Genomic DNA, 238,158 nt, shown 5'->3' with positions numbered 1-238,158 from the left:
TAGAACGTGACCCGAAAGTAACCTAACCCAAGCCAATTTGCTGCAATTAAGTTTACCAAATTGACAGCCTGACACAATCTAGTTTACGCTTGAGCGAGGGTCGCTCAAACCGTTTATAAAGCCAAGATTTTTGCTTGCTTTAAAGATTAATTTTCATCATCGTTTAAATATTTCTTGTCGATTTATTACACAGCATTTCAATGTGAGAGAATGCAATTTTATTGCAACTACAAAAAAGTGTGCAGAAATCTCCTGCTACTCTTTCAACAACTTTGCGAAATAATCGATTTAAAAGCTTAATGGCTATTGACTTTTTTTTTTTTGGTAATCCTTGTTGGGGAAATTGAAAAGCCAACCCACTCTCTCTCTCTCTCTCTCTCGATTAATTTGCAGCAGTTTTCAATTTGCTCTACGTAAATTTAACCATAATTGCAATTACAAAATAACCTTCAGCACCCGAAAAATCTGCTACACATGGAAGAGCTTGACTTTGCCAGCTGATGATGATTGCGCTCAATAAAACAGTATTATCCGGACTACACACACAAGCAAAACAGAGCAGGGCAGGTGTATGGCAGGTTGCCTGAGGGCGTGGCAAGTGTTTTTAGTCAACTGATGACTCTAGTGTCTGTCTGTCTGTCTGTCGTTCCAGCCATATGCCTCTTTCTATACACTCTAAAATGCGACGAATTAAAGTAAATTGCTTGGAAATAAGCGACGCACAAATACACACAAACAGGCAGTCAGGCAGACAGACAGACATAACACAGACAATGAGTGGCTTTCTGTGGCTGGTTGTTGTTGTCATTATTGTTGTTGCTGTGGTTGCCTATCAGACCAACGTATTGTGATAATAGCATTCGAATGTGTACATTAAGGTCTGCCATAATCTAGGCATGAGTTTCTGTATTTTGTATTTTGTTTTTTTTTCGGGGTTTTGGGGTTTTTGCTTATCGCGCACAAAACGGAAGGCGTCAAAAATTACCACATAAAAAAATGTGAAAAAAAACAACGGAAAACGTAAACGAAAACGGCAACGGCAACCACAAGACAATAAAAATAAATGTGCGTGAGAAGCTAAAGAGCTTCGTTCAGCTTGATAAATGCTGCACTCCATTAAATTGCGTAATATTTTCTCTTGAATTTATATACACATTTTTTGTAACCTAGAAATTAAATTGTTACTTTAAATATGCCACTAAATAAACGAAAGGTTTGCTTGCAGTCAATATTGACACGTCGTAGGTTTTCAATGGCAAATCTAACACTGCGTATGCGTGATATTTGTATACGTAATGTGTGTGGGCAAAAACTGTTGCCTACTTTGCGGCTAAACTAAATTTAGCACACACGATGGGAGTAAAAAAGAGCAGAACAAAAAATGGAAAATAAACGAATGGCAACTGTCAAGCGTTTACTCATTCATGGGCAGCAAAAAAAATGCTGCATTCATTTCCAACACTCATTCATGCATTCATTTTATTCAACATCATGCTGGTGCTCTTTTATTTAGTTACAAAAATATTTAGACAGCAACACGTACAGATGTGTGTAACACATGCTTCCAGCCGTGTTCTTATCAGCGCCCATAATACTATACAGTATATATGGTATATATAACAAACTGTATATCGTATACAACAAGATGTAGAATACTTTTGTGCGTTGTCAGTGGCCTGTCTTTGAATGCCGTGCAAACTTGTCGTCGCCTTTTCATATGCGAGCGCATCAGGGCGTGAGCATTTCAACACCTTCCAAATGCGAGAGTTTGTATGAAGATGTGTGTGTGTGTGTGTGAGTGTGCGATGTGAGTGTGTCCCCTGTCTATACGATAACGAAGCACGCGAAAAAATGAACCGAATGAGCGCAAGTTGAAATCAGCTTGGCCATTATGGATTTTTGTTCTTTTTTTTATGTGCTTTTCGCTCGCTCGCTTTGTTCAGAGGTTCGTCAAAGCTGCCGCCCACCTCTCCGTATTATGTTTATTGTATTATAATAAGTTTTAGTTTTGGACGCGTTCAGCTCGCTGCGTATTGTGTGCTGAGACTCCCTTGAGTTGCCGTTGGCAAAGGTCCCAATTCATTGTGCAATACTAATTAATACCTTTGGGCGTTTGTTCTCTCGCTCACTCTCCACTCTCCTCTCTCTGTCTGTCTCGCTGAGTGAATGTGTTAATGTTCAAGTATGTGTGTGTGTGTGTGAGTGTGCTCATGTTTGCAGATAAATTGCTAAGCTCAGTGGCTTGGATAAGCATGCCGGCTTTAATTTGGTAAATTAATTCTGAAATATTTAGGTCGCAAATAGCCCTCATCACTTACCCCCGCGCGGACGCAAGGTCACGCCACTCGGGGGGCGGGAGGGTTTAGAAGATGACTACAAAAAAGCGGAGACACCGCTGGTGAATGCAGAAAATTTAAGGCTGCGTTCCCTTTTGCCTTTGATTTGCGTTTACAAATAATCAACTCAGTTGGAAACATTTGCCGGGGTGCCGACAAGCAACAAACCAAAATAAAACAAAAGCAAAAAAAAAAACTCCGAAAAAGGAAAGAAAATTGTTACTGATACACAAACTCGCTGTCAAAACAGAATGCGCTACTGACTGAAGACAGAGAACTGAATTGAGCTAAACTGAACCGAACTGGATCAACAGCAGCAGCAGCGGGCCACACAGAGCCAATGGACAAGGGTTCAACAAAGGCAAATTGCTGAGCTGTTTAGGCCAAGCAACTTGTCTGTCTGCTGTTGCCGCTCTAAGGCCAAAAATAAAATAAAAACAGCACATTGAGAAAGGGGCCCACAAATATAAACTTTGGGTATATTTTGCGGCTTAAGTGTTGCCAGCAAATAACAACAACAATTGGCTGCTCACTTCCAAGAGATGCTACATTAAGCAACAAAAGAGCAGATAAAACTATAAGCTGCATATCTCAAATTAATCACAAAATCAAGCTGTTAAATATTTCAAAACTTTTTGAGTTTTAATCTAGAGTAACCCAAGAAATAATCATTTAATATAATGCAACATTAATTTCGAAATTATTTTGAAGCGGTTCATGACTTTTGTTGGTTTACACTTTTTTACTATACTGCAGGAAATAATATATTATAGAGAATATGCTTTTGTGAAACAAAAATAAAAATAGTTCAGTCATTAAAATTTATAATTTACTCATTTAATTTTCATATATTTTTCTTAATTTTTTTCAGGTAAGCGATTCTTGTATGCTGGTGATGAACTCTCGATCAAAGGCACAAATTTTTCCTGAAAATCGCTAAATATTAGATGATAAAAATGTGCACTTAAAGTGCGTTGCTTTTATCTGCTAAGCTGATAAGTTAATATTTATTAGCAACTGTTTGCTTTGCTACTTCTTTGATCTTTCATATTTATTTGGAGCTTAGAAGCATGCTAATATTTATAATTCGAAACATTCATAGTAAGAGCTTCATAAAAAAATTTTATACACTACAATTTTAACCCCCTTAACATAATTAAAATTTTAATTCATTTTATTATGCGAAAACTTTTGTCAAACTCGCAATTTGTAAAACACACATTTAATTAAACATTAACTCATGGTGTTTTCATTTACCAAACATTGTTGTAGAGTGTTATTTTTGAATTTGTATGTTGTGCAGCTCAAAAACAAAAACAAAAACAGAAAGCAAAGAAAAAAAGGTTGCCCAGTTAGATTGACTAAGCAAAAAGGGTCAGGTCAGAATGGAGTTGCTTGGCTTGGCCTGGTCGACGGTTTGGCTGGTTAGGCCTGCTTGATTTGAACTGCCACGCCCGAGGGCGTATAAAAAATGACGACAGCGTGCGGCGCTAGAGGGCGCTAGTGGAGGAGGGTGAATGCCATATCATCATTGGGCCAAAGTGTTAATCCGCTTTTGTTTTTGTTTGGCAGCTTGTAACAAAAGTTGCCTTTTGGGTCTGTGGGTCAGGTGACCGACTGTTGCCTGTTGTATTTCCGGGGTGTGTCTGGCACCACGCCGGGATGTGAGTGTGTGTGTGGGTGCGAGTGTGCGTGAGGTGTTGGCAGACCCGTTTGACTGCTCTTCTCAGATTTATAGCTGGCTTTGTTATTATTGTTGTTGTTGCAGTGTGTTTAGCTATTTGTTTGGGTTACGTAATTGTAATTTGAATGTGTTTAATGTAATTTTAGTTGTCTGACTGTCTGGTTGCCTGTCCGTCGGCCCCTCCCCCTTGATTGGACGTGTTTTTTGGCCTTTCGTTTTTGGTTACAGTTCTCGGCTATTTACTCTGGCCGGACGTGCGACTAATTGTCGAGCATCAGTTAGTCTGGGTGCTCCATTAACCGATTGCCGCTTAGCCCTTAATTTATTTCTTAACGCACTCGCTCGAGACTGCGAAACGTGAAGCAAATTGTTGAACAAATATTTGCAATTAGCATTCATTTCGCTTGCGCTCACAAGCGGCAACAGGTTCAGGCGAAAGGCAGCTGATTTCAAATTGAGCTTGGTTTTATTTTCGTTTTCGTTCTTTCTATTTGCAGCAACAAGTTGGCTTGAATTAGACTCTCACGTCGCGTTTATTTTTGGAATCATTCTATGCACTTGATTGTTTAAATAATATCACACACAAACACAACACACACACCAGCAACACAATACGAAAATTTCGCGTGGCATCGGCGAAGCAGACAAGACAAGACACGAGTCGAAATATTTGCTAGCTTTTATACGGGCAAAATTTGTCCTGACTTCCTGTCCGACTGCCTGCCAGCGATGGTTACTACCTTCCGGCAAACGTGTTGCCAATCAACTGGCAGCAACAGTAGAAGCAGCAGCAAACAGCAAATCATTTCCTTGCCACCAAAGTCCTGCAAGAGAGCGAGAGTGCAAGCTCGAAAAGAGCAACAAATTCGTTGTTTTTTTTTCGTTTGCATCAATCAAAGCTGACAAAAAAGCTCACAGCAAGAGCGACAAAAGTGCGTACAAAAAGAGGCAAAGAGAGAGCGAAACTTAGAGAGAGAGAGAGAGAGAGAGAGTGCTTATTTTGCTCATCTGTTGGCAATGAAATGAAGGAGGCCTTGAAACAGTAATCGAAGGCGTATTTATTTGCAATTCGTGCGCTGCATTGATAAGCCAAATTGTAGCATTAGTCAGCTTGTGATTTAATACCGCAATTCGAAGGTATTTATAATCATATTTTTTAATCATAACAAAATTGATTTATTTACTGTTTTTCTATGTGACCTTCTGCATTGATGTGCTATCATCAGCTGCATTTACTGGCAAATAATATAACTATTGATTTACAGCCGCCTGCCTGTAGCTGTTATCTTTGAACAACAGCTGATTGGGCAGCACTCTCACAGTTAGTTCTTTGTCTCTTCGCTAGTTAAGCTTTTCACCACAAAGCTTAGCGCAAGTAATACAACAGTTGCAGCTTACCAACGCCAGATGGCGGCTGCTTAGCACGCAGCTCAGGCTCAGTAGAAAGAAAGAAAATAAATTTGGATATTATGTACATTATTTAAATACAAACAAGTAAGAAAGTTACAGTCGAGTGTGCTCGACTGTGAGATACCCGCTACCCATTTTTAATAAAGGCAAAATATTGCGGTATCATTTTCAAAATATACCGAAAATACTAAAAAAAAATACTAAAAATATACCAAATGGTATTTTTGGTATATCGATATAGTACACCATTCAAAATATACCATAGACGGCACAATGTACCAGATTGTCGGCCAAAGCAACTCAGACCCATAGTAAGTAGGCGTTTTTGCCCATACAAAAGTATTTCTTTAATAACTTCCACAATTTTCTTCTGATCGCAACAAAATTTTCAGGAATCATAACTACTATAGTAATTATTGTATATACCAAAATTCGTAACTCTAGCTTTAAAATTACGCTTGTTATTCGATTTTGATTTGCGGGGGAGGAAGTGGGCGTGGCAAAAATTTGAAACAAACTTGATCTGCGTGCAAACATAACAAATGCTGTCGAAAAAAATTATAGCTCTATCTCTTATAGTCTCTGAGATCCAGTGTTTCATACGGACGGACGGACAGACGGACAGACACACAGACGGACAGACGGACAGACGGACAGACGGACATGGCTATATCGTCTCGGCTGTTGACGCTGATCAAGAATATATATACTTTATAGGGTCGGAGATGCCTCCTTCTACCTGTTACATACATTTCCTGCCGGCACAAAGTTATAATACCCTTCTACCCTATGGGTAGCGGGTATAAAAAGAAATTTAACTCAATTTATTTAAAGAAAGAAGATTGAAAATGCCGTAGGAAAATGTTTATCATATTTAAAATGTTAATTTTATTGTTACCCAAATATATTTAATATAGTATTTAAATATTTAAATTTCGATTGACATTAATTATTTTATATTATATATTTACTTTAAATTTGAAACCATAAAACAATGAAGACGCTTAATTTTCCGTAATTAATTAACATTTCAAATAAATCAAAAAAGATAAATAATTTTATGTTAAGTTTATATGTTCATGTTAAATCATATATTAAATTGAAATTGTTCTTCTTTTCAATAAAATAAAATTGAAATGATCTTATGACAATATATAAAGAAATTTATTATGCCGTTATTGAAAAAATATAAATCAATTTACGAAAATACGAAACAATTTTTAAATTTCCATATAGATTACATACGTTAGTTTGTCTGCTACCTGTTGTATGTACTGTATATATTTATTATTTACATCGCTTTTGAAACCCCTAAAATTACGTATACGCACAAATCTGCATAATTGTGCAATTCAACCACAAATTTATAGTGCTTAAAGTCGTTTGGTAGTCACACATGGATTATTGGCTGGTAAAATATTTGGCACGCCAAATCTCAGCACCGTCTTTGGGTTCGTCTCAGTTCAAAGCGGCAAGCAGTGAGGAGGGGGAATGGGGGTTTTTCAAGATATATTGACAAATGCTGTGAGCAATGGCAGACGAGCCTTCTGTAATTTATAACACCACAACTCAGACGTGCCTGACAAAGCAAGACCAGACATAGCTGGAGATTGCTGCGTCTCATTCCAAAAGGAGGCTTTAACACTTACATACCAAACATACACACACACACACATAATATACATACACCTACTATACATATAAATACATCCCTTGCCGCCGCAGATTCTGCAGGTGTTTAGTTATTTATGCCTTGTCACACATACTTCTCACTTCTTATTACATGTTCTTGTTGTTCTTTTGGTGTATTTTCTGTGTGTGTTTTTCAAATGGTTAAAACAAATGTTTTACGCAGCGTGCGAAAAATACGTGTATTCTTCCTCTTCTTGTTGTTGTTGTTGTTCTGTGTGTGTGTTTGTGAGTCAAAAACTCGTAAAGGATTCGACCCCAAATCCAAATGGCAATCCCACTTTGCCCTCCGCGCTCATCGCTCATGTCTCTGTTCTGTTCTTTTGGAATAGAATAGAATTTCGAAAGAAGCGCAAAGAAATGTGCAAATAAAAACATTTATGCATTACTTTTATTGCCAGCTATTTGGTAGATTTAAACGTATGCGCAAGTGAATTTATATTGAAGTACGAATAGCACATCACGTTGATAACCTTTGGTCTGTATAATGTGAGTGTTTGAGTGTGGTAAAAGCAGCTTGAGCATAATTATCATCAAGACGCTGCAAATTATGCTACATTAAATTAAAGTGTCGGCACTTTCTCTTTGGTTGAATGAATATTTATTTTATTACTGTGACAGCAAGTGTTGTCTATTTTACTCAGTAGGAAATGAAAGAGTGAAAAATATTACAAATATGTTGTACAGAATGTCTATAATTTTGGGTTGGATTTTATGCTTTCTGAATGTGTTTATAATTTTATGTTTAAAAATGGAAATGTTTAAGTCAAAGCTGCATAATGAAAATAATTAATATTAGAAAAATGAAATAGAGCGTATCTATAATTTTAAGCTAGATTACATAAAATAGAAAGTGTCTACTATATGAAGATCGAAATGATTATGTAACAGATGCTTCAAGAGATTCAAGAGTACTACAAATTGATAAGCTCTTCAGAATGTCTATTATTTTAATTAAAATTTTCAAAAGTAGAATGAGATTTTATATTTTGATTATTATCGCAAATATGTTAAACGGAATGTTTACTACTTAAAATGCTTCAATAATTTCAACATGTTATACAGAATGTTTATTATTTTAAGTTAGATTTCATTAAGTTGAGACGCATACATAATTTGATTAATATAACGCATATGTAGATTTATGCTTTCTAGATTAAACTTCGCTGAAAGCACTCTTGAATCTTAAGAAAATATTGCTCTTAAACTTATCTCAGATGGGGCTGCTCTAATTCTGTAGCTGGCTGATTGTGGTGCATTAATTTCACATATCCCATCTCCCCCCAGTCTATTCCATAGCTGTAGTCAAGAGTACCTCATCCTTCACACACTCACACTTTTGTGTGCTTCCCATACTCATATAGTATAGAGTCTGTACCTCAGTTGTGCTCGCATGCCATGTGAGAGCTGAGTAGACTATCATGACATTTGAATAATGCGCGCACATTTGGCATTTTATTTTATCATCAGGCATTTTGCTGATGTGCTTACACGCCTTCTCCTTGGCTCTACGACAACAACAGAAGGAGAAGGAGCAACAACAACAACAATAGAAAGCATATTGTGCTCTCTGATGAAATTAAAGTGCGATTCACATTCACAGTCATTGCTGTCTTTTTTTTATTTGGCTTTACTATTATTTTACCATTCATTCGTTTCATTTTGCTGTCGACACGCCCCCATTCTTCTTCCTTCATTTGCCATTTTTTCTTGCGTAGTAAAAGTTACTTGCTCTAATTACCACATGGAAAACTCTTGCTCTTTTGTTGCCACTCATAAAAAAAACTGCTGCGAAACTGAAAATCAAAATGTTAAGTATACGCAGCGTGTGTGTGTGTGTGTGTGACGCAACATACTTTGTATTCCGCTTACAATTTCGCTCTCCACTCTTGCCAAACAAACTAGCAAAAAAATAAGAAAGGGTTCAATTTCGAGGCCTAGCTGAAGTGAGCTGTATTCACGAATTTGTTTGCACACGTTTTGTTTACATTTCGGAGGCAGCTCTCGATGAATGTTATTATTATAGTAAATGCGTTGTCGGTAGACGGTTGTTAGTTGTGGAAGAATTGAGAGTAGTTGCCTTGGCCTTTTCAAAAAGTATTTCGCCGCATGTTGCTAACAATGCATTGAAATTTTGATTGCAATCATTAAAATGCAAGCGCAGACTTGACGTTTGCCAAGAAGGAAGACGAGGAGCTGTACACAACAATAACAAGAACAGCATAATGAGCGTAGCACGCAGTCGTCCTGCAATGCGCAAGGTCAGTCAAGGACGATTCACAAATGTTGTTGTTGGCACTCGCATTTTTTCCTACTCACTCTTTGCTGCTTGCTGCTTGTTGTTTGTTGTTTTTTTTGGTACTTGGTACATATTTTTTTTCCATTTTGTGTAATTCCAAACAATGGCAGAGGCAGAGCTCTGGCACCCAGGCCAGACAGCAGCATCCCCAGCAGCGACAGCGACACAGCCACAGCAATTAGAGCTTTCATACAACAACAACAACGAAAAAAATAAACCGATGGTAAGCCAGTTTCTTAAAAGAACGAAACAAAAACACAAGCTGTAATCCAACATGCAGTACGACAAGCACGCAAAATGAAACAACAATTTTGCACACACAGATTTATTGCATTTTTTCCCAAAAAATTTAAATTTAAATAGAGAAACAAGCGCTGCATAATCTGTGCGGTTTAATTTAGCAATTTAGTTTTTAAGCTCTTTGCCAAATACTTAACACTAAATTGTTGGAAATTTTCGAAAATAAATAAATGCTGCTTTACTCTAAGTGGATTGTATCATTTATTATGCCCTTCGCAGGGCATTTGAAAAATGCCAAACTGGCACTTCTAACATTCTAAAGAAAAAGAAAACACAAAAATAAAATCAATAAAACTAAAGCATCGTCGAGGCTAAGTAATTCAGTCTCGGAATTCGGCTTGTGCTGCCTTGATTTTGAGTGGCTGCTCAGGCTCAGGCTCTGGCTGAGGCCGAGTCTGAGACTCGAGTGCATTGAATGGGCTAATTTAAAATGTGGTCAACACACAATGTAAGCCAAATATTGATATGCAGCACCGAACAAATTAAGGCGACAGCATGCTTAATGGAAAAAGAAAATACCAAGTAAGGAAGCTATAGTCGAGTGTGCTCGACTTTGAGATACCTGCTCCCCATTTTAAATAAATAGAAAACACTGCGTTATTAATTTTAAAGTATACCAAATTCATATACCGCAAACTAATAAAAATATACCGAACGCTATATTTGGTATATTGATATAGTACTACATTTAAAATATACCATAGAGTACAAAATATACCACAATTGTCACCCAAAGCCTTTACAAAAGGTTTTCTTAAATAATAATTTTTACCTGATCGCCACCAAATTTAAAGGAATCATAAATCATAATCATAGTTGATTTTGTATGTTCCAAAAGACCTTCAATATTATTTGTTTTTTTTTCCGAATTTTTGAGACAGAAAGATTATATCTCTATCTCTTTTTCTTTAGTCTCTAAAGTCTAGGTGTTCTAGCTAAGATGGCTAAATTGTCTCAGCCGTTGATGCCGATCACGAATTTATATACTTTATTGGGTGGGGATAATACCCTTATACTCTATGGGTGGCGGGTATAAAAAGGCAGCAAAAAAAAGAGAGCAACATCGATAACTCTCGAGTAAAGTGCTTGAATTATGGAGGCGCGCATTTTTGTTGTGGCATTCATTGTTGCACAAAATTAATACAACATTTATGAGTCATTTATTGACCGCTCATTATGTGTGCATAAGTGTGTGTATAAGTTAGTGTGCTGGACCCCCAGAAGGCCAAGCAAATGACCCGCACAGCTGGCGACTTCCTGTCGCTGAGTGGCTGGGTCGCTGCATTTGGTCATTACACATTTTGTTGACGTCGTCCTCGTTGCTTTGATTATTTGCCCAACCAAATTAGCGGAAATTATACAACAATAATGTGCACTCTAGCGCATGAATCTTTCTGAGCGAACTCAACATTCCGATGCCCTGCTGTGAGCAGATCGAATTTGTATTATTGCCTTGTATTTACACACTCAATAGTTGAGCCAGATAATGTTTTAATTATGCCTCAAGCTATCCTTTTTGCATGTTCTCACACAAAATCCAATTCGTGTGTCCACGAACAACGCATAAAAGTCCATAAAAGTGTGCAGCAATTTCATGTTCAGCATGCTCACACGTATTTCTTTCTGTGTTGGCAATGGGCAAATATATTTCATATTTATAACATAATTCGATATAATGCGAGCGAGTTACACACATGACAGAGACAGAGAGAGACAGAGACAGAGAGAGAGGGTGAGGGTATCTCTGGGGTTGGAGTAGGCACATTATGGGCCATCGTAAAACCTGAATCAGCTTTTGGGCATACAATTTGTGGCCACACTGCGTATGCGAAAGGCCAACAACAAATATTAATACTGACCACAACCAGCAATAACAATAGCAACAACAACAAGAACCACAACACGAAGGAGCTGGGAGAGAGGATGGCAACGTTAAGAGTGATAACAATGGTGGGCCGAATTCGGTACACAACAACACAAAAGCCGAACAGCGAAACGCACTTTGCTCACTGAGGCATTAACATCTGTTGTCAGTATGTGCGAGAGTGTGTGTGTATGTGTATGTGTGAGGGTAAGGTGATACCCCGCCCACTAAACTTACACCAAAAATTTGACCATTTGCAAGCGTGTGTGTATCTATCGTGCCTATATAATTTCGATTTATGAAGGTATTTCAGAAATACGCACAGAATGCGCATAAAGGAAAACTTAAACTATCTGACAGTTATATCAACAATATAAATATGCCTAATGGCTAATGGATTTAGTAAATATGCCAGTTCAGACTGCGGCCGATGTGGCGTATGCGCAATTTAGTTGTTGAGCTCCAAATAAAAACAATATTTGAAACGTTGCACTTTTAAAAGCAAAAACAAAAACAAGTAAATTGTTTAGACATTAGGCTGACAAACAGTGAACAAAAAATGATAGAAAAGTACTTCCTTCATAACTAAATATAGCTAGTAAATAAATATCAATTGTACATAAGAATATCGATGGCGTAGAGACGATAACAGTAAACGTACCAAGTGAATTCGTATATTATTATGTTTCATTTTCTGTTCGTTATTATATGTACATATAAACTAAATTGAACCTGACATTCAATTTATATTCTGCTGACAAATGCAAAACCAAATATGAAAAACAATTTGTGCAGCTAATTGAATTGTATTTTGATTTGAAAACAATTTAAGATAATTTCGTTTCAATTTGAAAATGCAACTTGTTGGCATTTCCATTTAAAAATGGGCGTCCAAATAATATAAATTTGACAACTAATTAGAAATTAATTGCATAATTCAAGTATGTAAATTAAAGTAAGTTATAAACTATAAACATATGTCAAACTGCAATTTTCATCGCGTAAATAAAAAATAGTAAATTATTTAGACATTAAGTAATTAAATTTTCAATTTTTAAAATTTATTAAAAATAAATATATGAAAAAATAAGTTGTTGCCATTTCCATTTCAAAATGGGTTACCAGGTAACATAAATCTGACAATTTACTAGCAATTCATTCTTTTTTAATTTATATATAAAGTTTAAATAATTTCTTTATTATTTCTCATTTTTTGCATGCCACAGTACTGAAAAAAAAATGTCCTTGCATTTGCTTGGTCAGCTGCACAACTTTAGCCTTCTCACCAATTGTCATTGGCAGTGTGCCAGCTGTCAATCTAATTCCCCCTCCGTCGTCCCCTTTGTTATGCTCAGCACTTCGACAGCCTGTGCATATTTTAAGACAATTCTCAGCCGTCTCATTTTATAAACTGCTGCTTTCTTCAGCTCTTCACGCTCTCCACATGAGTCCCATCAGCTGCTAGCTTTCCCCTCTTTAATGGCATTGAGCTTCGGTCTTGAGTCTTTCAGTTTATGTTGAGCATTTGCCTTTAAATATGCTAATAATTTTTTGGCGCTGCTTTATTAAATTTCTACGGCAGCACAGTAAAATGAAATGTGCTCCCGTTGCGACTCCCATTCTCTTCCCTCCTCCCTCCTTCTGCTCCTTCCCTTGCAATCCAAATGACATAATTTATTTAGCGTCTTTCGTGGCAAGCAGCGTGCAAATTAACAGAGCGCCAAAATGAGGGGCTGCAGATTGAGCTGGCAGCAACAGAAGTCAGCTCGAAAAGCTGAAAGCTGAGAGAGTTTTTTATGGTCGTCAGATTGGAGGCTGTGGTATGCCGCCTTTGCTGTTTTTTATATGCGCTTTAAGCTGTGAAATCGTCTCATTAAATTGACAGCCACCAAAATTTAGCGCGTTTTAATGCAAAAATAATTATATAATTGACGTCAAGCAGCGACAAACAGCCAGACAAAGTTAACTATGGTAATAGATGAAGTTCTTTGAACTGACACTTAACTTTCGCATAGTTGAGGCAATGTAACAAAGATTATTCAAAGTAGTCAAAAAGTTTATTTCATTTTTAAGAAAAATATTTTTCTGTTGGTTCATCAAGAATTCCTCAACATTTGCAGCTTAATTAATTGGGATGCGTGGAAATTTGAATGGCTTGAATGGCAATTAAAACGCTGTTATCAATAACGTAATGAAAATGATAGCTAGTGAAAATTGATGTCAATTAATATTAATTATAATTGCAACACTTTTGTTTAATCATGCATCAAATTGGCATTAATTATAATTTCATAGTCGATTTTGCATTAAGCGTGCATATTTGATCAGTCCTGACCGATTGATTGATGAACCTGCTGATTGTATTAACTACAAACACACCTGCTCATAAATCATAATTGAATATACACCCTCACAGACACACACTCAAAGAGGCACACAAAGAGACCTTCATAAATATTTACACACAGCAAACTCGATAATTAATCACACACATATGACAATGTTGAATTGAATTTTTTAATTATTGCACGCCAGGGACAAAAGCTGTTGTTTGTCCTGGTTTTTGGTGTGTTGTCGATGATAAATCTAGACTTGCATGAACATTTCTCTTCTTATTTTTTGGTAAACACAATAAACCGAAACCAACCAAAAATTATTGCATTGATTTTCAATTTGCACAAATGAGCACACAGAATAACCTCATAAAATTGTGTCAATTGTGTCAATTTTAAACATATCGCAGCAATAAAAATTGATTTTTTAATAATAATAATCATAAATTATGCTTCGAAATTGCGGTGGCGAAAAACAATTTGTGCGAAAATTATATATTTTATAGAAACAATGCCGATTGAAAGTAATTAGATAATTTTGCTAGTTACTCAGGTCAAAAATAAATTAGTTTATTAATTTGTATTAAATTTCTATTGAACAGAATTCTAATTTTGTCGGCAGATTTATTTACCCATTATTCAACTGAATAATGAAAAATAACTGCTGTCAAAAATTCAATTAGCATCTTTGCGAAAAAATGATAAATTCATATTCGAAATAAAGCTGAAGTCAAGTTCAAGTGACTTAACTTTATTTATTGCCTTGCCGAAGCACACAAATAATATAATATATTCCACTTCGAAGGGTAGGATAGTATCTTTTGCTACAAATCTGGCATATGGCAAATGCTGATTGACATTGAAAAATGATTGTCGCTATTTGGGTTCGAGAATTGCAAATAAATAAATATTTGGTATGCCCTAATAAATATGCAAATGTTGTTCTTCATTTTTATTTGCATTGTTTGGCGCGCGCTCCCATTTTATCTGTGCATGCGGCATAGCATTAGGCATTGCGTATACGCCAGATGTGACAGTCGAGTGACTTATCCTTGACTTGCTTACCTTTCTACTGTCTGGTGCTCTGGGCTTTGTGCGGGACGTCTTCGTGTTGTGGGCGTTCTGCAAGAAGACAGAGAAAGAATTAGTAAGGCGTAAGACATTGATTTAAATGCAACATAAACAAAATTCACTTTGATGACTTGGACATGCATGAATATCAAATTATGTAGAACTAAAAGCTTAGCCCAACTCAGGGACTAGCTCAAGTGATGAGCTGTTTATATTTATGATGATAATGGCAGACACACACACACACACACACACTCGCAGACATCGCTCTCACACACTTTGACAGATTAAGTTACTTAAGCTGGACGAAGTCGAAGTTTCATGACTTGAAGTGGCCTTTCGCTGTTCGCATATTTCTTGCGGAGCGAGAGACGAAAGCGGCCATACAAGATTTTGGCGCATAAATATTATGTTACGGCTCAATAAGCTTATGACGAAGCTGCCTTTGCTCAGAGTTTGATAACTGTGCTGTGATTGTCGCCATTAGTCATTAGCAGCTTAGCAGCCGCCAATCGCTCTGCTCTCTGTCTGTGTGTGCTTTCTGTTGATTTATATGTCCAGACACAGTTCTGAATCTCTCTTGATGAATTGCTTTAGACCGTCGACAGCTGTTCATAGCGCACAAAGCGCACATATGGCCAAGATTGTTGTAAACACCTGCATTTAATTGCCAAGGATATTTTCACGCCTTAGCAACTTTTATGGGCATCCCAAAAGTTAACGACAACGCACTCACAAATTGCCGCTGCAAATGTTTCACAAGCACAAATCCCAAACAAGATTGTCTGGCGTGTTATGGTCAAGCTAACCAGCCGTCAAGCCGCGTCCAGCTAATGAGCAGTAGAAGAGAAACTCTTAAGGCCAACGAGGGGTGCAAAGGGGAGATAAAGAGAGAGAAACAGCACCGCAAGAGGTTAGAAAAAGTTTTTGCCGCTCGACTGGTAATGACACCCATTAACGCAGCGCAAAGTACTCGACTCACACTCAACAAAACACTCTTCTAGCTACGCTCCTTCGTTCTCTCTCTGTCTCTGTCTTCTACCTTCTTCATGTACCCGCTGTAAGCCACGCCCACCACACCGCCGCTGGCTTACGCACTCTTTGTGCTAATCGGTGTTTGCCTTTGCGCTTTGCTTTCGCAGCGTTTGCATAATTCCAGGCGCCGCTTGTGTCCCTTGTACCCTGTAGGCAATTTGACGGGTTGACAACGTTTGCCTAAGTGAAAAAGTTGCTCTGTTTCGAAGCATGGCAATTGCATTTATCTTGTACACTTCCAAGAAGAAGCCACGGTTTATATAAAATTTAAATTTAGTTAGTGCTTTAGATCAAAATAAACAGAGTATTCTTGAAGTTGTCAGGAAAAGATTTTTGCTAGCAGGAGCATATTCATTGCCCAATCTGACATAAATTTAACTGTATACATAAATAATATAAATATTTTTATAAAATAAAATTAACAGAAAAAAAATCTTTTATCAAATGACATTTTTCTGAAGTAAAAGTATTTATTATTACATTTAAAATAATTTCATTTTTTTAGCTAGAATATGAAATGTTATTTCTACTAAATATTAAATTCTTACAATCTATTATGACTTTTAAAATCCGAACTTAAATAGAATAAAATAAAATATCAATCAGTTGAGTTTATCTGTCAAGTATCCAAATTTAAATTTCCATTTTCTCTGCAGGGTATTTTTCAGTTCATAACTCTTCAACACAACCGCAAACAAAAAGCAAAGCTTTGCATAAAATGCCTAACGCCTTAAAAGCGCATTAAAGCCAAGCACAATGAATGTTAATTAGCTTAGGGTAAAAAGCCAGTTTGTTTTATTGTGGAATGCCACAATCGCCCCGACTACAGGGTATTGCATAGTTGAGCAGTCAGCAAGAGGAAACACTTAGTTGTTGTATCTATTTGTGTGTTGATTTTATTTTTAGTCAAGCTTTTTCTCGCAACAATCCAATTATTGTGCTGCAAATTCATTAAAACCGAGTGCGAGTTCAAGCATGGTCTGAGAGAGAGAAGGAGACAGAGTGAAGAGCAGAGTGAGAGAAAGAGAAGGAAGGCAAAGGGAGTGTGAGACAAGCCCTGGGCTCAGTAAAATTAATTATCCATCAGCATTAGCAGGCAGCACTGGCCTTGGTCCTCTCATCCAGCTCACTTCTCCCTTTTCCATCTCTTTCATTCTGGCATTCCTGTGCCCTCTTTCTCGCTCGCTCTCGTCCTGTCACTTTGCATATTTTCACGCCTCGACCATGGCGGATTTTCATTAACTTTTGCGTCAGGCTGCGGTGGTCATCAATTAAAATTTAAAGATAAGCGCCAGTTGGTCGCCGGTCTGAGTTGTCCGACACAGACTCGTTGTCGTTGGACTTGCTTATTGAAGTGGCCCAGCTGTGGACAGTCGACTGTGGACAGTGGATAGTGTGTCACACACATGGTTGAGCATATTGCAATTCGATTTAATGTGCTTGCCTCCTCCTCCCTGGAGAGATGAAGAGGCAAAAAAAAAGAGGAAACGCAGGCACACACAAATGTTGCGCAATATGCGAATTTTTGCAGCCCTTCGAATGGCAGCGAAGGCTCAACATTTTAATGAAGCTGTAATGGGAGCAAAGGCCCCCACAGGATGTGGGTAAACAGCACAGCGTGGGTGGGCGTGGCTAACTGCAGTCCGCCTCACTTGCTCGGCTCGCGATGAGCTAGCAAATATTTGCCCATATAAATTACTCGCATATCTGTAAGCAGTGGCGAATGGCGCGAACGTGTGGCGGCTCTTACGTGCTTTGAATTTCAAATTCACAGCACTCCAAAAAACAAAGAGAAAAAAAGTGAACAGAAATATTTCTAAAATCTCAATTACCAAAAGCAGCAGTCGTTTTTATTAGGAAACAACTTCATCTCATAGTAAGTAAGAAATACATAATAATTCATATTTTTATATCATACCACTTTCTAAATTATTTTGAAGTGTATTATCATCTCTTCTACAAGCAAAGAAAATCGTTTTTAATATTATGATTCTGTGAAAACTAATTAGGCACTTCTTTGAAATGTATTTTAAAATAACACTCAAAATAAATCAAAATTCTGTAAATTGAATATATTATATCTCAATTGTAGCAAAGAGTCTTTACTTTAAATAACAATTTAATAACAACTCTGTGATATTGCTTAGCAGCAGTAATCAGGCATATTTTTGTGAAATATTTATAAAACATGCCATAAATTGAGTTTGACCCAAACAGAAAATTGCTACTGCATTATAAACTGCATATTTCAGCAGGGTAGAGGATAAAACTCAATTATTAAATTTAAATAAAATTATTCTATATGCAAACAGATGCGACACACATCGAAAGCACATTTCTTGCCATAGAGCTTAGTTAAGTGAATTAAAGCCAGGCCAAGGGAGGTGGCCAGTGAGGAAGGGAAAGCAGGGACAGTTGGCAGACTTCAGACAGGGGCAGTCGTAGCATACTTCAGGGCGTCAGGTAATTGAAATTTATGCATAAATTATGCGCATAAATGGACAAGGCAAAGCAATAAACAAAAATAAAAATGCGCAAAAAAACGACGAAACGAAAAAAGGCGAACAACCTTAAGAAGATGAAAAAACAACGTCAACGGCAAACAACAACAACAACAACAATAATGAAAATATTTTTCAGCGCATGAAATTTTGATGAGGCACACGACGAAGAAGAAGGAGGCAAAAATGTTCTTGTAACGTAAAGCTCTTTTATTATTAAGCTATTTGGTAAATTTTTTACCAAAATAATTTGTTGCTTTTGCTGTTGCTGTTTATCGCCGGAAACTGCAGCATCAGCATGTGTGTGTGTGTGTGAGTGTGCGTGTTTGTGTTTTTGGCAAATTTACGAGTATTGCTGTCCGCCTGGGGACTCGAGATACACGTACTAGTAGATACAATTTTCTGGTCTCGAATATTGAGTGCCGCCTGGCAAATTGTTTCACATGGCATGCGACGATGTGCAAGAGCTATACATCTATCTGTATCTGTATTTGTATCTGTATCTGCAACTGTAGCTGCAGCTGCAGCTGTGTAAATGTCTATCTCTTTATCTGCATCTGCAGCTGTGTGTTGACATGCTTCAACATGCTGGGGACGTGGCCAACAGCGACAGCAACAACGAATGCAGGCTGTCAGTCACAATTGTGCTGCACTTTATTTAAATTACACAATTTACTGCACAATCTAACATTGGAAATTAACTACAAATGCGACAAATGCGAGTGCGAATTCCACTTTCACCCCGCTGCAGTAGGAAATTCAATTAAAGTGCACACTTTAAGCAGCAAAGACAGACGACAGATCGGCATCAGAGCCAGCTAATACAACTTATATAATGGAACAAGTATCTTGTGGATACCTTTTGGCCCCTTTGGCTCTTGGAAACTGGCCTCTGCCATATGTCGGTTGTCCTGCCCACATGTGTGTGTGTGTGTTTGCAAGTGTGCTTTCAAGCAGCTTAAGGCGCTTACACTGTCACCTGACTGACACACACAGATACAACCAAAACACACACACACTTAGCTCATGGAGACGTTCCCTATGCGTGTGTGAGAAGAATTTCTCGGCTCACAGCTCTCGGCATTCGGCTTTTGCCTATCCTGAGTGCTTTTCGACCTAAATAAGGTAGCTGACAATTTCTGTTTTCTTCTATTTTTTTTCTTTTTAAAACAATGTACAGCACTCAGTGCTAAGGGTGACTGTGCAAGTGTGTGTGTAACCCGGCACATATATTTATCGAGAATTGTGGAGCACACATCAGGAATGTTCCATTTATTTTATTTAACTAAAATATTTGCCAGTTTGAGCCAGTCTTATACCCTGCACACAGCAACGCGCAGTAATTGGATAGCATACTATACAAGAAAACTTCAGTCGAGTGTGCTCAACTGTGAGATACCCCGCTACCCATTTTGAATTAAAGCTAAAACAGTGCAGCATTATTCTTAAAATATACCAAGTTAATATACCCAAAGCATAGTCACATATAGCAATGGCTATATTTGGTATATTGATATACTACTACACTCAAAATATACCATCGATTTTGTTTTGCGTGCTAACATAACAAATGCTGCAAAAATAAAATTATATCTCTATCTCTTATAGTTTCTGCAATTTAGGTCTTTATGACATGAATATATCGTATCGGCTCTTAACGCTGATGAAGGATATAGGGTCGAAGGCACAACTTTATAATACCCTTCTACTCTATGCGCGTAACGGGTATAAAAATGTAGTTTAAAAGAATTGCCAATGATGACCAAACACGACCAATCGATAGTCGAGTGCCGCAATCTTTTAATTATCCATAAGTGTTTTTTTGTTGCGAGTGTATTTTATACGATACGAGACTCGAGTTTATCATTTTCACAGCTGTTAAGCGCCATGGCATGCTCTTTTGCAAATTTCAAGGACTATTGACCATAAAAAGCAGTTTCTGCTTAATAAAACTAAACGTACTCAGAGAGCACTCAGTTTGAAACTATGTGGGAATTGCATTGAACTTGCTAGCAAGCCAGCTAAGTAACTAAAATTGCAGATGGCCAACGCAATCATCTGAGAAACATTGTACGAGCAGAGCAACAACATTTTCAAGATAGCTTCTAGAACTGAGCACTCTTCTCTTTTTTTTCCTATTTTTTATTGTGTGCGCTTGTTTATAGCGCATTTTGCTGAAACAAAGCAGCGTTCCGGAACATTGCACAATAATATGGCGCAACAACGACACTGAGAACGAGAACAACAGAAATAACAACAAAACACGTTGCAAACTCAAAAATAGAGCGCCAAAATAGGCGAGAAACAAGAGACCTTTAGCTTTAGTCCCCTCCACAGTTTCAGCTTAAGCCCCGCGCCCTGTTCCCACAGACCCCGGAAATTGATTTTGATAACACGCTGTCGTCCTGCAACAAAATAACAGACACAGCACAACAGCAACAGCAATAGCAACAACGAAAAAATAGAGTGAACAAAAAAATTGAATATAAAGTAAACGGCGCACTTTGTTCGTCACTTGTCAGGCAGTAAAAGCAAATTACTTAAAGTTCATTGCTTTAAGCGGGTGAGTTGAGGCGCTGATGCTTGATGATGCCTGATGAACGATGACGAAGAGATGTCGAGAGTTTCTTCCAACCCAAAAGAAGAAGAGCCTGCGCAACCTTCTTCATTCATTTCATTTGCTGTCACAGCGAGTTGAAGCGAACGGACCACATCGCACAATGACACACATTTACTCGCTGCCAAGCAGTCGCCGTCGAGCCTGGATTGGTCGCCTCAATGAACTGCCTTGAATGTGACAAGATGAACGTAGGCCAACAGAGTAGTTAAGTGAGCACAAGTAGCCAAAGGTAGCAGGACTGTGCTGAACAGTGGTTGATTTATAGGGAATAGATAAGAAGAGGATTCCCAAAAAATAATAACAGTAATAAGTAAATGGAGCCTGCATAATGAAGATAAAACAAAATAGAATACAGAGAAAAACTTTATAAAAAATACTAATAAGTGAGAATAATCCAATATTCTGAATACTTTACAATATGTACATATAATAAATCGAATTTCATTATAAAAAAATCAATGAAAAGTTTTAAATTTTTAACGACAGATTAAATAAATAAATCATATATACAAATTGAGTAATAAATCATGTTTATCATACAAAAATTCATTCGAAAAGAAACTAGTAACATAATGATATAAACATATTTTGATTAAGTAATAAAGTCACAAAACAGTGCGATATTATTCTTAAAATATACCAAATTAATAGTGTACTATAGGCTATGTTTGGTGTATTGATATAAAAGTTAAAATATATACATAGAGTGTAAAGTATAGTTACAATTCACGCAAAGTATAACTAAATATAGAACTTCAATTAGCGTGAGGATAATAATAACGGATTAACAAGGAGATAACTAGAAAACAATTGTGAATAAATAACAACTAGTAATTTAGAGCAATCGAAAAAATAATAACCGTAAAGCACAAAGTACGTTAACACAATGTGGAGGATAATATCAACAAATTTAAATGAATAATTAGATAACGTGAAAATAATTACGAATAAAGGGCAACGAGTTAATTGGTGTAACTATGTGATTACGACTAAATCAATTGTAATTAGATTCTGTCGAAAAATACAACAAAGCAAGTACCAAAGCTAGAGTCGATTATTCTGTTTCTCTAAATATACTGAAATATACCGAAGGCTATATGTGGTGTATCGATATACTACTACATTTAAAATATAAGGTAGAGTACAAAATATACCAATAACATATATCGGACATAAAAAGTAAAGACATCGAACGCCAAGTGACTCGTATAAGAAAAACATTTTTAAAGTACAGTGGAAAAGAAGAACACTGTAAATTCTAATATGTCTGTTTTAATGTTGTCAAAAACCTGTGCTTGACATTTAATGTCCAAACAAAAACAACGACCAAAATCGTATTATTGGCCATTACTGTCGTCTTTGGCTTGGGGAGAAAGCAAGGTAAGGCAGCGCAACAACAACATTAGAGCAAAGCCTTGCTGACACATTTTCCATTTGGCTCATCGATCAAATGTGATTGTGATTGTGAAACGGCCCCGAAGGACAGTGAACTAATCTGGCGGTCTGAAGCCTACGCTTGACCACTTTACATAGATGATTGGGCCGAGGCTCCCAAAAGAGCAACGCTGGCGACAATTTTCATTTTTGTTTATATTTAATGAAAAGGATTTGGCCTTCGTCCCTTTTGGGCGCTTCATCTCTGTGTTTTTTGGTTTTATTTTTTTTGTGGTGCCTTGTTTCAGGTTGTGGGTGGTTTTATTGATCCCCTGGGACTAAAGCGAGAGCGCGCACACACCTAAACTGATTTGAGTTTGACATAAATTATGTCAATCGTTGGCAATTTGTTGGGCATTAATGAGCTCAACTGAATTATAGCCGCATGTGCTTGTGGCTCCAACTTGCTTGCCACTACACTGTCAAGACTGCCAAGCCAACTTTGCCAGCCTGGCTGTCTACGCCTGTGCCTACCTGTCAACTATATAATTTAAGAACAAAGACATTTTCTTTTTTTTCCTACTTTTTTTTGGCAAAAACTGTGTCACGGCAACGTTTTACTTTTTTTTCTATCACCTGTGCAACTTGTCAGCTGCTTAATTATGCAAGAGTGGGCTACAACGTTGGGTGCGAAAAACTTTACTCATATTCTATGCGAGAGGTAAACTTTGCGGTTGTCACACGCCCACCAGCCGCCTCTTTTGTGTGTGAGCATTTTAAGTAATATATGCTAAATTCTGGGGCACACAACTTTAAATGAAATTTAGCCAGCACTCACGAGTTCTAAGTCACATACATACATACAATACAACACACTCGACTCAAGTCGAGAGCGTCGACTGACTGAGTGTGTTTGGTTGGGGCGAAGACTCGACTTTTGGGGGGTGGAGGGGTCGAAAGCCAATAAATCAATGACACACAGTGCGGCCCTTGGGCTACACCCACCCTGAAGAAAAAGTTCAAGGCCATAATCCCACTTGATGCCGCCACAAATACGCCAATCATGTCATACATAATGCATGACTCGACGCTGGCTCGGATGGCGGAGGGCAGAGCGACGAAGAACCTGCAGCAAAGAATGTTTGCCAGCCACAAAAGCGTTAAATGCGCAGCAAATGTCCAACGTTGCCGCCAACAGGTTAACAGTCTCATATATAACATATATAGTGCATATCCAACTATATAACCCTACATATAAGTGTATAAAAAAGCGAGAAAGTGAGCGTATATTACTTGACCAATTAGAAAATGTGCACGCTTTGTAGCTAAAGCAAAACTATGAAACAACTCTTGGGAACAACCAAAAAACTTTTCCCATTACCCGAGCAGAACTGGGCAAAAACTGAGAGAGCAACAGCAACAAATTGCACAGAAGTAGAAAGTGGGAAAGAAGGCACTCGAAATGCCAGACCAGAAAGGAAAACATATTTTGTGGCTCACAAATTAAATAACAACAAAACTCTAATTGAGTTTCTGTTGAACGATTTTAAATATTAAAGATCTGTGCCAACAAATACTTAAGATTTAAGCATCTTAGTTTGTCAAATTAACTTGCCAAGTTTCTTTTAAATAATATAGTATTTTGTGGGGAAATTTCTTCAGAAAATTGCAATATTTAAACAAAAAATGGGGTGAATTCAGCAGTGGTTGGTGTTGTCTATTATATGTTGAACCCAAAATAATAATTGAATTTTTAATACATACAGTAGGGTGACTTATTCATTAATTAAATGATAATCTTAAATGCAAGTTTTCACATTTTCATTATAATATTCTACAATATTTTTTACCAAGGACAATTTCAAATTATTTAAGATGTTTTGCATTTAACTTCTGTTCAGAATAAAGAGATTATATTAGAATATTTTAGAGTAAAGGCAATAAAATTTATTTTTATTTTGTCTGTTGTATTTTATATCAAGTCAGGTTCTTTTAGGTCGCTTAAATTAACTTAAATCTACTTTTAGCATTGATTCACACATCCAATTGAAAAACTATCAACGATTATATTTGCAGACAAAATATTTTGCTTTAATCAAGTTTATTACGCTCACACCATTAATTGGAGAAACTTTGATCTTTGATTAGAATCAAAATGGTGATAAATATTCAGCTATTATTGGGAAGATTTAGACGGCATTTGAGTGTCTTTCTGATTGTGTCGTCGTCCACTTTGATTGGTTTCTTTTGCCTTCATGTTTTCTGTATGCCGTGGATGATGGTGAATGGGAAATCAATAAAAATTGACAGCAATCAGTCAAAGGAAAACAATTAATAAAACACAATGGCCACATAAAATGGATTGAGATTGAAACGGCAAATGCCGAGATTGTTATTTGGGAATGAATTGGATGGGAAAGGATTTTGAAATGGGTAAATGGATGTTTGAGAGTTGGGTGTGAAAGAGAGAGAGAGAGAGAGAAAGGGAGAGGGGAAGGAAAACAAAAACCTTTAGGGCCCAAAGGGATTGTTGTTAGCAACTAACTAACTTTTTGGCCGAGTGCGTGTCTCTGGCATTATAAATAATGCAAGCAATCGATTTATTGACTGATTCTCATTGTTTGTACCCAAATAAGAACAGAACACAAATATCAAATACCAAAAAGTAAATGAGCAAGAAGGACATGGGACAACAGGACATAGGACACAGGACACCGGACATGGGACATGGGACATAGGAATAACCGAAAAGTATGCCGCAATAAAATGACTCAACCAACGTCACAGAAAAACTTCCACAAACTCACTCAAACACACACACATACACATACTAGAGTATAAGCAGTTTTCTGACCAAAGGCAACCGACAAGAAATGGCCATTTTATGAAGTGTTTAATGGATGTTAACTATGTGTGTGTGAGTGGGTTGTGTGTGTGTGGAAATTGCTGCGGGGAATGTGCGTGAATGTGTTTGACTGTGGTCTTATCTATTGAACACTTGGCTGACCAAACAACGCACAACGACAACTGAGCCTTTTGTGCGGGAGATGAAGGCAAAGGCTTTTCTGGGGAATTGAATTGATTTTTCTGCTGGGTTTTTTTTTTTTTTTTTTTTTTTTTTTTTGCTGCTCTTTTCCTGGCTTAATTGCAGGAACAGCGTCTTAAATAGATGCATCATATGCGAGTATGAATTAGACGCAAGTTTTATGCACATATACGACGTGAGTGTGTTTAAGCCACATAACGAGTATCGAGAGATACTTTGTCATCGCTTAAAGGTTGACGTTGCCCAGGTAATGTTGGTGAATATGCCAACCTTTTTGCCATTTAAGTGCTCTGCAAAAACCGAAGGCAGCGACGACAAAACTAAAGCAATCCCATCAACTAAAAAGCATCTCAACGTGTGCACACACACACATCAACTTGTGTGTGTCGATGTGTGTGTGTGTGTGTATCTCATTTGAGATGGCAACACTAAGGCGCTCGCTTGCTGCAAATGGCAGCACTTAAGTCCCCACTCCGACCAGAGAAGCGACAAGCGCATAAAAATGGAAATGAAATGCCAAAGCTGCGCGACAGGCGCTCGTCTTTCAGCCGCACCCAGCAGGGCAGCCACCTCCCTTCTCCTCCTCTGCCATTGCCCACCTGCTGAGGTATGCAATGGAAAATGACAAAATTATTGCGGCTTGATTGCATTAGCGGCCATGAAAAGCGTTGATTTGTTTAACTAGATGATGTAAGGACAACGACACACACACACATAAACAGGACGCCCGCCGGATACGGATACGCCGCGGCAGCCAAAATGGCGGCCAGGCAATTAATGACACTGGGGAACGACCTCGGCGACAAACTACCTGACACTCACACACGCAAAACACACAGTAAAAGCGACAGAAACAGCGACACTGCGACACTGCGGCGACTGACGGCATTCGAGCCCGCAAAAGTATGCAACAGAAAACACAGCAAAGCAGCGGGAAGAACTTTTCGCCTCGCAGCGTAAAAGTTTTCGACTTTGTTGTTTAGTTCCCAACTAAAATATTGAATTATACGCGCACAGCCATCGCAGCTCAGTTCAGCTCAGCTGAGTGTGGGGAATTAGTGGAATGTCTACGGGTGCCTGCCACTACTTAATAAATCATTAAAAGCCACGGCATGAGTTTAATATTCTAATTACTATAGCCTAACAATAGCCTAGCGCACTCGAACACTCGCGTACAGCTTCAAGAACTTTACTCATTCATTTTAGTTGGCTCATCAAATTGTAAATTGCTGCCACTGCAGCTCTAATGTGGTTTTTATCTATTCACCTGCTTCTCTCTCAGGTATCATTCATCTTCTTTTTACTAGCTATCTGCAATAGTTGAGTAGTTTTTTTCTCCGTTTCTTTTGCCATTTTGTGGTTTACAATCGTGTTTGTCAATTATGAAACGGAGATTTTGCTGACAAATCATTGTGGTAGTAGAAACTTTTTGAGATTTATTTTAATGATGATTACTCTTGGTTCAATTCACGTTATATAAATGAAGATTATTAATTCTATCGTATACAATTATTGCTACTGTTTAAAACAACAAGCTCATACCGTCAGATGAAATGATCAAGCAACTGCAGATATCTTTAATGACAAATAATTTTTGTGTTTTATTAATAGAAATTAGATTTATTATAATGATACTAATATAAATTCCTTTACTTAATTCTGTCTTGTATGTTCCTGAAGCTAATCTATAGAAATCATAAACATTAGAACGCATAAGTTGTTCTAAACCCATAAATATTAAGCAAAGATTTATGAACCTTTTTAATTGTGATATCTTGGTGTCCTTCTTACAAGCACAATACACAAAATTTGTAATATACAGTAGTATTATTTTAAGTGATAGCATAGTTATAGAAACACACAATAAAGTAATGATGAAATAAATTTATATCAATATATAGATCCTTTTTCAAACGTAATATGAATGATTTAATCAATTTTAAGACATTTTGTGGTAGATCCACGAAGTAGATTTACTTCTTTTCTTTTTCAATGCATATTTATACTCTCATCTCAAATTCCTAGCTTTTATTTCTATAACAGTTTTTCAAGTTTTTTCTTACATTTCCTTCTTTTATTTCACATCGTAAGCCTATATCAATTTCATCAATAATAAAGGTGACTATATTTTTGCTCTCCCCTTTGGTTAAAGCTTTATTTTTGTAATTTTTGCTGACTTGCTTGTATGGCATACCAAAAAAAAGAGGAAGAAAAATCCAACGAATTTCAATTGTGCACTCGAAGAGGCCCACTTACTATACACAGCGAATATTCATATGCATGGCAAGGGATTTTCGACAAGGTTAAACTTGGCTCGTCTTGTTCACACTGCTGTGCACTTTTGGTTGCACTTTATACGTGTGTGTGTGTGTGTGTGTGTGTATGTATGTGTGTGGCAAGTAGCGATGGCAGCGCGGTGGCAAGTGGCGCATTTAGCGGCAACTTTGTTATAAGTAGCATTCTCCTGGCCAGGACTTACTGCAACTGCAACGCTGTGTTGCACAACAGCAGAAGCAGCAGCAACGGTAAAATGGAAATATGAGAATTCATTTGTATGAGTGCATTTGTTAGTGTGTGAGTGAGTGTGTACTTACTTTCCACTTTAGAGATATGTTTACCGTGCACAAATGTGCGAAAGGCTTAGCGACTCGTCGTCGACGCTGCTAAGCCCTCTTTGGCCTACTTGATGCACCCTGTAAACACAGAGAGCCAGCCAGAGAGAGAGAGAGAGAGCGACCAAAATAGACAGGCAAAGAGAGTGAGAGAAGAAGATGCATTTGCCTTTTCTTCACACTCACATACACATACACATTGTAGCATATTTTTCGCACGAATTTTTGAGGCCAGGAGACGTCAGCAAAACAAGAGGCAGCTTCAACTTGTTAACCTCCTTTCATGGCGCTGCATTACACGGACAATCAACGCCTTGCTTGCCAACGTCGTCGACAACAACAACGACGACAACGACAACGACGCCGACGGAAGCAACAAAAAGCAAAATATTTAAGCTGCGCATTCCGCTAACGCCTGGCTTCCGACCTCCCACATGAATTTTCAATTAAAAGAGTTTTCCCATTCACATATTTCGCATTTGGTTTGAGAAGGCGGCTGTTTTCATTTTTTGTTTTGCTTTTTTTCTGACAGCTTGCGCTGCCCTGAAAATTAACAACTCGTGAAATATGCCCCAAAAAAGTATGCTCATGCTTTTGTTTTTTGCTTGCCGTTTGCTGCTTTTTTTCGCTTGTATTGTTGTGAGATTTCTCTGTATGTCATTTGGACGTCGCCGCCTGAAAGAAGCAGTCACTCGACCTTGGCAACGAGAAGACAACTCAACTGACAACATACCCCAAGGCAGCAATTTAATCACCTGACAATAAAATTACAAGATTTTAAAAGTGAATGAAGAACAACAATGAAATCCAGACACTTTTTCTGTATACAGAGGATTCCATTTCTCTGTTGTTTTTTTTATACATTTTTTTTTTTGGATATGTTGCCAGGCAACAAGCAACCGAGCACCCGAGCCGAGTATCTACACTAATTGGCCATTTAATTAGTGATATTCAGCATGCAGCAAGCTAAAAGCAATTTTGTTAGCTGAAAATACGCAAATTAGTTGAATTATTACCATCATACTAAGTATATACTGTGTATGTATATTGGGTACAAAACATTTAGTGTTGGGTGAGAAGTGGAGTACGTGAGAAGCCTGCGGCTGTCTGCTAGTTGTTGTCTGTGTTGAGAACTGAGGGGAGATTGCGTATAGTTCCCTGAAGCATCCGTCACTTTAATGAGCCTCTCAATATGCATGACACATGGCTTAAATGTGTAATTACGAGAGCGAATGGTAATGTGACAGCAGCCACGTGCTGCCATCAACAGCAATTTTTGAATGACTACGCGACGTATACGTAATGCGGGAATACTGTTCGAACTTTGCTTTATTAAAAAAAGCGAACGAAACCCTGCTGTGTGCCCTCCAATTTGAAATAAGCCCAAGAAAATGCCGCACTTTTGACCTACTTTCTTATTGATTTTGACGAAATTGAGAAATGCTGCCTGCCATTATAATGTTTATGTGTTGGCTGGTGACCTGTAAGACTACAACGAATACAATATTCACTTTTGTGTGCTCAATGCAAAAGTTATTCAATTGAAAATTGCTTGCAATTCAGTGAAACTCTTGGAAATATTGACACTTACTATACTGTATTCTACATAGCTTCCATGCGAATACATGCTGTGAGCAAGCTTTGAATGCACTCACACAATTTGCGTTTATGCCATTCAGCCAAATGACATTCAATGCGGGCTCGGGATCTCACAGTCCTCACAGTTGTGTCACAACTTTTGTACCAAAGTCTCGGCTTAAACTATCATAAAATAATCACAATGAAAAATCAAAACTTTTCGCCAGCCAAAACCATAATAAATCAAAATGGCTGCAAAGAACCAGAGAAAGAGAGAGTACTAGAGAAGAAGGATTGGGCACACATGCATAATGGAAGGACGAAAAACTGAAGTGAAAGATGTGCGGCTCTAACATAAAACTTTCTCTCGCTAGCTCTTTTGTTCGAGTGTTTCCGAAAAGTTCAAAGAGCACAAGAGGCTGCGAGTGGCACACAGTTCTGTCTATCTTTCTCTGTCTTTCTCCCTCGCTCTTAAGTAGAAGCACAGTGGGTCGTCTGGCAGCTCAGGACTGCAGGTGATTAACACAAATCTGACAAATGCCAAACGACCGCCTTCAGGGCAGCTGCCATTAATTACATGCGAGTTTTAGTTTCTCACTAATGCAGGCCATATTGAAAAATTGGCCCGAACAATGCTAATTAATTTTTGATAATTATCTTAGTTGAATGCAAAAGTTTTAACAGCTCTCAAAATGTTCTCTTTGCTGTTTCTCTCTCTCTCTCTCTCTCTCTCTCTCTCTCTCTCTCTCTCTCTCTCTCTCTGCTTGGCTACGCTGCAACGTTGAAGCTGAATAATGAGCCAAGTGCGAGGCACTTAAATAAAATTACTTTATAACGCGAGGCGAAACGAAAGGCGCACAATTTTAATTGGAGCATTGCGCAAAAATAAACAAAAGCACAGAACCAAAACGCAATGAAACAAACAAAAACAACATTTGCCTCTTTACAACCGCCCATCTCTTGTCCTCTTCCCGCCTTATGCTGTTTCGTGGCTAGCTTCTAGGTTTTGGCAGCAACAACAAATCAAATAACAAATTGCAAACAAGCTAAAAATTAAAATACCTTTTAGTGTGCTGCAACATACTGAAGTCTGTATACGCTTTCTACTTTAAGAAGTAACTTATTTTTTTATTATCATAAATATTAAAAAAAAAAACATTGCCCTTTTTCTACTAAACTTAAATAAAATATAAAGTGATTTATGAAATTTTCGTATTTTCAAGGAAGTTATATTCTATCGTCTAATATAATCGAAGTTTCCAATTCGTATTTAACTTTTATCAATAAGCATCCTTCGAATGCCGGCAAATAAACTTCTCCTTCTGAATATTAATGCAATTAAAAAGAAATTCAATAAACTGCATTTCAACGATTTCTATTTGACGTCAATAATTTAAGAGCAATTTAATTGCATTCAGTTTCTTTATTTCCTTTGCCTTGATTTAGATGTGAGCTTGTTTGCGTTCTCTAAAATTCACCTTACAGTCAAATAAAACAAATATTTACGAGTATCTACAAAAATACATAAATAATTTGTTAGACTCGGTGTGCAGGTAAATATTTGAAAGTAATTCAAGTGTTCTAGCTGCCGCATAAAACTTTATCAGTTTTAAAGTATGCCAAGTGTCGGGCAACTACACAACTGGCCGAAAAACTATCCTTGAATTTCATTTGCATTATGCATAAAATTTGCCTTGTGTTTTGTGCGGTCTGCGCCTGCATACTGGACTTTTTGGATGAAATGTGCTGGCTGAAAATTACGCATACGTCAAGGTTGCCGCTTGGCTGTCACTTACCCTGGCTCTTTTTCCTCCAATTGTTAGAGCTCCAATTGCTTTTGTCTATTGCAGCTTTATTTAGTCGAGGGTTCTCCTTGTTTTTAATTAAGTTCAAGTTGAATTTTTAATTAGTACACTTGTCGTATGTTTGTTGCTTTCTTTTTTTTGTAAATTATTGTGACTTATATTGCTTGTGGGTGTTGGTTTAGAGACTGCAAAAATGCTTAGTTGTAGATTGAGGTATCTCACTTTTGTGATTGTGATTTGAAATCACAGCAATCGTGGTGCACAGCTTAAAAGTATTCGCGAAATCAATTTTTTGTTTGGTATTTGCTCGTAAAACACACTGAAGTAATTTACGCTGACACATGTGGCGTATGCGCAATATTTAATAAGCAGTTCCCAACAGATAACATGTATCACTCATACGTCACGTTGCCAATTTGCCAGCTCCGTCGCGCAGTCAGCGCACACAAGACGAGCGCACAGCACGTGCACTTGACATTTAGTGTGACAAGCTGCAGAAGAGCCTCGATAAAAAAAAAACACACACACACAAAACTCTCACAGAGAAAAACAATAACAAAGCAGGCAGGCAGGAGAAATTCATAAAAATTCAAAACAGATAGCAATCAATGACGTAGTCGAAATTGGTGCGAGTTCAAAGTGTCAGGACAAGTCAAGAATGTTGCACGGTGGGCATTTCGACTAAGGTTTCCTCGCACTAACGAAGAGCATACATAAATTCAAATTAATATTAAAAATTCATCATATTTATGGAAGCTCTAAAAATAACACACACAGTGTGTCAACAACTTTCTCAAAGCCACATTTATTAATAGCCTTACTGTTAATGCGCAGTTGTAATAACAATCCATCAAATGCGTTCTATGAAAAGTGCTTCAAATGACAGTTGAAAGCTGCTTTAAAAGCATATACATCTCTTTGTTGAAGGCTTTTTAATTATATGTCATATATTTTCAACTAACAATTTAAAGCATTAAAACGCAACGTTTATCTACAATAGTTAAGCTGTTTGTTGTCTTTAATGTTTCAAGCTCAATTACCGCTCGTAATCAGAGCACAGTCAGCAATCGTTTTCGCTTTATTTAATAAATATCTTGGGAAAACCGGAAATTGTTTATGCCAGATATTGAGCTGTCTCCCGAGAAGCGACGACCACTGTGCGTGCTGTCGTTGCGTGCCTAAAATGTCATTTCCTTGTCCTTGGTGGCAATTGTCAAGTGCGCGTCAGAAAATCCACTTCTCCCGCTCCACCGAAAAACTTTTTCGTTGATATCGTGCGAAAAGCGCAGCTGGTCCCGCTGGCTTTCGAAATGCTTCTGCTCAAGTGCCGCTGTTGCTGCCGTTGTTGCCGTCGCCAATCATTGAAAGTGATGTGCCCGAAAAAGTACGGCGCACAATGGCGACAATGGCGCGGCTAAACGCGCGTTTTGCCAACTTCCTGTCCAGTCAGTTAACCTAATGACCGGCATTCATGTCCTGCTGTGCGTGGGTACTTCAACTCGCCCCCAACTCTCCCCCTCCCCACATTGTTCTTTTCGTTTTTATGTCCTTTGCATTGTCATTCATCATAACGTTTGGACGCTTCACAAAAAGATAATGTTTCAATTGTCTAACGTAAAAATGAAATGAAAATGCTACCACAAGAATTTACTGGATAGTTCGTCTAAGCACAGGACACGCCAGCTCAAGAGGTACTCGTTAGTTTTTTGGCCGGAGTTTTATTAGGCAAGCAAGCAAGCCCGTTTTCAAGGGAACGCAGGACAATGCGGTATCAGAAAAAATGAAAACATATTTTTCCAACTCAAAATATTGTCAAGTTATGTCAGCAATGAAAAATTATTGCATAAATTAATTACGAGTACGCAGAATGTAGAACGTGCAGTTAGGCAGGCTCGACATCCTTGCCATGGTGACGACAACGACGACGGCTACGATGACTATGGGGGAGCGGAGACGGTGGCGGTGGAAAATAATTGAGCACGTGCCACAAGGCACAAACCGGAGGCAGACATGCTGTAGGCCGCCTGCCGCATGCCGCGTATACGTAATGTGACCTGCTACTGCTTGATTTAACTAATACAATGAGCAGGCCTACGTGTCTATGTGTGTGTGCGTGTGTACATACTCATACGCAATTAATAACTTGTGCATAAATAGGATAGCTTGCCGTAATGGTTTCACTTTTTCTCACAAATTGCTACGACATGTAATTTAATTTTCTAAACAGCCAACTGTAAAGCCAAGTACCCAGAGCCAAACCTCAAGCCGAATTTATGAATGCCAAATAGGGTTAATCAGTTTGCCGGAAACGTATTAGAAACCTCAATTATGTGTGCTATTCAAAATGTTCCTTTTAAAGTCACATGGTTAGCTAGAAAAGCAAGTTATTTAACCTATAATATGTTAACATCTATTTACTATATTCGATGTATAAGAAGGGAACTCTTTTTTGTTATAATAGGATTTCAAAGAATCTTATACATACTATACGTTAATACTACTTTTTCAGATGTAAGTTTGAATAATTTTTAAATTAAGTTATAAATACTTTTGGCGATTGTTAAAAGTCAGTTAACATATGTTAAGCTCTGGGTAATGATAAAATTTATGGCCTTTTATTTTTTAAGTTATTTATTTTTTGTTACTGCAAATTCAAGTTCCAAATAAAATAAAAATACTCAAATATTAAACCGAATAAAAAGTTAAGATTCATGTATATATATTAATATTTAATACATTCAAAAATTAAATAAAATATCCCATTATTATTATTGTAATAGTTTATCTAAAAATGTGAATCGAAAAGTATCTCAGTTTAATAAAAACTAACATATGGTGTGTACCAATCTTCATTAAATTCTCTTCAATAGTCTATAAAAAAAACTAAACTTCTTGCTAACCTGTCACTCAATATACCCAGAGACGAGCATTTATTTAGTTTATAAATAGAGCACACATGCAATCAATTAGCACATTCACAACGACTGCATCTAGTGTGAGTATTGAATGTTTTTGCTGGCTTTCAAATGCGAGAACTTATCACTTGTACATGATAATAATGATGTTTGCATACGTTGCGCATACGCTCCATGTGCCGCAATTTGTAATGAAAAACAAATCAGTCAACGCCTCGTTTGGCAGCATTGACAGACTCGACAGCCCAAAAGGGAGGGAGAAGGATGGCGGCGGGAAAACAGCCAGTAGACGTAGCCCAATGAACGCATCAAATACGCTACACGCTGCACTGGTTTGTTGTTGGTCTTGACACACGCATCACGCAATAGAACAAAAACAGAAACCGAAACAGAAATTCTACAACATGAGAGAGCATCAGGCCAGGCTAGGACACTAAGGACACAAACACACACACATGGGGCCCATCGATCAGAGTCTAGGACACTTGCGGCCGGCCTGTCAATCAGCAAACTCATCATGAGTACTGAGTTCTTTTAGCTTTTCATTATTTTTGAATTCATTTTGATTTCACTTGAGATTTCGTAGCAAGAATTTCTTTCACTTTCACTGCAATTGGCTTTCACAACATTTGCGATTACGATTGTTGTTTTTTTTTTGTGTTTTCTGTGTTGTTCCTTTTCGTTTTGGGTTGATTTGATGCGTCCGGCCAAGCTTCAGAGAAAGAGAGTGAGAAGGGGCCGTTTGTCGTTGGGTTATTTAAAAATAGCAGTCGCTGTCAAGGACATGTTATGGTTATTTTTGAAGCCGTACAAACGACGAGCATCGCTGCAGGGCGAATACGTTAAAAACAAACAGAGAGGCAATGTTTTTCTTTTTATTTTTTTCCCCGTTTTTTGTTCCTCTGTTATGTTCTGTTATTTCTTTTGTAATTGCTCTTGGCCGTTGTCAATTGAAATTCATTTGGCAGAAAAACGAACGAATTTGAAAATCAACGCCACTTTCACTATGTTGCTAGCCAAGTCATTTGCTTTGCTTTTGCCTTGCGATAGCTTTTCTTTTGTCTCACACAAACACACACTCATATCATAGAACAGTTGTTGTTGCTTAACACGCTTTTGTTTATTGTTGAGCAGAGAAATGCAAGCGCTATCTGTACCGTTAGCTGCGATAGCTTCCATACAACTGAAACCGAAACAGTTGGAGAACTTTTGTGCCGACGCTAAAGGCAACGCAATATCGCACATTCGGTTCGACGTTGTTTGCACCATGTGCTTCGAACATGTTGCAAGCGATTATTTGTGTTGTGTTTTGGTTCGATCCACCCATACGGCCCATACGGCGTATGCGTAATGCAACGCCAAGTGCTCATCCATTTGGCTTGCAGCGCATACAAATCGCCAGTTAATACACATTCATACATATATATATATATATAGAATATACATTTATATCTTTAGTTGGGATTTTCTGTGGCGTTGCGTGTGAAGTGTTGAAAAATTGCTCATAAATGTGAATGAAGTATACGACGCGTGTTCAGGTGTAGAAATTGATAAATGCATTTCGTGTCCAAATGAATCATCATCATTTATTATTATGATTTGTTCTGCGAATTAGTTGAAGTGTAAGCAAAGTGTGATAAATGTAGACGTACAAAAATTTATATATGACTTGAAAACTGAAGCAAATTTAAATTCAACTTACTTCTCTAGCAATTGTAGAGCATTATTTGTTCGTTTTCGCTATTGTACATTTAATGATTGCACAGAACTCTTTGGCATTGTTGGACGTACAAAATGAATGATTGTCTCTGACTGAGGCAGAAAGTGCTATTGATGATGTTCGCATCTTTTGTCTGACCTCTCCGTCATCACATTAATTAAAACACCACACAACCGAGCCTCTTTTCTCTCCCACTCTCTTTAACATAGAGTTCAATTGAACTTTGGTTTCGAATTGGGATTGAGAACGTTGAAAGCATAGACATGGATGAATTTCTAATCCTTGCCGTCGAGCATATTCTTCTGTCGGCTGGCACGTAAAATATGCCAGCTGTAGGGGAATTTTGTGGCATTTCTCGCATAGCTGGCTGTGTGTAAAATGAGCGATAAGCGAGTGGGTGGCAAACCTCAAACCCTTGAATACTCAATCAGAACTGTCGAGCAGTTAACCCAGCGTAAGTATAGTAGTTGAGTATGGTGTGGTGTGTGCTACGAACATCGTCTGCACTTTATGTATTTGTTGTTGTAGTTAATAAAGCTCCAACGGAAGACCACAAGGCGCTGTCACAGCAGCCACAGCCATAGCAACAGCAACCAACAGCAGCAGCAGCAGAGAACAATCAATTTCACGTCAATTGGTTCATATTTTATAGGCTGAGCTGTGCTGAACTGAACTGTACTGAGCTGAGGCAGAAGGCCGATTGCAGAGCAAGAAGCCTTGTTCAGTGCGCCTTAATGACCGCATTTGCGGCCAGGCGTTAAGGTTATAGTTCAAGTGGCGCTTAACGGAAATTTCAGAGCCTGTCGTTGCTGTTGCTGTTACTGCCACACTAATATCCAACCAACACCAATCGCTTGACCCATAAAATTTTGTGGTTTGCGGCCAACAACAATGCAAGAGCTCTGCCTGCTGGCATTCGCCTTTCATTGCCACAATTGAAATGTCAGCATTTTGTTGTTGGTCGGCAATAATAATAATAATGCAGCTTGTTATGCACAGAACTGGACACTGAACAGCAGCTAAAATGGGTTGAACTGACACTGGAGTCATCATGTCAACAAGCAGCTAACACAAGCCAACACAACACAAGAGCTAAACTGACATCTAATGCAAGTTAGGGTATCCGATAGATTTAGCTGCAGCAACTGTTGAGCAAATGCTTAGCAAATAACAGTATTTTCAATAAATTTCAGTCAACTATTGTCTTAAATGTGATCTGATTTCCATAGTCAAATTGCATCATTAATTATTATTTAACTTCATTAATTTGTTTGCTGCTGTCAGCTGCCTGAGCTCTGCTCTAATTAAATTTTGTTTTCTTTATGAAATCGATAATTCATCATAAATAAAATTGATTTGATTTGTGCAGTCAACAAAGGTAGAAGTTTTAGTATTTCTAAATTTATTTGTTAGTTGAACTATATACATTACATATGCTAAAATAAAATGAATCTGTTTTTGTATGGGCATCACATCTATTGTACTTTATATGCATTTAGTATATCGATATTGTACTACATTCAAAATATACCAAAATGTAATATAATATCGATATATCGAATATATCTTTTGTTATATTCCAGTAGTTTTGTGGTATATTTTAGGTATTTTTGTAGAATATGGAATAGTTTTATAGGTTTATAAGTATGAATTCAACAGTCATTTTTTGAGAAATTTGTTTTGTATGATTTATGAGGGCAGTCATAGATATTGACTCAATAAGTCTAAAAAATTTCTATTTATAATTAAAGTCACTATCAACCCGCACATAAATTATTTTTAGGTTAATTATTTGCTCCTAAAATAACAATTATTTTTAAGAGTCAACCAACTGATTTACCATTAATATTCTTTTGCAATAATATTTATTTTCCAAGCAACATTATTAATGTGCATTTTGCTTGCAAGCAGCTTGCAAAGCTAATTAAATATTCAGAGTATCCCGGCCAGTTACCCTTTCGCCTCAACTGACAAGGCAAAATGTTGTCTGGCAAGCGTTGCGTTTATGTAAAATTGAAACCGGAAACACCGACCAAGCCGAGACGAGGCGACTCAAGTTGTGGCAGAGAGGGGCGTGGCGTGGCGCAGCGTGGCTTGGCTTGGCGGATGGCAAGGACAACACAGCATAAAGTCCGTCCGGTACATGGTCAGGCAGCCAGCCAGCCAGCAAAGTCAAGCCAAGCCAAGTTATATGTAACATATACCAGGAATATGGGTTGGGTTGGGTACGGAAAACAGAATAGGCAGACTGCGTCATTGTAACATTTGATTGATTGCCTTTTGGCCTATCATAGCGGCAACGAGTCGTCGCATGTTGTACGTGTAGTTAGCTACACGATGCCGTTTTGAACACAGTCATGGCGAAGTCACGGCGCAGTCATGGCGTATGCGTAATGTGATACACAACAAATATGCTGAACGCGTGACCGCCATTTCTTGTCCGCAACCTGCCAGTGTGCGACGTCTCCCTGTCTCTCCCTCTGTCACTGATTTTATCTGTGCTGCTCTTACTGCGCTTCCTTTTACAAGCGGGTCTACCAATTAATTTGCATCCTTTTTACAGCGTTTCGCTTTCAGGTGCAGCGAACGCGCGTCGACACAACATTTTGTGTGTCCTTGTGCAATTTGTTGCCCTCACCGCGACTGCGGGCATGACAATTATGCTGATGGTTTTCATTGTTTAAATCGTAATTGCAGTTTATATTTAGCGAGAGAAAAACGCTGTTTCATCGCATCGATTTTTTGCTTATCTAAAACGGTCATTGACATTATCGTAATTGTTGTGGAAAACTGAGTTGCGAGTGAGCTACACAATTATTTCAGTTGTGATTATCATCTCCTAATTTATGTAGTTTTTGAATATTTAATGACAAACACTTTGCTGGGTTATTTTTTACTCCAGAGTGCTTTTAAGTCGTGCATTTCCTGTTGTTTATTTTTATAATTTTTAGTGACCTTTTGTGCATTTTAACGACTGACATTTTTATCATTTTGTTTACGCCCTGAGCGTTGTTTTTGGGAGGTCACCCTTTTTTCCCTTTGCGTTTCTTTGGCACTGCTAATGAGTGTCTTTGGCTCAAGTGTTTCAAAAAGCGAGAACGCGAAGGACAAAAGCCGCTGCTGCAGTCGCTGGCGACATGTTGTTGTTGGGGGCAGTCCATTAGTCTAATGGCAAGCGACTTTAGCAAATTGCAATTTCATACATGCAAGCTGTGCGGTGAATTGTCTGAGCATTCTGAATTGTATAAGTATGAGAACTCGTATCGCAAGCAACAGCAACCGCAACCGCAAGGCAAGGCGAGGCAACAAGCAACACAAATCGCTCAACACTTGGCAGCACTTAAACGCGGATAACCACATGATAAAATTAGACGATTAGCCACTGCACTATGTTAAATTTGACCCGTTTTTGTGGCCAAAATTAAAATTTTTTAAATTAACAAGATTTTTGAATGCAGGTTTCTTGTATAATAAAGGTTATTGCTATACGAAGGTATTTTAGAAAAGTGGGCGTGTCAACGCCCACATAAATCGAAAAAAAGCGAATATATAAATCAATTTTCAAGTTAGAGACCCGAATTTTGGAACACATGATGAATGTCCTATTTCAAATGCTTCCTGAAAATTTGGTTCAGATCGGATAATAAATATGGAAGTTATTCAAGAAAAAAAAATCGCAAAGGCTTTAGCAGTTCTGCAATTCTGGCCAAATGCTACTCCCTAATAATTCAAATTACGCAAAAAACCGCAAAAAACGCATAATGAGCTTACATGTTATGAATTTAGAATTGACAGATCTACAACATGTATATGGACACTTACTGAACAAATTTGAACATTTTAGTTAAAACCTTTTGGAAAGTTCAACTTTCTTTCGAAAAGTGACAAGGGGACAACACTTGCTAAATATACAAATTGTTAGAAAAATACGAACAAAACACGGAACATATTAGTATCAACACATAGTAATAACTTAAAGAAGTAATATTCCTTTTGAATTTTATTATTCAATGATTTTTTGTGGGAGATATGCCAATTTGAAATTGCATCGCAAATTTAACATTTAACACTGCACGTATTGTCTGCTTGCAACAGCTTACTTTAACAGCTGTTATTTTAACATTAAACTGTTAAGTTAACATTTTCGGTATACAATATCGCGATTTGATCATTTCTCAACATGGTAACATTAAAAACACGGAAATTTGAATACTTGCGAAAAATGAGTTTTGGCCACGAAAACGGGTCAAATTCAACATAGTGCACTGCCATGACCACAACACCCCACAAACACATTTTCTCTCACTCACACACACATAGACGCAAGCAGACCGAGGCTAGACTAAATAAACAATTCCAGCTGGTCGAACTATGACTGCGAGAGTTTCGCCTTATCGCCGCGAAGAAGCACATAAAATTTACAAATAGAACAAAAACAATTTTTGCGTTTTTCGCCGTGTTTTTTCGTGCAAAAAAAAAATCGTTTGAAATTAGTTGAACAAAGCATAACCGAAAGGCATTAAGCTGCAAAACCAATAAATACTTGACGCCTTTGCGCCAAGCCAAATCCATTGCATAAACAAACATTAAAGGCATCGGTCTCGAGATGAGTGGATGTTTTCTATGCACACGAGGCAGCCAATTTGATTGATATAAACAGTTAGCTAAAATGATTTCTATAAACTGTTTCGATTTATATACAAATTCGCATACAAATGCTTCCAAGTATTTTGCGGTTTAATCGATTTTTTGGTATCTTGATTGAATGTACAAGTTATTGTTCAACATTTAAATAGCAATTGTTGCGCGTGTTTTTAATTTTCTTTAATAAAAAATGATGATTATTTTTCTTTACACTCAAGCACAGAATATCTTATATTTGCAATAAAAATACTGTCATCGTAGAAGCCAAAAAAGGAATTGTATTTGCACTCCTAGAAAACTAGTCTCCGTTTGCATTTTTATGGCTCAACCTAAATTATATTGATAATTTTTAATGAAGCTTGTGGTTGATGGTTGCTTGCTCATAAAATCTATACTAAAGTTGAATATTAAATGTGTCGTGTAATCTAGAATTGTTGAAGGGTTACGTGAACTGTGTTTTTGCGCCAAATAGATATATAAATATTTTCCATTTATTTTCTTTTGCGGTTTCCCACTGTCAACTGTGAGTCCGTTTAATGCTGCATTTTATAGCTGTGCATTTCTTGTTGTTGTTGTTGTTGTTGTTGCCCTCGACTCGATTCATTTCTGTGGAAGTGGGCAATGTTTTATCGCATTGTTTTGGATATGTGTTTTCTAAGACCGCATTCAGAGATGCCTTTGTGCGTTTAAAGCGATAAACGTCGTTCGTTTTATGAGCATTAAATTCAGAAATAGAAAATTCGAGTGAACAATTTGAAGTGTGCTTGTAGATTGAAATGCGGGTGGCGGGGTGCTAAATACATTCTCACACAGTAATGAAATATTAATTGTTTACTTTAGCTGATGTGCAGCATTTGTCGGCAAGTGAAAATTAGTTCGATTTGCATTCAAATCATTGTAAATAACAACTAGGCGAACATTAAGACAATTAGAGTGTGCAAGCGAGGAAGCCAATGCTAATAAATTACAGTGCGAACAAAGTTGAGAATTGTAAAACTTACTTATCGACTCGTCTCAACTCGAGCAGACAGTTGGAAAAGAAAGCAAAACAAATGCGGCAAACCGTGACACTTCACAGCTGCTCACTCGAACTCCGACTTCTCTCTGAGTCTCAAAGTGGGGCTTCAGCTGCCAGTTGATAAATTTGAAAACTGTCAGTTGATAAAGAATAATTTTTGCACTCTCTTTTTACCTTTCTCTTTTGTTGTCTTTGTAGATGCTACCAAGTTGTAAACATCGGCCACGCGTAACTTGCCCCTTGGCGAAATGACAACTGGCAAATGTTCGGTGAGTTTACAAAAAATTAAATTACATTTTGCACACAGTTGTGATTTTCATTAATTTAGTGTAAATATAACACACATACATATACACTCTCGTCTCGCATAAGAGCGGCAATACAAAAAGTTCCCAAATTCCAAATCAAATAACTTTTTGCAACTTTTATGCCGGAAACCACAACCGAGAAAAAAATGAGAAAGCCAAAAAAGCAAAATGCTGAACAAAAAAAAAGTTTGCTTAAAAAAGTTTCCGGTCGCTTCTGTTGCTGCTTTGCTCTTCATAGCATACCTTACCATTAATTAGGTAAAAGGGTCTGCTACACTTAAATAACTACTTACATATAAAATATAGTTATTTAAAAATTACATATTAGTTTAATGAAAAAATAAATTAAATTTGTAATGATAATCAAACTACCTTTTGCTGAGCATTACAGAGTATCTCTCTGTGTCATTACAGCTTCTGCGAATCATTTCTATTTACTTTTGTCTTGCGTTTTGTATTCCCTTTCGTCACGGCTGTGCATTTCGTCGTTACGTATACGCCGGGTGAACCGCGTGCTGCGAACTTTTGTCGCATGTTTTGACTGACGGCCAAACAGGACAACAGACAAAGCAGAAAGCGAGCAAATTGCTGCTGCTCAGTAAGCAGCAAAAACGCAGGAGTATGAGCTGGGGTAGTACTTGCAACATTTGGTTGCATGCAGCTAGCGCAAAGTAAGCGTAAAATGTGCTGTGGCACAGTTTCACTTTGCAAGATTGCCGGATGAAGCCGGAAGTCGACAACGACGTCATCAAAGCAATGTTGTTTTTGTCGCATTTTCAATTTTGCATGCCAAAGTCGTTGGCGGGCATAGTCAAAGATGTCGTCATCGATGCGACCCTAAAACAATGAGACCTTGGAAAAGGAAACGGAAATGCCATCGGAGATGAGCCTAGACATTTATGCACTTACCCAAAGTGTCATAGCTTCCAAACAGAGAAAAAATACATAATAAATTCATTCTCTTTTATGCAAACATATTGTAATCTCTTTGGTGATTTGTGTGAAAAGTGCAAGTTGTACGTAGAAAAGTATTAATGTCCAATGCTTCAGCAACTTTGTTTGCACAAAGAAAAAAACAAGAAGAGTAAAGTGCAATAAACATTTAAACAGTGAAAAGTTTGAACGAACTTTTTTATGGTCATCTCTTTTTGCCAAGTTTGAAATGAACGCCTGCTAACATTGTAATATGTATTATTCAGTGGCCTGAACTTGAACTTGTGGGTGTCAACTCGACCAAAATTGTCAACTTATAGTTACAATTGCAGTTAGATTTTAGTCAAACTTTTAATTGTTTGTCGGGTGCGAATATTTGTTGAAATAAAAAAGTTGGCAATATGAAAACTTCCACATTTTTTATTTACTATGTTAGCTTTTGAATGCAACAAATAAAATAAATTTTATGGTCGTTTAATAATTTACTTTTCATTCTTTATTGTTATGTTGTTCTTTTCAAAGTAGTTAGAATTGGCTTTAAATTTAAGCCTCTATCTTTTATTTTCCAAAATATCTTGTTCGCTAGAAATGGCGACGTTGGCAACTCTGTTGCTTGCAGCTGTCAACTGCTTAATGAGCTTTGAACAATAAAACTTGGCTGTCTTCCCTGTTGGCTTATGTAATTGCTATCATCAGCTTTAATGTTCAAGATGCAAAATAATTCATATGATAGCTCACTTAACTTTTATTATTATTAATATATTTTCTTTTATTGTATTAGACGCTATTTGAGCATCAATTTCTTAACACTAATTGAAGGCTTCATTTTTATTTTTTGATATTATAAGGTACTATTTGGGCAGTCCTTCCATACAGCAAACTGAAGACTTAATTATTATTTGTATGAGTCCGATTTTTTTGTTCATTATTAGGCACTATTTGTACAACTTTTCTTTAAAGAAAATTGAAGATTTAATTTTTCTTCAAGCACTTTGCTTTCTCTTGTCATAAATTATCATAAATGTAATTGCAGAGATTATCTTAAAGTAATGCAAACATTTTTCCGTTTCAATTAACGAATATATTCAAAATTCTCAATTGGGCAAATCGTTATTGTGACAGATAATAACCTTTCTTGACCCCATGCTACACTTAGGCTCGATTTTTTAATCATCACCTGCTGGCGCACTAATGAATCTTTGATTGCCGCCGTTTAAATGCCACTTAGGGACAAGTGCATAAAAGCCACCGCACATCGAACGTGTCCGGCTGAAGGCGTTGCAACATCGCCGCTGCACGGACATGAACGTGGACATCGACAGCACTCGCGCCTATCGTCCGTTGTGGCTCAGCTTACGAGTTCTTGCCCCAACGTCCTTGGGCTCCAGTTCGCAATTGGTTTTTGCATGCACGCTGCTGCTGCATTTGCTGGTGACGCTCATGTTTCCGTTGCACCTGCTACTCGGGCTGCTGTTGCAAGCAACGCCAGCGGAAATGTTCAAGAACCTGACGATGAGTTTAACCTGTGCTGCGTGCAGCTTGAAGCACATTGTGCACTTGTGGCACTTGCCCCATATGCTGGAGATTAGCACATTGCTGCAGCAGCTGGATGATTGCGTATTGAGCGATGAGGAGCTAGACTACTATCAGCATACGTTGCAGTGGCAAGTTAATCGTATTACGCGCTGCATTTACATCAGTTTCGCCATCGTCTATATATTTTTTGTGCCCATCGCGATTTCCGTGGTGCTCTCCGAAACACACGAGTTGGTCTATTTGGCGTGGTTCCCGTTCGATTGGCACAACAATGACTTTAATTACGCCTTGGCCATTAGCTATCAGTTCTTCAGCATTCTAACCGAAGGATTACAGGGATTAATCAACGACATCTACACTCCGCTGACGCTTTGCTATGTGAGTGGTCATCTCCATATGTTTGGCATTCGGATGGCGCGATTGGGATTCCATCGATTGCCTGACGTTGGCATTCAACAGCAGCTGCTGGCCTGCATTCAGGACTTTAAACTGTTGATGAGGTAGGCCAACAAATCAGTGTGACGATGGAAAATTATAAATTAATTGCAGTTATTACAATTGCACACGAGCGAGCTAATAACTATAATTATTTAACTAGTATTGCAATCAATTCAATGAAAACATGTGCGTGAATTTAATTTTGAAAAAAAAAATATTTGTTTTCGATCTTTGTTAACTATTTTAGACTCCACGAACTAACCCGAGTGACTATCAGCTATGTGCAGCTTACACAATTGTTGTTTTGCGGCACCAATCTGTGCATCATTGTCATCTATGTATTGTTTTATGCCGAAGATATTGCTGCCGTTGCTTACAATATTGTCTACTTTATGGTTGTCTGCATTCAACTGTTTCCCAGCTGTTATTTTGCCAGTGTACTCGCTGAGGAGGCACAACGGTTGCCCAATGCCATCTTCTCGGGTAATTGGTATGAGCAATCAGCTGAGTATCGACGCAATGTTCTCATCTTTACACAGTTAACGCTGAGGCTGATGAAGCGGCCAATGATGGCTGGCGGACTCATTGAACTCAATCTGAATGCCTTTTTTGCTACCGTAAAGATGGCCTATTCGCTGTTTGCAGTTGTAGTGCAATCTAAATAAAAGTTAAAAGGTCAAATAGGTAAAAAAAACAAAGAAAATTGTGAATTAATAAATATAATTAATACGTTTTAAATAAAATTTAAAATATACAATTTAAAGGGTATTAAATGGTGTATGTTAGCTGCTTTAATCACTGCTCAATATTTCTTTTGTTTTGCATTCCCTTCTGCCGCAGTTGCTCAGCTTGGCATTACGTATACGCAGCGTGAACCGCGTGCTGTGAACTTTTGCCGCATGTTTTGACTGACAGCCAAGTCTACATTTGGCCAACAGAACAAAAAAAAAAAAACATGCGAGAGGAAGAGATAGAGCTGCATTTGAGTAAGTTGAATTTGGGAATTGGAATCGGTTTGTCTGCATGCGGCAGAACGCAGAGTAAGCAGAAAATGCGCTCGCTTTTGCGAGTTTTGTGGCACAGTTTTTGGCTCACTAGAATTTTTGCGGAAACCCAAAAGCTGACTATGTCATCTAAAAACAATGTTATTCCTGACTCGCTTTGCATGCAATGCCATCGATTTGGCCATTAAACATTCGAGACCTTGAAATGAAAAGAACATTCAGAGGCAGACACGAATTTTATGCCCTGACAACAGTGTTTCTTTTGACTGCCTGAAAGTGAATTAAATAGTTCGCAATATTTCGGTAATCTCTAATCGATATTCAAGGCCACCCAACGACAGCTGTTTGAGCGCTTTATGGCTTCCAATAAAAATAGCCAACCTAATGAAACCAAACGAAATTAATTTCATATTTGAGTATGCAAGTCAATTAAAATTTGCATTTGCAATGCATTCAATCAACTACTTTTCATACCCTAATAAACACCTGACCGACATTCATTGGATGACACTAATAAAAATTTTATTAGTGTCATTTAAATACCAATTAGTGACAAATTCAATTCGCCACGTGCTAAATATGACACTCGACCAGTTTCATTTGAGTGACAAATGTTTAAAACAAAAAAAATGAATGCTCGACAATATTTATTATATTACAAGGCTCTAAGCAAAGCACGTGCTAGTCTACATGTATTTATCCTCAACTCTGGCCACCATTTCGAAAGTGCCTATGGTTGCATTATCTTTAAATAAAGTTAGAACTCCCTTAACAAATCCGCGAGGAACATGAGATGGCAAGTTATCAGTCGATACTTTGATGTCATTGAAATAGTATACACCCTTTGGTATCGGGCACACATCGCCATTGATCGGAAAATTTGTGTTCTTATCCGGATCCAAGGAAGGCTTCGCCATTGAACCGTAATCGACGATCGCAGTACACGGATCTGTAGTGGAAATGTTGTAGGGAAGTGGTTTAAACTCGCCATTGCCCGACGAATCACTTAAGAGAGCAATATGCATTGAAAAGTGGTCGGGATCAAGATCCTCTAAGATTTCCACGGTTCCATTGACAAGACGATCGCGACCCATCAGAAATAAATTCGATCCATCATCTAAAGTCCTTTGGCCCTCAGTCAAATTGAAGCTCAGTTCCTCTACAATTAACGTATAGGTTTGCGTGATGCTCTGCATAGTAAATGAATTTATTTTAATTAATTATAGTTATTTCCAGTATAGAGTGCTGCTTACCAAACTTTTGCCATACAATAGCACCCAAATTAAAGCAATGAGATTGCGAAAATGCCACAACATTTTTGTTACTGAGCTCAAACAACAATACAATGCATCTGCTAAATCCACCCTTTTTATATATGTCATTGGCTGCATGACATGCTCACTAACAAGCTAACAACCTATAATTACCATGCTTTCGCTGTTTAAATAGATCATCTGAACATAACAAACGTTTTTTGTCATTGTTTCAGCATATGAAATGTTGTGATAAGCAAAACGAAGCTTATAGAAAATTCGCCTTCAAACTGCGGAACATTGTTTAAACAAATTCACACTTGATCAGTATTAAAATATATAAACTTTGTTGGTGACACTTTTAAATAACTTTGGCAAGCAGTCAACTCGTTAATGCTATGTGCACTGCTTGCCCTTGTTTACCTTTCGAGAAAACTTATATTCGGTTCAATTCTTCCATTGCTCTTGTACTTTCTCCCTGACTGTAATTAATTACAATTCAACTTTTCACAGACGGTGCCAACGGTGTTCGACGTGTTGAACTCAATCGAAATAATTTGGTTGCCACTATAAAACTCTCGCGGAACTTAAGGTTAATTAAAGCCAAATTGCGGCAGATGTTCTCTTGACGTCTGCTCGTCCATCTCTCTCTGTTTGCTCTTATTGATTTTCATAATTACCTGCCTACAAGTGCCATACATATTCATAACACAATTTACACTTTTGCCATTTCACCCATTTTCCAACCCAAAAAAAAAGTGAGGCAATCAATGGCCGCACAAAGCGTTCGTTCGTTGTAACAAATGAAAATCATTAATTGCCCCGTCCCAATGCGCAAATAAACATTTGTTTGGTTTTGTTTTGTTTCATTTCGATGCGAATCGATTGGAACAATTCAAAATTGCACATTAAAGCAAATGAATTGTTTACGTTTTCGAAGATTCTGATATCTGTATTTGTGAATGATTCCATAAGCCGTTGCTTTTGTTATTGTAATTAAAACGCAAATATCGTAAAGCTCTGCCATACGCACTAAAATCGCAATAGTGTTGAACAATTGAACTGGCAATTGCTTGCCAAGTGTTGTATAATATGTTTACAACTGAATGCCAAGGATTTGTGAATATTTTAATTATATGCTTAGTTAACAGAACGCTACGAAATTCTGCGAGCGGGGTGAAAACTCTCTTCTCTAATTAAATTTTTATTAATTCCCAGCGAAAAGTAAATAAGTTTTCTGCAATTACTTTAAGCAAATAGAAGTTCCCAAACCTCATTTAAAATTCTCACACAGTTCTTAGGTTCGACATTAGGCAAGGTTAGGATTTTTACGCTCCTGATTTATGGCGGGGCTTTGGTTGTAACGGAGACTGCGAGACGTGTTTGGCTGTTATCGCCGAAAGCTTTGTACGTGACTCTCATTCACATTCGCATTTAACGCCCACCAGACCCACTCGAACTCGTGTATTTCATTTAAAAAATTCAACATATGCAGCTGGTGTTGTGAAAACTTTTAAGTGCAGACTTCAAGTAATTTTAATTAAAAAATTGAACGCTCAAACGATTGAAACTTTGAAGCCGTTTTATTGAGAGCTAATTGAGCTGCAAATTGAATTTTAATCCAATGAAAAAGTACTTTACTTCGTTAGTAAAAAAAATATGCTTTAATAGAGATTGCAAATAATTAATAGAAAATTGCAATTCTATGGAATACATTCGTATATTTTAAGCTCTAAAACTAACTAAATTCGTTCGCACACTTAATTCCAATTATAACTATAAAGTAATTTCCTTTGTCTAAAATAATGCGTTTTCCATGGAAATTAATTGAAATGAAAATTGTGTGGAAAAAAATATGAAAATGCAGCAAACGGCAGGAAGGAAAACAAAATGAAAATTTATAGGCGAAGCGGATGTCATGTGATGTGAATGTGGCAAATTTAGTTTCCAGCCGATTGCAGCAACTTGTGTGCTCAAAATGCCAAAATATCGATGGCGATTGACTGAATGCATAAAATGTGCAACGATTAAACTGGGTGGGAGTGGAAGAGTGAAAGGCAGGAGGCTGCGTTTATCAAGAACTTGCTGCCCAAAGCGCATAAAACAAATTAGCATCAGCAGCCGAAGATAAGTGCAATTTGAATTTCGTGCTTTTAACAGTGCTGACATCGCATTATGCAAACCCATTTAGAGAGGAGCACTTGCTGTTGTGTTCTTGTTGTTGAGTAGAGAATCGAAAACGAAAAGCAAACACTGAAACCGAAACCGACACAGGCTGAAAATGTGACGAGTTTTGAAGCCTGAGCTTTGGCAAAAGTATTATGCGCGAATATTGCGTATACGCCCCCTAAAGCATACAGTGGCTACGGCACGCCCAGTGCTCGAGGTGATTTAACTTTTCTGCCTCCTGCTATTCATTTCCTTTTTCAATAGCACAAAGCACACAAACGGCAAAAATATTGTTGGCATACTTTTGCAAGTGCTTCCTGTCCCATGTCCTAACTGTCTGCGTCTCTTCCTATCTCCATCGTTCTCACTCTCGCTATATTTCTGTGTTTATTTTAACTTTTGGCATTTTGAACGCGATGCGAACGGGGATTTCATAGCCAAATAGAAAACTAAAACAAAACAAACACAGCACAAACACAAACACCAAGCGCCAAAGCGCCAAACACATAAATATGAAAAAATAAATTGAAACAGTCAACTTGGGTCAACTGACTAGCGGACTGACTGGATGACTGGCTGACTGTCTAACTCAACTATCTTCACTGCTGCGAGTTATAACTGTCAAATAGCGCAACGCAGCCCAACTCAATCAGTGCTGCAGCGAAAAGATGTGACAACACCCAAACCGCTGGGCAACCACAGAACCATCATCAAAAATAGTAGCAACAAACAAACAGTAGCAGCAAAATACTAGTTACCAGCAAGCCACAGATTGAATTGCTTTCACTTTGCTTCAAAATTGTTTGCGAAATTGTAAAACGTTAATACCCCCAGGGAAGCAAGCTCATAGAATCGAACCCCTGTTTTGACCAGACCAAAATCTCTTTATCCCAGCTGCATTTCATATTATACTTTGTTTGTTTGGCATATTTCACTTTTGTAAACAGCGGACAACAGATACTTATACAAATCAAAGTGGCGCATTAAAAGTAGTCAGGCAACAACATTTGCCAACGGGGGCTGACCGAGTGTATTATCAACGGGCGCATTAAGCACATAATGAAATATAAACTAGAATTTGATAGATGAACCCAACGCTGTTCAGTTCTTTTTATGACTTTGGGGAGAAATGTGAAAAATACGTAAAAGTCGGCAAGAAGCACAGAGAAAATGATTTCAATCTAGAATATAAAAATGTCAATTGCTCTTAGAATTACTTTACATTTTGTATACAATCACTTGTTTACTGCAAGAGCCAAACATTTGTTAAACAAATTAACTAAGATATTCGAATTGATAATTGCCTAGTGTAAGCAGTGCGATACTAATTATCACTACAAGCAGTGCGATGCTAATTATTACGCCAAGCAGTGTATACATGTGTTCGGTTACACTGCTTGCCGGATACTTGATTTTTAAATACATTTCTCACTTTAGTAGAAATATTCTTACAGAATCACAGACTGACGTATTTATGAAGTAAACATAAAGTCACTCACTACACATTTACCCTAATTGCAAATGGTTTAATTTATTTTAATTGCAAATAGCCTCTACATAAAGTATATTTGATAGTCGCTATGCAACACCAGCAGTCGTATTTCAATTTGTTTACTTTATTTACCTTGGCAAATGGGGCAAATGTGCTTGTGTGCCAATTGCAAATTGTAAAGTGAAAATTGTAATTGCGATTCATTATTCATGAATCTGCCTTTAATTGCACACCAACTGACGGAAACTTCCCAGGATATATAGTAGTATGTGGATGTGAATTATTTATTTTATGCCCCAGCTATTCAAAGCTAAAAATTATTAAAGAAAATAACCAGGTAATTGGATAAAATTGATTATTTAATGAAAATTAATGTAAATGTACACTATGTAACCTAATTGCCCCTATTTGTCCAAAAGGCAAATTGGCGAATTTATTTTGCAATTATTGCACCACAAAATTGGCGGAGACATCGTCATGCATGGTTTGCTGCCACGGATTTCTAAAATTGTGACAGTGTTTCGAAATTCATTTGAGGACTTTTCATTCCATTCAGAACTCAATTACGGTGCCGGCGGCAGCCAGCTAAAAAGAAAAATGAAATAGACGAGGAAAAAATAGAAAAACGTTCAACAATGGCGACACATGGTTCGTTCGGCCGATAATGGCGCTTTGCCCAGGTTGTTGCTGTTTTCTTTTTGCGTTTTAGTGTGGCGCCTAAAACTATGCAGCAGATAGAATAACACAGCACACGCTACGATGAGCGACTGCTGTTCGTGAATATGCCGTGAATGTGAATGTGTGTCTGTGAGTGTGCATGTGAATGCTGCCGGTCGCTGGTAGTTGCTCGTTTGCTGGTGTTGCCTCTTCTTGTATTTCAGTCATGCATGAAATTTTTTACTTTCCAGCCAGTTGGCCAGTTTGGTTGTTATTTTCCTTTGTTTTTGTTTTTTCGTTCTCTTTAGATTTTTTCTATTTTTTTTTTTTTTTAACTAGCGCATGTTGTTGTCATTTCTATTTTCCTACGCAATGTTGCTACAGCTGTTGACATTGTTGTTGGCGCAGCCTCTCATCCTCGTTCTCTTTCCGAGTTGTTACAGCTGATAAAGCTTTCAGGCATTCAGTGTCGCATCTAAATCATGTTGACTTTGGACAACGTAAAAGACTCGCTACAAACTGTAATAGAGCGAAGCTTACTAATGTCAAGTCTTAAGCTGAGGGAGATTTCTCTACGGCGCTTTATTAATGTTCATAATCAACAAAATATCAACCACAAAACAGAAAAGTAACAACATTTGTTTTAGCTTGAATTGGGCTTACAAATTGGCTTTAAAAACAGTAAAATATCTCCTCCTTCTCCACTCTAATTGTCCTGCATTTGCAGCTCCATTTTTACGAGTCGCATATTGATGTTGGGTGGCAAGCGGTGTGGCAAATATGCTGCAAAGTTTATCAATACCTTGGCGCGTTCTCGCAGCAGCAACATTGCGCCACTTTGCTGTGACTTTTGCTTTTTATATTGCCTAAAATAGATCTTCATTGTCGAAAGCAAAACATTGGGGAACACTTTGACAGCATCTGCACCTAGCATCTTAACCTTGCTGAGACAAAAGTCTACTTCCAAATAACTTTTAGGTATCAATTCGGTGTCGTCAAGCACTTCGAGAGCCTGATCATAATCCCCAGCATGAAAGCGATCAAAAAACTTCATTAGCTTTGAGAGCAACTTAAACGCCAATATCTCATTCGAACTCAAGAATAAACTGCAAGGCGCCCCACCCGAATAGAGGCGATTTGTAAGCTTGGTCAAAATCATACGTAAGTTCTCTTTAGGCGAGTTAATATGCAGCCTTTGAGCCAAAAGGCAGCACATCAAATCCATTGCCTTGTCCAGCTGTCCGGTGATGAGGTGCATCTCGATGGCCGCCTCATACTTACAACGCTTGGTCAGATCATGGGCAAGTTTGGAGGCCAAGGCATTCTTGTCAAAATTCGTGCTGGGCAGACGGTCGAGCATGCCGCTATTGAAAGGAATTTATAATTGTTTAAATGAAAATGAAAATCAAAAATCAATCCATTTTGAAAATTCTAACTTAGCTTTTCTTGTATTTAGATTATCTTAAACTAAAAAATTTGATGTAAACTCAAGAACATTTTTGAAAATTCTAGATTTGTTATTCTTAAGTCGACATTATTTAGATCTAACATTAAAATGAGAATATATTCTCTAGATTAAAAAATATATCATTTTTGTTTGAAAAGAATCCAAGATAGAAACTTTTTTAAAGACAGAAAAACTTTCGAATTGCGAGAAAATGTTTAATATTAGAAAGTAATTTTTAAATAGATTTTCAGTACGTACCCTGCATAAAATGTAGGTTCGTTTGGATCCGGTTTGCCAAACATCAAGTCCAGCATTTGAGGTCTGAAGTTGCGTATCATGAATTCGCCGATGACGTTGAGCATCAGACTGGATCCATCTATCGACTGATAATGCCGCAAAAGAAAATAGTAATTCATGGCCTCGTAGACGTCCGTTTCCTCGAAGCGCTTCGCATAATTGATGATCAAACGCACTACATTTAGGCGACACAGAACTGAGGCATCATCAGTGTGGCTGCCCAGCATTGGCTCCAGCTCATTGCTGGCCACACCCAGCAAGGAGAGTTCATTGAGCGCAATGGCCATGTGCACAGCATGAACTTCATTGGCCTCAGTGCGAGAGAGATACTCAAGGGCCGCCTCAAAGTATCCAGTGAGTACGAGCAACTGAAAGAAAATGGGTATCGTTCCAGCAATATTCAAATAATTGCTGCCATAGGCGTAGTGCATCATTCCCTCTACATCAGAGATGGTAAGTGGCGTCTGCAAATCGCGTCGCAGCATTAACTGTGCCCAGACCAAATCCTCCAGGCTCTGAAGCACTTGACCATGAAGATTAACGGGATCGCAGTCCAAGACAATGGCAAATACCTTGGAAAATAAATAGACACATATATAATAAATACGGATTTAGAGGAACTGCTACGTACTGCCTTTAAGAAGGGATCGCTGCACTGGCTTAATCTTTCCTTGTACTCGTTAACGAGACGCATCTTCAAGCGCTCGTAGTGCGAATTCAACTCGATTAGCTTTGGATCAGTCTTAAATTGATGCATCAACTCCAGCAGCTCGCGTAGTTCGGGCTGCGGATCTTCCCAATCCTTGAGAAACTGCACAGCCGATGGCAGATGACCACAGCGTAAGCTATAGAAGACATGCGGCCATAGCGGGCGACGCCGCACAACGTCAACGAAATCGATTAACGATTGCCACTCCTGCAATTTGATACATACAAAGTTCTTAACCTTATGATAGAGACTGGGAATGCCGCCGCATTTGAAACCGATTCGCGAACGCCTTAAACTGCTACGGATATATTGTCTATAGCCCTGTTCCACATAAAGAAGCGCCTGCTGTGCAAACTGCGGCGACTGCTGGCGAGCCTTGATACAGCTTGACGACTCCTTCGCCATATGCTCCAGCACTTGCCACATCTTTGTGACCTGCTCATCGTGGAGTTGCTGCTGAGCGAGCTGAGTGAATGTGCTGAGCAGACTTACACGTCGCTGCTGGTTGTTGTTGTAGCTTATGATTTCCTCGGCATACAGCTGCTTGATGCGATTAAGCGAAGAAATGACAGCATTCGACATGACCACAGTTGCTGTCTTTGTATCGCTTTGGTCAAACTCATTGAACAAACGCTGCTTCTCATCCTCCCACTCTTGAAATTGCCATTGCCAGCGTCGTTTCTCGATCGTCTTGAATACGTTTGCATTAGTCTCCTCAATAATATCAATAATTGATTTCTGCTGCATACGCTGGAGTAAGCCGGGCACATCTGTATCGGGCATTTCATCTGGTTCAAAAATCATACACTGCAAATTCTGCACTTTTCGCGCCATCTTCGACATATCGATGCCACTCTGGCTGAACATTTGAATTGTTCGCTGACTATCCATCGACTGCCCAGTCAGACGTGTATGCATCTCATCCGCCTTCTGCAGCACTTCGGGGAGCGTGAGCTCCACAGGCAACTGAGCTGTTGTTCCCATTGTGGTCTGATTCACCAGACACTTAGCCCTCTCTAGCAATTCACTCAAACTAGGATTCATACTAGATTTTATTTGCTAATTATGGTTTTCTTTATTATTTTTTAATAATTTATTATTTTGCTGCCTTTGCTGTTGACAAATGTCTGTTTTTTTATGTCAGACTAAATTCTATGCTTACTTTTTTATATGATTTTCAATATATGGTTAGAGTAGGCGATGACTTTCGTCAAACTAAGCTTTTTTGTAGACCAACTGAGAGAAAAACAAAAACTTGAGGGAATTTTTGATTTTGTGTAAATATGGATCTTAGTTGCTTTATGGTATTTTGTAAATAATACTATATAAATATACCAAATATAGTCTTTGGTATAATTTTAGTATGTTTGTGGTATAATTGTGGTAATTTGGTATATTTTTGCTTTCATTAAAAATGGATAGCTGGTATCTGACAGTCGAGCGCACTCGAATGTAATTTATTATTATTTTTTTCTTTTATATTTTTACAGTTATAAATTTCATGAAAGATAAATTAGAATATAATTTTTCAAAACCTTGTGCTCACCATAAGAATATTTCTTAAGTTTTCTGCATACTTTTTATTTTTAATAAGCTTGTTCTCATATTCATAAAGAACTGCAGTAATCTTTGCCCAACTGGCAATTAGCATGTGATTCAAATACTTTGTTTCCTCTTATATTTTGTGTTTGGCTTGTGGTTGAAATCACTGAACACAGTAAAAACATATACTATTTTGTGCCGAGTTCATTATTTTGATATAGTTTTCCACATGCTGGCCGCAATTGCATTATTAAGATGCAAAAACCAGCAGCAAGAGTCGGAAAATTGTCACCAGCTTTAGACTTGAACACACACTAGAGGCCTATCCGATTTCAGTTTGTTGAGGCATCAACATAAGCATGAACTGTTTGTTGTCTTTTGCGTCTGCTGCTCCCATTTGCAATTGGAGCTGCCATGCCTTGAAATTACAAAATTTGCAATTTGTTTCTGCTCAGATCCCCCTTGGGTTTTAGTGTGTGCACTCGTCTGTCCTATTTCCAATTTCCGTACGCAATGTTTGCTGTGACATTTTAGTCGACCACCACGTTCTTCTTCTGTGCGGCACCTGCTCGAAGTGAATGCTGTGCTGCAGCTTAGACCAGTGGCTGACCAGGCAGGCGTATCACCCGAAGGTCATTTGTAACTTTAACTAAACAAATTTGAAAGCCTCAAACGCATATCAAGTGTGGTCTGGTTCTGGGCGATGGCCCTTTATTTTTGAGCTTAGACGACTACTTACGAGTAGTATGAGTATAAAATGGCCAATGCTTGTTTGGATTGACATCAGTAGCACAACGTGCCACAACAAGCAAAGAGCGAGCAAAGCCAAGTTGCCAACTAGCCAACTAACCAAACATCCCAAGCATCAGCAGCAGCATCAGCAGCAGCTAAACAAATTACAAAACAAGCAGCCAACTAGTCGAATACTTAACGTCAACAGCCATGAAGCGGGTAAGTTCTACGGCAGTCAGGCATTCAATTCTGGCCATAAATTTTCACCCGGCCGATTGCCTGCGGTGTCATGTAAAACGCATCGAACCAGAGGCAGAGAGACAGCCCATAAATCAGGATGATCAAAAATACAAAACGATAAAACTCGTAAACATATTACGACAATTTGTATAGAGCTCAACTCTAAGACAGTCGCAATGAAATGCAAATACACTTTCATTCAAGAAATTCTAAATGTTCATATTTAGCTTTTCAAAAAACACATTCATAATTTGAATTCTTAAAAAAACTATTCAAATGTATTCCTCTAGTAAAACTAAAAATATCACTTGAGGAAACTACTCAAATACTTTATTCTTTAATCAGTACTTTCGCCTAAAACATCTTTTAACTAATGTATAATTCCTTAGCGGAACTTTCATACTTGCTTATTCTAAGCTTCACAATTTTTTATTCAAACTGTTTGACAAAGTTGATAAACTCTATCACAAATCCTTGCAAAGCCGAGAGGACAGACAAAGTTTCCAGCCACATGCTGTCAATAGGCATTAGGTGAGAGAGAAGAAGCTTTCATTCGAGACTTTCTCCCGCTCGCAGCTAGCAGGAGTCTCATTCATTTAGGCTGAGCTAAAAAAAATATAAAAGTGAACGGCAAATTTATGATGCCAACAGCCAATTGGTTCAATTTGATTTATGCTGCTGCTCAAGTTTTGCAGGCCTTAGTTTTTTAAAAGCATCTTCTATTTTATGTACCCAGACTTGCCTGTTGCTGTGCCTGAGCCTGCTGACCTGCAATGTGGCCAACGCCTCCTTCCTGCGACCCCTCGAACTGAGCCAGCTGGCCAAGTCCTCGCAACTTCAACGTAGCAACAATGGCAACAACGAGCAGCAATTGCGCGCCGAGCTGAACAACGATGATGCCAACTTGGATGAGGCCACAACCATCTTGCCCAACTCGAGCGAGGATTACGATAGCCGGCCACAGTACACATTTGCCTACGATGTGCGTGACTCGCTGACCGGTGACGATAAGCGACAGGAGGAGAAACGTGATGGCGATTTGGTCAAGGGACAATATTCGCTCATTGAACCCGATGGCACGCGCCGCATTGTCGACTACACGGCTGATGATGCCAGCGGCTTCAATGCCATTGTCTCCAAGCAGCGTCTCGATGAACGTCTTGCCTCCTCCTCTGCCTCCGCCTCCGCCTCCTCCTCGTCTTCGTCTGCGTCTTCTTCCTCGTCAGCTACTTCTTCATCATCGCGCTACAACAGCATCGAGGAACTGCAATCCCGTTTGACTGCCCAAGCCATGGCCGAAGCTCAAGCCATTGCCGATGCCCAGCAACAATCGCAACTGCAGCTGGAGGCCCAAGCTCGTCGCGAGTCCGAGAACCAGGCACGCCTGCAGGCCCAGCAACTGATGGAGCAGTTCCAGCAGCAGGTGCAGCAAACCGCACAGCTGCGTCAACAGCAGGAGCAACAGCGTCAACAGCAGGAGCAGCAGCTGCGCGAACTCCAGCGTCTGCAGGAGCAACGCGAGCGTGAGCAGCGCGAACGTGAACAGCGTGAACGTGATCAGGAACAGCGTCGTCAACAACAGCAGCAGCAGCAGAGGGAACAAGAGCAGCGTCAACGTCAGAGCCAGAGCCAAGGACAGCGTCTGTTGGAGCGTCTGAACGAGCAGCAAACGCTGCTGCTGCCCAATGCCGCCCAGCTGATTGGCCAGAGCGTGCAGGCCAGCGTTGTCTCGCATCCACCCACCTTGATCTCTCGCCTGCCCGCTGCCAGCACAACTACCTCACTCTTGACCCGCGAACGCGATTTGGATGCCTGGCGTCAACTGCCCAGCGCTCGTCTCTCCATCGAACGCACTGCTCAGCCCAGCTTGATTCTTGCTCAACCCTCCAGTGCTTCGGTGCAGGCGCAGCTCATCAGTGCTCCTCTGCTCCTGGAATCGGGCAATCTGAATGGCTTGATCTCGACGCGTCTCAATGGCAACGCAGCTCGCGCTGGCGCCGCCATCAGCTGGAGCCAGGGACGTCGGCTGTTGGACAATGAGCTGTGGCAGCTGGACAGGCTGGAGGATAACGAGAGCCGTCGCAGCGAAGAGCAGCGTCGCGATAGCGAGGAACTGCGCTCTAAGTCCATCTCCAGCTCCAGCTCTGAGCGCAATGGCAATCGTCGCGCTCAGTGGTAAAAGACCAACAACAAAGCAACAACTTCAAACTGAACTCAATACGGCAAAATGGAATCACGATTATGTGTAGCATTTAAGACACACACACTCACACACAGACACACTCATGCACACTCACACATACGCAGACACTTAAACACACACACTCAGTGTAAGTGTTCTCAAGTGTTGATGTTAGATTTAAACTGGGATACGGGACTCTTTTACTATTTGCTCTGCTTTCAACAAACTAACCCGCCAAGCTGCGATTCCAATTCTCTCCTCAATTTTAGCTAAGTTTAATTGTTTTTTTGTGTAACTTTTTTATCTTAGTTAGCCAATTGCATTATTAAAACTAAAAAAAAAAGAGGAACATATAAAATAAAGTGAAGCCAACGTAGAACGTGTGGAAAATGTAGAAAAGAATTGAGAGCTCTATTAAATTGTTGGTTGGGCGAACAACAGGTGGTTTATGCGCCAGTTGACCCTAATCTCCTTTCATGGACTTTGACACTTGGCCATGGCCAATACTGCACATGCTTCCTCCCCCTCTCTCTCTCTCGATTGCCTCCTTCAATGCTGGACACGTGTGCGCACAAGCTGACCATAAACCTTGAAGGAACTTTCTTTAGGGCAGCAACAGCAGCAAATGGCAACAAATTTTTTAATAATAAACAGGCAGACAGCGTTGAGCCAAAACAGAGAGTGGAAGGCAGGATACAGCTAGGACAAAGTTGATCCTTCTCGCCGAACCATAAAGTTTACGTTGCACACTTAAAAATAAACTTGCACTTGGTCAACTCCGAGGTCGCTGCTGATGCTGCTTCTGCTTCTCCTGCTGCGAGCAATCTGAGAAGCTGGAGGAGCTGTGTGCGAAATGATGTTGTTAACGGCAAAACGCTAAAACGCTATAAAAACAATGAAAATTCCATGCAGGTGGGGCGCAAGAGGGTTGCCCAATAACTTTATATTTGTATGCCAAAAGTTACTAATTTTACAGATACATTACAGAAAGAAATGAGTTAGCAAGTCTTCAAGTTTTGCACTGAAAACTTTTTCACCGAAACCCGAAAAGGGTTTTTTATTTCAAATTTATTTTTGGAAAAATGTTTATGTTACTTGGAAGCTTTTAAGTACAGTTTGACCCACAGACAAGACTATGACAACAAAGAAGTTTATTAAACTAAAAGTTAATTAATTTCGCTTTACATATTTATTTAGTATTTTTCGCCTTATTTTCAAAAGATTTTAAAGAATTATTAAATAGTCATACTCATATTTCCTTTCATATTTTATTAAAAAAATTTTTAAGGAAAAAAAACAACTAATGGCTTACCTAAATTCAGAGAATTATGTTACACAATTGTAACATATTTATTGATATTCGTATTATTTTCAAAACTTTTTATAAAATAGTCTAAAGATCTTAAATTCTCAAAGTTCCTTTTATATTTAATTGAAATTTTTTAGGGAAATAAAAACATTTATGGCTAAGCTTAGTACAAAGAATTAAGTTGTGCAATGTAAAACAAAAATGAGAGTATTATTTAGTTGTTTAGTGATTATCTGTGGCTTCCCTTTAATCTGATAGTTTGCTTAACTATCTGCAACTTTGTGAGCCACCCTCTTTATTTATCCGCTACTACAAAGTTTAAGGTTACAGCCACGAAGTTAAAGCTGGTAAGCCACATAAGCGATGAAACTACATACATAATATATTTAATAATAAAAAATAAAATTCCGCTCAACTATTTGAAAAGTCGCTTAAAGCTCGACAGCTTTTTTTGACTTTGGCGCCGGCAGATAAAAGGGCATGACAGCAGTTTGAGCTGGCCAATGTCAGTTGGTAGATGGCAGATGCCAGATGGCTGCTTGAAGATGCCGGCTGGGTTGTCCAGGAGAAAAACTCGTAAACTCTGGCTGAAAGAAATCACTTAAAAGTTCATCAAAAGTGCAGCTGCAACTCGCCTTGGGCGCTGGCAGTTAACAATTGACTGACAAGCGCATGGAAAACTACAGCACTGCTTTGCGAGTGCTGCAAGTGTCATTGTCACAGAGAGAAAAAGACGGGGATCAGATTGCAGCGAAAGCAAAGCAAACTGCTAAGACCTCACTTGACTTTGCCACTTCCTCTGCGTTCTGGCCGAAAGTCTATTGACCTTGTTGCGTTGTCTGCGGCAGCTGTTGTGTTAAAACTTGGCAAAAAAAAAAAAAAAAACCTGCGTTCAGGTGGCGCACGCCCGCACATTGCGAACAGAGCTAGGAAAACAAAACGGAAACGGAAATGCCAGTTGCCAGTTGCCAAACATCTCTGCTTCGATACACGGAACCATGATGAATGTGTGAGGCATGTGTGCGGAACTACAGCTAAAGAGGAAGATACCAAAAGGAAATGCTTCCCATTTCTCAGCCTCTCACAAAGTAAACGAACAGTGATGAATGTTTGTAGTAGTATGGGTAAAATCTCAGAGAATCTCAGACTCACAAATCGGGATATTTCCCTCCCCCACAAAAGTTAAATATTATAGCAACAGACTACACGTATTATATGTTACTCGTTTTCACATAGAAATGAAAGTTAACTAAGAAAATTCATTTCGTTTTTATTTTAAATTTTTTTTCAATCTCAGTACACTTTGACATAAACTTCTTCAGCAAGTAATACATGTAATGTAACTTGAAACGCAACTGACAAGTTTTATTATCGCATTGTTAAGATGTTCAAGCTACTTTTGCGATCTGTTCGGCTACCAAAAGTCAGAGCAAAATGCCCACAGTATCTCTACTTGAAGCGGCTGAGCAGCAAGGCGTTTAATACACCGCGTCCACCCAAGGATCCACCAGATGAAGGTTACCAACCGCAGAGTGTCGACCATGAAGACATCGAGCTAGCTGACTTTGTGAGACCCGAAGCATTTCGGCAATTTCAATCACCCGACGAAGTGCTTGGTCCTGGAGCTGGAATGTCGAAGGAGTACAAGAATCCGCAATATTTTGGATATCATCGCTTCAGCTACGTGGAGTTGCAGAATCAATCAATGGAACTGCGTGATGAACGACGAGTAAGTGGAGGAGTTCAGGCCAATATGGGGGAGGATGACGAAGATGAATGTCCTGATGACAGCATCGAAGCGATGATGGCGCAGGAGGCAGAGTGTAATGAGACGCTGCAAGCTCAAGCGAAGGATGCGGAAAAAGATAGGGAAAAAAATAAGCTAAAGACCTGGTGTGTGGCTACGGAGAAGAAACAGGAAGAAATTCGTGAAGTGCAGAAGTGTGAAGAAATCGAAAAGAAAAAACTTCAAGACAGCAAGAGTAAATCGAAAAATGAAAAGACAATCGAGAAGGGGGCTAAAGAAATTATGGAAGAATGTGTGAAAAAAATGGAGAAAAGCGCAGCGGCTGGGGAATGCAAAGAGAAGGTGATAAAGGAAACGCTGGCTGAGCTGGAAAAGGAATGCAAAAACTTGAGTAAACTGAATACAAAAGCTGAAGAGTTAAAAGAAAAAGTAAAAGACGTGGAAAAGAAAATTGCAAAGTCCCAAGCAAAAGACGATCAATGTAAAAATGAGAAATCTGATAAGAAGGATGAGAAAAAGTCAGATAAATGCAAAAAGACGGATAAAAATAAGTAAACAGAAAAGTGAAGCAAAGAAAAGGCAAGCATGTAACAAAACCAACTTAGCAAAGGCACAAACCGCACAGTGACTCGCCAACTGTAAGAGCTCTAGCAGCGATGGCTAAGCGAAGCCAACAACCAACCACAGTTGCTGTGAAACTGTGCTGGTCCAATCTCTTTTGTTTATTGCTTGGCCTTTGATTGTTATTTTGCTGTGCGTTTCTTTTCAAGTTGCAATTTGAATTGTTAATAAATTCATAGTAGAATTTCGCATACAATCAATTGATACGCCTTACAGCGCCATAACGGAAACTCACAACGGGGTTGCTGCACAATTTCAGGGACAAACTAAACCAACCAATACCTCAAAGCACACAAAACAAAACAAAACAAAAATAAAACGAAACAAAACGAACGTAATATGTGAATAAGCGGTGTTTTGAGGCCTGGGGTAGATGAATGGATAAATTTAGATATTCGCATAGGAATATATTTGCTATATGGTAGCGTCATTGATTTTGCATGCAGTCATTGTTGAGTGCTGAATACTGTTGCTGCTCGATTGATCTCTGTGAACCGATAGCGAGAGTCATCACGTGTTTTTTGCTTGCTAATTAGTCGATTATACCTGGAAAACCCCCAATCCCCAATGGCAGTCTGCGAGAGAGGGAACAGAGATAATAAAAAGAGAGAAAGAAAGGGCAGCTAGCGTAGTTAACCGGAAATTTGTAATTTATTTTTTTACTAACTGCTTGAAAAACAGTTCAACATCTTACAGCATTCAGAATTAATAGGCAATCAATGAGCTAGAACTTATTCTTCAGATTTGTTTCACAAATATTGTTTATTAAAATTTAAAATAATAAGTTTCTAAAGTTGACAAAGATTGGAGAGTTATTGTTTTTATGTTAAAGTCTGTACGAACAATTCGATCATAATAATTGAAGGCTGCAGTCGTTAAGTCGAAAGCTAAAATAAGGTAATTTAGTTCTGGCATGCAATAAACACAAATAGCATTATTATAAATGAATTGAATTTCCTAATTTAACAAGTTGAATGATTTACCATATTGTAATCCTATTGAATTTTCTGCATACCTCAGCTCAGTTGAATATAAAGTATTTGTATGCATGCATTTATGCCTTATTTATACCAACTCTTTAGAATGCGATATGCAGCAAAAGGTTGACTTGAGTCCACAAAACCGAGCTGCATGCTCTCGAAGATGTATCCAAGACTGTGAAGCTCTTTTTAGAGGCATTTAAGCTGAAAATTGCTGCTAAAATATTTGCACAGTGCAAAGTTAGCAGATGCAGTCGCAGAGGTCCAGACTGCGGCCAGTGCAGATCTTGACCAGCTGCATTGATGCATTCAAATGTTTACACACAGCACACAGTATAATCTCTCTCGCTCTCTCTATCTAACTCGCTGTCTCTTTCTGTCGAGCTTAGGGACTGTCTGGCGGTCATGTAAATGCCTCTAATTTTGGGCCTAACGACAACTTGTCGCTTGTCATGCATGCAGTCTCTCTTTTTCTCTCTCTCTCTCTCTCTCTCTCTCTCTCTCTCTCTCTCTCTCTCTCTCTCTTTATCTGTACAATGTGCCGTGTTGCATTGTGCATTGTTGCTTAGGCTGTGTGCTACGGTTGTGCCTCATCATCATTTGCAAAGCTGAACTGCTGGCGGCAGGTTTCCCAGCAGCATCGTCAGCAGCAGCAGCAGCAGCTGCCGCTTTGCACTTGGCATCAGCATCAGCAACAGTTTAGCTGCGCTTTATTTGTGCAGCTTTTAGATGCGCTTAAGTATTATTTCTTTTCTTTGCTGACTGCCTTTTTTTATTTTTTGTTTGCCGCCTCGTAATCGCAGCTCATAGATCAAAAACGAAGCGTGCTAGGCTGCTGTATCTCGCTCTCTCTCTCTCTCTCTATCTCTTTCTCTTTCTCTGTCTGTTTATCTGTGGCCATCTCTTTCATTTTGTTGTCCCGCGGTAATTTGCATAATTTAGTATAAAATGCAGCTAGGAAGTCAATCAGAGTGCAATCCGCTCGCCAACTGTGTGAACTGCCGCAATTCTCATGGCAAATGGCGCCGCATTCCACAAATGAAAAACTCCCAACACAAACGCACAGCTGTGCGTCCCCTTTTTTTTCGTCGAAAATCGAAGCAGAAGTGCCGCCACCCACACACACTTAAAACAATCCACGACAAGACACAACTCACAACACAAGACAAGTCAGTCAGTGATATGCAACTAGAGCGCAATTTTCAAATGGCCAAGAGCTCTCTCAACTCAACTCAACTTAACTTGGCTCAGTTCAATTGCCACAATTCCCACAGAAAATTGAGCACAGATTATTTTTCGGGGGGAGACTTGAAATTGGAATTGGAGCTAGTACAAAGTTTTTAAACTTCGTTTGGCCCCCATTGGCCATACAAATTAGCCAACTCATTTTCGCTCTGATTAAAGGCAATTTTCCAAATTTTCCAAAGCGCGCCCTGTGACACTAACAACAACAACAACAACAAGTAACAGCAGGCAAAATGCATTTGCCTAGCAATTTGGACTGTCGTCATTTAATGGCTTAAATCGTACCGGCAACAAGTTGCCCCAGCATGTTGCACTCGGTCTGTCTCGGTTGCTGTCTGTGTTTGTCGCCCTCTCCTCTCTGACTCTCTGACCATTTGTGTCGCCACATTGGCCCGGGAAAATTGGAAAATCGTTGAATTCAAACGCGTGTGCATTGAATTATGCAAAATTTGTTTGCCTTCCATTCAATTTGGTGGGATTTTCATGGCGCAAAATAGCTGTGGCAAATAACTTGGACATTTGAAACCATTTCATGAGCCAATTTGGTAGCTAGTTATCTGCTTTATTTATTCGAATTGTAGTTTTATTGATTATTAATTATTTAATGATTCATTTTAATCGTAAAAATGTAATTATTAAAATAACAGAATATTTTTATTTGTATTTGTAATACTTCTGAGTTACGATTTCAAAGGCTTTGACTCAAACTACAACTAAATCTTTCTAAGTAACTTGTCATTTTTTAATTTATGCTCTTCATTTTCGAATTTAGATATTTACACAGTTTACAATATGTTTAAGACTTTGTTTTGAATTTGTTTTATTTTCTGTTACAATTTAAAAAACAATTTAATGTCCAGAATTCCATTTACAAGTTCCCCAATAGCCCACAGATAGAAAGGTTTGGATAAAGCTTCATATTGCATATATTCACAGATATTCTTGCTTTTTATTTTTAAAACTGCAGAAGTCTATTTTTTAGAAGTTTCAATTTTACTAATTTAAAAAAACATTTTTCAATTCTTATATATTTATTTTTAATAGGATTCCAATATGCTTGAGATTTTTTTCTTGGCAGAAGAAATATTTACAATTTATCATTGAATATAGTAAGGAATGTATTCATTTGTGACATCTCTTTGAGTATACACAGCGATTTACAACTTAAACTTACAAAGTTCAACTGAGTACTCTTAAAGTAACAATTCAACTTTAATATATTCCTCTATAATGGCTTATACAATTGATGTTTCTCAACAAAAATTTTCCACCAGATAATGAGCTGTTAAGCCGCCTTAAGAGTCCCAAGAATCCCAAGATTTCTAAAACCAACTTGATGTTGTTGAATTCCAACAATTTATTTAATAAGCATGGTTTCCTCTGCTTAGTTATTATCTAAGCTTCGCACTAATGAATAAGGCTATTAGCTGTCTCTTAGGAAACCCTAATAACTTCCCGAGAATACATTCTGCTTGCAATTTGGCTGAAGGCAGTAAAAGACAATTGATATGTTGTGGACGAGAAGGTGTCTCTCATAAATTAATGCAATCTGCTGTTGCTGCTGATGGCGAGACACAGGAAGCATTCGTTGCCTGCACTTCCGAGGTTAGCCAACTGGAACGTGGAACGTCTTCTTGGAGTTGGAGTTGGAGTTGAAGTTGGAGTTGCTGGAGTTGTCATCATCATCATCAGCTCGTGCAGGAATTTTTAGCTTTTATAGAAGCAAGGTGTCTGCGCTGAAATTTGCAAACGAAATTTATGCATAAAATCATTGAAGCGTTCAGTTGACAGTCGCAAAAGAGAGACGAGAGAGTCAGGGCAGCACCCAGTAGAGGGAAACAGGCTAATAGGGAAACCCTGGACACGCAGAGTGAAACTCTCTCACACAACAACACAAACTTGGCTCACATGCCGGCATTTCTAGCGTGCTGTAATTCCGAGTTTCCAAGTTTCAACTTGTTGACGAAGTACGTCTCTCTGTGCAGTTGGCATACTTAGTACAAAAGAAAAAAAAAGTTAATTATCTTTTTTTTAGCTCCCGCTCTCTGTTGATTGTTGTTGTTGTTATTGTTTTTTTTTTTACCCTTCTTCTTTTTTTGTGTTTTTGTAGCATGCCCAACAGCTCCATTGGGCTATTATCCATGGTTCGGGCCTAGCTCTCGTACTTTTTTTGTGTTGTGTTGTATTCTGTGTTCTCACTCCAAGCGATTGTTGTTGCCACTGTTCCATCCGCTTTCTGGCGCGCTTAGCTTCAAGTTCATTGAACTGTTAATTGTAGCAATGCCTCTGTCCAACTGTGGCCAGTGTGAAAGGTGATTTTTCAAGGCTGCCTGCCACGTCCGGCGCTCAGATGATTCTCAGCCTCGAGTCCAAAAAAAAACAGAACGAAATGCTCTAAGGTTCTTAAAGGTTTTTATTTTGAAAGTTTGTTGTTTTTACAATCGGTATTTATGAATTAGATTGTTGGCTTAAGGTGCTAATGAGCGCCAAGCGCAACACCACTGACCACAACAAAACAACAACACCAGCAGGCGCAAAGGCACAACAATAATTAATTTCCCACAATTGCTGGTCTCCAGGCCAGGCTATCACGATATTTGCTGTTTGCTGCCCAACCAATTTATTGCAATTTAAAGCGGTTGCCAACTGACAACAACACACCAACAAAAAAGCTGCTCAGATTTCATTTCAAATCACGCACAAAAATTAGAAAACATTTCACAGTTTTTTACGACTCAATTAACACAATTAACGTACTCAATGTTCAGCACTGAGGAGGAAGTTTTTCTGCTTTTTTTATTTTCGTTTTTCGTTATTTTGTTTTTTTTTTTTTTTTTTGTTGGGAGGTCTGTGTATACGCAATATCCCGCACCATAGATGCCACTAAGAGATCACGGGTGTGTTATAAAAACCCCGTGAATTCTTCCAGTGCCATTAACTGTGCCGAGATGCAGACCAATAAAGCTACCACATTTTTTTGTTCACTGTTTTTTTTTTTTTTTGCTGAGAACTTAGAACTGGTTGGTTGGCAACCTTAACTTACCTGAGCGAGAGAGAGAGAGAGCAGAGTGAGTACTTGAAGTAGCCTCGTCGAGAGATCTATCCCACGTGTTTGCCCGATATGGCAACGCTGGTTTGGCTGACTGGCTGCTTTGATCTGGGAAAGACACTTCAAAAGTTATTTACCTGCAAAAAAAAAAAAAAAACAAAATAAAAACAACTACTCAAATGAACTTGTTCTCTGCCAGGCCAGAAGCCAGAGGATCCACATTTTATTTTATTAGACTACTGTTCACATCTATCCCACGTTGTGGGATACACTGCGCACCTGTGTGCTTGGCTTCTCTTTTTTTTTTAGTGCCTGATAAGGTAACCTCGCGCTTTTTGATCTATCCCACGATTTAATCAAAAACGCAAATTTTTGTGTTTGTTTTTTTCTCTCTTTTTGCGGCGCGCTTCGCGGAAGTTGTTCATTTTCATTGATGGCAGGAAGAGGCGACGCTTTCAAGGGGAGGGTGTTGAAAGCTGCGGGTGTCACAGGGGACGGGGGAGACAATGTGCGTGGGAAATACAAGTTCCCACCTGAATATTGCATGTGCTATCATGTTGATATCTCCCTCTCTCTCTACATATAATATAAAGCTTTGGGGCTGAAGTGTCTGGGTCGCTGCGGTTGGCCGCATAATTCGCTGTGAAAAATCATTTTGTGGCTGCATAAAATTACAATCCAATTTGGGTTAAAAAATTCAAGAAAATGAGCAGCGAAAGACAAACAACATTATGATTATTAAAAGAAGCAGCAGCAGCAGAGGAAGCCAATTAAAAAGTTATCATGTTAGCTTAGCTAATTAAGCAGCGCAGTTTAATGTATTTCAATGCGCGATTGCGCTTCACTGAGCCAAGGCGATCGCTGCCACGAAATTGGGGGCACAACGAAATTGAGCTGTTGCCTAGCAAAAAATTGTAACATCGAAAATTGCTTTGACTGCTATTTTTTTGGTTTTTTCGTTGGTTCATTGCTTGGTTGGTGAATTACAAATGACCTCTGGTCTCTGACTTTGGTTGGAGCTCTGTGGCTGTTGTGCTCTGGGGCTGGGAAAACGTCGCCGTAAATTAGTCACGAAGAAAGCGAGATGCGAGATGGCAAATTGTAATCGAGTTTGTTGCCTAAGTCTTTCGTTTCGCTTCGCTATGTTTCGCTTCGTTGCGGCCAATTTATGCAAATGCCCAAAATAGCGAAATGGCGAAATGTCGAATGCCGAATTTCGGCTGCTCCATTTCATGTAATTGCCACTTTTTTGTGTGTTGTGTGCTGCTTATCAGGCAACGGTAAATCAGTACGTCAGTCAGGCAGTCACTCTGGAAGTCAGTCAGTTAGGCAGTTAGGCAGTTATAGGCAGCTAGGCAAGTTCGTCAGATAGTCAGTCAGTCAGTCTGACCGTCTTCGCCTCATAGACATGCCGAGCATGCGTCGTGAGGCGACAGCCATCAATCAAAAAGCGGCGCAATCAAACCTCCACTCGGACGACAACAAACAACAACAGCAACGACGCGAAACAGTTAAAAACTCAACAGCTGCTGTTTGACCATTTCTCAAGGCAGCCCGCTAACGTAATCGCGTGTCGCAGTTAACATCGTTCCCCCCCTTCCTCGCCCCTCGCCTGTTTTCCCCTCAATCTCTTCGCAATATCTGAACATGATTTTTAACGACAAATTTACGCGCTTAATCTCTGGCCCCGGCAATAATCATCGGCGTCAGAGCGAAAATGAAAAAAAAAGCAGCTGAAGAAAGACAAACCGACAACAAAATATGCAAATGTGAGCGGTCTACGCTGTTACATGTCTCCACATCTCACATCTCGCATCTCGTAACTTCGCAGCGTGGCAACTTCTGCATCTTCATCTCCATTCGCAGCCCCATCTCCATCTCCATTTCGCATCGCATCCACGCGCATCTCATCGCATCATTAGCGCCAACACTTGAAGACCCTGCTACGGACAGTCCGAACAACTCTTTAATGTTTAAGTGCGTTTTTCATTAATTGAAATGGTCAATTTGTTGCCACTGAGCTAGACAGACAGACAGCAACTGGAAAGAGATGGACTTAGAGAGTCATTTACAGTCGATCGCTCTCTCTCTTTCTCTCTTTCATTGATTGTTAGTAGTCGTTGCCTGCCCTACATGGCCAGGCCAGCAACTTGCCACTTGGCACTCGATAGTTGGAAGTTGGCAGTTGGCTGTTGGCCGCCCGTCGAATGTCGCCGTTCACTTGGCGCCAGTTGCTCCGCCAAGATTCAAGATTCCAGCTGCAGCTGCTGCCACAGCACAGCACAGCAGCGCAAAACTCATTCATCACAGCCAGCCAAAGCGTCATCGGCAAAACGCATAAATATTAATAGGAATACCACGAGCAACAAGAAAGGCGTTCTAATATGGAAGTCTTATTGCACTACCAAGGATGAAGTAGTTTTCTATTGACAGCGAATAGGGATATTTCTATACCCTTTTTTAATTTAGCAAAAAACTTTCCAGATCGTATCTAACATACAATTTTATAAGGATATTTTGTATGCTTTTTGAATTTGAATTCAAAACTTTTTAAAACACTTTTTACTAACAGTCAACCTTCAGAAAAAGTTCGATTTATCAGTCTATTAGTCTTGAATAGCTTTTCAGCATAAATCTGCTTATAGCTGTTGTTATCTTGTTGTAACCGAAGTAATTTATAAATGCTCTTAAGAATTTATTTTGGCTATTATGTGCGTTGACAGTTTGTTTTCTCTCATTTTTCACGTTTCCTTCTTTGTCACATTTCTGTTGTTTCATTTTGTTTTTCCATCATTACAAGCTGCTTAGCAGAGTGCAGTTACCTGGCAGGCAAAGAGTAGAACATAAAAAGAAAAAGCAGAAAAGAAACTAGTCATGGTCTTGACCATGTCATGGACAAGAACTCAACTCAAGTCAACTAAGAACGGTAAGCGACGGAAATCGGTAACAACAACATCGTCATATATGGCCAAAAGGTAACAGTAAGCAAACTGTTTTATCGTTTATCAACGCGGCCTTTTTAAGCAAATTGCAGTCAAATGCTCTATGCTCTCTATTCTGTACGGAATCAAAGCCAGTTCTAATTGTCTGCAATGACAATGCAAACTGAGAGAGGAAGACAGAGCGAAAAGATTGAAGATACGTGTTTCTAGGTATGAAGACGCCTCTTAAGCAGGCCTTAACGGTAACCACACGCGCTTCTACCACTCGACAGTCCGAATTCGAATCCGAGTCCAAGTCCGATTCTGAGTTGTAGCAAACGACGTGCCTCAAACACAACACAACAATAACGAGGCAACTTCAGCTTCATCTACAACTTGAGACTTTTTTTTTGTGAGCCAATTGGCATTTCAATCACGCATCAATCTGGCACGTTTTTATGATGCAGATCACAGGCAGCAGGCAACAGGCAACAACGAGAAATACAACATCATGTTTCGAGTATGACGAACTGAACTGGACACAGCACGCGGCATTCACATTGGTTGCTGCTGCAGCTGCTCCAGCGTTCTCATTCTCATTCGCAATTCCTGATTTTGAGATGCCTGCTTTATGAAAATTAAATTTTTATTGGTCGGTTATGTTTTCGTTACATTTCGTGGATTGTTATAAATTTCATTGATAATTGCCATATATTGATGGCATGATTATGTGCATGATTGTCTGATTGTCTCTCTGTCTGTCTGCTGTTGCACAGTTGTGTTGCTTTTGCTACGTGCGTGGCATATGCACTGCGAAAATATTTATTTTCATTTTTTTTTCAGTCTGTTTCTCCGCCTGTGTTTGCTTGCTGCAAATTGTTTTCAACGAAAATTGTTGCACGCTTTGTGTTACACGCACACACATATACATATATTTTCAATTGAAATCTTTTATATGGGTCACAAAGAGCTGCTCTGATTGTACAATATCGAAGCATGTGAACAAATGCAATTTTCCACGGCATTACGATGCTGAGTGAAACTGATGATAAATTCACATTATAAATTGAATACCAATTTCAAAATTATACGAAAATGTACAGACAATAAATTATTATTCGAAGCATTTAAACCAAAAAACAAAATGAGCAGACAATAAATTATTATTCGAAGCACTCAAATTAAACTTAATGTGGGGCTAATACTTCTAGTAAATATAATTCTTTTAATTTATTATTAATACCGTATTGAGCTAGCAGTCAACTTTAAATGAGTTGTTACTGCCATAAATCAATTGCACATTAAATAAATTCGAAAGGAAGCTAACAAAAATATGGAAGCCTGCAATTAAATTTATCTTCACGAAAATATGTCAATATATGGCAATAATTGTGGCTTATTATTTTTAATTTTTAGTTTTTCATTGAAGAGTTTATTGAGATTTCGTGACGAATGGCTTCAATTTAGTTTTGGCCATGATTGTTGACCGCATACTTTAGGCCAGATCTTTCGACATCTCACTCATAAATTAACTCGAAAGTTGCAAACTGTCAGCGATTTGTGTCAGTCGCAAGTAACTATCTTATGCCTTTTTAACCAGTTGTGTGCTTTAGCCTTAGAAAGTCGCTGCCCAAAATGGGCTAATACCGGTGCGGCTCAAAACGCTGGCAAAGACAAACAACCGCTCAATATGCAAATCTTGGATGCTGCGCCGCTGCCACTGCAACTAAAGAAACAAAAACCAGACATGCTATATGTGTGTGTTCTTATCGGCATGCGACTGGCTATCAAAAATAATTGACAACTAAATGCGCATTGAAAATGTCGTGTGGCGTGAAAAAGTGGCATTTAATGTGCCGGCAGTTGTCGTTGTTGTCGTTGCTGCTGCTCGTTTGACAAAATCGTTTGCCTCTGATAAGATACGACAAATGTCATTGACTTGTGAGGCCCACAGCGTGCGCTTCTGTGTGTGTGTGTGTGTGTGTGTGTGTTTGTTTTTACGAGTTTTTAAAGTGCAGCGTGGGTTTGCACACACACATGTAGAAACTGCCCTCTGCTGCTTCAACTTCTTCTCCTGTTTTCTTGTTTCGTTTTTGGTCATGAGAGCGTGCGCCCACGCCAAGTGCTTCAAGTTCGTTGCCAGAGTCTTTTGTTTTTCTCTGTTTTTTTTTTTTTTTTTTTGCTGCCCTGTTGTCCCAACTGCCCTGACTACAATTGCGTCGCACTTCGTTTTGGCCATGATTCATTGACCAGAGCAAGAGAGCAGACAGACGCTCTGCTACTGAGTCTGAGCTCAGTTAAGTTGCGTTGCGTTCAGTCGAGTTGAGTCGAGTTGGGTTGAGTTGAGTTGAGCGACTGGCACGACCACCGCAATTACATCCGGTAATTTAATGTAATTTTATATTTCATTTCAATCACATGCGATATCTACCTGGCAACTTTCAACTCTACAAACACAGAAAATACAACTACGTCTACTCGAATCAACTCAACTCGTTAGCAACTCAAACTGTACCAACGTCAATTCGAATGGGAGAGAGATCTGTGTTTGGACCACCATCTTGACTTTCAATATCATTTGATTATGAATGTCGCCCCTCAATTTCAATTTCAGTTTTCAGTTTAATCAAAGCGCGGCTGCTTTGATATCACAGCACAAAATGATTGATGACTTAATTTGAAGCTGCAAGTTGCCAACAAATTTGTCAATGCGCCGCACTGAGCAAGATCGTCGAGCAATCTCATAGACAATGCCTAGGCTTTGTCTATTGGAAGATTCTACAGTTTTTTTTCTCTTTTTGTGGATGCTGAGCCTGTTCTTTTTGATTAATTGTCGAAAGACGTCCAAACAATGGCCAGAATAGTTTCGTTTTTGGAATTTTGTTTTGTGTTTAACAAAATGTGGCTTTTTCTTTTTCTCCCCGAATATTTCATTAATTAGAATTTTTGTTTGCAAGACCATTAAACAGGCCACAGCGAAATAGCCCTAAGATTAATAAGCGGCAATTAACAAAAATCAAACAGCCGAATGGAAACCACAACTAATAACAAAAAAACTGTTAGAAAGAGGCGTTGCTCAATGGTTTAAAAACGCATTTGTAGACCCCCAAAAAAAGAGGTAAAAAAAAACATAATATACCGCTGCCTTCCTTTCGCTCTGTGTCTCTTTTCCTTTTAGCTTAATTATGCATCGTCGTCGTCGTCGTCTCTGAACCGACATTCAATTTCGCTTTGCTTTTATTTGATAAATTAGTCGCGGCAGGCGGTAAAGGTCAGCGAGGGGTCGCTTTAGGCAGGGTCAACTGTGCCTCTGCGTGTGCGTGTTCAAGTCAAGTTTTTTGTCAAACTCTTGGCATTGGCATTTGCTTTGACTAAACATCAATCTGACTGCCCCTTGACTGTCTGTCTGTCTGTCTTGACTGTCTTCTACTTGCCTAGTTGTCTCATGTATCAGGTATCAGCAGCAGCATCAGCTTACCCAACAGGAAGCGTCTCGCGGCCATTTCGCAAGTCCACATTCACATCGTGATTGACATGTTCAAGTTGTCTGCAAGAGAACACTGAAAGAGAGAGAGAGAGATACATAACATAAGTATCAATGAAAGGCGTTGTAACTAGCAAGGCCGCGAGGGCTGCCAGAAGATAAATTAAATATACTTTACTCATTCATTAATAAATATTTTTTTTCTTGTTTGAATTTACTTAATTATTCTTAACACTTGACTTCATCTTAAAACACATTATTGTAACTTCTTAAAGTTTTCTTATTGAACTTTTCTTTAAATGTGTTTTACACGATTTACGTCACTTGTTTTTAATGGGATTTATTTCGAAAACATTTTTAATTAATACCGAAATATTTTAAATGAATTTAAATAATTTTAATTTATATTTTAAAGGCTTTTTAAAATAGTATTTTAATTATTTACCAAGATTTTCGAATATACATTTAAAAATACTTGTATTGCAACTATTCTTTTACACATTTTGCAACGATTTGTGTAACTTATTTTACAAGCAATTTGCATTGAAAAGGAAATTCAGAATTACTTTAAAGGCTCTCAACAGCTTTTTTGTAAACATTTGTTGAATAATTTAAGTCTTGAACTCTTTTAAATATACATAGTTTTCTTTGCTACTTGAATGTAGCTTTTATTCTCTTAATATCGTTTATACTTTTTTTGTGGCAAGTTGCAACAGATTAATCTGTGGCATAGCATCTGCAATCCTCAGCCACATGCTCACTTAAATTATGCACACATCAGTTCTGCTTCGACAGCCCCCAACTTGGGAGCTCTATTGTAAGACTTCCCTTGGCATTATCTAGGCGCTTGCTCGTTGGCCATCTGCCATCGGCTAATGCCGCTGCTCTACATAATAGAGCCAACATTAAAGGCAGGAAACTAAAGCGAGAGCAGGCGAAGCAACAACAAAATAGTAAAGACTGTAGTTGCAAGCAAGACTTGGGGAGACTGAAGACTGAAGGCTGAAGGCTGAAGGCCGAAGACTAAAGACTGGGAACTGCTGTTGACTGGGAACTCTACTCTGTAAGGCTGGCCTGTTGTAAGTTATGTGGTCAGCAGAGAGCAACAGGCAACAGGCTGGGGCTGGGCCACAAAAAACAACGCGCTAAGAGGCAGGCGCGACAACTGAAAGCGATCTCGTAGGGTGGCTTTGGTCGATGCATTTGACAATTGGCCTGGTTAGTCGACTGTTGGCTGCTTTGTTGGCTGGTTTGTATTGAGTTGAGTTGAGTTGAGTTGAGCTGAGCTGTGGAATGCTGTTTGCAGTTAACCAGCAGCTGCAAAACAACACTAGGCAGTTACTTGGAACTTGCCACATGCCACAATTAAATGCCAGGCATTGCTGCATTTCATCTAGCTGTCAAGTGGACAGCGTGCAAACTGCGAACTGCAACTGCAACTGAAAACTGCGACTTTAACTGCCACAGTGAAGCTTTAGTTAGGTGTCATCACATGTCGCTAGAGGCGCCGCTTTAAGTCATTCAAGAAATTAATATAAAGAGATGCAAGGCAGCGCGAGTCGAGAATGATAAACTGACAGCCTTATGACAGCATTACGCAAATTGCCAAGCCAGACGCTAAGCAGACGCAACGAGTGTCGGGCGTCGAGCTCAAGTGAGAATCCCAAGAGAGAATCAACAACACAGAGACAAGCGACAGCCAACGATTGGCTTAATAAAATGATATATTAAATGCGATTAAAACGCGGCAAAAGGCGACGAAGACAACACGACAACAACGACAACGACAGCGCTGTGGATGCTGCAATAAATATATTGGAACAGCAGCAGCGGCAGCTACTGTTGCAACTGTGGCACGTTGCAGTTTGGTTCTTGGGCGCGGATAACGAAAAGGAAAACAACAACAGCAACAACAAGAAGATGAACAGAAAACCTGCATGGCAACTTGAGAGTTTACGTTGCGCGGCACGCTGATAAAAATGTTCATTAATTTAATGCGTTGAGCATAATTAAATGCGTGTTGGTCTTGGGTGCCCCATAATGACATTAAATATGTTTAAACATGCATAAATAAATACGCCAAGTGGGCACACAACAACGCTTGCCACTTGCCACTTGCCACTGCACAACTTGTGGCAGCTGTGCAGGTAGCACAGAGAACAGAACAGAACAGAGCTTACTGCTTGGCCTGATGTTTTAATCAGGCTGCCTGACCCAGACGCTTGTTGCAACAACTAGTTAAATTAATGACGCAACATGCGGCAGCAGAAAGAGACAGAGAGAGAGAAAGAGTCAGTGAGAGAGGAAAAGATTTACGACAATCGCCGCTTCAATTGAGACTTTGTTTTCCTCTCTTTTTTTGTCGACCACGCGATAAATTGTAAAGTTAATCGCTTGTCAAAGTTTTCGCGGGCACATTTATCTCTCTGCAGCTCGAAGCTGGCCAAGAGCACAGGAGCCGAACAGATTCCCAACTGCTGATAAGTAATAGATGCGGATTTATGACCAAACTCAAATGATCATAGACCAACTAAGAAAAAAAGAGCGCAACTTTTAGCTTCTCTCAGATGCGAAATGATAGATGACGAGGCCATAAACTGTTTTGGAAAAGTGTATATAGTTTATAGTTTATGATCACTTGGGGCTTATCATTTGCCTCAATTGATAATATGCCATAAAAAAGTTGGGTACCTACGAGCCAAAATCTAAAATCAGGTTTTTCACCTGCAGCTTTACAACTTGAACTCAAGGCTAAAACTCCATGAAACAAATCTCCTTTCTAAGCGCTTAATGTGTGCTGGAGAACCTTCTCTCACTTTTAATTCAGCTTTGTCCAAGCATTTTTATATATATGTTTTTTGTTATGACACACCTTTCACTAATACAAGCACAAATATTAATACTCTAATTTGTGTTGACTTCATAACTATAAGATGTTGATCTCCCAAGCTTTGTTTGTTATTTCTGCTCTGAAAAGTGGCGTTCTTGGGTGTATGCACAAATCTTTATAATTATAGTATGTAAGATTCCTGAAAATTTGGTTTCAAGCACATACAAATTGTAAAAGTTATTCAAGTATCACTTTTGATAGCAAAAAACCTATACTGCAATCGGATCTTAGTTCCTTTGCCTGACAGTCTGGTATATTTTGTACTCTATGGTATATTAAAAATGTATTACTTTATTAATATACCATATATAGCTATAATTGTGGTATATTTGTCTGTCCAATTATTCGTATTTCATAAGCAGTGTGTGAAGAAATACAACAGCTACTGTCAAATGAAAACGATGACATATAGCCCACAAAATGTTTCTGACAATGAAACGAAATCTATTAACCTGACTCACACTTTAAACAAACACAAACACACACACACACTCACACTTGCACTTACACACACTTTTACACCTTAAGCATGTAGGTGTGGGTGTGCGATAGGTAAAGGTATTTTGATAAGGCCACTTGTGCAATGAAATTCACTTGGAACACTTATCAATATTATGCTTTCGGTCTAGTCACAAAACGAGTAATGACTTCTGTTGCTGTTGTTGTTGTTGTTTGAAATACTTGTGTTGTTATTGTTGTTGCTGTTGCTGACAGCAGACAGCAGACAACAATTGTGCATTTCATGAATTGGAATCGGCAAGTAGTTGTTGCTGTTGTTGTTATTGTCCATTGTTTGTTCGGTTGGTCGGTATGGAAAATGTCATTCAAGTCGCAGCCAGTTGACAAATTGTCAACTGATATGGCAAATGTTGTGTGTAGCTTGGAAGCTCACAAGCACACATAGAGTTAAAGTGCCTTTGGCTAATGTGTAAACATGTGTAGATTTATGTGTCGGCTACCACACTCTGTTTGTGCCTTCCTCTTGCCTCCTTCCTCCTCCTCATACCGGCTCATGCCACACAAAGTTTCTTTGCATATGCATTAGGCAAATCCGGCGCTCAGCTTGTATTTTAGCTCTTGTTTCCCTGTGGTTTTTTTATGTATTTTTATTGTTTATCTGTCTATCTGTCTGTCCGTCTGCTGTTGGCAAAGTCTCAAGTTCAGTTCACACGCTTTCACTGATTGTGCGACGCTGTCAATTTGAATTTAACGATTCGGCTTGCTACGTTCGCTTGATAGATAACGCCTCACACACACACACACACACACAACCACAACAATAAAGAAAAACTGTACCACATGCATAATTAACAAGTTCAACACACTCGCACACTCACGCACAACTCACGCAGCAAGCTAGTCTCATATAAGGTTTCAGCTTGAGGAGCTCTGGGAGCGTGTGCGCTTCTCATGAAAACGTTGTTTGTCGGCATGCCCCAACAAATTGCTGCTAATGAGCTGCACCAATGTTGCACCTCGTGTCTCTCTTTCTCTCTCTATATCCCTATCTCTTTCTCTCTTAATTAAAACCATAAACAGCATAAAAGTCGCTTGCGCTTACCTGCCACAAAACTTCGCTCCATTTGTCGCAAATGCAGCACAAAAAGGACTCCGGGGAAATGTCAAATGCCGCCAGCCTCTATTTTTGCCCCCATTGATGTTGCGTTGTTGCGCTGCAAGCAAATAATAAAACTTTACTTTAATACAATTCACACTTTAAAAAGTTAATTAACTCTATCTTATGTTCTAGTTAAGTGCCAAGTAATTGCATAAGTTATTGCCTTTTAAGCATTTTTTTTTATTAAACTGTTTTTTCAGAACAAAATATCTGTTTAATCTCTTCAAATCGTAAATGTTAAATATGTGATTTATAGCCTGCAAATATCTATTGTTTCCTGTCAGTTATTAGGCAATAAAATTTTACTAATTTTCCCAGAAAGTTTCGATTACGAACATTAAAAGAGCTTATCAAAGATATTGAAGCTTTTTGCTTTCTTCTAATTAATATTATTTAGCACAATAATTGCAATTTGAGCTGCTTTTATCGAGAACGTTTTTTGTTGAAATTAAACAAAAATAAAACTTGTTTTTGCGCAGTTTGCTATTAAATTTAGCACAACCAATTTTTCCAATCAAATTTTTGCGGCCAGCTTATCAGTAGAAAAAAACCGAAACCAAACAAAAAATCAAATAAAAAACGTAGAAATAATTGTAGACAGAAATTCATTTGGTATGGCACAGAGCGAGGCCATAAATGTCATTCCCAGGCAAAATGGCAAATGCTCTCTCGTTGTTGCCACACGCCTTTTTGGCCAGTCAGCGTGGGCTTGTCAACAACAACAGCAACAACAGCAACAACAACAACAACAACAACAACAGCAAGCGGCAACAACGAGTCGACAACAAACAGCCGTAAATCAGCGGAAGGTGCTGCCCTCTCTTCCCCCTCTTTTCTTGTGTCGTAAAACATTGAAAATTATGATTTAACGCAAATTTTGTAATTAATCTTGACAAATAAAGCGGCCCGGGGAGCTGCGTGTAAGGACACCCCCGCCTCAAGCTTCATCTTCATCTACGGCTTGCATGCAGAAGTTAAGTTTTAATGCCCTGCCAGACTTTGTTGTATTTATCTTCATCCTGCACACACACACGCATACACACTCAGTTTTTACATGCATAAATCTTGGCGGCACTTTCAGCCAGTTCTGCTGCAGCCAGCTTGGCGTGGCATTTCCCCCTGTCTGCCTGTCCGTCTGTCCGTCTGACTGCTTGCAACATCATCATCATTATCCTTCATTATTATTTATGAAGTTTTCTTTGGGTTCTCTCTTCACAACCGGTTTCGACAGTGGAAGCCTTTCAAGTATTTCATAATTGTGCCAAGTTATGCACAAATGCACATTTCGTTGATGTTTTCGGCTGCTGCCTTATTTAGTAAATTATTGCGTTTTAAATGATCCGAGAGAGTCCGAAAGACAGAGAAAGAGAGAGCGTGAGAGAGAGAGATAGAGCGCGCTAACGGAAGAATGAGACTTTTTGGTGACCTTTATGAGGCGCTGCTGCTGCTGTTGCTGTTGTCCGGATCTTAATTATATGTTGGCAGCTCACGACGCTGATGAACAGTAGCAATTATTTGCCAGGCCAGCACTCAACACTCATCATTCAAACACACACACACACAGACACACGCGCGCACACACAGCGATCGAGAGAGCGCGTTGATGATATATAGTCATATTACGTATACGCCACGTATGGCGCGAGTGGCCTGCCTTAACTAATTGCCAAGAGAGTCAAAGCCAAAAGACCGCATTCGAACTCGAAGTCAGAGTCGCAGTCGCAGTCGCAGTCGAGTCGCGAGTAACTTGAAGCTGTCATTAACTTGGCAGCCTGGCGACGTCTGAGTGCCAATGCAATGTGCCAGGCTAAAACGCGCTCCGAACATCATAATCTCCCTCTTGAGCTCGAACTCATTGTATGTATGTGTATGTAGTTGTGTGCAGCTTTGTATCTTATTTTGTGCTGTGTAAGCAACGCTGATGAAGCTCAAGCTGTTGTATCTCTCTCTCGGTTTCTAATCTGATTTAAAAGATTTTCCATTCCCTCTTCTTCTACATATTTTTCGGACTGATTTGTTTGCTTACTCGATGCGTCAGAAGTGCTACAATTGAATATCGCTTCCCGATTTTTTTTTTGTTTTCTGTTTTTTGTTTTGTGGCCCGTCAGCAAAGCAAATAAAAGTAACAAATATATGTGTATATGATAATAGCAACAACAAAACTCAAGAAAAGAGAGCGAGAAAAACGTGACTGTTATGAAAAAGTCGTGTATGTAATTTTATTTTACTTTTTTTTTTTTTTTTTGGTTGTTGTTTGTGTTTTTGTGGTTATCTGCGTGTGTCGAGTAGTTGACAGTAACGGAGGAGGAGCAACAAAAACAACACTAACAGCAACAACAACAACAATGCAAGTCACACAAACAATGCGCGCAATTTTGAATGCGTTGGCAAAGCCTTAAATGACAATGTGAAACGATTCGTTCTATTGTCTGGCCCTCTACTAATTTGTGTGTGTATGTGTGTGTGTATCTGTTGGTTATTAACAACACACTCACACACACTTACATTATATTTCTGTGAACAACTATAATAGATAGTTATTAACAATAGCAATGGCTGTCTATCGCATTCAAGTTCTCTCACTTAACTCGGCTCAGCTCATAAATTGTATTATGTGTGTTTCATAAGCTGCTGGCCCTAAAAACCTGTCTTCAATAGATCTTCTATAGATCAATATCTGCCTAAGCTGTGTTGCGCTTATCTCTGCTAGTGCTGCCTTTCGAAAATACAGAAGAATACAGAAAAACCAGACTTTTTTTATCATAGGCCAGCTAATGGTCAAATGGATCTCAACAAAACACAAGTTTATACTCAGCCGAAGCTGGTTTTCGATTTTCACAGTCAGCACATAAGTTATGATGATATCAGATTTACTATCAGCATTTAATCTATCGACACTGATCTACATCTTAATTTGCGCAAACTAATTAAAGCGCCTACGAATTTGCATAGCTTTGAGATACTATTTTTTAGCTTAGAGTCTAAATGTTACATAACTTAAAGATACATTTTTATCTAGCTACCGCTTTGCTGTTTATATTATGCATTTAGCTGAATTTGAACTTGTGAAATAATTTTCTTAATGCTTAAAGATACATTTTCATCAGCTACCGATGTTTAAAATATGCATTTCAGTTTAGGCACAACATTAATATACGTTCTTATCAGCTGATTTGATGCTTGAAATATGCAGTATAGTAGATGAATTTGGAACTTTAAGATGCTTATTTTTTCAGATAGGGGTTAGATCATAAGATACTTTTCTTTCTAACTGCTGTTTTGTTTATAAAAAAAATGTATTTAGCTGTATTTGAATTAAAATACTTTCTTTTCCTCTTCTTACTCATAATTTAAATAGAAATACTTTCTGTAGTGAAGCGTAGTTCATCTTGCTTGCTAAATGTTCTGCCTAAAGTAACTTTTCAACTTTCATTTGCTAAATATCGATTGCAGGATTATCTACATTGTCTCAAGTAGGGAAAGTCTTGTTTAATTATATTTTTCTGATCGAGTCTCTTGAAAGCAGCACAACTCCGCTATTAAGTTGGTCTCTTGTCTGTGCTTCGTGCCGGGTTATTTGATGTTAAAGCCCCCTCCGCCATTACAGAAAAAAAAGTGCCGCCCATGTACATACATATTTAGACGGCAGCAAAATCCGCATCCTAGCTCGTTGCCTGCAGCGCGTGGGTGGGTGCAGCAAGAGGCTGCGATCGAAGTATTTTCGCCAGAGTTTGTTGCAATTTTTGAGTGGAGTTTTTTTTTTTTGTTTTTAAGGCACGGCTAGAGCCTGTTTTCTTTTGGACTGGCTGCTGTCTAGCTGTCTGCTTGGGTCGTTCGTAATCAAAAGCGCTCAAAATATTCGACGCTTAATCAATTAACTAACATAATTTCGTGCAAAAGTAATTAACTACTCCTGTTGAGATAGTCGACCGACAAATGTTTGCTGTCAGTAGCGTTTAGTGTCATTCATTTTCGCCGTCCAAGCGGCGCCCACTTTACTCAGAGCAAACTCGTTTTGTTTTTGTTTTTTCTGTATTTTTTTGGCCATCCTTTGCGAGTTACATGAGTTTTAATTTTTGTAGCGCCTTAATGGGACTTTTGGGGGCGGACAGTTGCCTAGGAGAAGACATCGAACGAAAGAAGAAGAAGGATTCTTCCGCGATGCGAAATCAAAAATCAATACATAATTCTTTTGACATGCCAATCGCACATTTGTGGCATGCAACGAAGCCAACAACGACAACATGTTTGCGCGACTCATTCAGATAAAAATGCAATGCAGAAGAGCTGAGGAGCTCAGCTTGGAAGCTGGTGAACGTTGCAGGAACAAAACGACGACAAGCAGACAACAGACAACAGTTGCAACTGTTCGAGCTGCACCTTAAAACGAGCAGAAGAAGAAAAAAAATACAGACAGTGCCCAGAGTCGAGAGTCGAGACTTGGCGAGAAGCGAACGTATGGAGTAGAGACACAGAAAAAAAAGTGAAATCTGCTAGAATTGATCTGGGGAGTCGACGTTGTCGTGGTCGTGGCTTCAAACTGGTTCTCTAGAGGAAGTAAGAGTCAGAGTCGCAGTCTGAATCTGAGTTTGAGTCGGAGTCTGAGTCTGAGTCGCTGGTCAGAGTCTTTGCGGTTGCTGCTGCTACGACCTCAGCTCAGTTTGGAGCAAGCAGCAGCGCCTTTCATTCGCTGTCAGCATCAATTGAAGCAGCCGGCCTCCCCCTCTCTGTTCTGCTGCTTCCTCACCCTCTCTCTCTCTCTCTCTCCCAGTCTGTGTCCACTCTTAGCTGCAGCTGGACAAACCCAAAAGCGCAAAAGATATATGAGCAGTGCGATGTTGTGACTACTGCCTGCTGTGCACCTGTGTGACGATGGACGCTGAACGTTGGCGATGAAGCTGAAGCTGAAGATGAAGATGGAGTCTTCTTCGTCTTCATCGTGGCTGACTCTGACTTTGACTTTGTGATTTTGAGTTGGACAACAACAGCAACATCAAAGCTGCAGCTAAACTTGTAGCTGTAACTGTAGCTCAGAGCTAAGCTGCCTGCCCTGATGGGCTTTTAAATGATGCCATTTGTTGCCATGTTGCGTGTGTTGCTCTTGCGACCGGTAGCAATAACCCTTCCTTTTCGTTTTTCTTTTTTGACCAATTGTTGGGCTATTTGCAATGCTACCAATCCAGTTAGTTCATCCCATTTGGGCCCAGCGGCGATCATTAACGCCCCAAACGCAGATCGCCGCCGTCGCAGCGGCGCTTTGAACAAAATCTTTTTTACAATTTCTGCCGAAAAAAATGTGACAACAACATCAACAACGAAAAAGGTCAGCGCTACCGTCAGCATTAAAAAAAAGAAAATAAAATGTAAAAAGCAAACAAAACATAGGTACACATATAGTAAATACAACAAAAACACACACACACATTCACAAAAAAAGCAAATAAAAATAAATAAAACATAAAATGAGCGAGTGAGATTGTCTGGCCCCTGGCTGACTCCGACTCCGGCTCTTACTCTGACTTTAACTCTGGAGCTAGGGTCTGAGACCATTCCAGGAAACGCAGCAACTTTTTCAGAAGTGCTCGACATGCCGGAAAATAAAAACCAAAAAAAAAAACCACAACTACAACGAAGCCAACTAACAAGACACTTGGACTCCGAACTACACTTGCTCTGCTGAAAAGTCAAGCTAATATAAAGTTTTTACACGAAGCGCATAAAAAAAAACAATTTAAACTAAAGAGTTTGCCAAAGGGTTAATTTGATGCTGATGTATAATTGTACTGACAAAAGTAGTATTGAAATTAATATAATTTTAAAAATATATAAAGATCTTTACAGTTGATAATGCTCTGAATAGTCAAGTTCTCTTTTGCTGTAATGGAATTCAACAATCTCATTCAACTAGTCAATGAAATTTGAAACCCTTCGGTGAAAATCCATACTCAACATTTCCATTTTATTATATGCCAAAACATTAGGCATTCTAATGGAAGCTTAAGTGCTTTGCCATTCGTTTTCGGAGTTCATTATCCTTTAAATTTTCACGGCTCGTTAGAGTTAAGTAGTTGTGCTCGTCTCGTGTTGCAGTTAGTTGTAATTCAGCTCATTGTCATGGTTAAGTGTTGTGTGTGATCCGTGCACGAAGCAGGCAGAGAAACACTTTTGCAAGCTGTTGACGTTTGCAAGTGTGTAATAAAGGAACTTTCAAGCTCAAGCTTGTAGTTGAAGTTGAAGATGAGACTTTCAACTATTGCGACTGCTGCTGCTGTTGAAGCTGTTGAAGCTGCTGCATGACCCGCTGGCAATTATTACAGGTTGAAGCTGATGCTCAACTGGTGGCAGATTCACACGACTCTGAGCCTGGCTAAGTGTTGCGACTTTGACGGCAATTAGACAGGCGCGCAACTGCCACCAACAGCGGCAGAGTCAGAGTCAGAGTTGGTGTTGGAATCAGAGTCAAAGTCAGTATGAGAGTCAACGGTAGAAGCAGAGCTCTGTGGCCTCTTGGGGGTCAACAGACCTGATGGATTGTCGGCAGACACACACACTTTGCGCTCTCTCGGCGCTGTCTCTCGCTTGTCTCTCACTTGTCTCTCACTTGTGCCTCACTCGGCTGCACCGTGGATGGTGGCCACATCACTTGGCCTCAACACACAAATCACGCACTTTTATTTGCCAGGGATTTAGTCAGAGCAGATTGCTGTAGATCGGAGTAAAGCAGCGGCCTTTTAAGGCTGCCTTGGCATGAGTTTGCAAATTGTTGCTGCTTTCAGTTTCCTGCTGCTGCTGCGACGGCTGCTGCAACTTTATGGCCACAGCAAGAGCTGTATGTGTGTGGATAGCTCTGGGTCATTTTAGGAGTCGGTCGGAGTCCAAGGCAAATGCTTGCAACTTGAAACCTGCAGGAGCCAGCTTCAGCTGCAGCTTCAGCTTCAGCTTTGTGCAGGAGGTGTCCCAAACAGCAATGAGATTTTGCTTTTCTTATTTCTTTTTTCCTTCCTTTTATTTTTTTTTTTTTTGGTTTTAGTGCTTGCTTCTCGTACATTTTGTGCTGTACTGAGCCAAGTAAAAAAAAAGAAACCAGTTACTGACTCCAACAACTGCTGCAACTGCGACTGCTCCTGTGGCATGCTGTAATTGATATTGCAACTGTATGTGTTCACGTATGAATGTGTGTGTTTCTGTGTGTATCTGTGTGTGCCATGTTGCTGAGCTGATCGGAGCTGAGCTGTGGTGGAGTTCAAGTTTCAGGCTCACACGTGTTGCTAATGAGACATAACTCAAACACACAACAACATTGGTACATCAAAATCAACACGCACACACACACACATACACTCAGACAATCGCACAACTGATAACCTAATAAAGTCATAGCAATTAAGCCCTGACTACAACTACACAAACAACGAGTGTGGCGAGCAACAACTTTACTCTTCGAGTACAACTTGTTTGCCAAATCCAAAAAGTTGCCTAAAATGATGTCACTTGCCGCGACTTGGCTCGCAATTATAGCCAAAAATAAAAAGAGAAAAAAAACACACACACAACAACAACAACAACAACAAAATATCAGTGCCGAGAACTGTCCAACTGTCGATTCAGCAGCCTTTTATTATACAATTTTTCGTCGTCTTCTTCTGCTTCGCTTAGTATTTTTTTGTTTTTTTCATTCCTCATTTTAAGTTTATCTTTTATTTTTCTTTTGTCTGTAATATTATTATTATTTTTTAGGCCTGTTTGCCTTTTGTGTGGGCTACAAAATAATTCATTTTTTTAATTTTGTGTATCCCATCTCTCACTCGCTTTTTTGAAAAATCATTATTTTAATCGTTTATTGACTTGTTTAAAGCGCCGCTAAATGCTTTTTTTCCTCTCCCCACCTGTCTCTCTCTCTCTCTCTCTCTCTTAGCTACAAATTATTGAAAATGATGGCGCAAAAAAGAAAGACACGTATTTGTTTCTTTCTTTTCATTGTTAACTATTATGGATAGCGTTCAGCTTGAAGCTTATAATTTTCAGCTAGCTCTAAATATAGTTCACATGAAGCTGGGGATTTTTTAGAAGCTTGAAAAGTCGAAGACCCATTCGGAGCTATTTTTAACGGAAAGGGTTTTTTCGAGGAAAATTAGATGGGGAGAATTTCAGAAAGAAATTTGTGATAAATATAGTAAAAGAAATACTATAAAACATAAAATAAACTGGCAAAAGATTTAAAAAACTTGTATCTTTGTGATATTATGAATTTAATATGAATTTTCACAAATTTAGAAAATTCATATTTCTGATATGTCCGGTTCTCAAACTTTAAAACTTTTTAAAAATTATTTTGAACTATAATGAAATCATTCTCTTTGGCATTTTAAAAGTTTCGCCATATTTAGTTTAAGTACTTGAAATTGGACGAATAGTCGGCTTAATTTACAAGTTTTATGTTTGCATTTAAAAGTGAATCTGTTCGAGAAACTACAACTACAAAATATATATGTATGTAGCTGCGGGTTAAAAGGGTCTCTTTGTTCATTAACATTTGAACATTAGCAGGTAAATCTTTGATCTCTACACGAATAACTTATATCTAACATAATTTGAGGCAAAAGATCTATTAGTTGACGCTGATTAATGATGCATGGCAAAATGGTAATAAAACCAAGACCAAAAAGAGCAACGTATATAAGGAGAACACAATACATAATATCGTTATTTTGTACATAATAAAATATTGAACTCACCTGCCCTTTTGGAGGCCAAGGACACAACGGTCAGCAGTTACTTTTGTTGCTGCTGTTGTTGTTACTTTTGTTGCTGCTCATGTTGCGGCTGCTGTTGCTGCTGATGCTGCTGTTGTAGTTGTTGTTGTTGTCGCTGTTGATTTTTATTATGGGCTCTAACTTTTTGAGAGTCTCTTCTGTCTGGCGTCTGACGTTTATGAGGTGTTTTATGCCAGTCGCTGAGCCCATGTGTATGTGTGTGTGTTTGCAGTGCTCTCCTCTATTTGATAGCTTAGACCTTTCAACTGTTGCTGGTGAACAAGTTGCTGTTGCTGTTGCTTCTCCCAATTCGATAGGGTCTCTCAACGCTAATTTTTTGTTCTGCTTGAGTCTTCTTTTCAACGCTGCGATGCTCCGCTGTGTTGTCCTCGCTCCCTTCTCGACTCCTCTCGCCTTCTCGTTGTGGAGCACAAAATTTGCAAGTGCTTACTAATAGAACGTTTTGTGTTGTGTTAATGAATTCGAGAGTTTTATTGACACTGTGCGCTGTGCGCTGTGCTTTTGCCGTTCTCCGTTTTCGCCGTTGACGTTGCTCATTTCTCGTTGTTTTTTTAATATATAGTTTTCTTTTTTTTTTCGTTTTATTGTTGTTTGTTGAGTTCTTATTGTTGTTGTTGTTGTTGTTGTTTTTTGCGCCACGTTTCTGTGCATGTCTATTTCTATTTTGCTATTGTATTATCAGTTTATCTAACACTTTTGCTTGTTGTTGTGTGTGTGTGTGTTGTGTGTGATATCTCTGGCTCGCTCGCAGCTGGCGCTATTGCCGCTCGACTGCTGTCTGCTGACTGTTGACTGTTGACTGTGTGACTGTTGCTGGGGACGAACGACGAACTGCGCGCGCCGCTCGCTGACGGTGCACTGATCGGATCGACACAAACGTGGCCAACACGACAGGTAACCACCACCAAAAGCGACGTACACAAAAAAATTCGAACGCGCCACCAACAACAGCAACAACTATCGCTGGCCTCAAGCGTCGAACTGAGTCACACACTGGCTAACAAAACTCTGGAGTTCTAAGCGTACGTTTAGGTTTATTTTTTTTGTATCTTTTTGCTTTGTGCTACGCGACTCGCTCGCTTGCGTTCCAATTTGCGACTTGTCTGGGCTCGTCTCTGGTACGGGGTTTTTGTAACCTCGCCGAGCTGCCTCGACGGGCTGCCGCTCGACGTCGACGTCGAGTTCGTCGTCGTCGTTCTCCACAGCTCCTATGCTTGTCTCGCTTGCACATGGCGCGCTCAGTGAAGCGTATTAGCACAGGTGTAATTACCTGTTCGCTGTAGGCTCTATAGCTATCTTGCTCTTGCGCTGCCGCTTGCTCTCGCTCTCCGTGTGTAACCCATTCTCTCGCTCTCGCTCTCTCTGTCGCTCTCTGTTGCTCTCCGTCGCCGCAAATGATCATTAGCCGTGGAGTCGCTCTGCTTCTGACTCCAGTTTCGTTGGCTAAATTGTCGCCATGTGCGCTCAACTCTTGCCCTCCCTGCTGTGTGTGCCCCCAAAAAAGAAAAAAAACCTGAGACACAATATTGCTTAAGCAACAGTGCTTCCGACTTTTCACCAGAATTTTAAAGCTTCACACACACACACACAGCAGCGAATTCGCCTCACTGTTTGACCTGTTCCATGTGAACTTTGCTGGCGAATGGTCAGAGGAATGGACAGACGGATGGGGTCGGACTTCCGCTAGCAGACACCGATTGACAATTGCTTACATTGGCCCAGCTATAATTTCAATATCGTTTAAAAGCAATCTTCTTAACTGCCTAACTGCGGACTTATTATAAACACCGGAACTAGCTACGCATCTCATCGAATCGCATCGAAGAATGTTCTTTTCTAGTATCCCAACGGCAATCGGATGTTTGCCACGCGTCAAGCACCTACCTCTAGGTACCTTCATTCTTCTCCCTTTGTATAGTCTAATTGCTCATTATGATCGATCATCATCATCCTCTGATCAGGACTGGCAATGGATGCTATCCAGCTACCTTTCAATGACCGCAACTTCCGTCTTTTTTTTTAGCTTTTGCCAGCTGCATTCATGTGGAACTTTAGCAGCTACTGTTACTTAGATTGTCTATTGCTGTTTTGCTGTTGCTATTTTTCTGGGTGCTCTATGTTTTGCTTTGATTTCATTGCAAAATCATTCGCCATATTGCTGTTTTTTTTTTCTGCGCTATTTTGTTGCTGGTGTTGGGGCTTTGCAACGTCTGCTTAACGGAAGCAACCGTTAGACGATCTGTTCCCGGTGACCGGTGACTAAATGCAATTAGTTGCAGCAACAAACTGCAGCTGTTACCGCTGTGGCTGCCACATTTTGCTGTTGCAGCTTTCCATTTGACTAAGCAGCCAACAAACAACAACCGCTGAGGAGCTGTAAATGATCCCGGCTAAATATTTACCTTCCTCTGTCCACCAGGCTTCTATCATCCCATAATTCCCCAAAAAGTATAACACCACATTTAGCTTACATCCTTAATATCTTTGGCTTTACTCCATTACTAATCTATTTATTGGCTTTTCACTCCCCTTAATTTATCAATGCTCCCAAATCAATTCTCATTGCCAATTTGCTTTCCTCTCTTTGAACTCTGCTTCATTGTTTTAATAGTAATTCTTGCAATTTTTCGCAAATAATTTGCTATTAAAGCGAGCTAAATCAATTTGATATTTATACGCAAAACTAATTCAAAACGCTTTTCAATTATGTTGAGCATATTTTTGTTCTAATTATTATTAATCTGCTTTAGAACTTAATAAAATTTAATAAAAGATTTTTAAGATTTTCTTATTGGTAATTCATAAGGACTTTCATTTCTGTTTTCTAGATAAAGTTACGTTGCGTAATAAGAATAGTTTTTTAAATTTATAATTTATACCTCAAACTCATAATCATTGCCCACTATAACTTCAGAACAAAATAGATCCAAGTAAAGTTTATTTTAAAATAAAATAAATAAAAATAAATCTCAATTATTCTTTAACAACAGAAAATTGTAATAAACAAATGTATACACATTTTTGCAAGACTAGACAAGTTAAGAAAATAAACTTTATAAAAATAAATAAATAAAAAAAATTCGAATTAGAATTGCGGACTATAAAAGAATATGTTTTCTAAATTTTAAGATTTACTCATGAATGTTAATACCTCTGTGTTCGTTTAGTTTAGTTAAATAGGTGTATCATTAGCTAGTTCAGTGTGAGTGTATTCAAAAGGTATTTGGATTATGAGTGATGAGCGTGCAAGTATTCGTTGAGATATTTTTAGAATTTTAGTAACTACACATGACTATAATGCGACTAATCTATTGTTGTTTCAACAGTCAGCGAACATATAAACAGTTCGTTAGGCGCATTGCAATTTGGTTGTGGGATGTAAACAAGAGAGTATAAGACTAAAAGTTACTGTGTAATAAATATTCCCGAGAATGTAGATTTTTATTTTATTAAGTCTGACATTCGTCAAATTTATTTTTATGTAAATCGATTTTTATTTAATTTTTGTTTGTACTGAAGTTTTTATAAGCTAAAATTTGTATTACATTTATAGGGTAAAACAAGCATAACGTTAAAAAAATGGGCTAGTTCTACTTTGCTACAATTCTACGTTTTGTCAATTTTATATTTCATTTCTGTTTCGAAGTTTTTTCGATAATACTTATGTTTAACAAATATGACTGAATTTACAGGGTATAACTAGTTTTTTGGCTAGCTGTTCATCTTGTGTTCGATAAATACTTTTTTAGTATTTACTATATAAAATGACATAATGTTCTACTTTTACTACAAATTTACTTTGTTTGTATTTCACATTTCATGTCAGTTTAAGAGTTGTTGCAAACTTACTTATATAATACAAATATGGGTAAATTTGCAGGGTATAACTGGCTTTTTGGCTAGATGTTCATCTTGTGTTCGATAAATACTTTTTTAGTATTTGCTATATAAAATGTCATAATGTTATACTTTTGGTACAAATTTAATTCTTTGAAATTTCACATTTTTTGTTCGTTTTAGAGTTGTTGCAAACTTACTTATACGAGTAAAAAACAAATATGGGTGAATTTACAGGGTATAACTGGCTTTTTGGCTAGCTGTTCGTCATATGTCAGATAGATACGTTAACAGTATTTGCTATATAAAATGCCATAATGCCCGTGTATTCGAAACTCATGCGTTTTTATTTTATTTTATTTTGTTTTATTTTTTACATTGTCATCGAACCGTGACGGCGCGTTGTTATTGTGCGATCTGTCGGTTGTGCGATGGTGTGTGTGGTGTGTGTGTGTGAGTGATGTACCTGTGTGTGGCTCAGAGTCTAACCCCCGGTTTGATGATCTAAGTGTAGAACATGCGATAATGTTTATGGCCCTCTCACTGTGGCTGCTTTATAGGGGTGCACAGCCGTTCACTATCTCTGAGCCTGCATGACAGACGACAGACAACACAACACACAACGAAAAACAAAAAAAAACCCAAAATAAAATTATAGAAAAAAGTAGTTAAAATGTGCAATGGAATAAGCCAGAAATGGGCGCTACTGTGCGCCGGATCTATAGCTATGATCGAGAGAGAAGGGATAATTAATTATGCCGTGGGTGCTGCTGTTGTTGTTGTTGTTACTGTTGCTGCTGCTGTTGTTGTTGCTATTGCTGGTGACATTTTGCAGCTTGTCTTGATAAGGAAATGACGCGGCATTAAATAGCGATCTATAGAGTAACTCGAATTCGAATCAACTCCAACAACGGAAGCAAAAAAGTACTTTCTGTCATCTCAGCAGTTAATGCTCCAATTTCGTATACACAGACACATGATATATATGTATTATAGAGGTATAAAAGTCTCTAGCAGTATGTTTCTAAGCATGACTCAGTCAGCTCCCCTAACCCCTCTCCACTATCCACAACTTTCGCCCCCTCTCCTCACTTGGAGCTGCTTCCCCTTGACATTTCGTTTCGACAAATTGTGCAATTGCTTCGACTCTTTTCTGTTTCTGTTGTTTTGGCTTTTGTGTTATTGTTTTCGTTGCATTAGTTTGCAATTATTGGCCAAATGCAATTGCAAATTGCATTTTGGGAAAGCTGCAACAATTTCGGGTGAAAGTTGCAACATGTGTGTGTGCAGCAGCAACAACAGCAACAACAGCGGCAACAGCTGGCGTCAATCCTCAAAGCCTCTGCAGTTAGTTTTAGTTAGTTTTCTGTCTGCTTCTCCTCGTTTCGAGACAGTTCTAACTAACGAGCTTTCACCAAAACAGGAAAAAATCATTTTCAAGAACTTCCCGTAGAACTTCAAACTTCAAACGAACTAACGGATGTTTAGTCGAAAAGCAAAAACAGGCCCAAATCTGTTGTGCTTTGGGCCAAAAAGGGGGCCAGGCGGGTCAAAAGCAATTGACCGCACAGCAGGAACAGCAGCAGCAGAGAAAAAGGGCTTCAGCTTAATGTAAAGTTGGCACGGCAACAACTACAAAACACTAGTAGCCTGCTACCAGAAACAATAACAATAACAATGATAAAAAAAAATATAATAATAATAATAATAATACTATAATAATCATAACAACAACAATAAGCCAAACATGTATGACCATTTTGACCACATTTAAGTGAAGTCATCAAAAAACAGAATTCTGTGAAACTTTTGCCGCTGCCCGACATAAAACCCAACCAAAAAAAACACTGTAAAAAACAAAAAGTAAAAAAGAAAACAGAAAGAGGATTTCTTAATTACTAGGGGCCAGTCGAGCGGCCAGCAAAAATACGAAATAAAAAAAGCGGTGCGTTTAGGGTCAGTTTCTTGTAGTATTGGCCTCATCATAATTACAGGGCAGTTCTTTGCTCCATAAGCCGGGGCCAATGTGATATGTCGCGCTCTATTGCCAGAGCTCACTGTCTCCGACTCCGACTCGGACTTCGACTTTGACTCCTCCTCCTCCTCCCCTTCTCCTTCCCTCTCTGAGGCAGCTCCTGTTATGAGCCGACAATTATTTTACGAGCTAACTGAAACTCTAACAACAACAAGTACAACTCACGACAATTCTGTGATCCCAAAATGGGTTCTTTTCTTTTACTATTTATTTTTCTTTTTTTTTCTTTTTTTTTGGTATTTTTATACTGTCAAATTCTAGTTATGCCGCCGTTTGCCACTGTCTAACGTTACGGCTGGCTGCCTCAACAGATCTGTGATAGCGAAATAAACTTTTTAAATGCTGCGCATGTGCGACAACAACAACAACGAAAATAACATTAACAGCAACAACCACAAAACGACTACCACAAATGTCACCCAAAACAATATAATTTTTCTCTGTTTGTGTGTCTCTTTTTTTTTGAGAGAAAAGCGTTTAATTTTTGTGGCTGAAATTGTTACGATTTTCCAGCATTTAGCCCGAAGTTGCAAGCTGCAAACCTGCAGCTTGAAGGCGTTCTCTGTTCCGCCCTCTCGATGCTTTCATGCCACATTGCCGCAGTCAACGGAGCAGAAAATAAAAAAAAAAACCTAAAATGAAGGAGAAATATATCTAAAGCATGTGCAACAGGTCCACCACATATAGTGAACTACTTATGTATGGCGACTTCTTCGAAGATCCGCAGAGTGCCGCAGATCGTCAGGTTGTGGCAGGTTCGTTAGGTTGCCCTAGGTTTTTTGCCTCTCGGTCCCTCGATGACTATGATAATAATTTAGACTCTTATCGCTCAAACATGCAATATGGCTGAACGGCTGGCTGCCTCAACAAACCTCAAAGCTGACTGTTCACTGCTGCTGCCTCCTCATTGTGGCAACGACTCGGCAAATATTTTCCGCTTCTGCTGCTGGAAATGGAAAATTGTGAAAAATTATGTGCTAAACACGCAGCTTGCAAATGGCTTGGCAAGTGGTACAGTTACCGCAAAGCTTTAGCTGCGCATTCTTAACTAATACTTTCCACACTGCGCTACAGAAATTATGGCTGTTTATGGAGCTTACTATCGATAGCAGGCAAGCACGCTACTATCGATATCATAGACAGATTACAGATAGTAAGCATGGAAGATATTGCTGTCAAAATAGAATTTAAAGATACCTGATTTATATTATCAGCAATACATTTAATTTTAAAATTTATATCAATATTTTCTACTTATTTATATACGAAAGGGTTAGATATACATACATTATTAAAAAATTATGAATAATAAACCAATCATTAAAAGTTACTCAATAGAAGCAGCATTGAATTTGACACAGAATGCAAATAGTTAATAAAATTACGAACTGTCAAATTTTGTAAAATATTTAAGCGTTTTTAGGAGTAAGCAAAGCTATTAATTATAGTTACACAAAGCTATTGATTATTTAGAATTTCTGTCATAATCTTATTGATTATCAAAACGAAAAGTATGCAAAGTTACATTCAAATTGCTATAATTACAAACCACTACTTCATCGATCGTTTAGGGTTTGCTATATTATTACTAGACCTCGAATTTTGCACATTATAATATTTTTATTTTCTTAAAACATGAGTTGAAAAAAAAATATATTTTTAAACGAACACAAACATTATTATTTGATGATATTATTGTTCTCAATCAAAAGTATTTTCCCAAGGCTTTCTAAATGAACATAACTAAAAATATATAATTCTTAAAGATTCTCATTATTTTTAAAGTTCATTCAGACATTTTGGTAATTTTGGTAATATTGAAGTAACATTTTTTTGCATCTTCCTCATCTAAAATTATTTTCTTATTTTTCTCTTTTTTTAAGTATTACCATTTCATGGGTTTCACATTAAAAAAAAATCATTAAAGATTATCACTTGGCATTAAAAATCAATTAAAGATTTTGAAAATTCTTTTCTTAAATTTGAAACATGCAGCTTAGTGTCTACCTAGCGTTAGATGGCGCCAGTTTAGCGTTTCAATTAAAGTGCAATAACAACTCTATTATCATGCAATAAGCCAATATCAATAAACGTCATCGATTTGCCAGCTGCTCGAGCTGAGTATCTGCCAGATACAGATTCGAAGCCGAAGTCGAAGTCGTACTATGTGCAAGATGACGTGAGATATGAAACGCTCTAAAAACAATAAAAGCAGAAATCAATTTTCCACTAAAGTGCAGCGGCAAGTTGCAAGTTGGACAAGTGCCAGGTTGCAGGTTGCCGTTGCAATGATGCGTGAACGTGTTGAGGTTGAAGTTGTTGTAGTCGTCGTCGTTGTTGTGGTTGTTGTTGTCGTTAGTTAGCTACCGATTGTTGTTCGGATTGTGTGGCAGGCTAACACCTTAAATGGTAGCCAGGCCACTTGCTGACAAGCTCGAGTAACTCGAGAGCCTGTGATTATCTCTGAGCTCGAGAAATATTTATGAACTGATGGCCGAACGCACAATCATTGATGAGGATGCAACAGCAACCACTGCAGCAGCAGCTTCTTAACTCTGATCTTATCTCTGCCCCAGCTCTGGCCACAGCTATGGCCACTGGGTATTGATATTAAAACTGAAGCATAGACCACGCCATCTTGCCGCAAAAGTATTGCTGGTTGATGGCTTAGCAGGAAGCACGCTTTGTAGCTGCAAAATACTATCTTATGGAAATTTATTTTACCCAACAAAAAAAATTATGAATAACAGCAGCAGCAAACGCAATTCTTTTGAGGGGTCGGGCTGTTGTTGCTGCTCGAACAACAGGTGTAATAATTGAAACCGCGCGCTGCTTGGAAAACGCTAATCACGCTGCTGGCTTTCAATCTGACTCTGTCTCTGACTCTGCCTCTGCCTTTGACTCTGACTCTGACTCTGGCTGTGGCAAATTATGAGGCAGGCGTCGTTGTCTCGCAGCTACTTCAAGATGCGAGCACATTCTGCACTTGACTTGGCTTTGCGGTTACGCTCGCTGATTTCTTGGGCATTATCGCAGTCAGCAGCTGTAAAATTACAAAAGTCAGAGACGTAGAGACACACGCTGTTCTTTTCCGAATATAACTCATACGCCGCATAGCACGTCAGTGTTTCAACTCGAGTGTCCTGCTTGATGCTTTTCCCACGCTCTGCTCCTGAACCTGGACCTACCTTAATTAGCGGTCAGCCAAGCGTGCTCATTTGTCGCACCTGTGCACACCACACACACAGGCACACAGACACATAGTTAACGCTTTTCTCAGTGGTTGCCTCGCAGGGAAATGACTTACGCATTTCAAATGAAGCAAACGAGAATTTACATATCAATCGCCCAAAATGAAACAACAAAATTGCGCCTCATGCTGATAATTATCAGCGACCATGAGTGTGAGTACCCGTATGAGTACCCGTATTCATGAATGTGTCCGTGTGTGTGTGTGTATTCATTTCGTTGTGCGCCAATTGCAATTGAATTGAAGAGCAGCCGGCCAGAGGTCACAGACGATTCACACACACACTTACACACATACAACTGAATTATCTGGAAGCTACACTGAGCAACACAATACACACACGGGGTGGATAAACACAATGATTAAGCAAACCGCACACAGCACAACAAGTTAAGGGAAGCTCTTAATGAGAATTAATGCAGTTTAAGATGCGTTTAAGATATGGGAAAAAATACCAAATATAAGTTAATGAGGTAGCAGTGAAGGAGAAAGAATGAGCTGGTTAAATTATTCAGCACTTAATTCAGGGATGAGCGAAAGAGGTGGCTTTAACTGCAAAGAATATATTTAATAATGTGCAGATAAAACTGAAAATAAATTAATATTTAATATATATATGTACTTATAAAGTAAATATGGGTAATTCTCTGGCGATAAACGTCGTGTGCGACACAATTTACAAAAAGGAAACAATTTTAAAAATTGGTAAAGATTGTTCTTGTAGATCTGGATTAGCATTTTAGAGCTAAGATTGCTTTTAGGAACTTTTTCTGTTGTACGATAAAATATATAAATATTATTCTTTTATTCAATTTTTTTTTTTTCGTTCAAATTTGTTAATTTTTGAAATTATGTTAAAACAAAAAAATTGGTTCCTAATTCATTCTTAGCTTTAATTATCAAAACCTACAAGATTCATTTTTACTCAAAATAAAAAATGCTATCATCATCACTCAATAAGTCGACTGGCTAAGATAGAAAAATACAATTTTACATCCAAATATGAGGATAATTCTTTAAAATAAAATCTACTTTAAGGATAATACAATTTTTTCAAAACTTCTCTAAGCTTTAAATTCAATGTTAGTAAAACAATTTATTGTTCTCCTCGAAATAAAACTCTTTCTTAGCATTCACATCTTCTTTCGTGCTGAATTGTTGAACTGACTGACATTTTTTTGAGAAGTTCATAGATGTGCGAATAAAACAATGAAAATATATCGAGTGTGGAATAAAAATATATGCATATATTGCTATAAAATTATAAGGTATAAAAAAGACCGAAGTTATTATAATAAATAACAGATACTTAAGAAAAATGATATTTCATTAGAAATGCATGTGGCACAATTTTATAAAAACTACCAGAAACTAGTTCAGTTTTTATGCAGCAATTGTTATTTACAAGATACAAAATGAAGTGTAATTTAAATAATAAGTATATTTTGAATTGTAAGTAAGCAAGTATTTCGTATATTATTCTTAAAGTGGAACTAAGTTCAAAGGCAGCTACTGTTAATTTACATATGAGGAGTTTAGAACCTGTTGCTTGGTGTAATTGCAGCGACCACGCGACGCGTGAGATCAACGGCGTCTCAGGCAGACAGAGAGGTGAAGGGGAAAGGGGTGGAAGGGGCAAAGGGATAGAGAGACAGAGTGTGCACCTGTGTGCAACGCGCACAAAATAATGCAAATTATCGGCTAGAATTGCACACGGAATGGTCAGGTGCAGGCAGATGTGCAGAGATAGTGCTACAAAGACTGCACTCATAATTGAGTTGCAAATGCGGCGGCTGAAAGGCGGTGTCGATGGGCTACCTACCACCTTATCCCCTCCTCCTCCTTCCCTCTTACCGTTCCACTTCCCCCTTCTAATCCACACACACACAGTTCAGGTCTTGAACTTGAGGTTCCCAGGGCTGCTGTGTGGAGCTAGCCAAAGCAACGACGGGAGCGCTTACATTTAAATCACCTAATGCCATTTGAAAAAGCAAAGAAGGAAAACAACATCAAATTTAAATACGCCCTTTCACAGATAATCATCATAATTATCTTGCAACAATAAATAAAATACGAGTGTATATCTAAGCAAATTACAACAATTAAAGCCAAAGCTAACGCACAGTTAGACAACACCCAAAAGCACAAAAACAAAAACTTATCCAGGCGAAAGCGACCGATTACCAACTAACTATATTTTTTTGTTTTATTTTGTATTTTTTTGTATAAGACTTCCATACTCTTGCGGTATGTAGATGCATAGATACATATGTTGCGTATATATTACATTGTAGGTTGTACATTGTACATTGTACTATCCACTATACTACATAATAAACATAATTTTCACACGCGTTTCATTTTCGAGGTGCACACACACAAATTAGGCAGAAAAACACTGCGAGAGACCCAAAAAGAGCCCCAAAAACGCGAGCAAATGCTTCAGCTCGATTTCGAATGCGAGGTGCGTTTCACAACTTGCTCACAACTTCTATACAGAAAGAAATTATTTATTATTTAAGGAGTTATTTAAAGTATTTTAAAGTATTGACTTAACTTACAAACTTGCATGTCGATTTCTTTATAATTAAAAATAAATAATTAACAAATAACTCAATTAACTTCTTACAATTAAGGAACAAAGGCTTAAAAACCCTACGCTAAATTTGCATTTTAAAATTAAAAACATCTTATTTTAAAATTAACATCTTGATTCAAGAACGTTTTATTCTAGATTGAAAAGTAGATTGCAAATCTTGATTCCAGATTTAATTCTTGATTTAAGCACGTTTTTTCTTTCTGTGTAACAACTTTCTTTATAGGAGAACAAATAAATTGACACAAATGAACAATAGATAACAATAAATAATAATAATTTGTTTTCTGACAACAGAAATTTTCTTGGCAAAAGTTTCTTTGTAGTTTATAAAAGGCAAATTTTTGCAGGACAATCATTAATATCGTATTTTCGAAACCTTTCATTTGTAATTTGTTCAGTAACTTTTAAAGTATTAAAGTAATCACTTATCAAACTAATTAACAAAGTTGTGCAAAATTTCATATTATGCAATGCCATTATTAGAACATGATGCATTAGACAAAAATCATTATTAAAAACAATTCAAAAAATTCTAAAATTCTTATTTATAAGTAAATAATACAATATGCATTAAAAGTTTCTAAATTCTCGTTAATTTCACAAATGGTATATAACATGAATTTACGTATTTCATGAATGTCACAAGTAGTTAAGAATGAATACAAAATTAATTTAAATATCACAAATTCCCATTAATGTCACAAACTTGTCAAATCGCCCATGTAACTAGTTGTTATAACCATTGTTGAAATTATTGTTTGTAGTATTGTTGTTATTGCTTCTATTATTGTTGTTGCTATTGCCTGTTGGTGGTGTCAGAGTTGTTGTTGTTGTTGGAGTCGGAGTTGCGTGGTGCGACGACGATGACGATGACGACGAGTAAGCCCAATGCCCAATGCCTCAAAAGCGGAAACTCATTGGCAACGCTTCGTTGCGTAAATTTCTCGACGCGACTTTTCGGGCAACAGGTTAACAAAAAAAGAGTAAAATAAAATAACTGACAAAAACAACTACAAAAAGACTGCAAAAAAAAAACACAAATCTGACGCCAAAACCACCAGCAAAATGGCGGAGCAGAAACAACAACAAAACGGCGAAAAAAAGAAGGAAAAAAAATGTTTTAATATTTCAGTTACGCTTCGGCAAGCGGCGACATCGCGATAGGCAGGCTCTGCATAGACTTCTTGAAAAACAGCGAAAAAAAAAAAATAAATAATAACAACAACAACAAGAAGAGCAAGAGCAACATGAGCATTTCAAATTTGCCGGAGCGAGACAGTTAGTGTGTGTCTGTGTGTGCCAGAAGGAGATGGCGCTAATAGGGGGAAGTCAGTAAAGCCGCAAAACAAAGGGTAAATCACGGGGCCCATAGATCTAAAACAGATTCGGATCTCGTGCCAAGTAACCACAAAAAAAAGACAGAAGACATGTTGATGTTGACTGTACTCTATGTTGTATTTGCTATACACGTATATATATGTATATATATAGACCGAACACCTGAGCATTTCTTTATGGATCTTGAGCAGAAAACCTATCGCGGCGTAACGTCATTAAAATTAGTTGAGATATGTTAGTTGGCTATAGCTGAGTTAAGATGTAAGGGTTCCCGATTACCACTCTTCTGAGCTACCCCAGCAAACACGCAAGAGGGACGGCAAGTCATGCGCCCATATCGCAACAGTTTCTAGTTAGTTCGGTTAGCTCTTCTTCTTTCTATAGCCATGACTATAATCGGAGTGGAGTGGAGTGGAGTGGAGTGGAGTCGCAATTGTAGCTGTTCTATTGGTTACGCTTCGCTGTCGGGGCAATGATGATAATGGCGATGTCGAATTTGATTTTGATTTCGGTTACTTCTAGGCCTCTATGGTTTCTACGCCTGGAAAGCTTCGTTGTTGCACGCCGAGATTCTCACGTAATTAGTGCCAAGAACAATAACAACAACTACAACAGCGAAAGCCATATAATTAGCCCAGCTGCGATAGTTGCAGTAAAGATGAAAAAAAGCGATTCGAAACAACAAAAAAATGGAGCATACATATACATATGTGGAAGAGAGAGAGACAAAAATTGTTATAGAATAAAATAGCATACAGTAGATTGTGCTACTATAGTGCAAGATACGCAGGTGCTTCGGGTCGCTGGGCCACCCCAGAGTTATGCCAGCGTTGAACCAGCTGCGATTCTCAGTTAACCGTTTAATGACTTTTCTTTTGTGCCGATGCCATTAGAAGATTTCCCACATCCTATTGTCTCCGCTGCCTTCATTCATCAGCACATCATCAGCGCAACTCTCTCTCTCTCTCTCTCTCTGTGTTTCTGTGTCTCCCTCTCTCTCCCATTTCCCATCACATGTGCCACGCCTTGTCTCTGTCTCAATTATCAACAACATCGCATCTGAGCGACAAGTGCAGTCCATAAAAAATCCCAAAGACTATAATATATTTTTATAGACATTCAAAAAGGCACTCAATAATATGCCAAAGGCGTTTGCTTGCCATAATTTAATAAATTGAAAACTTCATAAACCTACTTATAAATTTATCCTTATTGTTTTATTTTATGTGATCAGATAAATAAAAATCGAAATAAATAAATTAAATTGTTTGTTCCAATTTAAGAAAAAGCTTATCTTATAAAATTAAAAAAAAACTTTCCAATTTATAAAATAAGAGTAAGGAAAAGAATAAATAATAAGCACATAAAATTAGCTTGTAGTCTTAAAATGAATTTTGATGCTATTTAAAATTGTACTAAATTGATTATATTAATAATTTAAAAGCATTCAAAAACTATTAATCACACCACAAACTAAAAGTAACTGATTTAAAATAAAGAACTAAACAACTTACAGGAGTATGTTTTGGAAGGATAATGAAAATGCTTGAGTGCTTGTTCTTGTCCTAAGGATTTGGAGCTAGTAAATTTTCTGTACTTACCTCTGAAAAAAATATATTTTTCTTTAAAATTAATTATTAAAATTCTTAAATTTGATTTAAAAACAGTGTTTTATAGAAATTCTAAACCCAATATCCTTCCGTTATCGCCAATGAATGGGGGGAGCTATTGCATAATCGTTCGCATATACTTTACAGAAATTAAGCTATTTCATGTCGAATTTGTTTCATTGATTTTGCTGAACACTTGAAGTCTAAAAGTCTAATTTTCCTTGGCAGAATCTATTCATTAAATACTCACTCTTGACGATATAAATACTGCCAATAATTACGTAGTATTTGTGCCGAATCGAGCCAAGGATTCAATTGTATAGATAACTATGTTCGAGCATTTCTTGCATATATAGGAATGTGAGATAGATAAAAATGTAAAAGTATTATGCATAGTAGTATAACGAAAGAATTAGCATTTTTCCATAGAAAAAAAATGCATAAAATACAAATATAAGTAAAAAATATTTGTTAAAAAATTAATTTACCTTTTGTTATCTTAATTATCTGAATAAATTGTATTTTATTTAATAATCCATAAGAACTTTAGTTATTATTGTATCAAACTGAAATCGTTACTTTAGCTTTAAACTTACGCTTCCTATTCCATGGAATGATAGCAAGTGGTGCTGAAAAAAAATATAGTATAAAAATATAGTATGCGGACAGATAGATGGACAAACGGCCATGGCTATATCGCCTGTATATAGCTTTATATCCATACTTCATGTCTATGCTTCTGTCTATATCTATACTTCTATACTTCTGTCTATCTATACTTCTGTCTATACATCATGGGGTCGGAGATGGATCCTTCTGCCAGTTCCATCCATTTGCTACTGGCACAAAGGAATTCTCAGTCCGCTGATAAAATAATTTATGCTGCCTCTCTTAAAGTCGCTTTACTTCTAAATAAGTAGCTTATACTTACTTATATCCTGTCTATTTCTTGCGAGTCCTATATCAGTTTAAAGGACTTAGTAAAGACTCTTAATCTCCAAAAGGTAAACTTGGTAATTCTTGTAGTTCCCGAATTATCCTAGATTTCGTGTCTTGTCTGATTAAGACGCTGACCAAAAAATTACAAGTGTCGGATTCCATATTTTTTTAGAAGCCCATGATGCAATACATGTATTTTGAAAATGTGACAAGAATAAAAAGAGATATAAAACATTTTCGAAACAGGACATTAGTTTTTTTAGCCATAACTCGGCTAAATACTGCTCGGCTAAAATCTATTAATGAGGGTAACCAGGATGGCAATGAAAGATTTTAAAGAATGAAATATTATAAAGAATGAAATATTATAAAAATTGTTACATAATTAAAAAAGCAATTCTAATTTTCATCAATATAAACCGATGAGCATTTTAAAAATTCCCAAGGACTTTTTATACACAAATGGTTTACATATCAGCCAATCCTGTAAGATCCTATAATTCTTGTGAAAAGTGAAGAGTATCGGCGCGGACTATTGTCCTACCAATGGACATTCAAATAGACCTTGTGGTTCTCGAGTTCTCTTGGTATTTGCGATTTCTACCACATTTTCAGAGCGGCTTTAGCAATATTATCTAACTGCCTAAAAGTATACCCCAAAATAATAAGAACACGAATGGAAATGCTCATTTTTAGGTTTAATGAACTTTAAATAAAATATATAAATCAGAAATTATAAACTGTAGAGCTATGCAAGCTTAAACATTTTAAACTCTTTCTAATACATAATTTAAATATTAATTAATTTAAATAAATCTACTATTTAAATCATGACTACAGATTATGTACGAGTTTTGTTTTCAACACACTATCACAAACATCAATTAATGCGATTAAGGCTGATAAGAGATAGTACTTTTACTGTGAGAAATTTGTTTCAGCTGCGACAAATATAAACAATTAGCGACTCCCAAGTTTCGAGTGTTTGCCGCTCCGACTTAAACTTATCAGTTGCTTTTGTCAGTTATCGAGCCATCAGAGTTGAGAGAGCAGTTTCAGTATATTCCGAGCATTCCTCAACAATGGATCAGTGCAGGCGGAATATGCGCAAATTGCAATTTGCATTAATTTTCATGCTTATTTGGCAGAGCAGAGCAGACTCTTCAGATCCCTTCCTGCTACAGACCCAAAGGTAAAGTATATTGTTTTGATCTGTAGATTGAAGAGATATTAGATAAACTAACATTACTTTTTGTTATTTGTTTGCATAAGCTTACCCTCGGATTTGAACTTTATGCCCAGTCTGTCCAATGGACATTTGGGTTACACGGTCTTTGGAGATGCCATCTTCATGAATGGCGTGTACAATGGCGCCACTGGGAACAGCAAGCGTGCGAGAATTCCCAACTGGATCAACATAAATGCCGAGATCTGCGATCGCTTTGGTTGCGAACAACCAACTCACATTAGCTATGAGATGAATCTGCGTGATGGCTACTTTCATTACACGAAAAGCTACGCCTCCATTGGCATAACGCTGGAGCAACGCACGTATCCACATCGTTATTACAATCGCGCCTTGATCTACGAAGTGCTGGCCACACGACATGCGACATCCACATTTATCAACTGTAAGAATTAAAACAAATAACTATATTAAGAGTACTAATATATACTCACAAAGCAGCACCGAGATTTCTAAAGCTGACACAGCAACCCGGCAATGCCAGCGATGCCTTTGACTTTGTGGTGGTCAACAATGGCAGCGATGCAGTTGGAGATTATCGCCAGTTACGTGGACGCACCCGTATCGTGGAGTTGGAGAAGTTTCAGCCGCAAGCTCATGAGATTCACGTGGCATTCAGTGAGTCCCTTGAGCAGCCACGTCAAGTACCTTGGCCCACATGGCAAGCTCAACTGCAGCATCGCGTTGCCATCAGCTTGGATCGCGTAGAAAGTGTTGCACTCAAGGAATTGCAGGATGTGATGCGGCTCAGTGACGCCGCTTTGCTGGCAAGCCACACAAAGTTGTGGCATGAGTTTTGGCAGCAGCATTTCTCCATCGAAATCACAGGCAATGCTCTCGAATTCTCGCGCATTGTGAATGCTGGCATCTTCTATTTGGTCAGTTCGCTGCCCACGCTGAGCAGCAATCAACCGAACGATCCATACTATGGCTTGAGTCCCACTGGCTTGGCACGCGGCAATCTGGAGGCCGACTACCAAGGTCACAACTTTTGGGATACGGAAATCTGGATGCTGCCGGTGGCCACACAGTTTGGCTACGACTATGGCAAACTGCTGCTTGAGTACCGTTTCAGGCATCTGGATGCAGCTCAATACAATGCCAATGCAACAGGTTTCAAGGGTGCCAGGTGCGTCTAAAGTCCTTTCTACTTCTTCTATTACAAGTATTTCTGTTATAGATTCCCCTGGGAAAGCGCCTACACGGGTACCGAGGTGACCAATCCCTGCTGTCCCGAGGTGTCACAACAGGAGATACACATCTCACCAGACATTTCATTTGCGCTGCAAAAGTTTTTTGCCCAATCCCAAGATTACGATTGGCTCTGCGAACGCGCTTGGCCCATTGTCGCCGAGATCGCCGACTTTCTGCTCAGCCGAGCGAGCTGTGAAGCGAATGCTTGTCACTTTCGCCAGGTGATGGGACCCGATGAGGATCATGCCAACATCGATGACAATGTCTACACCAATGCTGTATCCAAGATCGCACTTGATTTTGCTGCCTGGACAGCGGACAAATGCGATAGCAACACCAACCATTCGGCACGCATCGCAAATTGGCAACAGCTTAGGAATCAGCTGGTCATCTTGTATGATGCGCAACTGGATTATCATCCGCAGCATTTGGGGTATCAGCTGCAGGCCATTGTGAAGCAGGCAGACACCATATTGCTTGGCTATCCGCTGCAATTCGATACCAGTTCAACGCATTTGAATGATTTGCATTATTATGCGAATGTGACACGAGAATCGGGTCCAGCTATGACCTGGTCCATGTTTGCAGCCAACTATCTGGGAACCGCAGAGTTTAGTCGTGCCGATGAGTATTTTACACGCGGCTATCAGAGCTATGTGCGTCCCGAGTTCAAAGTGTGGAGCGAAACGCCCATTGGTTACGATGGCTCTGCCAATTTTCTAACTGGCATTGGAGGTTTCCTTCAAGCTCTAATCTTTGGCTATGGTGGCCTCAATTTTGCTCGCGTCAATGACACGTTGCAGCTGCAATTGACCACTGCCAATGTGCCACCAAATGTACAGCAGTTGCAGGTGAAGTACATTCAATTTGCAGACAGCAAGTGCAGTTGGCAATTTAGTCATGAAAACTCCACCATGAATTGCTCAGGTCCGTCGACGCAGCATTTCGAACTGATCCAAGGCAACAAACACACGCAGCTGGGCAGCAATTTTACAGGTAAAAAGAACTTATATAAGTAGATACTTAACTTTTACTTAAACCTAGATCGTTGCAGTGACACTAAACAGAGGAGATTTGCCATTGCAAATTCAACTGCTAAACGCCGATAAAACATCTCAAGCTTAAACTGTATTAATTTGACAAGGATTAAATAAACATACACACGTAATTTGTATTTCGGAATTATTCAAGATTTATAATTGTTTTTGCCTAAATGCTGCTTATTTTTGTTTGCGAAAGTTTTACAAATATCTCAATAAATACACTACGAAATCTTAAATAAACTCATTTCAAAACAAAAATAAGAGGAGGAAGGTGAAATAAATTTGTACAAATAAAAGAGATTGTTTACCAATAAATGTGAAGTTAGTAACTTCTTGTGTGAAGGGATCTGAACTCTAAACTAATTGTGAACATTGTTAGTTTGTTTGGTGATTTTGGAAGTAACTATTGCATTGCGTTGTGGAAAGTGTTAAATTGTTGTAGGAGTCGGAACTAATTATTTAAACTTTGATATTGAAGCACCGCTGACGCCTGCGGCATTCTTGTTGCTGCCACTGAGCACCACATATGGTGTCTTTGTCTCCTTTTGCTTCTGCTGTAACATGGTTAGCGTGCAGAGCGGGGTATCCGTTGAGCTCATCGTCTTCATCAACTGGAACAACAATACAATTAGTAGTTTTTAGTGATTACCATGATATTCACATTTTGAACTTACGCCATCCTGCTCCATTTTCTTGAGACGCTTCTCGATCTTGTTCTTGCCGGGACCTTTGCCGTGGAACTTGTGTGACAAATAGCGGAACGCCTCTTTGAGGTTTAATATGCGACCATTGTCATCAATGTAATCAAGCTTAACATTCGGCTTAAATGTCTCCTTGTCCTTAAAGTCCATAATGGGACCAGCATGGAAGCGATCACGTCGCCCAATCTTGTCCTCCTCGCTGCAATACAAAAATTTGTATTTAATAAATATTCAATGTAAAGAGAGTCAAAGCAATTATCTTACCCGGCTGCCTTGTCTTCAATCGAATAGTTTTTGGCCTGCAGATGAGCCATTTTTGTGTTGCTCGGCCGATTCTTTTCCTCTTTCTCGAGATAACCCTTTGATAGAGCTAAACGCAAAGCATTTGCAACGCCAGCACCCACATCGGGCTCCTCGTCCAAAATGGCACGCTCTTCGACATCATCGCCCAAATTATCTAAATCAGCCGGTTGCATAACTTCATCGGGATTCACAGAATTCCATGTGCCATGACTTAGTGTAGGCTCCTCGTGATTGCCATTCATATGCTCATCCATGGCATCGTTATTATCAAAGTCCATCATATCATTGGAGTCCTCATTTCGATTACCAGCCATACCATAAGTGGGTATATCGCCAAGTGTGCGACAAAACTCGGCTGTGGCATTCAGCACAATGTTGCCATCGGCACTACTTAGAATAACACCAGAGGCACTAGTTGCCTCATCCACAGGCTCCGGCTTAATGTCGTGTTTTATGCTTGCCACATCAATGGGCAGCGACTTTTTAATAATGTTCTCCTTTTGCTTCAACTTGCGCGCCTTGTTCAGCACACGCTCCAAGTCATCATCGTCGGGCTCCAGCTTGATTTGCGGCTCCTCTTTCATGACCACATCCTCGTCGTCGGCTTCGCGATACCGTCCATGACGACTGCCCATGTTTGAGGAGCCAGCAGCCTCTGCAAGCGGTTCCAAGTCCTCAGCTTTCAGTTTCTGACGCAGTTTCTTCACCTTTTTCTTGGGCTTCTTGAAACTGCAACAAGAAATGGAGTAAATTTATTTACAGAATTTGTAGAATGTCAGCTGAAAACTTACGTGGCCAACTCCTCCACGCTGAAAGTATCCGAGGCTAGTTGTATGTTGGTATCCTGTAGCGTTTCCAGCCGTTTGCCGGCCAATTTGGTTTTAATCTCGAGCAATTTTCGTCTATGCTCACGCTCCTCATCCACATTCTCGCCAATCACAAAGTTCTTGCGTGTTTTGGGCTTTCCATCGACATCATCATCGTACTTCTCGAGTATGGCACGCTCAATGGGATTGCCCAGCTCATCGTATTGCTCCTCATAGACGTTATAACCATAACTAAGCGGATTGAGCTTCTTGTTTGCCACATTCTTTTTGTAACGTTCATCGTCAAGCATGTTGACATTGACCAATGTGTCACCCTCCTCTTCATTCAGCACATCTTGATCCTTGAGCGTTAATATGACAGTGCGACCCTCGCCAAAATCATCCATATCGTGCTCCACGCGCAAGCCTTTAAGATTGCGATCGCCATAGGCCTGCTGTCTGGCCTTTTGTTTCTCTTGCTCCACCAGATCCGCGACACCAAACGCCTCGTCTAACTCCTCTAATTCTTTAGCCTGCAAGAGATCGATAGTCAGCAATAGTTTGCATATATGTATATATAAACCATTTACTCACCTTGCGCTTTGCTTCTTCACGTTCATTGACCACACGCTTGTTGCGATCCACCCACTTCGCCACGTTGTCCGTCTCCTCGTCCGATTCGCCCAGCGTGCGTATGCGTGCCAAACGCTCCTCCAGAAAACGTTTCTCTTTGCGCTGCTTTAGTTTATCACGCAACTTCTCCGCCTCCTTCTTCTCTTGTATATTGTCGGCAGGCTTGTGCAAGAACTCGCCCCACTCATCCTTATATGAAGAGAGATCCTTGTCAGCACCAGAGCGTGGTTTACTCTCCTGTTGGCTTCCGCTTGCAGATGTTGACGCAGCTGCTGGGGATGCTTTGCTAGGTCCGCTGTCCATTTCGAGTGGCTTCAGTCCCAGCTTGGCACGCAATTTATTTGTTTCGGCAATGGAGAGCACATCACCTGCGCCATTCTCTGGTATAGGTGAGTGTTCACGTTCCCTTTCTCTGTCCCGCTCCCTTTCACGTTCTCGAACTGGCTCGCGTTCTCTTCCTGCCTCGCGTTCACGTTCTCTTGCTACATCTCGTTCTCTTCCTGCCTCGCGTTCTCTAACTGCTTCACGTTCACGTCCAGGCTCTCGCTCTCGGACAGCTTCACGTTCTCTTCCTGCTTCACGTTCTCTGCCTGCTTCGCGTTCTCTGCCTACTTCACGTTCTCCTCGCACCCCTCGATTCTTGCGATTCGCTTCCGCTTGTTGCTGCTGCAGTTGTGATGTGCCAGGCGACTGTGATCGAGATCTTCCTCCTCGCACACGTTCACGTTCTCTTCCCGCACGCTTGCGTGCTTCTCGTGCCTCGCGTTCCCTTTCCACCTCTCGCTCGCGTCTTCGTTCTCGCTCATAGTCTGCATGCTTGGAGATTTGCGGTGGTGGTGGCGTGGCTACTTCATGTTCACGTTCTCGTGATGCCTGCGGCTCTCGTTCCCTCTCCCGCTCACGTTCTCGTTCCCTTGGCACCTGTTCTCGCTCTCGTTCCCTTGGCAATTGCTCCCGCTCTCGTGCCTTGGCTCTGGCATCTTGCTCAACCGGCACCTCAACGCAATCGGAACCTGCAAAACACACACAAGTTCAAAGACTTAGTATGGACACAATATAGTAATTTAAAATTTCCAAATTGGCCAAAGTTTCTTGAGCTCACTCACAGTCGGTCTACATCTGGAAAATAGGAAATAAAAAGAGAAAAAAGAGAACAAGAGCGCTTTAGTGAATTCTGAGCCAGCGAAATGTACAGCTCCAAAGGCAATTGATCAATTCTAATCCCATGTAGAAATATCGCTTTTCGATTTGGGGATGTTGAGCAATTGCCCCTTTAAATGGACTGCACAATCAATTGATAACTATTATATATACGAAACTTACTGTCTGAGTCGGATTCTTCCAGTGAGATGACTTCGCTGGGACGCTCACGCTCTTTGTGTCTGTGATGCTTGTGTCGATGCTCCTTGTGTTGTTTTTTGTGCTTGTGTTGGTGTCTATTTTGTCGCGTTGAGGACAAATCGTCTGTGAGATCCAATGTCACATCATCTTCGACGCCGCGATTTGTTGTCATGCGTTCACGCGAATGCGATCGATGACTGTGTTTCTTATCTTTTTTATGTTTTTTGCCCGAGGATGACCCCATTTTTTCGCTTTTTCCGTATCACTAAAATCCGAGTTTTTTCCTAAACGTTTTCGTCTTCTTCTTATTTTTTACTTTGTAAGGTTTTGCAACACTGACAGATATAATTTTGTGGCGTTGCCACTTGAAATACTTTATCGAATATATTGCTATCGGTTTACCACCACTTTTTACATATTTGAATTATGTTTAAGTCACACATAAATATATAAATAAATACATTATTACATAGAATGTATAAGATTATTACATATAGAATATGTTAATTGACGCGATCCCATCGCCAAACAGTGCTGTCGTCACATACACAAATTAAAATCGAACCGTCCTTGGAGAACGATGTTTGCCGTATTGTTGAAGTACATTTGGGATGCACCAGTTGACTACATTTGGTCAGATTTGGGTCATTTGAGTCCAGCTCCCAAACAAAAGTGGTGCCCAGTTGATTGCCGAGAGCCAGCACCTTTTGCCAGGCATTAAATGCAAAACGCACAAACCAAATCTCGCACATTTTGTAATCGAAATGATGCAAAACTGTTGTCGAATCCTGTGGCTTGATGTCCTGACGCTGTGCTGACAGTTTTCCCGGCTTCCAGCACACAATGGAGTTCTCGCAGGACTTGGAGAAGACAAAATCACCAAACCACTGCACACAATCCACATAATTTCGATGAATGTCACGCGTGGAAAAGTCAGGGAAATGCTCCTTAATTGTGGGAAATGGTGCCGTATTTTTACTGGCGTTAAACGTCGAGCTCAGCTCGATGGCCTCCTTTATGTCCGGCTTATTAAGACGCCACAACTTAAGAGAATGATCCATGCCGCTAGACATGATGCGATCACCACGCAAATCAAAATCAATGGATAACACCTCATCCCGATGTCCCTCGACGCCACCAAAAACCGCCACACACACATCCGTCTGTATGTTCCACAAGCGCAGCGAATGATCCTTGCTGCCGGAGAGCAACAACTGTGGCAACACCGGATGAAACTTGAGTTCATTGATGGCATGTCCGTGTCCAATATAATTCTTAGCACACTGATGTTTTATGATGTTAAAGATGCGTATTACACCACGATAACCTGCGGCAGCGAGTACAGGATCTCTAGTGATGGCATCATAGGACCAAGCACACGTGTAGAAACTTTCATCGGTCTGCAAAGTTGAATTAAATATGAATATTCTATGTTATTATGCATATTACATACATCGGGATCTGCATAGACTTGCAGCAGACGTATACCGTCATCCTCGCCAGCTTCCAGCTCCGGATTGCGCTTGACACACTCGTAGATGGAAACACGATCTTTGCCCACTGTAGCAAACACCGCTTGACTTCGATCCAGAAACGGATTAAACTGCACACCAAAGATTTGATGATTGTGATCCTCACGTACATGATGGCTGTCGGTGGTTATTAAATGTAATACATTTATTATTAATTAGTAATTCCATTACACAACGCACCTATATTTGTAAAGCGGTTGCACCATTTTAGGCGCTTTGGCGCGTCGACATAATTTCCTCAGTTTTCGCGTATTTGGCGATTTACTTTTGCTGCGTGTTGTTGTCGTTGTTGTTGTGGCGCTGAAAACGCTTGCCGAGTCCAACGATGCATTGTCCTCGCAATCGATGCCTCTGCTGCTGAGTTCAGCAGCCACGGTTGTGGCTATATCTGGTGCTGACTGCTCTGGTGTCGGAGCATCGTCGTTCACGGATTGCTCCTCTTTGCTTTCGCTAACACTATTTTCCGTCATGTCGCTCGAGACGCAATGCCGCCTTGTTTACTTTTTTTCTGTGCGATAGGGTTGCCACCTGTACAGTCTATACTTGGGGTTGCGTTCCTACTCAAATTTAAATACAATGCTGTTTTTGAGAATCCAAATTTTGACGTAGTCAATAGTAAAATATAATAAAAACACCAGACAGTAGTCAGTTAATGAATTATGACTTCAAAAATTTATCCGATTAGATGCTTGTCATATCGATATGCAAAAACCGCAATGTATCTAAAATTTCATCGATGTTTCTCCGCCTATAATTTAAACACAATTTTTTCTAATGTACTATATATATGTATATTTTTCTTAAAATTGTATAATCGGTTGTTTTTGTGTTATTTCATTGCATTTAACGTCTATTGGCGACTTCTTTTGGCTGATTCTGATTGGCACTAAGCAGCTCATCGAGATATTTGTCAACTTCCTTATGCGCCCTTAAGCAGTGATCAGTGCGTGAGAGAATGTTGTGTGTAAAATACATTCGCATCAGATCCGTTTTTGTGTGCCACAGTTCGGCCTGCGCTTGTTGCACCTTCAGTTCGTAAGCAAAATGTGGTCCCATTTTCAAGTCCGCTGCCATCAACATTAATTCACATTTTTCCCGTCGTTTTTCCACTAATTTCTCTAAGCATTCGCGTTGATCCTTTTGTAGCTTGATGATTTCCTGTTGTCCTGTTGTCAGCTGTGCGTCCGCCCTATTATTTGTTGACATTGCATCTGGTAGCTCGCAACGAATCCTGTCGCCCAATTCAACAATTTGTGTCAACTTTGCACTCAGATTTGATGTCAATTTTGAGCGCAACGCTTTGCGATCGGTATAACTCAGCGACGGACAACTGGTGCAGTCCTGCAAGTCTAAAAACGAATTCAATATATGTATACGCATACATCTATAACTTGTATTATTTATTTACCTAGCAAATGCTCTGTTCCATCACCCAGCCGTATAAAATCAGCCACCGAAACCAATTTAAGAGCGCGTTTGATCTCAGGAGTTTGCTCTTTGCCAATGTTTTTAATTGCACGCACTTCATTTAATATCAGTTTCAGTTTAAGCACTTTCCTTAATTCAGCGATGCGTGCCTCCAATAAGTCTCGAGTTTCAGTTGAAATTATATTGCCGGACGGATCATTCATTGTATTTATTTTATATTGCTTGGCTTGATTTTAAAAGTGTGTATTATATTATTATACGCAGGGTTGATCCTACGCATATATCGATAACGATCAGAGATTGTAAATATATCGTGGTGTCAAAACGGAGGTTACACTATTTTGAATTGCTTGTGACGTCACAAGCTGTCTACCATTTGTTTGGAAAGCGCGCTGAAAGTAAGTGTTCGATTTGTACCACTTGAATAATCAACATTTTAAAACTCATGTCAATTGTTTCTAGTGCTTAAAGGGTTGAGCAGTCAGATACCGTGGATGCCGATTGCCGTAGCTGTGGGTGCAATAATATGCACTGAAGTCATCTGCATTGCAAAAAAACATTCGCGAATCAAGAAAAAAACTGAAGAAGTCATCGATGTACTAATATTTAATGAAAACACGCGTTCTCAAGATTTTCCAACTAGCGCAATGGAGTCGATGATCAGTTACATTAATCAGGCTCAATATTCCATCGACTTGGCCATGTACACGTTCACCAACCTGGATTTGTTCCAGGCATTAATGGAAGCCCACATGCGTGGTGTCCGACTACGAATTGTCACCGACCTGGTAATGATGACTTCAACCTTAACGAAAATGATTGATTTTAAAAACGCCGGTTTTGATATTCGTTGTCCGTTCAGCAAAGTGATGATGCACCACAAATTCGTGTTAATCGATGCACCCAAAGCTGCAAACGATATTAGTCTACAAAGGACCAGCAACAAGTTGAAGACAAGCACTTATCGTAGCCTGTTGCTGAGTGGCTCCGTGAACTGGACGAATCAGGGCTTCCACGGTAACTGGGAAAACTGTATTGTCATGTCACAGAATGATAATCGTGTGATAATCGCATATGCAACAGAATTCGAACGTATGTGGAGCACATTTCCAACAGTCTAAAATTTGTATTTCTTACATCGAATCTTAATTCTAAGTTCAGCACACATAAAATATGATTTGTAACTAATTGGCTTGCTGTTTTAATTTATGCATGCGCCGCTCAAATGTGTCCTTTAACGCTTTCAGGCGCTCCATTTCTGATCGCATTTCAATATATTCCAAATAGGAGACCTCCGATTTCAGCAAAATTTCACTCTTCAACTTTAGCACGCGGTTCACTTCTTTCTGCTTGCGTTCCACAGCAGAAATCTTCATTGTTAAAGCAGAGTCCTTTCCTTTCTTCGCCAGCTTCGGCATCTTTAATATTTCTACGCTTCTGTAAATATTACGTTATTTTCTTGAATTGTTTATATAAATTTGTCCGTGACTCGTTTTACCTCCAACAATTTTGTAAATACAAAAATAATTCATGTCGCTTTGAGATGGGAAACACAGCGATAGCATTATCGATAATATTGTAAGCACACTATTTTGAGCTAAAATACCATTTCAGTGCAATATTGCATTTTAATGCCGCTTTTAAATCCGGCAATCCTTGATCTGGTCACACCCGCGCAAGAAATAACATTGCAAACTTGCTAAGAATAACAACAAACGCAATATTTAACCGCTTTTTAATGAATCCACTGACAGACAAAGTGCTTGTGGCCAAGGAGGCGCTCGCGGTGGCGCTCGGCGACAATTGGGAGCTCTACCGGGGCAACATGAAGAACTGGTTTCGCAACCGCTGGACCAAAGAGGAGTTCGACTGTGAGAGTCGCAAAATTTTGACACCTGAGAAACTGCATTTGCACAATCAATTGTTGCTGGCGCTGCTGAATAAAATCGATGCTTTTGCGCCACCCGAAACAGTTGCTGCACTGCAACAACATCACTCCAGCTCAGGCCGCTCAGGTCCCAACAGCAGTAGCCGGAAACGGAAGCGCAGTTCTCGGACTTTTGCCGAACGCTTCACGTTCGAATTATGCGATGTGCTTAATTTTGTGAATGAGGATAATATGCAGCTCATACGACCACCTTCTTTGGCTGGCGATCAACAGGGAATGCAGCAGCAACAACAGCAACAGTTGCCCACACAGCGCTACTGCGCCCAGGAATTGTTTCTACCCGATGCTGGTTTCATCATGGGACGTTTTCTAATTGGTGCCTGGGAGATTGGCCTCATCTCAGTGGACGACAGCGTGGCCGAGTACGTGGCAATGGCTGTGCAGGTGCTGCTCAAGGATCTGCTATCTGCCATCATTAAGAAGCGCAAGCATTACAAGACCAGCGGCGAGGGCAACTTCTACTATGATGTGGGCGCCCAGCTGCGTGATCCATCGCTGCGCAACACAGTTACAAGGCAAAAGGTGGACGACACTCCGCTGGAGCACGACAAGGAGCTGAACACAGCGAACTTTATGCGGCGGCAAAACGATGACATTGTCTTTCTTTCCGCCTGCGAACAAGTGTAAATTAGGAGGACTTTAAAAAACTTACTGCCTTGTTTAATACGTGATTTCTATTGTTTTTCAGGTTGCCCTGCGAACGCACTGTGATTACGCTCAAGGATTGCCAGCTCGCCTTTCGAGATCGCAATCTCATTGGCTCCCACGCCGTCTATTCTATCAACATGGAGCGTCTTAACATGATGATGCACTAAGGTCGGACTCATCCACTAAATATTGTTGCACGATATATGGAATATTGAAATTATGATGTCGTTGCTGAAACGATGAGGATGGAGGTTATTGACTACTGTTGAGGTCTGTACAACATAATTCAGAGAGTTTAAAGTAATTTTTTAAATTTTTAATAAATTAATCTACAACCAAAGTCATAACACAACATCATTCAATTTATTTTTGCCACAATATTTTAGAAAGCTTTTTTTGACTTATTTATTTAGATATATTTACTTTATTTTTATAAATGATAACATAATAAATAATACAATGATGTGTATAGAAATTAACATAGATTTTTAATGTTTTTTAATGAAGGATTTTAATATATTTTCAACAATAATCGATTTTAAAATATAAATGAACAAAAATAGAGAAAATAATAGAAATTGTTAAACCTAATTCTACAAAAAAAAATATTTATTCCTTCTCATGAACAGATAGATTAACTTTAATTTTTAAATAAGGATTAATTTTAATTTATAATATTGCTTTTAAATACAGAAAACCTGTTTTTTAACTTTCTTATGTGAAAGTAGGAAAAAATATTTTTGTATTTTGATCAGTCGCAAAAAATAAACTTCTATTCACATTTTCTAAGTTCTAAGTTTTTTTTTTTAATTTATAAATTATATTTTAATATACTATTATAAATTTCTATAAATTATATTTCAATGTATTATTATGAATTTATCAAAGTAGTTGTTAATTTTGTAATTATATTTAAGTGTATTTTTTATAGGCAAAGTTCTCTTGGCGGCGGCTTGAAAGGCACTTGGCCAGGGGCAAAAGCTTCCGCTTTAAATGCTGCAATCTCCTCGGCTGTCAAATCCTCCATGCGACTGTAAATGGTAGAATCACTTGGCTGTTGCTGTTGCAACTGTTGTTGCTGCTGCTGTTGTGGCGCCGCTTGTTGCATTTGAACTTGCTGCCCAGGCGGAAATCCTGTCGCTGCTGCTGCCTGGCCAAAGAAGCCATTTGGTGGTTGTTGCTGCTGCTGCTGTGCAGCTTGAGCAAATATGTTGCCTGTATTTGGGACTGCTGCAGCAGCTACAGCTTGAGCAAAGATGCCACCTTGCTGCTGTTGTTGTTGCTGTGGCATAAAGGCGCTACTTTGGCCAAAGGGCGAGGGATTTGTGGCCTGAGTTGGCTGAGCAAATGAAAATGACCTAGCAGCTGTTGCTGGCTGTCCAAAGGGATTCATCTGCTGATGTTGTTGCTGCGGCTGCTGTGCAAAGATCGAAGGCTGCTGCTGCGGCTGTCCAAATGGATTTGGCTGCTGTTGCCCAAATGCTGCAGGCTGCGGCTGTTGTTGTTGTTGCGGTTGTCCGAATAAGTTTGTGCTGCTGGCACCGCCAAATATATTATTATTGGTAGCTGCATTATTAACGGTGCCGCCTCCAAATATATTGCCAGCTGCGGGCGGGACTGCAGCTGGGCCACCAAAGATATTGCCACTACTCGCTCCCAAAGCGGGTTTGCCAAAAATGGAACCAGCTTGTTGCTGTGCTGCATTGTTGTCGGCAAAACTAAAAGGATTGCTATTGTTGGTGGCAGTCACTTGAGCGCCCTCGGGTGCTTCATAGATTTTGATCATCACGTCAATGATTTGTGGCGTCATCTGCAGCATTGCCTTCATTTTGTTGACTGTTTCGTGCACTTGATTTGTATACTGTTGATGGAATTGATCGAAGCGATTTTGACTGCGACTTTCGTAGGCCTGGAGACGCACTTCTTCAAAGGACTGATCCTCGATGAAGTTAGGAATGCTGGGCTTATCCTTAAACGGTCCATAGACCGAGAAGCGCCACATGTTACTGTTGATGCACGCTTCCATATCCGTCTTGAGATATTGCCTAAAAATTCGGCGGAGGCCCAAATTTCTCTTAGCTATTTGCAGCGTGTTTTGATTATCAAATAAATACATACTTAACATCAAAGTGCTCATTGCGACATTTGGTGCCGAAACGACACGATCCTTGTTGAAAAAAACGGCAAACTCCCATTTCTTAACTATGTGAAATAATGCAAAAACAAATCCAATTTGTTATTTGCTGCTTTGCCGGGGGCCTTTTAACAGCTGACTGGCTGATGCCAATGTGTAGCCCTGGAAAAAAGCGAATAGTGTGAAAAGGCATGCCTGTTATAAGCTATCGTTAATCGATAATTCTTCTATTCGGTCACTGTTAACCAAAAATTAAAATAAATTGAATTGGTTTTTGAATGATTTGATGGAAAATGGGGAGATGTTATTGCGTTAGTAAACAGTAATTATTGCAAACATGCCACAAATATGGTTTTAAAAAACAATTATTACGGTTTAACATTTAATATTTGGTATAAAGTGCCCAAACACCTTTTCGGTATTTTTCAAGATTTCAAATTAGTTTTGCTGACATTTGTATACAGACAAATGTTTGTTTTTAAGAAAATCTGAATATTGGGATGAGAACTGTTCAATGATAAAGCATAAATATTGTGGAAGACTGAAATAAAGGGTGTTTAAAGTGGCGCGTAATTTTACATGCGTTTAGAAATATACCAAAATGTTAAATTAACCACTTTGGCATATCAAACTCTAACATTCATTTTAGACAATATTGCCTGTGGTCACACCCAACAAATTGTTGTTGAATTTGTTTGAGCGGTTGTTTCGGTCGCGTCGGTTGTGCGGAGTTCGACGGTTGTAGCATATTATTATTGTTGCAAACATTAAACACACGCGCCACAAATACTCGCCCCACCTACCCTCTTCTTAACTAGTTTTAGGTACAACACGCAAGTTGTGCAAAAAATAACGAAAAAAAAACCAATTTGAAAAGAAAAAGAAGCAACAGGTCGCTGCCCGTTTTGCGTTTGCGTCTGCGTTTTGTGTGTCTCTCGAAAAGGGCAGGCAGGAAAATTCAAGCCAATAAAAGATACATACAGAAAAAGCCGAAGTGCGCGAAAATTGTGTTTGCCAACTTGCCTATGTTTGTTGTTTTGCGATTATAATTTCAGTGTGTGTGTATGCGTGCGTGTGTTAGCAATAAACAAACAAACGAAACTGGGGAATGTTGTTATTGCCTACACATAAATTGTGTGAAAATTCTGCTGTTGTTTTAACAATTTAGTCGCGGAAAAGGCGACGCACGTTTGCGTTTTGTGGCAGCATCGGAATGCGGCAACAGCAGCAACGCGGCGCATGCGTCTGCAAATATTTGTATTTGTTGTTGTCGCGACTGCGCAATTTTACACGCTAATTGCGCAGACTCCTTGTGCTTGTGTGTGCGTGACTTTCCTGCTGCTGGAAGCTTTCTGACAAAAAAGCTCTCCCATCACACACCTATTGACATCGATCGCATTTGCTAGGTAAGTGTCACTTCACCCCATAGTTCTTATTAGAAGAGTGCGACTGCCTCTTGTCAGGCTACTCTAACACACCGCCCACTTAGCTGCCCTCTGTCTGTTCTCATAAGGAAAAACAAAATTAACTCATAACAACCGTATAAGTCTGTCTCGCCTCATCTCGTCGTCGGTTCCCTTGCACAAATTGCTTTATTCTGACGCCCACTTGGCAGTTAGAAGAGTTGGGCGCGCCCACCGTTTTTGTAAGTGTGTGTGTGTTTTCCTCGATTTTCCTCCGAGACACACAAGACAATAAACAGTCAGCGATATCAAACCCATTTTCCACTTATCTTGACAACAATAAAATCTAAGTAAAAATCAATTTTCAAAACAAGCAGGACACAACACACAATGGGAGAGAGAGCGAAGTGTATAGAGGAAGAGGAGAGCAAGAATCTTAACAGCCAGCAAAAGGGTCAACCTAAAAATGACAATAACATCAATTTTGAGGCATTTATATGCGCCAATAAATTTCACAGTGAAACAAGAGACCAACAGCAACAATAACAAGCAAGAACAACAACAACAACAACAAGCAGCAGGGAAAAGATGCACGACATCGGCTCAACAATAAGAGAGAAGATCAAACAAAAAACTGCAGTTGCTGCCGACGACGACGCTGTTGCTGCTGCTTTCATTGCTTGCTGTTGTTGTTGTTGTGCGCAGCAGGTAAAGCCGATTGAGCGGCCAACAACAAACAGTGCGCAGCATTTCGAAATGTAATGTGCATCAGCAAATCAGTGCGAGTAAAAAAGAGAGGGAGAGAGTGCAGAGCTGGCAACCTGTTGCACTGGCTGCTGTTAGAAATATGTTAAGTCAATTTCGTACAACAACAATTATGCAAAGTTCGTTGCGAGAGCTTTTTATTTTTGTCAATGAAATTGGCCATCGAAAGAAAGAAGAAAAACTTTCTTTTCCTTATGGGCTTATCTCGGCAGCACACAGAGACTGCGACGTTGACGTCGACTGCGCTGTGACGCTTGTTTTTTATTTTTATAATTGGGCGGCCTTTTAGTTTTTTATTTTACGCGGCTGCTGCATATCAGCTTCATGGTCCATTAAGACAATTTAGGTTGCCGCTCCCAGTTACAGCAACAACAACAATGCTGCGTGGGAAGTTTGGAATGTGCTCATGTGTGTGTGTGTGTGTGTTTGCTGCTGTCATCTTTGGTCGCTTCTTTTATTTCGTCCAATAGAGCGAGCGTTCGCAAGTTGCTGCAACAAGTGTCCCAGTTTATGGCCTCTCCTCGCTCGGCTAGCAACTCGAACTAGTTTAACTTTCCTGTCCACTCACCAACAACAACCTCCGCTCTCTCTCTCTCTCTTCCACTCTTGGAACTCTCCTTCATCCATTACCGTTGGCAACATTTTCTCAGCAATAGCAGCAAAAATGTTACTGACAACAGAGCTTTTTGCATTGACAACGGCACATCATCAGTGTAGAGAAGGGGAAGCAGCAGCAGCAGACAATGTTACTGGCATTTTTTCCAAGAAGTTCAATTGACATTGCGAGGTATACAAATAAATTAGCTTATTGTCTACTTAAGAATTTGCGCCAGCAATTTAAAAAAAATTTGAACTTCCTGGCTCAGGAAAGCACACACGCTTTAGTTACAGTTAATCTAAGCAAGCATCATTTAGCTGGCACAACAGCCTATCAAACAAATCGCAAAGTGGCCCGCCCCCTAAGCTAACAGGCCTGCAGCTTTTACTGCTAAACTGCAGCTGCCGTTGGTTGTGTTGGTGTGTGTGTGTGTGTGTATGAGAGTAGAGAATGTTGCTGCTCATTTTCTGCTGTCGCTGTCAACGTCATTTCGCTGCTGCTGCTGCTGCTGCTGTTAAGCGAACATTGTTTTGTGCGATAAACGCTGTAGAAAATTTACATAAAATGTAACTGCAAGCAACGGCAACAAATTTCTATTGCACGGCCATTTGGGCAAAAACAAAAAAAAAAAGACGAAGCAAAGAATATCGCATACACAAATTAACATTAACACTTTGTTGCCGTTAAAAACAAGTTTTTGTTCAGCTAAAATAGTGCCACAAAAGTTGTAATAGAAGACAAGAAGCGCAGAGCAAAACTAAATGGGGGACTTGCAAATACCCTGGAGTGTAACAGTTTAAATATGTTAACTATTGTGACAAGTCTAGTTGAGTAAAGAAATAACAGTCAATGTTAATAAATTCATTAACGTGAATAGGATAACAGATATTCTAATTACTTAAAGTATTGACGGCACAATAATTGAATTAAATTTTTGCTTAGGTACTGCTAAAAGTATAGCAACGTCTAGGGTATTAATTGTAGAGGGTATCGAAAAACCGAAACGGCAGCATCAAAAAAAAAGTACGTTTAGAAATTAGAAAGTACGTAGCTGAGGCTGTTGCTGTGGTGCGGTGTGAGTATAACTCGATTTGTGACTGTCATAAATGGCGGAAATTGTGGGTCTGAACAACAACAACAACAACAGCGTCAACGACGTCGCAGCTTCAGCTTCGGCCTCCGACTTTCTTGCTTACTTTCCACTGCCGATCGCTACTGACAGCCCGTTATAATACTGCCGGGCTTTTGCCTCTGATGCTCTTTCGCTTTGCCTATAATTTGTGCCATCAGCATTATCGTTAGCGTAACAGAGACAACGAGAGCGAGCAGCTGAGAGAGAGTGAAAGAGCGATAGATGGAATGGGGAATTGCAATGAAGCGTGCGTTTTGTCATTTCTGCATCTGCTGGCAAAGTTATTAGGCTGCCCTCTATACAAATTACCCACTCACACACACACAAACACAGATACACGGACAACACTCACATGTTGTCAGAGTTTGCGTTTGCGGCGTGCGTTTTATTAATTTCGCTTACCTCCCATTTTTTTTCCTTTTTATTTTTGCTTTTTGTTGTTTTTTATGACTTATTCAATTCGATCCGTTGAAGAAAACCGGCTGGGCAAACGATCTGCGTTTATTATTACACTTAATGTGACTTGATTTATAAACAAGGCAGCAGCATCCGAAACGAGAGCAACGCAATAACAGCAACATCAACGGCAACGGCAACAACAAGCTTGCAACGTGCCACAGCTGTTGAAAGACGAGCGAACAGCTTCAGTTGCCTCTTACAATCTGGCATGGTTCAATGGGTCCCAAGTATTGGGTTACCTGCCACTTCTTCCCTTCTTTTCATTCCCCTTCCCCTTACCCCTTACCCCTCACCACCTCCCCCTCCCACTCTGGTTGCCTTTTTCGCACAGCGACACGAACTGCCTTTTAATTAGTTCATAAATTTAGCTTTATGTAAAAATACAACAATCATTGTGCGTTGGGCCGCATAGCCGTTAAATTAATACCCTCCTTTACCTTTCACCGATCTGTTGAGCAGCAAATAAATCAAATAAAGCCACAACTTTTCCCTTTTGCATTAAAGTGATACCTATAAAATCTAAGCCAACATTGACAGAGTTTTTACAGCGCATTTCCATAACATTGCACCGTGCTGTTAGGTTAACATTATTGCTGGTTAACAGCGCAAGCTTAATGTTAAATATACAACACACTTATCAAATAATTATAAATGTTTCTTAACACATACAATAAAGAGAAGTTTTTTTTATCTTTTTATAATCCCCCTTTAACAGAGCTTTCACTAACATTGTTATGTTATCCTTATAGCTACTGCGCAGTTCTTGGTTAAGAGCGCAAACTCAAGACGCAAATGCTCGTGATCTATAAACAAACACACAAAGAGCTGTGTTTATTTGTATATGAAATCTCAATCCGGAAGTTTCTGTCGCACACAAAGGCGAGCGTAGCATAATATCATTGCTTGGGCATCGGAATAAGCGGCTTTTGTCCAAGAAAGGAAATAGAATTCCCCCCCCCCCCCCCATCCCGTCTTACAACCAACCGGCAATTTCTAAAGTCATTTTAATGGTTTCCGCTTTTATGGCATTACCTATTACGTATGATTATTCGTAAGACGAAGAAGAAGGAAAAAATCAGAAAAATTAATAGAAAATTAATTGGGCTGCATTGCCTATTGCCTGTGGCATTTATTGCGCTGTTGTTGTTCTTGTTGTTGTTGTATTTTATGGTTCGTTCACGCTTGCTGTGAACTGTGAAAAGCGTGTCGCCCATGTAGGTGAGTGGGGAGGTAGTGTGGGGAGAGAGCGAGAGGGATTTGGGCAGCATAAACAAACAGTCAACTGAGGGTTAAAGCGTGCTAATGCTTACATAATGTTTTGCTTTTTGTTTTCATTTTCTATTTCGTTGCTTTTATTGCTTTTATTTTTAAGCCACGTTTTTTTTTGTAGGTTAAGGAGAACGATTTCTAATCATATAGAAAATCGAGAATTCTTAGAGAAAATTGAACTTGAAATTTGCAAATTTGTTATATGTATTTCAGAATTTATATATGTATATTTATTTTCTTAAGTAAACATTTTTATAAGCATTAGTAGAAATTTACAAAAATGTCAACCGCAAGTGGTTTAAATCCACGATAAAAAGTTTTACGGAAATATTTGCTTGCCTGAGATCCACTTACTTTCCTTTTTTTTTTTTTAAACAAAATATGCAAATGCAAAAACATATCTGCAATTTGTTTGCTCATTTTCCTAGTGAATGATCACGAGTCTTCCATCAATCATAACCAGACATTTTCTGGTCCAGTTAACAGTTATGCGCTTTGAGAGTTATTTACGATTAATCGCATATGCATAATGTAAACAGCTATTGGTTGACACTCCCCGAAAAAAATAAAAATGCTGAATAAACAAATATCCAATCCCAATACTCAATGCTCAATGCTCAGGTCTCAATTCTCGAAGCTGCATATCATTATAATAGTTGAGCACCAATCCCACCAAGAAGCAAAGTCGAGAACACGAGCATTACAAATAGTCCAAATTTCCATTTGGAACTTATGTTTATGGTTTATGGCATCATTTGATTTTTAACGACTCGCAAAACACAAAACAACAAAGGTGCGCTATAAACTTGTCGATTTCATGGCGAAATGTTGCCACATCGAGAAACGCAGATCGAGAACACAAATACTAGACGCAAATAATTTATGCATGTAAATGAGCAAAAGATCGAGAAAACTTGTAAAAATAAATAAGCAACAACAAGAAACATTATTACAACAACTTTCGAATTTAACTCATTACCACGCCCTCAACAGCAAGAATAGGTTGAAGGCGGCAGCATCGTAAAAAATTGCCTAAATATGCAAATTCGTGTCTGCATATATTTTAGGCAGACTCTCGAAGTTGTATCAAATACAACAAAGCATCAATCTTTCAGCCAGCATTAAGAACTTGTAAACGGATTCGTTTGCTAAAAACAACATTAAACCTCAACAACCTGACGAACTAACCCAACCTTAGGCGGATAGACAGATAAACATATAACATACATATGTATGTAGACTTTTGTCTATCTATTTGTGTTTTTTTGTTTTTTTTTTTTTTGAGCTGGCCTCTTAACCCAGTAAAGTTCAAATGTACAAATATTTAATTATCATCTAGCACAACGGTGGAAAAACTTCTTTTTTTTGTTTGTATGCGTACCCTAGTCCCCTAAAATAGTCTTAAGAAGGGTATAATGAGCAGTTGTTATAAAGTTTTCAAATTATTCTTTTTATTTTTACAGATGTGAGATTGAAATTGAAGTTTAGAGTTAAACTTAGAATTATTACTAAATATTAAAATAAATTAACTAACTGCTTTCAAATGGATTCTAAAATAGTTGACATGGTCTAGAATCAGTTACAACCTAAAAAACTAACTACAGCGTATCTTTAGGTCGAGCACAATCTATCTCACTTAATACACTTGTTTTTGTTTTGATTTTTTCGAATGGAAATTTCTTTAGCAGTTCTCATTCCCCCAATTTCAGGTGTAAATTTGAATTCTTCAGTTTTCTTTCCATTTTGAATAATCATGTTCATATATGGGAAAGGTTTCTCAATTTCAAATAAAAGAGGAAAAAAAACTTTAAAATTTATTTATGCTAATGTTCTGCTCGCTTGAGAGTTGGTGAAGAGACGGGGGTCCATTGTTTGGTCAGGCGTTTCATTAATTTGCTGCCGTTGAATTTGTTAGCTACTTTCGATTTTCTCGATGTTGTTTATAGCTTTATTATAAAGCACACACACTCACAGACTTACTTACAACCTAAACACATTCTGTGATTAATTGTGGCGCTGCTGGTTGGAGAATTGAACGCCATTTGTAGCAAGCTCTGACGTCGCTGACGTGGGCAGCGCTTTGGTACTTTTTATGGTGCGATATTTGGGATTACATGTTGGAACTTAAACTGGAATTGGAGTAGTTTTAGCTTTTTAGTAGCCTTAGTTGTTGATGTGTTGCTATTAGTGGGTGACTATGAATGTATGCTATAAATGGAATGTTAAGTTAACAGCGGCATATGCTGTTGCGCCTGAAGGATATGACTGTAAACTGTATATGCAATGTTGTGTTAACAGTGCGCAGTTAACAGTGCGCAGTGGGACAGAATAACAGCTGTAAAGATGTTTTGTTAACAGCAGCTGTTGCGGCTGCGCGCAGTTGGAAGAGCTTCCACTTCCACGTTTCGTGACATTCTCCGCCCTACGCTCCACATTCGAATCGGCAGCTTGACTTGCGGCTTAACCTCTATGATGTGTAGTTTTCTCCCAAGAGCTTTTAATTCTTGTGTCGGCGCCCGCTTTTGTTTCTTTTTCCCTGCGCTGTTGTAAGTTTCGTGCTAGACGTATAAATTTATAATGATCACACAAGTATAAAAGAGAGTGAAGGGAACGAGAACAACAAAATGGAATGCGCCTAGTAAGCATGGTGGGTGGGCGGCATTTCAAATTGCTTTTAATTAGTTGGCTGGCTAAAAATCTTTGATTTCATTTGGGCCACATTCGTGGGCATCCATTTCATTGACGTTTTTTTTGGGTATCATTTTACAAAGCTTCTCAGAATTCGTGGACCGAATGCTCACGAATGTTACGGTGATCAGTGATTGATAAATTTAGCGGCTTTTCCAGTCACGGTGTCACGTGCAATTTAATCGTCTTATGATTCAACAGTGTCCCCCACCATTGTTTCCTCCTTCTTCCCATTGACAGCGTCATCTCCCTTCTGCCTACACGATTGATAAATGAGCAACGCGCCAAGGCGAGTCCCTCTGTCTCTGTCGCGCACACGCTTCCTTTTGTCTTAGTCGTGGTTCATTCATGAAATTTTCGCCGGTCGCCTCTTTCTCACAAGTCATCTGTCTGTCTTAGCGCTGTTGACTGAGACGGCGACTGCGACGCCGATGTTGTCGTTTGTCATTTGATACAAGCGACGAAGGCGTTTTTCGAGCTACATTTGAAAAACGATACACACAGACACATCGGCACACATATACCACGCGTTTTTAGTGCGTGCAATGCAAATGCAATGAAGCGTGTAGATCGAGAGAGCAATATCTGCCTGTCCGTCTCATGTGTCTGTGTGTGCTAATGTGTGGGTGTTTCGTTTGTCTTTGCGCTTGTGCTTTTTTCGTGTGCGGGTTTTCTTGTCACAAATTCATGCGTTCGTTCGCTTTGCCGGTTCATGCTGTGGGTGGCTGTTGAAGTCTTCAAGCTTGGCGCAGGGCTGCAAACTTGACATTAACATGGCGCTCCTTAAACTTAACAGCTGTAAGGATGCATATTATTTTGCGCTGTTGATTAACCCTGCAGCTTTAAATGTATTTGTTTTTAAATTACATTTGCCAGCCCTGGTTTATGCTATTCACTCACACGTTGTTGCTTTTGCTGTCTCTGTCACAGTCGCCATCGTCGTCGTGAGCTGAGCTTTACCTTTCATTACAAATTTCATTGTCTGTGCGCGCGGTCAGTTTTGAATTGTGTTGTTAAGTAAGTGTACTTAACCCACATGACTTGTGGTTTTCTCGTCTCTGTCGCTGTCGACGTCGCCATACTGTCGTTGTTGTTGTTGCTGCTGTCATCACATCCAATCCAAAAAAATAAAAAAGCTGTTGTGCGTGTGCTTTTTTTTAAAGAGATTTCTTAACCTTGAGTACCTTTCAGCAATGTTCACGTATTTTTTGTTGTTTCTTTTTTTTGCCTTCGTTTCTCGTTTTATTTATTAACCAATTCTTTTTGCTTATTATTTTTATGGTATATTAAATTGATGTTTGCTCAGTCCCCCCTCAACAAGTGTGTTTATTTATTTTAGGTCTACGTTCATTTCCTTAATTAAACACTTGTTTCAAGCTTCTTTGAGCAATGCTATTAAAACGAAGAAAAACAAATGTACATTAACAAAAAATATGCCGACTGTCAAAAATATCAAAAACATAATGATGTATTGCAGAAATTAGCAAAAAATCACGTACGCCATTTTTGACTGTTGAAGCAATTTTACTTTAAAAATACTTCTTTTAACGGCAAACACCTAATGTTAAGAAAGTTCCATACACAACAAAAATTGCCCTTACGTAATCTTTTATGTCGTTTACAACGAAAGCTTTATGTTGTAAGCTGAGCCTACAAGTCATAACTAAATAATTGCTTACTGTTAAAACACGCAAACAAAAAATATGCTGTGATTTTGGCACAACATTGCAAAACTGATACATTTGTAACATATTTGTGTGTGTTCATTTGCCAACAATTAATTGGGTTGCGATTAAATGATTGATAGCATAAGAAAGGTGAAAGCTCGACTCAGCTCTAACAGAGCTCACAGCTGCTGTCAATTAACAGCGCACACAGCTGCTGTCAGCTGGCAACCTGATTGAGTGGGAGGGTGGAATAGCAACACTGTTAATGACAATGCCATCTGTTAACGTGTTGCTAGCTCGCTCTATCATGGATGTATACGCACTTATCATTAAAATTTGTATTTGCAAACAGTTGGCAATCAATTTGGACGACTCTCTCTTTAAATCCTATTTAAGCTGTCAACTCTGCCGCGAAGTTCTCCTGGCAACAACATCTGCTTTAAGCGAAAGCGCGAAAATGACAACAACAGGTGCGAAATGTAAAACGGCGGCGCAGAACTTACAGCGCATACGCAACAACAACAAGAGTTGGAAGAAAGACGGACAAAAGCATATTGGCATGTTGGGCCCCCTCTGATAGCTGTCTGCTATGCAAAAATTACAGCGAAAAACAGATACAAAAAGAGCAAACGGCATCGTCGCCATTACGAAATAACAAAAGAATGCGGCAGGCAAAAGCAAAGGCAAGGCTTGGACAGGCTGCTGCTGCCAGGCTGTTGAATGACTGACTGGCCCTTTGTTTTTGCTTTGAAAAAATTATTGTTGTTGTTGCCCCACACACAACGCGAGTCAGAGATGTAGAGAGGTACATTCTGAAAGAAAACTTAACAAAACACAAAGCCAACAGTTGTAAATCATCGAATTACCTTCAAATAATAGCAATCGCTCTCTGTAGATGGAGCCACAGTCGCGGACGAAAATGAAATTGCCAAAAGCAAAAGCAACAACTTCAACTACAACTACAAAAAAGCAAGCACAAAAACAATGCGAGAAGCCAACAACAATTTCAACTTCTCACTCACTCGCCAAAAGCCACAAAGCAAGGGACGTGGAATAAGGGGGCGGCCGAGGCAGATTTATGTTACTGTGTTGGTGTACTTGTATGTATGTGTGTTCACACTGACACAGACTCCAGTTGAAACAGGCGACGTTGTATTTGGCGACTTGCGAAATGAAGAAACCCTCCAAAAAAAAAAAGCAGCAACATCAGCACAAAAACTTCGTGTGTCAGTTACGCTTAATGAGCACAAATATTGCTCTCATTGTTGTTGCTGTAGATTTGTTGCTTTTGATTGCCGTGCCGTGAGTCGCAGTCTTGGTCTCAGTCTGAGCCTGGGCCGGGGCTTCGACTTGGGCACTGGGGTCGATTTCAATAAAGACGACACTGGGGTCGCCAGTCGGAAATGCCAATACGTGGTGCGATCATTCCGCCAACCAACCTTTATATGCCTACTTAGTCTCTCTCACGAGTAACAACGTACAAAAAAAGACACTTGGCATGAAAGTTCATTTTCATATACACTCAAAGTCATGCATGTAATTATAAGTGTATATGTGCTTGTGTGTGTATGTTAATGTGTCGCAGAACTATTCCACGTATGCTGAGAGCTTACAGCGCAATATGTCAATCACAATGAAATGCGCAAAAAGCTTTTATCCTCATTTAACCTGCTCTCGCTGCGAAAGCGAAATAAGAGCAAATGTTTACATGGTACAGCAAATTCAAGATTGTCAGTAAGCAGAACAACACACAAGATGGTTTGCATAGCAAAGTCAACGATCGCATCTTAACTTATGTATGATACCATGATTCTCAATTCGCAGCTGGGGTGAAATTTAATGAAATGTTTTTTATTTTTTTATATTTTAAGTGCGCAGCCTATCAAATCAAGGTTCTTTTAGATTAGCCGACAAGTTTTGCCTTTGCCTAGAGCTTTACCACTTAAAGAGACCTTCATAAATGTGGCTTAAACCCTATAAATAGCAAATCATCACCTGGTTGCCTTCGGCATCGCATTGAAACGCACTTTTTCATATATATTTTTTTTTTTGCCTACTTATGCGTACGTTAACGCCTTCCGCCTGCTCCGATATCGCTGTCCCTGTCTTGTTTACGAGCTGGCGTGTGGCGCGCTCTTAAAGCTCTCTCTTAACCAGAGTTGTCGTCGTTGCTTATATTTTATTTTTATTGCTGAACTTGCTAATGGTTACCATTGTCTGTGAGTGTGTGTGGTGGGGTGGTGTTGGGCGTTTCTAACTATTAGGTGTTAGCTCTGTTTTGTTTTTGGTCTTCACAACACAATAATAAATTGGTGTAATTAGTGGCACTTTTAATGCGCGGTTGTTGTAATAATAATAACAAGCCGAAAAGCCCCAAACAAGCTGTATGTAAATCCAAAAGCGGTTCTTTTTCAACTCGCGCAGCCTCGAGCCAACTTATTGTGCAGAAAGGAAAGGGAGGGAAGGTGTTGAGCCGCAAAATTGTGCAGAGCCGGTTTCCCATACTTAGTGGGTGGCATCCGCAGTCAAAAGTTGTGGGAATTCTTCTACCTTTAAGCCATAAGTATAAGTTGTATCTTCATTCGCTTACAATGGGGCAATAAAAGAAGAGTGGCAAAAACTTTGGACGTTTTTTAATGTGAAAATCACGAAATTGCTTGATATCTGATTGGCATAAAAGATATGCGACTGTCCGCAGATCATATCAGAATATTATGCACATTAAAAAACGAGGTGTCAAAAATATGTAATAGAACGCCAAATTACTAAAAATAAGATGACAGAGAATACCTATAGAAGACAGCATTAACTGTTTAAAAACAATTTGGCATACTATATAATAAAAATGAAATTTTCTTATTATTTGATTGATAAAATTATAATTTTTATTGCATAGCATTAAAATGAAATGTTATTATTATTTAAATGATTAAATTTTAATTTTTATTATATTTATTTTTAATTAAAAGAAAAAAATGTTTTTTTTTTGCAAACACTTGAAATCTTTAAAATTATTTTACAGGAAAATAAAAGTAGTTATACTCAAGAAGTTAATCACTAGACTTTTGCTGTAACACTTAACAGCAGGTTAACATGACTCTGCAGCTCAAGCAGAATGAGGGAATGAGAAATGCAGCAGCATCTTAATAGTGATGTGCTTAATGCAGCATGAAAGCTACCAGCTTAACAGAGCTCTGCAATTAGCGCTATTAAATAGAACAGAACAATATTTTGCACAAATAGCGAAAGTTCTAATGACAAATCGCGATAGCATGCTAAGATATTGATGTGACTTTCTAGCTTTTAGCAGCTTAACATAATTGCGCCTGTCACGCTTTACAATTCAATTGACTAAACACAAACTGAGCAGCTGCTGTTGGGTTTCGCTTTCAAGATCCTCTCTAGAGATAGTCACACACTTGGTTTTGAAACCAGAAACGACGACGCCATTAACAGCGTTAGTAACAGTAACCGTTTGACAGTGACTGTGACTGTGACAATAGCAGTTTGACAGTAACTTTGACGTACGTTCGTGGCAATGTCAGCGACTTTGGGAGTTTACGACGCTTCGTTGCGCGGCAGACAAGGAAATTGTTGTGTGTGTGTGTGAGTGTCTGCGACAAGCAGCATGTGGCATGCAGCATGTGGCTTGAGGCATGTGTCATGGCTGCACTGGTGCGATAAATGCACAATTTCACTTTCTATCTGTCTAATGGCAGTTTAATTATTGCTGTCGTCGTTGCCCTCAGCTGTCGCATCAATTACAGTTTGCAATCAACTGATTTATGTTTATCTACCATTTACTTTTTGTGTGTGTTTTTTCTACTTTTTCGCTAATGTTACCTTTTTATTTATCTCTTTGCAGGTCGTAGACCCAAAAAGACACAACTAATTTAAAGTAAACATAAACATAAAAATAAAAAGTGCAAACAACAGGGAAGGAACAACATAAAAATGTCCGGCAATCAACAGCAGCAGCAGCAGCAACAACAACTTCAACTACAACTACAGCAACAACTGAAGAATCAGCAACAACAACAACAACAGCAAAAGGCAACAACTTCAAATACAGCTCCAAGCAATTTGATAAAAATTAATAGCGTTGACAAAATTGTACATAAAACAACAGCGACGATTAGTAAGCAGCAGCAGCAGCAACAACAACAACAGCAGCAACAATTTCAGCAGAGACGCTCATTGCTGCCATCAACAACAACAACAGCAGCGACAACAGCAGCGCAGCAAAGCGTAACGCCAACGCCGACGCCGGCAGCGCAGTCGCCTGCACAGTCGCATCAGCTGCAAACTGTGGCCACAATACATCAGCAACACTCGACACAACAGCAACACACACAGCACGCAACAGCAACAGCAGCAACTGTTTCTCGTCTCCCCATCCAACAACAACAACAGCAACAACAACAGATCAATAACAGTTCTAAAGAGTTGCCGCCCACGCGACGCAGCTTCTATCAATTGCAGCAGCAGCAACAACAGCAACAACAACAGCAGCAGCAGCAATCGACGCTTAAGGCACATTTAAAGGCGCCCGCTCACTCGATCCCCCCTCGCTATCAGCCACCGCCGCAGCCGGGTCCAGCAGCTGGTGGTGGCATTTTGAAGCCACACTTGCCTTTGAAGTATCCACCGGATATCCCACAATTATCCAGCATCTATATACCAGACTCTGTTAAGCAGCAGCAGCAACAACAGCGACAACAGCAGCGCTATCTGCAGCAACAGCAGCAGCAACAACAGTCTGTAGGCAAACAGGATATGCTAAAGTTTGTGCGCAAACCGGAACAGGAACATCCGTCGCCCGTTGCATCGGTCACCTCATCCAGTGTGGCAGCCACGGGCATTCCAACAACAACAGCCAATGGCGGACGTTTAACAGTCGAACAGAATCGACAATTGCAGGTAATAAAATTAATAACATATGTTGAACAGTTGAATGTAATACGCTTCACTCTTTAACAGTCCCTGGTGAATGAGCTCCGCGCGCTGAAGGAACAAAATCAGCGTCTGCTGGATGACAATCAGGAATTGCGCGATTTGTGCTGCTTTCTGGACGATGATCGTCAAAAGGGACGCAAGCTGGCACGCGAATGGCAGCGCTTTGGACGATACACGGCCAGTGTGATGCGGCAGGAGGTGGCAGCCTATCAGGTGAGTTAACAGTGTCTGTTAAGTTCTATGCTGTTACGTTAACAGTGTAGCTGTACTTGGTAGATCTGTAAGCAGATTAAACATTTGCTAATCGTTGTGAGGAATTTGTTGAATATATACTCTTAGAGTACTATATTATTAAATCAACAAAATATAATTTTAAATACATCATTGTAAATCGTAACACTAATAACGACAGACACAATTTTTTTTTGTATTTTTGCTATAATATTATATTATAGCAAATATTACAATAATATGGATATCTTTTTGATAGTTAGACTATTTAATAATAATAGTAATTAGACCCTTTAACTGCAACTGGGCAATTATGAATTACACTCTGAGTAGATTTGATGTACGGTCCAATAAGTTATTTATATTAAAGAAGTTAGATTAGTGGTAAACTGAATTATTAAGTAATTTATAATAAAGAAGTTAGATTAGTATTAAACTGAATTAAAACCAAGAACTATAACTTTCGGTAGTATTGTTTGTATTATACAAATTTACATTTAAAAGATATCTATGCACTTTACTGTTAATTTACATTAATGCGACTGTTATAAAAATAACATTGCTACTACTGTATTGTTAAGCGCCTGTTAAGTAACATTACTACTGTTAAACTATTCTTACCGCCTCTGTTAGGAGACTGTTAGTTAAATAACATAAGCCCTGCCTCTGTTAAACGAGTGTTATTCAAACCCTTCTTTCATTTTAACCAGAACAAACTGCGGCAGCTGGATGACAAGCAGCAGGAACTGATCACGGACAATTTGGAGCTGAAGGAGCTCTGTCTGTATCTGGACGAGGAGCGCGCCCATGTGGCAGCAAATGCTCTGTGCGCCGGCTGCGGAGCAGCGACGCGCAACGCGCTGCGAGATGATGGCGACGGCTCCAGTTCAAGCACGAACGCGGATGAGACAATCACAGCGCTGCGCAACTATGCGGAACAACGCCAATTGCCGGTAAGTAGCGAGACAGACTCGATTGCAACACACATACACAATCTAACTAATGGTATGCCCCGAAATATTCTGCAGCAGGATCTGCGCAACGCTCACACGCTGAACGATCAGACGTTGCAATATGTGCGCTCGTTGGAGCGACGCATCCAGCAGCTGGAGGAAGAGCGCACCACGCCCACAGCCAATATGCAGCAGCAGCAACAGCAGCAATCACAACAACAGCAGCAGCAGGGACAATCAACAACAACAGCAGCAGCAAAAGCAACAGTCGCATCACCAGCCAAATTAGCGCCTTCGCCACATCCTCCTCCACCTCCACATCTTCACAGCCAGCAGGACATCAGTCAGGCGGTTGCAGCTGCTGCGGCAGCAATGCAAATGCAACAGTTGCCCGAACCCATCGCCGGTCGTCCCGAGGCTGTTGTTCGTGCCCTGCAAGTGCTCGAGGTGCGAGAGCAGTTGGAACGAGATCGTCTCGGAAATTTGGCGGGCAATGCTTTGGATCAGATGGATGATGGCGAGAAGGCGCTGGTGCGCGAGATGTGCAACGTGGTGTGGCGCAAGCTGGAAGGGAGCCCACATGCTGCCACAGCACTTGAACCGCTCTAAGCATTTACCAATACAAACAAAACTAAAACTTGGCTAACAACACACACACACATCCACAAACACAAACACACCTACTTACTAAACACACATTGTACAAAGTTTAAGCTTAAGCGCTTTATTTAAAACAAGAAGATGAAATACTCAACATATCGATTTTCGTGTAATCCTTGACTGTTAATTTTTTTACATTTTACATTTCGAATGCACTCGCATGTTAAGCTAACATTAACAGAACAGAGATGTTAGACTAACATCAACAGCTACCACGATGAGTATACGAACAAATGAGCTGTCCTCAAAAACAAACAACAAAAAATACAATGCAACAAATATTTTCATAACTATGCAAATCGTTTTATTTGTTCGATCAACGAAAATACATTAAAATGTCATTATAAGGGAGTTTGCATTTGTCCAAAGTCAGTAAAAAAATATTTCTGCCCTAAGCTTTTAACATACCTGTAAAAATACCATTTTAATAACGTTGCATTTCTTGCAACTAATTATTATCACACTCAACTGATGACATTTTGAATACCCAACTTAACTAACGTAACGTATTATTATCCAGAGTCTAGCACTGTCATTTTGCCTATCCAATTATTAGCCCTACATTGAGTTGGCATTTTTAATATCCATTTATTATCCGGTCCCCAGTGATGCCATTGACTACGAGCGATTGCTATCGATCTCCCAGCGACGCCATTTTGAGCATCTAATTATGAGCACGTCCCTGGAGATAATGTCAGTTATGCGGTTACGGTCACACTCTTGGCAGTATGCAATTTGGCGGAGCAACAACGAGTAGCTAATTTCCTATTTCGGCATAACTAATTTGCATTTGGAGTGCGAAGCTTACTAACCTTGAAGCGGATGAAGACGGAGACTGAGATGTAACTGTTACAAATGTTCTAAAGTTGCCACACATTCATCTGGTGGCTGGCCATAAAATTAATCACATTACACAGTTTTTGCTTGCGTTGCTTTGTGCTTTGTTTTGGTCGCCAGCTTTCTACGCTTTGCTGCCCGCTACTTAAAGACTTGTTTTGTGGCTCACACTAACTATTGTTGTTGCTGCCAAAGCCGCCGCTGTTGTTGTTCTTGTTGCTTTGAGACAAACGTAAATTACCACAGAGCTGTTTAACCTGATTTTTGCCTTTGCCAATTGCGAGTCAGCCTGGGTATCACATTCATTCACAAAACTGGCAGCTACTACAACAACAACAACAGCAACGCCGCGAACATGATGCAGCAGAAATGCAACCCAATTTCAGCTAATTCACGTATTGTCCAGTCGACGGAGCCTCCAAAGTGTGAACATGTGAGTTTAATTTACTGTCATTATGTATGCAAACTGGCCAAGGGGCAACGGGTGGGGGGTGTAGGATAAGCATCAGCCGGTCGCGTGTGAAAAGAACGGGAGAAGAGAAGAAATAGTGGGGAAGCAGTTGAAAGCGCAACAACAACATATGCATGCATAAATTAACAGCAGGCGTCTGTTAAGCAGCAGTGCGCTGTCTAGCATTAACATGGCAAGCAAGCAGAGTATGCTAGGGATGACACTTGCTAGGGTCATGTTAAGAGAAGTGTCGTTTTAATTCATCAAGCAGTGCGACTTAGCAGTGCGTGCAAGTGTGCTAGGGAAGACACTTGTTAGCGACAATCAAATTGTACTAGACATGATACTTGCTAATATTAATCATCGTCTTCATTTGTCTATCTATACAAGGTAGAAGGGTATTGTAAAACATTTATAAAGTAAAAAAAAATAAAAATTCTATGAATAAATTACAGAGATTGTTGAAATAAATGAGTAGTGAAATGAAAATCAATTCTTATAGAAAGAATTGGGGAATACACTTTTGCTAAATATAAGTCACGACTGTACACTCTTTATTTTTGGTAAGCAAGTGTCATCGTAGCACGATACAGCAGTTGAAATGAAGCTCAGCGCACAGAATAGCAAATAAATATAAGCGCAGATTAGAGCCAGCAAAATGTCGACCGCAGCAAAAGTGGCAACAACTGTGGCAACAGCTGCCAACAGAGAAAAGCTGATCAAGTCGGCCACGCACAGCATCCAAATGGAACTCTGGCCGATGTTGATGTTGTTGAAGCCAATGGAAGCCAAAGTCAAAGTCGAAGCTTGCGACTTGGGGCAGCATTTATAGTTGAACAACGCTGCGGAACGCACGCGGCAACAAGCGAGACGCAATTGAAGGAGCCTTCTATATACAGCATTGGAGTGGAGCAGCACATGGCATTGGCATTGAGATTGGCACTGTGTGGACATGGAAGCCATGAAATTGTTGTTGAGCAAGTGCAATAAAATCGTGAGCTTATTACGATGCGCGACTAAAAAGAAAGTTATTGTCGTTGGTGGCCCAACAACAACAACAACTGCAGCAGCAGCAGCCGGTTGTGTTGGTTCTTGCAACCTGCTGATGTTGCTGCTGCAAGCTGTTTGCATACTCACAATGTGGCTGAGCCATGCACCTCAGCTGTGCCTCGCAGCACCATCGACTGCAGCCACAAATGAGACCGAGACCGCCTGGCCACCCATGCATCATTATGATATCTGGAGCGCAGATTTGAAATCGCCAGCGGCAACTGTGCCACAGCAGCAGCTGGATATGGATGCCGACGTAAATGTGGATGTGGATCTCATTGAGGAAGAGGAATTACTGCAACATGCTCACGGCTATAGCAACAGCTATGGCTCTAGGCCACAAATGAGCAGCCAGCAGTGGAGCAGTCCTCAATTTAGCAATCGAAGCAGCAGCCAAAGCCACAGCAGCAGCAACAGCATTCGACGGCCCAAGGGTAAGTTGCGCAAGGTCAGCGTGAAGAGACATTACGAATAATAGTGCCAAGAAATTCTCAACTGCAATTTCGCTAGAAATTATAAATGTGTGCAAGAACAGACACTTTTCAAATAACGTTAAAACGTAACTTACATTTTGTGTTTATTTGTGTTCTCAATTGCACTTCTGGTACACTTTCCTTATACATATGTATAAATTATGATTATATTAGTTAAGAATTTCTCTAAAATTTCGATAACTCAAATTCTCAAATAGTTGAGAATTGAGAATGAGAATGAGCTGCCAGATACTTTTTAAAACAACATAATTTTTGGTTCAATTTTGTGTTTACTTATGTTCTCAATTGCGATTCTGTCACACTTTCTTTTCATATAATTATAATTATAATTATATTAGTTAAAAGAACGTTAAATTAAGAATTTTTATTAAATTTCGAAAACTCAAATTCTGAACAGAGATTTCGCCCCTAATTTACTTTTTAAAATAACGTAAATAATTACTTTTACCAAATCTTTCTATTCTAATCTTCAATTTCATATTGATTTTGCCACAATTTCGCTAAATAAGAATATCTTTACGGATAAGCAATTAGTTAATAGTACCTAAAATTACAGACTTTTTATTAAATAATAATAATTTCGACCACTAAAATTCTCAACTGTTAAAGGTGTTTATAATTAGTTGGAAATACTTTAAAGCAGAAACTATACAATTTTTACTATTTTCAAATGTTGTGCTCCTTAATTTCGCATTATATTATACTTTCACACTTGAACCAATTAGTTAGCTCTGTTTATTTCGATGGCGTTTAAAAATTCCCATTTTTAGGTTGTTTTTTTTTTTTGAGTTTCACAAATTCTAAACATTAAAAAATATAATTAAAATAAGAAACAAATTCAAAAATTATTTTAACAAATTTATTTCGAAAATCATTAAAATAAATGATAAGTTTAAATTTTGTGATTTATGAAAACAGTGTTGACTTTTAAACTAGTTATGTTTTTAATACTTCATTTTTTGTATAGTCTACTTTTGGGATACGTTAGGAATTTCTTTTCGTTTGCATTTTCAACATTTTCTAATATATATATAAATTTTGTGACTTAAATACATATTCCTATATCGAAAATATTTATCTTTGATTTATGAAACAGATTTGACTTTTAAATTAGTTGTGTTTTTCAATTTAATGGGGGATAATACTTAATTTATTTTCTCTAGTCTGCTTTTTGGGATGTGTTAGGAATTTCTTTTCGACTGCGACACTTTCTAAAATATATTTAAAATTCTTTAAATGATTTTAATAATGACTCTAATCTATCTCACTTATTCTGTGTATTTGCAGTTATCCATCTGTTTCCGGTGCCCGTGGATGGCGAATGCCTGGCGGACGATGGTCGTCGGATGGGAAACTGCTTCAATGCCTACGAGTGTCGCCAGAAGGGCGGCCAAGCACGGGGGGAATGCGCGATGGGCTTTGGCGTCTGCTGCGTATTCATGGCCGAGTGCAACGGCACCATAGCCAACAATTTAACGTATATAGTCTCGCCGGGATTTCCCAGTTTCATGCCCAGCAATTTCACGGAATGCAAGCTGCGAGTGAAGATCATGAGCGAGGACATCAGTCAGCTGCGAATCGATTTCGATCACTTCTCGCTGGGACAACCGAATCGCCGAACGGGAGTTTGTGATGGGGATGTGTTTCACATCACTGGCGGAGCTCGAGGAGCCTTTCAGCTATGCGGACAAAACAGCGGACAGCATAGTGAGTAGAGGAATCTCCTTCACTAATCCTTCTAATAAATACACTGTAATTGCTTGCAGTGTATTATGATGTGGCAGTGCGCACCGTGCCACGTCAATCGACGCTCTATGGCAGCTTACGTCCAGCGGCAGCGACGAATGTGACAGCGAATCCTCAGGATCAGGTCATAGAGATTACACTGAATGTTTCCCGACGCTTTCTGCCCATGCGTCTGTGGGAAATACGCGTGCTGCAAATACCCTTTACACAACGTGCCCCGCCGGGTTGCCTGCAATATCACACGGGTGTCGAGGGCGTCATGCAGACGTTTAACTTTGCGGAGAACGGTCGCCACTTGGCCAATCAGCACTACAGGATCTGTGTGCGTCAGGAAACGGACATGTGCTCGATCAGCTATCAGCCGTGTGATGAGCAATCGTTTCGCATTGGCGGCGGGTTGGGAGGCGGTTCTTTTATGTCCAATGCGGCAAGTTCAACTATGGCGCCGCCTCTCACTGAACTCTCCGCGGCAGCTGAGAATGCCACGTCCACAACGACGAATCTGCTGCAGTTGCTCAGTCAGTGGGTGAGGAACACGACGACTGAAGCCCCGACAACAACAACAGCTGCAACGACAGCGGCGCCTATGAGAAATGCCAGCAGCACTACAGCAACGTCTGCCATGACCACAGCGGCGCCAGTGCGTTCCACAACAGCAGCAGCAGCAGTTGCCGCTGATGATGATTATCCCGGCTGGGTGGACGAGCCAGAAGAGGAGGAGGCGGAGGAGGAAGAGGAGCAGCCTGCAGCGCCAGCCAACGATGATGCTGAGGGCTCTGGGGGTGGCGACGACAACAGCAATAGCATCTTTAATTTCTTCGGCGGAGGCGGCGGCGCAACGAGCGCTCAACCCGGAGTCTCGAGACGTCCGCGTCCGGTGGGCGGTGCAACGGCCTCGTTGGGTGTCAGCAGCTCCGGAGGCTTTGATCTGTTTGGCTTTTTGCGCAGCGCATTCGATTTGCGACATCGGCGACGACGTCGGCAGGCGCGACAGTTCTTTAGCACGTGTGCGGATCGCATTACGATGCCCTGCATCATTGAGGATTTCATTGGCACCGGGCTGGGACCTTTGCCGGGCTGCGAGCCCGTCCATTGTGGCTCACAGTTCTGCTCCACGGGCACCTGGCCGTGTCGCATCGAAAGCACCGTCACTCCCTTCTACATTGGCGTTCATTTTGGAGGGGGCGATGCACCGGGCAAAGGGAGCGCTGAGGAGAACATTGGCGCCTGTCTGCGCTATGCACAGGTGCAGTGCATCTAAGCTTTTCGACATCATTTCGTTTTAGTAAATGCGTAATTTATGCTCACTCTTAATTAAGTTACTCTAACAATTAAATTATTGTGCTAAACGTTAAAAATATTCACCAGCTGCTGCATAGGCTTTGGGACAATGACGTCGAGCATATTGCGTATACGCTGCCTTTGTGCCCCGCTTGATGCGCTCTTTGTGCGACTTGCTGTGCCACAAGTGCAGCATAAAAGAGACTCCCCTTGTCTGTTGCAGCACTTCGTCGAGAAACTCTTCCTCAAACAGTTGGCGCCAATCTGCGGGTTTAATCGGTAAGAATTGTGTGTGATTATACAGTTGAAAGCTTTGACAGCCCTTTGGATTATTCCGCATCTCGGCAACGTTGAATGTGCCACAAGCTCTCTGCAGAGCACGCGTGATGACATCTCGTCCACTCGTGTGTCTGTTGTTGGCATCAAAACTCTGCTGAAGGTCGCGCAAACAATCTCCGGCAAACTGATGGCCAAATCCAGTCGAGGTCAAGCTTAACATAGCAGTAGAAATTTGGTTATCAAGATCGGCACCCGCATAGTTTAACGGCAATACCGTCACAGTATTCAAAATCATTGTATCCAGGTGCACACAGATGCCACCAAAGCGATAGAGCGTAAGTAAGCGCAACACATCCGCCAGATGTGTGCTCAGATAGCTAAAGGAGATTAGCAGGGATTACATTCAATTGAGGAACAACCTTCGACAACTCACCTCGATTTAAAGAGCTCACCCTTCTTCAGCCAATCCTCAATGGGCGTGCCGGCAGCGTAACGCATTAGATTCACTTGACGCAGCTGCACATTGGGATAGCTTAAGATGGCATCAATCAGCGGATGTCTTTTTCCCTCCTGTTGCTGATATCTGGGACTGGCGAAGAGCACAAATATTTGGTAAATGTCATTATTGAAGGCCGCAGATTCAATGGCACATGCTTGGCGTGCAGTCAACTCTAAGATGTTTCCATTCGAAGGACAGCTCGTATCGATGAAGAAAATGGTGCTTTCAATTATTGGTTCCACTTCGGATAGCAGCACATCCTCCAGTGGAATTCCAAGAGAGTCGTCTAACTCATTCTTGTTAAGGAAACAGTTGGCTGGTTGATACTTCGTTTCCATTTTGTAGATGCGTCGAATGCTCAGCACATAGATCAGAATCAAAGTCAGGAGAATTAAATTCAGACAATTTATGATGCAGCGCTTCAGACGTGGCGTCATGTTGATTAACATATGATTGAAGATCACCACGTTTGATTCTAGCTATAGAAGTAACGCATCAAATTGGAATTTAGCTTCATACCCTGTAAATAAGATGCAACATCAACGGAGTGGCATATTCGGCTCAAAATGTTTGGTCGTCTACATTTTGTATAAATTTCTAACGATAAATAAATTTGGGTAATTCTCTAATAATTATAAAGACAAATACCAAAACATTTTTTTATTAGAATAAAGATGCATTTTATAGCTCTTGATTGGCACTTTAATAAAAGCTACAAATGATTTTGGAATCATTTTTCCGTCTTAAGATAATTGCAAAAATAAACAAATTCATACAAAAAATGAAGGATATTATTTATTTTATCGTAGAGTTCCTAAAATCAATCTTAGATGTAAACATAGTACTAATCCTGAGCTATAACAATAACTATTACTTATTTTTTAAATTGTTTCAGTTTATATATATGTATATATATATATATATATATAAATTTTTTTTTTTTATAAAATAACAAAACAAGAAATTAAATATTTTCCAGCATACTTCTTCTAAAATATAGTATACAATAGAATATAAAAGATCAGTTAACACTTTACTTTTATTTTTTATGATTATTTTCAATTTTATATATTTGCGTATTTATTTTAGCGCTGCGCTTCCGGAGTATCTACTTGTCAAGCAAACTCCTCTACAGCGAATTTAGTGTTCAAGATTAATTAGTTATGGAAATCAGTTTTGGCCGCCAGTTGACTACATTTGTCTAATATTGAAACTAAGAAATACTCTACATGAATTTACAATATAAATGCACGGGTATACACACTCAAAGGGCGCACAAGGTATTCATGTGCCTTTTCGACTCATTTGTACGCATGAGTACGGGTATCAAAAAATACACATATGTACACGCATTAATGCGCGGGTGTCAAAAAATACACATACTCATGACTGATGAGTTCGGGTATCAAACAAGTAAGAAAGTTACAGTCGAGTGTGCTCGACTGTGAAATACCCGCTACCCATTTTGAATAAAAGCAAAATATTTCGGTATTATATTCAAAATATACCAAAAATATAAAAAATATACCAAATTGTATATTTGGTATATCGATATAGTACCACATTCAAAATATACCATAGACTGCACAATATACCAGATTGTCAGCCAAAGCAACTCAGACCCCTAGTAAGTAGGCGTTTTTGCCCATACAAAAGTACTTATTTAATAACTTCCATAATTTTTATCTGATCGCAACCAGGAATCATAACTACTACACTCTAGCTTTAAAATTATACGTGTTATTCTTTTTTTTGATTTGCGGGGGCGGAAGGGGGCGTGGCAAAAATTTGAAACAAACTTGATCTGCGTGCAAACATATCAAATGCTGTCGATTAGAGCTCTATCTCTTATAGTCTCTGAGATCTAGGTGTTCATACGGACAGACGGACAGACAGACAGACGGACATGACTAGATCGTCTCGGCTGTTGACGCTGATCAATAATATAAATACTTTATAGGGTCGGAGATGCCTCCTTCTACTTGTTACTTTCATTTCCTGCCGGCACAAAGTTATAATACCCTTCTAACCTATGGGTAGCGGGCATAGAAATGATCGAAGCACAAGTGTCTAAAATGATCCGGTGCCGAAAAGGCAAATGCAAGAAAGGCATGAGTATGACAATCACTCACACTCGCAGTACCCACACGATTTTGAGTGTGTGTGTAGCTCTTATTCGATTGAGATTAGTGTCGAAGTTTGCCATCCTTGAGTGGGGGAGTACATTTATTAGTTACTTGCAAAAGCTTTTGGACAATAAAGTTAGGCATATTACGTATACGTTAGGTCTGTGTCTTTTGTGCTAATGCGACTTATTATGCAGCATAAGGACGGAGTCCCTTGTCAGTTCAACGTCCTGAAAAAGTCCTTGTCAGGACTCCAATCAACGCCATGAATTGAAGACTTGAATGCAAAGTATTCAGTGTTATCTATTAGTTGTATGCCACCACATTCCGACTCATTAAGCAGCATCTCAGGAACGATCAACGTGCCCCAAGCCTTCCATAGAATACAGATGATAACATCTCGTTCCCATATACATATGTAACATGCGAGCTCAGATAATCACACTTTAGGTGATATACTAATCTAGAGGCAGATCCACTTTAGATTTATAATATCCTAAACAATTTATTCCAATCAGACTCTGAATATTGTAGGCGTATCTGTCAATCGAGCAGGCTCAACTGATGCGACTATTCAAACTCAAGTCTTAGGTGCAATATCAACTAAATTTATAAGAAGAAACATTCTTTGGAACATTTTATCCTTTGTTTATTTTCTAATTAGAATTTTCGCTGATTGCCTCAAAGACCTTAGGACAATATTGCTTCGCCAGTTTGCCATAGGCAGTATCTGTGTTGAATTTAACAGGCAACTCGTAAGATAACTTGTTCCACAAATGCACCAAATACGAGCCGTTCGTCAGCTCGAGAGTTTCCTTCACGCGTGCAGGATCAAAAAAGTCCTGTACATAGCTCCGCTGTACAGCATAAAAAGCATACCAATCGTGTATCTGAAGGCCACGACAACCAGAACGATTGTCGAGCATTGCAGAAACATTCTGTGTGCCACAGAACTTGCTTGCCACACGATTGATGAGTTGATCTCCATTCTTTCGCCAATTTTTCGCATCGAAATGCTGCTGAAAGTCGCGTAGACATTCTTTGATAAATTGACGACCAATGCCAGAGGGAGCCAAAGATAAAAGACTGCTGGCTAGCGAATGCTCACTCTCGGCGCCAAGAAAATTCTCGGGTAAATTCATCAAGGTGCGCATGAAGAGCACATCGAAGTCTACGTAGAAGCCACCAAAGCGATAGAGAACCAGCAGACGCAGCAGATACGAGATGTGTTCAGTCGGATTACTAAGAAAACAGAAAAGCTTAATTGAAGAAGCCAAGATATGTCCTACAAACTCACCGTGACTTGAAGAGCTCGCCACTTTTGAGCCAATCCTCAACTGGAGTGTCGACTGCCAAGCTCTGAAGATTCACCGAACGCAAGTACACATTGGGATTGCTCAAGGTTACCTCAAGAAGTTGCGACATTGTCTTCTTGTCTGGCAAATAATTCCACGGACTGGCATAGAGCACAAAAACATCGTAGCTGGGATTAAGTTGAGCAGCTGATTCAATGGCGCAAGCTTGCATCGCTGCCAGCTCCAGCTTGTTATATTTAAATCTTGGCGGCATACTGCAACTCGTCTCCAGAAAAAAGATGGTCCGACGAAATCGAGGCTGCCTTTCCTCCAGCAGCAGATCTTTCAGCGCGTTGAGCGGACGCAGCCGATAAATTGCATCATCTCTTGGATAATCCTCAGGCAGGTAACATTGTGCAGACTTTGGAGTCAAATTCTGATGCTGTCGATAATTACGATTCATGGCGAATACAAGAAGCAGTATGATCAGCAGGAGAAGAACTATCCACCATCGTTTTTTGAGCTGCACGAGCAGCTGCTTTGGATGTGCTGTCATTTCGTTGTAACTTCAGCTAGTGCTCAGCTGAGCTGGCTTCTTAAACTTTGGAGCATAGCCAATTGTGAATATTAATACCCTGTAGATGATAAAGCGTGTCTGAAGGGCGTCTGCAACAATTCAGCGCATAAAATTAAACAACTTTCATGTTTATTTGCTGATCGGTATTAAATTCAGAACTGTTTTGTTATAAATTACAATTCTTATCATCGTCTTTAAAACTAAGCTCGTTTTGCGCTGAGAAGACTTTAAATCAAACTTTGTCTGCCTAGAACCTATAAAAATAACGCTAATCAGATTGATGAACAGACAGACTGATGTCTCAGCTGTTGTCTTTGTACAAAATCATAAATACTCTATGGGATCGGTAACATTTAAATATATTCAGTTAACACTTTAAAGTGTATTGCGTATAAAAAGTGTAAAAGCATTCTCTTAAATAGTTTTGTAACGAGTGTTTTGGTTTTCGGTTATAAACACATTCTAAATATAGATGAAAGCATTTTCGGAGTCGATTTATGTCCATTGCTCAATATGTTTCCAAGATTATGTTTTCATTTTCATTTTTATTTTTAACCGCAGCAAGTCTCCCAGACGAGAAATATTCTCTAGTATAGTTTTGCTTATTTTTATGAGATTAGTAATATCAATAAGTTTGAACATTAAGTTTTCTTCAACCTAAATATAAATTAGGGAACATACGTGATCCTCACACATATCGTTTCTTCGTGAAATTATAATTATTTTTGTTTTCATATTCATTAAACTCTTTCTTTGGCAACAGTTCGTCTTACAGACGAGCATGTTCTTCTAGCGTACTTTAGCTTATTTGAATGGGATTAGTTACATCAATTAATTTAAATAAATGGCAAATTTGCTAGCTTTTCCTTTGGCATATAGAATGTCTTCAGGTCGAGCACGCTCATATAAGGCACTCTACTTGACGTTGTTTTTTTTTTTTTTTTTTTTTTGGAATGTGGTGAGTTTACAACAAATGACTCACATGTTATAAGTATTTACTTGCTGTTCGTTTGGTAAGCAGCGTATATGTCATTCCTTATTACTGTCTATTTCTTGGAATGACAATCGTGATAGAAAAGTATTCTCAGTAGCAAACTATGTTACCTAATGAGGTATGCTATAGTAGACGCGAAGTACACATTTTGAGATCTTTTTCTGATCGATTTTGTGACATTTTCTCTAGTCTTTAGAAGTATTCCCCAGCGGCTGCATACACTTTGGGACAATTTTGTTCCGCATACTTGCCATAAGCGGTTTCCGAACCGACTTTGATTGGCATTTGATGGGAGTGCTTGTTCCACACATGTATTAATAGTGAATCCTTCGTTCGCTGTAGCGTTTCCTCCATGTATTGTGGCTCAAAAAAGTGTCGCCATTCCACCCAACCGACCTCGTAGAACGTGGAGCGTTTAAAGACTTTAAAGCCCATGCACCGTTTTGGATCCGTTTGCATCACCTCAATGCTCTGCGTATCACAAATCCTTTTGGCCATTCGTGTCACCACTCCCGGACCATTGTTGCCCCAATCAGCGCCATTGAAATGCTGCTGAAACTCACGCAGACACGATGCGGCAAGCTGATGACCAAAGTCAGTGGGAGCTAAGCTCAATACACCATTCGCGACATGTGTATCCGACTCGGCGCCCGCAAAGTTCAGAGGCACTTGCTCCAAGCTACGCAGCAGCACCACATCCAAATCCAAATAGATGCCACCAAAGCGATATAGCGTGAGCAACCGCAACAGATCCGAAATGTGCACGATGGGATAGCTAAAAAGATGCAACATTTAGTTGGGAAGGCAAATTGAATATGCTGCAAACTCACTCCGATCTGAAGAGTTTACCATCCTTCAGCCAATCCTCAATGGGTGTGCCGACAGCGAATCGCATTAGATTCAACTGTCGCAGCTGCACATTGGGATAGCTCAATATGGCATCAATCAGCGGCTGTTCGCCCTCCTTCTGTTGATATCTGGGACTGGCGAAGAGCACAAACACTTGAAAGTTGGGATTGTGTTTGGCCGCCGACTCAATGGCGCAGGCCTGACGTGCTTTCAGCTCAAGTGGATGACGTTTCGTGCCTGATATGCAGTTAGTCTCCAGAAAGAAGATGGTGCGCCCTGGTGTGGGTTGCGGTTGTGTGAGTAGCACATCGCCCAAGGGCTTCGGTAGATTACTTTCCACTTCGTTTTCGGCTACTATCGGGAGATTTGTTGGCTCGACGTCCATGAAGCACTGCAAATTGGGCTCTCCATCCAACTGCCATTTGTGGCATGTTATGATTAAAATGATGATGGTCAAGATCGCACACAGCGTGTACAACGCGACACGCAAGTGACGGGTGGAATACACACGTGGAATCAGGGTCATCTCGATATGAATGCGGACAAGACCGCCACGATACTAAACCGAATGGGCGATTGACGCAGATCAAAATGGTTCAGTTACCCTGTAAAACATACAGTGTATAAAAGGGAGGGTCTTATTAAGATGTTTGCGCGGTTGCTACAAAAATAAACTATCTCCCGCTGATAAGCAAATATTATTTAGAGGAAGTAATTTAAGATTCTGAAATATTACAACATAAAATTCAAAACCGCATACTTTAATAAGATGAATCATTTGCTGGGTAATGCGATAGTGAACACTGGTATCCATTACACTTATAGAGTGTTTACATTTGCATACATTTGTCATTGTACTCTCGATCTCTCTCTCACTGTTTCTCATAAGTATTTGAACACTCTCTTGCTGACCTAGCAATTAACATTTCGAATTCCATTTAATGGGACAGCAGTAACAATTAATCTCGGTTGAGAACTAAAGGAAACGCGACTTTTAATTTGCTATCAAACTAACAAAAAAAAAAAACTACGCTTGCGACGCTATCTCTTAGAGCAACTTGTCGGAATTAATTCCAATAAGTAAATCATAGCAGATAACCACCACAAACACTTGCAATTGAAATAAGAACGTTTGTTATGCGAAAAATACGTACATTATACTTTGTTTTTGTGCTCGCTTCCATTGAATATTTGCACTTCATGTTGCCAACTTTTTTTCCCAGCTACTCCTCACTATCTACTACACCTCGCTTAACAACCACCAATTGAGACACGCTTGACGTCATTTAATACCAGCATTTTTACTTAGGGGTATTTTTGCGCGCCTAACGGTCATGTAATGAAAAAACGCACCAAAAAATACTGCAAAATCCGAGAACATTAATATTATATGTGGCATTTCGAGTACAATCTAAATGAAAATAATTTATCATATGTATTTAAGGAAAACTTAATGAATTTCACAAGAGTTTTGTATACAAATAATTTTTACTATTTTTTGCAGATTCTGCAAGGGTACTCAAAAGTCGGCTAGCCGACACCAAAAATTTTTCTTATACTATTACACATACATACATAAGAATTACAAATATTATACAATATTTTAATTGGGTTGTTCGTACGTTTCATTCTTATTTCTACTAACCTAATGAGAAAATTTGCATAACAAAAATGTTGCTCGTGTTATACGTCAAATTTTTTGTTTTATTGCCCCAAAAACGAGGTATTGCTAAATTGAGCATTTGTTTTGATTCATATTTGGAACGTGGGCGAGTCTAATAAACGTATGTATGTATGTACCAAATAGAATAGATCATCCGCTCTCTTTTTCTCTATGGCTCTCTCACTGTGTGCGCTCTCTTTGTTTGATCTTTGGTATAGAGTAGATCTAATTGATCACTTAGAAATATTCACCAGCTGCCGCATACGATCGTGGGCAGTGCTGTTCTGCGTATTTACCATATGCGGTACTTGAACCGACTTTAATTACTTGTTGTTTTGAATGTTTGTTCCACAAATTTACCACAATAGAATCCTTAGTGTGTGCAAGCGTTTGCTCGAGCAACTGCGGTTCGAAAAAGTGTCGCCAACGTTTCCACGGTACTGCGTAGAAGGCGTTGCGTTCGAACACTTTAAAGCCCAAACAACGCTTCCGATTATCCAGCATGACGCTGACATCTTTGGTTCCGCATAATTTTTGTGTCACACGCGTTATCACACCCGCACCATTGTTGCTCACATCTTTTCCATTGAAATTATGAATAAAATCTTGTACGCACGAAACCGCGATTTCGTGACCAAATCCATTGGGAGCTAAGTTCATAACACCAGCGGCCAAGTGAATGTTGGATTCGGCCCCCGTATAATTGGGTGGCAGGTCTTCAATGCTGCGCAGCATCACCACATCCATGTCCAGATGCAAACCGCCATAGCGATAGAGAGTCAAATAGCGCAGAAAATCAGAGATGTGTGAGGAGAGAAAGCTGCTCAAATGAAAAAATGCTGATTAGTGAAAAACAGGCTGACCGGCAAAGGGAGAACTTCACTCACCTGGAACGGAACAGTGGACCATCGTTTAGCCAATTCTCAACAGGTGTGCCGCTAGCAAAGCGCCATAAATTTAGCTGCCGCAGCTGCACATTTCTATAGCTCAATATGGCATCGATTAAAGGCTGATAACGTTGGCTGCTCCCGCTTCCACTCCCGTTGCTACTGTTGCCAAAGTAATGATAGGTGGGACCGGCAAACAGCACAAAGATCTGGAAATTGGGATTATGCAGTGCAGCGGATTCAATGGCACACGCTTGTCTCGCTGTCAATTGCAACATGTTGTACTGCATCTCTGTACTCTTCTGCCCAGGACGCGGTCTTTTGCGTTTCGATCGATGGCAGCTGGTCTCGTGAAAGAAGATGCTGCGACCCGGAATGGGGAGTGGTTCAGTAACCAGCACATCATCAAGTATTTTGGGCATATTCACTGGCTGTTGCTGTTGGGCTGCTGGCGTTTCCATAAAACAAAGCTGAGCATCAGTTCGCCAGCGATAAGTCAGTAAAATGCCAAGTAAAAGCAACAGTATAAGCGTCGAAAGAAGCAGACGAAATCGTCCATAATGTAGTACACGCGCTAATAACAAGTTCAGGCGCCATAACATGATGATAATGATGATGCTGTATAAGCGGGGTTTGTTGTTATAAGACTATGCTCACTCAGTGATTTAAAGACAGTAGCTTATTCATTGGCAGTTAATGTCATCATAAAATATAGCTGAATAAATAACAACATTATTAGGCGGCAACAAAAGAAAAGCAATCATCTAAATATGCAAATGTATGCTAAACAAATAAATATACACAGCCGCAAGCACACAACTGAAAATACAAACACAATCACATACACCCACACACACACACTACCTGCAATCGAACAGTGCAATGTAATGGTTACATTTTTATGGAATGTAATTAACAGCCTGCAATTCAAGGTTGCTGTAATACATTTGTAACGACAATTTTCTGTTCGTGAAGTACATTTTGCAATCATCCATCTTATTAATTTTTATTAAAATTATTATTTAAATAGCACTATTAGTTAATTTTAAACGCAGATCAAAGATATGCAACAAAACTGTTTGATGCAAGTTGAACAGCTGTGCTACATAACAGAATCAGCTGCTTGCAGCTCAGATTAGTATATTAAAAAATACCATGTATTCAATACATATTTTTAATTTCAACAATGGGTGTGTAATAATAATAATATATTCATTACAGAAAGGTTTAAGTCTTTTCATACAAATTTCAATGCCCCCATCATATTATCACATTAGTATTTTAGTGAACAAAGTCACAGTTCCCGTGATGAATACTGTAACATTTGCGTGTGGAGTTAACAGAGCTATTGAGTTAACAGTGTTAGGAGTAATATGTATGGCGTGTATAAGCTTAACTTTCAATGCGCGCAAAACTAATAAAGTTGAATTCTTAAGTGACATTAAATAACCAAATAGTTATTTATATTAGTCAAACAGTCAAATGTGGTATCGCTGCAAACGATTAGACATTTTAAAATAGGGAAATTAGGATAAATTAATTAATTAATGGCAATGGCCATTTAAGGTGAGAAGTTGTCAAATAATATTATATTTGCCGGCTACGTTTGAACTTCTACTGCTGGTCATAAGTGTTTTCCTACTTAGTAACTATTGTAATTATTATTAATTAATACATAGCTTACAATTATTTTCTATGCCTACCGCACAATGAAGAATATTCGGCACTTATAGATATTTAAAAGTATTCGTCAGCTGCCGCATTGACCTTGGGACAGTGTTCTTGCGCATACTTTCCGTAGGCAGTGTCATCACCCTTTTTAAATTTCATCTCATATGACACCTTATTCCACAAATGTATTAAATACGAATCCTTTGTCTGTTCTAATGTTTCATTGAGATATTGCGGCTCAACGAATCGACGCCATGCTGGCCAAGGAATCGGATAAAATGCCGTCGTATTGAATACTTGAAATCCGTTACAATTTCTCTGCTCTGCCACAATTTGCTCGATCGATGTGGAGTTGCAAACTTTTTTTGTCACTTCCATAACTAAACTGGGCCCATTAGAGATGTAGCCTTGTCCATTGAAATTTTCTTGAAAGTCTTTTAAGCATAGTTCGGCAATCTCGTGTCCTATGCCCGTGGAATCCAGACTAAAGACTGCATTGCATAGCGCACCAGGCTCCTCTGCTCCCACATAGTTCAATGGAATATTTTCCATGCTACGCAATACGACAACATCAATGTCTAAGTAGACTCCGCCAAAGCGATAGAGACTCAACATACGCAGATAATCCGAGACGTGTTCCTTCAAATAGCTAAATGAGATGTGAATCAAGTTATTTATTGATTAATTGCAATTGCATATAACTGCTCAGTAAGGATTGTAAAAAAATTAAAAAAAAATTATTATGAATGACAATTTTCGAGTGTTTTACTTACGCAAATGTTGGTTTAATATTAATATAACATTAAGGTACACCTTTCATTGAATATTTAACAATTGTTTTGAATCAAAAAACTTGGTGAGCATCCGCTAAATATAAAAATGAAAGCAAAAACATTTTTAATTTCAGTTTCACTTATCGACATTACTTCCGTCTACCCATTATTATAGAAACCGAAAGTTGTTATTTATCTGAACATACTGAAATAATTATATATGTATCTTAGAAGAACAGACAGGAAGACGTGCAGAAGAACATACAGAACTCATTATCATTATTGTGGTTGACTCTAATTAGGAAAATATGTGCATACAAATGTATTTCCCACACTCCACTATACACTATACTATACCATAGACAGACAGAAATCTACCATAAATGTGACTATGTGAAATGTAAAATATTGAAGTGATCTATCTGGTCTCAATTTAATTATGATGTAAACGGAACACGTTTGGACACGGACACGGCTAATGTAATCTTTAGAATTGATTCTGATTATATACCTTTATGTTACATGGTTCAACAATGCGTAGAGGGTATAATGAAAACGTAAAAGTTGTTGATATTTATTCCTACCTTGAATCAAACAGATCTCCTTTATTGACCCATTCCTCGGCTGGTGTGCCCTTCGAATAGCGCCAAATATTCAATTGACGCAAATGCACATTCTCGTAGCTTTGAAGAGCCTCAATCAGTGGTAACTTAGGCCTTTCAGCTCCAGGTAGATAGGTGGGACTTGCAAAGAGCACAAATACCTCAAAGTTTGGATTGTGCAATGCTGCCGATTCAATGGAACACGCCTGTCTGGCTGTCAAGTTCATGATGTACTTCGATCCTGGCGGATGACAACTCGTCTCGTGGAAGAATATGTTTTTCCCTTGCGTGGGTTTCACATCTGCACGGAGCACATCCTCCAGTCTTATGATGCTATCATCTGTGTTGTCATCGTCCGCATCCATAAAACATGGAAATGGCTTAAAGTTGGCAGGCATGTCATTGTTCTCGGTTGGGGATGCCACAAATAACAACATTAACGCACCGGCCATGAGGCAGAATAATACTCGTTGTAGAATTTTTGGTAGGAACACTGGTAATTTTATCGGGGTTTGAAACATACTGAGGCGGAAGACTGTATGACTTGGGAACTCGAGCTCATTTAGAGTAATGAACATGTGCGGTTCGTTCGTTTGTTTTTATATTATTAAAACATCGTACGACAACCTTCGGCTGGTATCGGGTCTTTTTCTTTGGCGAACATGCTCAGCATATCTTCATTTCAATCAATGTATAATATTTTTATACCCGCTACTCATAGGGTAGAAGGGTATTATAACTTTATGCCGATAGGAAATGTGTGTAATAGGCATCTCCGATCCTATAAAGTATACATATTCTTGATCAGCGTCAACAGCCTTGATGATATAGCCATGTCCGTCTGTCCGTATGAACACCTGGATCTCAGAGACTATACGAGATAGAGCTATAATTTAGGTATATTTGCATTTGTTATGTTTGCACGCAGATCAAGTTTGTTTCAAATTTTTGCCACGCCCCCTACCTCCCCCAAAAATCAAAGAAATCGGATAACAAGCGTAATTTTAAAGCTAGTGCTGAATTTTGGTGTGTACAATAATAACTATAGTATTTATGAGTACTGAAAATTTGATTGCGATCAGATAAAAATTGTGGAAGGTATTAAAGAAATACTTTTGTATTGGCAAAAACGCCTACTTACTAGGGGCTTAGTGGCTTTGGCCGACAATCTGGTATATTGTGCCATCTATGGTATATTTTGAATGTGGTACTATATTGATATACCAAATATACCATTTGGTATATTTTTAGTAATTTTTGTAGTATTTTCGGCATATTTTGAAAATAATACCGGAATATTTTGCTATTATTAAAAATGGGAAGCGGGTATTTCACAGTCGAGCACACTCGACTGTAGCTTTCTTACTTGTTCTTATCAAAAGGAACACTACGGCCAGTATTCATGGAATATACATTGTACAAAATGTAAAGAGTAGAGTTCAATTTAAACATTGCGGGCTGAACATTTCGAGCTAGTTCTTTTTTTTTATGAGTTGGTAGGTGTGTTGTTGATTATATTTCTAATAAATATATAAGTGTACGAATCTGTTTGTATAGATTACAGCTTTATAAATATGTTAACGTGGTTCAACTTTCTGTAATATTCATACTTATTGCGAAACTATATAAGAAATTGAAACAGCTGTGTTAACTAAAATGTACCCAGCTATATATACTGTGTTTGGACAATGCACCACTTATGTATTTGAACTTATTATCTAAATTGAAGATATGTTTACATTGCTAATACATTGTGAAAATAAATGTAACGTTTGATTTTAAACAACCATTTGAGGTGAGAAATGGCCAACTAATATATAATATATTGGCCTACTGCTCGTTATAAGTGTTTTCTTATATAGTAATTACTGTAATTATTATTATAATATCTGGCTTACAAATATTTTCTATGCCTACCACACAATTAAGAATATTCGGTACTTATAGATATTTAAAAGTATTCGTCAGCTGCCGCATTGACCTTGGGACAGTGTTCTTGTGCATACTTTCCGTAGGCAGTGTCATCGCCCTTTTTAAATTTCAGCTCCTTCGACACCTTATTCCACAAATGTATTAAATACGAATCCTTTGTCTGTTCTAATGTCTCATTGAGATATTGAGGTTCAACGAATCGTCGCCATGATGGCCAAGGAATCGGATAAAATGCTGTCGTATTGAATACTTGAAATCCGTTACAATTTCTCTGCTCTGCAACAATTTCTTGTATCGATGTTGAGTTGCATATTTTTTTGGTCACTCGCATCACTAAACTAGGTCCATTAGTGATGTACTGCTGTCCATTGAAATTTTCTTGAAAGTCTTTTAAACATAGTTCAGCAATATCGTGACCTGTTCCTATGGAATCCAGACTAAAGACTGCACCGCATAGCGCACCAGGCTCCTCTGCTCCCACATAGTTCAATGGAATATTTTCCATGCTACGCAATACTACAACATCAATGTCCAAGTAGATGCCGCCATAGCGATAGAGGCTCAATATACGCAGAAAATCCGAGGTGTGTTCCTTTAAATAGCTAAGGCAGATGTTTAACAAAATAATTAATAATGAGATGTATGTTAATGTCGGAAAGTCTACCTAAAATTAATTGCAATCACATTCATTAATGATTATTGTACAATTTTAAAGATTTGTATACTCGCTACCTATAGGGTAGAAGGAGGCTTCTCCGACCGTCTGTCTGTCTGTCCGTATGAACACTCAGATCTCAGAGACTATAGGTGGCATAACTTTTTTTCAACAGCACTGGTAATGCCTGCACGCAGATCAAGTTTGTTTAAAATGTTTATAAAGCTCACTTCCTCCCCCACAACTAGACAAACATCGAATAACAAACGTAATTTTGAAGAAATTTTGATATTGATAATAGAAACTATTTATGATTCCTGAAAATTGACTGCGATTGGATAAAAATTGTAAAAGTTATTTGAGAAATACTTCTTTATGGTAAATTACGCTTGCTGCAATCGGGTCTTAGTTGCTTTAGTTGACAATCTGATATATTTGATCTGTTTGGTATTTTACGAATATATTATTTGGTATATTTTATGAATAATACCGCACTGTACTGCTTTTACTTAAAATGCGGGTATCTCACAGTCGAGCACACGCGACTGTAGCCTGGCTACTTTTTACATAATGATAAACGGCTAAGTATAATCTGAGTCTGATTTCAAATATATGTTATGCGAAGTAGGCATAATGAAAGCGGGAAAGTTGTTGATAATGCATCCAATCCTACCTTGATTCAAAAAGTAGTCCTTTATTGATCCATTCCTCGATTGGAGTGTCCTTCGCATAACGCCAAATATTCAATTGACGAAAATGTACATTCTTGTAGCTTTGAAGAGCCTCAATCAGTGGTAACTTCGGCCTTTCAGCTCCGGGTAAATAGGTGGGACTCGCAAAGAGCACAAATACCTCAAAGTTTGGATTGTGCAATGCTGCCGATTCAATGGAACACGCCTGTCTGGCTGTCAAGTTCATGATGTACTTCGATCCTGGCGGATGACATCGCGTCTCGTGGAAGAATATTGTTTTACCTGGTGTCGGTTTTACATCTGCACGGAGCACATCCTCCAGTCTTATGATGCTATCATCTGTGTTGTCATCGTCCGCATCCATAAAACATGGAAATGGCTTAAAATTGGCAGGCATGTCATTGTTCTCGGTTGGGGATGCCACAAATAACCACATTATCCCACCGGCAATCAGGCAGAATAATATTCGTTGTAGAATTGGTAACTTTATTTGGGTTTGAAACATACTGAGGCGGAAGACTGTATAACTTGGGTGCTCAAGCCTAATTAGAGTAGTGAACATTTGTTGCTCATCCGCATGTTTTATATGCTCCTACAAATTTTAACATCGTTCGTCAACCTCACACGAAAATCATAGTAGTATCGGGTCTTCTTTTGGGAACATGCTCAGCATATCTGCACTGTCTTTTTCTTATCCACATGTCGACTTTTCTATGACCGTAGCATAATAACTTTCGAAATATCGAAAGTGAATTTCTTTGAACCTTGAGATTGCTTCTAACATAATCTATTTTATGAGGTCAGCCATGTACATTAAGCTAAAGTTCATTAGATAGGAAAATTTTTCAGGACTAAGAGAAAAACATGTAATTTGTTTAATGTGTCTGTTTCTTTCGTTAGTGGTCAGTAGTTATATTTCTATCAAATGTATGAGTGAGGGTATACGTTTGTATAGATCACTCTATATAAAGTTTATTTTACACATAGTTTACATACTAAAATCGCAATTCAACTTTCTTAAATATTCATACTTATAGCGGAACTATGTATATAAGAACTTGAAACAGCTGTCTTAACTAGAATGTATCCAGATATACATATACAATACGCAACATAAGTATTTGAACTTCTTATCTAAAATCAATTTACATAATAATGCTAATATATTTCGAAAATTAATTTAACGTTTGCTTTCTAGAATATAATTACTGTGATCTCCGTTACAATTTGGTAAACATTTCGTTTTCTTATGATATGAATTATCTTTGAATGATATCTGTTCGACTAAATTCTTCAGGTACTGTATTCGGACTGGCAGCAGTATATTCTATTAAATGAACGAACTCAATACAGAAGGGAGAAAAAGCATTAAGAAGTTCCATTGAGGCTGTAAGAAATATATTTCATGTCATGAATATTAAGTCTTTTAATGATAATAATAATTATTACTTACATTAATTGAACCACTTTTCAGTGACTTTTAAAACTGCAGGGCAATGTTGAGCTGCCAACTGAATGTAGCCGGCTTCAGAATCAACTTTAAGGGGTTTCATTGAACTTTGGTGATTCCATATATGTGTCAAATATGAATTCTGTAATCGCTTCATTGTTGCATTCGCAAACTTTGGGTCGAAGAAATACTGCAACTCATGACCGGCAATTTCATAAAAGTCTTTCACTGGGAAAATCTTAATTCCTTGGCAACGAAGAAGATCCTGCTGCATTACAGTAATGTTGTTTGTGTTGCAAACATATGACATCACTCTGGACACACTTCTGGGTCCATTTTGGGCCCAGATGTTGCCATTATAATTTCTTTGAAAGTCCAGCAGGAATAGTTCGGCAAGCTTGCGTCCAAATCCGTATGGCTTAACTCCGATAACACTATTCCCAACACTGAAATTGGGTTCAGCACCCAAAAAATTGATCGATTCATTCTCAAACCTGCGCAGCACTAACATATCCATGTCCAAATAAAGGCCACCATAACGATATAGAACCAACAAGCGAAGCAGATTGGATATATTGTTCATCAGATATCTGGTAAGTGAGACATATAAGAACCAAGATTAGCTAAATATTGTACTGAAAAATGTGGGTAACTGCATAAAAACTTTATTTCACATTAAGCACATTTTTATATATTATTTCAAATTCACCGCAAACCTTGAGTCAAATAGATTTTCCCTCCTGATCCAATTCTCAACTGGAGTCTCTGCTGAAAATTGCCACAAATTAACTCGACGTATATGAACATACGTATAGCTGAGAAGCGTGTTGATTATTGGATCGCTTGGTTTCCGGTAACTTGAACACACCGAGAGAACAAAAACATCTAAATCTGGATAATGTAGTGCAGCCGATTCAATTGTACAAGCCTGTCGTGGCCTCAGAGCGAGCAAATTATATTGCGGATCTGCACAGACACAATTAGTCTCCAAGAAGAATATCGTGCGACCCGGGCGCGGTTTTTTTTCCGCAAATAATACATTCTCTAGGGGAGTTGGTCCAGCTCCATCAATTGAAGTCCAGTTCACGGAACTCAGGCCATTAGTAACCGCTTCTTTATAACAGTTTTTCACATGTACTATTGACTTCTCTATGCGTAGGAGCATAAAGACGATTATGAACACGTTAATTAATAAAACCGGAAGCAGTAGAATTTTGCCACTGTTTAAGAGAAAAGCACGAATGGATCTTTGGCATTGCAACATGTTGTTACGAATGTTGGGAGAGTACTGAAGCTAACGCATATGCGAAGTTTTCAACTTAAGCATAGAAAAAAATACTATACTATAACTGCTCAATAAGACTACAAATATTAACTCAACTGGTGTGTGTTGAACTGGTATTCTTGTAATTGCTCATTGACGCAATTTCTTAAGATGCGAATTCTGTTAAGCTTTGAGCGATCTTAGAAAAATTGTTATATTATATTATACCTCAGTAAATAATAAATTTGGCAAATGGAATTCTTGAAAAATTGTTATATTATAGTATCCCTCAGTAAATAAATGAAACTCTAGAGAAATTGTTATATTATATTATCCCTCAGTAAATAAATGAAATTCTAGAGAAATTGTTATATTATATTATCCCTCAGTAAATAAAAACTTTTGGCAAATGAAATTCTAAATATTGATTGTATTTTTAGTTGAGGTTTCTCCATCAGTTGGCAAATTTCGTAATCGGTAAGTGTTTAAGAGTCTGGTCTTAAACTCTCAAGACCAAGTTAGTATCAAATTATCAGCTATAGTGCAGCTTACATTTTAATTATAATATTCACTTAGATTAATCAAACCATTTTCGCGCCGCAGCTAAAACTTTGGGGCAATTTTGAGTCGCCAACTGTATATAAGCTGAATTAGAATTAACCCTAAGATCGCGCTGGGTGCTAATATGACCCCATAAATGTGCCGCATATGAGTTCTTTAGTAGTTCCATCGTTTCATTTGCAAACTGTGGTTCAAAGAAATACGCCCAGTCGGAAATCGCATAAAAGTCACTGCTTCGAAACACCTTAATGCCTTGACAACGACGTTGATCCGACTGCATAACGGTAATGTTATTCGTATTACAAATGTACGACATAACGCGAGACAAACTAACGGGTCCATTAACGGCCCAAATATCGCCGTTATAGTTCATTTGATAGTCAAGCAAGAAGTACTCGATTATCTTATGTCCAAAGCCCTTGGGCTCTAGTCGTAGAATACTGTTTCCAATTTTGACCTTTGACTCGGCACCCACAAAATTTGGCGGCTCATTCTCGAAGCTCCGCAAGACGACAACATCCATGTCCATGTAGATGCCTCCAAAGCGATATAGAGTCAATAGGCGCAAGAGATCAGAGAGGTTAACCATCAGAAATCTAATGAATTTTAGATATTAGAATCAAGTCAAAACAATTTCATTTACTTCAGACCTGGAGCGAAAAAGTTCGTCCTTTGAGATCCAATCATGTATCGAAGTATTTTTCGCTAATTGCCAGAGATTAACACGACGCAGCTTCACATTGCTGTAGCTCAGAATTGCTTCGGTTGTAGGATCAACTTGTTGTCGAGAGTTTGCACAGGCGAAGAGCACAAAGATATTCATCGATGGATTATGCAATGCCGCCGATTCTATTGCGCAAGCTTCACGTGATGCCAGATTTAACATATAATATTTGGGATCGGAGCACGGACAGGTGGTCTCCAAAAAGAATATCGATTCTCCCGGCGTTGGCTGATCATCCGAAAGCAGCACATCCTCAAGTGGAATTGGCCCGCCATCTTCAATGGGTGTGCGATTTTGCATGGCCAAAGAGATTGCATCCATGTAACAGGTATTATATTTAATTGGCTTCTTCGCTGTGTATCGAATCATTGTGATTATAATACACGCATTAATCACCAAAAACGGTAGCATTAGATATTTGGCACTGTTCATAAGGCGAGTGCGAATAGATTTACGACGTTGAAACATGTTGATGCAATCCGACTGTTGTTAAGCAACTGAACCAAATATCGTCAGACAGAAGTGGCATGTGCAGAAGAGAGAAAATATTAGCTCAATTGGTTTAGTAGGTTAAGTAATCTCAAATATGCACATCCAGCTGGTGCAATAACCATCTTTAAATAAATAATTCAACACATTTAATTATCGCTTATCACTTTAAAAATATTCTCTATTTACTTTATAGACCCTTGGACAATACTTCTTTGCAAATTGTGCAAAAGTATTTCTAAAATCAGCCTTAAGCTGGCATTTATTAGAGTCAGCGCTCCATTGATGTATTATATACGAATATTTGGCTTCCTCGAATACGTTGCTCTCGTCGCTAACAGCAAAAAAAGTATTCGGTTTGAATACCTTAAATCCATGACATCGATGAGCATCTTTTTGCATTTCTTTAATAGATAGCGTTCCACAAATTTTTTGCATCGTGCGGTTAATAAGAGTCTGCTCATTGCTCTTGGCATGGTAACTTTTTTGAAACTCGCGCAAAAATAGTTTGGCAAACTCATGGCCAGAGCCTCTGGGCTTAAGGCTAAAAACAGCATTTCCCAAACTCTGATTATCATGGGCCCCAACATAGTTTAGTGTCAAGTTCTCCAATGATCGTAAGACAATGGAATCCATACTCAGGTAGATGCCGCCAAAGTGATAAAGAGTCAAGAAACGCAGTAAATCCGATGCATATTCGGACTGAAAGCTAACCGAAATTATCCATTAAGAATAGTTAATAAGAGTTGTTATATTAAAACATACCTTGAGTGAAGCAGCTCGGCCTTTTTAGCCCAATCTTCGATTGGAGTGCCCTCTGCAAAGCTCCAGATATTCAATTGCCTAAAATGCACATTCCTATAGCTTCGAATGGCATCGAGTAAAGGAAAAGTTTCGCCAACTGGCATATGAGTGGGACTTTCAAATAAAACAAACACCTGAAAATGTGGATTGTGCAATGCCGCCGATTCAATAGCGCACGCTTGTCTTGCTGTCAATTGGAGTATACGATGCACATCTCCAGGATGACATCGGATTTCAGGGAAGAATATAGCTCGTCCTGGTGGAGGTTTAACATCTGATAGTATTATATCCTCTAGACTTGTAGGGTCTATCGCTGGATTAAAGTTTGCAGCATTCATCTCAAATGGTGGCACTCCATCTATATAGCATCTATTTATTGGACCTTCTTCGAAGATTGTGAACATGATGAGTACAATAAATTCCATCCCATGAAATATCAGTATGGGAATCAATAGACTTCGAGCATAGAACAGAAAATGTGTTAGCAAACTCCGCCAATGAAGATGCATGTCGTTGCAATAAAAATAATGAACTATCACTAAGAAGGAAATATACTTGGTGTTGGCTATCGCATTGAGTACTTTTTTAATATTTGTTCAGCTGCACCATGTAATAAACTAAATATTACTCCATATGAGATACCATTTTGTATTTTAGAAAATATCTTAATAATCCTATCAGTAGTATCTGAGAAAAATTTATCAGTTGCTGCATTGGGCAATTTTCTTGACGATATTTCTCATAAGCTGTTTTGACACCTCATTTTGAATAACAATTGAAAGAATCGCTATTATGTGTATGTATTAGATAGGAGTTCGTAGTCTGTAGTCATGGCATTGCTCAGTAATTCGGAGTTAAAGACATGTATCGAGTATCTCGTATCATATAAAAAGCGCTTGGATCAAAAATACAAAACCTATGGCAACGTTTTGGAATATTCATCATTTCCTTCCCGGCTTTCGGGTTGGATTCCCATAGACTTCGATTACCACATAGTTTAGTGTCACATCTCCCAAGCTTTTTAAAACGGTCATGTCCAAATAAACGCCTCCAAAGTTATGCGAAGCCAACAAACGAAGTAAATCAAATGGTTACTATGGTTTAAAACTGTGAGATAAATAACATAAAATGGTAGCGTTAACTTATTTTCCATGACGATCCAAATCCCATGTCGTATATGATGTTCACTTGTCAGAAATGTTGACTTGCTTCTGTAGTTCCTTATAAGTTAAGCACAAGTATCTTTCGGATCTAGGTATTTTGGATTAGTAAACAAAACAAACATTGGTAAATTGCGGGTTGTGGAAGGCAGCATTCAATGCAATAGAGAAAGTCTATGTCCTAGAGTAGGTTTAACATCTGAGAATAGTACATTCATTGGCTGACAACACATCCAAGTAATAATGATGCAAACCCAAAGTTTCTTAACATAAGTTCTAAACTGCTATGAGCTTCAACTTGAGAAAAATTAAATAAAAATGTAATAACTATTTAAGCTAGTTTACACATGTCTTTGCAATTTAGGTGGAGTTATGCAACTAAAACTTAAAGTGAGTAAAAGCTTGTACCTCTTTGACCAACATACTAAAAATATATAAATATTTAATCAGCTGCCCATTTGCACAACTCGACTTCATGTGTATCTAACACACTAAGTGTGGTTCAACTTTCTAAAGAGTTATTGCGAGTCATTGCTCGATTTATATATACCTGCTACTCATAGAGAAACAGGCAGACGGAGGCAGTTGCGACCCCATAAAGTATATATATTCTTGATCAGCTCTAACAGTCTATGTAGTAATATCCGTTTTTCCGCCTGTCTGTCTGTCCCAAAGATTATAAGAGATAGAGCTGCACATAAATTAAGCATAGTTTATATTTTTTACCACACCCATTTCCTCACCCGCAATTAAACAAATAGAATGTAATAACAATCTTTATGATTCCTGATTGGTTCCAACTAGATAAAAATTGTAGAAATTATTATTATTAGAAAAAATTGTTGCAGTCGGATCCTAGATGCTTTCGTCGAAAAGCTGGTGAATCTTATATTCTATGGTATATTTTGAATGTGCTATTCTAAATACGGCCTCGTTGAAGTATATTATTTAGGTATATTTTAGAACTGTTTTGCTTTTATTAAAAATGGAAAAATTCAGGTATCTGTAGTTTTTTTATTTGTATTTATAAAACCGTTAAAATTGATCCACCTACTTACAAATATTTTATGCGGCTATATAATAGATTGAACATGTTAAAAAAAAAAAATTTTACACAAATACATTTTATGGGACTATAATTGTTCCTAAAATTATTTGGATTGGAAATCATATTCCTTAAAACAAATGTCCAGCAGCCGCATAAGTTTTGGGACAATTCTGTGCGGCATATCTGCCATAAGTAGAGCTTGGACCGACTAGTTTGCACTTCTGCGAACCTTTATTCCATAGATGTATTAAATAAGAGTTTTTTGTTTTCTCTATTCCGTCGTTCAGCATTCTAGGATCAAAAAGGTAAATCAGTTTTTGCAATATGAAAAAAGCACTAGCGTCGAATAATCGAACTCCATGGCAACGTTCACGATTATTTATCATTTCGATGACGGACTTTGTGCCACAGATTTTTGCCAATACACGTTCAATTAGCATTGGTCCATTAAATAGATAATATGTGCCATTGAAAGTTTGTTGAAATTCCCGTAAGAATAATTCGCCAACCTCATGACCAATGCCCGTGGGCTCCAAACTAATCACAGCATTCGAGATAACATTGGTGATCTGGGCACCCATAAAATTAAGGGGTATATCCTCCATGCTGCGTAGCACAACCACGTCCATGTCCATGTAGATGCCTCCAAAGCGATAGACGGTTAGTAAGCGAAGTAGATCTGATGTATGTTCAGTGGGGAAACTATCGAAAACATGGTACTAAAGTAGCAATAAAGTATATGAAAACGATTTCCTCTTACCGAGATATGAATTTATTGTCCCTAACGATCCAGTCCTCTACTGGAGTATCCTTAACATACCGCCAAATATTCAATTGTCGGAGATGCACATTACTGTAGCTTCGAATGATATTTAGAAAAGGATTTTCTGGATCTATAACTTTGGGATTAGCAAAAAGAACAAACACTTGGAAGTTTGGATTATGCAAAGCTGCCGATTCGATGGAACACGTCTGTCGTGCTGTCAAATTGATTAAATAATGAGACTGCGAGTTCAGCGAATAACATTTAGTTTCCAGAAAGTATATGGCACGTCCTGGTATTGGTTTAATATCCGAAAGTAGTACATCCTCTAGATACTCGTGGCCAGCATTCGAACTCCAGTTCGTAGAGATTGTTCCTGGTAATTCATCCAAGTAGCATTGATTTAATTCATATAAGGTATCACTTTCTTCGAAGATGAATATTATCATTATTTCCACCACATGAAAAACTATTATGGGAAACACAAATTTTAGACAGATCAAGAGACGTGCTCGAAATTTTCGTATACGTAGATTCATGTCTAGGCAATGTGAATGAGTGAATACAACTAACAGCTAAAACAGTTATTATTTTCAATTGGATACTTTTTTTAATATTTGCTCAACTGCATTTGCTATGCAATGTAGTACTTAATCTAAACATCCGTAGTTGCTTACAATTATTTCATTTTTTAATGCAAACACTTCACATTTTAGTTCTGCAGTTTGCTCAATGGATTACTTTATTCAATTCTTCAGTTCTTCTATATTTGCATATTTTTATTAGACGTGTTTCCTCATACCACAATTGAACATTAGTGATTACATTATTACATGGGATTTTGCAAGTAGAACAAACACTTGAGCACTTGAAACACTTAGATGATGGCCATTCAACGGAACAAGCTTGTCGAGCTGTAAACTTCTTAATTTACCGGGAACGTGACAATTGGCTATTGATAAAAAATCGATAAAGAATATTATGTTTCCCGGTATGGGTTTGACATCCGAGAGTAGAATATCTTCTAGAATTATGTATTTGACATTTTTATTCGCACTCCAGTTGGCGGCAAAGATGCAAGCAACTTACTCAAGTAACATTAGTTTAAATTAAATAGTAGCACAATTCCATGAAAACAAATATTTACAATAAAGTCTAGTTCGTGGAACATCAATATGGGAACTAGAAATTCGACACACCTGTTAAGACTTGTTCGAAATTTCCATTTACGTAGAACCATAACTTTGCAGTCTAAACTAGTTACGACTAACAAATGAAATAGCAACTGTTTAATTGTACATTTTATGTTGTTTGTTTAGCTGTATAGCTGTATTATATAGTACTACTACAAGTGCAATTGAATCCTCTATCATAGCAATTAATTCACCGGACTAATCGAAATATTCTTTAGTTATAGCCAAGACCCTGGGACAATGTCTCCGCGCCAATTGAATGTAGGCAGCATTGGAGTCAACCCTAAGCGATCTTTTCGTACTATATCGATTCCAGATATGAGTCAGATACGAATTCCTTAAGCGTATCAGCGTTTTATTGGCATATTTTGGCTCAAAGAAATGCGCCCAGTGATGGCCTTGGATCTCAAAGAAGGCTTTGTGATTAAATACCTTAACACCCTGGCACTGATAACGATTTGTCTCCATGAGGCTGACATTGTTCGTTCCACAGATTTGTGTCATTACGCTTAAAATGTTTCGTGGCCCATTGTGAGCCCAGATATCGCCATTGAAGTTCTCTTCAAAGTCACGTAACAACAGTTCAGCGAGCTTGTGACCAAATCCGTTGGACTCCAGACCTATAACAGCATTCGATATATATTGTTCGGCCTCAGCACCCATAAAGTTAGACAACTGATTCTCGAAACTACGTAATACGATCACATCCAAGTCCATGTAGATGCCGCCGAAGTGATATAAGCACAATAAGCGAAGAAGGTTGGAGATATTATTCATCAGAAATCTACAGAAAATAGAGGTAAATGCAGTAGTCGATAAATTATTCGAACAATTTACCGCAGACCTAGCGCTAAAAAGTTCTTCTTGCCACATCCAGTCCTCAAGTGGAGTATCTTCCGCAAATCGCCAAAGATTGACGCGACGAAGTCGTATGTTCCTATAGCTCAGAATGACATCCATTATAGGATCGAATCGATAGCGAAAGTGTGGACAGGCAAATAAAACATAAATATCTAGGTTCGGATTATGCAATGCTGCTGATTCAATGGCGCAGGCTTGTCGTGAGCTCAAAGTGCTGAAATTGAAATCATTTTCAGAGCAAGGGCAGCTGGTCTCCAGGAAGAATATTGTCTTTCCAGGGTTAGGCTTTTCTTCCGATAACAGTATATCCTCTAGTGGAATTGGACCATTAACTTCAATGGCAGATATGTTCTCGGGAGTAAGCTCCATCGAAGCAGCTATCGAATAGCAAGTGGGATACGCGGAAGGCGGTAATTTAAAGAGACGCATGCTGAGTAATTCACATATATTAATAATAAAAAGAGGAACTATCAGCAATTTCACAAAGTTCCAGAGACGCGCCCGGAAAGTTCTCTGACGTTGAGACATCTCTATACATTGCGAAAGTTGCGGGACTACTGAATTTTCTACTTTTAGTACATGTTATATTGCAGTAATACCGATAATCGAACTATGCTAATATTAGCTCAAGTGTATTGAAAAGGTTACACAGTAACAGTAACGCAGTGATGAAAATAAGATGAGTATTAATTACTACATATGTGAGTTACAATATCTTAGGTACAGCATTTCAGGGCATTAGCCGCAAATAGCTATAGATTAGCGTTACAAAGACTCACATTCATATCGCTTGGGGTGGTGTTAACAAATGGATTGTCTTGATGATAAGCTGGTAGACAGGAAAATATGATATCCTTATGAGTGGTAGTGGATTCTATAATACGGGAGTGTCATTGAGTCAGACTTAGTAAACTAAATTGAAGACCGTTCACTTATCTTGCGAGTACAGAATGTTTTCCAGTTGCATAGATCTCTCTTCCTAATATAATGTTATATTATTCGCACTTATTTCCATAATAACCGCTTCCTATTAAGATGTGTTATATTGCGAAGACGACTATCTATTAAATTTTATTATATTAACCTCACACACATTGAAAACCAATAAAAAAAAGCTTTCCGCCATTTGCAACAATTCACGATTCGCATACAGAATGACGTTTGATATTAACTCTAATATTAACACAACTGCAACACCTTGGTTGTATTACCTGTTTATAATTCTGAATGATCCGTTCTCTTTGTTACCCTGTTATGCTACAATCATACCTAGTTATTATCCTTAAGATCTTAACATGTATCGTATCGTATAATAATGATTACTATTCTTCTGTTTTAATATTATTATTTAATATTTTATTAGCAGCTATAAGATATATTTCCCAGTGATAGCAAAAACCCTAAGAAAATAAAAGGCCACCAACTGAATGAAGACTGATCGGGATTCAACGCTTTTTATATATATTTCCAAAACTACTTGTTTTATTTTCTTTTTATTTATTACCAAAAAATATTTGATACATATAATAATATTCAATTTATATTTGTATTTGCAGCTATGTGAAATATTTTCCACTGGCTGCTACGACCTTTGGACAATGCTTTTTTGCCAACTGGATGTATGCTGATCTGGCATTAACGCTAAGCGGCCATTTGGTTTTCATATGGTTCCATGTGTGCATTCCAAACGAGGCTTCAAGACGTTTCATCGTTTCATTAGCGTATTTCTCATCAAAGAAGTGGGATCTTTCAACCCAATTTATCTCATAAAAGGAACTGACGTTAAATACTTTGACGCCATGACAAAGATTGCTGTTTTTTTGCATAGCAGCAACATCACTGGTGCCACATAATCGAGACATTATTCGCTCCATCAACCTTGGACCATTGTGAGCCCAGACATTGCCCAAATAATTGCGCTGAAAATCATTCAAAAATAGCTCTGCCAACATATGGCCAAATCCATCAGGCGCTAGGCCAAGCACACTATTTCCAATACTTATTTTTATCTCTGCACCCATAAAATTGGGGTTGTCGTGTTCCAAAGCGCGGAACACGATCAGATCTTCGTCCAAATAAATGCCACCGTAACGATATAAAGCCAGCAATCGCATCAAATCAGATATGTGGACCATCAAATATCTTAAAGAGGAAAAGGAAATGCTGGTAAATAAAATAGAATTTTGCATTTTAGTTCTTACTTGGTACGAAATAGATCTTCCTTCGTTAGCCAATATTCAATAGGAGATCCCTTTGCAAATCGCCACAGATTAACATAGCGAAGCTTCACATTCTTATAGCTGAGCATAGCATCAAGTATGGGATCAGTTTGTTGACGAATTGTTGGACAGGCAACCAGGACAAAGACATCATAGGTTGGGTGATGCAAGGCTGCGGATTCAATGGCACAGGCGCTATGAGCTGGCAAGTTAAGAATACTATATTCAGAGTCTGAACAATTGCATTTGCTTTCGACAAAGAATATGGTTCGCCCAGGTTTGGGTTTCTCTTTGGTGAATAAAATATCCCCTAAGATCCACTGTTTTTCGTTGGAATTCGGCTTTTGTTCTGCATCCATGTAACAATGATAAATCTTAGGTTCTCGATGAATTTTTCCGATAAGTAACAGACTACTAGCGATGATGAGACCTAAGAATATTAATCTCCGCCTCCAGCTTATGCAACAGATTAGTAAACGCGATACTTTGAACATATTGACAGCAAGACACTGCAGAAATAACTAAACACGTCTACGGATATATGTAAGTCTTACTACGATTAATTCATTACTTAAGTTTTTTATTGTTTGTGCAGCTGCAATTTCTGTAAAGTGCAAATTGAAATTGCGCATAACACTTCTAATTTAACAAGTTTATCACAATTAAATCGATTTTGAAACCTTGGAATTACAAATCGATATTGCGTAGGTCTGACTATGTGCACAACAACTGAAGTGAGTTTTTAAGTTTTCGTAAAATCGTAATACTATGTGAAAGGAAGAAGGGTATTATAGCTTTGTGCCTCAAAGAAATGCATGTAACGGGCAGAAGAAATCATCTCCGACGCCATAAAGTACACATATTCTTGATCTACGTCAATATTCTATTCAAATTTCACATTTCCACTCCGGCAAATCGAAAACGAATAACAAGACTGATAAACTAGAGACGATTTTTGGTATATAGTACAATAATATCTATAGTATTTATGATTCCTGATAATTTTGTTACAATCAGCTAAAAATTGTAGAAGCTATTTAAGAATTTCTTTTGTATGAGAAAAAACGCCTTCCGTATATTTGTGTATTTCTTAGGTATATTCACTTTGCTCAGTTTTGATTTTATTCAAAATGGATAGCGGGTATATCACAGTCAAGCACAGTCGACGCAATTGTTAACCCAATTTTTTTATTTTTTCTATCTTTTTTATCTTCATAAATGCTTCTAAATGTAGTGCAACATAGGTAGAATTGGATGAATCACAGAAAAGTTTAGTACATAGTAAGATTAGATTAGTTGGCGTTTTAACATCGACGGTTTTTGCTCTTTCTCTTTAACCCAAAGCATAGAAAGAGTTGATTGAGCAAGCTCTGAATCATTATTCAATAGATGGCTTAATTAAATTAATTTAATTTATATACCCATTGCCCAAAGTGTTGAAGATTTCTTCTCTTTCAATATTTGTTTTGTAATTATACGGAGAATTCGTTAATTGTAATTGATTAACATTTCAAATTATGTAATTAGAAATACATACTTCATTGGCATATCGCCAATTTATGTAAGTGACGAAGTTGTATATTTTGGCAGTTTGGCCGGCAGAATGTTTAATCGAGCTTTTTTATAATCTTTATAAAACGGAAATATGTCTAGAAATGTTTGTGTGGCACCATAAGAACAATGGGAACAAGAATCACAGAAAAGCTTAGCAATATAGATTAGATTAGTCGTTTTAGCGTAGACGGGTTTTTCCTTTTCTCTGAGCATTAATTTCCAAGTGAGCCCACTGAAAAGTGCTAAAATAAAATTCGTTTTAGTCAATATATTTTTCAATAAAATATTAGTGACCTACCTTAAGCGATTAGGTGTTAAATATCCTTAAAAACTTGGCAGATATCAATCATTTAAATCATTATTATTTAACACATATTTTAATAAACTATGTGAAGTATTTTCCAGTGGCAGCAAAGACCCGTGGACAATGTTGTGCTACCAGCTGCATGTAAGCCGAACTAGACCCAACTCTAAAAGGCCAATTAGTCTTAATGTGGTTCCAGGTGTGCATCGCATATGAATCTTTCAGACGCTTCAGCGTTTCATCCGCGAATTGTTTATGAAAGAAGCGAGACCTTTCCGTCCAATTTATCTCATAGAAAGCATTAATATCGAATACCTTAATGCCGTGGCAAATATTGCTGTCCTCTTGCATAGCATTAACGTCATTCGTACCACATATTCGAGTCATCATTCGAACTAACAACTTGGGACCATTGTGAGCCCAGACATTGCCCAAATAGTTGCGCTGAAAATCATTTAAAAGAAGCTCTGCCACCATATGGCCAAATCCATCAGGCTCCAGGCCAAGCACACTATTTCCAATGCTTGTATTTGTTTCAGCACCCATGAAATTGGGGACCTCGTCCTCCAAACTTTGAAACATGATCACATCCTCGTCCAAGTAAATGCCACCATAACGATACAGAGTAAGCAATCGCAGCAGATCGGATATGTTGATCATCAAAAATCTAAAAGGAAATCTGGGTAAGTAAAATGTAAATTTACTAGTTTTTTTTTGTTCATACTCGGTACGAAATAGATCATCTTTCTTTAGCCAATCCTCAATGGGGGAACCTTCGGCAAATCGCCAGAGATTAACAGAGCGAATCTGGACATTCTCATAACTGAGCATAGCATCGAGTATGGGATCATTTTGCTGACGAATCGTGGGACAGGCGAATAGCACAAAGACATCATAACTGGAATGATGTAGTGCCGCAGCCTCGACGGCACAGGCCTGATGAGCCGTAAAGTTGAGTATACTATACCTATGATTAGAACAATTGCATTTGGTTTCCAGAAAGAATATAGAATTTCCTGGTGTTGGTTTTATGTCTGCGAATAGTACATCTTCAAGTTGTTGCGGCTCTTCCTTAGAACCTTTCGAATCGTAGTCCAGATAACATGAGTAGACCGGGGTTTCTGTTTGCCTTATGTCTGTTATGTAGTACACCGCAACAAGAATAATTAGACTAAGAGCCACAATCAACAACAAAAAACGGCGTCCACTTATCAATGTTGAACGTTTCTTCATAATCGCTTTTTCGTGAAAATCTACAACTGAGCGATTCAGAATGTGTTGAACGGTTGGCGTCTGATTAAATACTGGTCAACCGACGAAACTAAATTTTGCATTTCCAAACTTTATCAAAATTTCTTTTAAAGATAAACATTTAATCAGCAAAAAAGATACCATTTGTATTATCTGTGACGAAATTTTATTATGGTCTTTGTATTTTCTTATCTGTCAGCTAACAAACCATGATTTTCGGTGTCCGTTAAAAATGAATAAAAGCATACCAACAATGGTAATGTGATTTCCGATTTTGTCTATGTGAAACGTTTCCCAGTGGCTGCAAAGACCTTTGGACAATTCTTAGCCACCAACTGGATGTAAGCTGAGGGGGAATTAACGCTTTGTGTCCAATTGGTCTTCACATGGTTCCATGTGTGCATTCCATACGACTTCTTAAGACGCGTCAGCGTTTCATTAACGATTTTCGGAGTCTCGTCAAAGAAATTATCCCTTTCTAACCAATTGATCTCATAAAAGGCAGTAACGTTGAGTACTTTGATGCCGAGACAACGAGTCGCATCCGTTCTCATAAGATTCACATCGTTAGTACCACAAATTACTTTCATCATCCGTACCAGCACATCGGGACCATTGTAACCCCAGACATTGCCCGAATAATTGCGCTTAAAATCGTCTAAAAACATATAAGAAAAAAGACGTCCGTGTCCAGTTGGCTCCATGCCAATCACACTATTTCCAATGCTGTCCTCAGTCTCTGCACCCATAAAATTAGGGGACTCATCTTTCAAGCTGCGAAACATGATGACATCCTCGTCCATGTAGATGCCGCCATAACGATACAGCGCCAGCAGTCGTAGTAGATTAGACATGTTGTTCATCAAATATCTTGAAGAAAATTACAAAAATAATCAAAATAGAAATACGTTTTTTAATTCTTACTTCGATTGAAATAGTGCCTCCGTTTTTAGCCATTCTTCGATTATAGTTCCTTCCGCAAATCGCCATAGATTAACATAGCGAAACTTCACATTCTTATAACTGAGCATAGCATCAATCATAGGATCAGCTTGTGGGCGAAATGTTGGACAAGCAACCAGGACATAGACATCATGGGTTGGGTGATGCAAAGCAGCAGATTCGATGCCACAGGCGTTATGAGCCGTAAAGTTGAGGATATTATAGTTCAAATTAGATCGCTCGCATTTCGTTTCGATAAAGAATATAGTTTTTCCTGTTGCTGGTTTCTCCTTGGAAAATAAAACATCTTCTAAGATATTCTGATTTGCATCTCCATATGTTGGCACTGTATCCATATAATAATATTTTGCCTTTCGTCCTCGTAGCACATAAATGAGGAGACAACAAATCGAAAACAACAAGAAAAATCGCGGACCTAATTTGCGATAGAGAGCGTTGAAAACTTTCTTTAAATGGAACATGTTACTGCCAGGTAAGTTCGAAAAGAACTGAATATATGACTTGGCATTTGAAAAATATTTCCCAAAAATGCAAGAGACCAAGATTAGAGATTGGATACATATTTTTTATTTATACAATTGGACGAATAGTAGAGAAGTGAACTGCTTAACAGATGTTTGTCTCTAAGAAATACTCTCCCGCTTTTGTATAAGTTGTGGTACGATGTTGACTTGCCGAAATACTCATTTTCAGTGCTGACGTGAAAAAAACTATTGTATGAAGCTCTTGACGTGTGGGCAAATAAAAGTCTTTAAACTGGGTTATTTAACATTTTTCATTAAGTAAAAGTAAAATTTCCCATCGCACGCCAGCGGAAGAAAACATTAGAACCGAACACTGTTGTACTAATTGTGTGTAACATATTGGTTTATTTCTACAAAAAGCAACTATTTATTATCCTAGATTTAGAAATCTGTTCCTGCCGCTGCTGCATAGGTCTTGGGACAATTGGCTGAAGCATAACTGCCGTATGCATTGTCGGTACCTACTTTGAAAAGTTTCTGGTAGGACGACTTATTCCAAAAATGTATTAGGTAGGAGTCCTTGGTCTTCTCTAATGTATCCTTCTTAAACTCGGGTAAAATAAAATGCTGCCACTGTGGCCACTGCAATGGGTAAAACGCGGTCTCATTGAACACTTTAAATCCACGACAGTTTTTGGGATCTTCTTGCATTTGCTTCATTGATGTGTGGTTGCAGAATCCTTTGACCACGCGGCTTACTAGAGTGGGGCCATTGGACACATAAACATCGGCACTATAATGCTTCTGATAGTAATCCAAGAATAATTCAGAGATCTCGTGACCGATGCCTCTGGGCTCCACACTGATCACAGCATTGCCGAGGGTGACATTATCGTGGGCTCCCACATAATTGAGAGGCACAAGCTCCATACTGCGTAGAACCACAACATCCAAATCCATATAGATGCCGCCGAATCGATATAGGGTAATCAAGCGCAGCAAATCGGACATGTGTTCCGTCAGAAATCTAAGTAAAATTAATATAAAGAATTAGGAAGTTTGGAATATAGTTAACTATCGTACTTTGATTGGAAGACATCGCCTTTTTTAACCCACTGCTCAATGGGTGTATCTTTGGCATAACGCCAGATATTCAAAGAACGCAGATTTATATTCTTGTAGCTTCGAAGCGCATCAAGTATGGGATTCTTTTGGTCATCCGATGTATAGGTGGGAGTTGCAAATAATAGGTAAACTTGAAAGTTTGGATTATTCAAAGCTGCCGATTCAATAGAACATGCTTGTCTCGCGGATAAATTGAATATATTTGGTCTGTCGCTTGGATGACATTTGGTTTCATGAAAGAATATACTTCTTCCCGGCGGAGGTGTTCTATCTGATAGCAACACGTCTTCAAGTCGTTCAAGTCCTTTAGTTGAGCTCTCGCTTAACGAGTCCATATAACAAGGATATTGGAATACTTCAGCTGGACTTGTTTCTGAAGTACAATAATAAAGGATAATAATAAAAGCAATTATGGATAACAGAATATGCCGCCGACGGATCGAGGAACCAAATAGAATAGTCTTTTGATGTGACACCATCTTCACGCTGAAGAACAAACGGAACTGACATTACAGGTTGTCTGTGTTTAAGCTTGTTGTTTTTAATTGCTGTGATTGCGGGTCTTATCACATAAGAGTGTCTTCTATTATTTTGGTTGAGAGGAAGTCGCACGATTGCCACGATTCTTTTACCCTTTACGATAAATGAAAAAGTACCTATCAATGAAACAGCTGTTTACCTTTGTTTTATCTATACATAAAGTTCTCATGTCTGTCTGAACTACCAAGCGGTGATAGATATATGGCATAGTAACGGGAAAGTCTAATCAAGTTATTCAAAGACAAACAACAAACCTTTTCCATTATTATTATTATTATTATTAGTAGTAGTATAGCTTAAAGAATTTTTCAATCAAACAAAAAACTGTGATTCAAGCTAGATAATCTATTTAATATTATTTATTATTAAATATGTTAGAAAACTTCAAGGTAGACGCAGATCAGCTATGATTTTTCAAATTGAAATAAAATGTATATTTCGAAAAATGCATCGATACTTTGACTGACAAATGTTATAATATGTGCATCGGGTTAAATATAATACATACAGTACGTCAAGAAACTCTTTACACACTGAAAAAAACACATATTTTTTGACTTTGCATGCAAAAATAACGCCTTTAGTTATTATTTTTCAATTTTTTTTTAATGCAGATCTATTATTTAGCAAATTTTAAATTAGTATGTACAAAAATAAAAACAATACAACGAAAGGGAACATTTTAAATCAACAAAATATGAGTTTACACATTTTTGACACTGTCAAGAAAGTGTTTACACACTTTAGTTTTCGATTCTGTTTTGTTCTATTTTTAGAAAAAACTGTACTTTATTGTTAACTATGCTTCGGTCAATTCACATGAAACCGTCCGCTAACTAATTCTGAGGAACAAATACTATTTTCCCAATTGTACTGTTGGAATGATGTTGCGCTGATGTAAGGCTGTTAACGACTTGGTCCATACTCTAGTTGGTCCATCATTGTAGTATAGCATTTTTTTTGGTTTGGACATAGAGTACGACGTCATCCCAATAGTTGTCCGGCGTGATGCTCATGTTAAAAGCCAAAATTTATGCGTTTTCAACATTTACTTTCGGAAGCAGCGGTTTCTTACTCGCAACCGTTTCAACGGTTGAAGAGTGTTTGCTCCTCAGAATTAGTTAGCGGACGGTTTCATGTGAATTGACCGTGTCACACCCTTCTTCCAACTCCTTGGCATGGGTTCTGATCAAAATTTGGGGATTTTGACGGACCTCGCCCATAATAAGGCGGTCTGCCCGCTCGTCAATATCCATTTTTCGACCATTTCCACACTTTGCTTGCAGTTTGTCTTCATTTTCGGCTTGATTTGGAGCATTATAAATTATTTTTTGCGATACCCCAATAAGCTCCACTAGCTAAGCTACAGATTTTCCAATTTTGTGACTATAATAAGTCAATTGGGTAACGTCAAAAGTCAAACCAGCTCCAGGCATGTTAAATAATTTAAAAATCGGCTTTTTTACAAGTGCGTAGCAAAATTTCGCAAATGAATGAAAAGGAATGCAAAAATAGCGAATAGTGCAGAAGCATAGTTAACAATAAAGTACAGTTTTTTCTAAAAATAGAACAAAACAGAATCGAAAACTAAAGTGTGTAAACACTTTCTTGACAGTGTCAAAAATGTGTAAACTCATATTTTGTTGATTTAAAATGTTCCCTTTCGTTGTATTGTTTTTATTTTTGTACATACTAATTTAAAATTTGCTAAATAATAGATCTGCATTAAAAAAAAATTGAAAAATAATAACTAAAGGCGTTATTTTTACATGCAAAGTCAAAAAATATGTGTTTTTTTTCTGTGTGTAAAGAGTTTCTTGACATACTGTATCTCTTGAGCTTACTCCATTAATAATATGCATGCTATATTTTATTTTTAAAGAGTATATATTTGTCGCATATACTATCCCGTCAATCAATTATCTTTGTTGTTCAGATTAGTTTTCTAATAACTCTTGCAAATCTTTACCACGAGAAAATACTGAACGTACAATAACCATTATTATTTTATGTCTAGGAAGATAGCTAGATAGAGAGATATTCGAATCTTTATATTATGTACATATCTCTGCATAGAACGATATGTGTTTGCACATGTGTTTACGATCACCAAAAGTAAGACGCCCAGTACCATGTGTTTTCGCTGGTAACAAGAGCGTGAACTAACTTAAAGACCCTGTTGCATTGTTCATGTACTGTTCATGGACACTTATGTAGGTAGCAACTCTTGGTTTTTATTTTTCTATTTGTTTATTGGTGCACTTATTTTACTATATTAGTTCATCAGTCGTACATCTTACATATCAAAATACTAAAAGTATGCTCCAGCTGCCGCATAAGTTTTGGGACAATTGAGAACCGCATATCTGCCGTAAACATTATTGGTGCCTACTTTGAACAAGGTCCGGTAGGACGCCTTATTCCACAAGTGAATTAGGAACGAGTCCTTCGTTCTTTCCAAGGTATCTTCCTTGTACTTGGGTAAAATAAAATGATGCCATTGTGGCCACTGCAATGGGTAAAACGCAGTCTCATTGAACACTTTAAAACCACGACAGTTTTTGGGATCTTCTTGCATTTGCTTCATTCTTGTACTGTTGCAGAATTTTTTAACCACTTCGGTAACTAAAGTGGGGCCATTAGACACATAGTCATCGGCACTATAATGCTTCTGATAGTAATCCAAGAATAATTCAGAGATCTCGTGACCGATGCCTCTGGGCTCCACACTGATCACAGCATTGCCGAGGGTGACATTATCGTGGGCTCCCACATAATTGAGAGGCACAAGCTCCATACTGCGTAGAACCACAACATCCAAGTCCATATAGATGCCGCCATATCGATATAGGGTAATCAAGCGCAGCAAATCGGACATGTGTTCCGTCAGAAATCTAAGTAAAATTAACATAAAGAATTAGAATGTTTGGAATATAGTTTATAATCTTACTTTGACCGAAAGAGATGGCCCTCCTTAAACCACTTCTCTATGGGCGTATCTTTGACGTAGCGCCAGATATTTAAGTATCGCAGATTTACATTCTTGTAGCTACGAAGCGCATCAAGTATGGGATCGTTTTGGTCATCCAACGTATAGGTGGGAGTTGCAAATAATAGAAAAACTTGAAAATTTGGATTATTCAAAGCCGCCGATTCGATGGAGCACGCTTGTCTCGCGGACAACTTGAATATGTTTGGTCCGTCACTAGAATGACATTTGGTTTCATGGAAGAATATACTTCTTCCTGGCGGAGGTATTATTTGGGAGAGCAGGACATCCTCAAGTCGCTTGAGTCCACCGTTATCCAACTCGTACAGTTGAGTGTCCATATAACATTCTGGGCTCACATAAGAAACACTCAATGGTGAGAAAAACGCAAAGAAAATCAAGGCACAAAGTCCCAGATACAACAAAAGCGTACGACGTGCGCGGACAAAATGTTGGAATGCTTGAGAAAACATGTCTATGCTATGAGCCAGCTGAAATTGAACTTATGTCTTTTAAATTTACAAGCATTAAAGAAGGCACTTAATAACAGCATATTCTTTCAAGCCAACTGCTTCAATAAAATTCGTCAGTGTCTGGCATTCAAATGTATATAGACATGTGTGTCAATAAAAAAGAAGCCTACAATTTTAGTTCACGCGTGTCATCAACCAATTTTTCCCTTTCTTTTGTTTGCTTACAAATGCAAATAAAATCAAGAATAATTTTTAGTATTATGTTGTTTAGAAGTAAACGTATATTTATAATGGAAAGAAAGAGGGAACGCTAAGAGACTTCTACAATTTAAGCAATTGAGAGGAAGAATTCATATTTAATTTTTTATTAACAAATTCTTGTTATTGTTTCACACAAAAACCGCTATTTTTAAAAATGCGCGTAGGATACAACCGACTATCAAGCGTGACGATAAGTCGCATATCGATAAATGGCTGCATGACAAAAATGTACTAATTTTAGGCAGACTTTACCCAATCTGGCAAGGGCACCACCACGCACCAAAACTGTGACTGTCAAAAAACGAGAGAGACGTGCAAAAAAGAAAAAGTTTAAGAATTGTTAAAAATTTTCAATTAGTTGAAAGCGCATCATATTGGCAGCCAGCAACCAGACGACCGGTACTCGTACCAAAACGTTAAATTCATTTAATCATATTAGCAACACATAGTGAAATGAATGTTCCTCCTAGCGCTGGCAATGGCAATAATTCAACAATGCCGATGCCGCCAGCGGCTGCGATGGCCGGCATGGGATACCCGCCGGGAGGCATGGGAGGAATGCCAGTGCCGCCCTTCAGTCTACCGCCTCCCGGTTTTGGGGCACCGCCACCGCCCGAGCTGGCTGCTGCCTTTGGGGCCTTAGCCACTGAATGGACGGAGCACAAGGCGCCGGATGGACGCCCCTATTATTACAATCAGAACACAAAGCAAAGCTCGTGGGAGAAACCGGAGGCGCTAATGACGCCGGCAGAGCTGCTGCACAATCAGTGCCCGTGGAAAGAGTATCGTTCGGACGCGAATAAAGTGTATTATCATAATGTGAGCACAAAAGAGACTTGCTGGGAGCCACCGCCAGAGTATCTAGACATGAAAGCGAAGGCCAAAGCAGAGGAGTAAGTAGCACACATCAAATGCATAACATTCGCTTACATTGTGCTTATTCCGTTTTAGAGCAGCAGCTGCAGCTAAAGCAGTGGCAGCCATGACGTCTTCCAGTCTGGCTGGCATGGTGCCACACGTGGCCTTGGCCAACATATTGCCAGCGGCTTTGCCAGCAGCGCCGCGTGTGCCGACGCCGGAGATACACTCGCCACTGACGCCGAGTAGTAATGAGAACAGCTCCTCGGCACTGGATCAGGCCATGGCAGCCACGTTGGCAGCCATCGAAGTGCCCAATGGTGCGTAAACACAAATCACATGGCATTATGCCAAACTAATATTACTTAATTTTTACTTAGCTAAAAAAGATGACAAATCCGGCGGCGAGAACAACGCATCATTGATGTTTAAGGATAAACGTGAGGCAATAGAGGCATTCAAGGAGCTGCTTCGCGATCGCAACGTGCCCTCGAATGCCAATTGGGATCAGTGTGTCAAGATCATATCAAAGGACCCGCGTTACAATGCCTTTAAAACGCTCAACGAACGCAAGCAAACCTTCAACGCTTACAAGACCCAGAAACTGAAAGATGAACGTGAGGAGTCGCGACTGCGTGCCAAAAAAGCCAAGGAGGATCTGGAACAGTTTCTCATGTCCAGCGATAAGATGAACTCGCAAATGAAATACTTTCGCTGCGAAGAGGTCTTTGCCAGCAATCGTACATGGACGACAGTCCCGGAACCCGATCGGCGTGACATCTACGAGGATTGCATATTCAATTTGGCCAAACGTGAGAAAGAGGAGTCGCGTCTTCTAAAGAAACGCAACATGAAAGTGCTCGGTGAGCTGTTAGAATCAATGACGTCCATTACATACGCCACAACGTGGTCAGAGGCACAGGTGATGCTGCTCGATAATGCAGCATTTAAGAACGATGTGACTCTGCTAGGCATGGATAAGGAAGATGCACTGATTGTGTTTGAGGAACACATACGTACGCTTGAAAAAGAAGAAGAGGAAGATCGAGAGCGCGAGAAGAAGCGTCTCAAACGGCAGCAACGCAAAAATCGAGATGGATTCCTTGCGCTACTTGACTCGCTGCATGAGGAGGGAAAATTGACGTCGATGTCGCTGTGGGTGGAATTGTATCCCATAATATCGGCAGATATACGTTTCTCTGCCATGCTGGGACAGAATGGTTCAACCCCGCTGGATTTATTCAAGTTCTATGTGGAGAACTTGAAGGCACGATTCCATGACGAAAAGAAAATCATACGCGAAATACTCAAAGAGAAACAGTTTGTGGTGCAGGCCAAGACAAGCTTTGAGGACTTTGCCACAGTGGTGTGCGAGGATAAACGATCAGCCAGCTTAGATGCCGGTAATGTCAAGTTGACGTACAACTCGCTGCTGGAGAAGGTAAAATAGTTTCATATATCTTTGAATTGTGCTTTGCTTAAACAAATTAATTTCTCTGCAGGCCGAGACCATTGAAAAAGAACGTATGAAGGAGGAAGTGCGAAGGTTACGCAAGCTGGAGAATGAAATCAAAAACGAGTGGTTGGAAGCGAATGTATCCGTGGGTGAGCCCTACGAAAGCGCCAAGAAGTTGGTCGAGCATTTGGAGGCATTTGCGCTGTATGAGAAAGAGATTGGCGTAGAAAAGATTTGGGAGGACTTTATTAAGGAGAGCGAGGATGCGTGCAGTCATCATCATTCACGATCACGTAAATCCAAAAAGAATAAAAAGCATAAAAAACGTGTGCGGTCCACCTCCAGATCAGATATTGAAAACGAGCTTGTTGAGCTGGAAAAAAGCAAAAAACGACGCTCCAAATCACGCTCAGTAAGTTGGGTAGAGCTGCTGTAAATATTTGATAACTCGTTCTTTTTTTTTTTTTTGTTGCAAACAGAATTCGCTCAGTTCGATTGGCAGCATTGAGAGTGAAAAGCTGATGAAAAAGAAGAAAAAGCGTAAAAACAAATCGCGTGCTGTGAGTTAAAATTGTACATTAAACTCTCCTATTCAATTAACGCTTAACCTTATTTTTACAGTCGTCTTGCGAATCTGAGCTGGGAAATCATTCGCCAGTCACAGGCTCAGCACTGCAGCAGAATGATTCCAATTCGCATTCACCGGCGAAAAAGAAGAAAAAAGAGAAACGCGCCCGTCGGGATAAAGAAGCCAAAAGGCATCGGAACAATCGCTCTACAACGCCAATCAGTCCGGCCGCTTTGTCAGATTCGGCGACGTCCAGAAATGAGGAGCTAACGCTTAGCGATGGTGAACTGGAATCCAAACGCGCAGCATTGCTGGCGCAGCTCAATGAACAATTAGATGAATGACCAGTTTTATGTGGTCATCGATCATGGGGACGACAGCTAAATAACAACATTAGCATTAGCTATAGCTATAGCCATAACATAGACAGTGCATTATGTGCGCCCTAGATGTACGTTAACTGGAATTCCGCTCAGAATGCTTTTCTTCTCGAGTGGACAATTTTGCAAACGTTAATCTGCATTCGCACATCTCCCTTTTGCTTTGTTCTGGATTGCTGACCTACTACGACACAGGCAACAACACATCATGAAAATGTAAGCGATCAGTTTCAATGTAAAGAAATTATTATAATATTATAAGTCCAAAAAACAACCAACATCAATAAGAACAAAAATAATATTTGCACTTTGTGTGACTACAAAATCAAACGAGACTTATTTAATTTACCATCTAAAAATGACACGTGCTTGAATAACTTATTCAATATTTAATTGTCATTATATGTAGTGAGTAATGAACTGAAGAGTGATATCAGATTTTAAGCTGATCATTTATTTTAATATAGTTTACGTAGTCGCTCATTTTCTACAAAACTGCACAATTATATTTTCATTATTTCGCTACACATTTAAGTAGATGAAATCACAAGCAACATTCCCACCAAATTTCAAACTAAGCTCTTGTAACAAATAAAAAGGAATTAAAAAGTTTTTCTCCTAATAGCTTTTAATAATGACATTATTTCGGCATCGCTTAAATATCATAGTGACGGAGAAACAGTAAACTCGCGTACAGAAAAAGGTTTTTGTAGAATTAAAATTTGAATTCCTTGTACTTCTTTGTAGCCTTTGCTGGATCCGTTTGTTGTCGCTTGCGTTTCGATTTCTGGCGTGCCACATGCTCTGCCAACATGTCCGATAAATCTTCCTTTTGCAGATGATTCTGTTGCTCTCGCATCTGCTGCTCATAACGCTGGGCCATCGCATCGTTATCTAGATCCAATTCACTCGGGTCCAATGCCAATTCAACAATGCCCTCGCGATCTGTTGTAGAACGCACGGCTGGCTGTTTATTGGCACCAGCAACGCCGCCGCCACCAATGTCATAGACATGAGTAGATCCCATCATGGATGCTCCAATTCGATCCGTGCGTTTCTCTGGCAGCACTTGATAAAGCACTGGTGTTTCATTGCTGCACAAAAGAGAAAGTATGTTCAGTCTTTATACCAGCTTAATTTGTGCTTTTAACTTACTCTTCCATTTCGGCTTCGATCTTCTTTTTGCGCAATTCAATGTTCTCTGGGGTTTCCATGCCAGCTGGCACACTAGTTAGACCCGAGGGTGTAACCAGACCCTCGACGGGTGTTACCAAGCCCGTTTCATCCTGCTGATTACCCAGATCTTCGCCATCTTCTTCCTCCTCTTCGGAGGACTCTTCTGACTCGGACTCCAATTCACCCCATTGGTTGCGCTCAATGTCCGCTTCGTCAATGCCGTTCTATAATATAAAATAAGGAATATACATCAATATCGATTTATTATTTGCAAAGAAATTTATAGTGATTACGCTTTTTCACTTCATATTATCGAGTTGATAAGTCAGCTAGAAAGCTAGTTTCTGATAGTTAAAAAGCATAAACTATATGTCCTGATGTAAATGAAAGTTTGCGCTTTGTTACTCACATCTAAATCAAGTGTATTCATGCCGAACACATCGCCATAAAGAGGCTTTCCATTCTCATCCACTGGCGGTTTTCCCCAGCCACCGGCATGGTAGCCAAAAGAGGTGCCCTCGGGAATGGGTGCATTTAAGCCAGGTATTTTAAGATTCGGATACGAAGGCGGCGGACCGTAACGCTGTTGAGCAATCAGCCATGGTGGCGGTATCTTGTGCGAATTGGGACCAACGGGCATGCCCAAGGCAATGCGAAGCTCCTCGGACAGATCACCAGGTTTCTTCTCTTTCAACCGAGTCTCAAACTCTTTGCCCTCGTAGTAGAGATCACCGTGGATGGTCATGCGAGGTTTCGTCTGCCACTTGAAGAAGGCGTCGTGAAGTTTCTGGTAGTCAATATCAATTTTGCCCATTTTGGGACGGACACGTTCACGCATCTTTGCCTTTAGAGTCTTGGCATCTTCCCGCTCCTGGAGCGATTCACGCATCTCCATGATGCCCGTCTTTTTGATGAACGCAGGCAGATCAAAGGGCGGCTTTTCAATGCCTCTTTTGCCTTGGAGATACTTGCGCTTAAAACACCAATGACGTGGCACTTGCACCGTATTGCGATACGCTTTGAGCTGCACTAGTAACTTGGGATCGCGGGCCGTCACATCGTGCATTTCAACAACATCTGGTCGTGAGACTAGCTGCTTAAGTTCTGCCACACTGAGTCGTGTGAGTTTTTTTAGTTTGCGTTTTGACAACTTTTCTTTATCCTCCTTGTTATCTTCGTCATCATCTACATCATCATCATCATCATCGTGCAATTTGTTTGACGACTTTTTTGCCTTGGCCAAGGCCTCGGCGTCCAGAGCTGCCTTGTCTTTTTCCACGGGCTTCGGCTTGTTTTCCAGCTTAAAGATTTCGAAGACACGATAGAATTGTCGATACATGGGAGCTAGATCAGCGATGGTGATTTTCTCAGGCACATATCTATGTGAATAAAAGATGATTAGCTATAGTCGGTGAGAGTGCGGAGTTACTTACTCGATGGTCACATCATCTTCGGTTCCATTTTCGGACTTCTTGCGCTCCTTGGTCTTCTCTTTTTCTTCAAATCCTCGATCCTTCTTCTTTTTGCTTCGACTCTCTTTCTGTGTGTCCTTGTCCTTCTGTGGCGACTCGTCGTCATCGCTGCCCACCCCTGCTGTCTTTGGCTCTTCTTCGGGTTCTGGCTCCTGTGTTGGTTCCGAGCGTCGTGCCAACTGCTGTTGGCGCTCATATTCCAACTTCTGGCGTATCTTTTTATTTTGCTTCTTGCGTCGTTTCTTCTTTTTATTTTTGTCCGCTTTACTTTGCTTACCCGCCTTATTGTTGCTGACACCATTCACCTGGTTATCGGCATCGTCATCGCTGTCTTCGCCGATATCGGCAAAATCGCCGCCGTCTTGTGATACACCCCCATCACCCCGGCCATCGACGTCAGTGTCAAACTCGGCCACACGCTGATCTTTGAGAGCAAGCACATCCTCTAGTGCCTTTGGCAACACCAGATCCGCATCTTTTTTACCATCATCATCGACGTCGTCGCCGTTGTCTTCCAGGGCTTCGTCGTCAACGCCGCCGGTATCGCTGCCATTGCTAGCAGCGTTGTCTTGCCTTTGCTGCTGGTCAAATCGCATAGACATTATGGACGCCGCCTCACCATCCTACATATATTAACAATTTATTCACAATGAATCATTCATTTTAAACACAAAACTTACATCGTCGTGAAGTTGGTCGGCCATTTATTATTTTAATAAATAATAAACAATTTATTGCAGCGAAAAAGCAAATTCTAGTGATGAGATTTTTGGTATTTTCGGAAGTCTTATCGATAGCGATAGTGCCGGTGCTTATTAGCACCGTGCGGTGTGTATGCTTATCGATAAATTCAGTGTGTTTCTCGCGTGGCTTAGGTTTGTTTCACTTAACAGTTGTTTCTTGTCCAACATAAGAAAATGTAATAATAAGATTGAATTGATTATTGTGTAACCAATGTCATTAATTTTATATGGTTTTGTTATTTTTTTAAGAAACGTGAATGTGCCGATACCATATTTACCAACAAGAACCAAAACAAACAGAGCGTTTCAAGTGCTCACAAAATGTTCAAGTTCAATTTCGATGTAAACGAACAGGATTCATCGGATTCTACCGAGAGTCCTTTCAAAAAGATTAAAGTTGATAAGGAGGATATTAAAGATTTAGAAGCTGAGCAAAAAATTGACTGGTATAAAGCTGAAGAAGTAAAACCAAATAAAGAGCTTCTAAATAATATGGATCTATATGAGCTTAATGCCAAGGAATTAACCATTGGAAATACTGAAATTCGTCATCTTGTAGCTGGTTTTCTCCTTGAGGATATCAAAACAAACAACGATGTGGATAGTAAAGATATAAAACAATCAGAAGAAAGCCATACCGACTTAATAGCGGGAGTTTATGAAGGTTTGTATAACTAAATAATTAATAATATCTATTATATTAAGCTTCCTTGTTTTTAAGGCGGAGCCAAGATCTGGGAATGCACCGATGACTTACTTTTGTATCTAACAAAAGAATACGTTGAAGCCAATTGGAAAAATAAATTGGTTTTGGACTTGGGCTGTGGCTCTGGTCTTTTGGGAATATATGCTTTGAAAAATGGAGCAACCGTTGATTTCCAAGATTATGTGAGTAGACTGGAACATAAAATACAATATGTAATACGCACTTGAACTGAAATGTATCGTGTTTTAGAACAAGGATGTTTTGGAGAAAATAACCATGCCAAATGTGCTTTTAAATTGTGAAGATGGATTAGAAGATGATGTTAAAATAGATTTGCTACAAACAAAAAATAAATTCTATGCTGGAGACTGGATGCATTTTGCAGAACTCACCGAGAATCATAAGAAATATGATATAATACTGACGTCTGAGACTATATATAATATAGAAAATCAGCAAAAGTTGCTGGATACGCTTAGAAAGCGTCTGCATCCGGATGGAAATATTTTAATAGCTGCCAAGTCACATTATTTCGGAGTCGGCGGTGGTCTCGAGCAATTCGTTGAAGTGGTGAAAGCTGGAAAAGTCTTTCATAGCCAGCAACTATGGCAGGCAGATGAAAATTTAAAACGCGGTATAATTGAACTAAAATTTCAATAAACCTGAACTAAATATATCGAAAATAGCGATGATTTTTATACGATATGCTTATTGCTGGGAGCACCCTGTAGTAAGAGAGCGTAGAGTTGGGGTTTTGTTTTTGTCGCAATGTGAGTAGTGCATTTTATGCCGATAAAATTGTGTATTTATTTTGCAATAAGATAATTGTTTATATGTAAAGTTCGCAGTCTGTTGTCATTAGAGTTGGCGCAAAACTAATCTCAACAATTTATTATCTTCGCACGCTGCGTGGAAAAAACGAAAATAACCAACACACACACACACACCCAAATCGATGGCAAACTTTTTTGCAGCAGCGATCGAATCGGAGCGATCGGAAGCAGCGACGGAAGCGTCACAAGCAACGCTTTGCTGCTGCGAATACGTTGCCGAAGATAAGCAGCCCTTTCATATGCTAGGATGCTGTTGTAATTGCGAAGACTTTGACTTGGTATGCACGCGGTAGGCACCACACACAGACACACACATACGTAGCCATAAAAATATTTGAGCAGTCCCACCCACAATGTAAATTGATCGATTGCGGTCCATGCAGTTGAGTGATCTGACGGGCCTAGGTGACGCCACGGTCAGAAGATGACGCTGTGCCCAAGTTTCGATAAACTATATATGTATATTGACGCGTTATCAATGTCTTTTAATTAGAATTGTTATCGCCTTTTCTCCCGCATGGATCGCTTAACTGCTTGTGCTTCACTCCCCACTTCCTGAAATTTAATTATAAATATTATTTTAATTTGTTAGCTTGATAACGTGTAAGCGCATCGAACAACGCAACATCGACGGCATGCTGATCGCCTTCCAGGATCGACTGCGTCTGCCATGGCGCGGCGGCGCCAAACGCATCTCGCCCGCCGCTTTAGCCCCTGCATTTATTGTGCCACTGATGATGGGTTTGGCAGCTCTAAATGCCAAGACTGGCATTGTGCTAATGCTCACTCTGATTGGCTTCACCAGCTGGGGATTGCAACTGGCGGAGCGCACAGCGACCAAGACGACTTTCTTTCTCAGCTGGATTGTCTTTTCGATAGTGTACATGGTGGTGATCTTTGAGTTCGAGGTGCCACTACTGGAACTCCTGCCTGAAGAGAACTACATATTGCTTCTGTTATCGGGTGGCGCTTTGTATGCTTTGTACCGTACCAAGAAATTGGCGCCGCTGAATCTGGTGACGGCACAGTATGGCACCACGCCCAAGGATGAGCTGCCCGGCATTACAGAAGCGTCTAGTGGCGAGGAGCAGGCCGAACAACAAGCAGCAACCGACACCATTCTAGGCATCGATGATGATGACGATGATGGGGAAGGAGACGATGGCGAGAAAGCTGGTCTTATGCAGCAGCACCGTGGTGGTCAGCCAAATATCTGTGAGAGCTGCCGCAAGGTAACACCTAGGCGCGCATACCATTGTGCCGTTTGCGGCAGCTGCGTCAAGCGGCGTTCACATCACAGCTATTGGCTCAACTGTTGCATTGGCGAGCGCAATTATCGCTGGTATTTGTTTGCACTCGCCTTGTCCGAGTGTGCGCTGCTGCTGGGCGCCAATCTGACACTGACAGCGGTGTGCCATCCGTTTCTGGTAGTGCGTCTACTGGGCATTCCGCTGCTGCTGCCCGACGATTGCAGCGAGGTTTTCGAGGACTTTGAGTAAGTTGTGGATTAATTAATTTATTCAATTTCATTTATATTTGATAATCTCTTGCAGATTGGGCATATCCTTTGTGGTGGCTGCTTATGCCATTCTCATCTCGGGCTACATCACTTTTGTGCTGGTGCGTCAATTGTATCTGTGGTATCGTGGCACCACCTTGCATGAGTTTAAGCGTGTTAAACCCTCCTCCTCAAGCGGTGGCATTGGCAACGGGAGTCGCAATCGCGTCTGGAGCAACTGGCGTGCCATGCTCAAGTGATCGAATATGGTATAGTATTTGCTGTAGCAACACTTATTTAAGGCAAAGAGACTCAGCTGAATCCTAAGCTAAACTCTGTATTATTCTCACTTAAGTTTAATAGCTGTTGTTTTATGTTGTTTTTTGTTTTTAAAGGCGCACGCAATTTAAGCTTACAATCTATACTTAATTATAATAAAACGCACTATCTGAGCGTGAATCCTTGCTAGTGTTTAACGATCGGTAAAACAACAAAGATTATGCACTAATTGAAGTTCAAAATTACATGCTGTTTATCTACGTGTTAAAAGTCAATTGAATTACTCGGCCAGCTATTCAAGTAATTGTGCGGAGCGAAAGTTTCTGTTACTCTTTATATTGAATTAAAAAGCAAAAGATTCATTACTTATTTATACTTTCAACCACTTAAAAATATCATTTATAAATATTAAATATTTTCTTCTCATCTAATTATCAATTCCCATCAATTTATGTTCTATTGTATTATATTATATTTATTTTACTGAGCTGTCTATTCATTCTGACCTCATTCTTGACTGTAGCTAACTTTCCCTTTAAACTAGCTTAAGCCCGCATAATTACTTGTTAGTTCGGTAAGCTAGTCGCCGTTATTAGATTTACTTAGCTTGCTAGTTGATCTGCACTTTATTCAGCAGCTAGAGAATATTAGAATTAAGCTAAAATCAAAAACAAAGAACAGAAAATATACTTATAAAAACTCAGCAGCTAGAGAATATTAGAATTAAGCTAAAATCAAAAACAAAGTGCAGAATATACTATATATACTTATAAAAAGAAGTTTTGAAAGCCAGTTCCTTGTTGCTACCACAAGCTGTCCTCGCGTGGTTTATAGTCGGGCAAAAGTTCCCAGATTTTCATGCGCCAACGCTGACGACGTTCCTCCGTCTCCCGTTCTAGGCGCAAGATTTGCGGCAACCGCTGCCAGCAGTCGAGCACCTTCCACTTGAGATGCCTAAGCATATAAAGAACACTTTTATAGTCTTGGGGAAGTTAAGCAGCAGCCGTCTACTCACCACTCGTGATGGGAGATCGCCTGACGCATCTTGGTATCTTCCAAGAGGCGACATTGCGTCGTGTGATTTAGCCAGCGATTGAACCAATGCTCCATCGAATGCAAAGCATGCCAGTCAATGGCCACCTGCAGTTTCTTGCGCTCCTCGTGCACCTGCAGCAGCCAGGCGTGCAGAGCACGACGCTTCAGAGCACGCTGATAGCAGAGATCGGCACGAATGCGACGCTCACGTTGCCGGAACTCTGTGTAGCTGCGCCACAAATGGAAATAGTTGCGCTTATAGAGGCGCCGACAGAACTCCTCGCTCTTCACCTGATTCTCGCGCTTCCGCTGCAGCAGACGCTTGAAGGCCTCCATGCCGACGCGACGCAACAGAAGACGACGTGAAAACTCCAGCGCTTTGCGTTGATTCTCAATGAAACGTTGGCGTTCGCGTTCCTTCAGCACCTTGGCCATTTTCTCCTGGCGGCGTTTCTCCTTCAGCACCTCGATACGCAGCAGCTTGGCCTCCTCATCCTGCTGTCGCTTGGCCTCCTCCACGGCCAGCTTGGCAGCCTCTCGCTCGGCCTCCGCCTGGGCGCGACGTTGACGCGCCTGCTCATGACGCACACTTCGCTCCAGTGCACGCTCCTGCATGTGCTGCAGGAAGCGCGGCTGCAGCAGCGCCTTGCCCTGCAGACGCTCTAGTTCCTCATCCTCCGCGTCGCGTAAACTGCCAATCAACTGCAGACACTTGGCCTTGGCTTTGGCCTTTGGATCGCCGCATCGTATGACCGTCTTGAGCTCCTGCTTGAGATCTTCGCGTGCTTCCTTAGCTTCGTCGCTGAGCTTGTTCAATTTCAGCTGCATTATCAAACGCTCTTGACGCTCCAGCTTGATGCGCTGCAGATCAATGATGTCCTGTTGCACCTTCAGCCTGCAAAAGGAGTTCGAATCGCGCTCTGTTGAAATCAACTTCATCAACACTTACTTGTTCTTGAACTGTTTGGCCATTTTCACGGCCTCCTCGCGCTGCTCCAGCGACTTTTGGGCTATCTTGTCGCCTTCGTTGGGGGCCGCACGCTGTCTACGTTTCTCCTGCCTGATCTTGTCGAGAAACGCATTGATCTTCTGTGCCCGATTGCCCTGCTTTTGGCCACCCGACTCGCGCTCCAATTTCTCCATGGTCGTGTAGTGTATCCACTTGAGGAAATACTTGCGCAGCACATTCAGTTCGCTGTTGTCGCGTGCCTGGAACAGCTGTTCAATGATGCGTTGCTTCTCATGCGGAGGATCATCCTCGCTGCAGCTGCTCAGTTGCACCTCTTCAGGGTCAGCAACGACTGGCGACTTGGGTTGCAGCACTACGCGGGGCAGCTCTATGCGACGGATGAGCAACGGTTCCAAGGGCAGTTCGAGGGGCGAGGGAGTAGGCGTCTGCTTGGTGGGCAGCTGGAACTGCACATGCTTGGCAGGTGGTTCCACCACTAGCACCTCGTTTAAGGCCTCATCCAGCTGCTGCTGTTGCTGCTCGGCTGCCTCCAGTTGCAGCTCGTACAAGGCCTCCTCGGCCAGGTCTGAGATGACAGAGTCGATGCCATCACTCGTGTTGGAACAGCTGGAGGATTCACGCTGCAGTTGAGGTGTCTCGCCCTGATCCTTCTGCTCGCCCTGCTGCTGTTGCAGCTCCTCTGCGTGGCGCACCGTACGCAAGTGCAACATTTGACGCTCGGCTGCCGCTCTCATGGGACGTAGCAATTCCTCGGTAGTTAGCAGCGGACTTGGCGTGCGACAGCGCTGCAGAAGTTGGGCGCGACTCTCGTCCAGCTGCACCTGCTTGCTAAACTTGCGATACTCCAGAGTGTCCAGCTCCATGCCACACTCCAGCTGCTCCCTCTCAAACGTTTCCTGCATCTTGGTCTCCTCAACTTGCTCCACCAACCAAGTGACTTCGATGTCTGCCTCTGGCTCTGGTTCCAGCTGATTCAGCAGCGTTGTATTAGCCAGCTGTTTGTGAGTGGAGCACAGTTCCTGGGCCAGCTGCAGTGCATCCAGCGGCGTCTTGTAGAACTCATCGATGTTGCGCGATGCCTGCGCCAAGCTTTCCATCAACGGGCCATGATTCAATTTAAAATCGGGCTTGGTAGGACGCACCTGCAGCTTGTGCTGACGCGGATGCTGCCTGACCAACTGTTGGCGAAACTTTTGCAGCTGATGATGCATGTAGCGTTGCTCCACCTCCAGATTGTGCGCTTTGGTCGACTCCAGTGTGTTGCTATGAGCCACTGTAGCCAAAGGCAGCTTGCGTGGGATTTGAGCAAACTGAAACGAGGAAGGTACATACATATATCAACAAATTTACTTGGATCTTGAATATTCTTTTAAATTACCATCTCGTGACGCATGTCCATGATGACGCTGGGATTCAATTGCTTTTGCGGCTCGCCTTCAATAAGCAGCTTCGATTGCCGCTTGTCCACATAGTCAAGCTCAATGAATCGACGCACTGCATCGGTTTTGATCACACTCAAGGGATTGGCGTTCAGCTGTCGCTTACGTATGCGATCCCAGCGTGTGAGTTTATTTGATTTCTCTCGACGTTTCTGCTGCGACATGGTAAACGATTCTATCTACAAATTCGTTCTAATTTTCTCTAAAGGGAAAAACAAAGATTGCTTGTAAACAAGCGGCTAGAAACGTTGTCCAGGTAACTTAAGTGCTGCCGGTTCCAGAAACAACTCTGTTGCCATGGAAATTTGGAATGTTTGCAAGGCGAAAAACTTGAGTATGCATCCAAATGCTCTGAAATACTCCTGAAATTCAGGGTGGTCATTCTTATATACACTTTTAAAGAAAAATGGTTGTGTGGGAATTCTCCAAAAACCATGCAAAGGAACTTTAAAAGTATTCTTACCAAGATTAGTTTGGTAAATATAGCTTTTATAGTATCTGAAAAGGAGAGCCAGACAGCGGATGTCAAACATAGAAGTCTTCTACTATTTGAGCATTTAAACCTTCCGACTGCTCACAATTTAAGCAGCTCTTATAATCCCAATGTACCTTATATTCACCTAGTGCCGGGTATAATAAAAGAGTACGTTTTAATCAAGTTTAAATGGCGATAAGAAATATTCGAGTGTCTTGCATTTGAAAGCGTCTTTAATTAGAAAACATTTGCAGTTAAATGCGATAAATATTGTAGTATGTTTTTGTTTTTGTCGTAAGTAATATAACACATTTTGTGGACTTTAAAAGCTTAATGTATGCCGAGTAATAAATGAGGATTTAGAAGCTGCATCTGCATCTGAATCACGTTTTAAGCAGCAGCCGATTCCTTCTTGGTCTTCTCCTTCTTGGACTTTTGCTTCTCAGCAGCTGCAGCCTGCTCCAAATCGATAGGCGCTGGTTTCACAAACGGAATCTCATCCTGGAACTTGGCCGGCAAATACTTCTTGAGCGGCTCCGGCACCTTGATGCCCGTTTCTGTCTGATGTGTCTCGAGGATGGCGCAAATAACGCGTGTAGCGGCGCACATTGTGGCATTCAGCATGTGAACATAGTCGACAGCGGCGTTCATCTTCTTCGTCTGGCCGTAACGAACAAGCAGACGACGTGCCTGGTAGTCGAGGCAATTGGAGCAGGAGACCAGCTCCCTGTAGGCGCCGCTGCCGCCAAACCAAGCTTCCAAATCCAGTTTCTTAGAGGCAGCGTGATTGAGAGCTCCCGAAACGATGTTGACCACACGATATGGAATGCCCAGGGATTGACAGAACTGCTCGGCATTGCCAATCATCTCATCCATCATTTCCCAGGACTTGTTGTCATGTGGCGAGGTGAGCACGAACTGTTCCACCTTCTCGAATTGATGAACGCGAAAGATGCCGCGTGTGTCGCGACCATGGGAGCCAACCTCCTGGCGGAAGCAGGTGGACAAGCCGGCGTATTTGATGGGCAGCGATGCCTCGGGCAACCATTCGTCGCGATGATAGGCGGCAATCGGTTGTTCGGAGGTTGCAATCAAGTACTTCTCGTCAATGCCAACCTCCTCTGCGCGTTCGCTGCCCTTGCCCACCACTTTGTAGAGTTCTTCATCGAACTGAGAGAGCTGGGCCACCTCCTGCATGACTTCCTTGCGCATAAAGAAGGGTGTATACAGTGGCACATAGTCGCGAGCATAGAGCAAGTGGAGCGCATGCTGTATGAGCGCCTGCTCCAAGAAGACAGCAGCGCCAGTGAGGAAATAGCCACGTCCACCGGAGACAACGGCGCCCTTCTCGGCATTCATGCCGTCAATCATCACAATGAGATCCACATGCGAGTACTTGCCGCGTTTTTCGCAATCACCAAAAGTGCGCTCCACACGATTCTCGTCCTCATCGTTGGACACGGGCACCGATTCATGCAAATGATTGCCCACCTCACGCAGCGCTGTGTTGCGTGCCACTTCAGCCAGATCCATTTCTTTTTGGTTCTCAGTCATGGCATCGTCGATGAGCAGACGAACCTGCTTGATCTGATTGACAGTCAGGGGGTGCAGTGCATCCGCAGTGACTTGGGTTAGATCGGCACGCACATCAGCAGGCACTTCAACGCCCTCGGCACCCACGGGTTCCTTCTTCTTCATTTTCTCGCCAATCACTTTGCTGCAGACGTTCTTCACCTTGTTTAGGTTGTCGGCACGATGGCGACGCTGTCTCCATTCGCCGTCCTTGTCAATTACCGTTTCGACAAGAGCTACATCTTTGAAGCGCTTCTTTTGATTGTTGCGCACGGCGTCGGGATTGCCGCCTTTGTCGCTGCGAAACAAATCCAAGTCCAGTACCATTTTGTGCGACGCTTTTATTCACTGTGAAATGCACGACTAATTTCGTCAGCCTTTTTATACGGCACAACGTGGCGACAATAGATATGATCAATAAATCACGGGTACTGTGAACTGTCACGCTTACAAAATCCAGCTGCAAAAAGTGTAATAGGAATTGGTTAGTGTTAGTGTAGTGTGTACTGCATTAATTTGAAAGAAAACTAAAATATAAAAAGTGAAATAAAAAACAACAAAGTCATAATAAAAAAGAAAATGAGAAAACGAACTTGAGCACCGCAGTCACTTCAATCAAGTGACTCATTCGTCATTCTTACAAATGTACATCGCTAGCCGGTTAGCTCAGTGTTATCGATTTTCGTGAGTGTAATCGAAGTGTTATCGATATCAATATTGTCGTCCGCTATTGCAACTTTCAGAGTTGGACAATGTATCAAAAACGATTTGTAATTGAATGAGTTCTTTTTGAAACAATAACTAAACGATAGGCGCCAATGCTAAAAATTCTAAAGTTCAATATGTATTTACACATAATTAGAGTACAACACAATGCATATCAATTAATAGTCTAACCCCTGCGGCATATTCTCTTCTTCAACCTGATGCTCGATTTCCTTCATACGCAGCATTAATTTAAAGTTTTGCTTCTCTTCTTCACCAGTCAGATACATTGCGATAAAAGCTTGTATGGCTACTATGGTAGTTAGAGCAGGTACAATAGGTTTTGTAAATTTCCTATATAGCATTAGCACCTCTTTGGGATTCTCCGTTATCGATGGCAGACGATATGTGAAGCATCTGGTTGCAAACATAAATGCAGCAAATGGTGCTAATATCGTGGGATAAACTACGCCCAACGCCGTTTGGAAAGCGGCACTACGAACTTGGGTGCACACCGGACACTCGGATAAAGGATCTATCAGGATGGGGCGCTGTATGAAAAATTTGTGACTCAGCATTGTGAAGATCGCCGGCACAGCAACGATGGGCAAATAGCTGGAGAGACGTCCATGGCCACCAAGACGTAACCGTGTGCGATAATGATTATTCACATACGCGCCCGTTGCAGCTGCCATGGCGCTTAAAATTCCTGGAGCATATCGCAGTGACCAGCTAAATAAAAATTGAATGGTTAGATAAGCAGCAGGAAAGTCAAGTGTGGCAACATACACGTCTCCTATTTTGTCCCAGGCTGTTATGATTTTCCACTGATAACGCAGAGCTTGATCCTCTGTGATGACCACAGCATCCGCGGGCAGCTGGTCGGGCTTGGCACGCGACAAAGCCATATTTTAATTTAAAAAATATAAATAATATATCTGCATCAATTGCACGCGAGCAAGTACAACAACAATCGAAAACAGCTGTTTATTAATGCCGCCGCACCCAGTGCTGGAAAACACTACATCAAAAAGCGTCAGCCATTTGAATTGTCAAAAATTTTTGATTTAAAAAAAAAAAATGCCGCACAAGCGTAAAACACATAAAATACATGTTAAAACTGTGCAAACTCAACTGCATGCAGCTCCAAAAGTTTGCGTTAAATCCAATCATGGCTCGGAACTGGAAAATACACTTTCGCCACCAAGACCGGCATTGCGAGAAGTACCCTCATCTACAACGGGAAATCTCTTTGCAGTGCCGCAAAGTAATACAACAATACGCAAACATGAAGAGTTGAACGCTTTGCAAAATATGCGCGCTGTTGTTGATCCCGATTTGACGCCTCGTTCCAAAGCGGCCATAGCACCCAAGGTAGTGTAGCAATTCCCATTTTAGCCACATAAATTATATTTTGTGCATTTGCTAGGTCACGGTCAAGATGAACTTTGCGCCAAATGTTGCTATATTCAAGAATCTAACGCCACTCAATGTAAACGATACGCTTTCAAATTGGGAGGTGTCTAAACCATCGAAGCCTATCCCAAAGACAGAACAACCGGAGCCTGTTTTGAATCAATATGTGGAGACTATTAAGCCTGTTGAACGCTTTGTGCCAGAGCCTGCTCTTCAGTTAGAGTTTCCATACGATGATTATGATTTTCTGCAAGCTTACAAGAAAATGTATACATTTAAATAGTACATACATATTTATTTTTCTTTAAATTATACATTTTATCATAATCATTTAGCAAGTATGAAAATGTCTTGAAATTGCTCCTTAGCCAATGAAGTTCATCACGACCAAGTGTAAAATTACATGTGCGAAGATAAAGTCAGCGAATCCACGTTCCGGTGAGATGCCGGCAAAAACAGATTTGTTCTGTGGATTTGCCTGGAGACGCAGACAAACGGCGAGCACAAAACAGCTCACAGTGCTGATGAAACCCGAGAGGAATGAGTTGAAGGGAAATGTGCCCACTAGGCAGCAGTAAACAAATTGTATGATGCCGGTCAGCAGAATGTAGCCCAAGTAGATATCCACCATTTTGAGCTTCTTCGGTGTGTTCTGCACATAATCGTTGTAGAACTTGGAGACGACGCCACCGATTTCAACCATTTTTACTGTTTTTTGATTTGTATTTTGCTTATTTCGAGGTAAATTTAATTATTATTATTTATCGAAGCGCAGACACGTCACACACAAAATACATATGGGGTGGTCAACACAGTGCTGTATAGTGAGTAACAGCTTGCAGCATTTGCCAGCACTGTTTTATGTGCACATTTGTAGTGAATGACTCAGCTAGAAGAGGAAGAAGACCAATAATTTGGTTTTGTTTTGATTGTGGTCTTGTCGTTTCTGTTAAAAAGGTAATTTTATGAACTAAGCAGAATGTGTATTGCAGTAATGATAAATGATTGTATCGATAAATGTTGTTAAAATGTGGCTACAGCGTTACACAGCTGCATTTGTTTAGTAAATTATTGTGCAATATCAACTAGTCTCAATGCTAACAACAGTTGTTTATAGCGTAAATAGTATAGATACATACATATATATATATTTATGCATACATACATTGTTGTAAAGTTATTAAATGTGTCTAACCGAATTGTCAATTCAACAACAAATGTCTTTGTTCAATAGGAATTGATTAAAATTGTACGTTTTTGCGTCGACGTCGTGACCTTCGGTGGCTTTCTGAGCCTTTCTTTCATTGTCAGTGTCAAAAGGCAGAAAGTAGGAAAAAATCAATGGAAGACTTGACACCATTGACGAACCTTCAACAGGTATTTAAAAATAAAAATATAATCATTGCATGTTAAAAATTTTTATTTAATTTCAATTCTTTTATTATTTCAGTTGTAGTTCAAAGACTTTTGTTTTCTTATCGACGCACTGCCCGCTGCATGTCTAATTTGTACAAAATTAATACATTCTATCAACAGTTTCTTTTGCTTTTGTAAGTGGACACATAAAATTCTATTATACAGTTTATTATATGGGGGACTATTATAAAGTCTGCCTATTTTATTTGCTTTGGGATATATATACACACCAGACACGAGGCTTGTTTTAATCATATCAAACAAATACTACCTGCAAGAATTATCTCTGAAAAATGTTCTGAAATTCGCAGAGAAATATAAGAGATATGTTGTCATTGTATTATCATATCACACTGTAATTTCAGGAATTATCTCTATAATTGTCCTCAATAGATTAAAATGCTAGTTTTAAACAAATACTTTTCGAGATTTTGTTACGTATCTCTTGGTATTGTGTTTTTGTTTAATTAGAAATTTTATGAAAGTTCATACTTTAAAAACTGATTTTTCTAATTAAAGTACTATAGGTAATTTATGTTTTGTCAATTAAATTAAATAGTTAGCAAGAATAATCTAATTAATAATTACATACACTAGTTGAAGATATTTCTGATATAGTTGTTCGGCTTGTAAATATTTATGTTATATATTTTTAGACATTTAAGTGCTTGAAATTCATGCTATATAAAGTTGATGTTTGTTTTCAATATGCACAGTATGACATGATAGTACAATTGACGTATGTCTTGCAAATACATATTTATTATAGTATCTAATGTAGTTCCGGTGTTATGATACGATTTCTTTTTTTAAGGCAGTATACGCACAGAAGATGATATAATCGAAGGTCTTCCAATTTGTAATATACTTAATATTGGGGGCGTTTCTAAGTGTGATATTTATTTGTTTGCCACATTATAGCATGACTTTTTAGAGCCAATAGACTTGAACGCAATGCTATGTAATATGTATACGTTGACTTGTTATCGCTTGGGACTTGTTTTCGTGTCTGAGCTTCTGGTATAGCTACAATTTTGTACGTACTATATATCAAGTGAGTCACTGGACTCCTCGATTTGATATCGAATGTATGAATGAATAATGCGAATATAACAGCAGCCTATATACATACATATTTGAATTGAAATGTTATGAACTCGAACTTGCAAATGGAGCTGCAGCTGACAAAAAGTAGTCCAAGTCCAAGGCTTGACCGTATCAGTTACAGACAGTTTCCAGCGGTGGTACACGCAAAAACTTTCCACTCCTCTGGGGCGTGCCTCTTCTTATCGCGTTATCCGAGAGTCCGTTTTTATTTTCTGTTGCCCGTTGCAGTTCTCTTTAAACTGACTCAGCGGAAAATTCGCCAGACACAAAAGCGGCTTTGCTTCGCATTGTATTTTCAGTGTGACTTCAGCTGGCGAGGCGAGCACATCATTTACAGTACATTTTACACTCATCATCACACGCACTCACACACTTACAAAGCCACACGCCCGCAGCACAAGAGTTCACTAGTATATCTGCCCCGCTTAACCGATCTTACAGCTCGACGATTCCGCGAAGCGCAAACCGAAGATGTCAGAGCGTCAACCGTTGTTGCTGCAAGGCGATGGCTCCGATTATGAGGGTAGTCGGAGTGGCAACGGACTAATTAGGCCACCTGTTCGCAGCTCTCCGCCGGACAGCACGCTGGTCAATGTGCACAGCGAAGACAGCATCGCAGGTAAGCAGTTGAAATAAACGAACACCTTCCCATGCTCAGATGACATTTGCTGAAAGTGACGGTTAACGATCAGTCGATTAGTGTAAAGTAATTTGCTAAATTAATTTCGACTGAATTTCCATTTTCCTTTTGATATGGAATTAATGAAAATAACATATTTTGCTAAAATACTTTCACTATTTACTAATGTTCCATTTTACTGTTTTTGTTTGTTTGTTAATTCCAAAGCATTATAATAATGATAAGGGCAACATTTTGATTTCCTGATATTGATTAATATGTGATCAATCAATAACGTTTGCTAAAAGTGACGTAGCAGATATATTGATTAGTGTGAAGTAACTTATAAAATGAATTCCAATAAGTGTTAAAAAAAAACTTTTCGTTCTGATACTTTTATTTCCCACCTTCAAAGCATTTTATTATAATCAAGTTAATGGGCAAATTATGTTCTCGTGATATTGAATCAATTTCAGGGAATGTTTTTATTCCACATTTATTTTTCGTGAGAATTTTGTTGTTTCATATTGTTTCCGATTAATACATAAAACAGAAATATAAAAAGTTGCCTTTACCTTTAAGATTTTATTAATTGTTTTGATTGGAGTACACTGAAATTGAAAATTTTGGTTTTAAATTTTAATAGTAGCTTCATGAATCACTTGATCTAGTGTCGCCTTAAGCAAATGCCATCGCAGCATAAGAATAATTTTATTCAAATATTTACTAATGCAGTGCATGCCGCAGCCCCTGGAGATGACGATGAACAGAGCGGAGAGAATCTCAAGTCGGTCGGCTACAATCCCACACACCATCGCACACTGGAGCATCCCACATCAAACTTTGATACATTGGTGCATTTGCTGAAGGGCAACATTGGCACTGGCATTCTCGCAATGCCGGAGGCATTCAAGAATGCCGGCCTCTATGTCGGCCTTTTTGGAACGTTGATAATGGGTGCCATTTGCACACATTGTATGCACATGCTGGTTAATTGCTCTCACGAGCTGTGTCGGCGTTTCCAGCAGCCGTCGTTGGACTTCTCGGAGGTTGCATTCTGTAGCTTTGAGACGGGACCGTTGGGATTGCGTCGTTATTCGCATTTGACCAGACGGGTGGTAACCACATTCCTGTTTATCACACAGATTGGTTTCTGTTGTGTTTACTTTCTGTTTGTGGCCCTCAATGTGAAAGATGTGATGGATCATTATTATAAAGTGGATGTGCGCATCTATTTGCTGTTAATGTTGTTGCCCATGATAATGTTGAATCTGGTGCGCAATCTCAAGTACCTGACGCCTGTCTCTCTCATTGCCGCCGTGCTAACTGTTGCCGGCTTGGCCATTAGTTTCTCCTACATGTTGCAGGATTTGCCTGATACGCACACTGTGAAACCGGTGGCCACTTGGGCCACATTGCCACTTTACTTTGGCACTGCGATCTATGCATTTGAAGGCATTGGCGTAGTGCTGCCACTGGAGAACAATATGCGCACACCGGAGGATTTTGGCGGCACCACAGGTGTCCTCAATACGGGTATGGTAATCGTGGCCTGCCTCTACACATCTGTGGGATTCTTTGGATATCTCAAGTATGGCGAGAGTGTCAAGGGAAGCATTACTCTTAACCTGCCTCAAGAAGAACTGTGAGTAAATATTTGATGTGCCAGTTGTACAATCCAACTTATGCTGTATCTATTTGCAGACTTTCGCGGATGGTACGCATCACCATGGCGGTGGCAATTTTCCTCTCCTACACGCTGCAGTTCTATGTACCCGTCAACATGGTGGAGCCCTTTGTCTGCAGCCAATTTGATACAACACGTGCCAAGGAGCTGGCATCCACAATCCTTCGCACTGTGCTGGTCACATTCACCTGTAAGTCATGAATGGCTTATACTTGAGCCGTGAATAATTTTATTAATCCTGTGACTATTTTCCAGTTTTGCTGGCCGCTTGTATTCCAAATCTGGGTTCTATTATTTCACTGGTGGGTGCCGTGAGCAGCTCGGCCTTGGCGCTAATTGCGCCACCGATCATAGAGATTATCACATTCTATAATGTGGGCTATGGTCGCTACAACTGGATGCTGTGGAAAGATTTCCTCATTCTCATATTTGGACTTTGCGGCTTTGTTTTTGGCACCTGGGCAAGTCTAGCGCAGATCTTGAATCCCAGCGTGGACTGAATCCGGTGCGAATTTACGTCGAAGGCTTTATGTAGTTTTTACTACAAACTCTATCGATAAGTTGTATAGTGTATTTGCTTAGTTTTTTTTGTTTGTTACTCGTTTATATTAGGTGCTCAGCTGCCGCAAGTGCTTCGATTTTATTTGATTTTAAATAGTTATTATTTATTACACATTTCTTTTAGCACAATTCAGTACCAGACAATAATTAGCATTTTAAGCCCTTGATAATTTCTATATGTTTATATGTGTGTCCAAACGAGAGTTTCGTGTCAATCCCAAAAAGTGTTTCTGTGTTAAAGGTACAATTTGATTTTAATCATAAATCGAGATCGAGAATCGCACAATGCCAAAAAAGTGATTTCGCATAGTATTGCTAAACAGTTATTTGTTTAGACGTAACTGTTCGTGTATAGGGCTAGTTTTAGGTCAGGTGCAGCTTATTCCATATGCCACGGCCAATTTCCCCCACATAGAATACAAACATGTTGTATTAAAGACATTAACTATATGAAGATTAATTGTTTTATCGTTTGTGTGTCTTTCGGATGACATCATTATACTCTATGTAAACTCTATATAAATATAATATATTATATACAAACAAATACAGATGTATAGATACTGTAAAATATGCTATGATCGATGAACTAACACTTTGCTGGGCATATTTTATAGTATGTATTATATAATTATGTATGTAAGTACACATGTACACATATTGTACATCAGAGATTTACTTTTTCAATCTCTGTACACTCATGAAATATTTCAATTCAATTTTGAAACCGTAACTAAAGACAATAATAAAACGAGTTTAAAGTTTGTAAAAGCCATTCACAACGTATTTTTATTTGTACTAATTGAAACGCAGCTGAACTGGACTATGGAGCTTTCTATATTGACATCATCGGTTGTTTTCAAATGTTGATAGCGTCCGTATCGCATTCATTCATAATTCTCGGTATTTGCCCAGATCTATCAAAATAACATTTTTAATTTGATAGCGAGGTCACTTTTCATAAGTACACTTAATCTTTTCAAATCAATGTGGTTTCTTATCGATTCATTAGCTCATAAATTAATAATAATGAATGAACTCTATATATTTTTTGTCCTTTGTATAAATTTAAACTAAAAACTATCTCTGGTTTCTCACAGTGTTTAGAAAATGAAGATTTCTCGTTTTCATTGGTGTGCTTGTAATTCCCAAGTTGTTTTTCGCCAACGCTGACGTATAAATAAGGGTGACGGCTGGCGAAATCGTTGTGTTGTTTGGAAGGAGAGCAAGTTAGCACTCCCCTAGACAAGGATGGAACACATAAACGAACGGTGGGGCACAAGACGAAGCCGTTCACAATTTTTTTTTTAACAAAGTTAAATAAATCACAGTGAAAATCATAACGATAAAAAAATTTTATAAGAGACGGACTTTAATATAGCAATAGAACGAAGATAATAATTAAAGCACGCGATATTAACATGTTTAAATATTTAGAATTTATTTAAACCTAGCTTATTAATAATTAATGATTAGAAGAGTCAGTTCTAAAACATACAAAGCATAAACTGAACGAGATAGGTCTCATAACTGAAAGTCGGACATACTTCAATGTTGATATCCATCTTTTAATTGCTTTCCGGTATTTTCTGAATTGTATGTTTTTTTTTTTTATTATAATGATCAATATTTAACGCAATAAGCCGTAATTATAGTTATATTATATAGAATAATGTTAGAATAATGTTAGCACCATGTATAATCTAGTTGGCTAATTTTCAGATAATTATGTTGCTTATTGAATCGTGTCTTGAAAAAATAGATAATGTAAAATGACTAAAAAGTTCAATTGAATCATGCGAAGAGGACTCATCGTGTTCGGAATTCTAATCATTTGGATGACTATCCAGTTGAGATACAATGTAAGTTGGAATCATAGCAATTATACTACGTTCATATATTTTATTTTGTAACAGGAAGCAGTTATTTTCAAGTTAACAAATGCAGTTTGCAAAAGTCATAACCAGTCATGGGTTTCCATAAATAAATGCCGGTTACGTGCGATTGCCCGCAATAAGGCTGCCTTCTATTTTAATGCATCCTTCTTACAGCAGACTAAGAACATTTTCCTTGAGGCGCAAATCCTCAAGAGAGCAAGTGGTTTCAAACCGTGGCTTTATAAATTCAGTCTGGATTGTTGTCGATTTCTCAAGAAGTCATATAATCCGGTTGCTATTATCATGTTCAATTTGTATAGTGAATTTTCTAATTTCAATCACACGTGTCCCTATGTGGTAAGTTTTCATCGTTCAAAGTTCTTCACGTTTTATAAAACTGTAACATTTATTGTTTAAAGGGTGATCAAATAATTGATGGCTTTTATCCACGTCCTGAGCTGTTACAAGGCCTGCCTTTGCCAACTGGTGATTATTTATTGGAAATGACTTGGCTATTTTATAACAAACCTCAATTTTTGACAAATGTGTATTTTCAATTCACAGAAGATTTGTAATAGCGTAGTTATGTCATAATAAAATAACCATATTACATATCTAAAATTTTCAAAAATAAATTAAAGCAAATGACATTAGTTAAATAATTTATTTTTTGACATTGTAGAAGATTGAATTATCACAATTTAATAATTTCGATATTTTTGTAATTTCTATCTAAAACGGAAATAAATTTAAATTTGATTTCAAGAGCATGTCTTTTTGTCAGAAGCTAACAGTTTGATTTAAATGTTTTATTAATATTATATAATGTCTGCAGTCGAGTTTTTGAGAAGAATTATAATATATGTTGTATATTGCCTTTGCACAGTTCAATCAAAAGTCCCCTATATGCTAAGTTTATAATGTTAAATAAGGCTTGTCGTTATCGACTGGTGACTGGTGACAAACTTCAATCAATGGCGAATATTTCTAATTCAGATAATATGTATTTGTAATGAGAAAAATATGCATTTTTTCAATGAATCACATAAATATAATTATTTATAATTGTGTATAAATACTTTTTCTAAATTCATGAATAACATTTCTTTGTTTGTTGTTACTTGGTCAATAGTTGTACTTTATGAATGCAGCAATACAGATTACAAAAGAAATAACTACTCGTGTTCTAAATCATAAGAAATGACCCAGAAAAATGTATAAATATTAGCCCAAACCAGTCTTAACAAGTCAAAAACTGAACTGAGTTTATCCTTAATATCAACCTATGTTAGCTTAATATATTTTGGGCTTATGAATGCTCTATTTTCATAAATTGCACCTTTGATTATTCAGCGATTTTTTTTTTTTTTTGATACTATCGTGATTCACATGAGTACCTACATATGTGGCAATTATTCTATTTAATTAAATCGCTTAGAATACTTATGTACATATGTATATCTATATTTAAATATCAATATTTAAAATTTGTATATCTATATTTTTATCTATATAATAGGTATGGTATATCTTTCCAATTGGTGACTATTTTTGACTATTTGTTTTCAAATTATTAAAATTATATAATACATTTAATAATGTTAAATAAGTTTTAGATTGCTATTTAAGTTTCATTTGATGCCTACATATTACTATACCAATGCATTTGAAGGTTTAGTTCAGAAAAAAACAGAATGCGAAGAAGACGTACTCTATATATATTTTTCTTGTTGTGTATAAGTCATAAGCTGATTTTCAATGTAAGTCTATAATTTCATAATGAATACGATTGATTTTTTTCATTGTTGAACAGGATGCAGTCATATTTAAGTTTACGAATGCAGTTTGCGAGAGCTACAACAAGTCGTGGATAGTCATAAATAATTGTCGACTGCATGCAATCAGCCGGAATAAGACAGTTTTTAATTTTAATGGAACGGTTCTGTATCCGTGTAACAATATTTTTATTGATGGCCAAGTGTTCAAAAGGGCAAACGGCTATAAGCCATGGGTTATTAAGGCATTTGTGGATGGTTGTCGATTCATCAAGAAATCATATAATCCTTTTGCTAGTCTCATATATAATCTATTCAAGGAGTACACTAACATTAATCACACGTGTCCTTATGTGGTAAGATCGTAATTTAATTAATTGGCTTATCTTTGAATATATTTTTTGCACATATTTTTAAAGGGACATCAAATAATCGAAGGATTTTATTTACGACCCGAACTACTTAAGCTTCCATTACCTTCTGGTGATTATTTGTTTGCTATGACTTGGTTATTTGATAAGAAAAAAACATTCAGTACGAATATATATTTTGAATTTAGAGAAGATTTGTGAATTTATTTATTAAGAAATACTTTAAATTGTATGTATGCGTGGTAAAATTATAGCAGAGCAATTAAATATACGTCTATTATGAATTTGTGACTGTAAGAAAACTATGAATATGGGTTATAAGATAATTTATTTTGAATAAGGGGAATAATTGTAAATGATTTTTATGTTAGTTTTACCCTTAAAAAAGGCTCAAAATTAATAAACAGAAATGAAGTTGTCGGTTTAATAACTAAAGATAACAACGTAGTATATTTTAGTTCCTAGTTGTTATTTCCATAAATGCCTTTTATATGTACATTCGACAATTATAATTAAAAACATATAGTTGCAAAACTGTTTTGTATTGATAACAACTTTGCGATTACGAAGGTAACTATGATTATTATAATTCGAATGTTGTTTTATTTTATATGGAGAAATAGTTTTAAACAATTAAACTGTTTAGAGTTGAAGTGCTTCAAATTACTTTGATGATTGAAGCGAATAATAGATTACGAATGTAATTATGATTATTATAATTCGAATGTTGTTTTGTTTTACATGGAGAAATAGTTTAAAACAATTAAACTGTTTAGAGTTGAAGTGCTTCAAATTACTTTGATGATTGAAGCGAATAATAGATTACAATAGATTGAAATACAAATCCATAGTGAATGACAGTGAATATTCAGTTCAATAGCGTAAACATGCAAATAAAATTGATCAACTTTGGTATATTCCTTATTGTCATAACTTAAAATCTGAGTAGCAATGTAAGTGGAATATAAATTCTAGAAAAATGATCACAATTTAAATGGAATACTTTTATATAGGAGGCAGTTCTTTTTAAGTTTACAAATGCGGTTTGCGAGAGCTATAACAAATCATGGATGGTCATCAACAACTGTCGATTACGTGCAATTAGTCGAACTAAAAATACTTTCAATTTTAATGGAACGATTCTACATCCATGCAAAAATATTATTGTTGAAGGTCAAGTATTCAAAAGAGCCAACGGCTATAAGCCATGGCTTTTCAAGGCTACCATAGATGCCTGTCGATTTGCAAAGAAATCATATAATCCAATTGCAATAATCGTTTTTAATCTATTTAAGGAGTTTACCAACTTTAATCACACGTGCCCATATGTGGTAAGCTTTATTTTATTACCTTGACTATAAGGAATATACTTTCTAACTTTATGTTTTTGAAGGGACACCAAATAATTGATGGATTTTATCTACGACCTGAGCTCTTGTTAAATCCAATTCCTACTGGTCAATATTTGTTGGCTTTGACTTGGCTATTTGACACGAGAAAACAATTTGCAACGAATGTTTATTTTGAATTTACAGAAGATTTGTGAAATTCGGATTTTTTGAATTAAAAAAGCATACATACATTTTTTTAGAATAAAAATGTTGGATAATCTTTTTTTTGACTGTCGTGGAAAACATCTTTAAAGTTCATAAAATTTTACATTATTCAAAACAATTAAGAAATCAACAGTCGAGTGTGCTCGCTATGGCTATGCGACTCTTTATGGTTGACTGATTTCAATCAACCATTTCCCATATATATTCAAATTAGATTCTACTTTATATTATATTTTATTATACTATAATGTTTAATGTGTTTTTGAGTGACTGATTTTTACTGATAAGACGAATAATAGATTATTTGTAGTAACTTTTCAATATAATGTAGCATTAAATGTTTTAAAAGTTCAGTTTGAATACGACAGTATGCGAACAAAATTCATTATTTCTGGAATCTTGGTTTGGATAACTCTCAATTTGAGTTGCAATGTGAGTCTTTAATAATATTGGATATTAGAGTTCGTGAAAAATTATATTTTTCTTAACAGGATGCGGTCGTATTTAAGTTTACGAATGCAGTTTGCGAGAGCTACAACAAGTCGTGGATAGTCATAAATAATTGTCGACTGCATGCAATCAGCCGGAATAAGACAGTTTTTAATTTTAATGGAACGGTTCTGTATCCGTGTAACGATATCTTTATTGAGGCTCAAATTTTCAAGAAAGCAAACGGTTATAAACCATGGCTTTTTAAAACGACTGTAGATGCTTGTCGATTCGTCAAGAAATCGTATATTCCCGTTGCTATTTTGGTTTACAACCTGTTTAAGGAGTTCTCTAATATTAATCACACGTGTCCTTATGTGGTAAGTTTTATATATATTCTATAAGTTTGTGTATATTTTCTTGTAAATTGTTCTATTCTTGAAGGGTGACCAGGTAGTAGAAGGATTTTATCTACGTCCTGAGTTATTGGGCCTGACAATGCCAACAGGTGATTATTTATTGGCAATGACTTGGTTATTTAATAAGAAAAAAACATTAATTACAAATATTTATTTTGCGTTTAAAGAAGATTTGTGAATTGTAATTTTGAAATTTTCATTTTTATTTTTATAGAATATATGTTGTTTTTCTTATCCAACTTAGTTAAGTTCACAGTATGTCAGTATACTGCTGTGGGCAAAAAGTAAGGTGAATTTGCTTGTAAAATGAAAAACTTGTATTTATTCTTCTAAATCAATTTCATTCCCTTTAAAGTAATCCCCTTCCGATAAAATACACTTATGACAACGTTTTTTCCAATCCTTGAAACATGCAATCAGCCCTTTCTTCGATTCAGCTTTTATCTCCTCAATCTAGTGGTCTCTTCAGTTTTGGGAAATGCCAGAAGTCACATGGAGCCAAATCAGGCGAATACGGTGGTTGTAAAAACGATATGAGTCGAATTTTTGGCGAAATGGTCAAGAAGAACGTGTACAGAAATTGGTCGTTTTTGGTACCAAACGAGATTTGACTTTTCGTAGGCCCAAATGGTCTTTCAAAATGGTTTTCACAGATCCTTCTATATATTTCGATCATATCAGTAAGGTCTCTAATAGTCAACCGACTCCACTTCATTGACATGTTGGTCATCTGTTGACGTCGATTGTCGTCCGGAGCGCTCCAAGTCATCAACACGTTCTCGACCCTCTTTGAAGTCTTTGTACCACTTATAAACATTTTTTTGTGACATGGTAGAATCGCCAAAGGCCTTCCGCAACATCCTCAACAATTCCGCAGCCGAAATTTCATTCCGCAAACAAAATTTAATGGCACTCAATTAAATCAGACATTGTAAAAATAAAAAAATTCACTCTTGGTCGTTTGGAAAACACAAGCGTAAATATATTACTGATAATGACAATCACATGAAATTTGGCCAAGATGTCATCAACAGTCCTGGCAACTCAAGGAAAAATTGAAAATTCAGCTTTCTTTTTGCCCACAGTAATATATGTAGTATGTATATATCTGAAGATACCTTTTAAGCATATACTCGTATGTAAATATTAAAACTTTATGTAATTTTTTTAATTCAGATAAACTTTCTTTATTCTTATAGCAAAATATGACCAATAAGTTCAAAATTATTACTTCATCTATTTTTTGTAGTAAAATATTTTCCACTCGATCTAGAATCCTCAATTCTCGTTCCATAATTAACATGTTAAAAATATGTAATCAACCATACATGAGGTAAAAACCTATGCCATTATTTTCCTACCTTATCTTATATGAATTTATGACTTAACTCTCTTCAGTTATTGGTTAATAAGGGTGTTAAAGGTTTTAAGTTGGTATTTGCGTGCATCATCTCTATCTACATTTATAAATTTAATACTTATTAAAAACATGAGTTATTGGTTGGTTGATTTCAAATCGTTTTGTTTATTGCACCAACTATATTTGTAATGGACAATTTTTAACATGAACATGAATACAATTATTTTATTGTTATTGGATAACATACAAGCAGATTTGCAATGGGAGTTTGAGATAGTACATCGCAGTATGTGGATATATATTATATATTGTATATATAAATGTTAGATGAGTCAGTCGTATTCAAGTAAACAAATTCGGCTTTTCAGAGCTAGATATCATAATTTAGGAGAACAAACTGTTCGAAGCTTTAGGTTTTTATACCCTCTACCCATAGGGTGAGAGAAATTTTAAAGCTAGAGTCGCGAATTTTGGTATATACAATAACAACTATTATTGTGATTCCTGAAAATTTGGTTGTGATCAGATCAAAATTGAAGTTATTAAAAAAATACTTTTGTCTGGGCAAAAAGTCTACTTACCAAGGGTCTTAGTTACTTTGTCTGAGAAGCTGGTGTATTGTGCCGTCTGTGGATTACTTTGATTGTGGTACAATATCGATGTACAAAATATACAGTTTGGCATATTTTTAGTATTTTTGCAGTATTTTTCGGTATATTTTGAGAAGAATACCCCGGTTTTTTGTTTTTATTAAAAATGGGTAGCGGGTATCTCACAGTCGAGGACACTCGACTGTAGCTTTCTTATTTGTTAGGTCTGTTACTGCCAAGTGGTGATTATTTGATGGTTTTTATTTGGAGTAAGTAAAAAATTTTACGGAATGTTTATAAATTCCATCCGCTCTTCAATTTTTTTTTTGACTCTTCACAAATTTGTAGACAGTAATAAAAATTTGTTTAACAAATTAATATTTTGTGTTTAAATTATTTCCTGTAGTAGGAATATCTGATATCCGAGCATAGTTAATTGCCGTTATCATTATTTATATAGACAGCATTTATGTAGCACTAACATATTCTTAAAAAACTATAACTTCCTTGACTAGCTTAACAATGAAATGGCACTTCTGTTTTGGTAATAATCATTAAAAATCTTTATTCATGTGACGTTCAGTTGTATTCTCTAGCAAACTGGCTCCCACTCCCAGACAGTCCAGTTGACACATGCCTTGGAAGATTCAACGTATCCTGTACCAAGGCCACATGCCTCACGAAGAACCGTTGAGCCGTCGCACTCGAAGTAATGAGTAGGATCCCAGTTGTTGCGATATGGAGTGCCAGCAGCATCGCCGAGAAGAGATGCGCAGTCTGGAATACCTTCGGCATCGGGATCGCACTCAGCTGTAACATAAACGGCTGCGATGAGCATGGCCAGGCTGATAAGAATGATTGCTGCAAGTAAAAAATCAGAGAAAGAATGATAATCAATCAACAATCAAGAAGAGTGTTGTTGGTATTCCCAAATTGTTGGCACAAATGCGAGTATTGCGTATTTTGCACTCACCGGCTTTCATGTTTGCTTAGAATCAGAGAAGTGAATGCTACTGAATGTGCTTCTGCCAGCCAAATGGCGAGCCTTATATACTCGACAGTGCCGTCTGATATCGGTAATACTATTTCTTTAATTATATACTAACTTATCTTGCCATGTCATGTTCATGTTCTTTGCTGACGCTTTTGTTGTTGTTTTTGACAATGTAGCTCTCGTTGTTGTTTTTGCTGTTGTTGTTGTTACTTTTGTTCTTGTATTGATAATTTCTATTTTACCATTAATATCTAAGATTTAAGTCTTCACGAATTAATATGAGCAATAGAATCAACTTAAATTGCAATCTAGTTTTCAATATTTTGCTTATATGAAAACATTGTTGTGATATTTTCATTAATTGCAGCTTTGATTATCATCTACTTGATAAATACTAACATTATGAACAATTGTTCTATATTTTAGAAAATGTAATTAGTAAAATTATTAATTATATAATTACAAAAATTATATAGTCAATTTAATAATGTTAAATGTGTTTTTGATTGGCTATATTCATATGAATTAGATTGCTAGCTGTATACGTTTAATTTGAAGCCTACACATTAATATACCATATTGCATTATTTGAAAGTTCAGTTCAGAAAAAGGCAGAATGCAGAATCGCCTGCCGATTCATAAAGAAAATGTATAATCCCGCTAGGATGGGATGGCTTTCATTCGTACAGAGTAAAGTTTCTGATTGCGGTCAACTTGGTGGCCGCCAGTGCGATCTCTGTCTACGAATGATTGCAAGTTGACACACAGCCTCCTCGTGGCACCTCCTGGGTAGCTATCCTAGCATCCGCTAGATAGCGAGCTAATGTGTGCAGCGAGTCATCCGGACGGTAAATGGTTGAGCGCAGGGTTTGGAACCCGCCTCGGAAAAAAGAAGCCCAAGGAAAACCAAAGCGAAAGCCTCGGAAAGGATCCACCCTTATGTTGACGACCACCGCAAAATGAAAAAGGACTACGATTTAAGGATATGCACCTGGAATGTCCGAACCCTTAATTGGGAAGGTGCCTCTATCCAACTGGCGGATGCCCTCGAGAAATTGAAGGCTGACATTACCGCCATCCAGGAAACAAGATGGACAGGACAAGGTTGCTCCAAGCGAGCAAACTGCGATATTTACTACAGCTGCCATGCGGAGAGGCGCGAATTTGGATGCGGATTTGTAGTAAGCCGGAGACTTCGCCACCACGTCTCCAATTTCACCCCAGTGAGTGAACGGCTGGCTACAATCCGCGTCAAAGCTAGATTTTTCAATCTTAGCATAATTTGCGCGCACGCCCCGACGGAGGAGAAGGACGATGCTGCTAAGGATGCATTCTACGCGAGACTCGAGGACACATACGACCGCTGCCCAAACCACGACGTGAAGATCATCCTCGGAGACTTCAACGCAAAGGTTGGGCGCGAACGCATCTTTGACCGCACCGTCGGTCAATTCAGCCTTCACGAGACCACCTCGAACAACGGTTTCAGGCTGATTGACTTCGCCGCGGCGCGAAACATGGTAGTGAGTAGCACCAGATTTCAGCACCTCGACATCCACAAGGCCACATGGCTGTCCCCTGATCAAAAAACGCGCAACCAGATTGATCATGTTGTGATAGACGGAAGGCATGCCTCAAGCGTGATGGACGTGCGTACGTTTCGTGGAGTCAACATAGACTCGGACCACTATCTTGTCGCAGCCAAGGTACGCATGCGGCTATGCCGAGCGAAAAACGTACGCCCCATCACGCAAAGAAAGCTTGACGTCACTAGGCTGCGATCACAACGGACAGCAAAAGCCTACTCCACTCACCTCTCGGAACTGCTCCACCAACCAACCCCTCTTCCTGTTGACGCCGGCGGACTCTGGGCGCACATATCCCACTCCATGCGAGCTGCCGCTGAAACAGCCATTGGGTTCAAGCGCCCACCCACACGGAACCAATGGTATGACGAGGAGTGTCGCGTCGCAGCTGCGGCAAAAAACGCCGCCTACAGAAGAACGCTGCAGTCTGGCGCAACGCGAGCTACGTGTGAACGTTACAGGGAGAAAAGGAAGGAAGAGAGGCGCCTTTTTAGACGGAAAAAACGGGAGAAAGAAAAGCGAGAGTGCGAGGAACTCGAGGTGTTGCAGGACAGAAATGATGCTCGAAAATTTTACCAACAAGTCAACCGTCTGACACATGGTTTCAAGACCGGAGCATCTAACTGTCGAGATGAAAACGGGAATCTGGTTACAGATACGCAGTGCACGCTGAGGTTATGGAGGGCGCATTTCTCCAAGCTGCTAGCAGGCGATGACGGCACCAATCCCGCCATTGGAGGAAGACGCCCGATACCACCAATCGACGACAATGTGGATATACCACTACCTAGCCATGACGAGGTCCGAGTTGCTATTATGCGACTCAAAAACAACAAAGCAGCCGGTGCTGATGGACTGCCTGCAGAGTTGTTTAAGGCCGGCGGCGAAGAGCTGGTAAGGTGCATGCATCAGCTCTTCTGCGAAATATGGCTAGAAGAAAGCATGCCCAACGATTGGAATCTCAGCGTCCTTTGTCCTGTGCTGAAGAAAGGCGACCCGACGATATGCACCAACTACCGGGGAATTAGCCTGATTGCCATCTCATATAAGGTCCTATCGAGCGTAATATGTGAACGACTGAAGCCGTATACCAGCACACTGATCGGACCTTATCAGTGCGGCTTCAGACCTGGCAAATCCACCATAGACCAGATCTTCACATTGCGCCAAATCCTGGAGAAAACCCTCGACAATGGAATTGACACACACCATCTCTTTGTCGATTACAAAGCTGCATTCGATAGTCCGACACGAGAACGCCTATATGCCACCATGTCTGAGTTCGGTATTCCTGCAAAGCTGATACGTCTTTGCAGGATGACATTGAGCAGCACCATCAGCTCTGTCAAGGTAGGAACGAACCTCTCCGAACCTTTCAATACCGTTCGAGGTTTCAGACAAGGCGACCCCCTGTCGTGCAACCTCTTCAACTTTGTGATGGAAGGGGACTTGCGGAAAGCCGGTGTGCATCGAGCTGGCACTATTTTTTATAAAAGTGTCCAGCTCCTTGCCTACGCTGATGATATTGACATCATTGGCCGCAGCAAGCGTGATGTCACTGCTGCATTTTCCGCTATCGAAAAAGAGTCAGCAAAAGTGGGTTTGGCGGTAAACGAGGGCAAGACGAAGTATATACTGTCTACAAGCAGGGAGGCGCGGCGTCTAGACTCCCAGGTGGTAGCAGACAACTATACGTTCGAAGTGGTCAAGGAGTTCACATACCTTGGCACTGCCATTAACACAAAAAATGACGTCAGCCTGGAGATCAAGCGAAGAATCACACTTGCCAATAGGTGCTACTTTGGTCTGAGTAGGCAAATGTGCAATAGGGACCTCTCTCGCCGAACAAAATTAGCACTCTACAAGACACTCATCCTACCCGTGCTCTTATATGGTGCTGAAGCATGGGTAGTGTCAATGACAGATGCAGCAGCGCTTGGTGTTCGAGAGGAAAATTCTTCGCAAGATCTTCGGTCCCGTTCGAATTGGGGACGACTTTCGCACTCGGATGAACCACGAGCTGTACGAGTTGTACGACGACGTGGACGTGGTCCGGCGCATCACGATACAACGTCTGCGCTGGCTCGGCCACGTTGTGCGTATGGATGAAGAATCTCCAGCTCAGAAGGTATTCGAAGCGAGAGTCGACTACGGGCGACGACGAAGGGGACGACCAAATCTTCGATGGAAGGACCAAGTAGAGCAGGACCTTAATCTGCTAGGAGTTTCTAATTGGAGGAGGCGTGCGAAGAGCAGAGGCGCCTGGAGGGAGACGCTGAGGTCGGCCAAAACCCGAAATGGGTTGTAGTGCCACCTAATAATAATAATCCCGCTGCGATTCTTATTTATAATCTGTTTAAGGAATTCAGTAACCTTAATCACACGTGCCCTTATGTGGTAAGCTTTATTTTATTACCTTGACTATTAGGAATATACTTTCTAACTTTATGTTTTTGAAGGGACACCAAATAATTGATGGATTTTATCTACGACCTGAGCTCTTGTTATATCCAATTCCTACTGGTCAATATTTGTTGGCTTTGACTTGGCTATTTGACACGAGAAAACAATTTATTACGAATGCTTATTTTGAATTTACAGAAGACTTGTGAAATCAGTATTTTCCAACTAATAAAGAATATAGAATTTACATTTTTTTCTTAATTAGAATAAAAATTTTGAATAGCTTTTTAATATTCAAGGAAAACATCGTAAGGGTTGACAAAACAAGTGAAAAAGTTACACTCGAGTGTGCTCGACTGTGAAATACCTGCTACTCATTTTGAATAAAGCAAATAATATTCTTAAATCATGCCAAATTAGTATATTGAAAAATACTAAAATATTCCAATGGCTAGATTTGGTATATTGATATAGTAATCGTATATTCAAAATATATCATGAAGTACAATTTTTATATGATCGCAACCAAACTTTCAGGAATCGACAATAATGTAGTTGTTATTGTATGTACCAAAAATCCGTAATAGCTTTAAGATTAGGTTTGTTTTGCGCGATTTGCGGGGGGCGGAAGTGGACATGGTAAAAATTTGAAATAAACTTTATTACAATACGACTTTTTACACATATTTTGGTTGACCGAATTTAACCCACCATTTCATATATATTCAAAGTAGATTCTACTTTATATTATATTTTATTAATGTGTTTTTGAGTGACTGATTTTTACTGATAAGACGATAGATTTTTTGTACTAACTTTTTATTATAATGTAGCATTAAATGCTTTAAAAGTTCAGTTTGAATACGACAGTATGCGAAAGAAATTCATTAGTTTTGGAATCTTGGTTTGGATAACACTGAATCTGAGTTGCAATGTGAGTCTTTAATAATATTTGATATTAGAGTTCGTGAAAAATTATATTTTTCTTAACAGGATGCGGTCGTATTTAAGTTTACGAATGCAGTTTGCGAGAGCTACAACAAGTCGTGGATAGTCATAAATCATTGTCGACTGCATGCAATCAGCCGGAATAAGACAGTTTTTAATTTTAATGGAACGGTTCTGTATCCGTGTAACGATATCTTTATTGAGGGTCAAATTTTCAAGAAAGCAAACGGTTATAAACCATGGCTTTTTAAAACGACTGTAGATGCTTGTCGATTCGTCAAGAAATCGTATATTCCCGTTGCTATTTTGGTTTACAACCTGTTTAAGGAGTTCTCTAATGTTAATCACACGTGTCCTTATGTGGTAAGTTTTATTTACTATATATTCTATAAGTTTGTGTAAATTTTCTTGAAGGGTGACCAGATATTAGAAGGATTTTATCTACGTCTTGAGTTATTGGGTCTGACACTACCGACTGGTGATTATTTATTGGCAATGACTTGGTTATTTAATAAGAAAAAAAATTTATTACAAATATCTATTTTGCGTTCAAAGAAGATTTGTGAATTGTAATTTTGAAATTTTCATTTTTATTGTTATAGAATATATGTTGTTTTTCTTATCCAACATAGATAGTTTCACAGTATGTCAGTATATATGAATGTATCTGAAGGTACCTTTTAAGCATATAATTATTAAAACTTTATGTAATTTTCTGAATTCAGAGAAATTTCCTTGGTTCTTATTCTTATTGTATCCACAAAATTAGTATTTCATTTATTTTTTGTAGTGCAATACAATGGGTAAAACATTTTCCACTCGATGTAGCATCCTCAATTACCGTTCCACAATTAACATGTCAAAAATAACATATGTAATCAACCGTATATGAGGTGAAAAACTGTCCCATTAACTTCCTACCTTATTTTATATATATATATAAATATATATATATATACAAGAGAGTAGAGAAAGATGAAGTACACAAATACCAACTGAATTTTTAAAAATTCAACATCTTTAATATATATATATATATATATATATATATAATATATATATTAAAGATGTTGAATATATTCAAAAAGAATTTTTAAAAATTCAGTTGGTATTTGTGTACTTCATCTTTCTCTACATTCATAAATTTAATACTTATTAAAAACATGAGTTTTTGGTTGGTTGATTTCAAATCGTTTTGTTTATTGCACCAACTATATTTTTAATGGATCATTTAAAAGATTTATACGTATACACATGAACATGACTAAAATTATTATATTATTATTGGACAACTTTCAAGTAGATTTGCAATGAAAGTTAGAGTTAATGCATTGCCGTATGTGGATATATATAATATATTATATTAGTCGCATTCAAGTTAACAAATGTGGCTTGTCATAGCTAGATACCACAATTAAGGAGAACAAACTGTTCTAAGCCATAGGCTTTTATACTTCCCATAGGGTATTATATGATAACTCTGTGCCGACAGGAAATGTATGCATCTCCGGACCTATAAAGTCTATATATTCTTGATCAGCAACAACAGTCGAGTCGATCTAGCCATGTCCGTCTGTCCGTCTGTCTGTCTGTCTGCCCGTCTGTCCATATGAAACACTAGATCTCAGAGACTATAAGAGATAGAGCTTTAATTTTTTTTCGACACCAATAGTTATGTTTGCACGCAGATCAAGTTTGTTTCAAATTTTTGCCACGCCCCCTTCTGCCCCCGCAAATCAACAAAAATCGAATACCAAGCGTAATTTTAAAGCTAGAGTCGCGAGTTTTGGTGAATACAATAAAAACTATAGTTATTAAAATTATTGAAAAATTGGTTGTGATCAGATAAAAATTGAAGTTCTTAAAGAAATACTTTTGTACGGGCAAAAACGCCTACTTACTAGGGGTCTTAGTTACTTTGGCTAAAAGCTGGTGTATTGTGCCGTCTGTGGAATATTTTGATTGTGGTACTATATCGATGTACAAAATATACAGTTTGGCATATTTTTAGTATTTTGCAGTATTTTTCGGTATATTTTGAGAATTTATTGTTTTTATTCAAAATGGGTAGCGGGTATCTCACAGTCTCGACTGTAGCATTCTTTCATGTTAGGTCTGTCACTGCCAAGTGGCAATTATTTGTTGGTTTTTATTTGGATGTTCGGTAAGTCAAAACATTTAATTTTACGGAATGTTTATGAATTTAATCCGCTCTTTAATTTTTTGTAGACTCTTCACAAATTTGCAGATAATAATAAAAATTTGTTTAACAAATTAATATTTTGTGTATAAATTATTTCTTATAGTAGGAATATCTGATATCCGAGCATTGATTATTGTCGTTGTCATCATTTATATAGACATAGCATATAATCTAACTAATCACACTAACATATAATTCTAAAGAACTGTAACTTTCTTGGCTAGCTTAACAATGAAATGGCAATTCTGTTTTGGTAATAATCATTAAAAATCTTTATTCATGTGACGTTCAGTTGTATTCTCTAGCAAACTGGCTCCCACTCCCAGACAGTCCAGTTGACGCATGTCTTGGAAGATTCAACGTATCCTGTACCAAGGCCACATGCCTCACGAAGAACCGTTGAGCCGTCGCACTCGAAGTAATGAGTAGGATCCCAGTTGTTGCGATATGGAGTGCCAGCAGCATCGCCGAGAAGAGATGCGCAGTCTGGAATACCTTCGGCATCGGGATCGCACTCAGCTGTAACATAAACGGCTGCGATGAGCATGGCCAGGCTGATAAGAATGATTGCTGCAAGTAAAAAATCAGAGAAAGAATAAGATAATCAATCAACAATCAAGAAGTGTGTTGTTGGTATTCCCAAATTGTTGGCACAAATGCGAGTATTGCGTATTTTGCACTCACCGGCTTTCATGTTTGCTTAGAATCAGAGAAGTGAATGCTACTGAATGTGCTTCTGCCAGCCAAATGGCGAGCCTTATATACTCGACTGTGCCGTCTGATATCGGTAATACTATTTCTTTAATTATATACTAACTTATCTTGCATGTCATGTTCATGTTCTTTGCTGACGCTTTTGTTGTTGTTTTTATTGATGTAGGTTTCGTTGTTGCTTTTGCTGTTGTTGTTGTTACTTTTGTTCTTGCATTGATAATTTTTATTTTACCAATAATATCTAAGACTTAAGTCTTCTTAAATTGCAATCTAGTTTTTAATATTTTGCTTATATGAAAACATTGTTGTGATATTTTCATTAAATGCAGCTTTGATTATCATCTACTTGATAAATACTAACATTATGAACAATTGTTCCATATTTTAGAAAATGTAATTAGTAAAATTATTAATTATATAATTACAAAAATTATATAGTCAATTTAATAATGTTAAATGTGTTTTTGATTGGCTATATTCATATAAATTAGATTGCTAGCTGTATAAGTTTAATTTGAAGTCTACACATTAATATACCATATTGCATTATTTAAAAGTTTAGTTTAGAAAAGAGCAGAATGCAAAGAAGACGCATTTCATATGTGATATTTTTGTTTTTGGTAATCCATAAGCTGATTTTCAATGTAAGTACATATATGAATATATAACGTATACGCTGTATTTTCGTTCTTTTCTTATTGAACAGGATGCAGTCGTATTTAAGATGACAAATGTAGTTTGTGAAAGCTACAACAAGTCATTTGTAGTCATAAATAAATGTCGACTGCATGCAATTAGTCGCAATAAAATAATTTTCAATTTCAATGGTACGATTCTGCATCCGTGTAGCGATATTATCATTAATATGCAAATATTCAAAAGAGCTAACGGTTATAAGCCGTGGCTTTATAACTTCAATATTGTCGCCTGCCGATTCTTAAAGAAAATGTATAATCCCGCTATGATTCTTATTTATAATCTGTTTAAGGAATTCAGTAACCTTAATCACACGTGCCCTTATGTGGTAAGTTTTAGATATAAGTTCTTGAATATATTCTTGTAAGCCATTTTGTTTTTATAGGGTGATCAGATAATAGAAGGATTTTATCTACGAGCTGACTTATTAGGTCTGATAATTCCAACTGGTGATTATTTATTAAACATTACATGGATATTTGATAAGAAAAAAAACTTTATTACCAACGTTTATTATGTCTTTGAAGAAGATTTGTGAATTGAATATTTTTAATTTTAAGTCTGGGGTCCTCAATTACCGATCCACAATAAATATTTCCAAAAATTTAATTTACTATTCATGAGGTAAAAAATATAAATTTCTTAATTTCTTAAAATTTTATTGGTTTTTATATGTATTATATGAATTCAACTTTTTAAAATATTTGTTATCAAGAAAAATTAGTTTAAGCTTAGCTAATACTAACTTGTATGTGATAAGGAACAGCAACTGCATATCGCATATTATAAATATAATAATATTTCGTTGTACCAAATATAGCGATGGATATATTGTAGTTTTTTGTTGGTATGTTAATTTGGTAAAGCTTAAGAATCAAAATAAAATATTTATCAACTATGTATTATTTAAGTTGTTGCTATATCCGCTAAACATAGGGTAGAAGGGTATTATAACTTTGTGCTGACAGGAAATGTATGTAACAGGTGGAAGAAGGCATCTTCGACCCTATAAAGTTTGTATATTCTTGATCAGCGTCAACAGCCGAGACGTCCGTCATGTCCGTCTGTCCGTATGAAAACCTATGTAGATCTTAGTGACTATAAGAGATAATGCTATAATTTTTTTCGATAGCATTTGTTAAATTTGGACGCAGATCAAGTTTGTTTCAAAATTTTGTCACGCATATTTCTGCACCCGCAAATTAACAAAAATCGAAAAACTAGCATCATTTCAAAACTAGAGTAACGATTTTACGATATAATAATAACCACGATTTAATAATAACAATAGTATTTTAGATTCCTGAGATCAGATAAAAACTGTAGAAGTTATTTGTGAAATACATTTGTATGGGCAATAATGTCTCTTAGTATGGGTCTTAGTTGCTGTGGGTGACAATCCGGTATATTTCGCATTCTATGGTATATTTGAAAATAATACAAAATAAATATACCAAATGTAGCCTTTGGCATATTTTCTTAAAAGTATTTTTGCGGTATATTAATTTGGTATATTTTAAGAATAATATCGCACTGTTTTGCTTTATTTTTTTTTTTGGCTTTTATTTGGATGTTCATTAAGCAAAAATATTTACATTTACGGAGGATTTGTGATAATAATAATAATAAAAATTTGTTTAACAAATTAATATTTTGTGTTTAAATTATTTCCTGTAGTAGGAATATCTGATATCCGAGCATAGTTAATTGTCGTTGTCATCATTTATATAGACATAGCATTTATGGAGCACTAACATATATTCTTAAGGAACTGTAATTTTCTTGCCTAGCTTAACAATGAAATTTAACACATTTGTTTTGGTAATAATCATTAAAAATCTTTATTCATGTGACGTTCAGTTGTATTCTCTAGCAAACTGGCTCCCACTCCCACACAGTCCAGTTGACGCATGTCTTGGAAGATTCAATGTATCCTGTACCAAGGCCACATGCCTCACGAACAACCGTTGAGCCGTCGCACTCGAAGTAATGAGTAGGATCCCAGTTGTTGCGATATGTAGTGCCAGCGGCATCGCTGAGCTCTGCGCAGTCTGGAATACCTTCGGCATCGGGATCGCACTCAGCTGTAACATAAACGGCTGCGATGAGCATGGCCAGGCTGATAAGAATGATTGCTGCAAGTAAAAAATCAGAGAAAGAATGATAATCAATCAACAATCAAGAAGTGTGTTGTTGGTATTCCCAAATTGTTGGCACAAATGCAAGTATTTCGTATTTTGCACTCACCGGCTTTCATGTTTGCTTAGAATCAGAGAAGTGAATGCTACTGAATGTGCTTCTGCCAGCCAAATGGCGAGCCTTATATACTCGACTGTGCCGTCTGATATCGGTAATACTATTTCTTTAATTATATACCAACTTATCTTGCCATGTCATGTTCATGTTCTTTGCTGACGCTTTTGTTGTTGTTTTTGACAATGTAGCTCTCGTTGTTGTTTTTGCTGTTGTTGTTGTTACTTTTGTTCTTGCATTGATAATTTCTATTTTGGCCGGAACATGAAAACGTTTTTCAATAATCTTGCCGAGGTCTTAAATCAGACCTACTATCTTGACAGTATTATTTGCTCCTTAATTAGTTGATTAGTTAATCCAAATTGTGCTGGGCTCAATGAGATCATAAATAAACAAACGCTTTAGGGGGATGTACATTCATGAAATAAAAGGATATTAATACCACGAAGTATTTTATATCCAGTAACCCTAGAAAAACTAGGGTAATTAGTTTTAGTTGTGCTTTATAGAAATAAGCTCTTTAATATCTAAGACAAGACTGTTTCATGTCTATTATTTTTATTGGGAAATGGACAACATCTAATTTTAAAAAGAAAAAAATGCATACTTTAAATTTTTAGAAGGGTTTTTCAAGTTCGCCTTAAATTTATGAATTTAAGTGAAATATCAATAAGAAATTGATTAAGGAAGAGAAGTTAGTTAGTACAATATAATATAATATAATAATGTACAATATATATATAAGCATAACATAGAAAAAATAAATGGAACCTCAAATAATAAGCATCTTTAAGAAAAGTTAAAGAAAGTAAGAAAGAAGAGGGATAAAAAGAATCGTTAAAAAGAATTGATTTGAATTTGGAATCATCCCAAGTAGGTGACAAAATTTTGAAGTGAAAAATTTGAGAACAAATAGTAGGTATTTGAAGTGTGTTGTAAACAGATAACAAGTAGATGCAATAGATTACAATGGTGGCGTCCGAGTACAGTGCCTTTGTAATACTGGAGAGGTCGTTGCGTTGGCTGCGCGGCATGTCGGTTACGCAGATACTTGGTTGTAACAATTTGTTACATGCGTTACGTGACGACATTGAACAGGGGTCGACATATCGCGTTCGTGAGTGCCTCGCACTGTTGGGTTTGAAGCCGCTGCTTACTGCCAAACAGATTAAGGCCACCATGTCGCTGAGCCAGGAAAGCGATCTGGCTTTTCTCTGGTTTATCTGGGAAGCCTTCTACAAGACGTCGCATGATCTGAGCAATGAACGAGACGAATACTCCACCAATGAGCAGTTAATACTCTCGGCTATTGCCCATCTGGATATGAAGACCACGTTGCGGGCCCTCGACCAGATACTGCCAACGGCGGAGTATTCGAAAAAGTACCAGGAAATACAGCGTGCCAAGGACATGAAGGAAGCCAAGCGGAAGAGGTGGTTGCGACGTCGAACACCGCCGCCATTTGTGGTCGACAAGGGTATGTCATTTGTGGAGCGCGATCAAATGCTAAAGAAGGCACGAAAACGAGGCAAAACAGTGCGGACCAAAGAAAAAGCTGCGGATGATAAAACCTTGCCGTATTTGATACCACAACTGCGACCCAAACCGTATGTGCCCATGGCAATGATGTCTACGCCCAGGGATCGTCAGGTTATCTTTCCGCGTTACAATGACTACAACGATAAGCTGCATCGCATTCCCAATGAATCGCGCTGGTTCGCCACGTACGAATTGTCGCCAGTGAAACGCATTATTAAGCACTGCCTGTCGGCTGCATTAGATCCACTCTTCAGAAGAAGTCGCGTGCCGCTGGAGCGTTCCACTTGCAATGTGCATCGCATGCTGGAGTTTTCAACAGCCCGCAAGCAGCAGGAACTCACCATCGAGACGGCAAAGCGTTGCCTTGATTTGCTCAGCGGCAATAAAGACGAGAAACGGCGACGGCGCATCATCTGCCACCTGGAGCATGATGTACAAGCGGCGACCGATAAACTGCGTCAGGAGGCACGTACTCAGCTGGCGCAGCTGCAACGTCTCATCGGCGGCCCGTGCAGTGTTGGTGCCGGTTGCGCCATGTGCGGCAAGCTGGGCTTTGAGCTGGACTTTAAGGGTCGACCACAGCGGAAGCCTGACTTTTCATTTCTGCTGGACATAGACTTTACGGTCAGCGAGCCACCGCCCGACGTCAAGGACAAGGACGAACCGGTGAGGGTGCTGCAAATGGGCACCGAGAACCTGCTGCGTCTGATCACGCCCGACACTGTGCGCAGTCTGCGCAATACTTTGGGCTCGAATGTCTATTGTGGTCAGGGGCTCAAGTACAAGGGTTCGGATCGCTGTCCACCCATCGAGGGTCTCATCAAGGTACTGAATAGTAAGGGCAAGTTGGAGAAGGTTGTGTTGCCGCGACTTGATGTGGACCGTTGTCAGCTGGCAGCAGCTCGTGAGACATCAGATGCTTCGGTGGATAGGTTTTGCTCCAGGCGAACCATGAAGAATGGTGTGCTGCAGTGGGATTACTTTAAGATCTATAAGCCGCCGGAGGCATCGCAATCGCAGACGCAGGCGGGTGAGCAGCTCGATGCCAGCGCGATCATTAGAAGCTATTGCATTGCGGCACTCAAGAAGGCAATGGAGGAGACAAAAGTAGAAATTGCAACTACAATTGAGCAGCAACAGGATGGGGTTAAGGATTGCGATGAAAGATCCTCACGTCTATGCGCTGGTATGGATTGCAGTTCATCGGGAAAAGTGAGCGTAGGGAATTGTGACAAGTCGCCGGCTGATGGATTCAAACATGTGCAGTCCATTGATCCCGACGATGTGGTAATGCTAGTGAAACTACTGAAAATTGCTATCGATATACTCCGAAAAGATCCGCAGTATGTGCTCGCCACCTTGCCCAATGCCCACATGATGCCCATTCTGGTCGATTGGGTGGCAGCTCGTTATGGCAAGACCTATAACTATCGCCAGTTAGAGAATATGGCCAAAAGCATGGATATTATCAACAATGATCTGACTGCGAAAATGCAAGTACCACTTCCAAATATGTCGGTCATCAAGAAGTGCAAAACCATCGAGTCGTATGATAAATACCTGCACTCTCTCTGCCACATGCGACGATTGCAGAGTGAATACCACAGCACACTCAATAAGGCAGCGCTGGATGCGTCACGTCTCATCTGGATGGCCATGCATGGCTATTCCAATCTGGAGGGCTCCATTACGGACACCTTTTTTGCCTATTTGCCGGCCAAAGAGGCTGACTTTGTGCGACATCGCCTTTGGGATCCGAATAGTTATCGCAATATGGTTGCCTTTCGCAGTAGCAGGTGAACTTTGCTTGCCGTGGAGAGTGAATCATTTAATGGTAATGGTAATGAATCCATTAAATGATCCACTAACCACTGCAGGCTCAGTTCACATACTATATTCGAAAAAAGAGTAAAAGAATTTAACTGTCATATTAAATAACGAATTTCATCTCTATTGGAAAATATATTTGTTCATACAACCATGGAAATTTATTATATTTTTATTTATTTATTTTTCAAAGAGTGCAAAATTAGAGTTAAATTTTTTAGCTTTCTCTAAGCAATGAAATGGAGGCCTAAATGTAAATTACATTTTTTTATTGGAAAATTGAATTAAATTGTGATATTAATTGAAATAGGATTAAATCTCAAAAATTATAGAATTAAATTTAAGGACTGTATAAAAGTCACCATTAACTTTCTTTTCTTAGAAAGACAAATATTTTCTTAATATGTGTCATTTTATTTCAACAAATTCCAAATTATTGGTTTGGACTTTATTTAAAATATAAATTACTTAAAATTGATAATTAAATAAATTACTTAAAAATATTTAAAACAACTGTAAAGAAAGAATAAAGTATTAGTATACAACTAATAACTTTCAAAAATTATAATTACAATTTTTTTTTAAAATAATATAATTTGAAAGAATCTTTACAATAATATTCAGAGCGCTGCATTTACTGTCTTTCCTATATGTTCTTCAAATGTATTTTTTTGCTCACATTCAGAGTCGACACAACAAAGCAACTTTGGAATTAAAAATTTTTAGGCAAAAATAATTTAAGTTCTTGCCGTTATCCGAGAGAAAGTGTAGAATAAAAAGAGTAGTAAAGCTAAAATTTAAATACATCTGAAAATAACTATTAAATTCGAAGTTTTAAATCTAACGACTACTATAAAATATCAAATTGTAATCAAGCATTTTAAAATCCAATTTTAAATTTAGTTAAAAATACTATAAATTTAAAGAGATATAAATTTAACGACGTGTTAAAAGTAATATTTCTTATGCACGCAATTAAAATTCTCTTAATTTTGTGACTTCCACAACAAAAGAAGATTAACATACCATACCATACCATGCGTAAGATCAAAGTACAGCCTAAGCGATATGTGAACTCATTTGTATTTTTTTGCGTACATAAACTACTTAATGATCGTACATGATCATTAATCATCGTCATTTCTCACGCATGCGCTCTCGGCGCGTCACCTTTCAAATTAATCAATCTATTGTCATCTGCGATAAGGTTTGCCAAAAATTGTTTCATTTCCCTGAAACTCTCACCATGTATCGCACTCTGATAGTGCGCTTCGTCGAAATGCCATATAAATTCTGAAAACACTGATAGTCCCGGTTCGTGCCATGTTTGTGATAACGTCAACACGGCAAACGTCAAGACTCAAACAGTAGGCGGCAGCGGCAGCATATGGCAGCAGACTGCGGGCTACCGAATCACACAATTTGGAGGTGTGTGCCAAGATTGCTAACTGTGGAATTGGCAAGAGACAATAGCGAGTGCCAAATAGCAAATGGCAGCGCGTGCAAGGTCAACAGATTTTGCATTTTCATTGCTAAAAATAGGCAAACGAATTTCTAACAAATTGCCAATTTTTTCGTCAGTATTACTTTTCACCTTCGCCGACGCGACGGTTGCTATCTTTGCTTTTAGTGAGTGCAACGAAGACGAACGGCGTTAATTTCTTAACTATTTTTAAAAAGGCAAAACAATTTTGAACATGTTGCGAGGGCGGTTTGATAATTTGTTAGCACTGACTAGTAAAGTTAACAGTCATTATAAACATGTATAATAGTGTTGAAAAATAAAAATAATAATATTGCAAGTAAGATATCTACAGTCGACTGTGAGATACTCACGTCTGTAAATAAAACCATATTCGAAAAATATACCACAAAAAATACTTGAATATACCGAAGGTTATGTTTGGTATGTCGATATTGTACTACATTTAAAATATACCAAATAGAGTACAAAAAATATAAGATTGTTAACCAAAGAAACCAAGACCCGTCTGTATTTGGCGTTCTTTGACATATGAAAGTATTTCTTAAGTAACTTCAACCATTTTTGTAATCGCAACCATTACGTTTGCTTTTTGATTTTGTATATTAATAATAAAAATAAAAGCTAATATTAATATAATGTGTGTGTTTTTGCTAAAAAAAAAATTATCACTTTTTACAGCTTTACATTGTCAATCTGTCAGAATAAATAGCTTAGGTATTTTTAAATTTGTTATGATATCTATCTCTGCCTCTTCTCATTCCATTGCTAAACATGTTGTCAACTCGTGCCAGCAATCGTGTCACGAGATCACTCGCTAGATAAGGCGCGGCTGTTACAAAAGGTATTTATTTACGATTTGCATTTTATTTCATTAACCATTTGACGTCAAATTGGCAACTACACGCGTGCTGGCCAAGTTAATGGAACCTGTGTGGAAAAGTGAAACCACCAACCTGAACCCCCTTTAGATGTTTGCTCCAAGCGCAAGCAACTTGCGCCGCCGTCTGGCGAAAGAACTTGGCATTTGGCGACACTAATTGCTTCAGTGGTTTGCAGCGAGTGTCGCCTCCTCTATGTATAGAGAGACAGGCAGGTAGGCAGCGATGCGTCTCCACTGGAGTCGCGTACTCGACGACAAAAAGACGCTTACAATTTCAGGCTTAAATTGCCAAAGCGCAATTTGTCGCCAGTACACACGAATCCCCTCGAATGTTGCAACAATACACAACATTGGGGGTGCCATGTTTTATAAAGTCGATGACATCGCTTGAAGCGAACTTAGTCGCAATGTTCGGATTCAAACGTCAACTACTCGCATCGCGAAGCCTTTGGCTACTCCTTTTGTTCGGTGTGCCGTCGAGTTGGACACAAAACTCCAGCAGTACAGTGGTGTGGGAGCCAAGCAATGGCAACACTGGCAATGGGAATACCAATAAACGTGAGGTGGACTATGCTGGCACTAATATAGCCAAAAGTTACGATCCGCCGCCGGAGTTTTATAGGGGACCAGGCTCAACAGGCAGCTCTGGGTCGGGCAGCTACGTTGGCTCCACAGGCATTGGCAGTGTGAGTGGAGGTGGTGGACAGCAGCTGGGCAGCGTGGGTGAGAGTCTCAGTGATGCATACAACAAGTGGCGCAATTCAGCTGGTGTCCAGCAGCGCATTAGCGTGGGTAAGTTACTTAATATATGGTGAATACTGCAGACACTTAAAACTCTTGTCGCTAGGTCATTATGGAGGCGGAGCAGGTGGTGGTATTGCATCGCATGTGCCCAGCACTCATGGACCTGTCAGCTACGCCTACGAAGGACATCCATATGAGTACGCAGGCGGCGTTGGAGGAGGAGGCGGCAGCCATCATGGCGGTGGCGGAGGAGGCTACTATGGAAGCAGCAGCGCCGAAGCTGGCATACCATTCGATGTGTATGGCTCTCGACCCAGTCATGTGTCACATCATTCGCACTATGGTAGCACTGGAGGCGAGTACGCTTATCTGGAGCCACATGATCTGGCTTCCCACAAGGGACCTCCAGAGTTGTCACAAAAAGCGCTGCTTGCCAAGAGTTTCCTCATTCCCTTGGCTAGTGCCGCAGTGCTTGGTATAGCTGCTGCCTTGGTCAGTAATCCACTGTTGCTCCAGCTGGGCACAGTCTCGGGAGTTGGTGGAGGATTGGGTCCCGTAGTTGGTAAACGCAAAAGACGTTCACTGCGACGCGCGTATGCTGCTCATAATTAGCAATTACAAACATTTCCACTTCATTCATATAAATACTTAATTGGAATGCTTACCAAATAAAATAAACGTCGTCACAACTCTTCAAAATGATGCCCATTATATTTAGCATGCAACACAACAATTTTGAAATGTCTACGTCGCGCCAATTAAGTGCTGCTTCTTCTTTCGTGCGCAGAAAGAAACGATAAGTGTAAGTGACGTAAGTTATCGATTGCACACGCGACTGTCAATGCTAACAGATGCTGTGAACTAACAGATTCTGTTAACAGCATGGAGTCCTGTTAGATTTAAAATGGTCGTTAAATTTGAATGAAATAGGCAAGATTGTGTAATTGCAATTAAAATTAAATTTGCTTTATAGAAAAGGAATTAGAATATTATGTTGAGTAATGTATAATTTAGCTAAATATCGCAAATATTCGGAAAACTCATGATTTGCGGTAACCTAACTACTTACTTATTATATGTGTCAAGATCAAACATTAACCAACTCTTTAAGTGAACTTAGTGAACCACACGCTCGAAAGCCACAACTCATTTAGTGCCCAGACAGATACATACTTCTTCACGAGGCGGAGCACAAAAAAAAGCAACAAATACAGTGGAGGCGAGAGAACGCGAAAAGAAACCATAAGTACAATAATTGAAGAAAATGTCAGCTACACACGATGGTACGTGACTTAATAATGCCCCTTGTGTGCCATTATAACGGTCTCAACGTGTTGCTCTCTTCTGCAGCTTGTTCCGCACCAATGGCAAGTTTTCTCGTCAATGACCATTTCATACCATTTAGTTTATGACTTGTATCCGCAGACACAAAAGTTGACACCACTTTTTGCTCTCAACTATGCAGTTTTAATTGCTAACATGCCGACGAATTATTAGGGGAACTGTCTAGAATTGACGGAGCTCAAGCCATTTGGTTTACCCCAGCTGCCGTCATTCAATAAATAAACTAAACTAATTAATAATCTGCTTATGGAAATTGTAAACAATAATAATAGATGCAATTACCGCTAACTAACTTGAAACGTATTAATTACTATTCAGTGTGAACAAATGTTTTTAATAAATAACAAATGATGATCAAGTAAAATATATATGTATCCTTGATTTAGGTTCGGAAATGTTCACGCTCTGCAATTTGTTCAGCTGGAAACTAATTTGCATGCATTTCAATAATTCAGAGCATCAGGGATTTTAGTGGGAAAATACCGCAAAAACATCGTTCACCGTCCCCATCCACTGATGGCCAGAATGACCGCAAAGTTAGCTGCCTATGTGATTTTAAACATTTCTGTTTGTAATTGAAATGGGTACAATAAAATCGGTAGGAAAAGTGTATGCGAGTGAACGGGTGTATGAGTGTACGATATGGTAATTATTCAACAAATTAAAATCTATAAATATTGCATTTAATTTGTATGCTAAAATAATAAACATTGGTTTTTGCGGTTAGTTTGGTAGTTACGCTTGTTTGTCAGTTGGCTCGAATGATTAAATTGCGGTCGGCTGGTCAAGTGGTCAAATGGATTCGCTTCAATGACAACTTCAGATGACAGTAATCAGCCATTGTGTGAATCTAGTCTGTCAATGAGCCAAGCATTGCCATTTTTTTTTTAAATGTGATTAACTACAATTTCATATGGCAAACGATACTTAAATGTGATTAACTACAATTTCAAATGGCAAACGATACTTATCTCGATTTTTTTTCTGATCGAAATTAACGGCAATAATCGATAAAAATAAGAAAAAAAAGCACACAAAAATGATCGATTAAAACTCAATATTGACAAAATAGACAATATCGAATGACTTGCCATTTAGTTGAATTCAGTACTTTTTGCAAATTTCCTTTAGGCAATTGATTTCACATTGTTAAACTTGTTTCAGAAGTTGTCGGAAATCATGTTACGACCAGCTATACTCACAAAATGTCATCAAATTGGTCAGTTACCACGCCCATATCATTGGCTACAACAACTAGAACAGCAAATCACATCGGCACCCACAAATTGCACAAGCCGAGTTCTCATAGTTGTGGACGGGGTGGCAGCCCCCACACTCCCCCGAAACACAGTTTGACCATCATCAAACTTACACATACATAGAAAGATGGAGCGTGAGAAGCAACAAAAACAAATTACAACTGTTGTAAAGTGTCATTTTTCAAAGTGCAGAAGCAATACGGTCGGTATGGTGTCGAGTGCGGGGTGCGTGGTGAGGGGAGAGGGGAGAACTGTTGGTTTGGGTAAAACGCAATGTAGAAATAATCATAATGGCCCAGCGCATATTTGAGACGAAATCTTGCGTGGCAATGTTGCAGAAACAACAGCACACAAAAAAAAAGCAAGCGGCAAAAACAACAATAAGAAAAATGTGAGCAAATTTCGCTGGCAGCGCAAAAGAAATGAGTAGAGGAGACAACACACAAAAAAGGCAGCAAAAACAAAAGCAAAAAACTAAACCAAATTCCAATTTGTCAGGAATTTGTTCAATTTCAGTTCTGCTTTGTTGGGTGCTTCGTTGGGGGCTGCGATACGCTTGCCCAGTGCTTTTCCAACTACTCTCCACTCAGTCTCCGCCCAATCTCTCTCAATACTCTCCTCACACTCCCCGGTGCCATCTGCATGCCCCACACGTGCCGCCATGCAAAACCATAAGCATAACGGCTCTACCGACCTCCACTGGCCATTATAGAGCTACCACGACAAATCGCATACATTTAACACACACACATACACATGCACACACACATACTCACACACTAACGTTAAGGAACAAGAGACGGAAAAAAGTGCATACTTAACAGGCACACAAAAAACCAGCAGGCGAAACAGCTGTTCAAAATGGCTCAAACAACGTCGCAGCTTGTCGGCCCTACACATCGATAGAGATGATCACGTGAGTGCCAATATTTGTATTTGTTGTATAACACAAACTTACTACATAGTACACAATTATAATAAGCCAGTATTTCTTTATGATAAGACGTCATTCTAATTCAATTTCATGAATATTATATACGTATTTTGTTGTTCAATTGCTATATACTGAAAGTTTATATGATTTTCTTAACTGGTAGTAGTTTACGATTATTATTATAATAGATAAACCAATTTATATTTTATATAAATACTGTTCGTTCTTGGCAAGATATATAGATGACTTTGCCTTCCCGTACATCTACATATGTGCGCACTGCTATTCTGTACAAAAAATTGGTGTTGTTCGAGAAATATTAGATAGCAGTCTAAAGCTCTAAAAGATCTAATAATGTATGATGTTAATTATCATTATAATATGTATCTTTAAGAAGTAGTAACATTGTTCGGGTGAAGCTATTTTTTATATAATGAGCTAGAGTAGTTCTACCTTTAGTATTATAATACACAAACTAAATCTAGAACTTTCGTGTTTGAACAGAGTTTCAAAGTTCCTGAATATGTGGATTCCTTGCTTAATTTTATTAGCTGTTTGCCTTATAGGGAATTTTGAAAGTCTCGTGACTTTTCTCAGGAATCACGCAGTCATCGCTTGCCTCTGCTCAAGCTCTGATTGTGCTTGTGACCGCCCTTAATGACATTTGTATGCCACTGCAGTCATGTGCAACTTAGCCATTCAAAGTTTGGAAGCCCAGACTCTTAACTCATAAACACGCCAACCTGCAGGCAGGCCAGCAATTTAAGTAATAAAATTACAAATATTATAGGTAAATGTATTTTTTCTTAGATTTTTTTTAGATTCTCACAAAGCTGCCAAACGTCATTTGACTGGCTGGCCAAAATGTATCGAATGTGCCAAATGATAAGGGGAATTAATGTGAAGTGCAAGCGCCATAAACCAATTGTATTGCATAATTATAGGCGCTGAGCTCATTTATAGGCGCCGATTTACCTCTGCAGCTGTCGAGGCGTATAAATATTTGAAAATTCAGTTGAAAGCACTCAATTGTTGGCATTTGAAATGGCAATGTGTCTCCACCGCATTCACATCACATCCCAACACACCACGCCCAGTTGGCCAACGTTTTAGCCATGGATTTCTATGGGTGTTTGTATATTCATGTGTGTGTGTGTGTGCGTGTGTGTGTCGGGCTTTATAAATCTGTCGACGCTTGTGCGTCGAGAGTTTTAATTGAATTTTGAGTGGCGTATTTAGGGATTTGTTATTTTTAATAGAAAGGCCACAGAGGAAGCGAGCGAACGAGATAGAAAAATATATTGATATAGAGAGATAGAGAGAGAGAAAACAGAACAATGGATAGCAATGATACAATTCGGTTGCGATAGCTGCAAATACAAAAACCAGAAGTTTTCCCTTTTTGCCTTCAGTTAAACAACAATTCGAAAACACACAAAAATACAAAAGCGAACATTTTTGCAAGTGAAATTGAAAATGTATGGATTTTATTTGCTGACCTTCCAATATTGTAACAAAGGATTCAGTTTGGTTTTTTCTTTTTTACCAAGTGAAATATTAAAAGCAAACTATTATTAGTTTTTTGCTTACTTTACGCTCAACTCTTCCGATTTCCCATAACACGCAGCTACTAAAGTGTCTCAGGATTTTGCATAATTTAAAAATTTAAGCTTAATCAATCGATTGTCATGTGGGTGCTTCAACAATTTAGAGTAGAAATAGATGTGATGGGAGCCACAAACAAATAGCCAAGTGTTATTGGGCTTCATTTTTGTTGTTGGCCACATATCAAAATTGTGTTATAAAATGCCATTTGTTAACGCCATAAAAACTCGATACCCGCATGCTTTTTATTATGCTCGATGACCAATTTGAAAAGCAATATGCGGACACAGTTCATAGACACGGCCCTGCCCATCGACACGCCCACTCCTTTACGCCCCTTAGCTACTTGTGGACATTGGACAACCAGTCTGCAATCAGCAGCTCAACCAGCTACTCTCCTCAATTTACAACTTGCTATTTATTTTTGGGGCAACATTTGCGGCACATGTCACATTGCTGCGAGCATATTCAACGGGTGCTTGTGAGTGTTTTTATTTTTTCCTCTTGTTGTCCATTCTTTTGTTGTGCATTGTTTTTTGTTTTATTGTATTTTACGAGTGCGACTGTGAGTGCATTTGTTGTTCATTTCATTTAAATTACCCTGTGGCTGACCTCCTTGTCACAACATGGCGGTGCACCATATTGAAACAGTTTGTATCCAACGTCCAGTTCACAATCGAATGTGAATGCCAATGCGAATGCGAATACTCATTGAGTGCCCTTTTCGGATGACCAACAATACTCAGTTGGGTTTTGGTTCGTTGCTTCAATGGAGCTGTTTTCGGGGTTGGCTGCTTTTTGTGGTTTTTTAATCAAGTTGTTTGCTCACAAATTTCGTTGTTGATGTTCTGGTTTGCAGGTTGTCAATAAAACAACAAAAGCAACAGCCTCTAGAGAGAGACACCATTCCATGAAGTGATACGAGCGTTTAAATGATTGGAAATATGTGAGTGGAAAACATGTGTTTAAATTACATGTTGTTTATGGTGGACTTCAGCAAATGAATTAGAATGCATCAGCAGTAACAAATCAACACAATTCGCTTCAATTTGAATACGAATAAAATTGATAATCACTGATGACTCCAAGAATTGAGTTAATGATCCATTTAATAGGCCAAGGAATTTTGTTGTGACATTTTCAAAAAATTATTGCCTACTTCTTGGCGCATACATTCGTATGTGACATCGAGCATGCGAACATTTATGACTGCAAAAGCAAAAGCAAAAGCAACAAAAAATATTATTCCTTTGCTGCACACATTTCACTCTCATTCCTCTTTATTGTATCACGTTCTTCTGCCCACCTTTCTATCTCGTCTTGGTTTTTGTTGCAGAATGTACGAGGTTTTATTATATTTAAATTACACAAAGCATTAAATATAATTCACTTACTACGCTCCATTTACTAAGGCTATATAAAGGCACACACACGCATATACATTCACATATAAGTCTGCTGTCAGCGCACATGACATAAGTATGCAATGGGCCAACGAGAACGAGAACGAGAAAGAGAACGAGAAAAAATGCCGTTGAAAATCGCTGTAATACTTTTTCATCAATTATATGATGCGCAAAAATATATATCTATGCCGAGATTTACAATATCAAACATGGCACACACACGCACATACACACACATAGACTCAGACTCAAATAGACAGGCCGTACTTTATTCTCTCTTATTGAGCTCCTAACTCACACACAGACAAGCACTCGCACACACACACACACACACATACTGATGTGCAGACATGCTCTAGATGGCAAACGCGTCATACTTTACTACTTACTAAATCCATTACAAAGTATTTACGTAGAAAATTGCTTTATATCTCTGCATATCTCTCCAGTTGCCAGTGTTCGTCGTGTGTGCACAACAACAATAAAAATGCATAGCTAGTGACACAGTAGTCGACGATGTGGTACCCTGTACTTCTACACATTATTCTTTGTAGAACTTTTGCATGTTTTTGACTTATACAGAATTCATTTGTGAAGCAGATGATTAGTTGAATTTAATATAATTTAAATTATACTTATTTTGGAAATTCAGTTTATTTTATTTTGTTATTTTCTATTGCAAATATATACATTTTTTAATGATATACACTAAAAAAAGGCCAGTTTCTAAAATAAAGAACATTACTCATCAAAATTGTGTTCTTAAAATAAGACCACTTTCTTAATCTTATTATAAAACTTTTGGAGTAAAAACTATACGATTTTGTTTTCTTCTTAATAAAAACTTGGGCCTTGGTATTAAATGTTCTTAAAATCAAAATCTAACTTTAAGATGCACTTTTTAGACCAGACTTTGTACTAAGAACAAAATCTTGATTTCAGAAATTTTTTTTCAGTGATTTCTATGACAAAGAAATAAAAGTTAAAATAAAAATCATATGTATAATATATCTAAACCAACACAACACATTACATACATTTAGAGGGTATACAAATTTAAGTACGTGGGAATAATAGTGAAGGGAAAAAAGCAGCTTTTGTGTGGTGTAGTCGCTGTGTCCCATTCTCATTCCCATTGCGCCTCACTCCCTACTCCAAGACAATCCCCTCGACCTCGCTGATGGGCATAGTCAGTAAGGTAGTCGGGGAGTTAGTCAACTGCCTTCTTCTGGATCTGGCTTCTGGCTCATCACTGCTTGCTTGCGTGTGTGAATGTTGTCGGCACTACTCGGTATACAGTGTAGATGGGTAGATGGGATCTTCGGCCTCGGGGCCTGAAGTCTGAGGCAAAGTCATGACAATGGCAAGACAAAATGGCTGTGTGCACCAATTTATGTGATTTTTCGTAAATGTCAGTGGCAAATAAGAAAATATTAAAATAGATTTGTGCACTGCGAAAAGACAACGGACAAGGACTACACTGCAAAAGATTGTTCACGAATAGATTAGGGACAAAGAAAAAAAAACAGCTGAAGAGGCTTTGTGCAGATTGCATGTGGAAATAACTAAAATGATTTAGTTGAGATATAATCAGCGCTTGGATAGCTAAAAATAATCATAAAAGAGAGCGAGAAGTGGAGAAATGGAATTAAGTTATGGATAGGAAGAGGAAATTAAGTTTTACATCCCCAATTTTCGATGAATAGATACTCCAATAATCCTTTAAATATTTTTGTGGGAAGTTGTGTGTTTATTATTAATACGATTTGGATTAATAATATTTCTTTTAATTTTATTGAAACTTCAATGTTCTTGTGCCGATGTTAAAATTGAGTATTTTTGTTTCATTAATTCATAATATATTTTAAGATTTATACAATACTTTCTCAATTTTCGAAACTGCAAAAAAGAATTTTAAAAATTTCTCACTGTTTATTGTGGTGAACAAACGAACGCAACTCTTTGGCAAGCATCTGATGATTTCCACACTAGCAAGATGTTGACACTAAATCACAACCAAATTTGTGTTGTATCTCTTCCCCTTTATGATGGAGTCATAAAAAATAGGAAATAAAAAGCGGATACTGCCGGCGGCAATGTGTTCACAGCGTATTTGTTGGTGGAAATTATTCATACTCGTCGGCACTTGTTAGAGAAGTGAACAATAAGTTTGCCTACTTTCTTGTTGGAGCAGAGACCAAGAATATTATATGGTAATTTAAAGGATTTTTAAATTTGCAGCTCTGCATTATTCGACTGAAAATGGGATAAGAGGACAAAGCTTGAAGCTGGAATTGCAGTGCGAATCAGTCTAGCGTGCTATCAATTACTGTGGCAAGTGTTGCACGTGCCACGAGACCGTCCAGCTACTGTTGCAACATGCCACTGCCACTGTCTGCTCACTACAGATTGCTCAACTTATTTCTTATTGTGCTCTGTAAGTTGCAACTTGCTGTTTGGCTCTTCTTCTAATTTCTTGTCGCCTTTTTCTTTCTTGCTTTCTTATATATTATTTATTTATTCTTTTTCTTTTTTTTTCGTTGCTGCATTTTCCTGACAATTTCTGCTTTGCTGCTGTGTGCTTCCAATTGTTGCACAATTTTTTAATTTGCTGCATGACGCTGAGCAACATCTTAAGTAAGGGAATGGGAATTTTAATCTAAAATGGGCCAACGGGTGGGTTTCTGTTTAAGATTTGGTTTCCTATAAATTGGGATTGGGGCGAGACTTATTTGATTTGCAATGCTTCGGCTTAGGGCAATTAAATTAAAATTACACCACAATTGTGCGAATTTTCAATGCAGATTTATGCATTCAATTAGCCACAAATAACCACACAATTTACGCAAATTAACCCACACATACACTTACGTACTCCCATACACACGGACACACACGTCTCTAAGATAAATAATGTCATAATAATAATTCAAGTTGCCACAAAACAAAACAAACTTCAATTCCAGCCTTATGTTAATTGGCCAACTCGGCCTTTAAGCAAAATCCAATTGAAATTTATGCCCAGGACAATAAATTATACTACGTTACTGTGAGTGTATGTGTGTGAGTGTGTGTAAGCATGCCGAGTAGGTGAATAAATATTGGGCATATGAAGCAATAATATTCTTAAGCTTTGTAATAAGCCTAATTTCTAATGCATTTGCTGTCGGCACTGCAAGGCGACAAATGCAATTCAACACACGACTGCACTTTGATGGCATCAACACCGAACTGTTAATACGCTACCCTAAAAAATATACAACTTTAATAATGCTAATTAGTCATTATACACGATTGATGTAATTTGTTTAATTTATAGTTTTACTATTGTAATATAAAGTATATATATAAAGTAATTGTATTCAGTACTTAAAAGATACTAAAGGTCTTGGGTTGAAG

The 238,158-nt window shown here is 38.9% G+C and overlaps 42 protein-coding genes, 3 long non-coding RNA genes and 1 other non-coding gene across 60 annotated transcripts; 16 read left to right on the top strand and 30 right to left on the bottom strand.

Moving 5' to 3' along the window:
- Nucleotides 1-14,707: 14,707 nt before the first annotated feature.
- On the bottom strand, nt 14,708-31,873 carry LOC117563973 (uncharacterized). Its single transcript, XR_004571722.2, has 3 exons — nt 31,549-31,873; nt 14,981-15,037; nt 14,708-14,902 (listed from the first exon to the last, which is right to left on the bottom strand). It is a non-coding gene; the product is annotated as an uncharacterized LOC117563973 (long non-coding RNA).
- Nucleotides 31,874-44,397: 12,524 nt separating this feature from the next.
- Nucleotides 44,398-45,734, top strand: LOC117563844 (odorant receptor 33c-like). The gene is made up of 2 exons (XM_034242374.1): nt 44,398-45,131; nt 45,317-45,734. The coding sequence occupies exons 1-2, from the start codon at nt 44,398-44,400 to the stop codon at nt 45,732-45,734; spliced, it is 1,152 nt and encodes a 383-aa protein (XP_034098265.1).
- Nucleotides 45,735-46,714: 980 nt separating this feature from the next.
- On the bottom strand, nt 46,715-47,396 carry LOC117564897 (uncharacterized). Its single transcript, XM_034243847.2, has 2 exons — nt 47,327-47,396; nt 46,715-47,263 (listed from the first exon to the last, which is right to left on the bottom strand). Exons 1-2 carry the CDS (start codon nt 47,387-47,389, stop codon nt 46,760-46,762), a joined length of 567 nt encoding a protein of 188 aa, XP_034099738.1. The 5' UTR covers nt 47,390-47,396; the 3' UTR covers nt 46,715-46,759.
- A 4,790-nt stretch (nt 47,397-52,186) lies between these two features.
- LOC117565303 (nuclear pore complex protein Nup93-1-like) lies at nt 52,187-55,241 on the bottom strand. Its single transcript, XM_034244340.2, has 3 exons — nt 54,020-55,241; nt 53,350-53,960; nt 52,187-53,008 (listed from the first exon to the last, which is right to left on the bottom strand). Exons 1-3 carry the CDS (start codon nt 55,139-55,141, stop codon nt 52,351-52,353), a joined length of 2,391 nt encoding a protein of 796 aa, XP_034100231.1. The 5' UTR covers nt 55,142-55,241; the 3' UTR covers nt 52,187-52,350.
- Nucleotides 55,242-56,440: 1,199 nt separating this feature from the next.
- LOC117565304 (uncharacterized) lies at nt 56,441-59,184 on the top strand. Its single transcript, XM_034244342.2, has 2 exons — nt 56,441-56,590; nt 57,348-59,184. Exons 1-2 carry the CDS (start codon nt 56,582-56,584, stop codon nt 58,788-58,790), a joined length of 1,452 nt encoding a protein of 483 aa, XP_034100233.2. The 5' UTR covers nt 56,441-56,581; the 3' UTR covers nt 58,791-59,184.
- A 2,192-nt stretch (nt 59,185-61,376) lies between these two features.
- Nucleotides 61,377-62,800, top strand: LOC117564134 (sperm-specific protein Don juan). Its single transcript, XM_034242794.2, has one exon. The coding sequence runs from the start codon at nt 61,487-61,489 to the stop codon at nt 62,402-62,404; it is 918 nt and encodes a 305-aa protein (XP_034098685.1). The 5' UTR covers nt 61,377-61,486; the 3' UTR covers nt 62,405-62,800.
- A 10,012-nt stretch (nt 62,801-72,812) lies between these two features.
- Nucleotides 72,813-88,517, bottom strand: LOC117565944 (uncharacterized). The gene is made up of 3 exons (XR_004571950.2): nt 87,393-88,517; nt 78,601-78,712; nt 72,813-74,225 (listed from the first exon to the last, which is right to left on the bottom strand). It is a non-coding gene; the product is annotated as an uncharacterized LOC117565944 (long non-coding RNA).
- Nucleotides 88,518-104,097: 15,580 nt separating this feature from the next.
- On the top strand, nt 104,098-106,659 carry LOC117565937 (protein-glucosylgalactosylhydroxylysine glucosidase). The gene is made up of 5 exons (XM_034245323.2): nt 104,098-104,231; nt 104,312-104,670; nt 104,727-105,414; nt 105,466-106,475; nt 106,534-106,659. Exons 1-5 carry the CDS (start codon nt 104,122-104,124, stop codon nt 106,602-106,604), a joined length of 2,238 nt encoding a protein of 745 aa, XP_034101214.2. The 5' UTR covers nt 104,098-104,121; the 3' UTR covers nt 106,605-106,659.
- On the bottom strand, nt 106,645-110,643 carry LOC117565936 (U4/U6.U5 tri-snRNP-associated protein 1). Its single transcript, XM_034245321.2, has 6 exons — nt 110,289-110,643; nt 108,927-109,978; nt 108,318-108,865; nt 107,488-108,255; nt 107,197-107,422; nt 106,645-107,133 (listed from the first exon to the last, which is right to left on the bottom strand). Exons 1-6 carry the CDS (start codon nt 110,548-110,550, stop codon nt 106,978-106,980), a joined length of 3,012 nt encoding a protein of 1,003 aa, XP_034101212.1. The 5' UTR covers nt 110,551-110,643; the 3' UTR covers nt 106,645-106,977.
- Nucleotides 110,644-110,703: 60 nt separating this feature from the next.
- Nucleotides 110,704-112,444, bottom strand: LOC117565938 (polycomb protein esc). The gene is made up of 3 exons (XM_034245324.2): nt 112,019-112,444; nt 111,760-111,955; nt 110,704-111,706 (listed from the first exon to the last, which is right to left on the bottom strand). The coding sequence occupies exons 1-3, from the start codon at nt 112,306-112,308 to the stop codon at nt 110,810-110,812; spliced, it is 1,383 nt and encodes a 460-aa protein (XP_034101215.2). The 5' UTR covers nt 112,309-112,444; the 3' UTR covers nt 110,704-110,809.
- Nucleotides 112,445-112,539: 95 nt separating this feature from the next.
- LOC117565941 (mitochondrial cardiolipin hydrolase) lies at nt 112,540-114,242 on the top strand. The gene is made up of 4 exons (XM_034245328.2): nt 112,540-112,556; nt 113,531-113,664; nt 113,729-114,054; nt 114,129-114,242. Coding segments are annotated over exons 1-4 (525 nt in total). The 5' UTR covers nt 112,540-112,554; the 3' UTR covers nt 114,192-114,242.
- Nucleotides 112,637-113,526, bottom strand: LOC117565940 (augmin complex subunit dgt2). Its single transcript, XM_034245326.2, has 2 exons — nt 113,247-113,526; nt 112,637-113,187 (listed from the first exon to the last, which is right to left on the bottom strand). The coding sequence occupies exons 1-2, from the start codon at nt 113,467-113,469 to the stop codon at nt 112,682-112,684; spliced, it is 729 nt and encodes a 242-aa protein (XP_034101217.2). The 5' UTR covers nt 113,470-113,526; the 3' UTR covers nt 112,637-112,681.
- Nucleotides 114,243-114,359: 117 nt separating the features above from the next.
- LOC117565942 (uncharacterized) lies at nt 114,360-114,851 on the bottom strand. Its single transcript, XM_034245329.2, has 2 exons — nt 114,765-114,851; nt 114,360-114,703 (listed from the first exon to the last, which is right to left on the bottom strand). Exon 2 carries the CDS (start codon nt 114,682-114,684, stop codon nt 114,451-114,453), a length of 234 nt encoding a protein of 77 aa, XP_034101220.1. The 5' UTR covers nt 114,685-114,703; nt 114,765-114,851; the 3' UTR covers nt 114,360-114,450.
- Nucleotides 114,809-116,262, top strand: LOC117565939 (transcriptional adapter 1-like). Its single transcript, XM_034245325.2, has 2 exons — nt 114,809-115,837; nt 115,903-116,262. The coding sequence occupies exons 1-2, from the start codon at nt 115,005-115,007 to the stop codon at nt 116,027-116,029; spliced, it is 960 nt and encodes a 319-aa protein (XP_034101216.1). The 5' UTR covers nt 114,809-115,004; the 3' UTR covers nt 116,030-116,262.
- Nucleotides 116,263-116,647: 385 nt separating this feature from the next.
- Nucleotides 116,648-118,148, bottom strand: LOC117565432 (uncharacterized). The gene is made up of 2 exons (XM_034244519.2): nt 117,981-118,148; nt 116,648-117,907 (listed from the first exon to the last, which is right to left on the bottom strand). Exons 1-2 carry the CDS (start codon nt 118,055-118,057, stop codon nt 116,788-116,790), a joined length of 1,197 nt encoding a protein of 398 aa, XP_034100410.1. The 5' UTR covers nt 118,058-118,148; the 3' UTR covers nt 116,648-116,787.
- A 535-nt stretch (nt 118,149-118,683) lies between these two features.
- LOC117565034 (putative uncharacterized protein DDB_G0271606) lies at nt 118,684-135,070 on the top strand. 2 transcript variants are annotated; one of them, XM_052002208.1, is made up of 5 exons: nt 118,684-119,402; nt 131,843-132,897; nt 132,958-133,146; nt 133,875-134,117; nt 134,196-135,070. In XM_052002208.1, the coding sequence occupies exons 2-5, from the start codon at nt 131,932-131,934 to the stop codon at nt 134,724-134,726; spliced, it is 1,929 nt and encodes a 642-aa protein (XP_051858168.1). In that variant the 5' UTR covers nt 118,684-119,402; nt 131,843-131,931; the 3' UTR covers nt 134,727-135,070. The 2 variants fall into 2 exon arrangements, with proteins under 2 accessions (XP_051858168.1, XP_034099874.2); XM_034243983.2 differs by having other exon boundaries at nt 118,685-119,402; nt 134,193-135,070.
- Nucleotides 135,071-136,822: 1,752 nt separating this feature from the next.
- Nucleotides 136,823-140,616, top strand: LOC117565558 (uncharacterized). The gene is made up of 3 exons (XM_034244726.2): nt 136,823-137,549; nt 138,897-139,316; nt 139,376-140,616. The coding sequence occupies exons 1-3, from the start codon at nt 137,018-137,020 to the stop codon at nt 140,614-140,616; spliced, it is 2,193 nt and encodes a 730-aa protein (XP_034100617.1). The 5' UTR covers nt 136,823-137,017.
- A 90-nt stretch (nt 140,617-140,706) lies between these two features.
- Nucleotides 140,707-141,873, bottom strand: LOC117565559 (lactosylceramide 4-alpha-galactosyltransferase-like). Its single transcript, XM_034244727.2, has 2 exons — nt 141,349-141,873; nt 140,707-141,292 (listed from the first exon to the last, which is right to left on the bottom strand). Exons 1-2 carry the CDS (start codon nt 141,861-141,863, stop codon nt 140,707-140,709), a joined length of 1,101 nt encoding a protein of 366 aa, XP_034100618.2. The 5' UTR covers nt 141,864-141,873.
- A 2,280-nt stretch (nt 141,874-144,153) lies between these two features.
- LOC117564215 (lactosylceramide 4-alpha-galactosyltransferase-like) lies at nt 144,154-145,502 on the bottom strand. Its single transcript, XM_034242903.2, has 2 exons — nt 144,838-145,502; nt 144,154-144,782 (listed from the first exon to the last, which is right to left on the bottom strand). The coding sequence occupies exons 1-2, from the start codon at nt 145,389-145,391 to the stop codon at nt 144,197-144,199; spliced, it is 1,140 nt and encodes a 379-aa protein (XP_034098794.1). The 5' UTR covers nt 145,392-145,502; the 3' UTR covers nt 144,154-144,196.
- An 835-nt stretch (nt 145,503-146,337) lies between these two features.
- LOC117564216 (lactosylceramide 4-alpha-galactosyltransferase-like) lies at nt 146,338-148,517 on the bottom strand. Of its 2 annotated transcripts, none has more exons than XM_034242904.2 (3): nt 148,410-148,517; nt 147,237-147,860; nt 146,338-147,181 (listed from the first exon to the last, which is right to left on the bottom strand). In XM_034242904.2, the coding sequence occupies exons 2-3, from the start codon at nt 147,779-147,781 to the stop codon at nt 146,599-146,601; spliced, it is 1,128 nt and encodes a 375-aa protein (XP_034098795.1). In that variant the 5' UTR covers nt 147,782-147,860; nt 148,410-148,517; the 3' UTR covers nt 146,338-146,598. The 2 variants fall into 2 exon arrangements, with proteins under 2 accessions (XP_034098795.1, XP_051858206.1); XM_052002246.1 differs by lacking the exon at nt 148,410-148,517 and adding an exon at nt 148,016-148,128.
- A 100-nt stretch (nt 148,518-148,617) lies between these two features.
- LOC117564213 (lactosylceramide 4-alpha-galactosyltransferase-like) lies at nt 148,618-150,656 on the bottom strand. Of its 2 annotated transcripts, XM_034242898.2 has the most exons (3): nt 150,463-150,656; nt 149,806-150,423; nt 148,618-149,738 (listed from the first exon to the last, which is right to left on the bottom strand). In XM_034242898.2, exons 2-3 carry the CDS (start codon nt 150,405-150,407, stop codon nt 149,156-149,158), a joined length of 1,185 nt encoding a protein of 394 aa, XP_034098789.2. In that variant the 5' UTR covers nt 150,408-150,423; nt 150,463-150,656; the 3' UTR covers nt 148,618-149,155. The 2 variants fall into 2 exon arrangements, with proteins under 2 accessions (XP_034098789.2, XP_051858204.1); XM_052002244.1 differs by having other exon boundaries at nt 149,806-150,656.
- LOC117564214 (lactosylceramide 4-alpha-galactosyltransferase-like) lies at nt 150,226-153,540 on the bottom strand. Its single transcript, XM_052002245.1, has 3 exons — nt 152,834-153,540; nt 150,670-152,125; nt 150,226-150,520 (listed from the first exon to the last, which is right to left on the bottom strand). Exons 1-2 carry the CDS (start codon nt 153,427-153,429, stop codon nt 151,543-151,545), a joined length of 1,179 nt encoding a protein of 392 aa, XP_051858205.1. The 5' UTR covers nt 153,430-153,540; the 3' UTR covers nt 150,226-150,520; nt 150,670-151,542.
- A 1,231-nt stretch (nt 153,541-154,771) lies between these two features.
- On the bottom strand, nt 154,772-156,527 carry LOC117563843 (lactosylceramide 4-alpha-galactosyltransferase-like). The gene is made up of 2 exons (XM_034242372.2): nt 156,112-156,527; nt 154,772-155,385 (listed from the first exon to the last, which is right to left on the bottom strand). Exons 1-2 carry the CDS (start codon nt 156,525-156,527, stop codon nt 154,803-154,805), a joined length of 999 nt encoding a protein of 332 aa, XP_034098263.2. The 3' UTR covers nt 154,772-154,802.
- A 906-nt stretch (nt 156,528-157,433) lies between these two features.
- On the bottom strand, nt 157,434-158,599 carry LOC117564710 (uncharacterized). The gene is made up of 3 exons (XR_004571786.2): nt 158,297-158,599; nt 157,584-158,170; nt 157,434-157,517 (listed from the first exon to the last, which is right to left on the bottom strand). It is a non-coding gene; the product is annotated as an uncharacterized LOC117564710 (long non-coding RNA).
- Nucleotides 158,600-159,374: 775 nt separating this feature from the next.
- LOC117564672 (lactosylceramide 4-alpha-galactosyltransferase-like) lies at nt 159,375-160,602 on the bottom strand. The gene is made up of 2 exons (XM_034243535.2): nt 160,056-160,602; nt 159,375-160,001 (listed from the first exon to the last, which is right to left on the bottom strand). The coding sequence occupies exons 1-2, from the start codon at nt 160,595-160,597 to the stop codon at nt 159,422-159,424; spliced, it is 1,122 nt and encodes a 373-aa protein (XP_034099426.2). The 5' UTR covers nt 160,598-160,602; the 3' UTR covers nt 159,375-159,421.
- Nucleotides 160,603-160,778: 176 nt separating this feature from the next.
- On the bottom strand, nt 160,779-161,943 carry LOC117564618 (lactosylceramide 4-alpha-galactosyltransferase-like). Its single transcript, XM_034243472.2, has 2 exons — nt 161,384-161,943; nt 160,779-161,327 (listed from the first exon to the last, which is right to left on the bottom strand). The coding sequence occupies exons 1-2, from the start codon at nt 161,929-161,931 to the stop codon at nt 160,787-160,789; spliced, it is 1,089 nt and encodes a 362-aa protein (XP_034099363.2). The 5' UTR covers nt 161,932-161,943; the 3' UTR covers nt 160,779-160,786.
- A 1,778-nt stretch (nt 161,944-163,721) lies between these two features.
- On the bottom strand, nt 163,722-164,946 carry LOC117565474 (lactosylceramide 4-alpha-galactosyltransferase-like). Its single transcript, XM_034244580.2, has 2 exons — nt 164,391-164,946; nt 163,722-164,332 (listed from the first exon to the last, which is right to left on the bottom strand). The coding sequence occupies exons 1-2, from the start codon at nt 164,930-164,932 to the stop codon at nt 163,759-163,761; spliced, it is 1,116 nt and encodes a 371-aa protein (XP_034100471.2). The 5' UTR covers nt 164,933-164,946; the 3' UTR covers nt 163,722-163,758.
- A 52-nt stretch (nt 164,947-164,998) lies between these two features.
- LOC117565475 (lactosylceramide 4-alpha-galactosyltransferase-like) lies at nt 164,999-166,992 on the bottom strand. Of its 2 annotated transcripts, none has more exons than XM_034244582.2 (2): nt 166,424-166,992; nt 164,999-166,370 (listed from the first exon to the last, which is right to left on the bottom strand). In XM_034244582.2, exons 1-2 carry the CDS (start codon nt 166,973-166,975, stop codon nt 166,356-166,358), a joined length of 567 nt encoding a protein of 188 aa, XP_034100473.2. In that variant the 5' UTR covers nt 166,976-166,992; the 3' UTR covers nt 164,999-166,355. The 2 variants fall into 2 exon arrangements, with proteins under 2 accessions (XP_034100473.2, XP_034100472.2); XM_034244581.2 differs by having other exon boundaries at nt 166,431-166,992.
- A 996-nt stretch (nt 166,993-167,988) lies between these two features.
- On the bottom strand, nt 167,989-169,168 carry LOC117563842 (lactosylceramide 4-alpha-galactosyltransferase-like). The gene is made up of 2 exons (XM_034242371.2): nt 168,649-169,168; nt 167,989-168,589 (listed from the first exon to the last, which is right to left on the bottom strand). The coding sequence occupies exons 1-2, from the start codon at nt 169,158-169,160 to the stop codon at nt 168,004-168,006; spliced, it is 1,098 nt and encodes a 365-aa protein (XP_034098262.2). The 5' UTR covers nt 169,161-169,168; the 3' UTR covers nt 167,989-168,003.
- A 614-nt stretch (nt 169,169-169,782) lies between these two features.
- On the bottom strand, nt 169,783-171,847 carry LOC117565752 (lactosylceramide 4-alpha-galactosyltransferase-like). Of its 2 annotated transcripts, none has more exons than XM_052002206.1 (3): nt 171,249-171,847; nt 170,519-171,191; nt 169,783-170,452 (listed from the first exon to the last, which is right to left on the bottom strand). In XM_052002206.1, the coding sequence occupies exons 1-2, from the start codon at nt 171,755-171,757 to the stop codon at nt 170,606-170,608; spliced, it is 1,095 nt and encodes a 364-aa protein (XP_051858166.1). In that variant the 5' UTR covers nt 171,758-171,847; the 3' UTR covers nt 169,783-170,452; nt 170,519-170,605. The 2 variants fall into 2 exon arrangements, with proteins under 2 accessions (XP_051858166.1, XP_034100891.2); XM_034245000.2 differs by having other exon boundaries at nt 169,784-170,462.
- Nucleotides 171,848-171,934: 87 nt separating this feature from the next.
- LOC117565753 (lactosylceramide 4-alpha-galactosyltransferase-like) lies at nt 171,935-173,092 on the bottom strand. The gene is made up of 2 exons (XM_034245001.2): nt 172,700-173,092; nt 171,935-172,645 (listed from the first exon to the last, which is right to left on the bottom strand). Exons 1-2 carry the CDS (start codon nt 173,071-173,073, stop codon nt 172,054-172,056), a joined length of 966 nt encoding a protein of 321 aa, XP_034100892.1. The 5' UTR covers nt 173,074-173,092; the 3' UTR covers nt 171,935-172,053.
- A 205-nt stretch (nt 173,093-173,297) lies between these two features.
- Nucleotides 173,298-178,436, bottom strand: LOC117565029 (lactosylceramide 4-alpha-galactosyltransferase-like). Of its 2 annotated transcripts, none has more exons than XM_052002908.1 (2): nt 177,818-178,436; nt 173,298-174,229 (listed from the first exon to the last, which is right to left on the bottom strand). In XM_052002908.1, the coding sequence occupies exons 1-2, from the start codon at nt 178,327-178,329 to the stop codon at nt 173,644-173,646; spliced, it is 1,098 nt and encodes a 365-aa protein (XP_051858868.1). In that variant the 5' UTR covers nt 178,330-178,436; the 3' UTR covers nt 173,298-173,643. The 2 variants fall into 2 exon arrangements, with proteins under 2 accessions (XP_051858868.1, XP_034099867.2); XM_034243976.2 differs by lacking the exon at nt 177,818-178,436 and adding an exon at nt 174,286-174,813 and having other exon boundaries at nt 173,303-174,229.
- A 325-nt stretch (nt 178,437-178,761) lies between these two features.
- Nucleotides 178,762-182,182, top strand: LOC117566139 (pre-mRNA-processing factor 40 homolog A). The gene is made up of 6 exons (XM_034245622.2): nt 178,762-179,483; nt 179,542-179,768; nt 179,829-180,889; nt 180,951-181,316; nt 181,384-181,464; nt 181,526-182,182. Exons 1-6 carry the CDS (start codon nt 179,044-179,046, stop codon nt 181,814-181,816), a joined length of 2,466 nt encoding a protein of 821 aa, XP_034101513.2. The 5' UTR covers nt 178,762-179,043; the 3' UTR covers nt 181,817-182,182.
- On the top strand, nt 181,982-186,632 carry LOC117566142 (histidine protein methyltransferase 1 homolog). 2 transcript variants are annotated; one of them, XM_052002909.1, is made up of 4 exons: nt 181,982-182,068; nt 185,493-185,907; nt 185,965-186,131; nt 186,199-186,632. In XM_052002909.1, exons 2-4 carry the CDS (start codon nt 185,565-185,567, stop codon nt 186,607-186,609), a joined length of 921 nt encoding a protein of 306 aa, XP_051858869.1. In that variant the 5' UTR covers nt 181,982-182,068; nt 185,493-185,564; the 3' UTR covers nt 186,610-186,632. The 2 variants fall into 2 exon arrangements, with proteins under 2 accessions (XP_051858869.1, XP_034101519.2); XM_034245628.2 differs by lacking the exon at nt 181,982-182,068 and adding an exon at nt 185,333-185,419.
- Nucleotides 182,463-185,304, bottom strand: LOC117566140 (splicing factor 3B subunit 2). The gene is made up of 5 exons (XM_034245623.2): nt 185,181-185,304; nt 184,462-185,123; nt 183,438-184,407; nt 183,008-183,252; nt 182,463-182,946 (listed from the first exon to the last, which is right to left on the bottom strand). Exons 1-5 carry the CDS (start codon nt 185,202-185,204, stop codon nt 182,568-182,570), a joined length of 2,280 nt encoding a protein of 759 aa, XP_034101514.2. The 5' UTR covers nt 185,205-185,304; the 3' UTR covers nt 182,463-182,567.
- Nucleotides 186,633-186,674: 42 nt separating the features above from the next.
- LOC117566141 (palmitoyltransferase ZDHHC23) lies at nt 186,675-188,739 on the top strand. Of its 5 annotated transcripts, none has more exons than XM_034245625.2 (4): nt 186,675-186,719; nt 186,927-187,071; nt 187,375-188,277; nt 188,336-188,739. In XM_034245625.2, exons 2-4 carry the CDS (start codon nt 187,022-187,024, stop codon nt 188,538-188,540), a joined length of 1,158 nt encoding a protein of 385 aa, XP_034101516.2. In that variant the 5' UTR covers nt 186,675-186,719; nt 186,927-187,021; the 3' UTR covers nt 188,541-188,739. The 5 variants fall into 5 exon arrangements, with proteins under 5 accessions (XP_034101516.2, XP_034101515.2, XP_034101517.2 ...); XM_034245624.2 differs by having other exon boundaries at nt 186,684-186,719; nt 186,924-187,071; XM_034245626.2 differs by lacking the exon at nt 186,675-186,719 and having other exon boundaries at nt 186,770-187,071.
- A 620-nt stretch (nt 188,740-189,359) lies between these two features.
- LOC117566138 (trichohyalin) lies at nt 189,360-192,313 on the bottom strand. The gene is made up of 4 exons (XM_034245620.2): nt 191,943-192,313; nt 190,544-191,874; nt 189,575-190,489; nt 189,360-189,513 (listed from the first exon to the last, which is right to left on the bottom strand). Exons 1-4 carry the CDS (start codon nt 192,165-192,167, stop codon nt 189,363-189,365), a joined length of 2,622 nt encoding a protein of 873 aa, XP_034101511.2. The 5' UTR covers nt 192,168-192,313; the 3' UTR covers nt 189,360-189,362.
- Nucleotides 192,314-192,686: 373 nt separating this feature from the next.
- LOC117563349 (serine--tRNA ligase, cytoplasmic) lies at nt 192,687-194,561 on the bottom strand. Its single transcript, XM_034241635.2, has one exon. The coding sequence runs from the start codon at nt 194,375-194,377 to the stop codon at nt 192,869-192,871; it is 1,509 nt and encodes a 502-aa protein (XP_034097526.1). The 5' UTR covers nt 194,378-194,561; the 3' UTR covers nt 192,687-192,868.
- Nucleotides 194,562-194,849: 288 nt separating this feature from the next.
- LOC117563350 (transmembrane protein 126A) lies at nt 194,850-195,791 on the bottom strand. The gene is made up of 2 exons (XM_034241636.2): nt 195,545-195,791; nt 194,850-195,487 (listed from the first exon to the last, which is right to left on the bottom strand). The coding sequence occupies exons 1-2, from the start codon at nt 195,661-195,663 to the stop codon at nt 194,935-194,937; spliced, it is 672 nt and encodes a 223-aa protein (XP_034097527.2). The 5' UTR covers nt 195,664-195,791; the 3' UTR covers nt 194,850-194,934.
- A 1-nt stretch (nt 195,792) lies between these two features.
- On the top strand, nt 195,793-196,501 carry LOC117563352 (protein PPP1R35 homolog). The gene is made up of 2 exons (XM_034241638.2): nt 195,793-196,129; nt 196,185-196,501. Exons 1-2 carry the CDS (start codon nt 195,836-195,838, stop codon nt 196,452-196,454), a joined length of 564 nt encoding a protein of 187 aa, XP_034097529.2. The 5' UTR covers nt 195,793-195,835; the 3' UTR covers nt 196,455-196,501.
- On the bottom strand, nt 196,446-196,991 carry LOC117563353 (dolichyl-diphosphooligosaccharide--protein glycosyltransferase subunit DAD1). The gene has a single exon (XM_034241639.2). It carries the CDS (start codon nt 196,872-196,874, stop codon nt 196,536-196,538), a length of 339 nt encoding a protein of 112 aa, XP_034097530.1. The 5' UTR covers nt 196,875-196,991; the 3' UTR covers nt 196,446-196,535.
- A 69-nt stretch (nt 196,992-197,060) lies between these two features.
- On the top strand, nt 197,061-202,352 carry LOC117563348 (proton-coupled amino acid transporter 1). 3 transcript variants are annotated; one of them, XM_034241634.2, is made up of 7 exons: nt 197,067-197,128; nt 197,406-197,548; nt 197,622-197,721; nt 199,136-199,313; nt 200,049-200,958; nt 201,018-201,190; nt 201,256-202,352. In XM_034241634.2, the coding sequence occupies exons 4-7, from the start codon at nt 199,166-199,168 to the stop codon at nt 201,498-201,500; spliced, it is 1,476 nt and encodes a 491-aa protein (XP_034097525.2). In that variant the 5' UTR covers nt 197,067-197,128; nt 197,406-197,548; nt 197,622-197,721; nt 199,136-199,165; the 3' UTR covers nt 201,501-202,352. The 3 variants fall into 3 exon arrangements, with proteins under 3 accessions (XP_034097524.2, XP_034097523.2, XP_034097525.2); XM_034241633.2 differs by lacking the exon at nt 197,622-197,721 and having other exon boundaries at nt 197,061-197,128; nt 200,061-200,958; XM_034241632.2 differs by lacking the exon at nt 197,622-197,721 and having other exon boundaries at nt 197,066-197,128.
- Nucleotides 202,353-202,768: 416 nt separating this feature from the next.
- LOC117566276 (U6atac minor spliceosomal RNA) lies at nt 202,769-202,866 on the top strand. The gene has a single exon (XR_004571992.2). It is a non-coding gene; the product is annotated as a U6atac minor spliceosomal RNA (small nuclear RNA).
- Nucleotides 202,867-221,294: 18,428 nt separating this feature from the next.
- On the bottom strand, nt 221,295-221,820 carry LOC117564763 (uncharacterized). The gene is made up of 2 exons (XM_034243661.2): nt 221,730-221,820; nt 221,295-221,617 (listed from the first exon to the last, which is right to left on the bottom strand). The coding sequence occupies exons 1-2, from the start codon at nt 221,737-221,739 to the stop codon at nt 221,352-221,354; spliced, it is 276 nt and encodes a 91-aa protein (XP_034099552.2). The 5' UTR covers nt 221,740-221,820; the 3' UTR covers nt 221,295-221,351.
- Nucleotides 221,821-222,600: 780 nt separating this feature from the next.
- On the top strand, nt 222,601-225,253 carry LOC117565388 (uncharacterized). The gene has a single exon (XM_034244468.2). It carries the CDS (start codon nt 222,705-222,707, stop codon nt 225,072-225,074), a length of 2,370 nt encoding a protein of 789 aa, XP_034100359.2. The 5' UTR covers nt 222,601-222,704; the 3' UTR covers nt 225,075-225,253.
- A 2,006-nt stretch (nt 225,254-227,259) lies between these two features.
- LOC117564603 (uncharacterized) lies at nt 227,260-228,912 on the top strand. 2 transcript variants are annotated; one of them, XM_034243459.2, is made up of 3 exons: nt 227,260-227,428; nt 227,505-228,259; nt 228,315-228,912. In XM_034243459.2, exons 2-3 carry the CDS (start codon nt 227,797-227,799, stop codon nt 228,821-228,823), a joined length of 972 nt encoding a protein of 323 aa, XP_034099350.1. In that variant the 5' UTR covers nt 227,260-227,428; nt 227,505-227,796; the 3' UTR covers nt 228,824-228,912. The 2 variants fall into 2 exon arrangements, with proteins under 2 accessions (XP_034099350.1, XP_051858744.1); XM_052002784.1 differs by having other exon boundaries at nt 227,260-228,259.
- Nucleotides 228,913-238,158: the final 9,246 nt, after the last annotated feature.

This window comes from Drosophila albomicans, chromosome 2L, assembly GCF_009650485.2.
Source record: "Drosophila albomicans strain 15112-1751.03 chromosome 2L, ASM965048v2, whole genome shotgun sequence".
In the NCBI taxonomy this organism is placed as follows: Eukaryota; Metazoa; Arthropoda; class Insecta; order Diptera; family Drosophilidae; genus Drosophila; species Drosophila albomicans.
Note: the sequence above shows the minus strand (reverse complement) of the source record. Positions and strands in the feature narration are given on the sequence as shown.

Bases quoted from the DNA above. Each gene is read 5' to 3' on its own strand.
- LOC117565936 (XM_034245321.2), bottom strand. From the start codon at position 110,550: ATGGGGTCATCCTCGGGCAAAAAACATAAAAAAGATAAGAAACACAGT. The intron at 107,423-107,487 runs GTAAGATAATTG...TTTGTATTGCAG, and splicing joins ATTGAAGACAAGGCAGCCGG to CGAGGAGGACAAGATTGGGC. The intron at 107,134-107,196 runs GTAAGTTCAAAA...TTGTTGTTCCAG, and splicing joins AGAAAATGGAGCAGGATGGC to TTGATGAAGACGATGAGCTC.
- LOC117565938 (XM_034245324.2), bottom strand. From the start codon at position 112,308: ATGACGGAAAATAGTGTTAGCGAAAGCAAAGAGGAGCAATCCGTGAAC. The intron at 111,956-112,018 runs GTGCGTTGTGTA...AACCACCGACAG, and splicing joins CAACCGCTTTACAAATATAG to CCATCATGTACGTGAGGATC. The intron at 111,707-111,759 runs GTATGTAATATG...TCAACTTTGCAG, and splicing joins AAGTCTATGCAGATCCCGAT to ACCGATGAAAGTTTCTACAC.
- LOC117565752 (XM_052002206.1), bottom strand. From the start codon at position 171,757: ATGAAGAAACGTTCAACATTGATAAGTGGACGCCGTTTTTTGTTGTTG. The intron at 171,192-171,248 runs GTATGAACAAAA...ATTTCCTTTTAG, and splicing joins GATGATCTATTTCGTACCGA to ATTTTTGATGATCAACATAT.
- LOC117565432 (XM_034244519.2), bottom strand. From the start codon at position 118,057: ATGGGAGTTTGCCGTTTTTTTCAACAAGGATCGTGTCGTTTCGGCACC. The intron at 117,908-117,980 runs GTATGTATTTAT...CCGAATTTTTAG, and splicing joins AATGAGCACTTTGATGTTAA to GCAATATCTCAAGACGGATA.
- LOC117565942 (XM_034245329.2), bottom strand. From the start codon at position 114,684: ATGCCGAAGCTGGCGAAGAAAGGAAAGGACTCTGCTTTAACAATGAAG.
- LOC117565474 (XM_034244580.2), bottom strand. From the start codon at position 164,932: ATGAATCTACGTATACGAAAATTTCGAGCACGTCTCTTGATCTGTCTA. The intron at 164,333-164,390 runs GTAAGAGGAAAT...TGTTTTCGATAG, and splicing joins GACAATAAATTCATATCTCG to TTTCCCCACTGAACATACAT.
- LOC117565753 (XM_034245001.2), bottom strand. From the start codon at position 173,073: ATGGATACAGTGCCAACATATGGAGATGCAAATCAGAATATCTTAGAA. The intron at 172,646-172,699 runs GTAAGAATTAAA...ATTTTCTTCAAG, and splicing joins GAGGCACTATTTCAATCGAA to ATATTTGATGAACAACATGT.
- LOC117564216 (XM_034242904.2), bottom strand. From the start codon at position 147,781: ATGACCCTGATTCCACGTGTGTATTCCACCCGTCACTTGCGTGTCGCG. The intron at 147,182-147,236 runs GTGAGTTTGCAG...GCATCTTTTTAG, and splicing joins GGTAAACTCTTCAGATCGGA to CTATCCCATCGTGCACATTT.
- LOC117564214 (XM_052002245.1), bottom strand. From the start codon at position 153,429: ATGTTCATTACTCTAAATGAGCTCGAGTTCCCAAGTCATACAGTCTTC. The intron at 152,126-152,833 runs GTAGGAATAAAT...CATCTCATTTAG, and splicing joins GGAGATCTGTTTGATTCAAG to CTATTTGAAGGAACACGTCT.
- LOC117566142 (XM_052002909.1), top strand. From the start codon at position 185,565: ATGTTCAAGTTCAATTTCGATGTAAACGAACAGGATTCATCGGATTCT. The intron at 185,908-185,964 runs GTTTGTATAACT...CTTGTTTTTAAG, and splicing joins AATAGCGGGAGTTTATGAAG to GCGGAGCCAAGATCTGGGAA. The intron at 186,132-186,198 runs GTGAGTAGACTG...ATCGTGTTTTAG, and splicing joins CCGTTGATTTCCAAGATTAT to AACAAGGATGTTTTGGAGAA.
- LOC117564603 (XM_034243459.2), top strand. From the start codon at position 227,797: ATGTTGCAACAATACACAACATTGGGGGTGCCATGTTTTATAAAGTCG. The intron at 228,260-228,314 runs GTAAGTTACTTA...TCTTGTCGCTAG, and splicing joins CCAGCAGCGCATTAGCGTGG to GTCATTATGGAGGCGGAGCA.
- LOC117565941 (XM_034245328.2), top strand. The intron at 113,665-113,728 runs GTAAGTGTTCGA...AATTGTTTCTAG, and splicing joins GTTTGGAAAGCGCGCTGAAA to TGCTTAAAGGGTTGAGCAGT. The intron at 114,055-114,128 runs GTAATGATGACT...TTGTCCGTTCAG, and splicing joins TACGAATTGTCACCGACCTG to CAAAGTGATGATGCACCACA.
- LOC117565029 (XM_034243976.2), bottom strand. From the start codon at position 174,806: ATGGTGTCACATCAAAAGACTATTCTATTTGGTTCCTCGATCCGTCGG. The intron at 174,230-174,285 runs GTACGATAGTTA...AATTTTACTTAG, and splicing joins GGCGATGTCTTCCAATCAAA to ATTTCTGACGGAACACATGT.
- LOC117563348 (XM_034241632.2), top strand. From the start codon at position 197,513: ATGGAAGACTTGACACCATTGACGAACCTTCAACAG. The intron at 199,314-200,048 runs GTAAGCAGTTGA...TTACTAATGCAG, and splicing joins CAGCGAAGACAGCATCGCAG to TGCATGCCGCAGCCCCTGGA. The intron at 201,191-201,255 runs GTAAGTCATGAA...ACTATTTTCCAG, and splicing joins TGTGCTGGTCACATTCACCT to TTTTGCTGGCCGCTTGTATT.
- LOC117563349 (XM_034241635.2), bottom strand. From the start codon at position 194,377: ATGGTACTGGACTTGGATTTGTTTCGCAGCGACAAAGGCGGCAATCCC.
- LOC117563350 (XM_034241636.2), bottom strand. From the start codon at position 195,663: ATGGCTTTGTCGCGTGCCAAGCCCGACCAGCTGCCCGCGGATGCTGTG. The intron at 195,488-195,544 runs GTATGTTGCCAC...ATTTTTATTTAG, and splicing joins TGGGACAAAATAGGAGACGT to CTGGTCACTGCGATATGCTC.
- LOC117565475 (XM_034244581.2), bottom strand. From the start codon at position 166,975: ATGTCTCAACGTCAGAGAACTTTCCGGGCGCGTCTCTGGAACTTTGTG. The intron at 166,371-166,430 runs GTCTGCGGTAAA...TATTTTCTGTAG, and splicing joins GAAGAACTTTTTAGCGCTAG to ATTTCTGATGAATAATATCT.
- LOC117564618 (XM_034243472.2), bottom strand. From the start codon at position 161,931: ATGCATCTTCATTGGCGGAGTTTGCTAACACATTTTCTGTTCTATGCT. The intron at 161,328-161,383 runs GTATGTTTTAAT...AATTTCGGTTAG, and splicing joins GCCGAGCTGCTTCACTCAAG to CTTTCAGTCCGAATATGCAT.
- LOC117564134 (XM_034242794.2), top strand. From the start codon at position 61,487: ATGTTCAAGCTACTTTTGCGATCTGTTCGGCTACCAAAAGTCAGAGCA.
- LOC117565939 (XM_034245325.2), top strand. From the start codon at position 115,005: ATGAATCCACTGACAGACAAAGTGCTTGTGGCCAAGGAGGCGCTCGCG. The intron at 115,838-115,902 runs GTAAATTAGGAG...ATTGTTTTTCAG, and splicing joins CTTTCCGCCTGCGAACAAGT to GTTGCCCTGCGAACGCACTG.
- LOC117565388 (XM_034244468.2), top strand. From the start codon at position 222,705: ATGGTGGCGTCCGAGTACAGTGCCTTTGTAATACTGGAGAGGTCGTTG.
- LOC117563843 (XM_034242372.2), bottom strand. From the start codon at position 156,527: ATGCCTGCCAATTTTAAGCCATTTCCATGTTTTATGGATGCGGACGAT. The intron at 155,386-156,111 runs GTAGGATTGGAT...CATCTGCCTTAG, and splicing joins GGACTACTTTTTGAATCAAG to CTATTTAAAGGAACACACCT.
- LOC117564672 (XM_034243535.2), bottom strand. From the start codon at position 160,597: ATGTTTCAACGTCGTAAATCTATTCGCACTCGCCTTATGAACAGTGCC. The intron at 160,002-160,055 runs GTCTGAAGTAAA...AAAATTCATTAG, and splicing joins GACGAACTTTTTCGCTCCAG to ATTTCTGATGGTTAACCTCT.
- LOC117565940 (XM_034245326.2), bottom strand. From the start codon at position 113,469: ATGAATGATCCGTCCGGCAATATAATTTCAACTGAAACTCGAGACTTA. The intron at 113,188-113,246 runs GTAAATAAATAA...ATTCGTTTTTAG, and splicing joins TGGAACAGAGCATTTGCTAG to ACTTGCAGGACTGCACCAGT.
- LOC117565034 (XM_034243983.2), top strand. From the start codon at position 131,932: ATGTCCGGCAATCAACAGCAGCAGCAGCAGCAACAACAACTTCAACTA. The intron at 132,898-132,957 runs GTAATAAAATTA...ACTCTTTAACAG, and splicing joins AACAGAATCGACAATTGCAG to TCCCTGGTGAATGAGCTCCG. The intron at 133,147-133,874 runs GTGAGTTAACAG...CATTTTAACCAG, and splicing joins AGGAGGTGGCAGCCTATCAG to AACAAACTGCGGCAGCTGGA.
- LOC117565303 (XM_034244340.2), bottom strand. From the start codon at position 55,141: ATGAATCCTAGTTTGAGTGAATTGCTAGAGAGGGCTAAGTGTCTGGTG. The intron at 53,961-54,019 runs GTACGTAGCAGT...TTATTTTCCAAG, and splicing joins GCGATCCCTTCTTAAAGGCA to GTATTTGCCATTGTCTTGGA. The intron at 53,009-53,349 runs GTACGTACTGAA...TCCTTTCAATAG, and splicing joins GAACCTACATTTTATGCAGG to CGGCATGCTCGACCGTCTGC.
- LOC117566140 (XM_034245623.2), bottom strand. From the start codon at position 185,204: ATGGCCGACCAACTTCACGACGAT. The intron at 184,408-184,461 runs GTAAGTAACTCC...TTATTCACATAG, and splicing joins GAAGATGATGTGACCATCGA to ATATGTGCCTGAGAAAATCA. The intron at 182,947-183,007 runs GTAAGTTAAAAG...TCTTTTGTGCAG, and splicing joins ATCGAAGCCGAAATGGAAGA to CAATGAAACACCAGTGCTTT.
- LOC117563353 (XM_034241639.2), bottom strand. From the start codon at position 196,874: ATGGTTGAAATCGGTGGCGTCGTCTCCAAGTTCTACAACGATTATGTG.
- LOC117564215 (XM_034242903.2), bottom strand. From the start codon at position 145,391: ATGACAGCACATCCAAAGCAGCTGCTCGTGCAGCTCAAAAAACGATGG. The intron at 144,783-144,837 runs GTGAGTTTGTAG...CTGTTTTCTTAG, and splicing joins GGCGAGCTCTTCAAGTCACG to TAATCCGACTGAACACATCT.
- LOC117564213 (XM_052002244.1), bottom strand. From the start codon at position 150,407: ATGTTATGGCGCCTGAACTTGTTATTAGCGCGTGTACTACATTATGGA. The intron at 149,739-149,805 runs GTGAGTGAAGTT...TCATTTGAGCAG, and splicing joins GGTCCACTGTTCCGTTCCAG to CTTTCTCTCCTCACACATCT.
- LOC117565558 (XM_034244726.2), top strand. From the start codon at position 137,018: ATGGAAGCCATGAAATTGTTGTTGAGCAAGTGCAATAAAATCGTGAGC. The intron at 137,550-138,896 runs GTAAGTTGCGCA...GTGTATTTGCAG, and splicing joins CAGCATTCGACGGCCCAAGG to TTATCCATCTGTTTCCGGTG. The intron at 139,317-139,375 runs GTGAGTAGAGGA...AATTGCTTGCAG, and splicing joins ACAAAACAGCGGACAGCATA to TGTATTATGATGTGGCAGTG.
- LOC117565937 (XM_034245323.2), top strand. From the start codon at position 104,122: ATGGATCAGTGCAGGCGGAATATGCGCAAATTGCAATTTGCATTAATT. The intron at 104,232-104,311 runs GTAAAGTATATT...TGTTTGCATAAG, and splicing joins TTCCTGCTACAGACCCAAAG to CTTACCCTCGGATTTGAACT. The intron at 106,476-106,533 runs GTAAAAAGAACT...AGATCGTTGCAG, and splicing joins GCTGGGCAGCAATTTTACAG to TGACACTAAACAGAGGAGAT.
- LOC117563844 (XM_034242374.1), top strand. From the start codon at position 44,398: ATGAACGTGGACATCGACAGCACTCGCGCCTATCGTCCGTTGTGGCTC. The intron at 45,132-45,316 runs GTAGGCCAACAA...TAACTATTTTAG, and splicing joins GACTTTAAACTGTTGATGAG to ACTCCACGAACTAACCCGAG.
- LOC117564897 (XM_034243847.2), bottom strand. From the start codon at position 47,389: ATGTTGTGGCATTTTCGCAATCTCATTGCTTTAATTTGGGTGCTATTG. The intron at 47,264-47,326 runs GTAAGCAGCACT...TTTACTATGCAG, and splicing joins TATTGTATGGCAAAAGTTTG to AGCATCACGCAAACCTATAC.
- LOC117565559 (XM_034244727.2), bottom strand. From the start codon at position 141,863: ATGTTAATCAACATGACGCCACGTCTGAAGCGCTGCATCATAAATTGT. The intron at 141,293-141,348 runs GTGAGTTGTCGA...AATCTCCTTTAG, and splicing joins GGTGAGCTCTTTAAATCGAG to CTATCTGAGCACACATCTGG.
- LOC117563842 (XM_034242371.2), bottom strand. From the start codon at position 169,160: ATGTTCAAAGTATCGCGTTTACTAATCTGTTGCATAAGCTGGAGGCGG. The intron at 168,590-168,648 runs GTAAGAACTAAA...TTCCTCTTTAAG, and splicing joins GAAGATCTATTTCGTACCAA to ATATTTGATGGTCCACATAT.
- LOC117566139 (XM_034245622.2), top strand. From the start codon at position 179,044: ATGAATGTTCCTCCTAGCGCTGGCAATGGCAATAATTCAACAATGCCG. The intron at 181,317-181,383 runs GTAAGTTGGGTA...TGTTGCAAACAG, and splicing joins GACGCTCCAAATCACGCTCA to AATTCGCTCAGTTCGATTGG. The intron at 181,465-181,525 runs GTGAGTTAAAAT...TTATTTTTACAG, and splicing joins GTAAAAACAAATCGCGTGCT to TCGTCTTGCGAATCTGAGCT.
- LOC117566138 (XM_034245620.2), bottom strand. From the start codon at position 192,167: ATGTCGCAGCAGAAACGTCGAGAGAAATCAAATAAACTCACACGCTGG. The intron at 190,490-190,543 runs GTAAGTGTTGAT...CTCCTTTTGCAG, and splicing joins GCCAAACAGTTCAAGAACAA to GCTGAAGGTGCAACAGGACA. The intron at 189,514-189,574 runs GTGAGTAGACGG...TTATATGCTTAG, and splicing joins GCGATCTCCCATCACGAGTG to GCATCTCAAGTGGAAGGTGC.
- LOC117566141 (XM_034245626.2), top strand. From the start codon at position 186,905: ATGGCAAACTTTTTTGCAGCAGCGATCGAATCGGAGCGATCGGAAGCA. The intron at 187,072-187,374 runs GTAGGCACCACA...TTAATTTGTTAG, and splicing joins TTTGACTTGGTATGCACGCG to CTTGATAACGTGTAAGCGCA. The intron at 188,278-188,335 runs GTAAGTTGTGGA...AATCTCTTGCAG, and splicing joins GAGGTTTTCGAGGACTTTGA to ATTGGGCATATCCTTTGTGG.
- LOC117563352 (XM_034241638.2), top strand. From the start codon at position 195,836: ATGCCGCACAAGCGTAAAACACATAAAATACATGTTAAAACTGTGCAA. The intron at 196,130-196,184 runs GTAGTGTAGCAA...TGCATTTGCTAG, and splicing joins AAGCGGCCATAGCACCCAAG to GTCACGGTCAAGATGAACTT.